General features: G+C 40.1%; 3 protein-coding genes across 15 annotated transcripts in view; 1 reads left to right on the forward strand and 2 right to left on the reverse strand.

The window, feature by feature from the left end:
- Positions 1–73,345: 73,345 nt before the first annotated feature.
- On the reverse strand, positions 73,346–226,667 carry LOC107078318 (early endosome antigen 1-like). Of its 8 annotated transcripts, none has more exons than XM_069190851.1 (40): positions 226,602–226,667; positions 225,838–226,277; positions 222,443–222,592; positions 216,988–217,119; positions 206,722–206,792; positions 197,205–197,343; positions 195,801–195,968; positions 195,437–195,583; positions 182,341–182,424; positions 181,801–181,947; positions 176,340–176,423; positions 170,956–171,096; positions 165,003–165,161; positions 164,824–164,907; positions 164,029–164,175; positions 160,228–160,395; positions 159,630–159,809; positions 153,427–153,510; positions 152,146–152,313; positions 147,660–147,743; positions 147,297–147,464; positions 146,115–146,357; positions 142,885–143,115; positions 139,727–139,957; positions 138,733–138,855; positions 137,644–137,928; positions 135,546–135,792; positions 126,434–126,623; positions 124,195–124,348; positions 117,379–117,546; positions 113,595–113,762; positions 112,027–112,194; positions 105,740–105,907; positions 105,440–105,502; positions 100,561–100,670; positions 97,579–97,653; positions 90,756–90,849; positions 89,813–89,883; positions 81,596–81,698; positions 73,346–74,287 (listed from the first exon to the last, which is right to left on the reverse strand). In XM_069190851.1, exons 2-40 carry the CDS (start codon positions 226,099–226,101, stop codon positions 73,820–73,822), a joined length of 6,129 nt encoding a protein of 2,042 aa, XP_069046952.1. In that variant the 5' UTR covers positions 226,102–226,277; positions 226,602–226,667; the 3' UTR covers positions 73,346–73,819. The 8 variants fall into 8 exon arrangements, with proteins under 8 accessions (XP_069046952.1, XP_069046951.1, XP_069046955.1 ...); XM_069190850.1 differs by lacking the exon at positions 226,602–226,667 and adding an exon at positions 226,387–226,595; XM_069190854.1 differs by lacking the exons at positions 222,443–222,592; positions 226,602–226,667 and having other exon boundaries at positions 225,838–226,595.
- Positions 226,668–226,711: 44 nt separating this feature from the next.
- On the forward strand, positions 226,712–239,469 carry pex2 (peroxisomal biogenesis factor 2). 2 transcript variants are annotated; one of them, XM_015354997.2, is made up of 3 exons: positions 226,712–226,885; positions 227,605–227,668; positions 234,592–239,469. In XM_015354997.2, the coding sequence occupies exon 3, from the start codon at positions 234,618–234,620 to the stop codon at positions 235,527–235,529; it is 912 nt and encodes a 303-aa protein (XP_015210483.2). In that variant the 5' UTR covers positions 226,712–226,885; positions 227,605–227,668; positions 234,592–234,617; the 3' UTR covers positions 235,530–239,469. The 2 variants fall into 2 exon arrangements, with proteins under 2 accessions (XP_015210483.2, XP_015210482.2); XM_015354996.2 differs by lacking the exon at positions 227,605–227,668.
- Positions 239,470–269,476: 30,007 nt separating this feature from the next.
- Positions 269,477–270,145, reverse strand: part of zfhx4 (zinc finger homeobox 4) — a 91,750-nt gene continuing 91,081 nt past the window's right edge. For all 5 annotated transcript variants that reach the window (XM_015354982.2, XM_015354981.2, XM_006634592.3 and 2 more), the window contains one exon: positions 269,477–270,145. This exon is cut by the window's right edge and continues 3,532 nt beyond it. The gene's annotated coding sequence lies outside the window, so the exon portion shown is untranslated.

The raw sequence follows: 270,145 nt of genomic DNA on the forward strand, positions 1-270,145 counted from the left end.
ATTATCAAAATTTTATGAACCCTGAGAAATATTGGAAATACGGCACTGCCTGTCGCTTATTTGAGCTGTCAAATGTAAAAAAAATGAGAAAGATGATACTAAGGCTTTTACGACAGTGGCTAATGTATTATTTAATGAGTTTAGCTAGTTAACACGGATTGTATTATGGTGAAACACTTTCAGCAGCAGTCGAGAGGAGCCCAAGGTGCAGTGAGCAGACATCCCATTAAGTTTTGACTTAAGAAACCTGGCTAGAAATCCTGGGCCGTGCACAGTGGAGTGCTGGCCTGGAAGAGGCTGAGGAAGGCAGACATGCCTGGCCCTTCGTGAAGTCCAGGCCTTTTCTTCTGCCCTGTGAGCTCAGTCCCTGACCAAACGTTCTCTGGATTTCAACCACGTTGCCTGCACAGCTGTGCCGTCCTGTTAGCAAGATAACACCTGTCAATATGTCATTTTCAAGATTACAAGATTATTTTGCTTACTAAGTCACAGGGACATGAATCCTTTGTAGTATATATGCAGTCCTCATGTAAATATCGAAATTTTATGTGACCAATACAGGAACACCGAATCAGGAGGAGAATAACTTTTTATTCTAATTTTATGTGCTGTGCTATAGAATTCATTCTGAAGCCTTGAACTTCCTCCTGTCAATCTATAACAAAACCCAAGAACATTTTAATTGTGTCAGTAATAGCGTTTTTTTTTTTTACTTCGTGTCGGATGCATTTACCCGTCAAGTTGCAGAATTTTGTCAGAAAGACAACCTTGTATTTTCTTTAAAGTCGTGAGCTGACAGAGATTCCATGAGCAAAAGCAGGTAACTGCGGCAGCTGTGTGAGATTGATCATTTTTGGAAAAAATTAAAAAAATGAAAAAAAATTAAGTTGAAAGGTCCATTGTTACTATATATGACCAAAACAAAAATCATTTTTTCTTGTATCCATTAGACATTCTATATAGTAGAGTTGAAAAGGGAGGCCAGGCTATTCTATTGGTTAATCGTGATGCTACATACAGCAAAGTACAGGGCTGGATCTCCTACTGCCTCAGTCCACATCTCTGCCTCCCCCCGAACAGGGTTCGGTCGTGGTTCAGGACACCACGGATACACCATAGACACGTACACACAGACATCTGCATGGCAAATCCACCCTTCACTTGGACAAACTTGCTTATATCACGGCGTTTCTCAAATTGTATATCTGAAAGTGTCAAAGCAAATCACAGTTTCACACAGGCAGTCCTGCCTTAAAAAAAAAAAAAATGCCTCAATACATACTGAGCCCCATACAAGCAAGCTCTGGGTAAAGTTGAATTCTTTTGCTATACAATGGGCCCAGCTGATTAAACACTGAGAGGTCTGTACCGAGAAGCACTACAATGAGACAAAAGCTGTAGGTCCGCAATGCTTATACTTATATTTTTTAATTTAAATTCCACTTTACAAGAAATAAGAAATAAGTTGTACTTGCAATATAACACTTAAAATGAGGTCCTAATACTTAAAAATATTCTTCATTAATTCATCTAAAGATCTTCAGTAACGAGTGAGATAAATACAGGATAATGCTTCAGGAATGCGTGTGGAAGAGTTGGGTATAAAAAGGCTTGGGTTGATCTGTGTGGCCGAGGGTCAACAGCTGACCACAGGACAAGGAAGTCAGGACCCCCATACAGGGATTTCTGTAGTGACCTGTGACGTCTTTATTCAGAAAGAGACCCTTTGGCGATGACAAGCACATTTTTGACTCACTCAGAATTCTTCCGGGATATCATTATTCCATTGCTTAAATAATAAATGAAGTACCCAAAATAAAGTGGGTTTAAAATCGGGCTTTTAGAGTATACTATACAGCAAGAAGCCAGCTACAGTTTAGTCGGTGAGTAGCTTTATGAACAAACTAATTGGACAGGTGTTACCACTCATTATAATATTAATCCATTATGTCACAAGATTACTGGAAGGTATGACATCCCAACAGTTCAAGATTAGCCTGTTATTTAAACTAAGCAAAGAGGGATTTGCTGCTGTCACAGTCATGGAAAATTCAAAATCAAGGACATCATAGCACTAGGGCTTACAGCAAAGCTGGGGAATATTCCATAAGCCACTGACAAGTGCTGTCAAGCTGTCCAAACCTGTTCCAAGCTAGTGCCAAGGCAAAGAAGGAAATTAAGAAAAGAAAAAATACAGTCTCACCTTATATAAAGGCACCTGCTTTTCAGGGGTATATGTGCACTGTCTGGCAGTTTCAAGGGGTTTATTAATGTGCTTTAGCATATGGTTTAGGAGACCTAACTTGCCTGGGTTAAGTAACACACTCAGAGCACCAGAAGGATGTAGCGTGTGTCAAATTAGGCCCATGGTGCGTAACGCATATTCACCCGTGAAAGAGTCCCAGGTGACATGTCAACAACTAATCACAAGTGGTGTCAAGAAATAATTAAGTACCCAGCTGAGGCCTAAGCACTCTGCTCAGCCATCTCTGGTCACCGTTGAGGAGGTGCTGATAACCGCATTCTCACAAGGAAGAAAATGAGAATTATAAACCTCACAAAGAGATATAAAGATAAATTTCATAAATATATATACAGTATCTTGGATACACCCATTAAAACATGTACAGTACATTGCTGATTATTGGATGCTGAATAATAGGACTAAATTAACTAGGATAGTGCATACTCTTTTCTTTTAGAAATACAAACCGTCATTTGCTGTCTAAGGATGAAACTGTCTAAGACATCCAGACACTCACAGGTAACACATCATTATTAAATGTGCATCAACAGGATATTCTCACAGCTCTAGCTATTAGCACATTTTTATTGGGTGATATTGATCCAGAACTGCTCTGGCAATGTATATTGCATTTAGACAGTATTAATCATAGATGCATGAGAAAGGTTACAAATGAGAAGAGACTATATGCCCGTTTAGTAGTTAGTAGTTATATGATCCAAGGGTCTCATCCAGCTTTTTCTTGAAGGAAGCCAAAACATCAGATTCTACCGCATGGCTGGGAAGCCTTTTCCACACCCCCACAACCCTTCTTTGTATTAATCCCACAACCTTCTCATTAGTTCTAGCAGATACAGTGAAAACAATTGCATTACTGAAATTGTTAAAGCTTTGCAATCATCCATGTTTTTTGCTAACTGAATCCTTTTTGCTATGCTTTTTCCTGTATTCCTGGAAATCTTCAAACATAGTTTGTGTAAGCAAAACCATTTTCTTTTCAGAGTTTGTAATAAATCTCTATCCAGTAATTCAAGGTGTTCCACAGGTTTCTGTACTGGGACCTTTCATGTTTATCATGTACATGTGACCTCTTGAATAGATCATTTTCCATCATGGACATGGGTTTTACTACTACTGTATATTGATGACAATTGCTGTCAGACCAAATTCAGGTTCTCCTGCACTGCCTACAATTTACTGGTGTTACTCACAACTAAGAAAGTGATGGTACAGTACCTAGAGAAAGAGGTATTGGTTTTCATTCTGTGTAACATTGCCTAGTTATGGTCCTTGCAATGTCTATATGTCCCATGTCTTCATTTAACTTTAGACTGATGGGATGCCTTACCTACTAGAGGAATCTCTAAGGTTTTAAATTGTCTGCAGTATGTCTAGAATTCTCTACTACACCACTCCACATCAGGTCCTAGCCTCCTTCAGTAAAGTTTACTGGCTCCCATTGAAATTCAGACTAGATTTTAAATATCTCCTGCTCATCTGTAAGACAGTGTATGGTTTATCTCCAGGTTATTCTAAGAGCTAACTGAAAGAGTCTAACACTTCATCTAAGGCTGACCGATGGTGGCCTTTGTACTCTACCAAAGACCAGGACTCGGCTACCATGTCTGAGGAACCCAAGAGGAGTTTGGCGACTGCCCATTCACAATACATGAATCTGTTGTGTCTGCAGTAAAAATGCCAGTTCATGGATTAGAGAATATATAACCAAACAAGCTTTGAGTTAAAATTTTATCTGTGAAGCTTAATCTATTTAAATGGATAAGCCGTGGTTTTAGATTTTTAAGTGATCTAAAACATCAGTTTATCGGGTGTGTGTTAGAACAGCACTGGAGAGATTTCAAGTATAAGGATAGAAAGATGTAGCTTAACAATACAAGTGTGCTTTGCTAAAGAGAGTGCAAGCTTTTTTGATTTTCTGACATTTTGGATCCTTTATTATTATTGTTGTAATATAGCTCCCTAAATATATTTTTAGCCCCACTTGTGGTTTGAAAGAACATTTTCTTTCTGACGTAAAGATAAAATAAATCTGGACTGTCATTTTTTTTCAACATAATAAAAAATAATCAAATGGCAGCTATTGGCTGGAGTGGTTTTGAAATAGTTCTTTCCATTCATTTTCCATTTTCAGCTTTATTTAAAATATAAATCAAAACATTCATTGGGTTACTAAGAGTGCCTTATTAAGCAGTAATATAAGTAATAGTATAAATGTTCAGAACTGTAATATACCTCTTAATCACTTTCACATGAGCAGATCATATTTTTTAGAACTGTAGACTCATTTCCAGGAGTGTGTGTTTAGGCTACAGAATTCATGAAAACATATTCCTCAGTCATTCACCAAAAATCCACCCACTCTTGCAGGTGTCAGCCACATCAGAACGGGGCGCTAGTCCGTCACAGGGCATGCACACACGCAAACGCAAACACAGAAAAAAAAATTGGAAACCAGAGCACTCAGCAAAAGCTTGTACCAACAGAGTAGGGATGCACATGCATGCAATGGTCTCCACCAGTCCAGAATGCATACAGTACTCAAGAACAGTGAGGCATTAGCTCTAAATTAGTTCATGGAAATGTAAGATATATTCCATGTAAATGCACAGTATCTAAGGTTGCCCAACATTGTAGCAGAAGAAAAGAACCGGAAATTGAATCTGAGATATATAAACAGACGAGGAAAAACAATTGCATTCTTAAAACTTCTGTTCTGAATTATTTACCTTGTCCTAATGTGAACCTTTGAAGTCATATTGCCATCATAGAGTCATGTTTCTTTTCAAACACTTTTTGAAAAAGCAGCACATTATTAGCAAACACTGTATAAGTAGAAACTGAAAATCCAAACTGAAATGCAAAACAATTTCTATAAAATTTAAGAATAGGCTCATATTTGGCAGATGAAGTTTAATTTAAGTACAGGTAATACAAATGAGCCAGATAAAACTGAAAATAATGAGCGAGAAGAGGATGCTTGATAAAAAGGCCTATGTGTTTATGTTGACACATTGTTTACATCTTAGTTCTAGACAATGTGGAGAAGCAATTAAAAAGAAATATATAGAACTGAACAATGTGTGTCATGTGAAAAGCATGTCACTACTAATTTATAATATTGTCTTCAATTTTGGTCAACACATTACAGAAAAGTAAATGTGCCCCATGGATCCATATCTGAATTTGGTATTAGATGTGAAAAATTAAGGGGTCCAGATAATTTGTACAGTAGGTAAATTATGGGGAATAAAGTTTGAAGGTCACACAAAGTTCTAAGTGCATTCGAGGCTGGTAATTCTGTACCTGACTCCTGTAAGTGATTAGTACTGGTTGTGTCTGCCATCAGCCTGAGCAAAAATGTAGCAGCAATATAAACTTGTGTGTTTTGGGGAACTGAGTTTGCATGTTTATAATTAGTGCTGAGAATGACATGTTTGCAAGAGAGAGCTGACAGAAGGGAACAGTACTTATTACAATGATGCACTCAGTCAGTCCCCTGATACCCTGCTGCAACGTGCGAGAGCTGTTTAGAGGTGTATAGAGGCGGATGCGACAGAAGGAATCTGAAAGAACAAATCTGATACTAAATACAAAATAATCCTTTTCCATCTGTTTTTGCAAACTAACAAATTTACAGTACAAATGAACAGAATTTTCTTGGTTAAACATCTGATTTCACTCAGTACTGCTGTGTCACATTAAGTTGAACAAATCTAAGAACTTCTGGAAAGTATCAAGGTTATTTTACTTTCCTGAAAGGTTAGCATAATGCAATGTAGGAATATTTTCTATTATTAGTTTTAACAAACAGATGTGTGAGATCTATACAATCCATTAGCTGTTGCATACTATACAGTATATACTATATATAGAGTGTGCTTTCGTTGTGCATGTTTATCAGCCAAGTTAAAAAACCTAATCATTTAAGATGCAGCATTTGGTATGGTACGTTCAATAACTACATTTTATTGAACCTGGATTTTTAGGAATGCTGTTTTTGTCGGTATCCTGTATGTTTAAAGCCTTCATTGTGGTACTTTTAAATCCCTTCTTCCAAACATAATGGTAAATGTTGTAGAACACTGTGCCCTCCTTCTGACATTTCTTGTAAAAATACCAGCAGCATGAAATCCTCTTAACAACCTCTATTGTTAACAGATGCATAACTTCTAGTTTGTTCTGAATGCCTAGCATTTAGGTGATCTTCCCTCTCTGTCTTCAAATGGAAGGGAGTTTTCTCCTGAGCACCACGTTCCCTGGAACAGAAAGTGACTAGAAAAGTTAAAGTTGAGTTAAAGAAAACATCCAGTGGTTTGTCAAATGTTATGTTGCAATAAACAATTTAAAGTACTTTTCTTTCCTCAAAAGTATATAACAACCGAGCTGTCACACAGGAACAAAATAATGCTAGGCTCAGGTGTTAACTACAGTGTAGTAAATGGGCAATAGTAATGTATATGCTATCTCAGGGTTAACTAGAAGACTCAACTGTATTACACAGTACCAGTTCTACAGTAGGAAAAGAGTGAACACAGAGGCTGATGCATTAACGCCATGGTTGAATTAACTATAGTGATTCCTGCTTTAAGTATACAGAGAATAAAAAGAAACATCACCTCAATTCATAAAGTTTCGCCAAAATGAAACTACTGTATATTTTTACAGCAGGCAAACTGAATTTTTATAGAACTAACGTTACAAAGATAAATTCATCACAAACAGTTTTGATTGGCAGTTGGTCTACTATGACAAATAGACTGGTTAGCCGTGTGTTGGACAACCCCTGCCAGCAATGCAGGCTGTGCGTTTGTGGCTCATGCTTTTGCACTAAGACGCAGAGGCTGTCTGACAGGATTCTGTCCCGTTCCTCTTAGACTCTCTGGATAAGCGTGTCTGAACACTGGTCTCTGAACCCTAGATACCACACTTTATTCCAGCTCATCCCACGTAGGATCAATAAAAGTTCAAGGGAAGGGAAGCAGGGCATCCACAGCAGTTCAGTCTGCAGGAAGGACAGGGAGTGATGCTACCAGGACGTGATCAGTGTAGCGCCGTGCACTCAGGCTGCCATCAGTCACTGCAAGTGGAGCCCTGCAGCAACCAGACTCTCCTGCCCAGACCATCACACTTGGAGCTCCCATCGATCTTGGATAGGCATTGTGACTCATGGTCTCCCAGATCGTGGCCTGCCCTTGACGGACAGGGTGCTGTGTGCCTGGGCTGTCATGTCTTGCCAGGTGAGAAGCTGCTGTCTGTGACTAACCTGGTGTCAGAGCGCTGACTTGGTCTGGACTCCGGCATACCGATGGCATGAAGGTGTGGTTCTCTTGGTCCTTTGTTTTTATTTCTTGGCTTTAACCAGGACTGACACTCAACAGGCTAAACCCCTTCCTTACCTCAGTCCAGACAACCCTCACTAATAATGAGCTGATTAGCTGCTTTTGCAACCGTCAAAGTCTCCTATGGGTATCACAGTCCATCACAAATGATTAATCACCCCAAATGACGCTAAAGAAATTAATCAGTATCCAACATCTGTAAATCTCATTTCCTACAAACATACACAGATAAAGGGGTAACGGTCCTGCTAATACGTATCTGCTGATGTCATCTCCAAAACTCTGGAGGTGCTGCAGTTCTGCTTTTTTATATCTATTGCCAGTTTTCTTGAAGGCACAGTAATATTACAGATTTATATAAAAACAATAATTGCTGAAAATAACTACATCTGAATAACTGACATGCTAGCAAGGGCTGATGCTATACCAGGCTTCCAAAAAAATCTCTGCCATGATCTTTGGAGAAGGTACTGTATACAAAATCTTCCATGCTCGTTAATCTTTCAATTTTTAATCAGCGATCTTCTTGTTCATCTGTCACTCTAAGAGTCTTCCGGATTTCATGAATAATGACGAATTTAGGTGGGCTGATTGATTTGACAGGCAAGTCAAAGCATTTATTTACACTTGGTTATGTTTGTGAGAGGACTGATTAATACACCTGCTTAGTTAAAATACTGTAGCTTCTAGTGCAGCCTTAAACGTGGCGTTTTGTGACCCAGTTTACAGAAACTTTGAAACGGATTTCTGGGAATTCATACGTGTAATAATGTCATTTATCTAAATTTTCTAAGGCTTTCTCTTTTGCTATTATTTTCCAAATGGTAGGTGTCTAGACTGGCATGCATCACAGACTAAGACCTTTAAAATCCACCAGCACTGTGAGAGAGACAACTGTGACTCACACTTGATCAGAATTCTAATGAATGGACAGGTTCTCTCTGGGAGAACTATTTCATGCTCACACGCTAGGGAAAACAGGGCTCTGGTAGTATCCTGGCTATGAGAGTTTGACTTGTGGATTGTTTTTCTGCCAGCTTTCTATCAAACATGACCTTGTATGTGTTTATGGCAGGCGTCTTGCACTGTTGCAATCAGAGCAAATGGGAAAAACAGTGCTTACGCAGAGCTTTGCTGTGTATCAGACCTTTAGTCTGTGTGTCATCCTTTATTTCATTACTAAAACTTACACTTTTTTTCCAGTGATCCGCAAGTGAGGCACTCCTAGAAGAACTGAAGCACAGTTTCTGGGTCTTAAAAGGATGTCCTACGCTAAAAGGCAAAAAGAACTGAAGCTTTCTAGTGTTGAACAGAGAACATGGCAGGGGGCATGATCCAAGTATTCAAATCCTCAAAGGCGTTAACAAAGCCAGCCCTGTGCATTTCTTCAGAACCACAATATGTTAAAGTGCATTTAAGATGAAGAAAAGGGGTGACATCTGTTAAAAAAAGAGCCGTGTTGGATATGGAACAAGCTAAGCAGCCATGTTGTTGTAGCTGATACCCCGACTTTGTTCAAGAAACATCTGGATGAGGTCCTCAGATCAATTAGTTACTAATTACCCAACCAACAGTCTAGATGAGCCGAATGATCTCCTCTCATTTGGAACTGTACTTATCTTATCTCATCTAACTACTGACTAAATGTTATATTATTGTTACTGTATATTCAAATGTTCCTTCTGATCAGCTTTGTCACAGTATTCTTCTTTGATCATTAGGTTCAAATACCCTTTTTTTCTTAATATGTTATTTGATGAAAAGCATTGCTCGCATCTATGCATTTACATAGATTTCCTGGAGGAAACATGCGATTTTTCTCTGCTTCTGATTGTCAGTTTAGAGAAAGGTTGGGTTATCTCCTGGCAGGCATTGGAAGATTCAGCTACACAAATGAAAAGATACAGTAATGGAAACACAGAAGTGGGTTTTTCATTATGCAGCTCTGCCATCCATAAACTGCTTATACAATAAAATACAAGAAACAAACTCAGACTAAATGCAGTCCAGTTCTAAGAGGTTTAAGTACAGCTGGAAAAAAGGACAAGTTGAGACATTTAAGTGTAAAACGAAAAGTCTTCTTTTTATTCCCCAGTCTCATTAATTTAACTAAATAAAAGGTCTCTTTCTTCAGCTGTAGGACCAAGTTCATAACATGGTTCTTAAAGGGTAGATTAAAACATATTCAACTGAAATGATAGGTCTCAGTAAATTAGTGAATTGAGATAGCGATGTTCCTAGTATTATTGAAAAGAGCATGAAAACATTAACGCAACAACTATTTTGGTGTTTTTTTTTGCTACAAAAAAGTGATCAAGGCTAGTAACCTGACTCAATTTGATTTTAGAATGAAAGCAGCTTCAGCCATTTGAGAGAAGCAAGTGAGAACACTTGCAAATCCTGTTGAGAAACAGGTGCTGATTTTTGCCCTGCATGCAGGCGATCCCAATCCACGAAGCTGCCTGGTGCAGGAGCCGATGAAAGAGAAAGACCCCCGAGACTACAGTCGAGCAAGGCTGACCCTGCAAGACTTGAATATCCTTCTACTTTTGTCCACTGTGAGGGGAAAGACATGGAGTTACAAAATAAAACATAATCTACTGTAGGCGAAAAACACAAAAGGAACTGCCTTGGATTTTTGCCTTAAAAATAACAACATATTGGATGACATAATGTTGTAAAACAAGATGGTCAACACCTGTCACCTGTGACTCCCAGTGATCGACTGTTGAGCAAACTAGACTTCCACGAAGAACAGCAAGTCCAGAATTAGATGCGTTTGAGGATGTTTGAGAATGTAGGCAGAGTGAGATTTGTAATAGCCTGCTTGGCCGAGATGTCCAGGTCATAGAATGAGGAGTATAGGACCCCTACAGTAGTACAGTAGTAGTGTACCAGGATGGAGCTACACAGGTAGAGATGGGGTTGAGGGAGTTGCTTATGATATATTTATATTACATACAGCTTTGAGAAGTAATGTCGGGAATAATTATGATGTAGAACAGCTAGACATCATCATTCCTCCAGAATGTCAGTGATGAAATTCCATTGCTTTTAAAGCTTTAAAAGGCACATTTACTTACCCATTATTTCTCTGCACCTCCCTCAATTGTCCCTCCAGTAGCCAGGAGTGTAAAAACAGGCATAATTGCCAACAGTTTTGTCTCTGGCAAATGATCAGAAGGAAGTATTTTCTGCATGGGAAAGACAAAACTCAATACAGAACAACAAATAAAATGTCTTACATCGTTTAGTAATTCTACCTTTTTAAACACCAGCAGTGAAATGTCATTTGTTTCCCTTTTCTCTTTATGGAGATGATTAAGACCACATAAAATAAAGAATTGTAACTTTATAAATGTAACAGATGTGAATTTAAAATTTCAGTTTATCTTGTTACTGATAATTCAAATGAACATTTAAGGATTTCTCTTATATTTTCTGGGATTGGCTGACCTTATTAATTCAAATCTTACTCTGAATGCATGCGTGCAGCCAGGATAATTATTAGAAGAAGAGATCAAAGGAAACACATTATAGTCCTATTCCATTTTCTGCTGATGTGAGTGATCTGCCTCCCCTTTGATGTTGTAAGCTTTTTGGTTAATGTACAGAGGATAAAAATACTACACCATGTAATCTGGCATTTATCCCAAGAGAGCAGAATTCCTAAATGTGACACATGTCAAGAAGTTAAAAAAACTTAAAAGAGGCAGAGTTCCTTCTCAGAGCTGCAGAGTCCCATATTTAAATATCATCAAACATCATTTTTTAGCATCTGTTGTTACTGTAAAAGAATTTCAGTAGCTTTGCTTCAGAAAAGGATTACATTAAAGGAACAAAGACTGAAAACATTCCCACAATGTGGAAAGGGGAAGATTTTTATACATGGTAATGCAAAATAAAACATTTTACAGAACTGTGAAAGAACTGGGATGCTTACAGTTTTTTTTTAATTCCTGATCTCCCCCCAACCCCCCCCTCCCCGCATGATGAATAAAATTATATTTAGTGTGAGAAGAAGCAGAGATTTTTCTGCTTATCGTATATCTTCTTGAGTTCAGCCTGATTTTCCAATTTCAGGGCTGTCAGAGTGGAGTGATTGAGAGTGGGAGACGGAGACCCTGTGCCTGTATTGAGGCCGGTTATAGCTGAGACAGGTGCTCAGGACAGTCCTTGTTACTGTCCCCTCCTATCTCACCCCCCCCCACCGATGGACTGAGCGACTGCTGTGCACTTTCTCCCCATGCTGCTTCGGTGCCTAAGCCAACAGACTCGGGATAGCCACACAAGTCGCAAATGAATAAACCTCACGTCTTTCGCATGGTGCTCTGCAGATCAATTTCCTGATGAGCCAGTGGTGCTTCAGGGCTGGGAGGCCAGCCCTGGTTCTGGACAGACCCAGTCCCTCAGGTTTCACAGCTCACTCTTATACCTGGAGTACATGTAAGTCTTATAAGTCTTGGAGCACAAGTGGGTTTTGATCAGTGTAGTAAATTAATTCAATCAAGACAATAAGTGACCGATTTTTGGTCTTCGAAAGCTACAGGGTATTGATATTTCCATCTCAAATGACCTCTGAACTACTTAATTTCACCAATGAAATGCTTCAGGGTTTAACACAAAATTGCTTGGTGGATAACTTCGGGGAGACCTACAGTATGAAATCTGTTGGACTGTGGCTCTGCAGGGCTGGAGACTCCTGGTGCAGGGTACTCTGTGAGACATGCATTGGAAATTCATTATTCACATACATCTACACTAGATTGGAAGATACACTAGGAAATGTTTCATTTTGGGTATGAAATAAGAATACAGGCCTGTGTGATACCCTAGACAAAAGACATTATAAGGGTTATATTTAATAGGTACAGGTAATCAAAAGTAAATGAGCTGTAGGATATAATTGGGGCATAAATCTTTATATAACATATTCTAACATACCCAAGTTTGCAAGGTGTAACCTGGGGTTTTGATGAGGATAGGATCACGGTTACAGAACAGCCAAAGCTGCCCAATAAGTGCTGGATGGTGCATTAATTGAAAGATTGATTCTCACATTCTAGGTAAGACGTGACAATTGTCTTCATAAATGATGTTAAAATTGCCTGGGGGCCAATTGAGAAAATTGAGTTCAAGCAATTGTGGAACAACAGCGAAGGAGTGCAAAAGTGCCAAAACAGGCAGCTCAAATGAACCTGTTTGAAAGAGAAGTTCCCATGAGTCATTCACGGGTTGTTCTGAAGGAAGTGAGATTGGAACGCCAGTCCCACGTACACAGAACGGATCCCAGCACTCTCTGCCTGCTTGTTTGTCTGCATTGACTTTGACGTGTCTCTGCTCAGATATCTCCCCTCCTCCCGTCGACGGCCAGTGGTTTATTCCAATCACAAGCATGCCTAGTTCTGAACATTCATGCTGAAGCCGCAAAAACCGTTACAACACACAAACTATTAAAGGCAAATAAGTTCCCCTCTCATGGTCTTGCTGCTCCCCTGCGCGCACACAGTAGCTCATTGGAAAAGACACAAGTGAGTGGAGGCCAATTCGGACCAAATAGTAGAAAAGATTTGTGCTCTTGAAACTCTCCTCCATTAATAAAGGAAAAAGGCCCTAGTCTCTATCCTTTTCTGACCCTAGTTGTGGCTCTCAAAACCCATACTGGAAGTCAGAGTCCCCCGTTCACTGCCACACGTGGGTGTTTGTCAGAAAAGTACATTAGTATTTGACTTGGGAGTTCACCCTTTATTAATGGAGAGCAGTTTCAAGGATAGGAATGTTTTTTGCCACTTTGTCTTCTTTGTTTAACATTTATATTGCAGTAAGGAAGACAGTAAAAAGTCAAACATCCCATATGGAGAAGGCTTTTGCTCTTCTTCCAGAAGTGTGTCTTGGCTGAAGTATTCCTGTAATAGGAATACAGTTCCTAAGTATTTATAAAACATTCTCTCTTGCATCTAAGAATTAATTGTTCTTCAGGCAAAAGCTAATAATAATGCAAACTGACACTATAAATGTTATCGCACAGGCTACTGGGACGACTTGTATGAGAAAACCTTACTGTGTATTCTGTACAGACCTGGGTGACTAGTAAAGCCAGGCCTGATTTGAAACATAGTCAATTCAAATGACAGAAAATCACAGTGAGGTAAAAAATGCAGCTTTTTGTGAACAACTAAAGACATGTCTGGATAACAACTGATGCATTTATTTAAGGGCTGATACTAGAGATCCACAAAGATGCGCTGTGTGCTGTCCAGTTCTGAGCCTACAAGTACTGCATGACCTTAACTGTGAAACTGGAAATACTGTAAGTGTGTCTGTAACGGGGCATGTTCATTCAATAGATGTTGCAGTACAGAAAGACGCAGCCTAATAAGATTGCCTTGCGGCCCACCAGCCAATGTTTTACTTTGGAATTGTTAATGTGCAGCAGGTGTGGTCATTATTAGTACATACCAGTTATCGCAATAACCCAATTTTTGTTTTTCGGAAACTGCCCCACTCCCACTCACGTGACAGCTACCTCTGAACAAGGACTAGTTCAACATCCAAACACCGAGACAGCAACGGGCCAGACTTCATCTGGAAATGACACAGATCTCCAAGATTCTGGTAATAGGCAACAATAATTATCGTTCCCTTCAAGCCCATTAAAAGTGGTTACTTTCAACCTCGTATGTTATTTTTTTCCTCCAATTTATCGTCTAAACTCGCCTCACTTCCTCGCCGTGTGTTTTTGCCGATGGTTTAGCTTGCTCCCAGGCCTGGGCTGTGCCCTCAGGCAGTCCAGACAATAATTGACACATTTTCTAACGGAGCATAGTGATGCCCGATCCAGTACTTTCAGGCCATGACTCCAGCTTATTTCCCTTTGCAGTGGGGACTCCTTTTATCCCTCATACATCAGAGTGTGCTGACAGCTCTGCTGGAAAGGGACCGGCCAGATCTCTCCCTCAGGAAAATGCATGCAAACACCTCCAGAGCAATTTAATGGTTGCTAGGCATTGCATCGATGACATCTTTATGATAAACACAGCATACAGAAATCTGCTTAATAAAGGAATACAAATTATTATTATTATATCCATGGGGCACTGGTACAAGACTAACTGAATAATAAATTATCATTGTGTCTTTTTCCACGAATATTTATAGTATTGAAACAAAGGAATATTGGAGATTACACAGTCCCACTTTTAACAAAATCCAATCAAAACTAATTGCTTAAGATTAGTCATCATTATCAAGGCTTTAATGCTATGGATAAAAAAAAAACATTTCAAGAGTTCATTTCAATCACATTATTTGTTTCATTTAATGAGACTTTTTCAATCACTCATTCTTGATTCCTAAATAGTAATAAAGTGGATTTGAGGTTTTAACAATTGATTAGTTTTGCTCCGCTGCAGCAATAGATTAAATACAATGTATGAGAAAATATTTTCCATTCATTATCTCCCACATGACATTGTGTAACCTGTAAAGGAGCTATTTTTAAAAGTAAATAAGTCACTTCTTTAAAATGCTGCTTGTGCCCCTTTTAAATAGAATGAATAAAAATGCCTTATATGCCATTTTATTCATGCAGCTACTACAGATTCTTCCTACTTTTAATTACAGTTTCCATTCTCTCTGCTGCCAGACCCATTTAAATGAAGAAAAATGCAGCAGCCTGATTAACAATAAGTGGGGTCCCACTCAGATCTGAAAACACAGTTTTCTATTTAAAGTTGCTGAAAGAGTCATTAGGATGCATTGTAAATGATATCTTATGTGCCTTCTTGGTGTCTTTGAATTAAAAAAAAGAAAGAAAGAAAAGACCATTTGGTTTAATCACTCTCAGGATCCAAAGAAAAATTACCTTAATTTTAAGACCCAAAGTTGTCCCTTAGGGCAATGCTGTCACCTTTAAAAACATCCATTTCTCTTAATGACAGGGCCAGTTTCGCCCATGGTCCTCGAAACTTGCTTCGCCGTTGTTGGAAACCAGGGAGTGGAGCCAACGCCACGAGCGTTAACAAGGGTGGCTTTCTAACAATACCATATACTCCCTGCATGCAGGGCCTGTTTAATGATAGTCTTAACAATGTGTGGGGTCAGAGTTTGCGAAGAGCCGTGCTGCGTTATTTACTGCTCACTGTTGCCCTTTTATGCAGCCGCTGGTATCATTAGCCCTCATATTTAGAGCCAGATATTGCAGGGATTCAGAACTACAACACTCCGTATCATAAAGCCCTCTTAGATTATACGAATTAACGACCTTAATGATAAGGAAGGTGAATTTCATCCCAATGTCTAGATTCACTTTCAGTGTTTATGGTGATGCTTTGTGCAATTAATCAAACCAGTGTTAATTGGTTTTGCCAGATATATTAAACTGTTCCCCCATCCTCTCTGCTCTGGGGCTGAGGGTTTCATTACGGGCTGCAATCGCTGAAACTCATTTCCTGTTTTTTGCTACAGGTCACAGCTAACCCAAAAAAAGGAGGTTGCATTGCCCTCATTATTACATAAAAGCATATTGTAAACTGTTAGAAATCAAAGAACCAAGGAGGGTTGGCGATCTTTCCTTAATGTGCTCCGAATATATTTTCTGGTGGGAAGGCAAGAACTGTTTTATTGGGACACAGATTCCAGCCCTCAACTGGAATTTCCAGCAATCGCACGTCCCAGTCCAAGCGGGCTCCTCTCTTTTGTTCCTCCTTTAACCCTTTTTTGCGTCGCAGCAGAAGACACACGCGTGTGCAGTTCCACCCAGGTCCTCGCTGACGGGAAACCCGCCTCCCAGTCTGCCATATGGTATCGGGGGTCCTAAAGAGTCTGAAATGGAGAGATAACGTGTAATCACACTCCTTGAAGTGTGAAGCAACGTGAGGAGTCTAATTAAATAAAGTATTGGCACGCCGTGCACCTGATTATGCGACTGAAAAAAAATCCCTTTTAGAATCAGTTAACATATTGGCACAATAATATTAGGCCTGCTGGGGAAAGTCCTGTTCCCCAGAAATACAGTGACCAGCTTTTCATGTGCTTTTTCCCCTCTGTTTGCAAAAGACAACATACAGAAGTCATCTAGAACAAACCAGAGCACCCGGCAGTGCATGGATCACATTCTCTCATTTTGTGATATAAAAATACCTCTCGGTAATTTAGTCACTGCATGTTTTCTCTGCTGAATGGTCAGAAACTATGAGATAACTTGCAGCTGCGGGCTGCAGAGAGACAATTATTTTTTGTAGGACAGGCAGTTAGTTAGTAGAGCCATCAGTGTGGCATCTGTCATCCCGCTAGGCCTGAATTGTTTTCTATGATGGATGTCACAATCTGTATGATCAAAATAGGAACCCTGCTGCTTTTAATTGCAAAATCGGAGTACTTGCACATTTGTTATTATGCTGAGGTTATTACCTCACACGAAATGAATTAACAGGTGAAAAAAACTGATGAGAGCTGAAGCCTTCAGATTTTAGCCTCTTCAAAGGGAATGTATAATTATAGGATAATAAATGTTCTGAGACACATCAGTGGGGGGCAGCATTAGACAACCAAAATTCATTGTGGGCCTCTATTAAATGCACAATTTTCGGCTTTAATATACACTTATCAACAGCTTAATAGAAGCAGTATAATTAGAGCCGCAGTGCGTGTAATTAAAAAAATGCATTTCTTTTATTAATGAATTCAGCTATTTTATTCAAGTGTTTCACAGCATCTTTTATGCCAATGAGGATTATTTTTTACCTGGATTAACAAACCTCATGGATCACCAGGGTACCTATTGGCACATTGTGAAGTCCACCTGGGTATAACTCATGAGATGGCAATTATATCTGCGGAGTGAAAAGCCAGTAAAAGAACAAGCTGGGTGGGCTGCTCCGAGGTTCATGCTGAAGCCCGTCCTGCCTAATGACACCAACGAGCTTTCACCAGCCACACGGGCCACTCCCAAGGTCGGTCCCAAACCCGGGAGGAAATCCCCAAGAGATCCCCGACCCAAACAAGAAGAATAAAACAACCCAAACTGTTACCCACTTAATCAAAAGTCAATCTGAATTGTGCAAAAATAACGGGAGTAGAGCAAATCTCAACTGAATTTAAATGATGCGCAATTATTTTGTAACCTTAGATAATAATTACCACTGGAAAGAAATGACATATGTATGTTTGGCTTGCATCCAAACACAACAGAAATCAAGTCAGGATGTGGTAAAGGCTAGTGCCTGGATTCTACAGTGTGCTTTTAAAAAGGTTTGTAATTATAACCATCTTTTTTAGCTTTGCTTTTGCATTTAATTTTAGGGTAATTTGGGACAGCCAAGGTAAATCCAAGCAAAATTGCTAATGCATGTTTCCATGACTGGATTCTAACTTATTAAAGGCTGCGGTCAGTGGGGAAGAAGCGGCTGTGTTGAGACTGGTGTGGCAGAGGTTAACAGGCATTTTCTGTCATGGGCTCTGTTCCCCAGCCAGCGGAACCTGACACTCTTAGGCATGTTCTCACAGCACATGTTAAGAAATCAAAATAAGTTTCTCGGTTCCACAACGATTGTTGAGGAAAGACCAAAAACTCCCAGCAGCCGTGACACTGAACTTTAAGCTGCTTGTGGCGGAGGAAAGAACGCATGGCTCTTCAGGTGACCAGGGAGCTGCCTGGAAGCAGGAGGTGTGCAGCCGATAGGTAATAATACTGACACTGCCGATATGTTAAGGGAAGCTACTTGTGCCACAACCTGGTAAAAATACATGAAACAATTAATGTAAATCCACATTCATTATTGCCTAGTCTATTTCTCGTATTAGTTCTTTCGTGCTTTTTTATTCTTTTTTTATTTTAATTTGAGTGATTAATTTTTTTCCACAATTTTGCTTTCAAATTTTGAATTATGTGAGAAAAATGAACTAACTGGATCGATCTAAACTGATCCCATTAATATCACAAACACTGGGTAATAGGAACTTCCATCTCTTCCATTTCATAAAACTGTCATCCTGAAGGCATATCGCAAAGTGACGAAGACTAAATGATATTTCAATTAAAAAAGATATTAATTCAGCTTTGCTCTTAATACAGCCATTCATCACTGATTCAGCATCTTTCTTTCTTATTGAACACCTTAGTAGGCAGTCTAGAAAACCAGCAACAGAGGAAAGGTCACTCAGTGGAGGAGAGCAGTCCAGAGTTCCTCCCATTTCTAATGCTTATTTAGGACTGAAACAATTAAAGGATTACACACTTACAGTAAGTCACATTATTCCTCATTATTCAGCAAAAACATAGAACAGGACAATGTTCTCTTGTTTGTAAATAACAGGAAAAGGCAAAAACAATCATTTAGATGAGATGAGTACAAACATATTGAAGTGGACAGGTTCTCTGTTCTCTGTCACCTAAAAAATGCTCTCCCCCACATCTCTTCCGCAATGAAGAACGCAGACAGTAAAGGTCAGGCAAAGCTTTACAGTACATTGTTGTATATTTTAGAAATTCTCCAACCTTCACATCATTTACAGAGTTTTGCAATTTGACAAAGTCAAACCATATAATTGTGCTTACAAGTATTTTCTTTCCATATTATTATATAAAAGGGTGGGCAGTATATTTTATTAATGAATAAATATTACTAGAAGTGATATGTTAAAATGAATGCATTAATGTTACATCAATGAATGAATCAAGGCCACTTTCCCTTAACTTTATTCTAGTCAATTTCCATTGTTAACTTCTAAAGATCTGAAGGATCTTACTTTGAAGGATCATCTCTTTCTTTAGTTCCACATCCATTGATTATTGTCATCTGTAAAAAAGTATAAAGTATAGTATAAAAATTAAGAAGCAGCACAACAGGGGGGCTAACATTTAGAGCCTTTAGACAGCAACATACAGATACATTAAAATAATCTTTAAGCTAATTATCTTAGATCAATAACCATGAGCTCATGGAGGACAACTGGCATAACTGCGCAGTCCAATCTGTTACATTATGAAATGCATCTGCTGCCGTACTAGTTATGTTACAGTAGAGTGTAACATTAACTGGAATTCGAAACCTATTCACTCTGCACGTTCAATACAACACATTTAATTACTCCTTTTGAGACCTAGTTGTTCATTGACGTCTTTTACCCTTGTTTAAATAAAAATAAAACATGACCTTTAAAGACTATGAGACAAAGAGCTAATATTGCAGTCGGACTTTAAAACGGTGTTATACTCTTTATTACTTTTAAAGAAAAAAACAAAATTCCTAAAGCTTGATGTATTTATAATTACGATTTCAGCCGTGTTGTTTTTAAATTATTGAGTCTATAATAAAGAAAGAAAGCTGTGTAAGATTGGGTATATCCTTCTGCTTGGAGGAGCATCAGCCTGCATGTCTGAGTGTTTGGCTTATTAAAGAATCACAGATCACCCGGTGATTAGCAGAGGCACAAGCAGGGAAACCTGCAGGTCCTAAAGAGGTTATATTGTAGCTGACAAAAATGATAAACTGCAGTGGAAGAGAGTCAGTGCCACCATTACCAGATCAGCCCACAGCCAACTGAATGGCCTGAAGGTTTAGTTTTTCTCTGCTGCCAATTTGCATAAGTGCGTTGTCTTTTTATCCCATACAAGATGAAAGTTCGCCAGCCAGACCTCCAAAATTCAACCAGTGAGAACACATACACACACAGACTGCCACAATCTATAACCTGTAGGGGGCACAGATGCCTGTTCACAAAGCAGAGAAGAAGCCCCTCGAGTTCTCGGGGCTCTGGCCAGTGGCCAAGGAGGCTCATCTGGGTTTGAATTTGGCACAGATGAAGGAGAGAGGGACTGCAGCTCAGACTGCGCAAGGCTGCTGCAGTTTGGGACAGGTGAGACTTTCGTCCTGTATAGATGGACACAGATCCCCAGCAAGGGATCAAGAGAGAAGGCAGGACCCAGTGCTGCCAACTTGGCTGGGCTCCACATTGACTTCAGTGGTGGAAAATGAATGTTTGCAGTTTAGACTCGTGATTATCATGAGTAAACTCATTGAGTCACATCTTTCAGGATTAAGAATAACAAATCAGGAAGTTATCCAGATTGGTATCTTAGCCATGTTATTGATCCACAGACTTGCTCTCAATCAATAGATCTAATCCCGATAACTGAAGATATTATGGCTTTTGAGAGAATCCAGCACTCCTGAATTTGTCTCACGCAAACCAGTGACCAAAGCTCACTGATACTCCTCCGCTGACGCTACTGGTTAGTGTGTGTACACAAGAGTTTGGAGATCATGGATTGTATAGTATTTGGTGAGTAGCCAGATGCCAGCTGGTTTCCATATGAATCTGAAGCACCTGAAACACACCTGTGAGGTTGAGATACCAGAGAGAACAGCAGGAACTGTTCCTCCTGTGCTCTCAGGAGACCAAATGTGCTGAAAGGTTAAAGCAGCAAAGACTGCAGATGAACTGCTGTACAAGCCCGTCTCTCAGGGGATGCAGAATGGCTTGTGCAAATTTTCCAAAAGTCTCCTGGGTAGCAAAGATGTTGAACTCAACGTTCTGGTCATCCTGATGGAGCTCTACCTCCAGAGGACCTGAATAGTGCTGTGTCCGTCTGCCCTGTTGCATCGCAGGAGTGTACTGGTTCATCTGTACTCCGACCTTTCCATCCTTAATAAATCCTGTGGATATTCAAATTTTTAACTCAATTTTCAACTTCAAGGAATGGTAAATTAACTATATCTACAAATAGAATGGCACAACAACAGACAGAAATTTCCTATTGCGACTTCTGTGTTTCCAAGTGTATTGGAACAATGAGTTGAAGTTCTCGAAAGGGTCTACAATGGGGAAAAAAACAAGAAACAAAAGCTTTATCATCATGTGTGTATACTGCACACAGTATGATTCATCGACATGGGAAAGGGATGCTGCCTCTGCACGAATGGAAGACCAGTTATGGAAATGTCAACATCATGCCAGACATTAGCCCAGGGCTTAAACTCTTTATGATGGAGCAAGCTGAGGCTCGGTTGAAGCCTCCTCTTGCTGGACTTAGATTGGCAACACCTGCTTTAATGAGCTGATGACTGGCCTGTGGAATGTTATTCACACAGATGGCAAAGGGGCTCATTTGATTGGTCCTCTGGATAATGGGACCTTTGACAAGATGGTATGGGTCTGTAACTAAGCTCTTGCAGTTCAGAGAAGGATGGAACATTAGTGGAAAATTCATTAAATACCTGTGCTTTAAGATCAGCAGCAACACCCGTTTAGGTTGGAAAAGTTAGAAAGAGATAATGAAGACTTTATTTTCTAGGATTTTATTATGGATTAGACTTGGAAAAGAAAGAAGGATCCAGAGTTTATTTTAGCATTTGTTTTTCTTAATATGTACACCTGGATTAACTTTAACTCTCCAGTGTCATTGGAGACTAGCAGATTAGGGAAGTTTATAGCTGGAAATTGGGGGCCAGTGGTTAAGTCGGGTACGGTGCAACAGCAGGTCTCAGAGGAGACCAGTGAAGAAAACTACTTCTTCCAGTGAAGAAAAGACTGGCTGTGAATGGGAGAGCCGGGGGTTCCAGTGGACGAAAAGGAAGAGTTTAGATCTGGCAAGGACGAGAAATGGGAAACTAAGAGGAGTTTGCCAGGAATTTGTTTCTTTCCAGTTCCGACTCTTCCAGTGGAATAGAGAGGGCTGAAGAGTTGTTCGACATAAGAAGAGGAATTGAATGGACTGTACTATAAATACCTCTGAGTGGGTAACTGGGTCTTCTGGACTTCAGGATTCTCCAAAAGGGCACTGCTGGTACCTCATAGCGGTACGGAGGGGTTCCACAAGCCAACAAAGACGGACCACTCAGACGTGCATGCGTCGTCTGTGACGCGCTGGCTCTAGGGTTGCATATTGTCGTTCTGGGGTCAGCATTTGCCAAGGTGTGCCATTTTTAACAAATTCCTTCACACAAAAAAAATCTCTCAGAAAGTAATTTGCCCTTGCTAGACTAACATGTATGTTCCATCTGTTTTTAAAACTAATTGCACAAAATGTTTGACACAAGGCAATTATAATACCATCAAATTGATATGAATTGATTTGTTTGATCTATTAAAAAGTACACAAACCCAGCTAACAACACTTAGTTGTGCTTATTGAAATAAACACGGTGAAACTGGCTTTGCTGCATTTAAAACCAAAGGGGAATGCAAATGTGGACATACTTGAGTGCTCTGGACATCTATAGGTTAATGGGGTTCTGGAAATTATGTTACCACTACAACATAAATCAATCATAAACAGAACCAAAGAAAATGTAGTGTTTTTAAGCAATTATAAGTCAAGTAATATAATAATGTACTTTCAACATAATATTAAAGTATTATAGCTTTACTGTACTGTGCATCTGACTGGACTGCAAATATAGAGATGTATAACTACTGAATTAAAGACTGTTTTTTTATTTTGAAATGAGTAATGATGTTTTTTTTACATTTCAAAATTCTTGCATCTGAATTTCCAGTTCTGTTTTTTATGAGACTAAAGCGTGCAGTATTTCATCTAAACAGTTGTAATTTATCAGTGTCAACACCAAACTGGACAGGCTGAGTTAAAAATGCATTTAAACCCCTGGAATATTGGCAGACTGGGCGTAGAACATAGCCAAACTAATTTAAAAGTTTTTTTTAAAAAAAAGTACAGATCACCAGAAAAAATAGCAAAGGCAAGGCTTTAAAAAAAGGTTTGCGTAAGGGACATTTGTAATTATATCACTGAGATACAGTTTCAATTTTAAGATGTATGTTGAGATTATACAGAAGTGAGATATCCTGAGATATCTACACTCTGCTACAGTAAGAGAGAAAAGGTGTTTCCTTCTGTTCCTACTATAAAGACAGGAATTTCACAGCAGTGATGGCTATATCCCCAACCAAAATCATCAAAATCATTCTTTCTCAGGCAGTGGAAATATGTAGAATAGAGATGTGGCTGTCAGGAGAGAGGGGCTCAGCGGTGCGTCACACCAGCGGTGAAATGTGGAAATCGAACACAGGGGGGGACTCACTGGGGAAGATCTGGGCAGCTCACAAGGTGCATGGGCCAGATGGCCTCCTCTCGCTCCTCTCTCTGCTCTGATAAAGAGGCAGATACATTTCCATTTGACTTCGAAAAAAACAAGGTCTCTGGTCTTGACTGAAACTAGTCTACACACGTGGGACTGAAATAATTGAAAGAAGACTAGAAAGACAGCTCTCCCATCACTCTTTTGCCTCTGTGGAAGTCATGTGTCAACCGCTTGGTATTGGACATGTTGGCCTGGCGTCAGTAGCCTCAGGCAACCCCGTGAGACTGGCCTGCCTGAACGACAGCGTGCTGCTGCTCTCCCTTGCTGAAGGGAAACGGGCGTTGCCTTCACATACACCCACAGCAAAACTGTTCGCTAGAGGAAGTTGGAAAAGCAGGTCCCTTCCACACATTGGGTGGGGAGGTGTGTTAAGAAGTGGGGCACAAATAAAACACTTCAGCGGGGCTTTAGTGTTCCTGGCTGGAGCTCTGCTTGGTCCCGCTGGCACGAGACGCGCAGGGAGGAGAGGGGAGCCCGTGTGGCAGGGCCGCAGGAGGGCCTCCCGGGACCTGTTGCACATGGGGCCCACTTGGCACCATGATGGGAAGCTGAGAGCGGCATGGCCGCGGGCTCTATTAATGGCGTGGACACCACAGGCTTCACAGAATGAGGAAAAGGCCCGGCTCAGCCAAGCTCTGACTGAACCGGAAACAGGAGGGCTGGGAATGAAGCCGTTTCCACAGCATCCAGGAGCTGGGCCCATCAACGCTCCTCCACTCGAACACGCCCTAAGATGCACAGAGCCAAGGACACTCATTCCATACAGGCCACCATTTATCTCCCCCTTTAAAATCCCACATGCTGTACTCATCAATCAATCATCCTGCAATTGAACTGTTTACATCAAAACAAGTCCTCATGGCTGCATTGTTTTTGAATTACATTCGCATTGTAACGTGATTTTAGGCATGAATCAACACAGACAGCAAGCTCCTGAAGAAAATCCAGTCAGCCACCGGGAGAACATGCAAATATCCCGCAGAAGGCATCCAAGTCTGCAGTCAAACCCAGGACCCAGGAGCTGGGAGGCAGCAGTGCTAACCTCTAAACAATCATGCAGAGTTGACTTGGTTTACAGCTTTGTATAAGGGATGATCTAATTCTTTCATTTATTATACAATACTCATTTTTTTATCAGCATGACCAGATGCATTCAATATTAACTAAAGAGAATATGATACAAAACAAGTGTTCAGGCACATGTGCTTAACCCTTTGCCTTCATTCTGAAGCATTTTAAATTAGACTAATTGCAGCATTAATATTGAAGGGTTCAAATTTAAATATTTAGCATAATGGAATTTGTTAAATAATGATGTTTTTGCATAGCTATTAGCCTTTATACTGTTTCAAGTGAATCTTACGGTCATGATAAAGAATGTTGTAATTGCTATTTGTAATGTATGACAATTTTAAATCTCTGTGTAGACCAGAAGGGGAAATGGATATACAGTAGCCTATTTGAAAATGAAAAAAAAAGAAAATTAATACATTTTCATGAATATAAATTATTTATGTCAGGGGAAAAATTCACAATATACAGTTGTCCATTCATACACTTGAACAGAAAGTACATGCGTCCTTCTGTTCATAAGAACAAAATCTATTCCTATAATTTGTATAATTTTTTTATTGTTTTTTTTTTTTCCAATTTACTGAAACACTTGAGGAATTCAATCCCAGAAATGACTTAAAGGAACTTGAATAGGATGAATTTCACCTCGCAGCTTGACAATGAGCTGCTGTATAACATGCAGCCAGTGCCACCAAGGAGTTCATTTTAAGATTAAGTGAAAAATCTTAAACTGGTCAAGTCGGTTTATACAATTTCTATGCCGTAGAAAATACTGAAATTGGAATGCTCCAAAAGTAGGTGGCAGCAAAGCATCCCAGATGATCTCAAGAAGAGATCTGTGAGCTCAATGGGCCACAGAAGAGTCAATGGAGTCGAGGAGGAGGGAACATGGTGTCCACACAGCCTGTGCACACCATCAACCAAAGAATGTTCTACTGCAGGGAAGCACTGAAGGGAGTTGTGTGATTGTGATGAAAAACAAGTGCAATGTTCTGACTATGACATACACTACAGCACCTAGTCTAAGGGTTGCAGGACTTTGTGCCACACTGTGGTGCACCGTGGTACCTTCTTTAAGGATATTTTCTCTCTGAAGTTGTCTGTAAAGACAACGTTTATCTTTCATCTTTTTCTGAATCAGACATATTCATACCTCTGCATGTTCTAAAACATTGCATTAAAGATACTTTGTGGCTCATTTCCAGTGCAATTTACCTAAGTGAAGTGAAGAGCCGGATGTTACACACAACCTTCATTAAAAAAATGTAGATTGCATTTTTGTGCTGTGCCAGCACAGGTGCTTCGGACAGCCCTCATCTTTAACTCTGAGTGAATGAACAGATTTGGTTATAAGCATTTTTCCATCAATTACCATAGCAGTGTTAAGAACAGAAGAGTCTGTGGTTGCATGTTGAGGTAATCAAAACAATATCACTGGGGGAATTATACTCTTGGCACCCCAAAACACCTGCATCGGTTTTGCTCTCCCTTCATTCCCACCTCATTCAGCCAACTAAAGCCTTGAACAGATGGAAGAAAACCAATAAAAATATCCAGAAGCATTTAGTACGCAGAAGAAAATGAATAATAATGAAGAAAACACATTTTAATTGGACAAGTAAGAGAAATCATCATGCCAGCTGGGATACTGTACAGCAGCATGAGTTTTCCCAAAAAAGTCTCATGCGGTATGTCATCTCTATCAGTCCTCTTCCATTGTGGAAATCCCTGCTTAAAGGAGGCAGTGAAATTGAGTTTGACAGGTGAATCTCCTGATTCTTATCCCTAAGTTAAATCACCAATTTACATGCTAATTTAAAATTCGTCATGGATAATAAGCAATTAATTATGTTTCACAGTGAGGACAGCCAGGTGTTAGTTCTGGAGAGCGTATAGATAACTGTTTTATGTTGAAACGAAGTGAAAAGCAAAGCGGCTCTGCAGTTTTTGAGTGAGATATTTAAGATAAGGAAAAACTCTGCTTTTCATTTGGGTACACAAGTCTAGATGCTATATCTTATTTTGTGGTAATCAAATCATAGCCTACTCAGAATTTCTTCATTTCTGTTTTGTTAGGTCAAAATTATGTAACAAAAATTGACACTGTGCCAAAATGCATTATTAATTGCAGTACACCAATTTAATCCAGACAGGGGAATCTCTTCTGTGTTCAAAGGGATGTCACAATAATGCAAGTAATACAAGAGGGGAGGTTTTGCTAATATGAAAGCATTTTGGACTAAATAAATTTCCCTGAGACAGAGAACATTTTAATGATTACAAACTGTTTCTGTAGACAGTAATTCGGATGATTGTATGTTCTCCAGTACAGTACACAATTTCAAAGTTAGACTTACATGAACACGAAGCTGGTGTCCGAACAAAAGAATTTAAATCTATATTTTTCAAGAGTGAACAAACAAGCTAGTGTTTGCCATTTAAATCACACTGTTCAAAAGAAAACGAGTGTGTTTCTAATCCATCTTTAAAAAAAAACTTGAAAAGCAAAGATAGTTTTATCTTTGCATTAAAAAAGCAGGAAAGATACAATAAGATAAAAGGTGAGAAAGACAGGCGCATTTTAGACCTGCTCTTTCAATAAGAATAACATTTCTCATCTAAAAGGTAATTTCACGGATAAAAAGGGGCCTAATGCAAAGTGGTAATGTACCAGGGATGGAACAAAGGCAAACTTTCATCTCTTTAAGCTTGGCTGGAGAAAACCTTTGATGCTTTGAAAATGATAATAAAAATCTCAAAGTCAGCTGAAGAAAACAATAAAAAGCCCTCCCCCTCACTGGCTCCTAATAGCCACACGGGCCTCTTGTGGGGAAAAAAAACAGCCCCTAAATTGTGGTGTTATTGCTTTCCAAATTACACCTCGGACAACCAGAAACATAAAGGGAATGAAGAGTCTCATCATCTGTAAGATTAGCTGAACTCTGTAATCATTTGGAAACTACTTTAAAGTCATCGTGAGCATACATTGTCTTATTAAAATAAAAATGTCTGGAGCGATTTCAGTTTTTGTTTTCAGAGAACTACCCAGAAGCCAAAGCTAGATGCATACTCTTTCCATATTTATCATTACTCCCAGTTCTGCTTTCAAGGGAGTGCATTCCCCCGTCAGGTCTCTTCCTCACTCCCCGTGTTTCCCCCACAGCTCGTTAACAGGAAAATTAGCAGCACGAGACGAGTGCGGATTTCACTTCTCCGTTCCCCGTGGCCACACAGCCAGCTCGGCCTGCTCTCTCTGCAGCAGGAGAGCCTCTCTCCAGGTCCCGCCGCCTCCCCGAGTGCATTCCCCCGTCAACCCCATGACTCTGGGCTACCTCACAACAACCCGTTAGCGCAGTGATGTGTTTAGCTGACCTCTCAGTCCCGCGTACTGCTTTTCTGAAAAATAAAATTCAGCTTACAATTTCCAATTTTTCAAATCATTTACTCCAACTTGCTACCATCTCTCCAGTCTTCCTCTTTTCTCTACACATCGCCTGCCAGGGCTCTGAGCCCGGGTCCGGGACGCACAATATCTCACATTCTCTCATCTGATCATCACGCTGCCACAAAAATGCACACATACAGCAGGTGCGGGGAGACAGGAGGACGTGTAACTGGGTTGGTGTAAGCCTGTACTTCGTTGATTCATACCTGCGTACCTTTGAAGGGAGAAACCCCCTGCACGTCATTAAAATTATGATCCTCTCCATTCTATCTGATCACCCCGAAGAAAAACAGCAGTTCAGAGTGAGATCAAGAAACATGAGATGCTCTAGGAGGAAGGACGGGATACAAACAGAAACAGAGTAAACAAGATGATGAGATGCACACTCAAGGGATCTGAGAACTAGTCACCACAATGTGTGACACTGGATACAACATTACAGTACAGCATGTGAATATCTGCAAAGCACATCGACTGGAGATTTTAAGTATAAGGCTTAGATTTTCCCAGTAGCAGGAAGATAACTATGCAACAGCAAAGGGATGGCTCAGAGCCCTTCCCTCTCTCTGGGGGAGCAGGAGGAGTCTGGGGTTTGAGTGTATGAGCAGTATCTGTTATACATATTGTAACGCTTGCAGGGGCTCAGGCGGGCGCCCTTGCCGCATCTGGTCAGCCCCATCCCGACTGAGGCTCGAACCCGGGACTTCCGCGTCTCTCTGCAGCGACCCAGCCCGGTGAGCCAAAGAGAGATCTCTCTACAGCCCAGTAGCTGTAGTCCTGCTAGCACAGGGAAGGGCGGTGACATCACCTGCTCTGGTATGCCGGCTCTTACACAGTGCCTGTCAGCCGTAAGCGTTACAATATTAATAGTATACATTAGCCTATATTAGCAGGTGAGAGAGACCGGTATGAAGGGGCACTCCTGCATCTTCAGCTCTGGGATTAACAGGGCTCAGGGTCTTCTGGCTGGACGGGACCCCTGTGACGATCCGGGCACCCGTGTGCTTGCTCCAGTGTGAGTGAGAGCAGCACCAGAGCCAGGCGTGGGGACCGTGGTGTCCTGAACGGCTGGAAAGGGGGCGTGCTGCTCTCACTCGCTCCGTGCTCCAGCGCTGGTTTGAGCTCACTGACGATCAGCAGTCTGAATCTGGGAAACTATGAAAAGAAAAATCATTGGGAATTCGAAAAATTGAAGAAATCACAGAGAGCTTAACACACACTTGCACTACATGACAAAGCCAAGAAGTCTCCTTAAATCTCGACTCAAATCCGAGGTTTAAGAAGGTGTCTTCACTGAAGAACAGCATTTTTATCAGCACTTTCTGTGAGAAACCCGAGAATCCTGCATGACTTCCCATGTGCTGCACAGAAACAATGCGCTGTATTAGCAGTGCAGGATCTTCCATTAAAAAATCCTCTATAACATATGATGTGGACCTGGATGTGAAATGGAAGAATCCAAATTACATTTCAGAGCTTGTATATTGCATTTTACAACCTGCTAAGAACCAAAAAAAGTTTGCAAGCGAGAGCTATTTGGCCCATCTTGTCCATTTGGTAGTTAGAAGTTAAATTGATCCACAGGTCTCATTTTGCTGTTCCTTCAACTGATATCAACTTCAAAAACAGTGGAGAAAGTTTCCGTACTCTCAAAAAATGCTCTCTACTTTTTATGTAGAAAAAATTAGATAAAATTTGCTTGAGGGTGAAAAGTTGAGCTTATCCCCTTCATTTTTCTGCAATCTGTTGAGACATTGATAGTCAAATGTGGATTACTACTGCTGAAACTGCTAATACTAGTGTTATTGTTGTTTTGTTGTTACAGCCACTAACGTGTACAGAACCTTTCTGTATCCCCGCTTGTCTGGGAGTTCAGGAGAGTTTCAGATGAAATGGTTAAAAGAAAGTATTTGTGTAATCAACAGTTCTTGATATTCTGCTGAGAGTTTTTTTTCCTAAGTATATTTTTATAAATGCTAATTGTTTTTGAAGCATTAGTATGCATCCTCTTTTGTGAGGCACATGCAGAGTTTAAAAATGCTGCTGACGAGCAGTTTCTTTGTTCAGTCTAAGACTCCATTGTGAGCTCTTTCTAGCATTAACAGGTCTAATTTGTAAAGCATAGTATTTAGTCTGCATTTTCCTACAGGAAGGCAAATTAGTGTGACAGTTCTGTCACTGGCCCCAGCAAGGCTTTGTCACAGCGGATCAAAACACATGTTTGTTGTTCTGCTCTCAGAGAAACTACAACTGGGAAAGGGGCACTTTGGATACGCTATTTTATTTTACATTTGGTGTGTGTACAGTAGATGCCACCATTTGCTTTATTTTGCAGTATCGTTACTCAGATCAGCTTTTTCGATAGTGGCACACTGCAAATGTTACGATTTTTCGTAGAGCAAGTTGGTGCATTTGCTTTATGACGGAATTCTGTTTCTGACCTTGACAGGCCTCACATGCATTGTTGCGGTCCAGCAGATGCATCAGCTAAATCCATCATTTTTTAAAATGTCAAGATCAGTTTAAGGCAGATCTCCACACTGAATCCCGATCTGCGGCGCAGCATCAGTTCTTCCAGGAGTGTGTGGTATAGCCATGTACAAGTCAGTGGCTTCTTTCTAAGAACAGGAATCTGACAGGCCTCTTTTAACTAAACCCCATGATTCCTAAACCTTAGCCCTTCATTTTAAATTAATCCAGAGTCGTCTGTGTTTTATGTTTATTTTTTGGCAACTGAGCTGTTTTTTTTCAATCACCTATGAGTATGTATTAGTATAGTTCAAACAGTTTCAGCACAGTAAAAGATTGTAGGAAAATATCTATTAAATTCCTATACGAATCTTTAATTTCACTGGCTCATTAGATGCATTTGAAAAATTGAAAAGAAAGACTTAACATGGTCTCCAGGATTATCAATCCTTAAGATGGAACTGCTGTTTCTTAAAATCCTCTTCTGGGGAAAAGAAGAGTGTGCTCTGAAGAGTCGCTTCACACTACACAGTATATTTCATTCTTAATTGGTAGTCAAGGCCTTTATTACAACATGTTGAAATAAACCTACAACTGGGTGAAGCTTTGCTCTACAGGGGTCATAAAACAGACACAGAGGTAAGTATTAGATTTATATCTCAATTTGCAGATGTTGGGTCCAAGCAAATTAAAGCACATTTTTTTCCGCTTTTTGCTTTTCCTCTTTATATGATTGTAATTATCAGTTTTCATAAACAGGTCCATGCCCTCTTCACTGTGAACACATGAGGTCATTTAAAAAAGTTATGCTTTGGAATTTTTTGAATTGGAAACCCAGACGATAATGTGTTGTGAAGAGTGATTGTTTTTTATGAAAGTGACATTTGATGTCAGAAATGTTAAGTGAGACGAAGCTTGCACCAGAAAAGAGGAAAAACAAATATACTGAGCATATGAAAAATAATTAATCCAAGAAAAAAGGAAATATACACAAAATATTAAAAAATGCATACATTTTATCAATTTGACGTATAGGTGAATATACAGTAATATCACAATAACTTTACTATTGCTTTTAATCTACAACCCCATCACATGGAGTGAATGAGGTACAGTACCTGGAGCTTCAGGAGTGTATTGACTGCAGATACAATCTTCCCATTCTAGACAAGTTGCTGTTTTTTGGGAACTCAGCACCTGCTGTACAAATAGATTTCTCTAAGGTTGTGTGTGATGTACCGCAGGAATATGAAGAAGCACTTCTGGTGTTTATTGTGTTTTAGAGCAAAGATTTTTAATTAATACAGATTCAAAGAATTCCACAGCGGATCAGTAACAAACCCGGCCTGTGTGCTGTCTGGGGGACGGCCTGTGCGTTCCTCTGCCACACAGACAATAGCTTTGCCTGATACCAGGGTAGGAATACAGATGCTTCATACCAGCAGCATCTTAAAATCTGTGCAGCGGGTTTCAATTCAGTGTTGCTTCAGCCGCTTTTATTCCAACTAAGAAATTGCTATTTTCTTTGTCAAGTTTCGTCTGATGATTTATGGGATTCGTGTAGCTGACAGCAGTCTGATTAAGCTGCCCTAGGCTCGAGAGATTGAGGGTGGCTGTCCCTCTGACTTGTATCCCAAAGACAGCCAGCAGTGAGAGCAGAGAGGGAAAGGAGTGGCAGGAAAAGGGAGACGCACACAACATGTAAAAGAGAGGTCAAAAAAGTATCCTGAGAAGAACTGAAAGCTTCCAGGCACTCGCGAGCAGCACGCGCCAGGCAGCTCTGCTCTGAACAGACCTTGGGCTCACGTGGAGAGTCAGGCTGCTGAGACCAACGCTGGCGATATCGCCCTGCACTCCAGTCAATCTGTCAAGACAGGGCAGAGGATGACAAACGAGGACAAGCCAAAATCAACGCGTGCAACCAGAGTTACTGAACAGGTCTATTATTGATCCCTGTCAGTTCAAAACAACTTGTAAATGTGTTCAAAATAACTAAATTACACTCAGGTGTGTCACTCACTAGAGCAAAAGGACTGAAAGTTGATGGATGAGTGAAGTCAAGTCTAGGTTTTTCCAAGCCATTGGAAAATCATTGCTTTCAGAGATCATCTCTCCTATTTCACAGGCTAAAAATCTGACCTTTACCCTGTATTGCAACACTGTCCACCATTTCAAATTCAGATCTATTTTTCCTTAAAAAGTCTGAACCTGTGGTATCACACTGCTTCAACAATGACGAGAGAGATCCAGTTTCTGTACCTTTTTACTGCTCTACTAATTATTACTTTTACTTCCTGATTGCTTTCCGGGGGATTGTGATCCTTTTGCTTGAGTGTTTTAATTCTTATTCAAGACCAATCTGGAGTTGGTCTTTGGAGTTATGTTTTGTGTTATTGTGCTTCTGCAACTGTTTCAAGAATCTTCAAGATACTGTACGTCATGTCCTGTACTTCATGGATATAACAGAGCAATCACATACTGTAGTTTATAAGTAACTCGGCTAATTACCACTTATTGTATTGCAAATGTCACTCTGGAAGTTTGTTTAGGTGTTGGATCCACTGTGGATTTCACAACAGTGACTCTGAAACCTGAACTAAAATGTAGGATTTTCAAACAAGCAAATCACTCGTTTGCAACTTACGTGCTTGGTTTATGTTTCACACAAACAGAATCTCAATCCCATTTTCCAAAGGCTCTCTACTCTTCCCCTACTCCCTCACCGGACTTCACGGATCATTAGAAGAAGAAAACGTTCGATGTTTAAATTAGAAAAAAGTGTCAACACAGGAACTTTGATAGCTGGAGGATTTCCAGCCAAAGAAAGCAACAATAATAAAAGAACTCAAGTCTGTTGAACTTTTTTTATTCCAACATCCAAGAGAGTAATTCAGGTTTTTTTTGTGTGTGTTATTGGAAAAAAAAAGATGAACTACGTAAGACTGCCTGACAGACCATAGCTCTTGAGTAAAATGATTTTTACTAGCCCATTATAATTTTTTTATCTTCAGGCTACAACTTACTGTGATGGCTGCTGAAGAGCACAGGCATCTTGGGGAAATAAACTGATGTCCAAAGTCCTAAATTTCACTTCAGTCTACAGTATATTCTGAGGAGCATGTGGATACTCCCCAGCTATCTGGGGAGAACGTTAGAATTATAATCCGATGGACAAAACCCTTTTTTCGTGAATGGTTTACATCTACAGCACTGGGCCGGGATCTGGGTAATAGAAAAAGAGACCATACAGCATAAGAACATTGAGCAAATGACACTCCAGCCCGGCAGGTTGTTGGTTCGGATGCCTTTCTGGGCACAGAGGTTTGACAAACTGATGATAATGCTATTTTCGTGGCACAGACCTGAAGAACAATGTTGTTGTCTTCTCATGAGAGGGAAAAAATCCCAAGAGAAAATTATTCTTTTTTTTGTCATTCTGGAATGAGCCTGCACATATTTCTTTGGTTATTAATAGGGTCTTTCAGGAGTGCAGTGTACCACCACTGTTGTTTGCACATGCTCTCTGTCTTTCATTTTAACCTTTTTTTTTTTTAGCTTTTGGCTTGTCTGCCTGACTGACACCACCTAACCCCTTTTAATTGCCCCTGAGGTCTTATACTGCACGGGGCCAAGATTCGCAAAAATAATGCATTATTTATTCTAATATTCGCAGACCACTCTCATCCTCTCAGTCGGGTAATAGTTTAATGAGGTCATATTAACATTCCGCTCACAGCCTGGAACATGTGGACTGTTGATAAAAATTAGATTAAGCCTTCCTAGATTAAGCACATTTACTCAAATACATGCTCAGGTACTTGCTACTAACACCATGTAATGGCATTTTACCATGCATAATGCATCTCCCATTACCAGCTACATTAAAAAAATCAAATAAAACAATGTAATTTATGTCAAAAAGTAAGAAACACTTACCAAATGCATCATTATGGCCCTAAATGCTCGCTATTTAAGGCATTAAGGTAATTTAACAATGTCAAGTTTAAAGTGTAATGGGTTTGATGGATTTTTGTTTTTCACATGGGCACATTCTGATTATATTTTTATAGTCTTTTCTTGTGTACTTTAGCCATTTAAGAGTTGAAATGCAAGAAAATTGTGTGTCAATTTGTCAGTTATTTTTCACTAAATGTTGTAGCACTTACTGTCATTTATTTTGATCAATGCTTAATAAATTATGATTTTCACCTCAGTTAAAAGAATAAATTTTTACCACCTACTCAAATCCCAGTGGAGTCTGAGCTGCTAGAAGCATCTCTAATTTATGAAAAGTGAAGAACTCAGCAAGTCCAGAAGTGCTGGCATTTTGTAAATTGCTTTTATAAATTCACTTCAGCTAAAACAGAATTCAACCTCAAGTTTCATTACAAAGAAACTTAAAGTATTAAATGTACCTTTTCACAAACCTCTCCAGAAATACAGAACTATTTACATGCTGAAGTACTGTATTCTAATGAAATAACAATTGTATCAGGCCACTTATTGTATTGAATTATCAGGCATAAAGTCAATGCACTTGCCATCTCATGCTGCAGAAAAACTGCGTCTGTACAATAAACCTAATTAAATACATCATCAAGTAATGCAGGGACTGTCATAGCCAGTAACAGTAACCGGAGTCCCTACCATATTAGCACTAAAAATGTCATAACACTTTGTAAAAGGTTAGACAGAGTTTTATACATGCATCAATGTCTACACAAATGGCAATAGCCAACACTTCTTGAGTGATATGTAGCAAAGTTACCTCAGCATTACAGCAAAAGAGAGATCACAAACTTTTTTTTTTACCTGAGCATTAAAAGCCTAGCTATACTGGCAAATGCATACATACAGTAGCTATAAATCCCATTTCCCCATAAGTCTGTGTTAAGACACAACCAGAGAAAAAAATGTTGTGATTTGCACTGCTGTGAACCAATAAATGAGATATTTAAGTATTCAGTATTCAACAAAAGGCACTTGATTACTTTTTATGTCTTACAGCCTGTGTTTGCATTTGTGTCTGTAGTACGTAACATCCTTCAACCTGGACCCAGACCCCCAAAGAGCCGTCTTGAATTCAGCTCTCTAACTGGAGCTTCAGAAACAGGAGCTTTGCTCCTGTGTTTCAGATTTTATTTTTGCTGTCCTCACTACAGAAAAGTCCTTGCTTCAGATACTGAAATGTCAAGTGTCCCTCATGAGGATCGAAACATGCAGATAAAAGAACCCCCAAAATTTATGAAGCCAGATCTTACAAACCAATCATAAACTTATCAAAACTACAAAAACGACAGTATTTCTACTTCGCATGGTGGGAAAAAAGGGACAGGCCTGCTGGCCAACAGGACGTTTTGTCCCCCAACACGGTAAAAATGGACATCGGGGTGTATCGGATTTAGATCTGTTTTCCTTTTCTTCTGAAAATTAAAGTCTTAGTGTTTGTGTGAGCACTGATCCTGCATCATTAGGATTTGAGGCTCCTGCTGGGATGAGGCTGTGAAGTGAAGGTCTGGGAGGGGTCACGTCTCATCGAACTGTGGACGCCGTGGCTGTGGAGGGAAACAGCGGGCAGGGGCAGAGGGGGAGCTTGGGAGGCTCGGAGGCACTGCGTGTCTCCTTGTGCTGGGAGAAAGAAGCGGCACCCAAGAGCAGGACACTGGATGTTGAAGCTGTGCAGGAGGGCTCATCGATGTCAGTCTGAAATCAGACTAAGTACGAAAGGAAAGTGCTCTGGTACAACTGCGTGCCTTACATGAGAAGAAGAATATGAGAGCGTTATTACATTGAATTTCATAGGTCGTGCAAGTACTCCTCCTTGGGAACACCAATGGGCTGTGGCCCACACTGTAACTGCACATTAGAAACAACCGCTCTTAAATCAGTTGCGGTCAGCAAGAAAGCCCAACTGGATCAAGGCCAAAGGAGAAGAGGAAAGAAAGGTACAGAGGAGGCCAGATCAAAGTAACATCTTGAGGCTGTCATACAGAGGCAAAATGTTTAAAAGACCATCTTCTACTATTACTAGCATCATCATGAAATTGACTTAGCATACATATTCATAGGCTGTAATAAAATATAGGCACGAAAGGAACACTTCATATAATGCCTGTGCTTACTGAAAAAAATACACATGTTCAGTCCAAACCACTTGGCATGTGGATTTGATTTCATATAATTTTCCACCTAATTAGCTCAATTATAATTTCCTAAGGCTAAAGAATGGGCTGATACATCTAAACTGGAAGGAGGGACCATGTTTTGATTTGGTTTAATCAGCAGTCTGAACTGATTGGCAGTGAGACACAGCCTTTCAGCTGAAGGCTGATCATTGATATTCCAAGCCCATCTGCAAGATGTCAAAAAAAAACAACTTTGTGGAGAGTGAAGCGGATGCTGCCTCTTGCTTTAAACCCAATTCTAGCAGTGGGCAAGTGTTAAAATTACAAGAGCAAAAAAACCCTCTAATTTACACTAATTTTCACCTTTTTGTTGGCAGCCTTCTAGTGTCCTAGGATTGGATGGTAAGAGAGGCTGAACTACTCTCTGGAGATGCTCCCCGAGAACAAGTGCATGATAGGACAATGAACAGAGGCTCATGCTGGGCCTGGAACGTCACACCCGCTGTGTAGACAAATAACACAGTTCATTCTTCAGTGCTGTCAGTCTGGCATTTTTCACAATCTCTAAATTCATCACTTTTGTCTCTAAACAATGGACAAAACAGAAAAAAAGAAATTGCTTCTCCGAAAGCGGAGGCAGAGGAATGATTTCAATCTTAGAAATGGACCAATTGAGATTAACCTTTCGTATCCTGATGTTTTTTTTTCTTTTCATATTTAGAAAACTTGAGAGTACAATCAGGAAGGAAGAACAAAATATAATCTGTGCCTTTCCTGAACGAAAGTTCAGACTGTGACAAGGCCAAACCTTGTATGAGGTCACCAGTCCTAGTCCACTGCAAGAAACTCGTTAAAGAATTCCAGTGATAATCAAGGCATAGCATGGGGACGAAATTTAATGTAAGAAGTGTTAATGAATATTTAAAATGGTCCACAAAGGAATGATTTAAGAGCTGAGCTGCTCAGTGCATTAAAAACCGACTTCTCTGAGCCTGGTATATTCTGCTCAAACAACATGCAAAAGGCAACATATTTTAACAAGTCATAGCTGGCTGTAAACATAAAGCTCTATTTGTAATGCTTGACTCATTTTAATTCAGGCAGCATAGCAATGATGAAGATATTTGCAATGAATTGTAAGACACGCTGAAGGACAGTGAATACTGTAAATGTTACACAGCGTTTTATCTTAATATTTAGGACCCCTTATTATTTTAATTTTATAGTTCTTTTTTTACCTTTAACAGGTAAACTGCAATTTTCTTGTCTCTAGGGAAAAAAATCACTGGTTTTAGGTTAAGAAGAATTCAATTCAAATAAACGCAAGCAGGACAGGTACATGGTTTCTCGTACTTCCTAAATGATTTAAGTAAATCAAAGGAGGCTGAATATTTATTTAAGCGACTGTATGTTACAGATACGACTTAATTCCTCTGTAAGCCTTTCCTGAACCAGCTTCACCTCCAGAGATTATAGAATTAAAAGGAAAGTCTGTCTCTTTTGTTTTCCCACATTCTCCTCTGCCATTAGCTGTGTTCAAACAGGGTTCTCATCACATATTTTGACTTTTAGCACAGGGCTTTAAACACTAGTATAAGGGTCATACTGAAAACCATACAAGCTCATTAACCTAAAGGCCTCTGTAACTTTATTCAATGAAACAGATTATTATAAGCTTTTAAATACGCTCTGTGATATGGACACTTCTGAAACTAAGAGCCAGTAATATTTTTACAGCTACTAACATATTTACAAGTCAGTTTTCAGTCAAGTGCTGCTAAACTGAAACTTGCGCTTTCTATATTGTAACTGAAAATCTCTATTTCATATAAATACACCCACAGCTATCCAGGCAATGAAAATCCTATTTATCATTCTGTTAAATAAAATAATCAAGACAAACATTAAGATCTGGTGAGTGTAATTTGCTAAAACCTTTTTGGTTTTAGTCTTTGTTGACTTTTGTACAGCTAATCAAAAGATTTCTGCAAGCAATAACATAATCAGAATAATTTATAATTATTATTCTAGTAAGAAAGGTACATGGCAGATAGAGGCAATGACAGAAGCCATATTTCACAGAAAATAAGAATACAATTAATATACAATTATTTACCTTACCCTTGCACCAGTAAGATCAACACAACCTACCTGCATTCCCATTGGTAAAAATGGAAACCTTCTCCTGTCTTGCAGACAATTAAGATGCTTCTATCACATTGCACAAACACACTGTTGTGTAAATCAATTCTAACATAAGGACGTAAAAACAGGGTCATTCAATTCTCACTAACACTCCTGGTCTTAGTTGCTGCTGTCAGCTTGTCTGTATTAACATTATTCATACAGTAGCTTTCAGTTGAACATTTCTTTGATTATTTCACATGTATTGCAACTATTTATTGCAACTAAAATGTCTTTATTTTTCTCTTTTGAATGCATGATACAGTGACTTTAAAGACTACAACAGTTCTAAAAGAAAGCTGATGTGTTGTGTACCCCACATTTAGATCAAAGTCAGTTTTTTTAAAATTTCCAGATGTGATTATCTGTCACGTACAATATATAAAAAATGCACATGATAACGTTTCATATTAGCACCGCTGCTTTTCTTTCAATTCCTCACACGCAGAAATGCATTCAGAAAGCAACTGAGAGAGTTCATTTGTTCCTGACTTACAACAGAAAGCACAAAGCATTGCCACTTGCCTTACTCCATATGTCACTCAGCCAGAAAAGTAGCTAATTTCATTTATCAATTGCATTCATATAGAGCTTTTCATGCCAAAGGATATCAAAGCACTTTACGAATTGGATAGGACCACTTCATCCACCACTGAAGTGCAGCCCTACTGCACAGCTGACCTGCTGGAGAAAGTGCTTAACCAATTGACTCCAGGCTCACGCTGACACCTCTAATCCAGAGGAACAGTGCTGTTGGGTCAACAGGTCACCACACTGCATCACTGCTTTGGAAACCGTAGTGAAGAACGAGCACCACCACCAGCACGAACGGCATCAGCCTGTTTTTACTTCAAGGTCTCCCATCCGAGTACTGACCAGGCTCCGCCTTCCTGAGCTTCAGTGATCGGACGTGATCAGGCTGCAGTGGGGTGACGCCGCTGATGTTAATTGGTCCCAGACCAGCACATCTGACGAACGGCAAGCAAGGCATTCAAAGCTGCTTCCAACAATAGTGTTTTGCCGAGCGTATGTGGTTCTCTTCTCCCCCTGCTCCCCCTCCACCCCCCTCCTTTCTTGGCTCTGTCCAATGGGGGGGGGGGGCAGGACGCCCAGGGACCCGGTGGTCAGGCAGCTTCAGATAGTGGCTTTGGGGCCGAGGTACCTAAAGAGTAGGGCCTGCAAGGCACCAGTGTGGCCTAACGCTCAAGACACACCCCAGCGACAGTCCCAGGGCGGAACTTGAATCGTTTGAGACGAGATCAGTATCCATTTCTCCGGTGCAATGCAATAGATAATATGACTAACACACTCGGCACTACGGGGTATTCTTTGAAACATTTCTTTCTTTTTCCCCTTTATTTTTTTGTTAACTTATGTTAAGTTCCAAATCCAGGGAATCCTTCACAGGCTGACTATTTTTAACTAAGAGGAGCATTATGAAACGGAAGGACCTACAGTAGCCAGCCGAGACAGTGCTGTATACTCTCTGGATTTCTTGCAGTAGCTCCTCGGTTTAGCGTTTTGTTTCCGTATTTAATTTGCCCTTCGCTACTCCACTTGCTCGCTTTCCCAGAAGCCTCTTCCATCTCCTGTTTCACCCTCCGGAGTGTAAATCATCAAGGCCAAGACTTCCACAGAATCCACAGAATTGGTTTTCTAATTCTATAACCTCCCTTTTCACAGGAAGGACATTTGGAGTTGACTGGCCCCGTGTCTGATGTGCGAGAAATTTTAAAAATAAAGATTTTGAAATGGATTCATTTCCTGTGTCTTAAGCACTAAGTGTGGAAGGGTGTGCTTGAAAAACAACCGTCATTGCACAGTGGGATCTTTCTCAGACATTTATTTTTGAAGGGTCTGTGTCTGGCAGGAATGAGCAAATAATTCTGTACAAAAAGCAAAAATGCATATGGATACTTATTATTTTTATTTCAATTTATATTTTTGTTTAAATAAGCTGCACCTTTATATTTATATAATTTGAAACATTTTTTACTTCTGGGTGTTTTCTTCATATTAATATTGATTCAGTAAAGGTAGTTACACAGTAAGTCACAATAACTTTGGAAGTGTTTTTGTGGGTCAGTATTCATTGTGTACTTCACAATGAAAAACTCAAAGTTGAATTTAATGTGCATACATGTTCAGTGTTTTAACATTAAACTATTGATCTTGATCACACGGTTCTCTAGGAATGATGACATCCAAGAAACAGGTGCTTTGAGAGTAATTATTGAGTATTGTAAGGATAATAATTGATGGTTTAACCCACTGGTTTGAGAAGTACTGTAGCATCCTGGCCATTGGATGATGAGTCTGAGACACCAAAAAAGAAACAAGTGGATCCCAAAACCACCAATACACAAAACAGTGATTCAAGCAGATTAAAAAGCTATGAGAATGCATGCTTCAGAATATCAGAATTATTTTGGATTTATGCTTCTGAAGATCAGTAAAATCGCTTATTTGAGTGTTATTACAGTACCTTGATGAGCTGCTGTGAAGGCTGAAACCAATTCCAAATGAGTGACAGGAAATTTTTCTTTGGAGAACCCAGATTTTTGTTGAAAATGTTCAGCCTTGAAACAAAGAGAGGAGTTGGAAATCAGAAAGACATCACCAATATTTAAATAGTCTGGGATATGAGATGCAATGATTAAAAATATTGATTCATTTCAGAAAGCCATTTGAGAACAAACTTTTGTTTCCAACTGAGATTCCAATGAAAGGCAGCAATGACAACTGCGTGTGATTCCAACAGGAACATGCCAGGGATAGGATGCTTGTGACTGATCCGGAGGTGCTGAACAGATGCAGGGCTGAGGCAGAGGCACCAGGAAAACAGGGGGCCAAGTGTTAAGTTGTGTGAGACACTGGGGATTGCGGCAGGAGGAAAGGGAGATGTTAAAAACTGTAGGACATCTGGTGATTCAGCCAGAAGTAGGATACTGGACAGACCCAGGGCTGAGAGCAAGGAAACCTCTGCCAAAGGTATTAAAATATTGTGCAACAGCAATAGAAATATAGGGAAACAGACATTAAAACCTGTAGGACACCTGCTGACTGAGCCAGAGGTAGAATGCCAGAAGAACTCTAGGCCAAGAGTGAGGAACTCAGGGTCAAAGCCAAGGTTGGATTCCAGGGATAGAGATAGAAGGAAATGCAGTTTTCTAAAAACTGTAGGATGGCTGCTGACAGTTGGAGTCAGGATACCACAGAGATGGCATCGGGAGCAGTGAGGGCTCAGAGACAGATGTTGGGTCATGTAGGACACCAGGAAAAGCAATAAGAGGAAAGATGGACATTGAAAGCTGTAGGAAACCTGGTGACTCAACCACAGGTAGGACGCTGGACAGATCCTGGCCCAAGAATGAGGAAGCCAGGTCAAAGGCACCTGAGGATAAGAATAGGGGCAACCTAGGGGTTGTTTTGAGGACTGATTTTTAGTTGTAGAGTAAGATCGTCACAGGACTGTAGAGAGTCCTTTGCAAACCAGCTGAAGACCAGTCTTTGAGGTCAATGATTGCAGTAATGGGAACGATGAGGCAGCAGAGAAAGACAAAACAGCAGAATATAAACAGCTAAATATAAGAAGCCAGAGGTTCTTGGTCAAGTCTGAAATTTTATTTTTTTGTTGAAACAGGAAATCTGGATATCCATAGCAAAGAGGAAAATAAAAAAACCCAGAAACAGCCTAGAGTTTCCAACCTTCGATTTTGTTTTGTTTGTTCAGTTTGAGAAGCTAACACTCTGTGTTCTTTCAGTCTTTTTGGTTGTTTAGTTGTTTTTTATACTCAATTGTAAGGAGCACAGTCCTCATGCTGAATTATGCATGAAAAAATTATATGGGTAGAATGTTTTTTCCTTCTGTGTTTGTAGTTTGGAGCATAGTCCACGAATAATGTGTGAAGCAAATGCGAGACTTAGAGTATTTCTCTTTTGTTCCGTCTTGCTCTCTCTTTCCTTTGTTGTTTGGAGCACGGTCCATGTACAGGCGGGTGAGGTGAAATGCAAAACAAGTAGCATATTTTTCTCTTTCGCTTTGTGGTATGTTGTTTTTTTAATTTAAAGCATCGCCAAAGTGTTTGATGGATCGTATATGAAACAACATGCATGCACAAAATGTAAGAAGAGTGTTTTCATGAGATATATACAGTATAGCAAAACTTAATCATCATTATGATTTGAAACAGTTGAGCAAAAGTGACTTTTTCTTTTGTTAAATCTCCTGAACATTGGTTAAGAAGTTTCGTATGAAGCATATGAACAGGTCAATAAGATATAGCACCAGATTTTATATACCAATTGATATAAACGTATGGCACTACCAGAACATCTTTTCAAAGCCATAATTGAGTATTCTGCTGTTTGTCAAGTGCATAAAACATTCTAAAAGCAACTAAAAAGCATAGTGTTTTAAAAGACGTTCACTTTACAATACAGACAATATAATAAAGATCTCTTTACATGCTCATTTGAAGAGAGCCGAGTTCCTAAACTAGATAGGATTGCTGGCATAGCTGATAGGCCTATTTCTATCCAAGCTCATAATTAGGATAAATGTCTGTACTAATACCTGATACCACTTCCAGTATCATGCTAGTTAATGATATACAAAAAGCATGTATAATGATCCTCTAAAACGAACTGTCATCTGTATATTTTATGTCATGGAGAAAGCTAATTTCCTTAGAATAAAATTCATAGCTTGGGACTGAAATGCACCTGAGGACCATATATGTGTGTAGTTCAGTAACAGGAAAAGACAAGGGCCACGAGACTACGGCCACGAAAGAAAGCCAAATATTATGCTAAGGCCTCCGTCTTTAAGATGAGGGCTAATAACTGTGACCCTGAATTAGAGGCCAAAATAATTAATTCTGAAGTAGCAGGTTACCAGCATCAGCTATTATCTAAGGAAAATGAAAAGAGAGAAAGCATTCATTCTATTGTCCATGTTTAAGAAGAAAGGTTCATCACCACTCAGAGAAAAGAAATCCAGACGCATCACCAAAGCATGAAGGAATAATGAAAATAAGCCTGGATAATGCCAGCTGTATTGGCAGGCAGGATGAAACTTGAGCAGCTTTCAGGGCCCTGCTAATAATTAAGATTGTAAACGGTAAAGACAAGCCACTCTAAATCTTAATTTAGCATAATGTTACTATGGCCTGATTATTACGAAAAGATGATTAACTATCAATCAGGTTTGCTGATCTACTACTGAGAGTTTTAATCTGCAGTGGAATAAGACACACTTAGAGCCAAACACAGTTAGCAAACTAATGAAGTTTGCAGTTAATGCCAAAATAGGGGGATCAGCAAATAATGTACGTTGAAACTGCAAAGGAAATTGAAAAAGATTTAGACAAAATTCACAACTGTTCAACCATAATAAGCTCCTTGTGAAAAAGACTCATTGTGTAAGTCCTCTAGATACTTTGGTGAAGTAATAAAAAAAGGCAAACAGAACATTAGGGCATACTGTTAAAAGTTTAGAAATTAAATAAAGAGACGTTATGCTAACATTATATTGTACAAAGCAGAATTTTATGTGTACTTTTGGCCATCATGATATGTAAAAATGATCCCGCTCCTCTGGAATTAGTTTGGAAAAGACTGATCATATACAGTACAGTGCTGGGAATGTCCAAAAGGCTAAATAGCTGACCTGATTCCTGTATTCAGAATTCCCGAAGGCACAGACAAAGTCAAACCAGTGGACTTCAGAATCGACAGTAAAACACAAGAAGAAAACACATGAAAGGGCACGAAATACTTCTTTACACAAAGGAAGGTGGGAGATTGGAACAATCTAGCCAGCCAGGGTGCTGAACCTGATATCCCGACTTCTTTCAAGATGAGGCCTTCAGATTAATTAACCACCTCTTTTTTGCAAATTTTCATAGGTTTCTTATCTCCTTAAACCAAAATTCAGTTATTCTAAGAAATCTATTGAGAATTCATAACAGAACACACTAACAGCTTTATATACTATTTCAAATATGAGAAAATATATTTTTTAAATAAACATCCACTTAATAAAACCCACTTGAACTTAAATGGTATAGTGCATCATTTTTCTAAGGCTCAATTCAGAAGCCAATTTAAGTGTCCCCGAGAAACATGGTGGATGAGCTAAAACAAAGGATGAACAAACTGGGTTTCGCAGTTAATTTTCTTGAATCAGGAAGGACTGTGTCAGCTCCTCCATCTGAAACAAAAGCTCTTCTGTCTCCCTTCCTGAATCACCGTTGTAAAGGTCGTTGTGGAAAATACTTCTACAGCTAGGACTCAACATCTCCCATGCACAGATGCAAGGGACAAATGGGAAGACTTAACTGAACAGCAGATATTCCCAAAATCACATTAACAGAATCTGAAAAGTAATGCCGGAAGCAAATTGTGCAATAAGGGTCTGCAATATTCAATGTGGGAATGAACACATCAGTAGCAGCCCACAACTCCACATGTGCAGAGTCAGGAGGTTCAGAACATGGCACTAAACTCTCTCTAGACAGTGCCAACCAAATCGATTTCTGCAGCTTCGAGATGCCAGGGTGGGCACTCATCTCTTAGCAAGAGCTCTAGGAGGAGGTAAGGAATATTAGCTTCTACCCTAAGAAACCCCGGACATACAGTAACAGAGGTTATTTTAGCCAAGACAAGCAACTGCTCAGACAACAGCTTGAATCAGGATGCTGCCCTCAGACCACAAGACTTTTTAGTCTTCTGAGATGTCCTGAATCTTTCATTTCATGATGTGTTTTAACAAATAAAGATGGTACAAAGGTGCTGTAATACTTCATCACTGAGTATCAAGTGACTGTAATCCACCTCATTCTTTAGTCAAAACCATAAATGACGGAACCAACACATACCAAGTCTGGATTTGACTATTTCTGGAAAATTAAGTTCAGATATGATATAAAACATTTTGCTTTTTTCCTCCTGTTATAGCTACTAGATAGGGACCAAAGTGACCAACTAAGTTTGACCCTAAAGCAGTTAAACACAGTTGATTCCCTTGTCATTATCTTAGATTTCTGTTCCAACATCTGCCTGAAACAGCTGTGCACACTGACAAGTGTGTCAGTGTCAACTCATGAGCATCACTTTGAAATGCCAGCGTTGTGACCTTAAAACTAGTCATTCAAAGACATTTAAGAGTAGTGGGACAAGCCAACAGTCACTGTCATATCAGTATCCCATTCTTTAAACTCATGGAAGAAGTTGAAGAAACATTTTAGGCGCAAACTCATTCTGAGTTTTAGCTTTCGTTTCCTGTTAAACATTTAACATTCACACAGGATGCTACACCTGTTAACTGTTCAGATAACACTGATGCAGACATGTATCCTCTATGCCACTGCCTGTCTTGTGTTATAAAGCCCCTCCTGCCTGATTGTCACCTGTAGAAAGGCTTTTCTTCAGGATGTACTGTATGAGAGATGTCAAAAAGAGAGCACCGTGTCACTTAGTTCAATGCTGTGAAAATGTGCACATGGGACCTGTAAGTACAGAAAGCATCTAAACTGTTTAGCAATTAACGGTCAAATCAACCAAATTAAATGTATCTTGAACTTAAGCAGTGGGTGGTGACGTGATTTTAGATTTCTTAGAACAGAACTGTGCTCTTTAATTGCTGTATGTTCAATTTGCAATATGGGATGTGGGAATGCTGAATTAACTTGCCTGGCTTTTGTGTTTCTTTTTCAGCTGGGCATCTGAACACTGGTTTAGTTAGGGCTTGTAATTTTATTGCATGAAAGGGATAAGCTTCAGCTTTCTAAGCCTCCCTGCCCATCAGGCACAAACCTTGCAGTGTCCCAAGCCTGTGCCAAGCGGAGGTGAATTATTCATCTGAGCCACAGGGTGAAAAGTCAAACAAGCCCTTTTTGTCAGCAGTGGGAGAGGGAGCTGAACGGGTGGGATTCTGAACCTGTCTGGGAGTGGTAATTCTGCTGCTGCTGCTGGATAGAAAATGAAATGTAATGAGATCCTCTTTCATGCATTATTCATATGAGAAAAGATGACTGCATGAAAAAAACTCCGAATTTTGACAAGGCAGGCCTGCAATCATGCACATTATCCTCCCAAAGGAATTTTATATAATACTGGTCAAAAGAAGAGGGTTATGGATGCCAGTTTAAACTAAAGCTGATAGGTTTTCAAATGCAATCGAATTTACTTAAGCTTTCAAGATCTTTAAAAGAAGCAATATATTTACACCTGCTAATGTTGCTTAGCAGGTATTTACTTTGAAGTATTTGCATAGAATTCCTGACAGAAGAAAAAAAACTATGCAGGAAATAAATAAGTGACTGCTTTAAAATTATGTTTTGATAGGCTTGCATTACATATGTAATGGAATGGAAATTACAAATGGAAAGTATGGAAATTTACATACGTTATACATAGCAAATATAGTATGATATGTCTTACTTCACAAAAGAGGATTAGAGTGATAAGGTGTTTCGCACAGCAGATGTTTGCTTAAATACAATTTTGACAAGGGATAATTCCGCTATTGTATAAGGTTGATAAACTGAGATGGGTGAGAGAACTGAGACTGCATGTATTCAAGGTACAGTAAGGGTGAATTATATGAAGTCATGAAATAAATATTCCTCTCAGAAAGAGAACATTGATTTGATTCAAATGATCAACATGCACAATAATAGGGTGAAGAAAAATTGCGAAACAAATTGCTTGTCCAACGTGTTACTGTATAAGTCAATCAAATTGACATGACACATGGTCATAGTTTTCACCGCGGCAAGCACCTATATTTGCTGTGGCAAACACAAATTCAATCAAAAGACAAAAATTAAATGAAAAGATAATGGAGTCAAAACATGCTATTTCACAAAATACTTCAAATAGCCAGTACTGTGGAGCGTGGCTTTTGAGCTGAGTGCTCATACTGCAAACTTGTCTTGCGAGTGGGCTGGGGAGTGGGCCAACACTGCACTGCGATGAGTGGTTTCGTCTGAACTGACGCAGTTCTTCGGTGCACTGGATCCACACTGTATAACGCCACACGTTGCATATTTTAAACTCCTCCAGTTTTCTGAGGAGAGGAACAGAGGGAGGTTGGGACATGGCTCATAAATATATAGATTGGGATAAATTCTCCCCCAGGCTCTGCCACAATGATTAAACTGCTGGCTACCAGCTCCTGAATGCACTATCGCCATATATGGCTCCCGACCTTTGCATTGGTGTTTTAACTAGTCATTGTTCTGCTGCTGTTCCTCGTGATTTACTTAGATATGCTTATCTTGCTTCGATTTTTTACTTGCAGTTTGAGTCTGTAGTGTGCTGTATACTGTATCTCTTTGTGTGTGATTACTACGAAATAAAAAAACTAGCAAAAACACAACTGATTGGTGATGTCTTTGTTACTGCTTATACAGTATGAGCTGCCAGATGAAACACAGGACAAAACACCAACCACAGCTCAAGAAATGGCTGCACTGCAATACAGAGCCCAGACTGGTGTTCAGCGGGGACCTTATATATCATTATATTCCAAATCTATCCACGGTATGTTTTGCATACGTTCTGGATGCATCTGTTTGTGTGCTAGACTGCTACATTAAGACAAGCGCTGGCCACCAGAGGAGTGTACACGTAGAGTATGCGTGCCCAGGATTCTGTGGAAGTGCCGCAAGTTGCGTGTCCGGAATATTAAACCCGATTCCTGGAGACCAGCTGCGTGGCAGACTGCAGGAGAAGCAGGGCGCGCGGATGGCACGGCGAGGCAGCTGCAGCTGTGAGCCCCGCTCTGTCGGCAGGGGGAAGGGCTCCAGATGGCTGCTACAGGGCAATCCACAGGTACTCTCCCCGCGCAGGTCTGGCTCGGTGCCTGTCAGCGGCAGGAAGAGAGCTCTGTAAGCAGCTGTGAATGGGTGAGGAAACATTCGGCCAATGATAACACGATCTTCCAGCACTCCAACATTGTTCTCTGTCACACCTCATCACAAAAAGCAGGAGGCCCCTGCCCTGCCCTGCCCTGCCCTGCCCTGCCCTGCCCTGCCCTGCCATTCTTCTCCTTTTTCCAGGTGTTTGTTGGGTTACTGGTAAAGTTCTGGCAGGGGGATTGAATATACTGTACATGATCCACTTATGTTTTATTTTTCACTTTCCATTTTAATTCCTAGGCAATTCGCATGCCTTGGTTGCTTTCTGGGTTGTTGCATTATCCTTTTATTTGACCTCCCCGCAGAATGCTGTTCTATTGGCCAGCTTCAGACTCGGCCTTTCGCTGTCTCCTGTGCTGTCAGACCAGGCGGATGATGGCCTCTCACACCGCGATTTGTTCTTGTTTAGAATTTAAATACACGTGCTTGCAGATTTTATTCAACATCTCGAATTGTTCTCCAGGAACCTCTGATCTGTGGCTTGACTTCATCACTTCAGATGCCATCTACAAGTTATCGGACTGTGACATAATATTAGTAAAGCAGAGACTACAATATGCATTGACACCATAACTTTCAAAGCAGAAAGCCTACGCAACTGACATCATTACATCACTTTCAATAACCACTTATCTAATTCAGCGTCACAGTGGCCCAGAGCCTAAATAGGTAAGCATTAGGCACAAGGCGAGATACACCTTGGATGGAACGCCAGCACCCCAGGGATCAAACTCCAGGACCCAGCTCTGCAAGGCAGCAATGCTGCCCTCTGTACCACCATGCTGTCCAGCGTAACAAACCCTTGATTTCTGAACACCCTGTGTATGAATTTTTGCTATAATGAAAATTCACACCTGCTTTTCTGTGTTACAAAGAGATCTTCACTAGAACAAAAGTGTGATCTTCTGCAGCACAATTCCTAAGTGCGTCTGCTGTTCAAAAACAAGCAGCAGTGTTCTTACTTTGATGATTCATGGCTCTGTTAGGGTAAAAACAAGCCTGGGGATTTTCTAAACCTCGGGAACAACATGTAAAGTAATGAGAATTCCATTTGTGGTTGCGAATTTTTACCCTACAAACAGTTTTTGAAGAATAAATTAACATTTGTAAATCAGAGAATGTGTGTATTACTTTTACGTTGTGTCTCATACTTTTTATTTCAAATCATGTAGGGTATTTTCTACAGCGGTGAATAGTGTTTAACAGAAGCTTTCTTTAAAGTATTAGTCATTTATCAGAAGCAGCACCATTTTTTTCTCTTTCCTAGCTTTACATTAACCTTTCAAATACACAGTAAAACACAAAACACATTTCCTAAGTCTCGAGTTAAAACAGCAAAATTCAGTTTATGAAGAGCTTGTTTTGTTCTGATGTGTACCATATGAGGATGATATCACCACACCTTGTCAAAATTAATCTGTTGTCACCTCTCTACATCAGTATGACTTAAATTTGTTAGCTCTGGAAATTCAGAAATTTGATATTGCGGTTTAGCCAAGGTTCATATGTTAATGCAGTTTACACCTCGTACCAAGAACACATGTAAGACACCTGTATATGACACAGAACACATAATGAAAGTGGTAACTGGCCTGTTTTCCAGGGCTCAATGCAAAATATCCTGTTTTGTTAAAGTGAGCCATACAGGATGCTTGGTGAACTGTGTATGTCTGCACTAACCTTTTAAAAGTTGCTATATTTGATCTTTTCCCTTCTGCAAATACTGCTGAATTGTTGTCCTTGAAAACAGCATGAATAAAGTAATCGCACAGAATGCCAGCCATTTTTAATATGTTACAATGGAAAAAAAAGTGTTGCAATTGCTTTCCTACCCTAAAAAGCCTTATTAAAGCATTTAAAACATGCAGATATTGTCCACAGTAACAGGTTTCAAAAGCCTTACTATATACTTGTAAGACATTAGTAATAAAATCTCTTTGGGGACTAAGCTTCACGCTTTTCAGTTTTCTAGTGCCCAGGTCACACAAGGCAATATGTTTTTAGCCAAGACACTTTGGAGACTTGACAGCCTCATTATCAAAAAGGTTAATTTAATAGAATGTTGTTGAATTACTGTAAATGTTGATGCACATTTTTTACCACTTCTATTGTGTTAATGAGTTACATAAAATTGTTGGATTTGTAGAAATTATGTTTGGAGCTGAGATCTAATGTTAGAAGTGCTTACAATTATTGTTTTAATGAAGTAAATGACCAAGCCCAACTTCAAACGAGAGGTGGCCTGTCAGATCACCCTTTTCACCTTGCTGCTTGCTTGTTAGTGCTCTCGGAACTTCTTCCTGAAAGATCCTGGTGAATCTAGTCAGTGTATTTACGCCTGATTCTGAGAAAGGCCTCTGTCTATCCTGCAGAATAGATTGCAATGATAAAATACGAAAGGTTAAGGTTGAGGCTAGACTTTTCCCCCCCTTGAACATAACTCTACTATACCTATAGTACACTCATGTTTACATACAGTACATGAATAGCATAGAAAATGACTTTTATATTCCTGCTGGAGAACACATTACTCACAGGTCGAAATAATTCAATAATTGCTTTGAATACTGATACAACAACATACAGTACAGCTCACATTTTAGTCACTCATATCAAAACACGTAACAGACACATCTGAGATCAAAATCTGAGATCCACTTTCCTATAGTTACAAACATAATTTACAGTAGGTCCCCTCTTCCTGTTGCCAGTAAGATAATTTATTTATTTATTAATCCTAATAAAAACTGTCTGTTAAGGAGTGTGATTGTTTTTCCAAACAGTGCATTATAAACCAGTTGTTTAACTATCATTACTGCTTCTGTCATGGTGATAAAATCACTAATTTGTGTTTTTGATAACGCATGTGACTGAAACTGTGCTTCTGCCTGATTCTAATGACTAAACTTAGCACACCTCACTCCAGTCAGTGAAGCACAGGTACAAATGTTAAAATATACTGTACAGTTAGTGCTCAAAAATGGTCACAAAAGCAGGTTCTGTTTCAGCAAAACCAAAACACCTGAAGTGGACAGCAGCAGTGGACAGAGATGTTTACAGGTGGTTTAACTGGTGGAAGGAAAGGAATCTGTGGACAAGCGGGCTGTGGGGATTAGCTGGTCGGTGGTATGAGATGATGGTGGATAAGGACAGTTAAGGGAGCTGTGAACACGTAGGCTGTGAAGATTAAGATTCGGTGGTCAGCAGTATGAGATGATTGATTGATCTTGGATAAACGTTCCAGCTGAAGGGTCACACTGTGAAATGGAGGTCCTTAGGACCAGAAAGGATGTCAAGGCAGAAGTGGAGGAGAGAAGGAATACAGTTGTTGTTCTGGGTATTCGCCATGGGGTAAGAGGGAGAACATGATTGTGAAACCTGCTAAAGTTGAGCAAAGTGAAAGACGTGTGCTTTTTAACGGTCCAGTTTTGGGAGTCTGTCTCATCATTGCAGAAATGACTGTGAGACAGCAGCTTTAAAGGAGCATGTGAATCCATGAGTTTGAAATGCGTTACTCAGACATTTCCAGTGCCAGAGTGAAATACAGAGGATAATGTCCGGGAAAGGAGACACTGACAGAGAACTTTGTAGAAGTAGATGTAGGAGAGTTTGGGCAACACCAACACCATCATCAATGCGTCGCTTGAAGACTTCTGGAATGAAGTCGGTGTGGGAGTAAACAAAGAGGTCTCAGATCTGACCACCAGAGAGAGATGCTTGCAAGCCTTGGTGCCACCTTGGTACCCATGACATTGATTGATCTTGATTTAGAATAAAGATATAGATCAATCAATGGCAATGTCATTGACCTAGAGGTGGAAATGACCGTGGAAAGAATGATAACCAACTCACCCAATACTGATTGACAACTAGGAGTGACTAGCCTGATGTAAGGCAAGGAATGGCACTTTAGAGATATCTTTTGATTGACTGGTACTTATTTTTTTTGCTGAAAAGTAAAATAATATGTATAAAACATAATACATTTATTAAAGTTATATTTTAGCTATCCCCCCAAAACCTCTGAATTACCATGTAGAGCAAGGCAATGTTGCTTTAACTTTTTTAAAGCTGGTAATAATGATATTACTACTTTTTAAAATAATATGTGTATGTTTTCTTGAACCAACCACTGTCTGCTACTGAGCATGTAAGCCGAGCCTCCCAAAACAGTCATCTTAAGAGTTCAAGTAGGGAGCTGCGTCAGCATGCATAGGCTGCAAAGGAACAAGTAAAGGTTTATTCCTGCTGAAAAGAGAAGAAAAAAAACAACATTTCGTCTGTGGAGCTTGCTTTGCCTGTGGCCTGAAGAAGGCTCCACAGCCGAAATGTTGTGTTTCTTTTCTTCCCTTTCAGTGTGGAATAAACCTTTACTTGTTCCTTTGCATCTTTAGAGGTTTGTTTCTGAACTTGTGTTATTTCAACAGCTATGCATACCCTATGTTGTGAATTCAGTGTTGGACCCACATCAGTTTATTAATTTTATTTTAGTTCACAGAATATGAACACAACACTGAAACAAAGTGAGGGAATTAATAACTGAGGGGAATAGTCTGTTCCACAAAGCAAGCAGTGAATAAGTTGTATTTTGTAGTACAAAATTAGAAAATTGTGTATGAGATATGATTACTGTAAAACTTGTTTTGTGAATGGGCAAGTTCATCAAAATGTTAATTGCACCAGTGCTATATCTGAGTGTGGTACTTCACCATAATTGCTCTAGTGAAATACTCTTGCATTTATACTCATTTATAGCAGAAAGTATAAATGGGTATGAACATAAGTCACTATGTAAAAAAGTGTTAGCCAAATAAATTAGAAATTAAAATAATGTTACAAGGAATCTGCTTACACAACTGGATTTTAAATACGAGGAGCACCAAGCAACAACAGTCATTGATTTAATTGGCCAAATAATATATAAACTGATCAGAAAAGAATCATTTGCTTTGCAGGCATAATGTACATATTTATAAAATCAATACATATCTGCAAAATTTTTTCCGAATTTTTTAAAAACAATATCTGTCCATTATTCTACAAACATGTTCCTACAATATAAACATAATATTGTATTGCATTACAACAAAATTTGGGCCCTGCATTGAACTACTTTAGCAATCCTGGTGTAAGTGAATTTAAATCAGCTCCTAACAGGGTTATAATAAAATTGTCGACATTTTCTTCATTTTCTCCTTTCATGACAAATGATACAAACATATCACCTTTTCTGTTAATGGAAAACCTAACTGGAATACATCAAAATGCTATTAGGATTTTCATTCTCCAGTATGATTTAATGCAAAAGCCCGTGCGATCTTCATCCGTGCAACACTGTAAAATATTTGCAGGCTCTGACAGAATGACTATGAACCAAGGAGCATTTCTGTGAGATCTTCAAAGCTTTTCCCTTGTCCTTTGTTCCCTTTAAGCTTTTTTAATATCCATTCTCTTCTCTCAAAAATCTCAGTGTCATCTCGCACCATAAAAACAAGCTTTGACTTTAGTAAATCACAAAAAATCTTACTTGAAGCAATGATTTGCAGCCGTCTCTGATTTGATTTGTTTTTGAATAGGACTTTTTAACAGTAACAATAAAAAGTAATTCACAGAAAAGCAATCAGTACAAGACAGCTTGTTTTGCTGTTTTAAAGGACTGTAATATTCATACCCAGAATAATTATATTCTCCTATAAAGACACGTAGATAAGATAACAAAAATTGCACATGTACAGTACACTAAATAAATGTAGAACAGAGCCTCAGCAACACAGAAGAGAAAGTGAACCCTGTTTAGTTATTAGAGTGTGAAACAGTAGTAAACAGTAGTCATGAACAGTCACATACTAATGCTCTGTGTTAATAGGGATCTTTTGTCCGTATCTTTCACAATTAAAAAGCTGCTGGCACACATGGATGATTTTTGATTATGCTGTGTAACGTGAGTTTCATGTTTTAAACACTCTTTCTGTGATGTTCTATCAACAGGGACACAACTCTCTTCTCTTACTCATGTGATAGAGACCTAAAGACATGATAAAGCCCTCAAGAGGGCATTATTTTCCACTTTTCCTACAAACAAAAAAGAGTTGGCAATGCAGGGCTGTTCTGTTTTGAACATGCACTTCTGGATTTGAGAATACACTATATCGTCAATGAGAGCAGGAATCTTTGAATATATACTGTAGGATTGGATTACTATTGTGCTTCATCTGGAGTTTATTTACAGCATGCAATTCAAGTTAAACAACAATAAAAATGAATATCTGAACCTCCTACATGTTTTAAAGAGTTAATGGAGAATGGAATATTTGCTGGAAAAAAAAGGCCAGACTGAAATAACTTTATCCAGCTCATAAATAAGAGGAAAATATTACATTTTTACCATAAGAGGCAATGTCTTACTTTCATGAAATCACAGAGTTTACGTGAAGTATATGTAATTTTAAAGCAGCAGCCAGCAGATAATTAGATTGAATAAATAATGAGTTAAAAGTAGGTCAAGTAATCCCCAACAAACATCATTTAATGAGGTAAGGCAATAACTAACTTCTTCTGGCATCTAATCCGTCTTTCAACATTCAATTCACTTTGTCCTTTGAGGATATCAGATTGCAGACAAGCTTAACAGGCATGTTATATACACATGTTTATTTAAAATACGACAAACCATGGTTTCATAACACATAAAAGGTTTACTATCCCTCGTCTATGAATTCGAAGAGGCTTATAAAACCTTGAGAGAAAGAGGCTTTCTTTGTAGATAAAATCTGAAAATAAAAAAACAGTGTTTTTGCCACTATAAACTTTCCGTATGAATTAGTCTGAAATTCAATCTTAATAAAACAGTATTTTAAAGAGAATGTCAGTCTTTTTTTTTTTCAATCATACTTTCATGCTATTGTGAAATAGCTTCCTCTGAAACTTGCGGAAGACTTTGTAGGCAACAGAGGCAGCTTCCCGCCGGTCCCGTGAGGACAGAGAGGACAAAGAAGAAGAAAGCGTGGAAAAAGCCCTGTCAGCAGGATTTAAAAAAAAAATAAAATGCTGTGGTGTAGAACGTGATGCAGCTTATGTGCAATTAATTAACTCGTGAAAACTAATGCTACAACTTCTGTTACCCCTGCTCAGTGGTGGCGAGATGTGGGGAGGATTGTGCTTGGATGGGACCCAGACATTCCAAGAATTATTTCGAGTTTGGAATTGTAAGTTACATTTCTCTTTTGCTGCCCTGCTCAATTTCAGATTGTTAGTTCATCTCCTTGGCTTGAAGCTACAAACCCCTTTAGCCCTAACTTGGAAAGCATCACCTGTCAGTGCTGTTTGTCATCGGACACCCTGTGAGCTCCATGGAAGGCAGCAGTGCAGAACACAGGTTCGGGGCTCCTGTCCAGCTGCCAGCAGATCCCCAGACTGGGAAAGCCCCGGCTGATCGCCCATCTAGCCAGAGCCGTGCTGAATGAGCACCATCACTGGGAGATTCCTGGTCCCCCTGGGCAAATTAGCTAGCCAGCCTCCCTACAGCGGCAAATACCATTATACTGCACATCAAACACCGTAAACACACCAGTAAATATCACTTCGGAGTCCACTCCTTTCATTCTATTGTTGTATTAGACTATTTGCACTTCTACACCTGATCTGTATATCTGTATATCAGTCCGTCACTGATAAAGCAGAATATTTACTGAACTGTTGAATATCTGTCTTGTTTTAACTAAATTGTATGGAGTCGAGATTATATAGACCTGTAGGCCAATTACGTGACAAGACAGTTGTTCGCCAGCTCTTAAAAAGTGAATCTCTAAAGTTTGGACAAACTGAGTCGTGCCTAAGAGTGCCAAATGTTTAAGGAACCTTTAAGAATAGCCTTGGGAGAGTAGAAAGGGGTTTTTCACATTGCTAGGTTGTCCAGCCAATTTCCACAGCCTTTCTGTCCTGGACATCTTTGGGTGGGTTTGCTAAACTCTCACTTTGGAAAGAGTTGCTTAAGGCCATATTTTACCTGAATAATTAAGGAATCCTTTACTTTCTCCGTCCCTCAGCTGTCAGCAAGGGGCTTCACGGCTACCGCTCTTGTCATAGGAACAGCAGCCGAGAGAGATCCTGGGAAAAGGACAACAGGATGTTTTAGAAACTTTTGGTCAGGACTAGCCTGTTTGCATTCGGTGAGATTCAGGCATAAGGCCCAAGGCTGAATTATAATGCCTGACTCATTGTATTAATCCCTGCCTGCACAGGCCAGACTTTCTTTAACAGGCAGCCCAGACAAGTCCAGACACACTATAACAGTACATTTTAATCAGCTTTAACTAACAATGTCTCCCCTCCATAATGTGTAGAGGAACACTGTAACTGGACAAAAGGTTTGAATTGCGCTATCCATGAAAAGGATCGATTTTATTCTGTTGAAATTAGAACTTGTTAATGATGTGTTTCATTTTCATAGCCAACACGAATACTTGATACATTAACCTGCACGTGAAAACTCAATTGCGTGGTGAGGTTCAATTAACTACATACATGTGAATTGCATAATATTATTAAATCAGTTAATTGGGAAACCTAATTATCCTCCACAAAGTTAATAACACAATAGGTAAACACGATAAGGGCTAAAACATTTCTTATGGGGGCATAAGTATATAATTTAAATTGTTACCAATTGCAGACACAAATAATTCTCATCCCAATAAAACTGGTAATAAATTTTCTGAACATTTTCTCTGGTTTATTTTCATGGTCAACAGATGCCTGTCATGGCAACAAATCCATGCAATTAAATGAGGTTAGATTTGTGAGAGTGAATTAGTCCAAAAAGTAATTAAATCATTATCAGCACATTAATTATAATTACTGAAATAAATAAAGCCAAACGGTACAGGAAATGTATTTGGTTTTTATCATTTTTATAGTTTCAAGTGCTTTGTCAGAAAATAGCAATGTAGTCAAATTTACAGCAGCATCAAAACTTTTGGTGAATAGTTCAAGAAAATGTTACAGTATTTTATTTGTAGGCAATTGATGCCAAGTAGTCCTAGATATCTGTCTAGTCTTGAACAGAGGAGACTGCAAGGATTTAAGTGTTCAGAGTGTTAACTTTCAGGTGTTCCATGAAGGCACTGACTAACCTCACCTCATGGACGTCTTTAGGATCTGTATGAATTAGAAGAGCCCACTGAAGCACGAAGCAGAAGACCCTAGCAGACACTACAGAGCAGTGTATCTCTAACTGAGAACAGGAGGTGCTTCTTTACATAGAGCCCTGTGGGAGTTTGGAACAAGAGCACATAGATCAAGTCCAGAGCTCTGTTAGCTATTAGCAACCCAGTGACCTGCATGGGCTTCGTGACCACTCAAACCATTCAGACCTCCCGGATTTCAAGGCTGTTATACCAAAAGACTAGTGCCCCTCATCCAGGGGCTTTTATTGCCCTTAAGATATGCCAGGAGCTGATGTTCATACCATGCTCACCATGTACTTGTTGCAAACATAATTCAAAACAAGACAGTGGGCCACACAAAACTGTTAGATATAAGGAAGACTCACAAACACTTTTCAGTTCAGACTAAAACAAAACTAGTACTTCATCAGTGCTAAAGCCAACTGAAATTGGATTCTGCAAAGAGAGGACATAACAGATGTAGGCCTTGTTCCCGCACGATTAGCAGATAGTGTTCATGAAAACCAACATACAGTATTTGAATGCTGTGTTCTTTGGGAATGATCTGGATTGTGTGAGATATTGTGATAGTAGCTCTTACCGGTTCAAGGTCTTAACTCATGGAGGACTTTAAATGTTATTTTAGCAATTTTAAAATCCATTTGAAAGTTTATTGGTACCTAATGCAGGTGGCTGTTAATGCTGATATTGGAGTAATGTGCTTAGAGGAACACGTGGTGGCTGCTTTCTGAACAGACTGGAGCCTTTTAAGTTTGCTATTAGATATATCATTGAATAAAGAGGCACTGCAGTCTGCTGCAGGTGAGATGTTATGAACACATACACATTATCCATCCTTACTATCACAGGAAAAAAAAAACAATGTCTTGGAATATTTCTTGAATAGTCTCATTCCATTGCAATTAGAAAATTAAAGATACAGATTATCCGTACTGGGTTGTTAGGTACCTGCTAGGTGGTCACTGATAATGAAGAGCTGGAAAACTGCACATCAGAAGGAATATCGTGTGGGGATAACACGATATCTGCACCTGTGAATATTTTAAAGGAACAGCAATCAAAAACACTCTGGGATACACTTTGCTGCTGAGAACCAATTAACAGATCCCTGTTTCGCCATGTTTGCTGTCAGCTAATGGATGACCAAGCATGACTACATTTCAGTTAGCCAGGCTCTCAGAGCAGCTATCCCTGTTCCTCAAGGAGATAAACATGATGTGCAGGTTTGCGTGCTGTCATCTTTACAGGAAGAGTCACCAGTGGTCACATTCAAGAGTACAGCAGCAGGACCTGGACACCAACATAGGCCCCTGGGGAACGCCAGACTGTACAGTATATAATTCACGGTTATTTTGTAGTCATTAGGCTACATCTTTTTCAAACAAATTAAATTAGAATTTCACATCAAAAATCATTCTAAGAAAGGTGGAAAATAATGTTGTTTTTTTAATTTTATAGCTTATATAATAAAATACTAACTAACAACTTAAACCATGACTGAAGTAACATGAAGTGGAACAACTGAACAGTTAAAATCTTCTTGGTTTTTTATTTTCTTTTATCAGGAAGGGCACATCCTGGCTAAATAAAGGTTACAATCAAATGAAGGGAGGAAGAGAGACAGAAAGCTGAGCTCCCTCCTCGACAAGTGACCAGACAGTCTGCCTGGCCCTCCTCTTGTTTCCCATAATAACCCTGCTCCTTACTAAAAGTAGATTTCTTTGGTTGAAGTGAGGGAAGCAGCCGCGAATAGCGCACGCTGAGGTAGCGTGAGTGTGAACTCAAACCTGAAGCTTGAATTGACTCATCCATCTTCCCACCCTCGCCGGCCCCCCTCTAACCTGCACTGCCACACCTGCCCAGTGCTCTCAGGTAAATCCTCCAGCTGCACTGGGAAAGACGCCCCACAGGCTGAGAACAGCTGTGCAGGTTTTCAGAGCTCTGGAAACACGCGGCTTGCTTTCTGCTTTGGGCTCTTCAAAGAGAGGCTGCCTTAAAAGTGAGTGTCTGGACATTTGGATGTAAGCTGTTTGCAGACTTGAATATTCAACATCTCGCCTCTTTATTTAAACACTGTAAACGATCTTGTCATTGTTGATGTATGCTGTTGGAAAATTAAAGATAAAACATGTAAACTAGATTAGGGACAACTGATAGAAAATCCCATTTGCTATCATAATGTGTTCCTGAGATAGCTGTACAGCAGGTCTTCGTAAGAATAGCTGTAAAGCTCCAACATGACTTTTTCCTTCATTCTAATAGTCATTCAATCGACGTAAATATTTATGGCTAATATGGCAGAGAGCTTCACGTTCAGCAGAAAGTAACAGACATGTCGAAGAGTGCATTTTATTAGGTGCAACGTCAGTCATATTAGACTAAAGTAAGTGAGACACCTGTGGGATATTGCTTGTATAAGACAACTCCTCAGTATATGGCAGGACATGTGAGATTTCTAGGAAAAAATTTGGCCAAATGCATATTGGAAAGAGAAGCTAGAAAGCAGAAGGATAGACAGACAAGTAGATTTAATGCTTTTGTTATTATTTGATTACTGCTGCTAGAAGAATAACAGTACATCTTGGAAAAAAAGTAATATTTATATTTTTTCCATTCATATATAGTATATAATAATAATAATAATAATAATAATAATAATTGCTTACACTTATATAGCGCTTTTCTGGACACTCCACTCAAAGCGCTATACAGGTAATGGGGACCCCCTCCACCACCACCAGTGTGCAGCCCCACCTGGATGATGCGACGGCAGCCATAGTGCGCCAGAACGCTCCCCACACACCAGCTCTCAGTGGGGAGGAGAGCAGAGTGATGAAGCCAGTTCATAGAGTATATAATATTAACAGTATATTTTTGCAAAATCCCATGATCTACTGTACATGCAGCAGTTGAGACAGCAAACTGTCACGCTGTGATGCATATCCTACATGTATTTAGAAACCAATTAATATTTGATTTTCACCAAACCAGCCGGGAAAGACGTCATTTGAAGCCGATCAATAAAAGTGTATCGGCCTTCGTGATGATCTGCACTGACCGTTAACCAGTCACAGCAGGGAGGAGGCGAGACAGCTGACTGCAGCCACTCTGCTTACCTCTCACCTCCCAGAAACGTCCGCGGTGTGGCCCTACGTCAGGGGCTCGGGTTCACACTTCTGTGGCACACTGGGGAAAAGCATGCAATTTTAATCGATTCTGCGTAAAGTAAGCTTTTTGTTATTCTGAATAACTGAATAAAGACAAGTTTAAGGTTCAGCAAAATAAAAAATAAAAACTTTTGTTTGCAAGATAATGCACACACCACGCCGTGTTGCCATCGATCTTCCTTCTCTCTTTCCCCCTTTACATATGGAATGAACTTCCTCTTGTTGCAAGTCAACTTGTCAGAAAGTATTGAACCATCCCAGTGGCCCTCATGCTGAATGAGCTTGACGTCAATTCCTTCGTTACAGTAGTGTGTCCAAACACAATAAATATCAGGTTTAACCGCACACTGGGCTCCTGGTCACTGGATGCCTGAGAAGGACCTGAAGGCACTGTTATACACTGATTCACCCTCTGCTGCTCCTTTATTTTCATCCATAACTTGGGAGCTGACATGCACAACTCCTCCGTGGGATTCTGGGAACGCGATCTACAGTACTCCGGATATAAGAGGGGTATGTCTGAGATCTGCCAAGCTGCATCACAAATTTAATTGTCATCCCCAGCAAGAAACAAACCTCACGGTAGATCTAAAAATGTATTCCATTTGCCATGAATGATTTGATTTAAAAACAACTCAACAACTGGAGTTTTTTCTCAAATGACAAGCAAACAAAAATGTGTCATTATGTAAAGTCTGACCAGATTAAAAGGGGAACAGAATTTAGTTTAATTCAGCAGGTTCACACGAGAGTCCCTTGGCTCTAAAAGAAAGGGGATCTGGGCTCAAAACCAAGCTGCTTGACTACGAAAGGAACCTTTCATATAAATTCCCTTTAATTTTTTTTTAACGAATGAATAAACTAGTGCCGTTTCTGCTTGTAAACATTAGACAAGACCGATGTAGCACATTGTTGTTTTCCATCTTTTTCCATGTCGGATGGAAAATATTTGAGGTGTCAAAGTGATCTTTAGTCTTTGACTAGCTGAAATACGACACTTAACACATTGCTTTTAGAACAACAACATGAACTTTGCAAATTTAAACAGGATTTTCCACTGAAGACATTAGGGAAATATTAAAATGCTATTTAGGTTCATAGAGAAGGTGATTTAGAGGTTCGCCTGTGACTGTGATTGAGGAATTCAATCATTCTTGACCTGGTGAAATAAGAATTATTCTGACATTCAGCATGTCTTCAGTCAACAACAGACAGGCTTTATGAACATTTAGGGGAGCAGGAATAGATGGTATGACGTTTTTCAAAAACAAAGCAGAAACAGTCTTTGAACTCTTTTTGGAGAAAACACAGAAAATTAGAGTAATATAAAAAGTAAACTAATTTAATGTATAACTGTATAGCGAGAACGAGTGGTATGTGATTGTGCAGTTAAGACATGGAAAACATTATTTTGCTTTTCCTTGTGTAGATACGACAGCATGTAAATGAGTAATTGCTAGTATTATTGTTTCTTTAACCTTTTGAAAAAATGAAAAAAAATCCTTTTATTTTACAATACTCTGTAGTGGTGATGGCCTCAAGCCTCTCGTACACATTTCCTCAAATCATTTTTCAAATGTAAAACATTGCTTCTGTTTAGTAACAGAGATTTTTAACTTCCTTCTTTGAAATGTAGGGGCATATTGTATGCATATGTATTTGCACAGAAGCTCAGCTAAAATGGTCAAGAGAAAAGCTTCATTTGAGCATTCTCTGTATGGATCTCCCTGTAAAAGAAAATTTACACATTTGCATTTGGCTCTAAAATTCAACAGCAAAATGCGAACCCCATGTCTTTGTGCGGATTTCTCTTTATCTTATTCAGCTTCTCCGACAGAACAACAGGGGGCAGGAGACACTGTGGAGAAAGCACTGTCAAACTGTGGCATCTGAAGGAAATGGACACATTTTGATTTGACAGTAAAGGGGTATTATTATATTGAGATTAAACACTGCGACATACAAATCCTTTCACTTAATTTACAATAAAAAAGTCCAAATTTACAATTACAGCAGCAAATCATGTATTTCTGTGACACTGTTGTGCTACTGACATATTTTTTCCAACAATCACCACAGATACAAAGCAAAGTCTTTTGTTTTCTACATTCATACTAACCAAAGAAAGAACATTTTGCACTTCTAACACTAAAAAAATTGAATAATTTCAAAAGAAATTGTAGACCACTTTTCATTTTTGGATTCTGATCGGCAACATATGGATTTAATTTTCCAGACATTTTCCCTTTTCTGGGTTTACGAACATTAAGTGGCCACATTTTTAATTATCAACAAGTTCCAATAGTTAGCAGTGCTGTTGCAAAACAAAAGATTGGGTCAGACAGAAATAAAGATCTTAGACAGAATGTCTTGGGCCAGGCAGTCTCATAATATTAGAAATTGTGGAATATGTTTGATCTATTGTAAAAGAAAAATGATATAACAAACAGGAAATAACTATTTTGACTGTTGTGGAAATATAAATGTAGGTAGCAGCACATTTATACTGGATTCTGAATATTTTCCTAGAATCTAAAGGAAAAGTAACCAGATGTCTAAACACTCAGCTGAATACAGCTTTTATTTGAGTTCTGGCAACCCTTCAGAACATCAGTAGACAAGTTTAGCTGGAAGTTCTTTTCCACCACATTTGCATAATTTCATGCATATTTTATAGTCCTGCATTACATCTTTTAGTAGTGGTCATAATTAATTTTAGTATTTTGTAAAATGCAGCATTTGTTTTAATAAATTATTCTGTTGCTACATTATTACCAAGAGGCCTCCACTCTGCATATTAAGCGCACGCTACATCTAAAAATTAGCCTTCGAAACTGGAATACGCACAAGGTGTCTTGTATTAAAAATTCAATATAACATGCGCATGTTGTCATTATTGTTATTATTATTTCATCAAGTAAGCTCGTTAAATCAGGACGTCTTGAAGAAGACAAATTAAAAGGCAGATTCTGTTCCCCCTCTACCTGAGGCTCCTCAGGCATTTTGCATTGAGGTGCTACCCAGCTCTGGCTCAAAAGCAAAGGAAAATCTGAAATGCGAAACTGAGTATCATGCAAAAATGTTCAGCTGATATTAGAAAGAAAATCCCCGTGGAAAATAAAAATTCAGAACTGAGCCAATTAAAATTTGTGAGACCGTGGTGTATCTCTTCTAAATTAGGAAAATCGTCAGGCTGAGTTTGGAGGAGACAAAACAGTGGCAGCAGCCTTGGGCTATTAAACTGAACTTGGATTGCTGCTTTGGCAGCAGTCTCTGCGTTTCGAATTTTCATCACGCATTAACGTGTATAATCTGTCTTCCTATATTTTACTTAAAGTCTATTTTTTTGGGTGGTAAAGGGCATGTTCACAAAAGGTGAGAGTGGGTTGGGCACCACGCCAGTGTGCAGCATGAACTCCCCTCCTGGACCCTGCAAGTGCAGCTCATTCATAACCTCCTCATCCCTGGCCATCGAGCCCTGGCCCCAGCCAGCCGAACGCTGGGCCCCAGCCAGGCTCTCTGTCCTTCCTGAGACGCAGCCCAGTATCCACCGAGGAGAAGCTGGGTAGGAGAGCAAACAGCAAGTGACTGAGTCAGTCACTCGGTGACATTTTGTTTTTTTTTGTTTTTTTGATTTGGCAACAATAATGAAATCATAAGATCAAACAGTGCCAGGGGCTGACCACAATTAAACATTCAGGAATAATTTTCAATTGACAGCAGTCTTTATTTATTTGTCTAAAATAAAGTAGAACTATTTATGGCAGAATGAAAAGTCTGTTTAGAGAACTCTTCACACATCACATCTAATATCACAGATTATATTTAATTAAGATTGTGCTTTGCAAAATCACAAAGTAGATATAACAGTTGGACTATATAAAATATGTCTGTATTTTCTTTCTGAACAGCTGGAGAAGGAGTTTGTTTTTGATCATTTAAGCCTTGAGTAGAACTTAAAGTTTTCCTTTTCTTTGATAGTCCTTTACTGTATACTGTATATATCTGTGTATGTATTTTAAACAAAGCTTCATTTCAATTGCTGATATTATCCACAGACAAAAGTTTTCATAAACTCAAAGTTCAAGTAATCTTCCGCTGGCTTCTATTATGGTATGCAAAAACATTTTTTTTTCGCTTCAGATCAATTGTAAACATCTGTCCTTTGAAATTCACCTACATTCCTCCATGCGAGCGAGCGGACTTGCATTGGGGAGCTTTCTGGGAAGCGGACTGCCCCACAGTTCTGTTCATAGTTGGACTCGAGACGCAACGACCATTCCAGCGCTCTGATCACTTTCTGTCTCCGAAATGAAATGGGTCACTTGAGTGTATGTTTTGGATGGGTGAAGGTATGTCTTTTGAGCCTGGAAGTGCCGGGAATCATTTCAGCAGTAGTATACTGTATCTTCCTGCTTCGATGCGTTTAAAATTCTTTCAATTACTCAGATGCTGCGGTTCAAAGAGCCAAACCAAGCTCATCAATACCATGGAGCTGAAGCCAATTAAATTGATCTTTCTCGGGACCCCAGTCTTTTCTTTTGGCATCCTTGATCCTGGCTCTGGACACAACTCCTGTCTGGACTCATCTGAGTGAAGGATGTTATCAGGCTCATCGGTGTACAATTCCACATAATGTGTGCTTACATAGGTGTTGCTTCTACACAAGCTGCCTGGATCTTGGCCTAGATCTTATCTGTTTGCATCCTGCGTGCCAAAGTACAGTTTCAGAGGTCCCTGATGAAATCACAGACCGGGGTACAAATACAGTATGTGTGCAATATGAAAACATCATTTCTGTTTCACAGATAGACAGAACGTCCCTAACGTGCCTTTTCTTACATCTGTGTACCTATGGTTTCGGACACCATGAGTGATGAGCCTTCTTTCCAGCTCAAGCTAAGTTCTGTTTTAAGTCAGGTGTAAACAGCAGATAAATCAGACAAGCAACTGCTGTACAGCTATTCTTCCTTGTGCTTCTCCCATTTTTCAGAGAATGTGCGTCTATCTCTAAGCATCCAGGTCTCTTCTGTCATTTTGTAGCTACAATACTGCTACTACTTTACGACAAACAGCAGTAAAAGTGGTAATGCTGATGAAGAAACCAGCAATGCTGTATAGTATAAACTGCACTCCACGTGTGTAGCACAGATTTTAAAAGACTGTACTAGACTAGACACTAACACACTGCTTAATTAGGATATCATTGATTTGGCATGTCCAGGCAGTGCCATCAAGCTGCGAGAACAGATCTGCAGGAAAGCAGGCGAAGACAGAAGCGGAGCTCTAACTCTGTGAGACGAGTTGCTGTGGAGAGGTGTGGAGAGGAAGCACCGTGACCATCGCGCGGAGTGAAAACGAAGAGCCACATGGCCTCCAAGGGATACAGGGGCAGCTGCAGGCATCCAGCGCCGGGCAGAAGAGAAGCTGGGAGCACCACAGCGGCCTGTCAGGTGTAACCATCAGACACATGACAAGATCGCACAGCATTCTTCTCATGCTGAGCCAGAGGCAGAGCCAGAGGTTGTCCAAACACACAATCCTATTCAGTAGTTACGGATGCCATGTGACTCAAGAGTACAGTTAAGTTTTGTGTTACAGTTTTTATACATCACTATGCAGCTGCTGCCTTTCAGCATTTGACACTGTTTATCATTGCCATTTGTTTATATTGTACATCATTGATGGCACCACCTAATCTATAATTGGACATAGCCTTATGGCTAAATGCAAAACGCCACCCACAGCACTGTTATTTATGTTTTGGTGTCAGTGTAGTCGGATTTACAACCGAAGCAGGTTCACAATCTTACCCTTCAGTAATTAGCTTCGTCACGAAGGAGGCTGTCTTGGGGTAGCACAATCATTTTGAAAAGGATCTCCGAAAGGGAAGCCTGAGAACAGAGACACGCTGATGTAGAGTTACTGTAATAATAATATAATAATAAACTTTATTTTATATAGGGCCTTTAGAGGTGGCTTCTCAAAGCGCTTTACAGGATGACAATAACAATAAATAAGAAGACTACAACAATTACAAGAAGATTTCACAAGATAGGACACAACATCTGTAATGTTGTAATGTAATGACAACATCACTTCCAAAACAGTTCTGAAAGACAATGGAGAATTCCAAAGGTGAAGTCAAAGTAAGAGGCTTTATAGTCATGGTTAGTTTCTTTCCATAATCTGGCTATTAACACTAAACTATTTGCAATTCACAAAACCATGACAAGGCTACTGTTAGTGCCACAGTCAGGCAGAACACTGCAGCTTATGTCTCTGGAGAGTTTCTTACCTCTTACAAATCCATTTGAACACACTCTGCATGACTGAGATCGGAATGGACTATAAGCATGCACGTTGCATTAATAGGTGTGAAATCTTCATCTTTTGCCAGGAATATATTGTACTGGTGTAAGTTTACATATTCAATTTTAATGCTAGAAACTATTGTACTCGATTCCCTTGATTGTCTCACAAACAGAATGAAAAAGTGAGAAGTTATAGACTTTGTAAATTCATGTCAGAGTTTTGTTGACAGCTCTGTAAATTTGAACTAGGTTTATGCACCCAGTTTATACTTTGTGATGTTAAAATTGTGTTGTGATTTTCAGATGTGTCTTCTAAATATTCTAAAAAAAGATATAAAAAAGAACATTGCATAATTGGATGCATCTAAAATGTACCTGACGTTTTTTGTACAATGTGACACTTGAACAATACTAGCAATATCAGCAGATAATATGAAATTGAAAATTGAAAGACAGAGTCTGAGCTAAATTACTGAAAGAAATTTCTATTACACATATTTTTCTAACACTTGGAAAAGCAATTAGTTGAAAAAGGCGAACCATATCACTAAGAACTGTAAAAGTTTAAAATGTATTAATAATTAAACTGATAATTGTGCTTTAGTTATTAATGGTGGGTAGCTGCGTCAGCATGCGTAGGCTGCAAAGGAACAAGTAATAGGTTTATTCCATGCTGAAAAAAAGGAGAAAGAGAACACAACGTTTCGGCCGTGGAGCCTTCTTCAGGTGTGTCACACACCTGAAGTTTGCTCCACGGCCGAAACGTTGTGTTCTCTTTCTTCTTTTTTTCAGCATGGAATAAACCTATTACTTGTTCCTTTATAGTTATTAAAATCAACTTAATTGTAAATTGGCAACACATTTTAATGTTTATCAACAACTTTAGAAGTAAACTGGGGTTTGATTGTGTTAAGCTTAATGCTGTTACAGTACATTTAAGCAGGGTAATGAAAAATGGGATAACAATTCTAAAATATACAGAAACTGAACACTCTTAAGAGTGAAACCTCCCTTTTATACCACCAGTTGAGAAGCATTTTTGCACCAAATATAAAACGTGACAGAATTTCCCAAATCATCCCACCACCTTATCTCTGAATCCAGGTCCCGATCTGGCTTAGCAATGCGCTGGCCTGGGAGTGCCAGACACTGGAGAAGATGCCCCTGTTAGATCACCAGATTCTCCGCAGCGCACAGGCTGAGCCACAGTTAAAACAGGCCATTCAATGAGCTGTGAGTGTGTGGAGCATTGCCCTGGCGTGAAGGCAGGAAGGATAATGTAGGCAAGTTTAAACAAACCCGGCTGGCCCTGACGTCTCTCCGTGCAGACCGGCTGAAGCAGGTCGGGCTGCACAGCTGGGCTTTGTCCAGATGCACGCCCGTCCACCCCCCTCCTAGCAGGGAAGGGAGGCAGTTTTAGAGGGATTATTTGTTTCATCCACTTATTTCATTTATCTGGAGTGACACCAGAGCTGGCTACAGTCCGCACAAACTGGGACATGAATTTCTGAATTGAAGAATCAATAGAAGGCCCAGTAGGCTCTAGAAAATGCTCACAGGGGACTGTCACTTCCAGCTTCTCTTTCCAAGAAGGTCAGAAACGTGTGTTTTAGAAGCAAACATTTACAAGGCAGGTGTTATCGAGGCTTTGTGAAATGAATAAACTTGCGGATTTCTTAAGTTCTATGTTTTTAGCTTTAAACAGTTATAGTCAAAAGCAGGTCCATGCACTGTGAATCTGAATGTTTTCCCCATGTGAAATAGTCCAGGTCCCTCGCAGTGTGTCTTTTACACAAGTGTGCGTGGTGTGAGCTGAGACTGGGAGGATACCAACACTTACCTGTAACTTTCACATACTAATTGGCCCTTGTGAGGTTAGTCAACTCACTGATTAAAGAACGATTATAAGTGATAGCTAATAACAGTGTTTCCAAAGCAGGGCTCCAATTGTCTGTGCCCTGTATATAGTCAAATTCAAAATTCTCATAAATTCACCTAGATTATTTGACTTTAAATGACGCCTTTATTTGCCTTGCAATGAATGCTTGTCATTATTACACTCACTTCAGTAATTAGAAACAACACGTATTCGTTTTACCAACCTTTACACTTGTCCTTGGTAAAACAGGGGTTCTTATATCCATGGGGCTGGACTCCAGCTGTCTGCGGATAAGTGTTTGCCGTGATCAGCCACAGGAAGTTAAATACATTTCTTATGAGGACACTATACCCTTGGGGGGGGTTATATCTTTTTGACAACCTAAAACACAGGATATTAAAGATTTACATAATCAATGCTAGGTCTGCTTTGAAAAACGAGGAGGCAAAAGAAGACTGAAAAGACTTCCTTCTTTGAAGAGAGCCTGCCATGTTTTAAATAACAAATAGGGAACCGTTCAAGATCCCAGTACTGGTCCATTTCAGAATATATGCAATTAGGAAAGTCTTTCCATCTGAGAGGCAGACTTAACCGAGAACTCATTTCTCAGCATTGAATGCTAACAGCCAATTGTAACGTCATTAAAAATTTGAATATTACTATTTTTTTTAATATGAAGGATAGGCTCACTGATCTGCATTTTCCCATGTTGTCTACTCCGAATGGACCCGAGGGATATTTTCTTATTCAGAAAGAACCTTTCAAGGTTGAATAAAAGAAATGGTGCAGGGTCCCTAGGAGAGGGAAGTGATCATCATTTTCACCTTCAACTCCTCTTTGATGTGGCAGAGTCAATTTTTAATCAGCAACCATCAGGCTGGGCTTCATTTCTCCTTACAAAGTCCTATTACTCTGCCACTTTCTGGAAGAAGGTGATAAGGACAATACTCTTCTTTTTCGCCTTCATAGAGCTCTGCGTATGACGAGTCCCTTTGGAGAGGCGTGATAAAAAATGAGCAAGCACGGGGAGGATAAAGGTCACCTCTCTGCCAGGATTAACCCCTTCTCCTGCGCCAGCACAGCACATCGGCGGCTTCGGGGCTCCTCCGCTGTCCTGCAGCCAAGACGGCTGCCAACGGAAAAGGTTAACAGGCCTGAAGGCCTCGGCGATGATGAAGCACACATACCGGCGTACTCACCCAGCGGCTGTCACTCATATGGTCTGTCGTTTCTACCCGGCAGAAATGTGGTTCTGTTCTTCTAAAAGTGGAGGCTGCCTCCACATCTACCCTCTTTTTTTTTTACAGTGAGAGGGTAGGGTACACCGTGAGTCAATCTGTGTCAGACTGTCAGCTTGCTCTTGAACAGTCGGCCCTGCATTCGATTGCTGTTGAGGTGTAGATGTTCACATAAGGTCTTTCTGTATCAATATAAATAGAATATTTGTAAGTTAGTGTATATTGAAATACTATTTTTCTGATGTAGTTGAACATCGTGGTGTGTTGACAGCAACAGTAATGTTTTCTACTTTCTTATTTAAAATGGGAGTAATTATTTTTTAATTTAGATCAGATCGCATTTCTTGACAATTTAATGCAATAACATTATGTATTTAAAATATCAAAGCAAATCTGTAGCGAATCTCATTGCTTCCTGTCTGGAGGTATTTTTTTTTAAAATGCACATCATGAAGTAAAATTTGCATTTTCTTTCCCCCTTATAAGAACCTCAGAAACGCAAAGCTGATAAATGTGTGTGTATCACAAAAATCCCAAAGACAGTTTAGAAAATGAATTATAAAGACAACAAAGGACTTTGATAGTAACAGCATATTGCAACACCAGCAGGGTGTGGATACGATTATAAAGCCGTCTCTTAATCATTGAAAATGCACAGTTTTACACTTTAATAAAACAAAAGAAAACCATTTGTTATGGTAAATTTAGGCTGTGCATTTTTGGCTATATCTAAACAGAGCACACAGGAAGAATGAAAATTCACTTTATATTATTCATTGTAGACACAGCCTTAATTACCTCGCTGAAATGGATTGGAGATCAGGGAATTATGGAGTAAAATGATGTTACCAGCTTACAGTGTTCATATTTCTGGTTATAATCTCATTTGAAACATCAGACCGGTAGGTGAGGGGATACACACACATGCTAAATGCATTTTAAGCAGGGACATCCATAGTGATAGCCATGCAGTTATATGCATTTTAATGCTGGAATAAATTTATGCTATACTAAAATCAGCTAGGTAATTGTCAACATCCCAGTAGGAAAAGGGTTATATGGTTCACATAAAAAGGACGCTAATTTTGGAAGAAACAAAAATACTGAAACTGCAGTTTTTAGGGTACTAGTATTTTCCAGAAGACCACACACACTAAACCACATGTTCATTAAGTAAAATTACTGCAGGAAGTTGAGGATGAGAGAAGCCCCAATACTGGTTTCTTTGTATGAAAAATGCTAGCTGTGTTGAAAATTAGAACTCATGTTAGGGAGGGGGCATGAATTAATCCTTCAGCCAAGCTAGAATTAATTTAAAACACATCAAAAGCGAGCTTAACCTCTGTAAACCTAACCCTGTTTTCAAGAACAACAAATGATCATTCTCATGATTGTTTCCAAGGGACTGTTTCTCTGCAGTGCTTTTGGCTTGAGCTGTAAACCTTAAATGCTGGCGGTTTTATCCTTAATGACTATATTTATGAGTGTCTGTGAATGCCCATATACAGTACATATATATACGTGTTTGTATTTTTATTTACTGCGACAAATGACAAATACCACTAACAACCCCTGCCTTCCCTCATTAAAACGTGTAATCCTTTGAAACATAGTCAGTTTCTTAATGTTGTTCTGCATCTTGGGGATAACTCAGAGAAAATACCAGGCACAACCTCCTGGATTCAGGATGGTCTCATTAATGAAGGAAAACAGGGCTGATGTTATACGACTCTTTATCCTCTCCTACCTGGCCACTTTCATCCAGAGCACCACAGCACCGGTGAAACTGCCCTTCCTCTTGCTCCAAAACCAAACTGCAGAGGGTGAACAGTCAGCAACATGAGGACCATGTGGCAAAAACTGTCCAATACAAATATTTATTCCAGCCACAACTCTTACGAGCTGTTTCTTAGATTTAAATGCTTTTCTGTAATGTCTGATCTTGCAGTACAAACAGAAAAAAATGTCCAAGACGGCAGGCTAAACAAAATCTACAGTAAATTAGAGCTTAATAATCATGTCTTGTAATTTATATTACAGATGTTCGCTTTATATTTTAACCAAAACATTAATTTGTAGGGATCTGTCCCTGGTGCACATGATGTGTGAAAGTAGAACAGAAAACGTCCAGAAAGGGACATTAATTGAACATGTTATTGGTATGCAAAGGAACAAGTAATAGGTTTATTCCATGCTGAAAAAAAGAAGAAAGAGAACACAACGTTTCGGCAGTGGAGCCTTCTTCAGGTGTCATACCAATGTTATTGGTATGACAAGACGAGATGCACAGCTGTTCAAACAGAGGTGAAAGTGACCACTGTCTCTCTACTAACAAACCAATAATATCTAGTGTTTCAGTGGCAAATTTTATCGGTTTATCACAAAGTACAGCTAAACTTGACTACATTTGTATTTTGTTTTGTAGCAATGATCAATATATGATGAGTGAAAACTGCTATTTTATAAAGTAGTTCAGAATTTACATATGCTTTTGATAACTGATTACAACCATTAGGTCCAATATTTAACATTGCAGAGATTACCCTTAAAGAACTAGTGCAGAATAGGTTATATGTCAACAGTAAAAAAATGTAAATGAAAAGGACATTATCAGCAGGCAAGACAAACACAGAAGGTGATTCTCCCTCTTTTATTTATGAGAACACAGAACCACAGGATAGAGATGGCAGATAATTTCCTTTAGACACAATATGGCCCCAGGCATTTTAATGCCAGTACTTGTAGGAAAATATGTCACTGACCAATAACTACTGTAATAAATTAAACATGTATTTGTAAATTAATCATTCCAGTAAGAACAGGGCCACAGCCTCTCTTGAAATGATAGGTAAGAAAAATTTTAACACAAAGAAAATGGAAAAAAAAAGTTTCACTCAAGGCAAATCATTTTTTAAAATATTTTAGCTTATGCAAATGTTTAGCTCTTTCAAAATATTTGCTCATTTTTGTTTAAAAAAAATATTTACTGGCTCAATATACCAATCTGTGATCATGTAACTTTAGGAGACTATTTTATTTTTTAAACAAAGGAAAAACAAAACACAAAATAAATTCTGATACTTGTTTTCCAAAAATGTGTGAATCTCATGACCTCTGGACCTTCCCGGCTTCCACATTTGGAGAAGCGGCATGTGCTTGCTGGATTTCCACAGTGAGCTCATTCATTTTCTCCGACCAGTACTCTGTGCTCTCCTGCAGCTGTGCAGAGAGCTCTCCAACTCGCTGGATCCAGTACGATTTATCTAGCGAGTCGCTTATCCTGGGTTCTTCAAGATCCCTTCTTGTTAAAGTTTCTGTTCCTTCCCTTTCAGAGGTCCTGAAGGGCTCTTGTCCGAGCTCCGGGTATAAATGTGAAATGGCATCTGGGTCAGAGGGCCGCGCCCCTTGGTGGCCGAGAGGCCGTCTCTGCTCCTGCGCCGTCTCTCGAGGGGCCCTGGGGGAGGGCGAGGCCCGCGAGCAAGTCTCTAACTGCCGCTCGAGCTGGTTTCGCTCGGCGCGCTCCGCCTCCAGCAGCTTCCTCTGACTCACGTTCTCCTTGCTCAGCGCGTTGAGCTGCCGACAGGAGCGAAAAGGGAAAGAGCAGCAGGTTAAAAACATTACGGGGAAAGTACAGAGTCATCCTAAATGAACTGTTTGCATAAGTTCTCGACGGGAAGCAAAAAAAATATTTAAATAGCTAAAAAGCTAGTTTTGTGTCATCTGAAATGTCGCTTCTTATTAGGCGTTTCCTTGTTAAAGTCGAGTTCATTACACAGGATTTGGTACTTTGCTTTAAATACTGTATTAACAATAATGATGATGACAACGTCCTCTAATCCCTGAGCCACATACTAGTGCTCAGTCAGCAACAGCATTTTCTATTTAGAGTGCAGTGTCCACATGAGCAAGACAGAGATGGGAAAGATGAACACAAGTTCTGAGCACATGTTATTAATGGCCATGACCCTTCCTAAACACTGCCCAGCACCCATTATTTAAAGCAAGAACATGTTTTAAGCAGTCTGATACAGCAACCTGGATCCCAAATGCAAGGCTTTTTATGTAAAGAAGTTCTGGGAAGGATGGAAGAAAACATACAGAAACCATGAAAAATGCCATCATTTGCACACTACAAAAAACAATTTAAAAAATGAGAGAATACATTTAAACAAAAACACAGTCAAACCACAAAACAAAACAAAGTGCTCTCAAAAAACACTCTGGACAATGACATCATGGCTGAAGAGAAATAAATTAAATTGTGACCCATTTAAAAGACCTTATACTAAGAATAAAAGACCAAGCAATTATTTATTTTTGTACTGTAATTACATTTCTATGTGCAGTCAATTTTCTTGTTTCACACTGACAGCAGAAATTAAGAAGAATTAAAAGAGAGTAATTAGATAGGCATTAGAGGGTCACTGCAGAGACCACATCTTTATTTTTAACATAAAATATTAAGGGAAATCTAGGCAGCTTGTTTATTCTAGGAAATGATGAGCCACACTTTCTTTGAGCGGTTAGTCTTGAAAGGCCAGAATAACCACAGCTGGCATGACACAGCACTATAAATGGTCATGAAAAATGAATGTATCTTAGCACCCTAGGGTGTCCAAGTAGCTGTGGGACGGTGGTATGCCTGACAATAGCAACTGGAGAAGGATAAAAGCTGCATGAGTAGCGCTCACAGGGGTTTGTGGCTCAACGAGGAAACACAGCAATGCCAGAAGTCATAAAAACACACTTATGTTAACAAGTTTCTTTCTTACCAAAAGTCCTAGGGCCCTGACATCACAGCCCACGCTTAAATGAATGCAAAAAATAACCTCAGTAACATGTGCTTGTCAGGTTTTTGGGAGCTACAGTTCATAAATGATTTTATGGACAGAGATGTCTAAGGGGAAATCTTCCAGACCCTCGTCATGACATGTGCAACAAGGCTGTGGACAGTCAAGCCACGTTCCAGCTCCTTCCCACTGCCACACACTGCTGCTCCATTGCTTGACTGGTTCGTTTGAACTACAGGACACGATCACTTATGAAAACTTTTTGTGGTAGACAACTGTGTATTCCCTGCAGGTCTTGCAGCTGGTTTCATGTGTGCTGATCTTGGATTATGGATCTTTCCCAGATGGCAATGACTTCCTATCCTGACACACCTAACCCACCTTCTAAAAAAAATAATCCATTATTAGAGCTAATTATGGCAAGTGAAAGTAGTCGTTAAACAGCAATTTTAGCCACAATCAAATGATTGGGGATGTAAGCCCTGAGAACCTTAAACCTCAAACTTGATGAGAGTGCACTGAAAAGAAGGAAAATAAATGCTACCTAACAAGTGAACTGTTGACATTAAACGCACACGTGGGGCTCCGTGATGCAGGGGAATTCATGAGTAAATCAGAATCGATGTGATTTCTGATGTTTCTGTAGACAATCTCAACCACACTACAAATAGCCTGCAGGAGCTCACAGCCCCACAGTGCTACAGTATGTTCATAGGACGAGCCTTCAGTGATGTACAGTACGTCTGACCAGTTAACTTTCATAGACTAGACAGTTGGCAAAAGTGATGAGCACATTCTCATAGCTGCTGACCAATCAGTAACCAAATGCCATTGTAATATATTCCCCCTTTCCTGGGCAAGACATCTAGAGCTCTACCACACTTAAAAACTACCTTACAGGTACAGCAGCTGATTGAGGTAATTTGCAAATCCAATACAGGTGACTAGAAAATACTGTGTGGGTTGTGTCGGCGTTCCTGACATTTTCACTGAAATTTGCTCAGACGAAGTTTAATTTTTTTTTTATGTATGCAAGATACATTTTAGTTATTCCGATGGGCAAAAATGTTGTGGAACATGAATATATTTACAATTAGTGAAGGTCAATAATAGAAAATGTTAAAAAAACTTTAATGTACAACACATGTATTAGAAGAACGGATGTTAAGTTTAAGCTTTAGGTCACACGGATACAAATTTCAGTAGGAGCGAGCTACCCTTTCTTGTTGTCAACAGAGCACTATCACTGAAGGATTACATACTCTTAATACAAAGGCAGACTTTCTGGAGCCAGATCTGTCTTTTCCTCTGAGATAAGATCAGCAAAAAACACATGACTATTTTTAAAACATTTTTTTAAAGTGACAAAGTGACTACTAACTAACTATCCAAGAGTTCCCAGAGCAACAGAGCCATTGGACTTCAGCTGATTCACCAGACACAGGCTCTTATACATTTATAATCATATACGATAGAATTAGCTAAGAGTTGTTACCTGGGCAAGGCCTACAACACTGGGGCCTAAATCACAGAATTGCATACAAAATCACAACAAAGAAACTGATATTAGAAAGCGATTAACTGTCTCTCCAATTAAAAAGAGATACTTGGAAAAAAAACAATCAGGCAAAAGAAGTTAAACACTGACAAATGTACTCAAGGCAACCAAAAAGATAATAAATATCTCCAGAATTTGTTGTATTTAATATCAGAAAACACCAGCAGATATTGATAGATAATCTTGCCTCATAAACAATAAATTCACATAGTTGACATTCAGGAAAGGGCAATTATTTAAGCTAAAACATGGTTATTAAACAGATAGTACAGATAAGATGTAAATACTCAAACTGGGGTGGTGTAATTAGTGGAGTACCACAGGGGTCTGTACTAGGACCCACGCTCTTCGTTATTTTTATCAACAATCTTGAATCCAGATTAGTTAATAAACTGGTCAGGTTTGCAGATACTGAATTAGAAGTATTGGCAAAGACTATTGAAATAGCAAATTAAATTAAAAAATTTAAAAAGATTTAGATAAAAGCTGGCAGTGCAGGACCATTGTACGCAGGTAATAAAAACATGGATACAACTTTGCCATAAATACAAATTTGAAAGAAAAAAAACAATCGAGAAGAAAAGGAGGTGTTTGACGTGTTCAAACTTCTAAACAATGTGGAGTGCACCTTAAATGGCAACTAAAAGCTATGATATATAATACAAAATATGCTTCTATTAAAATCAAGAGATGTTATGTTTGAAATTGTGTAATGCACTAAAAAGGACTCATTCAGAATACTGCGTACAGTTTTGGCCACCACATTATAGAAAAAATATTGTTGTTCTGGAACCAGTCCAGAAAAGAACATCCAGATACAGTCTGGGACGTCAAGCAAAGTCCTACACCGTCATGTTGAAACTGAAGCTTTCTGGTCTACGAGGGGACCTGATACAAACGTTAAAAATCCTCAAAGCCCCTGACAAAATCAACAGAGATACATGAACCAGAGCATGCCAGTGGAAACTAGATGGAAGTGGAGTTATAAAGGAAAGCAGGAGGCTCTTCTTTACTAAAAGGGCTGTCGAAGTAATGGAACAAGCTGCTCAGCTCTGCGGTTGAAGCCGATATCCTGGCTACTTTCAAGAGACAGCTGAATGAGATCTTCTGATCAATTAGCTACTAATTTCCAAAACAGGCCAGATGGGTCGAATGGTCACCTCTTGTTTCTAATCTTACTTATATTCTTACTGTATGTAAAAATTCAAAGATACCCCCTTCCTGCATAATTTAGCGGCACCTTACTTTTCTTTGAGGAATGTTAATGCCAGTATGGGAATGGTAAGTAAATTGGTGTCTATTGGGGATCTACTGAATAACAGCACCTAGACATGTAATTTTTTCCAGTATTTATACACTCCTGTAGTACCCCTGATCTTAATCCCTCACCACTGTATCCCATGGACACAATGTACCCGCTTCAACTTCGCACCACCTGGACATTTTGTATTGTTTGACATTTGTAATGAAAAGGACCAATTTCCTCAACATGCTGTAATTGGCGAGGTGTTATTTTAAAGCTACTGTTCTATTGATTCTGGTAGAGAGAGAGTAGAGAACTATAACAAGAGAAAAGTCTTTGATGCTTAATTTTACTGAGGCCAATGTCCTCTATATGCGAACACCTACCCCTGCTCTCTAGTTCTGACTGGCCCAACTGATAAAATGCAGCATTTTAATTCTCAGTACTTTGTGAAGAACGATCTAGTTACTGAACTGCGATTCAAAATATGATTAAATATTCCCTAGCACTTGAATTTAAAATGCTTAGGTGTCTCACCCCTAAGAGACATAGAATCACTTTCTTTTTAACAGTGCATCATTCACAGTGAGAAGTCTGGCACAAAACCAGAAGCATCACAAGCTTTTCACCACTGAAAACCATCCACCATCCACATCACCAAGATGAGATGCAATGGAAAATCGAATGACCTGATGTGTAGGGTTTAAAATGTTTACGGTGCAAGAAGCTGAACAGACATGTTGGCAACAATGTTCTTTATTCAGTGACTTGAATTGGATTTTCACCAAGGCACTGGGTTGACCACTCCACCTCCTCGGAAAAATGTTGCAGGATCTTAAATGATCTGAGGCAGCAAGAGTCTCATCTGACAGATGACCGTGTAAGATCAGCCTCTCAGTCAAGAGTTGCCTTGATTTCAAATAGGAAGTGGGCGGGCTTTCACAGAAGAGGAAGAGGACCTGAAATCAGAGATCTGGTGCACTGGGTTGTGTGATCTGCTCGATCATTCGCTCCTTTCCAGGTTTTCCCCATTCAGCCCCCTAAGGAAACGTTAGTCCTGTAACTGGATGCTCCTACACCAGACTGCGCCCTGTCAGGGAGCCCGCATACTGGCTGGCCATTTCTGGCCCAGACTGCGGAGTACCACCCACCGGCCCACCAAGAAGCAGAAGTACAGCAAAAGATAGAAAACATGCAGTGAGAGTATCTCTAGAAATAGTGATTATTCAAAATTCAAAATGGATTAGCTGGGACCAACACCACAAATTTCTGAATGTGTATACAGTACATATTTAGATATAATGGGTGTAATTAAAAGACGAGCTGAAAAGGGATTAAAAAAAAGCAAACTAATGGGTTGTCAATGTAACACAATATTGCACGCAGCCACACAACCTGCTCATTTTACTTTGAGCGGTTTGATCACTTTCATCACCATGGATTTGAATTATGTGCGAAGCAACAATTTTCCAACTGGTCTAAACCACCGCAGGCTATGGGATTCTTAAGGAGAATCAGCAGCTCCTGCCCTCGAGGAGTGTGTATATTTCATAGAAACCACATTCATCCCGCGGGTTAGACCTTACTAAGGCATACATGTACTGTACACATGCACTGGCACACAGGCATAGTCACATGCACTCACATATGTACAGTATAAACAGCCTTTATGTACTGAATGAGGAGAGATCAATGAACCCAGCTACAGTATGTAGACGGGAGAGACCCTCAGTCGCTTAAAATGGTTCTTTCTGATGTACCTCGCTGCTACAATAAAAACGCTGGGAGGACAGTAGCGCGTGTGATCTAAAAGGCAGTGGACGGGACGGCAGGCAGAGATCCGGGGGGTGATGTCTTGTGTCCTGGCCATGCATGCTGTCAGCCATTGCCAGCCACGTGTCCTCCCTGTCAGCGCAGGCCATGTTGATCACATGTTGTATTGATTTACAGATTAACACCCAAACAACCGAAAAGGACATCAGGGTGTTTATTACTCTCAAATATATATTTTTGTATTTAAATCCATCACATTTGTTTCAGAAATGGACGTCAACTACACTGGAGTAGAATGGTTAGTGTAAAAATTAGAAACCTAAATTACATCTGACTTTATTCCAGACAAGCAATATATGCAGATTAAGCAAGGGCAATTTAGCTCAAACTGCCACGGTCATTTTCCTACCATTATACAGAGATGAAGTAAGACATTTCATTATTATTTAGACTGAAACGTCAGCACAGAAGTTGCTGAAATTACCTCTGAATTTTACTTGAGTTAGTGGAGTCATTATTTCAAACATTTTAGTCTGAATCAATATCTGTAATGATTCATTCTTTTGATTAAGAAGTGACTCCATCTGTAGGTGTCAGATAATTACCGAGATGACCTATAATGAGAATATTTCACAAGTCTCCGACTTCACTTTCCTATTCCCTCAACAGTATAATGACTTCCCCTTCGTGCTTTTTATAGTGGTCTTATGCACTTGGGGTTTGGTTCTGTGATCAGTCACTATCACTGCACAGTTCTATCATTTTCTGTAGACAAAGGCTTATTGTGACGTGGAATGAAAATTGTTACATCAAAATTTAGGCCATTCCAGAGATTCAGTGTAATTAATTCCTTTTGTGCAAGCCGTTACACAACTGCTGGTATACAAATTTCTGTAGCTCCGGATTTATTTTTAAATGAATATATTCAATGGTCAGGGCTTTCAAAACCAGGGAAAGACCACAGTGAATTTTACATAGTTCTTCATGATAATTTCTAGATGCCAGAGCCCCACAGAGTAGGTAAATTATATACTTTGGTAAGTTAGGTTTCAAGAAAAATGAGGCATTAATTATGATATTCTTCAGGCAAAATAGAACTTAGACAATGAGTGTGTCAGAGACCTCAGAATCAAATATCACTTTAAGCTAATGTGGCAGAGTCTGTTGGCGCATGTAGCAGCTCAGAGATTTGTTAACATTTACATTGCAAACTGCCAGCAGAAGTACAAGGGTCCCTATTGAACTGACGAATAGAGAAGAATGTGACCCATCAGATGCAGCACTTGGCTGGAAACTTCAAGTTTTCAGTACAAAGTATCTCTTCCAATTTCTGTCAAATATTAATATGCTAATGTCTCCAGAAAAAACTCATTGCTTTATTTTCTTTAACCCACAGCCTTAAGAAAAAATATATATTTTTGCTTTTTTTAGCTGAAAGAAAATAAGACCTTGAGTATCTGTGGCATGTGTAATAAGTTTAAAGGCCACAGCAGAGCTGGAAAATCTCTGGACATTACCTGTTGGTTAAGATGGCGAATAGACTCCATGTTTGCCTTTAGCCTGGCCTGCATGTCTTCAAGAGCGGATAATTTCTGGGTCATGACACTCTCCTTTTGTTCCCTTTAAACAAAGAAAGACAGTTTTTTTCAAGACTAAATTGGGTGGTTCTACTATCTATGAACACCTTTTAGGACAAAGAAAATCTGCCAGTTGAGACATTTGACTGTTGGTGTTGGATACACGGAGAGCAGAAGACATCAGAGCATACATTTGATCCAAAACAGTAATACTCAACACCTTGTCTTTATAATTGCAAGTTTGTTTCAAAGCTTTGTGCTAATGGAAACTCCAAGCCTGCAGTTCAAGACGCTAGGTAGGTTAACCTCACTTAAACCTGGTGTGAGGGGAACCCCTGGGGCCACCGCTCCTCAGTTGGTACACAGCTCAGTCCTGTCTTCCTTAGAGAGCTTGTGTCCCTGTGCCTGCTGACCCAAGAAGCTGCTGTTAAGCCCCATGCCATCGCTGTGTGTGTGTGTGGGGGTGTCCCCACTGTGAGGCCAGCAGCTGTTCCAAAGCACACTGCTGCTTTCATACATCCCTTCGGATCCCTAGGAAGATTCCTTACCTTGTGAGTGTGCCTCACGGAGCTGATCCACTGCTGGGACAAAAGGTATGTCCTAAAGAAATGGGAGCATCCAGGATAGAGGCTTCAATTCCATTAGGTATAAGAGACGGTGACACATTGGCCTTGTCCAATGCAAACCCATTGTATTTGAGGTCATAGGCAGTAATTCATTCTGTGCAGGTCTGTGACCTGGGCACAAGGACTGCAGAATCCTAGACCAGATGGCTTGCTGCCATATCACTCTGCAACTCGCAACTGACAACACAGTGAAGCTCAGCAGGTGTGAGCCTGGCCAGTACCTGGATGGGAGACCTCCTGGGAAAAACGAAGGGTGCTGCTTGAAGAGGTGTTAGTGGGGCCAGCACGGGGAGCTCACTCTGCGGTCTGTGTGGGTCCTAATGCCCCAGTATAGTGACAGGGACACTATACTGTAAAAAGGTGCTGTCCTTCGGATAAGATGTAAAACTGATGTTCTGACTCTCTATAGTCAAAAATCTTAGGGTGTTTTTTGAAAAGAGTAGGGGTGTTACCCCGGTGTCCTGGCCAAATTTCCCCATGGTCTTTACCAATAATGGCTTCCTAATAATCCCCATCTCTGAACAGGCTTTATCGCTCTGCTCCCCACCAGTACACTCCCCACTGAGAGCTGGTGTGTGGGGAGCGTAGTGGTGCACTATGGCTACCGGCGCATCATTCACCACTGGTGGTGGTGGAGGGGATCCCCATTACCTGTAAATCGCTTTGAGTGGAGTCTCCAGAAAAAGCACTATAGAAGTGTAAGCAATGATTATTAATTATTAGACAGATAAGCAACCAGCACTGTAGTGAAGCTGTGCCATGGGTAGCTTCTTAAGGCAGGATTTCATAATGTGACACTCCCAGGTTAAGAAGGACATGAAGGCGTGACTGGCACCAGAGGCTGGGGGGAACTGGTCAGGCCACATGGCACTTGTGTCACACAGGGCTAAAGGCGGGACCACCTGGCCGTGGGTTGCAGGCCCTGAGGCTGAGTGGATCCAGGAGGATCTGACTCCCCACCAGAAAGCACACGGCCGACGCAGGAGGCCCCCTGGAACAGGAAGTGCTCTGTGTGTCAACAGGAAGTGCTCTGTGGGTGAACAAGTAGGGCTCTGGAGGCCAGGCACTGTCCTGAGACCCCACCTCTGAATTGGGGGGAAGACACGTGTGCTCCTCACACTCCCTTCTTCTGGAAGGGGGGCAGCACCAGAAGACACAGACATCAGCTAAAGATCCAGCTGCCAGCACTTGCAGCGGAGACTGAGAGCGACTCATTGGCAACACATCCAGTGCAGGTCCTCCTGTTCAGGACTGCCGTGCTCACTTTGCAGCTCTGGATTCTGGATTTACAAAGAGGCTCTAGGAGGATTTACAAGGCTGATTGATGTGACAATTTTGTTGGGTCCGTTCAGTGTCCTGGTTTTGCAGGACTGTCTGATGTTTGTCTTCTGTGCTACTGTTAATAAAAGCCTGGTGCTCACAAGGTGAGTTTTGGACAGTAAAACACATGGGTGTAAGACCTTATCTAGCATTGGACTTCTCATGTCTTCAAAAACAAGGATTCATCACATAAAAAAAAAAGTCCAGGGGAATACAAGTGCAGTGTGTAAAATCTTCTAATTTAGGATGTTTTGTAGGTGCTTTGGTATGATACATGTCTAAAAAGATAGAAATTCCCGTTTAATTAATGAAAAAAGTAGTAAGTGATATCCTCATATCCTACAGAATTCCAACTAGGCTCTGTTTCTGTTCCAAATAAAACAACTTGTCCAGTTAGAACACTATCGCTCATTGTTACAAATGTGCACTTGTTTTTTATGTGCTACATTATCAGTCTTTAAACAAATGGTATTAAACAACTTTTTTTTTGTTAATTTTCATGCTAAGAGAAACTTGAGCTTTTGCTAAAGCACTGGACACAAAGATGTCAGTCAAGCTTGAAGAAATACATTCCTTATGAGCCCCTAATGAACTCCTTTTCCCGACACAAACTTTCTTCCCTATTAGCAATATGTTGTAACAAAGAGAGGCAAGACTGCATGTGCCCATTATGAAGATTTAAAAACAACAAAGAAAATTCGATGACAAGTAATTTTGTAATGCATTATGTCCCATTGTGTCTCATTATATTGTTTTATATCAATAAATATCAAAACTCCTGTCAGGAAAAAGATCTTTCCTAATCACGCAAGTGAACATTAACAATGCCACTAGTTCTATAAAGTTCAATAACGAGGCTCCATTGTTCTTATTGATATATATAAGATACTCTACAGACAGCAGATAAAATTCAATTAGAGGAATTGATATACACATACAATACATTTATACATATTCCTCCTGTAGCGAAGAAAAGATTTAATCAGAATTTAACAGACGTTAAATGAAGTCCAAACTTCTGTCAACCAAACATCCAATATTTGCAAGGTTCTAGCCAGAGACTTTCTCAATAATATGAAGTTTCATCTAATAAAACATTAATTGTACAGATTCTGCTTTCAAACATGTCTTGCCCTGGAAAAGAATCAGCAAACACAAATCCTAATGGGAATTAAAGCTGTAACTTTTGCTCGATTTACTAAGATAGCAAAATACCTAAGGAGCCAAACTATTTTTTCTGGTTTCTTTTTCATGCCAAACCTTATTAAGCAAGTTTTGTGAACTAAGAAACCCCCAAAGTCTGTCATTTCCAATGTAATTTTAATTGAAAACATTTCATTTCACGGAGAGCAAGAAAATAACTTTGGGGAAAAAATGAAGAACAGAAGTAAATGGAGGAGTTTTTTTTTCACTTTTATTAATTTGGAAACAAACCAATAAAAATGCAAAAAAGCACTAACCCATAAGAAAATGAGTGGGAGGTCACACAAAAAAGGGACAAGGGAGCTAATTAAACAAATTCTGGAGACAAAAGCAGCTTTTTCACTAATAAATGTAACCTAGTCGTACTTCCTGGAAATGGGGGTGTACACAGAAATAATTAACTACACGTGTATGTGCTAGTGCATGTTGGCACAATCTAAATTTCACTGCAGTCCAACAATTAGACCTAACTTTTATAGACTGTGCTTTATGGTTTCATCTTAAGCTGATTAATTAAAATGCACTGTACATCTGGTACACTTTGACTCTGATTCTTACCATCAAAAAAAGGAATTTAATTATGTTTAAATTTGAGACACTTTTTACCCTCAGACCTACCTACAGCACTTTAATTTTGTTTAAGGTTGAGATATTAATAAACTCAAATAAATAACTGGGTTGCATAATAAAATATTGTGTACGTTATTTGTAACAGTGCTTTATTAAAGTCTAACCAAGGAGCGAAATAGACGTGTTTTAAATAGAAATGTTATCACAATAATTGAGTTGCAAGTTTTTGGCTGAAATATGACTCCCAAGACTCCAGACTGAGAAACCCTCTGAACCACAAACAGGACCAACAGACCTCACTGGGAATCTGAAAAACAATTGTCAAATTGTCCAGGCTTTGAGAGTATGCACATGAGTCTTGAAACCACAGCATTTCAAGACTCATGACATTGAACCTACATAAGTATTGCAAATCACCAGGCCTAAATATTACAGAGTGTGCGTGAGTGGAAATGCCCAAGCCTACAACATTCGCAGGTTTTCAAGGTAGCCATGCTGTCCTCTAGACTGTGCTGTCCTGGTCCTGCAGGCCCACACACCGGTGGGTTCGTGTTCCAGCCCACAGCTCTCGGTTGCACAATCGAACCCTCAGCTGACTTCATAACACGATAAACATGACGACAAACTATCACAACCAATGGGAACAATAAAATCCCAAACTGGAGGGAAAACACAAAACTTATTTTGTGTACATATTCCAAACGAGCAAATCGTTAGTTCAATTAAGGCTTTAATTGGGTAATTAAGCTCAACCGGAATGAAAACCTGCAGATGTGTGAGGGCTGGGAACCCCTAAATTAGACCCATGCCAACTGCTCAATATAAACCACAAAGCAGTAGTGAGATCCAGCAACTTCACCAAACCAACCTGGAGGACGACAGAGCAACTGCACTTGCAGCTAGGATGGTTTCTGGTATGTTGCAAAGCTGAGAATCAGCAATTATTGATAAACCCCTGTCTTGGGAGATAGAGAACACAAACAAAATATGCTGCATGGAGGAGTAAAACCAGTCAAACAAACATCAGCAGCTGAAAGTCATTGCCAGAAACTTTCGAAAAAGGATGCCTGTGCTGCCTTCCTAAAATAGATGGTGACTTAAACTCTGTATAATTGCAATCACAGTCTGTCCATCACAGAAATAGTCTAAAAGGGAAAATATCTTTTCTGCTTTTGGTGTTGCGCTGGAACTCCAATCTGAAAATGTGCTGAAGAACAGAGGAACAAACCTGCTGAGATTAATCACTGTGGCAGAACGACATGACAACCGCTGCAAGAGGAGCTCTCTGGAATCGCTACTCGTCAGCAGGAAAGAAATCACAAACGCTGTGCTACCCTCCCAAAAGAGAGGGCCAAACCTGGCCAGGCCTCTCAGAAATTACGTAGATAGCAGAGTTATTTTACTATTCAGCCATTAATTTCCAACAATGCCCGCGTGGGTCAATTGGTCTGAAGCTAGCTTTTTTAAATTTCAGAACCTCAGTTTCACAGACATCGTTACAAAAGGGCTACAGCTCAGGAATATATTTCACTCTCTCATGTTTGTATCTTCATGTAAACAATGATGAACAGATTCTGACCAGAGACCAGTTGGAAACTGACAGCTGAAAGCATCAAGAAAATTTATAACAGCTGACATGAGAGGAAATTAAAGCATAGTAAAAGCTATTTGTTTTTGCATGTAAATGGAACCACTGTTTTCCCTCTAAATATGATCTATTCTGACTGTGTGTTGATAAGAACATACCCTTCTCCCAAAAGGAAATTGTTCATCATAGTGTTCTTGTGATCTTCAAATATAACTATCCATCCATTTTCTAGCTGTTTTATGCTTTACTGAGTCAGGGGGCAGCTGGAGCTTAACTCAGCAAGCAACGGGCACAAGGCAGGTCTCTGGACAAGACATTTTACATATTTTAATATACTACATTATTTTAATAATGCACACATAGCAACAAAAGAATACACCTTTACCTATACTAAAGTTTAAAATCTAGAAGAGCCCATTACAGCTTTATGGATGTCAATCATGGCTCAGACCTGCAGGCCCTGCGACAGCGCACGGGAGAAGAAGGAAGTGCAGCTAGACTCCACTGACCCTCCCCCCTTGTAGGCTCACCCCCTTTTGTCATGTGACATTCAACACATCCCCTGATAGGAGGATGACATCCCTGGTTGTAGTGTAGCTCAGGATGCCCTACCGACACTTTTTTTGTTTAAAGGTCTGTTCCACAAAGTTCTAGAGCTGCTGCATTTTGCATATGTGCAACAAATTTAGGAAAATTGTAGAATTTTGGAACAAAAACAACAACCAAATAAAGTTCACTACATATCCAAAGAAATATGATGGAGACATAGGCTGGAGCTTCTGTAGCAGGATTCATAGATTCATTTGTAACCACTTTAGCATTGTTCAATGTTACTTTCTCATTCCTCATGTTAATCATTTGCACTGTGTCCTGAGTCTTCAGGGAAACATGTGCTTGGATTGAGAATTGGTTAACAGAAAACAGAGTAGAGATAACGGGTGAATGTTCAGATTGTCATGCTAATCACTGGTACTGTGCTTCACTGTATAAACTGCAGCTGTTCTGTGATAATGCTGGATGCGGTTATTTTGGCTTTACACAGTAAACCACTGCAGTACCACAACACAAACGCCCTCCCTATCTGTCGCCCGGGGAGGGGAGTATGATTGACAAACATCTCCAGAACTATCCATAAACAGAAAGCAGCTGACTAAAGAGAAACTCCATGTAATACATTTCTGAAATTTCTTCTTGGAAAGAATGTAAACATGCTCTGAAATCAAGCTACTTCCTATCAAAAATAATAATGACATAAAAAATGTTAGTGTACTGTATATGTAGATTAAAAACAAATACATGTAATATAAAAAGACCACATATTTTATATTCCATTCTTTAATTTTCTTTTCTCAATACTTTTATTAAATCTACGCAGTGGTATAGATATGCTTTTCCCAATTATTAAAAAGACAAAAGTCATTCATCTTACTGTCTTCCTTTAAATACTATCATTAAAATGATTGACAACTTTAAACTTTATCTGTAGCCAATGGAAGACAAAACAAATTAACTCGCTGTGACAAAGAAACAGTATTTCATTAGGAACATATTAAAGCTCTGACAAGCACCGGAAAACCCACCAGGAAAATGGGCCGGTGAGGGTCAGGATTCACGGGCAGGTGGAAAGTGAGAGATGGAGATCATTTGCATTTGGTCTTTAGTGCTTTCTTCTCTGAACATAATATAAAAAAATATCATAAATTAGAAATCACTCTTGATAGCCACTGGCTTAGCATATCAGTTTATAGTTTAATTATTTCACAAGTCAAATCCTCCATTATTAATTCATAATGAGGTAATGTCCTACTCACAATAGCTTTCTCTTTCATTTTTGCTGTTGAAAGCACTTTTTGCATTTTTTTTTTTACCGTGGACATTCCCTCTACTAGAATTGTGTAAGTAGAATTCCCGACATTTTCTAGCAGAAAACACAAGCCTGTTGTGAGGAACAGGAATACATACTTTGCTAGGAGATGAAGATTTAACCATGATGGTGGACCTTTAGGTCTCAGACACACACGGTCACGCTTATGGAGCATGGAGAGCTCAGTACAGGGCTCCACCAGGTGCCCAGTGCCCTCCTGGCCTTGGGCTTGGCCCCCAGTACAGCTAGTGGGAGAGTGGGCACAGAGAGCCAGCTGACAGGGGTTAGGTCTGTATTCAGTGCTGCTTGCAAGGCAGAGAAGAAAATTACACCTCCTCATTCTTGTGTAACATTTGCAAAGAAAAACACGGTTTATTTCCAGTGAATGACGCTAAACGTGACATATATGATACCAACAAACAGCAGATTAAAAACAAAAACAAAAAAGTAGAATAAAAAAGCTCAATTTATTTTGCTGTCAGTAACTGAAATACAAAGGTGGGTGTCAGCCACCTGGTTGCTTCAATCAAACAAAATGCAACAGCCTTCTCAGATCACAAGACCTCTGTATTACACACACTACTAGTCACTGTAATGTGCAGTGCAGTAACCAGGTAACCACCACATTGTAGTCACCGAAATTACTGAAAAGGCAGCTCTCCTAGATAATCTACCAACCCCTGTTCTTAGACATAGGCCAGGCCTTTCTATATTAAAATCAGCTTCAGTGGAAGAAATAATCAGTCTTTCTTTTGGTCTTTCAGTATAGTGTATCCATTTACCAAATTGCATCTGATGGAAAATGAACTGTTTGTGTTTATTAAACAATCAGGCATCCATATTTGTTTGAAAACATTGAAACAGAGTATTTTAAAGTATTGTGTGCATAGGTATATATTCTGCTCTTTTTCCTTTCATAGCAAAAAAATGAATCACGTTGTTATTCAACTAAGTTTGTTCATGCAAGAATAGTATTAAATACTCACTCGTCCACCTCCAAACGACCTCTGTGCTGATTAAGAAGTACTTGCTGATTAGCAGAGTGACTCTGGATCGTCTGACAGGGGAGAAAATAGAAGTTCATTAACTCTCAGTACATTAACTGTGATGGAGTACATTACAAACCTCATGAATCCTCTTGGCCAATCGAGTTCTGAGAAGAGCAGTCATTACACCATAATAGATGACCATGCAGAAAAGAAGTATGAATCTGTCTCTTTAAATCCAGTCTGATTTCCAGGATTTTTACTGTATGTTAAAGAAAAGTGTGATTAACTCTTCAAGTCCCACTTATGCTAGGTTTATTTTTTTAATTGGAATTAAAATTTTGTAACATGTCTTTCTTTGCTTTTCATTAGGAGATTAAATTACTTTATACATTACAATACAGTGCCAATTTATTGCCAATTAATTGGTTGGCTCTAGTGCCAATATACACTTCTTTACCAAACTCTAAATAGCGAAAAAGCCAAACCTTTAGTTTCAGAAGTATCTGTATTATTTTCTTCATTTCATAAAGAAGTCGGAAATGAATGCCTTATTACTGATCCAGGTGAAATTGCAATAGTACTTGAATATCTAACCCTAACCCACTTCCTCAAAACAATTCTCATGTTGGCCCTCATATCCTTCAAAGTCTGCTGCATTAAGTGGATCGAATCTCAGTAATCGTTTTTTGTAATACACTGACTTTAGTATGTATTTCTTCTTCAGGTGTTAGCGTTTCTGAAAGAATCTTTTTTTTCCCAATCTGACATCATGCATCATTGCTCATATACAAATTTGTCATTGAATGTCTCTGTCAAACTCTTAGTCTCTCACATAAATGCACCCTCACAATAAATCCCCAGTGCATGCATGTATTTAATTTCACAACTTGTGCAACACATTCACCTTTTTAAAATAATCTTTCAATTATTTAATGTTTACCTTCACACGTTCAATTTCAATGTCCTTTTCTTCTAGGTCTGCTTTCAGTCTCTTAATTTCTCTTTCCATTGCATAATTTGAGTCTTGCAAATATCTGAAAAATACATAGATCAAACAATGAGGCCCTATTTTGCAGTTTGTGGAATGTGATTTTTACTGAATTGTTACAAATATCCTCAAAAGCCTTTGGGAAATATTACTTATTGTTTTTGTGATGTCCAGTGTCAATGTTTTTTTTGTTTACAATTTTAGCAATATTTCATTCTTAGAAATTTCAATAAAAAGTACTGCAGAAAATGTTGTAACACCAGTACTGTACTGTATCACTGTCTTTCATTTCTTCATCAAAACCTGGCACTTGAGCAAAAGGATAGCACAGAAGAGCATTAAATGAGTATAGCATTTAAAAATATACATTTTTCCAAATGAGTTTGTAATGCATTTTAATGATTTATAATGCATTTTATTGAGTGTTGCAGAAAATAAATTAGGAAGTGCCTCATACTGCCACAGTTGCTTAAACACAGACAGTTAAAACACACCTGCCAAGATATCTGTGCAATCAAACTAAAGTTAACATCCATTTTGATGAATCGGGCTAGGAAGAAAATAAGTCTCCAATGGCACTTAATAAGGAGGTGACAATTTTTGCAGGTGCTTTAAATAAAGTTAATTAATACTACTGAAATCTTAAGATGGTAGACATCATTTTTAGTGACCAAATGAAACACTACCACTGTGAATACCTCTCCAGGCCAGATGAAGAAACCATTAGGTTAATGAATATGAGCCTCATATCTGCGTTTCTACTAATACTGGATGTTTGATGATTCCTTACCAGTTTAGCAAATAGCTAATTCAAAAATCCATGCAATATGATTTAAAAGAAATGTGAAAAAACGAAAGAAATGTTAAAGCCATACCGTTATTTATCATATACTAGGAAATATTATTAAATATATCACATTTGCACAAGCTTAAGAACACAGTACCTCACCTAAACTATAGTATGTTATACCATATCTAGATCTTAGTAGTCTTCCCAGCCTCTTTAGCACACTAATAAAATGAAATTACCATACGAGGAGAAAAAACACAATACACAAAACTCATGATGTCTGAACAAAACAGCCCTGATGTTAACTAAAAATGCAAAATGACCCTACTGTATGTGCAATGTAAATCAGTACTTTGTAATTTGTAAATAAGAGTAAAAATGAAGTGCTTGAATAATTTAGAGATGAATTATTGTACAGAATAATATTAGTATTCTCCCTGTATTCTCCTATGGTACAGAATTAGTATTCTGAAGAAACAGTGAACTGTCCCACAATAAAATTCTAATAAACACGTACTGTATGTGATAACATTACAGATCTGGCATTACATTTGAAAACAACAATAAATGTAAGGACAGAACACACAGTAGCTTTCATGAGGTTATGTCATGAACTGTACTTCCTAATCACAAACAAAGTAAATAAAGCTTCACAGAATAAAATGGTATTTGTCTTTCAATATACTGCTGTATGGGTTAAACTTGTCTAAACCAATCTCTCGAAATCAATCATGAATCAAAAACACTATTGAAGACATCTTTTTCAAAGGAACCTACATTCAAATTCATTACAAGCACATACAAGATTTTAAGGGCACATTAGTTCTTCTAATGCCAATACACATGAGCTTTCTGCTGTGATAAGGCATACTTGTAGCAAATTACCAATTAGTTGCTAAATTTTTACAAATAACATTCCTGTCCATGATGCAAAGGTTTGATACAAGCACACAAAAACCTTTTTTTACAGCATTTGAAATGACAGCCCATCTGCAATGTGCACCATTAATGAAAACAGTGCACACGGTGGAACTCTGCTTGTTCTTCAAAAATTCTTGACTCCATGAACTCCTGACACTTTTAATAAAACATCAATACTGCCAAATGCATTTGTGTATTATCTGAATCAGAATCATCAAATCGAAAACAATGACAAGCTCAGCATGACTGCAGATCATTTCCTCATTTGGAAATGCGCAGGAAGCACAGGGACACATTGCCTGACAGAGATGCTCTGGAGACATCTTTGATCACTGTGTGTGATGCATGGAATATGTCACAGCTGTATAATAACACATATAAGCCATCAGGTGCACTTGTCATTTGCCCCTGTTGAATCAGAATGTTGAATTCCAGATTTCCTTACTGTTTGATTATAAAGTATTACTTCTCAGAATAAATATGACCTACTTAGTAGGCCCAGTTATTAGCATAGTGCCATTTTATTTAAAAAGGAAAATACAAGTCATTTTATAAACAACTCAAGCTAAAATGATCTGTCTTAACTTTCATGTGAACAATCAGAGTGTTTCATTTATAGTTAGAGCTGCTGAATGTTTAACACTGTTCTACAACCCTGCTATTGTACTAAAAGACAAGCTGGCTGCTTCACATTTTAGCTGCTGGTTTGACTTTTACCATAAATTGAAAGTGCTGTGTCACTTAAGGCCTTGGTTTTAACAAGCTCTGGTAACAAGTTCAAAAAGTATAAAGTCTGAAAACAAGACATGCAGGGAACTCAAATGTTGATTTCATTGTTAAACTAGTAACTATTTAGGCCTGAGTTTGCAGCAATTACTGTATATTCTTCCAGTTTTAAAAAGAACTCGTAGTTTCTTTCTCCTAACAAAAGGCTGGACAGTTGCAGGCCTATTCATACCACCAACTTATTACACTTTAAAGAATACAGACACGGGACAGTTTCTAAAATAATATACTTGAACATCTCTGCAGTCCAGTCTCTATTATCTTCGTGCATCTTTATGAAACTTCATTTCTGTCATTTAGGATGCTCTGTATTATTAATATTTTACTGAATTTATCAACTAACAAATTAACCCTGAGACTAATTTCTGAAAGGTGCATACTGTACACACGGACATTTCAATTTGTAGTGTTTGCATGAAGGAAAATGTACATTTGTGAATTCACATTTTAGAACTGCTGAGCACATTTATATGCATATTGGCCAATGTAAAGGGAGAGTAACCATTTGAAATAAAATCATGTTTTGTTTAAAGCTCCAACAGCATTTAAGCTTCTCACCCCTCCAGGACACCCGGAGCCTCTGTTAGAGACGTGCAGGTCTGTGGATCTCGAACAGCGCTCCGGGAGTCCTGCACGCAGACAGTTCCCTGAACGGGCAGGCCCACGTCTACAAAGGATCCGAGGGCGTCACGGCTGCCTGCTGGGCAGCCATGTTAAAACGCATGGTTAAACGATTCAGGATCCCGTCACAGGATGTCACAACCGACGCCAGGGGTTCTGCGGGAACAGGTCTGATGATTACGCTGCCGCTGCTCTGTTGAACAGCTGCATGATTATAGGCTGCAGTAAACCCTCCTGTGCCGGCCAGCCCACAGCTTCACGCCCGTGCGGCCCGGTCTTCGCCCAGGGCTACAGGTCCTGATCTCTGATGACCACTAAGCTTGCCCTTCCCCGACGAAGCCCTGCCGGTACACCCAGGGCATTCTGCACAGCAGGTCCCTCACCCCGCTGGGCAGCAGTGCTAATCCCACCAAAGGCATTCTGCTTACATGAATCTTCCCATACACCACATGGCAAGAAGCACAAAGGGAGTGGGCTAATGTATCAATGCAGCTTAGAGGATATTCCCCCCCTGGAAGGTTATTTAAATGTTTTTGGGACATTCATCACGCTGAAGCTTCAAGGGGTGGACCCACACCCTTCTAAAGGAAGCAGAATTAACCTGTTAACCAGGAAAAGAAACCAGAATTAACCATATTACTGAGTGTACTAGGTACAGCTAGATTATGTCACAGACGCTTGTCTTGATTTTCACTTGACGAGAGAAGGTGATACAGTTGCACTGATGTCTTATACCTTTTTTAAACAGCACAAATACCTTGGGGAATTCTGAATCCTGTACCGTGAAATTTAACTTGTTAGTAAATAAGAACGCGAATAAACAGGGAAAGCAAAATCAGATATGTACTGTATAAATGGTCCTGCTGCAACTGACTGCAGCAAGCTGAGGAGCAGGAGGAATTAAGAAAACGCCCGCCTTTTATAAAGATCGTGCTTGTGCCTTATCAAATGGTGCTTGCATGAAAAAAGACAAGTGCAACTAATTTTCTTCAAAAGGTATATTTCTGGATTTTAATGTTGCTTCCTGCACTTGTAATTTGGGCTGTAATGTGGAATGTTACTCTTTAAAACTCTAACAGGGCAAACGTGATTGTCAGGCTGAGCACACATTCTCGTCTCTGGGGTCTAATTATCTTCTGGGTCTCTGCCAGAGTGATTTTTCCCTGCTCTAAACTGAAGGAAAAGTGGACAATTTCTTGTCTTAAATCAGCTCCAGATAAAGTGATCATGTTTTACATTACTGTGTGTGGGATTTCTTCATCATGCAAAGCGCTGTGAACGGCACCCAGGCACACCAAGAGAGCTGCAGCGCGGAGACTGCGAGGAGCAGGGCAGAGGACTGGGGAGCAGCAAGAGCACCCCACTGCCTTCGCCCTCCTCCACAGCAGCACCCCTCATGTACAGGACCTCTCTCCCCCGGGACAGTGGAAATGCAAGAAGATCTGGCTCCTCTCACTAATTAGTTCGGAACATGAAAATTTAACCTTCAAATCCGAAATTCCTCCCAAAGCACACAGAAAAACCACAGAGAGATAACTAAGACACAGTATGTTAACATGAAAGTTATATACAGTACAAAAAAACATCTTTTGGCAACCTAAAATAAGCATCACTTTTCCACCATTGCAAAAAAATGAATATGATCATGGATTTTTTTTTTAGGAACACACTTATTTTCCAGGCATACCTTCTGAAGATTTTATGAGCATCTGAAAATACATTTTAGAAAACCTTGGCATCAGTTTTTACTTTTTTTTCCACATTACTCTTTTGCTAATCAGGAACGTTTAATGACAATCATATATTACAGAAATCACACAGTTCCATGCAGCCATTTCACAAACTAGACCTTCCCGGACCCAGGCGTATCTCCCCATGAGCAGTTCCTCCACAGAAGTGGTTCTGTATGTGCAGACTGGAGGGACAGAAGGCACTGTACTGTACATTGGAATACGCAAAGCAGGAATGGGAGTGTGTGCTACATCGCTGTTAAAGCACAGTAAACGTACAAAAGCATATGCAGTAGATGGACATCATCATGCAATCAAAATAATTTTCTATTAGTGCCCAAGCAGACCTGTTAAGACAGATGTTGGAACAATAAAAAAAAAAACTTTTTGAAACAAATTAGATTTTAACCAACTATATAAAAAAGTACAAATCGATGCCAGGCAAGCAAAATCAGCAAAGGATGTTAAAATGGAATAAAGATTTAAGAGGAGTCCTGAAATTTGCTATCTCGGTAAATCTCAGTTAAAGATATATTATGCTTAAAGTTAATAATAATAATTCATCTTTAATCAGAGTTGGGTTACTTTTGAAAGTAATCCTTTACACTTCCAACTTAGTTGTGTAAGGGATTACATTTTCAGTTAATATGGGAAATAATTTTAGGACATCAGCTGCAGTAAGTGTGTTATTTTGGATACTAAAACATCTCTTAAAAGCAATTTCCTCTAAACTCTTATTAATTTCCAAAAAAAAGTATTCCTTTACACAAGTGACTTGTAGCTGACTACTTTTCAAAAGTAATTTTCCCCAACACTAATCAGAAGTTAAAGGCCAGTGATAAATTAGGTTTGCTCAAGTTACCAACTGAAACAAAATCCTGAAACTGGTTCTGTCAGCTCAAATAGCTGTCTAAAAAAGTTGAGCTGAGAGCTCAAGCGTCCTTGTTATTAAATGTATCTCAGAACCTACCGCAAGAATCCTGTCACACTTTCTCTCAAACAACTGTGACTACTATGATGAGTGTGGTAAAGCTCATTCTGCTCTAGATATGGATAACTGCTTATTAGCCATAGCCTGCAAATTTCTTTTCCCATTCATATTTAATTAGTAATACTCTTTAATTATACTAATATACTAAAGGGACAACATTTAGACTTTCGAATTCATGTACTACATTCAATTTCCACCAAGAAATAAAGAGATACATTTAAGGTGCAATATTCATCTTTCATTCTAGAAAACGTCTGTCCAGATGAAAAATCAACTGTAACTGTAAGAAGAGGATGTAGCGCTGTATCTAACTTGAGGTACAGAAGGAAGAAGGAGGGATGGTTAAGAAAGTATTGGGCTTTTGAACTCCTTGATGATCTGAAAAGGCAGATAACTGACCAGATTTAAGAGCAAAGCAGCAGAAAAGCAGGGTTACTATACCATGTGCTTACATGTAAACGTACCAGAAATTGTTCTCTTGTTTCTGATCTGGCCAAAAAAAAGAATCCAGGTCTACACAGAACAAGTCACGCTACTAACTGCAACTCTGTCCTATTAATAACAATAATAAGGTAAGCAAATTCTCAGTGCTTGAATTACATATAAACACTGTTGTAGCTTCACACGTAGTCATTCAACACATTCATGCTGAGGGATTACACAAACCAAAAAGAAGAACAAACTGGAACCATAGTAATGTGTGATATTTATTTCAGAATATTAGACACAGCACTAGGACTTTTAAAAATATCTCATCAATCAGGCAAGAGAACTTCATTAGTAAAGCAGGCTGCAGACCGTGAACTTACCATGGGTATCAGAGCAGTTAAAGTTATGTTGAAAGTCCTTTAGAAAGTAAGTTATTTCAGGGCAGAACAGTAGCTTCAAAACCACACACACCAAGAAGCATTCATGTCTTAAAAGGTGTTTACTTACTCTTTTTCTGCACTGACTTTAGCTAGCAGCTTGTTCTGTTCTTTGATCGTTCCAGCCAATTTTTCACTAGCGTTCCTGTTCGGAGCAAACAATGCAATAAGCATTAATAAGGAGAAAGATCTTTGTGAGATTCCATGACACTACTCAATACTAATCTGCTGTACAGTAATGCCAAGTGATGATTTAACCCGACTTAATTAAAACTAATCCAATACATTAAAAAAGTAACTGCAAATTAAGAAAGTAACTGCAAACTCTGGGTTAACACTCAGCCTGTCCCCTTTAGAGTGTATTTTCAGTTCTGGAGAATTTATGGCATTTGCCCCTTATTTATTGCTCTTTCTCTCTGTCCTTACTTCATTCAAAATGGGCCCAAAACAAATGAGGCCTATTCAGGACAGGTGCTGGCAGGGGCCACTAGAGCATTTTGATCTCTTCCCCTAAGAATCTCCTGCTGCTGTCTTGGCGATGCACTTTGGATCACAGTCACTGCGCTGAAAAATGAAGCTCTGCAGCCAGAACAGCTTACGACTCCTGGTCATCGTCTCTGTCAGTTCTATGTCTTGGCCCTTTGCTGCCTTAAAGCTTCCCTCACTCACGCAGAAGCTCACAGGCCCTGAACAGCCAGGACAGCCCCTCATCGTAATGCTGAGCCATCGGCAGGCAGGTGAGGCTTTGAAAGAAAGAACGTGCATTTTGCTTTTGTTTCACTTCACAGCGTGTATCAAGAGGGATGAACACCAACAGTTCTTCCAGCACATACAAGTAGTATCACAAGTTATTGGTTTTCTAGTTAGGCCGTTACTTAGGCTGTTCCTTGCCATGTTATTTGACTGTGGAACAACAGCAAACAGCGCTTCTGAAGAGGAGCAAATTAGTGTCACACAACTGTGTGAAGACCTTTGGTGAAGTACCGCCTGTAGAAGATTGTACAGCAGCGCTGTTCTGTCCCAAATCACTCCCCCAAAATAACAGGGAAAGAAATATTTCCACAACAGGGTTCTGCTGGAAATCGTATTTACAGCAGCTAAAAACAATCTTGCACAAAATAACAGAATGCAACTAAAAAAGAAAACCGCAGAAGATGAACCTGCTCATTTAACTGTTCCACACAGTTGAATACCAATCTCCTAAAATAGTTAGAAGGTTTGAAAACTTACATCCCTGACAATGAATATTGTCTTAGAATCGGAAATGCATGTTTATCTTTCAAACAATAGAAAAACAGAAGTAATCTAGTTTTAAAAAGCAGCTGTTGTGATGTCTGCTGCTATTTAAATCCACGGACTGAATCACAATATGGTCTAACATAAATATTATTTTTTAAATACTGGTGCTGATGTAATATAAAAACAGTAATTAAAAGAACATTTTTACTATCTGTTTATCAAAGTTTTTGCAATGGTATAGCTGGAAAGAAAAATTGGAAAATCATTCAAAAACACTGGAGGATGAAAATGATTTTCAGAAATAAGCGGCTGTACTACAGTGATCAAGCACAAACAAAAGAAACTTAGGAAGTGCAGCACAAAGAAAAACAAAGCACTAATCAATAAATCGAAGTCATTATAATTTCTGTAGAGAGATCCATCGCCAAACATTCGGAATGAAAAACATACACCTATCTGACTGGCTAAGTGTTTGTAGTTCAGCTGTAGCTGCTGACAAACTGGCCGAAAGTCAAAAATAAGACTGTAATTTATTAAGCTAAACATTCCCAAAGCAGCTTACTCAAAAAAATAAGTACAGGGCACTGAAATGTGAGCTATCTGTTTTACGCGTCAGTGGCAAACAGGTGCAAAAATATATTTCAAGCATTTAACTTTTGGCTAATGGGGTCACTGACCTACCAGGTCCTCAAGTCCATTTGTAATGGAACCAGTTTGTGTCGAAAGGACCAGTTTAAATTAAATTTGTAGATCAACAACAATAGAAATGCCATTTAGAAGCACATGGGCACGCAGCAACAATGATTAAATGTTTGCTAGATGCTATTAAACTGTAACTATGCTGTTATTTGTTTTCAACTTTATTTGAAAAATGAAGAAGCCCTGGTGAGGATCCTGTGGCTGACCCGCTGGCCGTGCTCTCGGTGAACAGAGGACAGCTTCAGGAGGCTGTTTCTCACCGCAATACCCCAGACAGGATGGGCAATGGAATTCGGTGAGGGGGACAGACCCACAATTTAAGCTTTAATTTAATGACAACATACTAGACCTAACGAGCATGATGTGTTAGAGGTACGGTACGCTTGAAAGAAAGAGGCAGAGCACATTTACTCATAACCACCCCCCAGGCCTGTGCCTTACTGAAGACTGCAGATTGGATTATTTGTTAAGGATAAACAGAACCCCCAGCTGAAATTTTTGGAAGGAAACTGGAATGTGATCTGGAAATGTACACATATGGAAAAAAGAAAGCAGTCCAATAAGAATCCCTTGCTGAATTAGCTCAGTCATGCAGTGCACAGAGTTTGCACTGCATGCTCCCTTAAACGTGCCTTTATGGCTTATTCATTTTTTTAATGAACCAAAATTAATCTTATACTTCTATTATACAGTATATTCCAATTAGACCACAGGCCATGGGTGGTCTCTGACTGCTGCACAGCGCTCTATCAAACAACACAGGGAAACTCGCTTCTTAAAAGTTACCCCAGACATTTTAATGAGACCAACTAGGCCTTGCGAGTTTAGAACTGATTCAAGCCCAAGGTAACTTGAAAAAGGGGCTGTTTTAAGAAGCAAATTTACCTTGGCTCCTTGTCCGCATTCATGTTGGTAAAAAAAAAGCAACATTTGAATAGGAATGGCTTTTCTATTAGGACAAAAGCAGTAAAGGTGCATTTGGGGATGAGATTTTACTGTATTAAGACACTTAAGACGTTAGCTGCATAGCAAGAAGCTGCGAAGCAGGGGAGCGTTACAGGGAGGTGAGGGGGAGGCTACAAACATGAGTGGGGGAAGACAAAGTTTTACCTACTTTTGATCTTTGATCCACCGATCCACATTTGCCAGCACTAACTCACTCTCCCGGCGGAGGCGGCCGTTGTCCATCCTCGCTGCTTGCACAGCCTGGTGCACAGCTTCCAGCTGGGGGAGAGCACAGATCAAAGGCCAAGATGAACTCCTCAGAACACACTCTATCTAGCATACTAATAATAACCTTTACAACTTGTAAAGAATCAAGTCATTTTTCTCCACTCCTTCAAATAATCAGGGTTTCCTTGAACATGCTATTAATTGATTCAATATGCTGGAAGGAATGCCTGAAGCTTTCCCATGTCTTAGATTTACTAGTTTATTATGCTAACCATACACGGGTCTCCCACCGGTGCTGGGTATAATTCCAATCAGGTGTATTCAATTAAGTATCTCTTGATCCCACCTTTGTTCTTCTGACATGAAAATACAACAGGTTTTACAACGTTTGCGTACTGATTTTAGCTTGAAGCTTTAAAAAAATATATTAGGGAATGAAGGCATGAACTTTTTTTTAAAGAAAGCAAGCTGTCGTACAGTGGGAAAAAGACGCCACAAAGTCAGCTACAGAACCTTAAGATGAGGCTTTTGAAAAAACATTTTCTGAAAGCATTACAATGATCTGAGCAATCAGGCAAACATCAGAATTCACAGTTTATTTTTAAATGGTTTAAAAGGCATATATCCACTTTCACACAGAATTTAAAAACAGTAGTATTTATAACTAATTGTGGGAATGACTATTGAATTCCATACCATGTTATTAAAAAAGAGTTTATTTCTCTTTCACATCCATGGCATGGCTTCAAAGCATCGAAATAATTTCACATGTTATACTAGCGGCCACTTTCCAAAGGGGGGGCAGCACTGTTGGTGGGTATACCTTCGCATTCTCAGAGCGACCCTTATCATGTGCTGTCAGAACCAAAAGTTCCTGCAGCGCAATTTAAAGACACGCGAGCCGTACGCCCCTTTCACCAACACCAGCACCGTCTCCCGCAATACACACCCGACCAACACCCAGCGTTGGAGGGAGAAGCATTGAGCAGATGTAACGTAAAGGGATTGGCTGCGATTCTAAGAACTGAGCTAGAGGATCACCCATACGGAATAACATCCTAGGCAATAGCCAGGATGGATTTCGACAAGGCAGGAGAGCTCGAAACGGCAGGAACGGACACACAGAGCAAGCGATACGGGCTGGAAGCTTTGCAGGGGGCGGGCGAGAGCCGGTAGGGTGCCGGCTTTGTCCCGGGCACGTTCCCGCAGGCACCGCTCACGCCTCCGCCTTTGACTGGAACCTGGGAAGACGCTGTCAGGCCAGCGAAGGGTTCATGGTCCCCTGTGAGCTGCACTGTGATAACAACACCACAATCTGGAGGGTCTATAAAAGCCCAAGAGCACTTATTTAACGTGCTTGTGAAGATGGAGGCGCGCAACCTGTGACCTCAGGACCCAGCAGCAGCAACCTGGGCCACACTAAATAAAGAAACAATACCTTCCTTCGACTCGCACCCAGACCGTCTCATTAAAACCCAAGTACAAGTGCATCCCCGCGCCCCCTGCTCCCTCTTCAGAAAGCCATCTGTAATGCATATTAACACAGATAAAAGGGTATGCAAATGCACCAGAAGTGATTTCCAGTTTCCATAGATCTTTCAATTTTTTGTGCTTTTAGCAAGTAAAAGTTATTTTTACACACGCTGGGATCTCCATGAAATGAATATACACGTGCCCCATATATGTATATTACACACATGCATGAAATATATTGAGATATATATTTCATCACCTACCACTCACGATGACTCGATATAATGACATGTAAGGTACCATAATTCAGCCAGATATTAATGCAGATTCGATAAATTAACATATCACTCTCCACATTAGGGGATTTAACTATCTGAGGTATTGTATGCAACAGAAATGAAACACAGTCTTTACGAGGGGGACACAACTGGGAAATGTGCCTCACATCTGACAGGTTAAAGACACCGCAATCTTTGTGAGTTATGCACATGTAAATTATATCTAGATATGCATGGCCATTCTAGGCACATACAATTTACAATTTGTCTTGTTACAAAACCTCCAGGTCTCAGATCTCTAAACTTGACATTGTATTGCTTATATAATGTAGTTTTACTATTTTTAAATAAATTAAGAATATACCATCATGAACATGAATACTCATGACCAACGAAGCTTAAAATCAGTTTCATAACACTAAATGTTCCAGTTAAAAATTTTAAATGATTTTTCTCACAGTTCATTTAAGACTCAAATGTATTGATTGCAAATCATTCCAACGAATGCTTTTTACAAATTATTACTGATATCCAGTTTTACTGAAATAAACTAGAAAGTTTCCTTAATATGAGTAATTTTCTAACATCCAACTTAGTTTTCATGTGAGTAAGAGGAATGCAAGCTTATTTTTCTCTCATCCAGGTACCTGGTGCTATTATAGTTACATGGCTGGGTATTGATTCAGTTCAGGCTGTCAAAACAATCTAAAAAACCTTTGTAGCTCAGTACAAATGAATGCAGCTATTTCTCTCACTCTCTGTACAAACTTTATGAAGAAATGTTTCCTCATTGAATAAACTGAACTTATTTTAACAAGTGAATTCACAGTAAAAAGTTTTAAATAATCGAATACATTCTTTAAACATGAAAAAACTTCAGAGTTTGAAAGCCAAAGACATATTTAGAAAGTTACATTCCTCAAAACAAAACCAGATCAGATTTCATTAGAGATTCTGACCAAGTACTGAGCCCCCAGAACAGCCAGTATGGTCATATTAGCCGTGCAGAGTTTCGTAAACGTGAAAGAATGATAAAAACATTTAAAAAACATCTATCACCTCCAACCAACTTGAAACAAAAAAAATTAAAAAAAACAGAAGCACACGCAGATATAACTAATTTTTAAACGCTTCCCTGTTTCACTACAGAATGTAACAGTAGCCCAGATGCCTGATGGAAAATGACAGCCATTTGAGATCCAGCATTAATTCTGTAATCTCTACAGATGCAACAATGCAGCAACTGCTAAAACGTGAAGTTTGTAACAACATACTGTAACTGCAGAAGTTTTTCTACCAGGGTCACTATAAATTAAGTCCATGTGATGCTGGTGATTGAATAGACCAGAACAGAACAAGAAAAGACAGTCCCAGGACAGGTTTCTGGTTTGATATGCAGACATGCAAAATGGTTTCAATATTAACTGGTGTTAATTATGAATTTTAAAAAAAATAACCACACACCAACCGTGAAAATGGTTGTAAAGGTTCTGCACTGGCAAACGAGACTGAAAGGACAGGCAGCAAAGCCCATCTCCGACCTCTGAAGCTGCAGACCTCTACTGCACAAAGTACAGTACGAGTGAGCCAGACGAGTTTTCGTTTTTACACGAGATGCAGTAACTCCTGCATATCGCTTAATTTAGATTTTTAGCAGATATTCACTCTCACGGGATGGGCTCTTGTAAAGCATTGCTGAGATTCAGGTTTTTTTCTTATCTTCTTGTTGAGTTTTGTCAGTTTTTTTCAATAAATTGAGGAATTAATTTTTTTGTAAATAAAAGTTAAGTGCACAGAATATACATTATCTTTCTTATACTACAATAACAATGCAACTACTGTACTATAAATGAGCAGAAATGTTATTGTTTTTTTATGTATCAGTTAACTCGAAAACGCTATTGTTTTCATACTTGTTTCATTATGTGCTGTATTAAGGTGAAGTTTGGGTGTTTGAGGAAACATTTTTGAGTTCTGGAACCAATCAGAGATTATAACGGGAATATTATAATGGGAATTTAATTTTTGTTTTTCCTTATGGGTGTCATGGAACAAATTAAACTTGTATAACGAGGGACTACTGTACTGGTGATAGACAGGAATGCCACTGCCTGTGAAAAATGCAGTAGTGAGCTCACTCCACAGGCATCTGGAGATTCTTGGTCTCTGAGGAACTTGTGCACTGTACATATTTAACACAAGGCCCGTGATAAACAGTATGATGAATAAAATTACGGTATGTTACTCTATATGTTTGACTATAAAGTCATTAACATGTCTTTGAACAAACTTCGTGTTCAAACTGTACTGTAGGAATTACGCAGTGCATTTAACTTCGATACTTCTACAGTACGTGGCATCAACACCTGGTGTGCCCACCATTAGTCCTCAACGCACACTGAGTCACGGCACGATCTGGACTCCTGGGTGAAGCAGGAAGCTTTGGATAGCCCTCGGTGTGCTGAACTCCCATTATGGTGTCGAAAGGTCACAAGACTGCGCCGATGTGGTAGTTTCTGTTACAGTACAATATGTCAAACACGGCTCTCAAAATTCATTTTCATGCAGTGCAGTAAAGCTACTACCTACTGGAGCAAGCTGTCTGCTGAAAGAGGAATTAAAGGCACCCCACAGGAACAAAAAAATACAGCTCCCTCACACCTCTAGTGTTTTCTGCTACACAGAACTGCGAAACCAGCACCAAGTGCGGCGCAGAGCAAGGACTCCCCAGGACACACCAACGTGCAGCCTGGCAGTGACGCCGGCATGCCTGAGCTCAGAGCTGGGTTCAGGTGGTTCCCCTTGAGCCAGCACGCACGGTGAACTGGGCCCTGGTCTGATCATGGGCGATTCGGCTGGGGGCCCCGTGCCCCATGACCTGTGACCTCTGACTCGTGTGCCTCTTCTGTGTGAAGAAGTGGCCTTTGTAGAAGCAAACTCACACAAGTGTGTTGAGAAACACTGTCAGCGGCAAGGAGGTCAAACGGGGAGTGCGAAAACGCAGTTCAGCCTCTAGCCGTGCTTCAGAAACTCGCATGGCACCACATTCCAAACAGGCTCGATACTCACCTCTGTACTTGCAGCCACGAGCTTTTCTTTCAAAACTTGCTGCTCGGTTTTCAGATTCTCTACCTGTTCCCAAAATAATAAAACAGCATAAAACACATTAAATTGCGTAAACTGCATAAGTGACAAGTTTAATTCAACAATGTGAAGAAGGAAAAGTAGCAAACTTTCACAAGCCATTATCTAAATCACAAGACAGCCAATGACAGTGTATGATGAAATGTAAACTCAGTGACAATGTTTTAGAATCACACAATATTTTTTAAACATATTATTTAGTGGTTGTATTGAAAAGCATCTCACCTCCTCTACTTTGCACCTGAGCTTTTCTTGGAGAGCTCCTGCCTCTGTTTTCAATATAACTAACTGTTCTTCTTTGCTTGCAAGCTCTCTGATGGTTTCCTGGCTTGTTCTCTGCATCTGATAGAGCTGCTGACTTAGCTCAGACATTTTCTCTTCATGCTTGCGAGCCTGAGAAAAATAAATTAAAAATGCAAAAAAGTCTGTCATTTTTAGTTCTGACTTTTGTCTTTTCAGCTCTTGGATTTCTATAATTTTTATTATTATTAAGGAAAACGTCGACTGACTTGTATCAGGCAGTTTTACTCCCTGCAGCCCTCCACAAGAAATGAAAGGCATTTGTTTATAATTATCTTTCACACAATAACATACTTAACTAATGCACACAAAAAACTCTACAGGCATAAATGTACAGCCTTGGGCACAGACAGAGGCTCCTGACACAGCGAACGATTATCGAAACTAAACTGCAAAGCCTTGTGTATGAGGCTGTGATCACACTAGCTGCCTTTCAGAGCTGTTAAGAACCTTTTTTCTCCCAGCACATAAAGTAACACATTAATTCAGCATTAATTATAGAACATGTCAAACTGCATTTCAGTCAAAGCTCTCTCCCAGTCTCTGGAGCCTTCTTAATGACAGTAATTACAAGTCCTAAAAGGAATCATCTAAAATTAACATTTCTCTTATGTCTTGATAGGAAAATGTAAATAGCAGAGCTGTACAGATGTTTTGATTAGAAAAATTTACACATCTTTCTTTTGTTTCAACGTGTGTCATAGCGGACAATGATAACTTGACAAAAGCAGCAGATGTTTAATTTCTCCAAGGAACGCAGTGTATAATGTATTAAGAGGTGTAAACCTTCTTAACGTCTAAATTGTATCTTTTGAGGGTTCCACAGCTTCGTCACCACGTGTGTTTAAAAAAAAAATAATACAAAATCAATAAAACTCCAAAGTCCTGATAAATTCTTTATGAACCTGTTCTCTTCATAATCCCTCAAGGTGGATTAAATTGGTTATTTTATTAATCCTTGTTTATTTTAACTTTCAGCCTGTGGTCACACTGACAGCTGTTCCTGTCTCTTCCTTGTCTGTGTTACAGTCCTCTGTTCACTCAGGGCACAGGGTACAGATCCAACAGCCATCTCCATATCCTCCAGCTCACAAACCCTGCTCTTTGCCTCTAGACAATAAAAAGATCATCTAAATTAACTTTTAAGTGTATGACAGTAAATCCTAGCCAACTGAAATGCTTGACAGACTACATACTGTAGTAGAGATCTATATTTAATCCATGCAAAATTTCTTTCATTTTTCTTTTTTTCCCTGCAGTCCATTATTATGTTTTGAACTGCTATTGTCTGCACATTGGTTGCTTACATGCCTTTGACAGCAGAAAATAAGATAAAAAAACACAATGGAACAGTTTGCAGATATTTTTTTAAATGATGTTCCTTCTGCATCTGGATATTCTAACAATGGTAATGTAAAACATTGTGGGTAATGTAACAAATTAAACAACGTGGGTAATATAGAAATAAAAAATGTACATAGACCTAGAACATTTTTTATCTACAGTAAATAAAATTAGATCCACTTTTGCAAGGACATTCATAACACATATCGAGTTTATTAATGATTTCCAGATTTAGCTTTTTTATAGCTGGGACTCGTATTATCTAGTCACATCCACAGTGGGCCTGCAAAGATATTTAATAAAGGCTGCTGTTGGTAATCCTCTCCGATTACCTCTAACCTGCCAGCTATAACATACAGTGTGCAGCAGCTCCTCAGAAGGACATCACACTGGCACCTGGTATGATGTTTGACAGCTTATTCTGCTGCATCAAGCCAGTACAAAATTACTTTTTTTCCAAATCCATTCCTAGTTAATAACCAAAGGCAATAATGGTATTCTGTATGTGCAAGTGCATGGAGAAGCAAAATGAAGCAGCAGAGAGGAAAAGATTAAAGAGTGACGATTATAAAGAGGAGATAAAAACACACACACACTGGTCTTGGAGCTCACTACAATGTTTCAATTATAATACCATGCAGAGTGCACGACAGACCACTTTGGAAAACCCACTCCGTGATTCCGAGAAACACAGGGGAAAATTTCTATTGTGTTTATACAAGACGCATTCTTAGTCTATTTGAAACATATCAACATTTCAAATTTTCCTTTATGAGGTGTTCGTGCGTATCCCTGGGGAGAAGCCAGAGATTTATCTTTTCTTTAAGTGTATTAGAATTTTCTTTTCCACTATCTTACACACTAGGAGGAATATATTGATCAACAGATCATCGCGTTTCACCCTCACAATATTTTAAAATTTAATCAGACATTCTGTTAGGATGCATGAAACGATCAATATTACTTCTAAGATTTATTCAAATGCATATTATTTCAAGCATTACTCATGGTTGCATCCAAAGGAATAATTTATACATATGCTGTGGTCTTCAATAATATTGGCACCCTCTTAGGTTTAACATTATTTCCTACCTAAGCATTACGAATGGACTCCTTCTGAATTTGAAAAAGCTTCTGCGACAAACTCATTAAAAATGACAAAGCAATATAACAAATTTCATTAAACACAAAAAAGGTTGAAAAACACAAAAAAGAAAGACAAGGCTGTAAACCAAATGCCAAGTTATCTTCACCAACAGATTCGTGTCTTTCTTGGAAGTGGCAGTTTCCAAAAAATGTAAAAGTGTACATGCAGATTTATAACGTAGATCACTAGAAGGGTATACCTGCTTTTTTTTTCTGTGTTTTCTTGTTTCTTCCTCAGGTTACTGACTGACTGGCTGGCTGTACAGGACTAAACCCTGTGAATTAAAGACTAAAGAGTAACAGAGCCTGTCTTCACTGGCACAACGCCCAGTGCTATAGAAACAGGGTTTTTGAAACCATCTGACCATGATGTTACCATTCATTGCTTTTAGTCTTATAACTACTCATCAAATTGTTCATTTCAGTAACTCCAGATGTTAAATCCTCTGGTAACCATGGAACTTGATCCCAAAATATACAAAGTGCCGTGAAAAATCAGGCCCTGCTTCCTCCCTATTCTTCATTGCTTTAAGAAATGATTTGTGCCAAGATGTTCAAGCCATCTGGAATATTCTGCAACTGCAGTGGCTGCAGCCAATGACAGGACAAACAGGTAATGAGGTTTATACGCCATCGAAGCATGTTTAAACAGAGATGCAAGCCTGCACAATTTGTCTCAAACAACTGGAGATTATCACTCAAAATCTAAACGGAGCTTTACTAGAAAATGGAACTCTGCAGTGGCAGTATCAGTTATGGAAAGGTAATAAACCCACAGTATATGTTTGGTGACATGTGATTCAACAGTTTGGCATGGAGCTGTTGGGAATGAACAGCACCCCCTGCTGGCCAGGTGGTACAAACCACTGGGGCTGAACTGGCCCTGTGCAACTCGAGAGAGGGTTTCTGATCGATCTGACTCTGATCCAGCGATGGCAGAGCAAGTGCGCACCGCAGAAACTACCAAAGTTCTGCAAAAGGAAGCAACCGTTTTATACTTTAGGGGAACAACGCTGTGGAGAAGCCAGCAATGCTACTTGATGAGCTTGTTGTTACCCATAGCAATCTCACTGCAGTGTGATGAACACGACTTTTTGAGATCTGTTCCACACACAATCACCATTGTAATCCTTCCACCTTTCAGTAATACCTGCACTCACACAGAAAGGATCTCTTGTGACTTTCTGCTTCAATCGTGGTTCAGTGTCATATACTGGACCACTAAATTGATAGATCTCAGCCCAAAGGACTAGGTGAATAGAAACTTAAATCTTCCTCATCCACCACCAAATACATATACGGTGTATAAATACGAGCTTTTGGAGCTGTGAAAAAACAGCATTTTAATCTTGTTTTCCATTTAAACGTCAACAGAGATTTTGCTCTTTTCTTAAAGTTAGGAATACTTGTATTTCTTCTGTGATCATGTCGACCATTTACTTTACTCCTTCTGAATCCTGGCTAATCCCAATTCTTTATACAGTACCAAATCATATCCACTCAATCTAAATTATGTTTTGTTTACTTGCATACATTAACTAAATATTTCTGTTTAAAAATATTGAGCTCTTTCATTAGCATTAGTGTTTATGCATTTTTTGGTAATAGAAATATTTCTAGTGGCAAGCAATTCTTTTCCATTGCTGTTGTATGTGCCATTCAATTTTTAATTCAGTTAAGTCCCATAGATATAGTTAAAAATAGATGGTTTAAGACTAATTAAAATATCCAGTGGGCCCAAATTCATTTTAATATGTATGTCTATGTAATTAAGTGGATCTGAATTAAACATACCTACTTTTGCATGGGAGGAGATTATTAAAAAGAACCTTCATATACTTCATCTTTTCTTTGGTATTCTGCTGGGAACAGCAGAACTACTTATAAAACTGGTGGCCACCGGAGCACAGGAAATTCTTTATTAATATTGCTAATGGATATTTTAATTGCAGATGTACACTTTACCGTTTCATGGTGAAGAGAATTTCCTGATGCTTTTAATCACAGAATAGTAAATAATGAATACTACCCAGTTAAGAAAATGAGGGATGCTTACTGCTTTTTGATATAACATACATTTGATAACATATAAATCAGTGCCTTCAATATTGGATCAGACCAATTTTGGCCTGAAGTCAGGGGTCAAATTTGAAGGACAGGACAGAGGTGGGAGAGTGCGATGGGAGAATTGTGAATAATTCGGAATCACATGGGAATCACCTGGTTAGCTGTGGATGAGACCTGATTGATTTCAATAACCTTATTTCTATAAGTTTTTCTCAACACCTGGTATTCACCAATTATCCCTACATTTCAGAGGGACCGTTGGTTTCCATGACTGTTTGTGTTGAGCACTGCCACCTGTGCAAAGAAACCTGCTGTGTTCAGTCTCGGTGCTTTTTTAGCTCTGATCCGTCTCCTTAGAACACTTACAAATAGGGCTGTGGTCAATTTCGTAAGGAAAACCTTAAGTATTGATAAATTTTACACCCCATAAATCCTAACAATCAGGGTGCTCAAAGTTATTCTGTGGCATTTAGCATCACTCATCTTTGTGTAATGGGCACAGTCAGTCAAGAAAGGAAGATAAATGCTGGAGCGATGCTTCGAGAGATGGCTGAAATAGCCAAATCCTTTCATCTGTCGCAAAGAGTGGAAAATTGATTCTTCAACCACAAAATCATTGGTTGATTCCCATATATCCTGCTCCAGGCACCACCGCAGATGGGAATTCCTTGTTCTTCACACTGATGAAGGATATACACACAGATGAACTGCGACCGAAGCCAATAATTCATGCCTCATGGTGCAGTGTTCCACCAAGTGGGAACAGCTTGCTCAATGCCAGATCGTTATCCTGGGCACGGCAGCGTGTGCTTTGTGTCACTAGCCACTGCACACGTCCGGGGTGGGTTTCAAGCGTAGTGAGCCGCTGCGGAGCAGGATGGCTCTTTCAGGGGCCGGTGTCATGCAGGCGCACTGTAAGTGTGGTCGTTCCGTGAGAATCTAGGGAAACGTCTTTATTGGTGCTGCAGTTTGTTCAGCCAGTGCATTCAAGAATCGGATGAATACACACGGGAGCTTCCTCCTTTTCTATGTCACACAGAAGAGCCTGCATGATCCTAATGACATGTTAGGTGGCCACAGAAAACTGTATTAAAACTGGTATTATCTCTTTTTAATTGGATAATTGAATATATTGGTTAGGGTGATGGGCACTACTGAAATGGGCACCATGTAGCCTGCACTCACTCTATAACCTGTAACACGAGAGACCTAAACCCAGCAAACTTCTCATAAAAATTCATTTAGATGTGAGATAAAAACATTCAGATGAATGTCAAATGAGCTTCTCTTGGCTCTCTGCGCCTCTGAAGAAAAGGAAAGAGTCCATTATGAGCTGCAGCTGAGCCTGTTTCAGCACCTGTCGGGTGGATGCTTGTCTGACCTCTCCTTCCACCTGCCTGTTGAGATCGTTCACCTTCTTAACTTTTGAATGAAGAGCTTTCATTTTAACTTCGTAAGCAAAGATTTCTTCTTTGAGCTTCTCATCTACCTGCTGAACGCCGACGATGCTGGTTTCCAGAGCCGACGACATCTCGATTTTATCGTTAAGCCGCACAATTTTTGTTGAAAGAAAAAAGCAATCCAGATAGTTCTGTATCGGGTGCTGCTTTGAAACGGAAGAGCAACCCAAAGCAAAAGAAATTTTCCGAACACACCTCCTCCTCCGCTGCTTTCTGTTGCTCGCGGCCGGCGGCCAGCTGGAGTTCCAGGTCCCGGACGCTCTGCTCAGTGGCCGCCAGGTCCCTGCTGCAGGTCCTGAGCGAGTCCGCTGCCTCCTGCAGCTCCGCGCCCTGTTTCGCCAGGGCCCTCTCACAGCGCCTCGCCTGAAGCAAGCACAACAGACACCCCCTGAGGCCCCACGCACAGGCCGAGCCCACCGCCTCCCTCCGGAGGAGACTGCATGGCTTCTCTTACGGCCAGCACAGAGGTCCTTTTCATAACTACTTCAACAGCAAGTATTTTAATCGAGCATCCTTTCCCCAGGATGAGCGCATTTCTATAGGAGATTCAATCAAATGTGGTGCTTCCCTCTGTCTTTTGTATTTGATTGGAAAAGATACTTAATGTTCTTCCTAAGGACGTTAAGAAAATGACCGTTTTGCATTACAACTTGAGATATGCCATCGTTCACAAGCTCGCAGTTTGTGTGGTTAGTGTTCAAGTACACCTCTACACCTCGGCATTTCACAGTTGTAAATTATAAATATTTAATCTCCAATAATGTTCCCTCATTTACCAAGTGAAGGAAACATTGTCTGCTGAACTGTAATTACTGGACATTGGCAATACTTTAGAGTTCATTGAGCACATTTTCATCCAAGTGCCAGTGGAGACTTCATGCGAATTAGGCTTCTATTGAGCTGCAGAAAAACAAATGCACACATTGCGTGAAATGCATCATTCCTGCAAGCACATTTCCTGCTGAGGAAACAAGGGCATTTTCTTACTCCTTACATCACTGCAAAATAATGTTCACAGAATGCGTATTTAGATTTTCAGTGGCTCTCAGTGGAGTTTCACACAAAATGACTTTTCAGGCTGGAGGCCGTAGCCATCCAAGGTTGGTACATATTGGGAAGGAGAATCCGACCAGTGTAGCCATGAAGAATGAGCTGCAATGTCTGTCTTTCGCTGGTAAGAAGCGCACAGTTGAACAGGGATTTGCGTTTCCTGCAGCTGACAGAGCTGTTGGAAGCTAGTGTCCATGCGTCCAGTATCACTAGAACTAGCAGCTCCACCGATGGCAAATGACAGATCAAGCCTTTCAAACTGGCTACGCCGATACAATGTGTGCAAATGTCAGAGCAGCGACCCTGAATTTAACTTGCATTCATTTCACTGAGACATGTTCATTAATAGTAGCCTGCACAAAGTATGGAAGCAGAAAGTGAGATCCAATAAGTCTTGTTTGAGCTAAGGCTAATAACTCATGATTAACAGCAATAATAATAATAATAATAATAATAATAATAATAATGGATGATGCCACACATCAATTAAAGTATTTACTGTATTTGAAAAACAAACAGAAATAGAAATATTTATATAGTATAAATATCCACATTATTTACTTTATCTATTTTTTTTGTAGAAAAATCAGCAAACGAATGGATCAACAATATAATAGTATCGTGTCATTTTGTTAGGCAAGAAGAGAGTGAAGACAAATTATTTGCCTTTTTTGTTTGTATAAGTACAGTATAAAAAACTAATTTAATCATACCTCTTCAGCGTGAAGCTCTCGCTGCTTTCCAGCAGCAGCTGTGCTTAAACTAGAGATTTTCAGCTGAGACTCTGCTTCTAAGAACCTCTCCAGCAGATTTCTGTGTTTCTCTTGGACATTGGCAATTTCATCTTCTAGCCTTGCAATGCGATTTTCACGATCTTTTAACTGTGGACATGTAAATATTTATATATGTTATGATATATATTAGATTATCGTACAGTTCTTAACTGAACCAGTGTAGCCATGAAGAATGAGCTGCAATGCATATAAATCTGCACTGAAACGGCTGGATACAGAAACTACCGGGGCTGTTTGAAAAAGTCCTGGCACACACTTCATTTCACCCTCCTTTCATCTTGCACACAATGAAACTTCAAGGGAAAAAAATCATTGAAAAAAGGAGTATCGGGAGTAACAGAAAAACAAATTCCAACAAGTTGAGTTCATCAGTGTCACTTCTCTGTAAACCGAAAGGAAAGGTTCTGTGTTCCGACTGAAGATCACGATATGGCAGCGCTCTGCTAACCAGCGCACTCAGAAGCTCAGCCGGAGCCGCAAGGAAAACTGGCCTCGGCCTTCTGAACGAGCCAGTGGCATAACTCCTCCATACCGATCAGCCTGCCTTATGAACTATGATCACTCCCTCCCGAAAGAGACATTTTACTCCTGGTTATGCTCTTATATTCCAAACAAACAGGAAAAAAACACAGTTAACAAACAAATAATTAAAAATACTGTGACTTCAACAGGTAATAAATAAGCCCAATTTGTTATAATTTCACAAAGCCAAGCAGCAGAAAGTCTATCTTACAGGGTAATTTTAAAATAATTTATCCTCATTCAAAATCCACTTATCTGATACGTAAAGTAATGGCTTTGACCTCGGCAGATGAGGCCATTTCAAACCCAATTTCCTTTGGATTCATCAAGCTTGACCATTTCTGGCCTCATAATGATTGTAAGGCAGGTTACCTCAGAGGGATAAGGAAGGTAATGCCTCATAGAAAAACATTACCGAAAGAGCCCGCCACAGAGAAAGAAAAATTCTTCCAGTGGCACAACACAAAGGAGGGAATTCAGACAGCCGTTTCTGTGTAGGTGTTATAAACACTTCTCAGTGGAGCGTAGAACACTTGGCAATCAAGACAGAAAAGGGATATGAATGAGGGGCTAATTTAATTTATGGAATTCTTTGCATTGCTGATGTTTTCTTTAAAAACCCCCAATAATGTAATTTTTCTCCCCCCCTTTTTTCATATGCTCTTAGTTTGGAGAAGCCGATTACAATTCCACTTCAGCCACCACAGCGGACCTGGAGAGGAGAACCCATCAAGACCAGGGTGGACACCACTCTCACTGCTAACACCACATGCCTGCAGGAGCCAGGCCAGTGGAAGGACCAGCCAGCACTACAGATGCCAAGAGAGGAACGACCAGCACCCGCCAAGGGCTCATCGCAAACTGCCCCCCTGGCAACACGACGTGGGGCACAGCATGGATTCAAACCAGTTGCCTCCTGAGCATAAGGCACAGCATTTTACAGAGGACACACTTCAGAATCCCGAACAGCTTAAACAGGGATTCAATGCATTCATCGGTATTTGTTTCTATTACTTTAATCAAATAACCAAAGAAAAAACGAAGACGGCTTAAATAAAGTATTCGGGGATCAGCAAAGTGAACAGAATGCATTTTGCATCAAACATCTGCTCTATACCTGAACGCCCACAAACTTCCAGCTTAACCTGAGGCTAAAAACAAACATTTCACCTGCATTGAATCTTATTCACCATTGTTCATTTAAACAGAATATTTTTCAGGCCATTTCCAAACTGTAAGCAAGGATCTTTCATTTTTTTTCTTTTTGGTAGGCTATATTCATTGATGTTTTCTAGAAAAGCAGATTTGCAAACTTAAAATCACATATCATGGTAATCATGTTCACAAGTGCGTGATGACCATTAGTTTTACATTTCACCTTTTTTTTTCTCCAAAAAACAGCATAGTGGTGCGGACCAAAACTGTCCACATTCTTACTAGATATTAAAACCAACTCACAAGGAGCTGAAAACTAAAGTATATGTATTGATTTGCTACACAGAGGTTTAAACAAAACAATAAAATCATCATACTATAACTATGTCCTAATTATTTTAGGAGATATGATATAAAAGCATTCATTTTTTTATTAAGATGAAGTGAATATGCTTCCATTCTGTTTTTCCAAATCATAAGGTTTATTCTAGTAGTTTCAGTATCTTCAAACCAGATGTTTTTCTCCCTCACATACACTTCAACTGATTCATAAGGTTTGATGTCAGTAAATGCTTTTACCCACATAAAATAATACCACATATTCACATGTTAATGGTTATAATATACAGTATTCTTCTCAAAGGGAGAGATTCAAGTGCTTTATTGTATTTGATTTGGCTTCACTGCTGCTATGGTCAGTTTCTGTCTATGACTTTTAATTAAAAACATACGTTTCTGTGGTATCAGCGCAGTGACAATAATACAAGGCTTGAGCAGATCAAAACTTCATGAGCCCAGAGAAGTCTAACAATATCTTGCCAAGCATGAAAGAAAGAAAAACGTTGCTTGCCCAACATGAAAAAATTACATGTGGTCCTTTCTAGAAAAATGACAAACGATTCTTTACAATAAAAGTATTGTGGTTAAGACAAAATATCTTAAAATGTATGGCTTTCTTTTCCACTACCATCATTCTCTTGTTGTATGGATGAATGCTGCAGCAGGCGTTCCCCATGGCTCTGTTTTAGGCAGCACAGCTTCTTGGAGACAATGTCAGGAAGAAAATATTGTTCTTCACTTGCTGAGACATGTACAGTATCTGCACCAATTATAGCTCAGGCGGCCATGGCAAAAACTGGATCATTTTAGAGGTCTGGGACATTGTGTGCTTGGGTAAAGAAAAACAACACACACACATCCATCACACACCAGTCTGTAGGAATAAGAGCCTGAACTGGGATTTTTTGCTTTTCTTTCAGAACGGTGAGATTTTCAGAAGCCACTATGCCAAATTATAAACTATACTGTCAGCTTTTTTGATATGATAAGCAAGGGATGCATCAGAAAATACGCATTCTAAGGTAATGTGCAAAATACAACCATACCATATTTACTCTTAAGGTGCTTTCATGAAGCAGAAACACTGTTGCAAAAAGAGACAGTATACTTCTGACAGTGGAGGGTTGAACACAGCTAGAAGACAAAGTGAAGTCAAGAGGAATTCTCTCAGACAGATTTCACAAGACACCTCAAAAGGAAGGGACACAGAGGACAAGAAGAAAATGAGTGCTCATAATACTGTACATCCCCAGCAGCAGCACACAAGAAAGAGAAAACGAGAAGCTAACTGGGCAGTGGGGAATGTTACTACACAAAAAGAAAACACTGTAAACAACACACAACACTCCGGCTTTAGTGTGCTTCACATTTTCTTTGCCAACTTTCTTTGCCAACAGACACGTTTTCAAGATTACTTAACATCACAACAAATGCTCCAAATTCCATAATGAATTTTCAGCTGAATAACATATTTTGTTTCCAACGGTCTTTTAATTCATTCCGTATGCAATAACCTTTAAGTTCCCTTGTTGAGCGGTTTTTAAACCGCACAAAGCAAATGAAATACATTTCTTCTATTCAGTAAAAAAAAACTTTAAGAGAGATGACAAATGAGCCAGGGAAACTTTGTTTTTTCCACTCTACGTACGTCACCTTCATATCTAAAACAAGCACAGACTCCACTGACCGCCTCAGTGTCGTTTTTCTGCTTGGCTCTGAGAAGCTCCCCCGCGGTTTCCATGTCTGCGATGTGGCTCTTGAGCTTGCCCAGTTGGCGCTGCAGGTCCTGGTACCGGGCTTGTTCCAGGCCCAGCTCTTCCCTCAGACTGCGCACCAGCGCCTCCTGCTGATGTACCTGGGGAAACACGCGGCAGGTGGTCAGGCTGTGCTCACTGGGCCATTTGTCGGAGCCTGGAAATCTCCACGGCACCGCAAATGACCGCAGAAACTCAGACGCGAATAACCGAATTTACGGTTCGATTTTATGGACAAGCATGAGCAGCTGCACCCAGTGAATTAAACTAATGCTCCCATGACCTGTTGTGCTGATACAGACTAAGAGAAGCACCACAGTACAGTTGCTACTGTACAAGCAGGAGGCAGTGACTGAGCACACAAGAGAAATTAATGATCCCGCTGATCATTCGTGTAACTAACGCCTCACTGTTTACCCTATATGCAGCTACAGTGCATCACAGCTCTTTGGCCCTTGCTTTGAATCCAGACTGGGATTCGAATTTCAAGAGACTTTGGCTGAATATAATGGTTGCATACTTCTCCCATTAATCACCACATGTGAACTGAGCAAATGATTTGGACTGTGTTGAGGAAAAGTAAGCAATGCCAGTTCTGTTGAGCCCTCCCCCCTTTGATCCATGCAGCTCGCACCTACTGCGTAGGAGGGGGTCTGCACAAAGTCGCGGGAGCCCCCAGACAGCACCTTATCTTCCAGCCATGGTCCCCCAACGTCTCACCTCGCACCCCGCCCCCACTTCCCCGGTATCCCCAGACCATGCTGGGTGTCGGGCGACGCACAATACTGTGAGAGGGTCACGCCACCGAGCACAGGGACTACGCCACGTCTGGAGGCGAAAGTGTTAAGACCTGCGCTGGAGCTGCTCACCGACGACAGGCCGTGCGCGCTGGAGGGACAACTTCCTCCACCCTGATCTTCTCCCACCTCCCCACCCGTCCTCCAGGGGGCCCCTCATTTTCAGAAGACCTGCCCACAGACGCCTGGCAAATCCCAAGGATCACAGCGGTGTGCTGTGCCAAGGACGCCCTCACCCAGGCAAGGCCACGCTGGTACAGCAAATGTTTCCAATCGCCAGATATGTGCATTATGTACTCGTACATTCTTGGATGCTAGTCACTATTTAAATTATTGTTCAAATAAATAATGTAGCCTAAGTACACTTGTCAACACAGGATTACAGTCCGGAATACTTTAATCGTATAGGCAATTTCACCACAACCTAGATATTTTTAAGCAGCATAAGATCAGGAAAACAAGAAGTAACCCTTTATTGTGAGTGTTGTATCTCAGCGTTTAATATACTGTATGTTCTACACGGTTTAAAATAATCTGTAACCAGTAATACAAGAAATCAAAAGAGCTCCAATATACTTTATTTTTTGGATATAATTCTTGTTACTGTATAAACCCACGCATTTCACAAACCATCTGCACCTCAGTCTTGAGATATATGTTTTATTATACGTTATAATGCTTTACGACTCGGACAGAAATGTATCGGACGAAGCACTTACAGTACATTTCATGTCAGTATCGCAGATACCCAAAACTATGCAAAGAAAAATCAACAGCACAGCACTGGGATGTGTATAATCACTATTGTATTGGCTCATTTGTATAAAAGAAATTAAAGATTGATTTAGATTAATGGCTTCCTTTTATAATTAAACACTGAAACAATGTTGTGAGACAACACACATCGTATTAAAGAACTCTGTATACAGTAGAGATGTTGTTTGTTTGCCACCTGTTTTCTCCTTGCTGTTGTCAAAACCATATATAGGGAATTCTTGCTTGTACTGACTCTCACTGGAGACAGACGTAAAACATAACAGAGCTAGAAACAGGCCCAGCAGTTGTTCTGAATGCCATCAACAGAGGGCCTGACGCTCTAGAGCACAAATACACTTCTGGTAGTGCCACTCAGCTGTGTGTGTGTTTCATCAAAACAGAGCCCACAGTGTTAATTAAGGATATTAGATAATCCCATCACTGACAAAGAGACAGTCTAATAATAACAGCTAATAAAGCAGTGGTATCAAATTTTATTACCATGTCGTTGGATAAATTAGAATTCAGATCCCAGAGGTGAAAAAGGAACAAGAGAGAGAAAAGGATCAGTTGTTCACTAACAGAGATCTGTGAAATTAATAAAAATCAATATCTGATGTGGTAATAAATTTGAAACAGAAATTAACAAAAAGCAGGGACACAAAAGCATAAAACATTGTTAGCATCACTTTTGTTTCTTCTTAGTTTTTGATTCCAAAACCTTCCTGATTCCTCTCTACGTTAACAATTTTTCACTCAGTTAAAAAGCAAGATATTCATTAAAATGATAGCTTGTGGTCTCGTTATTTAGATTTTTGAAAGAATGCCATGCGTTCTTAAAAACCGTGACTGTGAAAACTAGAGCATCAGTGAACATGTTTTGATTTTCTGATTGCCAAGAGTGATGTAGGAAATAGAATAATGGACCTACATATCTGGTCAAGGCAACTGGCTTGAATTGACAACCCATCTGACAAACTTGTGTTCTGAACAGATTCCTGTACTGTTACGTATTTAAGAACCTTTTAAAATGATAGATATAATTATAGTTCAAAATAAAAATTCTAATTATTCATCGTGTCATACTACAGCTTGCATTACAAGATAGATGGATGAAGTTTTGTTTTTAAGGTCAGCATGGCTTATTTTTTACACTGCACTATGACACCGACGCAGGATAAGTCGTGAAGAACATAATGTCTGTTCTTCCTTTAACTCCTGGAGAAGTATGAGTGACTTTTAACTTAAGAGCGCATGAGAAAACAGCTGCTTGTTTCAACCACCAGAAACAGGTAAAGTGTCCAAACTGAATGAAAAGCTAGTGAGGATAATAATTATTTACCCAAAATGAAAACAGGGATATACAAATAAAATCAAAATAGTATTTCATCAGAATAACAAATTAAAACACTGTCGTGAGTAATTCAATCTGCGCTCCAAAGTGGGACCTACTGATCACATCACCAGCACAGACTCCAAAGATGTTGAAAAAGACTAGCATCGCATCATGCAACTGAAGAGATAATGAGTTTCACAACTATTTAATACACAGGCTGTCTGTCCTCAAATTATGGTCTATAAACATGATAGATCATATTGTATTTTTGTTTTGTCGTTTTGTCTTCAGGGCACTCTGGCACTTCAGTGAAGACTTTATGATATGAGGGTGAAAAGAAAGCTAGCTTGAAGAAGCAACAGTCCCTTACATCCTCTTTGTCCTTCCTGGGCATCATAAAATATTAAGAAGAAACAAAGATTTTGACCATCATATGATGCTAAAACAACAACAACCAACGAAAGTGGATGACAGCATTTAGGCATCAAATACACCCCAGAGCTCCAGACTCCACCACCACTCCAGAGCCCAGGAGGTAAGCCAGTTCCCACTACCAGTGCCCTAACTAATTCACTGCAAGAGATGAAGAAAATAACAATAACAGCTAAATTATCTAATCCTATGGATGGCAACTGCAGTCATTAAACCACAACATTCTTTAAGTGCTTTAACAACTTTTTTTTTATTCAAATAAACAAATAGAAGCCAAACCAGTGCATATTTATAAATATTTTGTTTTGTGAAATAATCCAGAAGCAAAAGGATCCAGAAGCAGGAATCTGTGCGGACGGGATGAGAAGAAGTAAACATTAAGTTATAGCCCATACCGTAAGACACCGAACTGCAAGTAAAGTGTCTCTAATCTCCTACTTGTATTCCCATCCCAGACTCCAAAACGCATCAGCATGTTTTATTTGCCACTGGGATTATACTGGAGTTGACTCATTCATAAACAAGACCATCATTATTAATTATAATTACTAGTAAGTCTAATATATGAAAATTTAGAACCTGTGAGTGAATTTCTATCCTAAATCTAAAGATAAATAGGATCTGTATTCTAACAGGAAGGTTAAAAGGACCAATTCCAAGTCAATAATGTGAGACAAATGAGTCAATTTTCCAAGACGAGTATGACTCCGAGTAAACTGCAGCGTAACAGACAAGACAGCTCAGCAACCTGGAGCCAGACCTGGCAAAGTTCACGCCACCCCCTCTGCTCCAAGCCACCGGACTGAGGCGGATAACTACTGTAGGTCCCGAAACACCAGGAGAATCTGCTGCCTACCGTGTTAATCACGCGCCAGATCGACTGGGCAGCTGATCAGCACTTCTGATTCGATCCTGGAGAGCTAGCGCAAATTGGAGTGATATGCTAATAAGTAGCGTAAGACAAATACCAACTTTACACGTCGGCGTAGTTTCAGAAATAAATGTTAAATGCCAGGGTCACTAATCCGGAATTAAAGTATCGTGTACTGCAGTGCTGTGCCAATTAGCAAAGGCCGTGACTAACTGAGGCCTTTCGTTTCTTTAGGTTTAAGGGCACCTTTAGAATGAAAGTGTCCTGCACATGAGGGATCCACACAATCGTGCTCCTTGTGTCCCAAAGTGTCTCAGCCACTTTTTCCAGTGTAGATGTCCTATCATCTACGATTTTCATTACGAAGCTTTTAACAGACTAAGTGTAATTACTATTCGCATTAAAAGTGACATGATTCACTCAGCAGAGTAGTGGTTTTTGTTACTTTACAAGAAGATTTAAGGGTTTACCAAAAATAATCCAGTAACATTTTAGATTACGGATTGAACGGGTTGACCATTTAGAAAGTGCTTATATCCCGATTGGAATCGAACACTATTCATATTAATACTTACATACTTATTAACAAATTCAAACATTTTTGTACATACTTATAAAGTATTACTTGTAACCCTTCAACTACAGTGTTACTGGCATTACTGTTTATTTTCCAGTCTGCACTGGATCAGTTCCAGGAAATCATTCAGAGCTGTCACGGGACTTTAAAAAAAAAGGTGAGACAGCGTCTTCATTCATCAAACAGTAAATAGTAACACATTTAAATTGCATCACAATTACAGAGTTTTTCAGTTGAATTTTTAAACCTATCCCTATTTTTCCCTTATCACTAAGGAAATGATTATAATTGAAGTGAAGTTCCGTCTTTCAGTCCTGTATTTGCAATCCTTTCCTACACGTCTAAAGAGGAACACTTACTGGAGCTCACACGGTATTGATCGTTGAAGCCTCAGCATCCTGTTCCCAGTGTGGGCATCCAACAGGACGAAATTTCAATAAAAAGATCAGCTGCTCGTCCAGGTTTCACTAAGGCAATTTGTGATATGGATTTATTTCACTACCTGCACTGCCAGTAGCTGCTTTTACTATTTAAAAGCTTTGATTTGATAACTCCGGACACTTTAACTTTTAAAGTGTTGAATACCATCATTCGGAAATGGAAATATCTTTATAATCTCTCTTTTTGCTTAAAAAAAATGGAAGCTTGTGGCGTTCAATTGAACACACATTTTCATAACCATATTGGAATTTCCAAATCTCCAAATGTAATTTTTTCTGATTTAATAATTTTGCTTAATATGCATTTCTGATTTAACTTCTTTAGGTGTAAGTCTTAAGTATATAGAATACCAATATAGAATACATAAAGGAAGTACTGTCTTTCAGTTTTTTCCCCAAAGGTTAGAGTGTGTGTGGCTTCCCGCATAATTCAAGGAAAATAACTTGACACATTTGGAAAATATTTAGGTTACAAATGCCAATCAATGTAGTTACATAGAAAGATTAATTTTTACTCAGTGCCTAGGCTTTCATGATGAATTATTTGTACATACTTTTTTTAGAACGCACTGGGCATCCCTGATTCCCCACAACCATCAGTTTTAGAGATATTTAAATCATTATTGACTAAAGATAAAAACAATCGTCGCTGCAGTAAATCAATCGTTCAGTGAAGAGACGCAGCTTTTGAATGGAAAAGAAAAACTGGTAATTCAACCAAACCAGATCTGATGGCTCCTGAAACATTTCTGCAAAGGTGTTGAGAGTGAAACGGATCTAAAGACATAATAGAATCCATTTTAACATTCTTGAGAAAAACAAGGATTAAGATAATCTTCAAAAATATATTTCAAGTGACATCTGAAACCAAAAGCAGCTCCAGCAGAAGCATTAAAACATACTTTTAAACGAATTAATGAGAAATCTTAAATGTGTAAAACTTACAGTCCCAGCATCCACAAACTAAAATATCTTTGTATTCTCTGGATTATATTTAATAAAACAGAATATTTTAGGACCTTATAAAGTATTAAGAAAATGGAAGGTGCTGCATTATTCAGTACTGCAGCAACTTAAAAAGAATTTAAATTATTTCCAAAGAAATTGTGCAAGACCTGGATTAATTAGCTCTACCATTGTACCGCTGAACCTGGCTAAAGCAATATAATCTGATCCCCACAAGTGTAACAGGATGAAATATTAGACTAAAGATTCTTTTCCATATTTAGTTCTTTAATATGAGAACAAGATAATCCACCTCTTCCACCTCATATTCTGTGCTAATCATAGTTTTCGACATTTCTGCGTTCCCTGGCTTCGTGTCACAGCTAATGAAATTTCTGGCTGCGCGTTAATAGTCGGACAGACAGATACATAGGCATCATTGCTGTTACTGTAGACGGTGAGAGGTCATGCCGATTTTCATGAATTATTAAGAAACTCTAGTTACCGGGTATTAGCACAGAATGTATGAACTCGTCGCATCTGACAAGGCAGGATTAGTGTGAACCCGCATGGTGTACGTAGCTCGGTGTGTCACCTGCTGTTTGAGGGTCTTCAGTTGATCTTTGCAACATGTGTGCTCCATCTCTATCTTCTGAGAGTCCTGCTGGAACTTCACCACCTCCTGAAGTGCCTGCTGCTGGCACTGCTTGGCCGCACTGAGATCGGATTTTAATTTCTCCACCATTTGTCTGTGAAGTTAAAAAAATTGATATTTAAAAAAAGACTGCATACTATTTTTAAATAATACTGTGGGAAAAGTCTTCCGCTTTTATAATCAGAAAACATAATAGATATGGGCAAAACAAGACACAAATTAACATTATTATTAAGATAAAATTAATCACGGTGGAGATTTTAAATTTATTTTTGCTTTGTTTTAGGTAGCGGTGCTACCACAGAAAAAAATAAAATTAATCAATATAAGACAAAAAAAGATAAAAGTTTGAAATCACAACTTCCTTAAAAGGCACACATGCTGGAATCTCTTGAAAGATAATATTGGAAAACAAAGGAAATTGCATATGTTAATTAAATGCAAGCAATAAAAATAATACACCAGGGATTTTTATAAAAAAAGGGCTGTTTCCTTATAATAACAACTCAAAGAATGATCTAACTGCACACACAATGTGAAAATTACCGTATTAAAACATGAAAGCTTTGAGTACTGAGTTATAAAATTGAGGAAAACTTATGTTTAATTTGCATCTTGATCTCTACTATTAAAATGAATCCATATTTTACAACAGTTGCTGTTTTATGAAGGCAAAGCCATTTCTTGTGTACTAAAACATCAAAGTGCTAAAAAAATCAAGATGATGTAATAATAGCAGCCAATGAGGTTAAGGGGACAGATTGCTTAACACACCCTAAACAGTTCAGAAAGGTCAAAGAGAGCTTAAGAAACACACTTCTTTTTCTTATCTTATTTGGAAAGAATTTAAATAACATATCAGAGGACACGCTAATCCCTAGGTACATAAGACAAAAGGCAGAAAGCAGAAAGAATGCTCATGGAAAGTCCTGGAAATATGGCCTTAAAAGTTAATCAATAAAGTGTCTATTTCTGCTCAAGCACAATGGGACCTGGCTGCAGTTTCAAACGATCAATACTACAAATTATTACAATTTCCACATCTCCCACTGGAAATTCAAGGTAAAAAAAAAGAGCGGAAGACTTTTCACACAAAATTTCCAGTTCCATATTTTATTGAAATGTAAACCTAAACATGCTTATTTTTTCAGCATTTCTCAGTCGGCTGTGATTAGCACAAGCTCATAACCCTCTGGAAAAAATATATTTAAACGTGGATTGCAACTGTACCATTTAAATTACTTTTTGCTGTAACCACTAGCAAAATTTTGCTTACTTTCAGTCACCAATACATGATCGTGCTACCTTTGAAATTTTCATTTTGAAATTAGGAATGGGTTCCTTCGGCTACCATGTAAAGGAGATTCAGCAGATATTTACAGCTTTATGCTGTCATTGCGTTGCAAAAAACAAGTGTGTGTCAGTCTGGTTTACATTTCAACAGGAACAGCATTCTGCCAAAAAGACTTTTAGCAGCAGTAACAGACCGGAGCACATCGGGCGGCCTTCAGAGTTTCAGCCTTGCCAAGAAACAACTACTAGTCGTTGGAGAGAGGAAACAGGGGAATCATCTCCTCTAAAGCCCAGGAATAACAGAATGCAAGGCTCCATCGTCTGGGTTCTATAATTAACACCAGTGTGACCTTTACCACCCATCTTTAAACAAGAACAGAAGAAGGTAAAGAACAGAAGGCATCACATCTAAAAATCCTCCTTCGATCTGTGCTTTGATTTGCTGAAATACTGTATGATTAGGTTATGATTTTACAATTCCTTCAAATGACGTCGCTATCACATAAGCAAGTACTTTTTAATTTTTTGTTTAACGGGAGCATAATTTGCAAAGTATGTGCAAAAAATTAAAACACAATTTTAATTTAAAATTAAAAGCCAAAAGAACAAACAACATTTGAAGTGCTGTAACTGACAGATCTTTTTTTTCTGTTCTTCCTAATTTTTTTTCAGAGAATATTCTTTGCAAATGAATAGCCCCGTGCTTAAATCATGCGTCTTTCTCTACTGCGCTATAAATAATAGAGAAAAGACTGAAGAGAGAAATAAGATATATTTTAATCATCTCCTTTGTCTGTTGCATTGCATTTTTCTGAGTTGATTCCCCAACACACAAAGGAAAGCCGTCTACTCCACAGAGCAAGCTGCGTCCTCATCAGTTTCTTACTTGTGCTCCGTAACTTCAGCCTCCGCCGCTAAAACCCGCTCTTTCATGGTCTTTAGCTCAGTCTGAAACTTTCGGCTTGTCTGCTCCTGGCGAACAGTCTCTGCCACCCTCTCAGTCAGCTGGTCCTGTGTTGCTTTTAAGCTGGATTCCATTAAAAGAAACTTCTCATCCCGCCTGGCAAGCTCTTGGGCTGAAAGATTCGCCATTGAAGTAAGAAGAAGAAAGGTGTCAGACCGTGTAAAAAAAGGGGGCCGAAGAATATTTAAGCATCTATAAGAAGATTACGGAGTTCATCCAATCTTTCAGTAAACAGGCTGATGCTATTAAACTGTTCTAAAATTTCCAACACACAGAAAAAGAAGACATTCAAGGCTGGAGCACTAGAGCAATTTTAGCAGACCATATTACAAGTTCAAGATTAATATTATTTGCAATAATATAATTTGGTTATTAAGTGGCAAAATATAAAATATGTATTGGTTTATATTTGCAGTATATGATTAAAGAGTCGAATTACTAAAAGAGGATACAGATTCTAAAAACAACATCATGGATTACCAATGAAAAGAAGAAATATTAATATAATGGCATTTTTTACAAAAAGCAATTTAAGGAAATTGATTTTAAAACTTGAGAGGTGCTTTTAAAATTCCCTGTATAAAAACGGGAATTTATACAACTTGATTTTTTTAAATATAAGAATTACGTTTAACAGCAAAATCAAATACCCCTGTTTTTATTTTCATTTTGAATAGCAGTAAAATTAAAAATATTAAATTATGAATAAACCATTAGAAAAGAAAACATGTATCAAAACATCTGTTAATTTGCAATGTTAGTAGCAACTCACTATGTTAAATGGTCAAATCTGATATCACTGTAACACTATTGTTCCATATTTCTTCACATGGAGACGCTTCCTTGCCACACAATAGAACTGCATGTCCCCATTCACCAATAGATGGAGCTCTTTACTCGGGACTCAGCCCTGCAGAACTGTTACATTGCATTCAACCAAAACACTTTATTTTCTGTATTCTACATGAAAAAAAATCCTCTTGTTCTGTGTTTAGTACATTTAGCATATAGCGCGTGTATATAAATGACAAGCCTTCGGCACTCATGTTGAGGAAAACCTGCATTTTTATCGGTTTGATTTCAAGCGGGGGCAAATTTGTTATAAAGGAGACATTAAAGAAAACCATCTCTCGTCCGCTTCTCATTACAGTCTAAAGCTACTTCCACCCAGATTACCGTTTCTGTCACTTCAGTGTCTTGATGAAGGCGCCACTCCATACAGACCTGGGCTCGGTTTTGTTTTTTTGACATCAAGTGGAACTCCTCAATGGGTGGCAAGTATGAAGTGCTCCACAGAATGCGAGGGGGGATTTCAATGCCATTTGGGGGTGGGGAGCTGGCAACAAAAATGAACCCTAACAGCCCGGGAGGGTGAAGACATGATTAATTTATGGCATGGCAGTAACCGAACTGTTTAAACCTGAGCTGAAGGAAAATCACACTGCGAACCTGGATCACTACATGTTTAATACGGCACAAATTTTGTAGCTCATCTTAAACTGAAGAATCAATCAGAGAGATGAACCACACAAAAAAATCCTGTTTCAGATCTGGACAATCAGAAACGTGTTTGAATTCAGACAATTACCATAGCAAGACACACACTTGCCCTAAGGAGGTGCAATTCTCAGACTAAAAGCACCACCACACACAGGTCTTTATACACAGATGGCAGAAATGCAAAAGCTCACAATGCAAATGTTCAGGTACTGACACGGCTGTTAACAAAGCAAAGCTGAGTGTGTGTGTGTGTGTGTGTGTGTGTGTGTAACTCGACAAACTGCCCTTCTAAAAATGTAGGCAGTATTCACAGCCCTCCCTTTGTGTATGCTTCTAATAAAAAAACCTACCAGACCTGAGGAATGGTGTCTACAGAAGGGGCAAGTGGTGCTCAGCGAGCACGTTCTGAAGCAGGGAGCGCTTGCCGACGCTACACCGGATCTTTAACCTTCAAGAACACATCACAGGATGCAGCCCGATAGGTGCCATCAGATAAACTTCAGAGCTGGCGAGCGCCGTCCAGGGGGCTTTTAAATTCAATCTGTCTGCAGGTATCAGTATATGCAAGCAAACGGGGGTTAAAAATTGCATCAAATGAAGTTTACCTTTGCCTTGGATTTGAGCCTGAGCTGATTCCAAGCCAGAGGCACTAGCAGCTGCTGCTTTATTTACAATCCCTTTGGCAGACTTACAACTGCCCCAGGCTATAACACAGTGTACCTAATGTTCAAACTGGCAGGTAATCTTATGTCAAACATACTCCTTTGATATAAAGTGATCAATAGATTCTTGTAAAGAAGTAATTTCTCTGATGTTTCTACCAAGATTTTTTTTTTACAGGTGATTCACACAAAAGCCCTGTTGTATGATTTCGAACAATAAATAGAAGGCTATAATCGTGTGTTTAGATGTTTCCGGTGCACAACGATTTCAGATCAATAGCTCCATGTAATACAATTATCTGCAATGATCTGGTCGTATTGAAAAGAGTTTGCACCAGACCTCTGGGGATCTTAAAACAAAAACACATCCACAGAAATAAGACAGACTCTATAATAAACATTGTGGGATTAATTGGGACAAAATATTCAAGACATCATTATCTCAGGTAATTTGAATTAAAACTTGAAATTTCCTAACAGGAATATCAGGGAAATGGGTCTGCTTTAATAAAGCCCATCTTACCTTAAACGTTTCTCTTTAAATATTTTTTAAAATATTTTATAATTCAAGTGATAGAAATAATATTTCTCAAAATTCACAATTATTTAAGCCTTTTTGCAAATGTTTGATGAAGGAAGATAAATCATGAAAATAAAAATGATGTTATTTGTAATGTTTTTCTCTGTCAGTGCGGTCAGATAAAACATAACGGAGACTGCGATAGGAAACGTGTTCTTAAATTTTAAGATGGATTCAGACTAGTAGCTCTTTAAAGATGGGTGATACTTCTAAAAAGATAATCTCTCAGAACAAGAAAGATATCTGATCTCTAACCTTTTTGCCACATTTTGCATTTTCATTGGAGAACATGCATCATACGTAGTCTTTTAATGGTGTGCTTTCATCGCCCGTGACATCAACTAACTATTTTTCACCTTTTAGGTATTTGTAACATTTACATTTAAACGTTTTACTGTAGGAATTATGTACTTAGGATACTCCAATTAGAAAGCAATGTATCATTTCCAGGAGACTCTTACTTCTTTATGCCTAGTAAAGCTCATACAGAGAGAGGTGTCATAAATCATGTTGTCATGGCCACCCAATCGGAGGACTGTGTTTTCTGCAGAAATGGGCATATACGCATGTATATAGCTGTATACTAACTGACAATCCATTAACGCGCATGCATATTTTACAGCTAGATTAAACATGGAGCTGTAAGACAACAACACCAAGGACATGGCCAGAGTTTGTTGCTATTAAGTGGAAGACAAGCTATCTATACAATTTGATTTCTCAGAGGAAAATAATATAACTCCAGTTATTCCTTTTGATTTTTTTAATTGAAACTTCCAGTCAGAGCCTGTAAACACCACTCATCCTCAGACACTTTTACTTCTTTAAAAGTGAAAACATTGTAGAAGGACAGCTGATTCTGGGACAGGAGCTTAAACAGGGTACCTTCTTAAGCAACAGAAAGGCCCACATACAATCTCAGGTAGATACTGACTGTGCCTCTGTGGTCATAAGGCTCTAAAATACATACATGTATTGATACTTCTCTGTAACAAAGGAAGCTTTTAAGATTTCAAGGGTTTTCCTCTGTGATTTTAAATAACGTTTCCTTAGACGCTACTGATGAAAGGTTTCATGGTGCAGCCGGCACAAACCTTTAATTTTTATCATTCGACTTCTGCACGGGCACAGGCTGCTGAATTTACCCAGAGGCACTAGCAGTCTTCTGATCATACATCCCCAAGAGAAAAAGTGTAATCTGGTGCGTTGGACAACCTCCCACTTAATATGCAATTTCTGCCACCTGACACAAAGAACATAATCATCGAAATTTATACTAAATCAATACTTCTGATTAGAATAAAAACATCAATCATGACTATTAATACGCTCTTTTATGACTTGGTAACACTGTAAGGGTAGTTTGCATGTAGATTGAAAATAAATCACACAGCGTCTAACCATGTGGCTCTGACCACGTATGTATTATGTATATTATTCTTCTGTCTCTCTGGATAACACCCAATTGTAGTAGCCTATACCAAATTAGGGTTTTCATAAGATATCATTATATGGTACCATTAGGAATATTACAGTGCTATTAACATTTATAACCGGATTTTAAAAAAGTCCTTTGGTTTTTAACCATTCAAACTATGGTGCCCCAAAACACTGGATGGCATTATAATCACTGCTCTCAGTTATGCGTTTGCTTATTGCTATTATGTGCACGTCTTATTTTAACAAACGCCCAATTCGCATAGTGTCAGTGTCTTAAAATCACTGCCACGTGATAGGCCCTTGGAATGAATCCACCACTGTCACGTTAAAGATTTAGCTTCCCCTGTAACGTGTGCGGCACGTTCACATTTCATCCGCTCCCCAAAGTGATAATGGTGGCACTCGGTGACGCAGGTCACCGAGGTTATTCTGGCCAAAATCTGTTGCCGATGTGGAGCCATCTAAATCGCCCACATGATCCCAAATGCAGCTGAGTCATTCCTCAGTGTTGTTAAGATTCTGGCCCTAATTCTACACCATTATTCCTTCCCTGAAAAGCAGACAGATATTCTACATCCCCCCGTTTCCAGCTGGCAACACTGCAGCTTCATTAGGCCTCAGACACGAAGCAGCCACAGACACCACTTGGCACACTGTACATACTCTACAGTAACTATACGACACATTTTTCCCAGCTATATAAATGGAATTTGTTGTGTACAAGAAGCTTTAATGGATCTAATCTTTGTTGGGTTAGTTATTGTTTACATGCACCCCGATGAATACACAAATGAGCTGCAAAGCAGAGACATTTGCAGTTTCATCATTTAAATAATACATGTGTAGCACATTTACTAGAACTTACACTGAATCCCCAAAAAATATGAAAATGTGGAAGTAATCAGATTAAAGCTGAACACCACACCAGAAAAGCAGCAATATAATAATTGATTTAATTGATCATTACTGTTTAGTTTTTGGACTGGACGTGAAAGTCTAAAAACTGAATTTTATAATATTGAACTTTAAATACTGTAGTTCATAATGGGAAATGATGAAACTCTGCAAACTAATTGGTGATGTGTTTTATGTTAACAAAGAAACGGTGCTCAAATTTAAGCACTAGAATAACTACGATATTGCTACCATCTACAGAACCACAAGGAACTGGTTATCTTGGGATGCACTACTAAGTAATACTAAAATTGACAATGGACAAAGACAAGAAAATGTATTTGTGACTGTGCTATAAGAGGGTCTTTGATCTGACATACACACCTCATCAGTGGGTGCAAGGTGAACATGTAAACAAACCAGGAGTTTAGGGAACAATAATGTCACTGTTTATCTGTATAACCTGCCAGTGATATGAAAGTGCTGAGACACAAGGGGTAACTGAGAACACAGCATCAGAAAGGGTGCACTAAACACAAGCTTCTTAAAGTTGTTTGTTAGTTCAGCCAGTCGCACACACATATATCCTAAGTACAATGGGGTACACAACACATGTTTGGCTGACTCTCACCCCGTAAATCTTGGGATGTATTACAGATCGGTTCGGTTTCAGAATCACACATGATAGCAGAGCAGTGATTTAAGAGACTTGCCAGCAACAGAGGTGCAATTTATAGCACTACACATCCAGCCCTACTGTTTAGCTTATTTGATTTCTCCAAGTGCCAGAGAGGACGCAAGCACACCTCTGCAGCTGTGCCCTAGAAATGAGACTTTATCTCCTCGAGCCGTGATGGATCTTGACAATTAGGGATCAGGGCGAATGCAAAAACACAGAGAGAGAATGTTACTGGTGCTCAGGTTCAAACAAAGCTTACAGAAACCATGACAGGAAGCACCCCTACACAGCCTCATTAGACTTGTTTTTACCTGCTCCAAAGGAAGGACCGGGGAGAATTCTAAACATCAAAATATAAATCTACATTTTTTACACAGATCAGGTAAAACAGTTTTTGTCCATAATTACCGTTATTCTATCTGATGTTTTTGTGTTTTGCTTATTTTTTTCATAGTGGAGAGCAAAGGCATTTTAAAACATAAAGGGGATCTGGCTGGCTTATGTTTGGCCATTTAAAAAGCCACAGAGAGTTCAGAGCACAGCGACTGTCCATGACCCCTCCTTCACTGCAGCGCCGAAGACAGTGCACCTCTACAAGCACCTGTGAAGGTGGACAGAGAACCTCTTGCAGTCCAGGGATCGCCCTGTCTGAAGGCCCCCAAGTGTGACTGAAGCTTCGCAGGTTAATGCTTAATGAGGACTATTTAAAAAAGGTGCAATGTTGTCGGTCTCTACTGAAGACAGTGCGCAACACAGATCTGTGCAGCTGTAAAAGGTGTGTTTTCTACAAGTCATAGCTTTACTAAGTTCTAGTTAGCTTAAAAGACACCAGGCTGGTGCCTGAGAGCTACACACAAACCCTGGTCATTACACTCAAGCTGCAGGAAATAAGATTGTCAGCGTAATCAGCAGATAAAAATTCAAATACCCAAGAACTGCTGATAAACAGACCTTTCTTTCACAAGTCTCTGTAAATATGAGATGCTGGAATTATGAGAAGATGGAAAATTGGCTTTTTCCTTCTCAGGTGCTAACAGGGTCAATCTGTCTTTCTTTATTAATTGCAGTGAAGCACCATGATGCTCCCATAGTCATTTCATTGTGCTCCCCAAACTGGAATGCAGCAGGTCTGCAGTGCGATCTCAGAACGAGTCCCCAGAGGAGGTCAGATGCAATCCGGAGTGCTCATCTCTGGATACGGCTCACTGAAAGCCCAGAGCTGCAGACATTCACTTAATTAAAAACTGATATGAATAATTCCTCAGGGCCTGCCTGCACAGGGAAAGCACCCAAATCAGGAATTCCCAAATTAAAAAAAAATCTTCAAGGCTTTCTCGGCAGCTTAACACAAAGGCAAATGTACCCTCTTTCTGCAGACTTATATTATTAAGAAAGTTCAATAAACCTCCTAAGTTTGAGGAGGATAAGTGGGGGCAGGAACACAGCTAAAGTCGGCGCCTTGACACGAATCACAGGCCCAGCCAATCTGGAATATCTGCCAGATGGAAATGGAAATGCTAGGGGTGCACGCTTTTAATATTTATTAGGTACCGTCAAGCCACCTCAAGGAGGTGACCTTTGCGAAATGTGCTGTGCTGGCCATGGTGACGTCTGCACTGCGCACACACACTACGGAGCCCGGCTCTGCCGGCCTCGGCATCCCGCCTCGTGCCCTCGAGCCCTGGCCCGTCTCCCGAGCACGCGGGAACGGGTGCCGAGGTGCAGAGAGTAACAGCTCCCCTCACAGGGCTCTCTCCGGTGTCCTCCCCCGGCGCTCGGACAGGACGATAAATCATCCACAAAGGACTAACATGACCAGCAGGCGCTGCGTCGGAGAGTTCTAGAAAATTGGCTTGAATTAACATTTCTGGCAATAACTGGTCTGCAGTTCAGTTTTATTTTTGGTGGAGGAAGGCATTGGGGGGGCACTTTTTAGTCTAGCAGTATTGAGCAATTAACACATTTTCTTTAGCAGCAGCTGCAAATCTGTGATTTCATATATTGACATTAAGCATTTTCTCATTATGTCAATTTATAAAACATGTTATTTTTATTTTTTTATGCCCATAAGATTATTTTTATATTAGGTCTGTTTCAAAAGAATGCGTGAACATTTATAAACTACTCCTTCTGGCCTTTTTTTTTTTACAAAACTGAGAAATACAATGGTAGAAATATCTAAAACAGTATTCATAAATATTGCATAAACTCTCATTCCAAGAAACTAATTGCACTTTTTATTTCACAAGTTCTCAACATAACCACATTAGAGCGACTTATAGATATCCTCACAATAAAAGTTTGTCATGACTCTGAAATTTTTGTTTATTATACTTTCATTTCTTTATAAAACATAATATTTTATTATTTTTCTTTATGGAAAATGTTATTATTTCCTCCTTCTTATTCGCTCCTTGGTTGCACAACGGTGTCCAAGACATTCCTTAGAGAACAGAATATTACCATGTTTTGAAGACTGGATTTACATGGCATCAGAAGTGTAGCTTTGTGTGGCACACATTAGCAATACTAATATACCAATTACATCAATCTCAAACACGAGGAGGTATAAGGAAAACACAGAAAGATACAGAAGATGAGAAAATGCATCAAGCGTTTAAGAAGATAAGTCAGGTCAAGGAATATAATTAATGTGATAGAAATCTGTCTTAGCCTTTTAAGGTAATCCTTATGGACAACCTCTGAAAACACTCAAGCAAAACGTCTTTTACTAACATGCAAATGCTCTTTACATTTAATTGTCATGTTTTAACAAAATAACCTTCTAGAATTCAAAGCTTAAAGGAAATTTGTCACTATCTTATAATGAGGTGGAACGACTGCATTTTTTTCCTATAAAAAATTCTCAATAGTTCTTGCATGAACACAGCTAAAACACACTTTAATTTTCAATCTTAAAACTTGTAAACACTACTCATATGCTACAAAAGAGGATATAACACAACGATAAAAGTTTTAAGAGAATTATATGTATGCAAATTATACATGTAACCTCACAGAGCAATTGAAAGAGTATACACATACACCGAGAGGCAATAAAACACAAAGCACGCTATTGGTCCCGATACTCATTTATTTAGTTTTTAAGCTTTGCAGTATATATATTCAATTGTTCAGTGAGGTTACATAAGTCAATAGGCTCCTACGTCCGTCGTGATCACGTAAAGTGAACCTCTCCTCCCAGAACAGAAAACAGAACCTTTTCAGAATTCGAAGCACATAAACCATATCAAATTGGTTGAAAAGCAGGAATTCTACCTGTTTCTCTGTACTGCCCGCGAATCTCCTGGAGCTCCCGATTCAGCTGTTGTATTTCGCTCCTCAAAGCCAGATTCTCCTTTTGTTTTTGACTTTTGTCCTTTTCCAAAGTCTGGATATCACTTTTCAGGCTGTTGACCGTGCTTTCCAGATGCTCCACCTCGGACACTTTGCCTTTGATAGTCTCCCTTGTCTGTAGAAGGTCAGACTCTGACTTCTTTAGAAGGTCATCTCTTTTTCGAATTGCCTAACAAAAAAAATCCTTTTAAGTTAAAAAACAGCATGATATACAGCTGGAGGAAACATCGCATTTATGACACAGTTAAGTTTAGAACTCTTTTATCACGTTTCCACCTGTAATGTAAGTTTGTATGCATGCCATTTCTACTTAATTTAGATTCTTTAAATTGTACTGACAGTTTTCTAGATATTAAGGTGTTTATTTTTATGCGCTCTTAGAAACATGAAGGAGTACAAAATATTTTTGGAGTTAATACAGAGACTACAGAGCAATACTGAATAAAAGGCAATTAAACACTGCCTCACATTAGTAAGTTCCTCAATTTTTATAACTTGTTTCTTGTAACCTGTTGAGTGCATTTGAATTTATTCTGGTGTTATAAACAAATATATAATAATGATTAACCATTCTTAATTCTGAAGAAATTGGTACACATACAGTAATTAAAAATATATTTTTTCAGTAAATCTAAAAGAAGGCGAAAGCGCTTGTGTACACAAGTGTGTTTTTGCACGTCTTTCCAGACATCAAACATAATTTCAGCAGGTATTCAGAAATGGCGGCTTCCCCTGGCACTGCTCCATGCCACAGTTCTCCATCACGTTCTATCATGTTTCCCTTCATTTGAATATTTAGTAGCCTTTCATGTCTTAATTGCAGCAAATTGCACTCAGTTGGCATGATTTCTTGAAATTAATCCCAGACTAATTTGTTTCTGTCAAGCAATCAAAGCCTTAGAGAATAACAGTAAATGTTATTACAGATCTGCATTGAAATGACTGTCTATGTATTTAACTTGCACCTTTAAGTATTGGTACAAAACTGTTTTGGTTGAAAAGTCAGGACCCTTTTATCGTGAATAAAATTATGTTTGACATTAATAGTCACCACTGCTACATTTACACCTATACTGAGAATTAGGGCAGAATTCATGCTTTTTTTTTCTTAGCATTTATCAAATATTGATAATATAGTCCAGAACAGGGATGCAGAGCGTGTCAATCACAAATTGCCATGTGCTAATTTATGTCTAAGACACAGGAAACATGAACTGGGGATATGTGTTCAGGGATCCTGGGAGCAGTCACTGTGGTCACCACTCAAAAATCTAGTTGGTTCAAACAGTATAAAATAGCCCGGCAAGCCACATACATAATGAGTAAAATATTCCCCAAGTCAAGGCTGTTAAGCTGAAGCTAAAGTGGATAATAATAGACACCCTTCTCTTCCCTAAATCTGCTATATATATATAACCCCTAATTGCAGTGTGTCCATGGATCATGCTAGTGTTGCATTATTGAGAATAAGATGATCTGAACTGTCCACTTGTGCAAGTACATAAACTATTTGGAATGGGGGTCAGAAGCTTTGAAAAAGCAGCTAATTTTCGCATTTTAATGCAAACTGTTAGTGATATGCATGTAATTAAAATTCATCTTCAAGGGGAATGAAAAGAGATTTAAGAGAGCGTGTGGAAAAAAATAATAAATGGAGCTTTGCCAACTAGATGCTTCAGAGTCGTGATTAATTTCAAATACTGCACTTTCCAATGCTCAAAGCACGATCAATATTCAACACAGTGTGAAAACAGCTCTCTCATGTTGTATCTTTTGTAGCCAACATGCCTCATTAATTAATTAAAAGATTTCAAAATCTATATAAGTTAAAAAACTAATGTTTTTTTCATCATTCAAGGACTTTCATTTTTCAGAACATGACTGTCTTAAAAAAAAAAAGTTGTACGCCAAAGTTTGCAGGTGTACAGCTTCTCCCGTCAATGTGCTTAGTTAGCCCTGTTCCAGCCTCGCCAGACCCTGTCATGAAAACAGAAAGAAGAAGAAAGAGAAAGCACCAGACCTGATCCTTCTGGACACAGAGCTTCCTGGCATCCGTGAGGTCCACTTCAAGCTGAGCAACCTCCTGCTGGAGCCGGACAACGGCCACCTTGTGCTCCTGCTGCGCAGAAGCCACGTCCAGGTGCAAAGACTGGAGAGTTTGCTCCAGCCTCTCCACCTCCAGGGCACGCCTGTCCCGCTGCTCCGCGGCCCGCGCGGCCTCCGCCCGGAGCTGTGGCACGGCCCTCTCGCACTCCGCGCTCCTCGCCGCCTGCTCCGCGCTCCGGCGCCGCGTGGCCGCCAGCTCCTGTCGGCACAGCAGGCAACAACCGTTCCAGTGGCAGGGAACACCGAGAGGCAAGGCCCGTTCACGGCCACATGCCCGGACAAGGAAGGCAGGAGATGAAGCAAAAAAAAAAAGTTTGCGAAAGGCCAGCAGTGGAAGTAGCTAAAAACGAGCAGTGATGGAAAGAAATTTCCTTGTCACGAGGTCGTTTGGGAAATGGACAGAAAAAACAATACTCTCGAGCAAACTAACTGTAGAAACAGAATAAAAGGCACAGCAGAGCTGGCTGGTTCACACACAGAAGCCATGAATGCATCCTATGACTGCAGTGTGTGTTATACCAGAGAACCGAGGTACATGACAAAGTTATTTTCAACCTAATGGCCTTAGCTCCAGCAGGTAACTGCAGCACCTGTGTCTTTGAATCACATAGACCTCTCTCTGTGCTTACAGGACCTTAACAGCAGTGCTGCAGGTTCAGATGTTACTTCAGATGCATGTATGTGTGAGTTTGTGGGGAAGGGTATCTGAAAGAATGGAAAACCAAGTGCAGAAAAGTGTAACGCTGGGTAAAGTGAAGCTGTGCGTCAAAACAAACCAAAAAAAAGCACCAAAACCGGTTTAACGTTTGTCCCACAATGCCAGACGGGACGGGAATTTCACAGCACTTGCAGGACGCAGCCCTCACCCAGGTACTGTAGGGCACTGCTGGCAAGAGTCACATACTGCAAATGACCAGGGGGCAAAGCAGTGAAATAAGGAGAGGCACAGGACACACCTGCAGAGACAGGGAGAGTGTGGCTCTCACATCAGGCGAAGGCTTACCTGCTGCAGGTGTGCGCAGCGAGCCCGCTGAGCTTCGTGCTCCTCATTCGAGCAGCTGTGGGTGGACTGGTATGACACGAGCTCAGACTGCAGCTGGAGAGCTGCATTCTGCTGGTCTGACAGCTGGATGAGACACCGGTATCAAAGAAATGTTAATCAGAAGTGACCGAACAGCTGTCTGCATTTTTCTAGTCAACATTTATTTTGCATGCTTTTTTTAAAATTATATACACAACCCAATTCATGATCACCAATTGAGTTTTTTAACGACTTGGCACACAGAAACGAATTGAGTGCCTACACAGGGAGAATGAGGAACACCAGATGATGTTTAAAAATGTTTGTCCACAACTACACAGAAATCATCAATATCATTACATGAGCAGCATTACTGTAACAAACATTGTTCTTCAAGCAGCAAAAGAAATAGGAGTGCAGTATTTGTGTGTTCTGGAGCTCATCGAAGCATCAAGCTGTTAAGAGATAATAACCCGCTCAACAAAGCCAAGAGATTCAAACTCATTACTAAATGTAATAAAGTATAAAATACAGTCATTCTTCAAACCGGTCACTCTTTTATAACATAGAAATTAAATTTTATTTGATTAAAATTACATTCCACCAGTCTGACCTTGTAGGCAACAGTGAAGTTCATACAAATTAAATTTCTCTGCAATAAAAACATGATTCATTTGTTGCCAGCAAGGAAAGAGGCAAAGCCAGTCTGACACCAGCAAAGCTTTCTTCATCTGGCCCTTAAAACAGCTCACATCAAGCACCAGCCACTTTATATTGATGCTATGAAATACCCCAAAACCATTAAAAAATAACAATAATGACGTTAGCATATCAAGTTGTATCATATTAAAGGTAAATGAAAATAAAATGAGTGATGGCCAAACTAACTTCTACAACCGCTAAAACTCATTTATATCTGTACTTTCTCAGCGCTATACTGTAGAATTGCCATAAATTGTTGGCATGAGCAGCTGACCTCTTTGTGTGTGGCTTCCACCTCTTCCTGTAGTTTCTGTATTAAATGTTCACACTCAAGGATGCGGTCATTGCTGTTCTTTAGGTCATCCCGAGCTGCCTGTAGTTCTTCTGTTAGCTGGTCCATTGCCTCCTCAGAATTTTCAATCTGGTTACATTTCTCCTCATAGCGATGCTCCAGGTTCACTATTTCAGCTTTCAGCTCGCTGACCATATCGTGTGCCTGAAGGACCTGAAACAGGGAAAAATGTGTTCATGTGAAAATAATGCTGAGCCATATTTATTAAATACAAGAACAATATGTTTTGTAAAGGTATTCTTAAGCATTTGTTATTTAGCCAGCACTCTGGCTAAAACTACAAAGTCTTTACCCTCGACAGCATACTAATCCATTTTGTGTGAAAATCTGGACAAGGAGTATTTTGTGGTATGAGATCCTTCCTAAAAAGATGTTTTTTCCATTAAATGTAAGATCGCTAACAGTTATCATACCACATCTTATCTGGGGAACAAAGATGACATGAACACACCCACGTATTGATTCTTGTTGCATGTTCTGCACCTTTTGATCTACTGATTATTAGAATGTGGAATTTTTTAAGAAAGCAAAAACTCCACATGGCTAACTGTTCACTGCTTTAGCACCCCTCCAAACAGTCAAAGAACAAGATTTAAAGTAATTTAAAGAAATAAAAATGAAATATGAATAATAGTGCATTTATCTGGACTTTTGGACACCAGTCAGAAGGCCAGTCCGGGGAAGGAGTATATCTTGCTTTCATTAGGATTCCTTACAATGGTCAGCACCTCAATAAGACTGACTGTCGCAGTGGAAAGAGGAGTCCTCACTTATACATGATTGATTATTTGTTTTCGTGGAGTGGTTTTACTGATCCTCTCTGGCTCTATGCATTGAGTCAGATCTGCACACCCAGTTACACCTGTACAGTGCGTACAAGAGTGAGTCAGACCTGCCCTTGGGGGTCAGACTTGAGCACAGAGTCAGACCAGGCACAGAGTCAGACCATGGCACAGAGTCAGACCTGCGCTTGGGGGTCAGACCTGAGCACAGAGTCAGACCATGGCACAGAGACAGACCTGTGCTCCTGGAGCCAGTCTGTCTGGATGGGCGGTCTCGTTGCTAGCAATGGCACACAGGAGAGCAGTGGTGGTGCTGCTGTATGAAGAGACGGGCAGAGAAACTGGGGACAGCAGTCCTAGGCTTCCCTCCCTCCTTCCGCCTGGTGAACAGGTGGATTGTGTTTTTTATTGACTGTCAACCCATGTAAGGTAAACTGCCCTGAATAATGTGACCTGTCACGAAGTACGAGTCTTCTGCTATATTTATTAGACTGCTTTAATGTCGGCTGTATAATGACATATTATATAACGCCATAATGATACTCATTCTGTTGGTTCTGATTAAATCAGAGAACCCTTGTCATAAATCCACTGAACTCCCAAAGACCAGACAGTTCATATAAGAACCATGCTCAATCCGAACTGCCCGCATACAGACCATCTTTTAAAAGATACTTCTTGTTATTTAGCTGACGTCCCTGTTTAATTGTCTCTACCCGGTCCAGCCACAACAGAGGCCTGGCCAACACAGCCGTGCTCCCTGGTCCTCGTCTTCCTTCAGTAATCACCTGGTCAGGGTTCCCTAAAAGCAGCCAGCCGGGAAACCCCCACAACTCATACATTTCCGAATCCACCAGCACATGAATGCCGGAGGATTGGAAATCGGGGTCGCATCCCTGTGTTGTGCCAGCAGCACAGGAGTTAGTCACCTCCTCCACAAACACCTGAGGGGTCTCGTCCATTAGAGTGTGTCAGAGCAAGGCGTTCTGCACAAGGTGACTGTGTGAGCACCACTACATACGCAGCCTAAAGAGCAGAACCCGGCCCGGGGAGCAGCTAGCTAGGGCACCTCCTTCACCTCATTCTCGTATCAGAACGGTGCTGACGGCAGGAGAGAGCACCTCGGCATGCTCCCTGCGTCGCGGCCTCTATCACTCCACGGTCGACAAGGAGCACCGAGAGCAGGTGCTCTCCAGGACATCACCTGCGAGAGACCGGTGATTCTGGATCCGGAAAGAGCGAGCCAGCGAGCGAGCTCCGCCAGGGGTGGGCCATCACGGGCGGGAGACCCGGAGAGGGGGCCGCGCCCCTGCGAGGGAAGTATGCAAGCCCTGGAGTGGCAGTCTTTATTCCGTTCACTCAGGGGCCACGAGGGCAAACGTCAGCCAGCGAGAGAAAAACCTCTCCCCCGAGGTGAAGTGCTCTTCTTCTGCTTCCCTGAATGACGGCCCATTCCAAGGCGCAGGCTTCCTGAATGCTGGCGCGATCAATACACACATTCCTCGCGGTTTAGCGCCGACACAGACAATACCGCAGCACAGCTGAGGTTAACGTCTTCTTGAAGACCTGGGTACTACCAGCAGAAAACCTCTCTGCAGTCTCCTGAAAAATGAAAGCCTGCTCATTGTCTGTGTATTCGCTGCTCAAGAGACCACTACAATCCAGCTACTAATTTTCCTATTAATTGGAAATTTAATACAAAGCCGACCATCCAGGATCCAATATTTTGTCAAAATACATTTACTGCAACCCCGTTCTCTCTCTGCTGCATGACAGTGGGTCATACAGCAACAGTTTACTCTTAACACAAGAGTTTTCCCATTAATCTTTTTGATAAAAACAGTGAAGGAGCATATCTTTGATGGAATGTTAAAGTGGAAACAGATTTCTTTTTATTTGAAAGCTTCTATTTTTCATGGCCAGCTATTGAGATTGCTTCATTGCACAGACTGTCTTCAAATGAATTGTTTTCTGTTGGTCTCTGCGAGTTTGTTTTATGCCCATATTTCTTTGTCATACCAAAACTTTCTTTAGATCTTAAAAAGTACATAAAATAATAAATTAAATCAACTGAATACTTTAATGGTAAAATCTACATTTCACATAGTCCAGGCAACTCACTACAGAATATTTTAGTCATGAGCGTTAGATTTTTATATATGTGTCATGGTTTAAGGACTCTCGTGACATGTTTAATATTACACAAGCCATTACACAAGTTCTTGTGATTGCTATTCAGTCCTGGGTGATAAGACTATGTGTAGAAACTAGCCCGCCTCTGCCCTCCATGAGGATTACCTGGTTGTTATAATCTTTGACTTCCTCCTCAAGACTCTGTATCTGTCCCTCCTGTTGCTGCACTTTGTCCATGCTGGCCTGATATTTCTGCTTGAAGATATCAGCAGTTGACTGATGGGCTTTGGCCACAGCATTGCTCTCGTCGAGTTTCACCTGGAGGCCATCTCTCTCCCGCCTGAAGAGAGCCGCTTCCTCAGCTTGTTCCTTCGCAAGTTCCTCTCCTCGCTGGACCTATGGAGATCGCAACATGCAAAAAAATATATATATAATAAATAAATCCAAAAGGCCGTAATGCACAGAATCCGAAATGCAATTCACACCAGTGGGAAAGCCAAAAACAAAGCCGCTAAGCTCCTGGAAGGAGCAGAATTTACCAGAATTCCACGGAAAAGAAAATCGTCCTAACAAACGGGTAGCAGCTTTGCAGAAACACAACTCTGCTTTTGGAAAGATGTCTTTATTCTTAAGACAAAAGATGTGGTTATGGAGTCCAGTGTCACAAGGTCTAGCGTGCTTCTACACGGCTTCGGTGGCCATGTTCAGAGAAACCTTCCCCGGGCTGTCGGCTGCATGTCCTCTAATTGTTCAGAGCCACTGAAGATGGAAAGTGGCTCTGGAAAGTGATGGAAAGTGATTACATAACCGGCCTCGAAAACACGGCCCCCCATCGCAAATAAAATGCAGGGGAAGATTCAATTTGCTGAAGCTGATCACCAAGGATACTGCCTAAATAGAACACTGTTCTTTCAAGGCAAACCTAAGATAAATAAATGCAGAGAAACATAAGTTCATGCAGGTCTACTAGATGGATAAAGCACAAAAAAAAATCTGTCTACCCAGACACAAATATGAGTCTCTCTGATGTTTAATTAACTCGTACCTTCAAAGTGTCCGAGTGTTATGAACTAATATAGTGTCCCTTTCAAGAAATTCAGTTTCCCGAAACAACAAATTCTGAATTAAAAAAATATATATATAACTTCCATTTTTGTTGGAAAATTGGAAGCATTATTATCTAAGTATATTATACTTATAATCAGAAAATTAAAATAAAGCACAACCACAGACAGTAATTGTATTTATCTCCATTTATCTCTTTAAAAGGTATTTTCATTCTACAGCACAAAAGTGCAGTCAAAGTCTGTTTTGAGAAATTTCAAGGACATTACTGGGGTTATGTAAATGTAAATACCTGTAAATATTGCACTATATATGTCTGTGTGCCTGGAGTGGAATTTAAGAGCTTGTTGACACTATGCCGTTAAAATCCTGATCATAATGAGGCATGTCTGACTATTTTAGAAAATGTGGTAAAAAATAGAAACTTCTTTTGACTTACATTTTTAGCATTTCTTTGTCTGAAGAGTCCATTTCTAAGCAACCTTATAAATCACCTTCTTTAATACTCCAGTAAATCTCAGGTTGAAGTGTTAAAGAAGGGGCTTGAAGTTGAAGTGTAACAGCTGGGACTTCATTCCCTCTCAACATCACATACAAGCAGATTTTTTAAACGTTTACTGAGGTTGTAAAATTCATAGTCATAATAGGTCATTTATTTTTTTCCCTATAATTTGCATGCATTCAGGTGATCCTATTATGCTTTTATAAAACTGGGGTTTTAATATACTGAGAAGGAAATTAAGATCAGGAGGTCTACAGAAGGTGGTCAATATTACATATTATTCCTGTCATCGAGAGTGTTAGTAATCCTTCTTGGTGACTGGGAATAAAACAGTTACATCTCCACTTGGAATGAATACTAAAGCAAGAAGACAATGCTATCGTGATATTAAGGAGTAACATCATCCAAGGACAGGAGCTTGCAGATCTGTCTTAACAGAAAATATGTCCCTCTTCATGTCTAATTTATGATACGGAGCTTCAAACTGGGATTTCTGCAGTCTAGGGAAGAAATTAGGGTGAGAGATTTCCTGGGTTAAGTGGAAATCCATCACAGGTTTGGGTAGAGAAGTGAGATTAGTATGCAGTGCTGCTTTATCCTCAGGAATCCTGACATGAGGAGGATCAATTACCAGTTCTCGAGCCTTGCCTACCCTCCACCTCAGGTCAGAGGAACTAAAGACGGAGCCAGCTCGTCACCCAGGAGTCTGCACAGGCCTCCACAGGGGCTTCCAACGGCTCACGCCAGATGACCCAGCACAATGGCAAAGCTACGCACAACAGTGCAAAGGTATTTTGGCAGGTTTACATTCCAAAGACTACAAGAACCAAAATCAAAACCAGGAAAACTGGTTTTGGTCTGAAACAAAAAGAACACTGGTTGCCTAGAACTTTTTTTTTAAGTATTTGCTCCAAATGTCCACATTTAGCTCAGCTATGAAGGAGAGATCAGGGCTTTCCTTGTCAACACGATAGAACTAAACATTCTTTACCACGAACGACAGATTTCACAAGTAATAAAATATTTAATCTTTTTCCAGTATATTTTCAAGAAAATTATGCCACTCATGTTCTTAGTGTCTCTGCCCAACTAGATCACCACACACACAATAGCAACTGTTCAGTGGCCGAATGTGCCTGTTAAGGAACAAGTCAAGGTTTATTCCAGCTGAAAAGAGAAGAAAAGAAACAGAATGTTTCAGCTGTGAAGCCTTCTTCGGGTTCTCTTAAATTACTTTATCGTTTACATGGTTATGTTATGGTAGATATAGACATAAGAAACAACTTTCCCCTCTTATTATTTATTTAAAGCTTAAATGATCTTGTCATTTGATGTTTTCTGTATGATTTCGCTAAATTCATTTTTAACGTCCTTAATAGCTATAACATGTTTTTCTTGTGACTGTAATAAAAGGCCTTAAGGTCAAATGTCACTTTTCAATTCATTCATCTCAAAAGAAAAAAAAATCAGAAACTTGAGACATGCAACAGGTTTTCATTTGATCTCTTCAGGTCTGTCACATGATGCAGTGCAGTGTAGCCCGCAATGACATACTTCCTGAGTTAAACTACGCTTCTTTAACCTCCTTAAACCTCCCTAGGCTGTGCCCCCACCTGCCATCTTCAGTGAAAGTGTACACATGTACACACGACACACACGAGACCAACCGCAGGGTTTATTTTCATTTCTGCTGAAACTCCTGATGATTGAAAAGCCCTGGCAGGCTAGCCCTTGCTCCATGAATAACATCAACATGGTTAAAGATCTCTCACACGGTGGCGTGGGAAGTGAGGAAGATGCGAAAACTGCCACAGCTGATAGCGCTTACCTTGCACAGGGCCTCCTGGTGCAACGTCTGCGTGTTACACAGCTCCTCCCTGAGCTGCTGCGCCAACACCTTCTGCTCCTGCACTTTCCCGTGCATCTCCTGCAGCTCCTCTGTCGCCACGCCAAGCTGCTGCTGCAGCAGCAAAGACTTGTGGTTCCAGCGTTCCAGATCGGTGCAGTGTGATTGTTTGGCGGCATCTAGGTCACAGTGCATCTGCTCCATGGTTTGCATGTGATTCGTGATCTTGGAGGGACGAAACATCACCACGCGTTACTGATAGTATAGTAGAAGGTTTCAAACGATTTCGACCAATACAGTGAATTAATTCAGCGATGATAAATTACACAAAAGCAGCTACATATGGAAAAGGTACCACCTTGAGTATTATTTTAATTAATAACAGCTCCATTTTTCTAACAGCAAGCATTTTTCTTTATAAAACAAAATGAAATTGGAAATATCAATTCTCTGTAAAAAGGCATCATTACCCTTAAAATCCTAAAAACAATTTAGTACAACAAAATGAGCACACTGATATTTCAAAAACTCTGGGTAAATTCTTGTGCCAAACAAAATGTTTGAATGTTTGTTTCAGAAGGGCAAAAAGTGTAGGATGGGATGCACAGGGACGGTAAGCAGAGAGGACCGCTTTACTAGCGGACCGGGACAGTGAGCAGAGTTACTAGCAGACCGGGACAGTGAGCAGAGAGTATCACATTATTAGCGGACCGGGACAGTGAGCAGAGTTACTAGCGGACCGGGAGGGTGAGCAGAGCAGAGTTACTAGCGGACCGGGACAGTGATCAGAGTTGCTAGTGGACCGGGAGGGTGAGCAGAGAGGATCGCTTTACTAGTGGACCGGGACAGTGAGCAAAGTTACTAGCGGACCGGGACAGTGAGCAGAGTTACTAGCGGACCGGGACAGTGAGCAGAGTTACTAGCAGACCGGGACAGTGAGCAGAGAGGATCACTTTACTAGCGGACCGGGACAGTGAGCAGAGTTACAAGCGGACCGGGAGGGTGAGCAGAGCAGAGTTACTAGCGGACCGGGACAGTGATCAGAGTTGCTAGCGGACCGGGACAGTGAGCAAAGAGGACCGCTTTACTACTAGACCGGGACGGTGAGCAGAGAGCACTGCTTTACTAGCGGACCGGGACAGTGAGAAGAGAGGATCGCCTTACCTGCTGTTTGTACATCTCCAGCTCGTGCTGCAAGTGCTGTTTCTCCTTGTCTGCCTGGTTCAGACTGTCCTCCTGTTGGCTACATTTATCCCACAGCTCACGTACCTCCCTCTGTAGGCATTTCAGCTTCTGATTAAGTCTGGTGACCTCAGACTCATGAAGGCCCAGCTGATGTATAAAATCAGGTTTATGCATTTCAAACAAACACACAGGCACAATATACCAAAGTTCAAAATCATCTGTATTCATAGCAAGGCTAAATATTGGAACTTATTCCACTTCTAAACACACTCTCATGCATATTTCATATTCCAGTAAACAAATATCTAGCATGCTGTACCTTAAGGACCCAAGGATGCCTACCTCTTCCTGAGAGCCACTGTACTTCTCCTCCACCATTTTCAGGTCAGTCTTCAGTTGCAAAATTGCTTGATCTCGAATATTCACCTGATTGCAAACATCATACAAATGGGAAAAGGGATAATTTCCTTAAGGCAATATTAAACAATAATGAGGCTGAATCAAAAGAGGTATGATGATGAAAAAGAAGGAGTAAATGCTGATTTGTGTTTTAATCAACACATCTGATAACTCTTTTATTATTATTTTTTACCACCCCCCCAAAAAAAACCAATACATTTTCAAAAGTTACATTTTGAGTTCGGAGGTCTCCAGGACTCCCCTATGGATATTAGAGGAGGTCTGGAAGTAAATCAATATGAAGAATACTGACAGTTTATTAAATGCAAAACAACGTTTCTCTTTGTGCTGCTCTCTTCCACCGCTAAGACCTTGCCCCACTTCCCGTTGTGCCAAGTCACTTCACTCAAGCGTCTTCACTGACCTACTGCATCTAACTCTTAAAGTACTAGCAAATCAGACAGAAAGCAGACTCACAACCTGCAGCAACATCTGCAACACTGAACCTGAATCAGAATCGAAAGAGCAGAAGAAAAAAAATGATTTCACTTCTAGGTTGTTAAGGGGTTTCATAAGTGGGCATTCACTTGGGGTGACAAGGGGTTAAGCCCTGAAATCCAGACACATGCACTTCAAGCATGGCCCGAGTTACCAGCTGCTGGTCACTGGGACAGCAGTGCTCCAGCTGGTGACAAACACGATTCTGCTGGGGTTAGACTGACTCGAGCGGAGAACAGCTCTGCAGTGGACCTGTTGGAGTAGTGTGTGCAGAGTCTTCGCTCCTCTCTGGCTATCGCAAGGCCTTGGCACAGAGCCTGCTGAGCTACTCCATACTCACAATGTGGAGGCTGCAAAAAGGAAGAGTAAAACTGGACACTCCCAAAGGAGAATAAAAGGGAGGAAATTATAAAAAAAACATCACTTGCATATACCAAAGAGAAAAATATTTTTCTTTTTTAAAATAGTGATAGATGCACAGCATAAATAGTAAAATAGTGATAGATATGAAGATGTGTAAGAGAAAACACATGGAGTATTCTATACTTTGAATGCACTAAAATTCTGAGAATTTGCGTCATCTCTAAATTCAAAAACCTGACATACACACTATGCACACAGGGAAAAAGGTCATTGTGTTACTATTAATACAGAGCAACTAACACCCAAATGAACTAGATGGGCCAAATGGCCTTTTTTCGCCTGTAACCTTTCTTATGTTCTAATACAAGCTACTGTCCTTTATTAAAGTCTAATCCATTTGGGAATGATTCCTATTCTACTCCTATACAAACTCAAGATATTAAATGTAAATATATTGTGGCACACATTCATAACACATGTCATTGATCTCTTAAGAAATCAGAATCGCCCTGCTGGCCCGACGTGTGGCAGCAGAGAGAGACAGGAACAACTCATGAGTGCCTGACCAGCCTCAGAGGAAGCTGCAGTCCCGGCTCTCTGACCCCAGCAGCTCAGACAGGTGACCCTGTGAACCCATGAGAGTCTAGCATCAGAGGAACCTGCAGTGCCAGCAGGGATGTGGTTTTGGTGATCCCACTCACTGCCCACTACCATTCTACCACAGTTTCTGACAGGTGAAATCCCAACAAAAAAACCCACCTGCCCTAGTGCCAAGATCTTTACCATGGAGGTTCACATGGGAAATATCCTCTACAAAACTGCTGGTAATCAAACTTCTTCACTGATTCTCTTAATTATTTAGGCAATGTTCTCTGACAAAAAGTGTTGCTTCAGTAATGATTAGATGAGCAGATCCTGAAATGAACCTGAACTGAACTTAAATGGCTGTGAAAGAGAAGAGATCGCATATCTGATTAACCAGTGATGACCCTTCATCTCACAGCCCTCAGCTCTACATACCACTACTTATGCAAACCAAGGAACAAAGACAGGATCAAAAAAAGGCTAACCATCAGCTAAAATAATTATAGACATTACATGCAATAATAACAGCCTCTAAGATATAACTATAAAACCAGATGTTGTCCATTCACTCAAAGGCGCTCCAATTTTTTTTCTTTAACATTTTGCATAAAGATGGACGGCAGCGACTCCGGACGTCTGCAGACTGTGGAACAGCGAAGGTGCCGTCACCCAGGCTGCTCGGCACATTAGCAGCACATGCCAAAGAGATGAAGTAAAGTGCCAGGGTCTTCTGGATATCTGGGTTTTGGACAGGGGATGCGAGCCGCAGGGGTGACATGAAACTAGAAAGTGCAATCCGACCCATTACCCAATACGGCCACACACGCGGTGTCGCAGAACAGGACAACTCGAACAGAATGACTTCACACAAACACGAAACCAACTGGAACGCTAGGCAGCACGAGTCACATTTGCCCTGAAACCAGACTCATCAGAAGCAGGGCGCCGCGCTCAAAACCCTAAACTCTTCGTCTTCAAGTTCAAGTTTCAAGTTTATTGTCATTACACTCATTTATATGGTATATGATATAACAAAATGCTATTTAGCTAGCTCTCGGACATAAGTAGAACAAAGAGAAAAAACAACAACAACAACAACAACAACAACAACAACAACAACAACACAATTGTGTAGCAAAAAAAAGACAGAGACAACAGGCAGTGTGCAAAAAAACAACAACAGGCAATGTGCAAAAAAACAACAACAGGCAATGTGCAAAAAAACAAAAAGGTAACAGGTTATGTGCAAAAATATGCATCAACAGAATAAAATAAAGGGATAGAAATTACGGGGAGTGAGCTTTTGACATGTAAGTAGAGGTAGATTTTCAAAGTGTGTTTGGGTTTTTGGTAAGAAAGAAGGCACTGTGAGGTTCAGATCACAGGTGAGAGGTGAGCCCTCCCCGCTCTGCCAAGTCTCCCCTCTGGGGACGGCTAACTTACAGCTGAGTACCAGCACTACTCGCTAACAGGTGCTCAGACACGGAGCCCGTGAGCGAGCCGGACTTTACCTGGCCAAGCACGTCACACAGCCGCCACCAGCAAAGCCACTCGCCCGCTGGCAGGCCTGGGTGGACTAGAATAACGGAGTGGACTGCGGTATTCAAACCGCCTAGGGGATCAAATCTCCCAGGCTTGTGTACATTCAAGCACCGATGTGTTTTCAATAGCAGACACACAGCACACACCACATGCATACGGAAATCTGAGCCTTCACCTGACAGAAAATACTGATTGGATTTATGCACCGGCTTTGCTTGTCTCAAAACATTGATCACTGCAAACTGTATATAATGCTGTACCACAACGTGGTGCAGGAAACAGCTTTGTAATGGCAGAAATAGGAACCACACAACAGCTGCAAGCAAAAAAAAAACATTCAGACACTGTTCTCTAATAACTAATAATAACAATACAGAAGCACTTCCACTTATAGCTGCTATTGTGGAAAATGCTTTTTGCTAAAGGAAATGTTACAGATATTCAAATTGTGTTTCTGGTGCCTCATCATTCACAGAAGAATGACTCCTTGACCCCATTTTGCAGCTCTCCTCTGTGGCGATGAGCATCTTTATGTAACTTCAGCCGTCTCATTCAGCTGGCTACATCTGTCAGGTGAGCACTGTGAGGTTCCCCAGCCTTGCTCTCTTTTTTAAAATGAAGGTTATTGTTATTTGTGCTTGCTATTCCCTTCAAAAGACTGTCGCACTATATTCTGCTGGTGTCACTTTCACAAAAAATCTCTCATATATTAATTTGCTAAATAGAGACGTCAACATATTAATTAGTCAAGACAATTCAAAGCCCTTAATAATACAAACTATTCAGCTGTAGGCTACTGGATTTCAACTCCATTTCAGACAGCTGTATCAAATTTCATGCAGATATTCTCCTAGCCTTTCTCCTGACAAACTAGAAATAAGAACATTCTGTGAAATTTCCAGACGTATTACAGCAGTTGCTTTCTGAACGAAAGAAAAATACATCTGAAATACGCAATCTGGATTTTTCTTAAACTGGCCTTTGACTTTTAACATTGATTACTCAACAAATAGACCAATTCCCTTTTCATTAATTTGTGGCATTTGGCTGTTCTATTCCTCCATCATAATGAAAACATGTGGAATATGCTTTGATTACCATGAATCAGATTTATGTTCCTGAACTTGGAACTCTCCCTAAGAAGAGATGTAGTCACATTAAACTGAGCTGCTCTTCAAAATATTTCAGAAAGAGTAGGGGGATATGTCGGCATGTTAGTCTTAATTGCATATGCAAAAGAATATAACTTTGTTTATAAATACAACTAATATGTCTTAATCAGTTTTCTTAAGCAATGCTTGCAAAGTAGGTTAGTTTATACAACGAGGCAGCAGAGTCTTCAGGGTCTGACAATGAAGTTTAATTTAGCACATAATGTATGATAATTAAGCATTTAAACCAAAAAACAAAACGTTTCCTGTATGTCCTGGCCTGCCTGTACCTCTTGTTGTGCTGTTCTGTGTTTCTCCATGACAACCGCCAACTCCAGCTCAAGGTTCTTCTTTTCACTGTTCAGCTTGTTAATGTCCTGGGATTGCTCCTTTATTTGGTCTGTCAGCTGTACAGTCTCTTCCTTCAGCTTCTGCATAAGATTTTCCCTGTGGAGCAACTGGAAACAGAAAGCAAGGATGCAAGGCTCATTTCGAATCACTTAACCCTCTCTTTCAAATTTAACAAAAGTGGAGGAAACCGCTAGTCTGTACTGCTGTTGAGGAAGTGGCATGAATTTGAACCAAAAAAGGGGTAAAAAAACAAAACAATGGACCTGTTCAGTCTTTAACTAATGCTGAAAAGACTGTCAAAGTAAATTAAGCAGAGCTCTTAAATACAACAAAATCTGTACACTGTTTTGCTTGGTGACCATGGTTCAGGTTAAATAATTTCGGTGTAATTTTTAATGATACTCTGTACTTCATTCTTACAAAGAACTTCAGTATTTTACACAATGATTTCTTGAGGTTATGACTTTATTTTCGGTAAAGGGATGAATGCTAATTTCAGTTGACACTGGTAAGTGAGAGGACATGGTCCCCATTTTTAGGTATTTCTCTGCCTATTTGACATCTGATTATTCACTATCACTATTTTTTGCAAACCTTGTGAAGAAAATAGTTCTAAAACGAGCATCTTTGTAAACAATGATACATCCTTGAAAATATAAGGAGTGGTTAATGTGTTAACCATTATATAAACCCCAATTTAAAAAAAAAAACATTAGGAATTCCCTAAAGGCTAAAGAAAAGAGGTGTTTTCTCAGACAGCTGAGGAGTGTCAGACAGAGTTTTATAAAATCAAGAGCTGGCAGTCTGATAAAAACATGCCAAAGGATTTCAGGACCCTATGGAGAAAACCTCACACATGTTTTAGACTACAAGCTCAATAGAACATGTTTGAATTTATAGTATTTGATATTATTAACAGTGAACATGTAAAACCTTAAGAAACAACAAAAATATCTATAATGAACATATGCAGTTGACTAAAACTAACTGCAAAAGTCTGACTGAACCACAATCATAAGCTGAGCACGGAAAATTCCATGGGTCGCCCAAAACACCTCCTAACGTTCCCACACAGCATTCAATCTTCTCATTTGCAATGTTATATGAGATAACAATCTTCCATATATTAAGATCAAAATTAATAATATGGCTTTTTTGCAGACAGATTCTTTAATCTCTCATTTTTCACAAATGCAAAACCACTACTTACTGCTACATACCTCTTTGTAACATTCAGAGTACTGGTTTTGTGCTTCTAACAGCTCCTTCTGTAGGACTCCCAGCTTGGTTTCCTTTTTATGTATCTAAGAATAAGCAGATGCCATTAACATGGATACGAGCACAGACAAATACAGAGCTCTGAATGCCAGGTTTCATTCACCATTCAGAAAAGCACGTTGTACACATTTTCACTTGGTACCTGTAAACACAAATTTGAAAAAAAAATGATTCGAGCAAAATACAGGCTGAGAGAAGGAAGAAAAAACAGAACTTTCACGAGAGCACTATTAATCTGAAAATGTAAAATTAAATATTTAACCACGCCACTGTCTTGAGAATAGCTACAAACGACAAGAGGACATCAGGCCCAATTCGCTCCTTTGGTTGGTTGTAACTAATTGATCTGAGGATCATTTTAAACTCCATAGCATCTAGAGATAAAAATCTTTTCATATTTAATTTCCCTTCACAACAATACAGTATGTAGGGCATTACAGCAAATCATTTGTTCACCATTGTGAAGATGTGTAAGGGTAAAAGTGGGTGTTTTTTTGTCATGGAGAAGTAGGAACAACTTCCTTGTTTACCATTTTGCCTTTGAATTTGTTTGGGCTTTCTGTTTTTATGGTCATGTCTAATAAGCCACTTTATATGCTGGAAGTTTATCTCTGGTTTCAATAACATCTTCAATCTTCTGTTTTCAGAATGAGAGTCAGTTTCTTTAAATGAGATATTAGTTTCAATCAGCACATGGGGTGAATGAACCGTTTAGAAAGATCTTGCCATTGCGGCACCCTCTGCAACATGAAAGGCTCTTGTCTCCCCATTTTCTAAACACAGAAAAATGTATCCCTCCAATTCAGAATATTGAATGTCTTATGGAAAGTGAAAGGTCATTTGTTACTGTCCACAGGATTGATGGAGTTAAGATAGCTCCTTGACCTTCACCCCGCACGCATGAAGAACAGTCTCAGATGACAAAGCATCAGGCAAGTTTACACAGAATGTCCTTACTTATTCCAGATTGCATTTCTGGCTCGTTCATTTGTGCGCCACTTAAATGCATGTCAAGATTTAATTACCCCAAGTCCTCCTTCATTAAACTGCAAACTGTCATTTAATACTACTTGGCAATTCCAGCTATCTGCACCAATTCAAGGACTTTTGTCTGCTTTCTGCCGTCATTTTAAAATGATATTCTGGAATAATTGCTTTCGTGGCCTGTGCAAACAATGTCAAGGTCAATCACAGCCCAGCCTTGTCTGCCTGTGGCTGAAGCCCTCACTTCAGTGCGGCCTGCGGCCCCATTTCACATCTGAGCTTAAACGTGGCGAGGGGGCAGAACTCCCTCCTTGCCTCTCTTGTAATCCAGTTCATAATTGATGGCAAAAGAGATCAGAACAAAATAAAACGGGCTCAATGGCGTTAAGTCGCTTATTAAAAACAATACAGCAACCCCATCCTTCCCAATTCATTCAGCGCTAAATACAGGGATTATTTTTCCATGTCCAGGCTTGACCCCTGGATTACAGAACTGCACTGTGTGAGACAGAGAGGGGGAAAAACCTTCAGTCCACACAGATACTGCTGCACACTGTGAGACGATTTTTTTCTTGGAGAAAGGAGGGGGTTAAAAACAAGTAAAAAGCAAGATTAGTATTTTTTTTCCAAGAAGGATCTGTTGCATTAAAACGTTATTTTCTAAACTGACACGCATGTAAAATGTAATGCTGAAATAGTCATAATATAAATCAAAGGTTCTGTCAAACGCAAAAGAATTCACTCACAATTTTAACAAGAATGAATGCTAAGATATGAACTGGGCATTTTCTCTGTGATGAGACTGCACTGTATCCATGGAAAAGCTCTTTGATATTTGGATTATTTTGCCAGTGGCCAAGAAAGCAGTTAATATGTTTCACAGACTGCATCAAAAGCTCTTGAGAGAACTGTATCATATCTGTACTGCATAATTTCTTTGTGTTTGTACATTTTACGCATGCATAATATATCATGCTACACCCCTCCCCAGCACATTAAACAGGCTCATTGTAGCAGACTTGTACAGCACTGACATAAGGGCAGTGTCACAGCAGACACTTCAAACACAAGAAACAAAGATAATTAAAACAGTGTACAATTCACCCAGAGAAACTGTATCATGATGCAATGATTAAAAAGTAATGTACCTTTTACACACTTATTTGCCAATACTTTTAACTGCACGTCTACATTAGTTACTGAAAATACCCGCTCAACAAATTTCCCATCTTCCGAAACCCCACCTTAATTTAGACACGACTTCACTGGCTCCCCATTACTCAGCTCATGCAGTTCAAAAATGTACTTTTAACTTCTAAAGCTCCACATCATCTCCACCCGTCTCAGTAATCCCCGTTTTCCAAGCAGGGCTGTATGTTCTGCTGAGGCTCACGTTCCAGCAGTACCTTCGTACTGTAGGCACAAGATCCTGGGACACACTTTTCAAGTCGTCCTCCTCCACAACTCCACCATTATTTACAGTTTTTAAAACTACACCAAAAATGTATTTTTTCCCTTTTCCACATTTTATTTATTTGCACCTTTATTTCTCTTGTGTTTAACCCTGTTAAGTGCCCAAAACACTGTTAGCATACATGGGCACTGAACTAAATCCTTTCCTTAAAGCAGGCGTAAACCATTTTAAGAGCCAATTAAAAGTGCCAGATACAGTCACAAGGGTTCCATTAACGTGAGCTCCGTCAGGAACACCAGAAATGCGTCGAAGTGGACATAAGCTGTCCTAGTTCTGTCACTGCCACAGGTGGACCTGGGCAATGCTCAATGCATCCCAACTGCAGTGGAAGCACTCAAAGAATGTAGGTCTGCTCATGCAGGTCGAGTGGAAACACCTTCTGCAGGTCTGTCACGCCTGCGGCTGGGCCAGAGAAAGCACCAGCAAACCAGCAAACTCTTGACACCACCACCGATGTGATGAGTGAATATCTGATTGTGATGAGCAAGAGAGCAGAGAGATGAGGGGAACAGAAGCCAAGAGAAAAGAAATACCAGAGAATGGGGAGAGAGGAGGTAAAAAGAAGGATAAAGAAGGAAATGGGCGAGGCAGACTCCAGAGGGAGGATTGGAAATCGGCAGTCTGTAGATGGACAGAGATGAAGTGGTGGCCTTCTCAGTTTGCACATGCTCTCTCCCTTTTTTTTAAGCTGCTTTTCCCTGTTCCGCCCGCCGGCTGACGCAGCTCCCCGGCCTCACTCTGGTCTTAACCAGGAGGTGCGCAGTGACTGAGCAAGATCCCAAACTGAAACTGAACGCACAGTAACAGAGCAAACATTAACTGAGTTTCAGAATTTTTTACAAGTGCTAAAAAAAAAAGCAACATGCCAGGTGTTTAAAACATTTGGCTTTAGGACAAGTTATATGTTTTGTCAGGAGTGAAGTTCCTAAATTAATTAGGACCATGTATACCAATTTCTGCAGAAAATGAATAAATGTTAAAGCAGCTTTGGGCTAAAAATGAGACAGAAATTATGAATCTACCCAGAGTGCAAATACTGGTGTATGTTGGGGAGGCAAAACCTCTTAAGGGTGATAAGATGTTACACAGGATATTCTCTTCTGATTCTGGAGTGTGCTCGCACAGCTAAGTCCTGCATCTCTAGTGCAAATGTAGAAGTAAAAATACAAAGACCTTTACCATCACCTTAGTCAGCTTACAGCTAGTCTTCCCACTGAACTAAAACTAAATAGAGTATTTCATGTAATGAAACAAATTACAGTGTAAAGTAAATATGTAATATTTCCTTATTTCCGCCACACTGGAATAACATCTCCAGCTGCTTCCGCTTCACCAGATCTGCGCCACTTTATAGACGTCTCTGTGTGCACTGGTCACTCGTGCTAATGCTCAGTCTTCCCTGGAGGGACTGCATATGAGAAGCATATGCAGCAATCAAAACTATCACTTCTTAAGCATGTTTTTGCCGGGTCCTTTGTTAATTACATTTGATTACACAACGGAGGCTTTATCTATAACCATTTTGGAACAATATTTGCTCAAAGCTCAGCTTTGACTGAGGCGGCCTTGTTTTCCAGCAAGGCATGAAACCATTCTCAGCTTTATCATTGTTTTCAAATGCCAAGCGCAGGACAGTCCATAGACATTCAGCCTGACACGCCAAGGGGAAGCAATGGCAGGTACCCTCTGACTCCTTGACCCAGACTGGCCTATTACAGTAACTCTGTTCTCATTACAATGTGGAACAACAAAGCTGGAAAAAGTGCTTATGTTCCAGATACAGGGAAGATGCCAGAAGTCAATGACTTACACATAACAGAAGCCTTGACATTCCCACATCGCCATAAGATAGGATCTTATCCTTAGCAATTATTTAATTTAATCTTTCTCCAAGTCTTGATCAGACTATCCACAGCAAACCAGGAGAACATAAGTAAAAACTGGGCAACTTACAGTATATAAGTTATATTACGCTGGACAAAAAAAAATACCTGGGACTTGAACAAACCCTTTGGTAATATATATATTAAAAGGCATGCCTTTAAACTAAACGGTGTTGAAATCCAACCACTAGATGAAAAACTAACATAAATCCCTATCATCAGAATCTGACACAGCGGGTTGAAAATATGTTGCCACACCCAGACTCAGAAACCCCAAGCAATCTTAAGACACTGAAGGCACTTCTCCGGTTAAAAGAACAATAACAAGGTCCCCGGATCCAGCTGTACTGCCTGCACAGAGAGGGGCGTCGTGCTGGTGTAATTCACAGGCCTCGCCTGAACCTTTCCTCCATCCCAGCTGGAACGGGCTCTGCGACCGGAGCACAGGCCGCCACAGACGGCAGCTTGAACCTGAGATCCTGCCCAGTCTGGCAGCTTCAGGAGCCACAAGGCAGGAGGCAGGGCGATGCGATCGCGGAGCTCTGAATGGAATCTCCCACAGAGCCTGCTGGTGTTGTGCCTGAATGCAATCAGTGCTATTGTCACTCTCCTTTCATGCGGATTAAAGTTCACAAGCACTAATTGGCTTTTTTTTTGTTCTGCTGTATTTTAACGTAGACCAGCACACAGCTGACACAAAACACATTTTGTCCTGGACGGTTTTCCTTTTTGTCATATTAGCCATCTTACAACATTAAGCAAAAATGACCCCCTCTTCCGTGATTTGTTTTACATGCACGGCTGTTTTGGCAAAGAAAACCTATTAGAATAAAGAAAAAATAACTTTTGAAAAAAAAAGTTTCGTAATTGGGGCTTGAAATGTTAAAGCAATAAATAACCACAAAGACTTTGCATTAACATAAACTCAGAAACATGGAAAAACTTATTTCAAATGAAAACTTTCAAGTTATTTGTTCAGCTGCACTAATGTTTGGAAAGTTAGAAACAAAAGCCATTATTGTTCAATGTATTTTTTACAGGAAATAGACAGTGGCAAAGTTACAGTAGTTCAACATATGAGATCAGAGAGACAGTTTTTATAGTAAACCAAAACCAGATGTTGGAAAGACACGGGACCCTTGCAGAAATTAATAGCCATGTTGTTTGCTTTGCAAATCTGAAGATAGGAGTGAGTTGGATTAATTGAGAGCCACCATCCACAGGCACAGTTTTATCATCTTTGCTGTTTTGTTGTTTATTACATTTATGTCATAACACATAATCCTAAAAATAATGACAATTTGGGGAAAAAGGGCAAAAGAATCAGAGAATATTAAAATATAATCACCTAAAGGGTTTTACCACTCGCATTAAATCTAGATATCCGATGCTTTTATTCTTAACGGCTCGCCGCCTGAACACTATGATGTGATAACAAAATGAAAATATGAAGGCACTTTGAAAGCAACGTCTTGTGCAGATCAAGGCTTCCTTATTTTTTAAATCCCTTTGTCCTCAAAATATGTTAATTCTCCAGATCTTAACACTAGATTTTACAGAAAAACTCTCTGGCAATGCATGATACCAAAAACCCCAAACCATACACACGGCTCTCTTTTATTGTATAAGATAATAATAATAATACAAATGAGTGCAATTTTTGAATGTTGATATGTAAATAAGGCATAGAGAGGTTAGGAGAATAAACTCCCTATTCTTGCAACAAACATGTACTGGGAATTCCTGATCACAGACGTTCTGAAAAACATCTGTCTATACAAAGCAGTTCTATATACCCTCTTACCTTATTGCCAGCTGCTTTCCTTGTGTCTTTTAGAGTTTCACTTGCCCTACTTAGAGCCTCCTGCTGTTTCAGGATCTGATCTTCCAGCTGTTGTGACTTTTCTGTTTTTTCCTGCAATTTGGACTTGAGCAGGCCAACTTCTAGAACCAGGGTGTTAATTTGCTCTTCACTGCTTCTCAACTAAAAAGAAAATAAAGATCTCTTTTTCAGCACATTCTGAAATATAATTGTTATCTGATAAGAGGGTAAGATAAGATACTTTCTAGTAGAGCTCAGAAGCATCCAAATTATTTTTTACCACGATCTCACATACTTTCACTGTAGCAGAACCTTTGCTATCGATCATCACTGTCTAATCAATTCTTGAAATTAACTCACAGAACAGATCATCTAACTTTTCCAGTGATTTTTCCAGAACTGCAAGACTTCTCTTCATTGGAAGTCTGTTCTGTAATGATCTCCAGTTTATTTAAGATGATCATTACCACATTTTATATAATAAACTTTAATATAACTCAAGTTAAACTCAACATTTAACTTTTCTAAAACTAAAGCTTTCCAATCTCTAGGACTAACAATTTCACAGAATTTAAGATACCTTGTTTTGCAGACTCTCAAGCATCTCCTTCATGTGACTACTTTCCTGAGAGAGCTCATTGTTAAGACACTCTTTCATTGTCACTGTCCTCTTCAAAGAGTCTTGTGTTGCCTTCAAGGAAGTCAAATCTATTCGCATGTGTCGGATTGTTTCCTCATGCTCATGTACCTCCAAGCAAAACCAAACAATAGTAAAAAAAACTGAGACGAACAGACAACACTCACTGACGCAGCGAGGCAGGAAAGTACGGGTGATAATGTGAGCAGCAAGACTCGGGCATACGGAGTTACAAGCTGGAAGAGACAGGAAAAAGCAAAGCCAGCACAACATCAGAAAAGGCGAGCTGAAATGTTTACACCCCACTGTATTTATTTTGTTTCAACAAATGGCATATTTATTCTCAGTTTAAATGATTGGAACATCTCAGCGGACTTACCGATATAAAACTAAAGAAAGAATCAGGATGAGCTATTGGTTTATATGACAACATATTAACCTTATCAAGATGATATTCAACAGAGACAAGTTTTGCTAGACTTCTACTGCAGATGCTTGACAACACCGTCACCACTTGGCAGTGCTTTGCGATCTATTTTTATCCTTTTATTTTTTAAAAATGATGCTTAGCGCATAAGAATTAGAAGAAGTGCATTAGTATCAAGCAGATGAAAAAAAACAGCATAACAGAATGCAGCAAATAAGGTTAAGCTTAAAATCCAAATGTTACACAACCAGAGACGCTTTTGATTAGCCTTTGCAAGTTAAATTTAATTTCTAAATTATTTATGACAAGTAACCTATAAAAAGATAATCTTGTGCCAATTAACTTCAGACGATGTTTGTTCTGCTAAGAAATACTGTAATAATGTATAATTCCACATTTATAGTCAGAATTCTCGCACATACAAGTGTTTTACTGATGCATATTTGATATTTGACAGCTTGTTCGGAATTCATGAACTGGCATCTGCTGCCCCCAAACCAAAGTGTTCCTGAAAACCCAATGTCCCGATTCACCGATGCCGTGTGAAAAGAAATGTTTTGCTGGACATGTGCAGCGGAACGTGTGCCTGAGGACAGCAGGAGACGGGCAGCACGTGAGACCCTGCACTGTCTCCTGTGGGCAGGGTGATCCTGCAGTTCGAGAGCGCTGGACAAACACCTCACATTACATGCAAGTCCATGTGCTGTCAGGAGAGACATGGAAAGGGTATTCCAATAATCGCCTGAAGCCTTTGTGAGATCTGACTCAACAAAACCTGCCCTCACACCAAGCGAAGGCAGGGGTCTCCCATGATGCCCACAAGCTGCCACAGTGTGCAGGCTGTGGTCGAGCTGCGTGTGCAGCATCTCGGGAGCTCAGTTCTCTTGAAAGCAGGGGTATCTCAGTACTTCCACAATGAGAAACGGAACATCACGCAGAGGGTTTACACAAAAACAAGTTATTTCTCATAGTCTGTAGCTCTATCCAATCTGATCTGTTGGCACCACTGTTTTTTTTTCCAAGTAAAAGCAGGTGCCTGAACAACGTAAATGCTCCATGTCATTGGAATATAATACATTTCAAAACTGAACTAAAATATTTTTTTAGAGTGACATTTCCTACATATAAATGTGACTCACAGTGTATCATAATGTGCTACCACTGATTTCTCTTTGAAATAAAATTCTTTATACCATTTATTCTGCATTTTGTCATTACAAACAATGCCATCGCTCAGCAATGATCAAGCAAAGGTGGCAAATGATTTTATTTTTCACATTTTATCAAATATGGGCCATTAGATCTCAATGACAAGGAACAGAAAGGCCAGGACGTGACATCTTTAAAAAAAATGCATGGATTCACAAATCCATTCAGTATATTAATTACAACTGCATAAAAAACTGAAAATGTGTCTGCAAACATTATGACGAGAGAATATCTAGTTATAATTTCTCAGGGTCAAAACAAAAATGTCAGCAGGTCTTCTTTTCAGGCTGAATTAAAAGGTAACATCCTGTAATTGGAATGTCACAACAACAGCACATTCAAAAATCAAAGAATATGAAATTGTGACTGTAAAATCAGAGACCTCTCTTGACAACTTCTGAAGGTATTACTCATTAAACTACAAGACTCGCAAGAATTATCTGAGAACTAGACCGCACAAAGAAAAATGACCAGTGGCAAAATAATGATATGGATAAAATATCAAGCAGGACAGTTTTTGTGAAGCACTAAAAATAATGACACAATAATGTCAGTGTAAATAAGAAAAGATCTATGAAAACGGCCAAAACACATTGGCAAGAAATTCAATATTAACAGGCTCCAGCAGACACAAAAAACCTGTCTGGAGATGCAGCTGCTATCTAGGTCAGACTTCACACCTGTTAAATATCAACAGGACAGAAGAACATCTTGATGTTTAAATTCCCTGAAAATGTTCAAAACTCGTATTATACATTAAATACAAGGTTTACAAGGTGTGGTTGTGACAGTGTACGAGTTACAAAGAAACTAGTAGAGGTTAATTCTGCGCTTAAAATAAACAGAATAAACAGCACAGACTTTTAGCTTAAGGGCCTTCTAAATATGTGTTTATTTATTAATATAGTTATAGTTAACCTCCACTTCCAAAACAAACCTCCCAGCTCATGCATAGTACGTGTACTTCACATTCCTATTCAAACCTAAGTTCTGCTGCTGGAAAATGTCTAAATAAGAGGATCTGAGCCCTTCCTGCCATTCCTGAACTGCATTCACGCATTGCACAGAGACCAAGAGGGCTTCCTTGAAGTGCCGGTGGGTTGGTATCCCATGTGGATCAAGCCTGTGTGGTTGTGTGTGGTCTTCCATGCTCTGTTTAATATGTGTGTACATTTACTTTGTGTATACCAATTCTATTTATGCCACTAGCCTCGGGCCTGTTTAAAATGAGTATTTGCAAAAGCATTACGACACAACTCATTAAATGGGCAAAATGGAGAGCTTTATTGTTAGTATGTATAACCACAAGGCAAAGACTCCATGCAAAAGCTTCCCCTCACCTTTGAATGAAAACACTTATCCCACTACAGCAGCTCCTACTCTTGAGAAATTAATTTGCCTTTTTAAGTAAAGGTGTCGTTTGGATATTCCTGGTCTCTACCCACTGTTTCTGGTTCAGTTGGAAAACAAGCTAGAACAGTAACCTTAAAGTCTCTGATTTTGCAAGTGAGTGAAACCATTATATTTTCATTATCTTTTGTTAGAAAAACCCCCATGATGTTGTTACGAAGAAGTAATGCCCAAGTTGATGGTGGTCTAAATAATTTTGTTCAGAAGATGCTGTTTTTCTCCTAAAGTGCTATTTGCATTGCTGCTTGGTTTGCGTGGTCATGAAATGGGGCCTCCACTTAATGATCCAGCAGACACAGCCTCTTACCCGAACCGCATTGATCCCCGACTGGGGCTGGCTGCTTTATCTCAGCGTAATGCTTTCGAGTGGGAAACTTTCATTTCGATTTGTTTCATTTACAGCAGCGGGTAAGGTGATTACTTAACAGGTACTACATCCCTATTACACCAGTCATCTCAGATACAGTGTCATTTTGACAAATTGTTAAAGATGTCTTTTTCATCATGCGTCATTATTCACAGCAGCTTTGATTTATTCCTGTAAATGGCAGTGCTAAAAATTTGCAAAACTGAAATGCCAGGTGGATGCAACTACTTCTGTAACACTGTTTCTAGAATAAAGCTTGTTAGACTCATTCAACTCTTAACTCCCAGAATGCACATATGCAGACAGCGTAATGAGACGTAAACTCGCATACCTGCAGCACAGCTTCCTTTTCCGAGAGTCCCACTCGCTCAAGCTCTTTCTCCAAGGAAAGTATTAACTGGTCTTGTCTTTGAACGTCACTTAACGCAGCCTGATATTTATCCCGCATCTGTTCGAGCAATTTTTCAAGGGTACAGATCTGCAATACAGGAGCAGTCGGGCACAAAGCAAATAACAAAAGATACTGTAAGCATTTAGAATGAAGTACACCAAAAACACGTACTGGTTGTGTTTTCCAAGCATGTGCAATTATGAAGGGATGGTGGAAAGTTAATAAAGACTAACCACAGCAACATTATATCATCATTAGTATTATTATTATATTCTTATTGTAGCTGTCTTTCTTCTCCATTTTGGGAGTGAGTTGCCATTGCTGGGTGGGGGTGGGATGTTTTGTGATGTTCTAAATGTTGGTTATTTAGTAAAATAAAAATTTTAAAAAATATTCACTGAAAGTGGAAACAAAATATAAAGCCGGCTTCCGATAATGTATATATTTGATAATGACAATATTTGAGCGCAGCCACTGAACAGAACGTCTACCCTGGACGTACAATCAGTGCCAGTGGAGGTAAAACCAGCTTCCACCAAGATTTCAGCAAGGCCTTTCTCCTGGTATGATATGAAATCAGCTAGAGTTATAACACTGGCATTAATCCACTCATCAGATTACAGCAGACAATTGCAAAAGGTGCACTGACAAGGTACCTTTGAAACATGCCCCACCGCCCAGTGCCCAGTACGATTTTTGTAATGGGATGTATTTAGCACAGGGCGACAAACTTGCCTTCTCCTCTGCCAGTGCCTGTCTCTCATCAGACTCGAACTGCTGCAGTTTCAGCTGATGGATCACACCCTCTGTACAGCTTATCTGTAGGGATGCAGAAAGCTGCTGGTCTCATTGGTGCAACACGGGTGACACGCACAGCATTTGCACACCAGATGAGTGGGGAAAGACAAACTGACCTCGCTGCTGAGAACGTCCTGCTCTCTCTGAGCTGCCACCGCCTGGGCCTCCAGTCTGGCGTGCAGCCGGCCATTGTCTTCTAGAGCATTTCGATATTTAAGCTGAAGATCTTGCAGGTCATTCTTGTGATCGCCGAGAACTCTTTCCAGCTTTGAAATCTTTATATGAATATGAAATTACAAAGTCACATACAAAAGCCTTCTTTAATTGCACTAACTCATTCTGTATTAGATAACAGATTGTCCAAAACAACTTTCATAGCAAAATACTTGGTTTTAACTATTAGCTAAATGGCTTATTAGAGATATTAGAATGTCTTTGTCAGATGAATTACTACTTCAGCTACAAACTTCAAGCATAAATAGCCTATAAACAGCTTTTGTTTACTTCTGAAAAAGTACTAATGCACAAGATAAAAAGACACTTAGAAAATACACAAGAAAGCAGTGTAGAAAGCAGCACAAGAAAATACAGACCTAGAGTGAAGATTTATCTTGTATTTGTAGCCCTCAGAAACAATAGACTACACAGTACGTCTGTTAAGACAACAGATCGACAGAAACCTTACTCATAGGAATGTCTTATTCATATTAACCCTTGTGGTTTAATTGTCCAGTGTTCATTAACTGGAAGCTTTCCCCCCCCCTTTTTTTACAATAGAGAGCTCCTACGAATCCATGGCTGAAGAATGCTCTGCTTTAGACTGCGATTTAAGGAGACTGAATAATGTTGAAGAAGACGAGTAAGACCACAAACTGGAGTGCTAGCCACACATCAGAAGCTTTCCTAAAAGCATATCATACTTTAAAAACATAATAGGTAAATCATATACCTAGAGATTTTATACTTCTTTTGACTAAACAAACACTAGTTTAATCTGGAAAGTAAGATCAAAATCACACATACATATACACTGTATATAGGAACAAGTAATAGGTTTATTCCATAGTGAAAAGAGAAGAGAGAAAACACCACGTTTCAGCTGTGGAACCTTCTTCAGGTGAAAACTATTACTTGTTCCTTTGCAGACTACACATGCTGACGTAGCTACCCACCTGACCCACTATATACTGTATATAGTTTGGGGCTCTTCCAAACTACAGTATCTGCAGGGATTTGGCTAAGAACTGCATGAAAACCAAGATCAAGATCTTAAGAACATAAAACCATAAGAAGGATTAGGAATGAGAGAATGCTCTTCAGATCATCTGATTCTTAAACCCAATTAAATACTAACACAAAAATCTACAAGCAATGTCTTTGCTGTTTTTTTTTCAGATTTTTCTTGTTGCATCTGAAAAAAAAACAATACCGTAAAACTGGAGGTGGTTTGCGAGGCCAGACATTAAATTTGCTCACTGAAAGGCTGCTAAAGGGGGCCCAGCTCACTGTTCACAAAATGGTTTAAATTTTTCTAGTTTCTTCAGTTAATAAAAGAAATGAAACACTCCAACTTCTTCCGAGCTGCCACCTGACAATCCTGCAGTCTGTCTGTGTGAACGTGAAGGCCGAACGTCAAGTGGAAAGAGGCAAGAAGGGTGGGGGTGCTCTGAATCCGGATGGGATTCTCTACTCTCCCGGGGTTAGAAAGTGGCAGACGTGTACATATGGGCAAAATATGGAAAAGGGACATCTGCATCTACCAAAGACGGCTGAGGAAAGTAGAGGTGTCTTATTCATAAAGCACAAGTTACAGTTTGGGGTTAGAAGGATCAAACTTAAATGATTTATAAAAAACAGAATTGCTTTTTCTTCGTTATACCACCAGATTGTGTGGCTTTGCATGACACGAAGAGAAGGGCGACATGGAGGCAGGCACCTCTGAGCCCCCTGTCTCGGGTAAGGAACTGACTGGCGGAGAGGCGGCACCTCTCACTGACAGCAGCGCAAGCCTGCAATCCCCCTGGAAGCCACAGAGGGCGCTGTGTTGCTGAGAGCCAAGAGAATCCTGGTTAACTAACTCAACAGCGCCCTTGGATGCACACTGCTGCTGGGGACCCCCGATCCCGGCAATGGATGTTCCCCTCATTTCTACTACATTACACATGCGGTGACTTTTGTTCAAACCAAAGTTGAGCTCTAACAATAAATAAAAGTAAAACAAAAGGGGTTAATTGTGAATAATTAAATGAACGCTACTAATTTTGTAAAGATACCTCTTAAGTTTATTATAAAGAATAATTATATATGTACTGCAATATATTTACAATGAAAACATGTAACTTTTGAGAAACAAAATCCAATTCCACATTTCCTGTACAATGGTAATCTATACCCTTCAATTCAGCGCCTTAGTACCGATCACTCCTAAATTAATGATCCATTAGCTTCCCATGTGTATAGGGATAAAGGGAGGATTATTTAAGCCATGCATGAAGTCTATAAATGACAAAGTTAATGCTTTTCTGAAACCAAAGCCAATAATATGAAGGAAAAAAACCTTTGCAATTTTGGGCAAAGAAGTTTGTTTTTATTTCCTGCAAATAGAAAACAGTCTTTAGTACCCAAAAACTAAATATAATACAAGTTGAAGCCAGAGATGTTCAAATGATGTGATGCATGACATGAATAACCCCAATAGGATCATCTGTTAGGTGGAGATGTAATGTCACACATATTCTAACTGAAACTCCAAGTGACTTTGTGTAGTTTTGTGCAATATTGACTGCAGCATCAAAGGAAAACATGCAGTTTTAACTTTCTGAGACAAAAACTATCATTCAGAAGTTTCCTCCACAATATCAAGATTGTGCATAACTTACTGCTAACAATAGCTGTCAGAATACTCTGTGCCCTTTGTGATAGTTACTGTTGCACATTCCTCCCCTCACAGGAAAGGACTCCACCCACGACAGTGAAGGTGAGTTAACAGACATAGTGACGTCATCAAAACGTCCTGTGAAATGTAGAAAGTATGTTAGAATGTTTCCGGTCAAGAGGTTGTTATAAGTGCAGCGGTAATTTTCAATACCACCACATCACTGTTTAAATCATGAGAATATAACATTAAAACAGCACTTCATTAAAACACCACAGGTCATGATAAATCTGATTATTAACACTTCTACCAGCTTCAAAATCCATACAAATAATTTTACAAACCCAAAAGCCACACAATTACAAGAGTAAGTATAGCTTTCTTTCACAAAGAAACCAAAGACAGGCAACAGAAAATCTGCCACATGAACCCTGCCAACAGTCCCAAAGTGCCACATATTAGCAGGACAGACACTCTACTAAAGTCAATGTGTTGTGAGATGTATATGAGCACTCAGAATAATCTCTAACTCTGAACATGGTCTGCTGTGTTTTAACTACTACTGTACCATAAAATGGCAAAAAAAATAACACATGTCCAGCTGATGCTGAAAGAACAACACAGCGGCTCTAACACACTGTCTGGAAAAAAAGGCTTGTAGTAAAACAAGCAGTGGAGAGATTAAAACGCTCCGTGCCATCTGTCTGTGGCTCCACTGTGAGGTCACTATAACTCCCTCTTGTACACTGATGCTGCGGCACAAGGGTGGCCAACCCTGGCCAGCAGGTCCTTCAGGTCACTCTTGAGGTCGGAAAACATGCAGGTTCTGATCGACCAAGCCAGCTCTGACAGGAATGGCCACCTGCAACCCGTGAAAGATACGGGGTCTGATGACACCGTAATTTCAGAAGATCTCTAAACTACTTAACTGCAGAAATCACCACAAGAAACAAAAAAAAACAACCTTTTTATACAGGAACTTTAGCACAGCTTCAAACAAGGGCAGGCTGTTGGGTCCATCTGTCCTGTTTTGGTTGATAGCAACGGTATTTATCACCTGATAAATTGGGGATTTCAGGCGGACCTATTCAATCTGGTGGTCTGGCAAACATTGCCTTTGAACAATTCCACCTGCTGGCTGAGTCGCAGTTGTGTACAGAGAGCGTACCAAGTAATGACAAACCTGACTAACACGCAGGTCCAAGGCCTATGTCTTGCGATCCTGCACACATATAGTACAGCATCTAAGATTGATTTTTAACATCTCGCAGGGGCAGAGTGAAGATTTGGAGTGGGTAAATGAAGTCAGTCAGAGGTCGGTAAGAAATAATTTTTAAAAAAGCAGAACGAAAAAAACAACTCTCAGTAGGACATGAGGGATAGAGGACACACAAGATGGCAAAGTGTATCGCGCACGTACACCACACACAAAGATAAAAGCAACACACAGTGACATACTGTTAAATTAAAATTTTATGTACAGTATAATACCACAAAAAATTACATTAAATATTGTAATATGATAAATAAGGACACCTAGTACCGTATGGAGTAAAACGGCTTATTTTAATTTATCTAGCAACATAACCAGCTTCCAGCTTATAAAATGATACATATCTTTAATTATGCTGTCATAATACAAAGTAATTTGGCAATGATTTTACTAGAAATGAGCTATTTTTGTACTCCGTGAACTCTCTTTTTTTGGACATCTACAGTCTAGGGGGTGAAAACTCGGGGGGACATAAAGTGGGGTCCCCCTGTATCTTTGACACACAGTGCCAACTGCTATGATCACCACAGTGTGGAAACCCTTAAGACTCTGAACACAACTCAAGCTCATCTTATAAAAGCAAGCACTAAATCATCGTATTCTGGACTTGGAATCTGCCTGTGAAGGATTTCATGGAAGATTTGCAGAGCACAAGCTATTGATAATGAAACTGAATGCAAATCACAGGTCAAATCGGTGCTCGGATCAGAAAGAGAGGAGAAATTCACACAATGAAGTGCATAAGACTACTGCATTTGAACAGTTTAAAACGAAAAGCAAAGGCAGCTGTGAATTCAATCAGCGTGAATGAAGAAGTGTTTTTCCCCGACACTGCCACTTGAAACAGAAATGAGGATACCACAGCCTGAAAAATGACAATCGCTATGGTCCAGACAAAATATTGCATATTCCTCCTCATTCTAAAGAACTGCAAGTAGCACATTTTTTTATTTGATTCTAAACCAGAATTGCAGCCAAGGGCAGAGATCACACATTTGATTACCGATAAGCAAGCGTGTGTATGTATAGATATGTTGAAAAGAAAATCATTTAAAATACTTGCAAAAGATTTGCTCAAATTAAAAACCGCAAAATAATACCAATCAAAAATAAACCCTTTTAAAAAACAAGGCTCTCTCTCTCACACACACACACACCAAGCCTAGGGCTTATCTGGACAAAAGAAGGTGATGGGTTCTTCAGACTCGTTTATGCAAACATTAACATATGGAGCCCTTAATGACTCTCATTACCTAGTGTGACAACTAACAATTATCAGCTGCCTTAGAGATTTTATCACACATGCTTAACTGTTGCCAAACTAAGACATGCGATAATGAAGACACAGCTGAAATGGGATGATGCAACAGACAATTAATTAAGCAATTAGCCTAATGAATTCTCTGCTCAAGCTCTTTTTTTTGGCTCAAGATATGAATTAATTACACTGTGTAATTAAATTAACCCGGTTTTAATTTCACAGCTGCACTCCTGGCACACCCTCTGCATCTCTCCAGCTTCCCCTGTACCAGAGGTAGGCTAATCTGTCCTGTCATCCGTCATGATGTCTTCTTCATACAGCCCTGCAGTTTTGCGCTTGAATGTCCGGGGCGAAATGCATGGTGGATAAATGGGAACAGACACGATCAGACGACGAACACAAACACGGTGACACGGCAGATTTAGCCACGACAGGAAACCCAGCGAATTAAAATCACAATTGGTTTTGACTGGCGAGGGAAGTGCCTGTGGACTCAACCGCAGTGTCGAGAGCCCACACATGCTTCGCCCGGGAGTCGGACAGGGACCCACGGAGCCCCGCTAGCTTCCCGTTCTGCATTTGAGCTGGAAATGTTAGCACCGCTCTGGGGTCCTAGACAGCGTGCGATTTTGCGGACGGACGAGGCGCAGCGTGCCGCACCTTCTCCTTCGCAGACGTGCACTTGTCCTTCCAGCCAGCCAGGTCCTCGCCGATCAGCCTCGCGCCCAGATCCCGCTCCGGGAGCCGCTGTCCGGACCCCTCCCCGGGGCCGCCCTGCGTGGCCCTCCGCCGGGCCTCTCTCTGGAAGACAGAGGGCTTCAGCTCTCGGGCCGGAAACTCGCCAGTTTCGAACGCCAGGGCTAAAGGCAAAAGCAAGCGACTCGGGCACACTCCAGATGAACCATTCTTCATCCAGGTTCCAGGTTCCAGGTGACCGCAGTTTACAGGGACTCCGGAGGCCACAAAACACAGCTTATCTGGGCCCAGAATAGAACAGCAGTCAAGAGAAGACCTCTTCTCATCTTCACTCACCGTCTCCGATTCATAGAGGCGTGTGGTGACCCTGTCCATCTCCACTCTCGTGTCCCGCACACATCTCAGACAAACAAAGTCATTTTCATAGTGGAATTTCGTAATGTAATTAATGTGTTCAAGCACCTTTATTTAAAGCAGTTTACAGTATGAAATGAAACATAGTTGGTTTCGCCTCCCTTGCTTACCAGCTGGAGAGGGATCTTGGAAAAGTAACAAAAACTAGCAGACCCGAACTGCGGCTGTAATTATACAATATTCCTGCGATGTGTTATTAATCGGAAATCGTATAGTTATGAAAATTCACCAACAGTCCAGCAAAATAAACATGCTGTCATATACGACACAGACGAGGGCATGATTAGTGTTGTTGCTGCACCCAGATGAAAGCCTCTATCTGCCCCTTTCCCACTTGGGCAGAAGAATGCAGAGCTAATCCTACGCACGTCTCACACCGAGACAGACAGGCTCCGTTACTCATGCAGCGCTCACACACCTGGACAGTCCCATAGCATGTTCTGTAGCGCTGCTTTTTCATTCCTCCATGAAAAGCACAGAGCACAAAATTAGACAGTAACGTATATGCACATTGGACACCCAAGCAGAACAACTGCAGATGACTGAAACATTACCAGCACCGAGGAGGAATCAGTGCAATAAGCATCTGGGTGGCTGGCGTGACTTTATTCTTTTGAATCCCATAGTAAGAAATGACCCAGTAAATCAAATGCCTATTACGGATAATTCTGAAGCCCCTACTTCCACTTATTTACAATTATTTCTAATGACTGAATTTACTCATGTTACAAGACATTTATTTTTGCTGCGGTTTTGCAGACTATACATTTTTATATCCCAAATTAATGTTGCCCATGTGCTTCATGGCTATTTGCGGATTAATCTAAAAATCCAAACATATGTTTTACAGTACAAGCCTAATACAAACCTTTCACCTGCAGTTCTACACAAATGAACTCACAACATTAATCACGATGAAAGTCCCAGTGTAACATGTGTTCTGCCACTGTCTTCAAAAAACACAAATTTGAACGCTGCTAAATATTCAACACAAAAATCCCAACAAAAATTGTTACAGTGAATCATATTTTAAAACCTTTAATCATTAAATGGCCAGTAAAAATAGCCAGTAGTGTCATCATAGACACATTCATCTTTCTTTTTTTATTTAAATTAGACCTGTTGGAAATTATGGCCATACTTGACACACAGAATTGTGGGACAGTGAGAAATAATACCGTGAAAGTCACCACATCCAATGAAAAACAACAGCGTCAGGCTTAATCCTTTGACAAGAAATTACTCTCAGGGACGCAAACATCTCCCTACCAGACTGTTCTCCTTTTCCAATACATTACCCCCCCCCACAGTAGATTCGTTAAGACTGCAGATATTAGCAGGGTAAGCACCTCACGTGGATCTGTCAGAGCTCCGAAAAGTAACAGCACAGACAACACATCTGCACTGCAGACCATACAGGCAGGGAGCAATGACTGACGGCACGACACCAGCTAGCGACAGAGGGACCACACCATTGCTGTTCAAGACCCAAGGAAGAATGAAGAAATGATTTATCCTTGTGACTTCTGTAGGCACTAAAACCTGTGTCCTGTCCCACAGGACTGACCTTGCGTGAGCTGCAGGAGCTGAACTTTAGAGCTTTATTCGACCGTATGAGGAACTGAGACTCTGTCCTGGAAGGTGTTGGAATCTTCTTAGCTGCTGGGCCTGGACACAGATCTCTTGTGTCGAAGTGAAGTCATACAGAGGATAAGAACCGGTCTGTTGAAATATGTAGCTGCACCGCCGCGTCACTAGATCGGGCTGCGGAGAAACCCCGTGCCCTACAGTATGTCATTTACTCAAGCAGAGCGGCCAACACGCTCTCCCGCTCCAACACGCGTGGGCTCCAGCGCGCCACCCATGTGATATGGTAATTCAGCGCAGACATATCATTTCGTAAATAAAAGAACCCTCGCTAATGATTAACTGAGGCTTTGCAGGAGATGGCATGCCGATTAATTTTACCCTCTCCAGCCAGAGTCAAGGTCCCTCTTCTCCTTTCTCCTTTTTTCTTGCTGAGGGTAAAAATTTAATCAAGTCCTTCTTTAATTTTTTTTTTTAATTCCCCACTGTCATTTTTTTCATTTGACATGTATTATCCTCTGTGGTACTGGAAGCCATTCTTGCAGTTTCCTGTCTTCCTAATTCCTACGTTTTAAGAACTGTGTGACTGCTGAGAAATTCTCACGTTATGCACTTCCTATTGCGATTTAACTTGATTTAGTGTTTCCAGTAGCATAAATTCCCTCTGCTGTTCTTTAACGCACTATTTTCCAGAGATGATCTTTATGCGTTTCTCTCCTTTTTGTGACTTGAAAGAAGGGAATCCAGGGGAACCAGCAGTTTGTTGCAAAGAAAAAAAATGGCGCTTTCCCTGAATGTTTTAATTTAATGTATTAATTTGATTTAGAATATACATGCGTGCAATACACTGTGCCAAAATAATCTGTCTTCGTAGTTATGGCAGTCGAATGCCATTCACATTCTAGAAGACAAGCAAATGACTTTGACAGATACATTATATAATTCTGCTAAACAGAGACTCAAAGCAGGTTTTTCAAAACCTGTTACTACTGAAATACATAAAGTTGAAAATGTCAGTAATTGGAGACTTCGATTTAATATCTTCCACATCTCCTAGGGTATACCTCTGTCAATACTTTTACACATAATACCGCAGCAGAGCAAAATAAACAGCTCAGCTGAAACAAAGTAGAGATGCTTTATCGGGGGCTTTTGTCAATCTTATTTATTCTGTTATTATTATTTAATGCTTGTGATATATATTATTAAAAAAGCCCTGATTTATAATCTTACAGAAGAACAATAGAAGTGCCTGCATGATGAGAGAGCAAGGAAGCTCTCCCTCAGTAAATGGTGTATATTCATAAATGCAGACACAGAAAGTATCATTATTCAATGTCCTCACAGAAATTGAAAGCCTTTTTTCACTCAAATATTCATACCCTCTGCAAGTTGATTTATTTTCATATTCTGACAAGGAATTATTTTCCACAGTGACATTGTGCTTATAACCTTTACCTACTGTGAAATCAGCAAACATGCCACCACCAGTATACAACATGCGAGGGAAACTGGAATATATTCAGTTCGCAAATGTATTTGTATTTGGCACAATTATGTAAAGACTCCATCCTGGGGCAATCAGGAATGATAAAAAAAAGCCACTGCAGATCACAGAGGTGACATTTACTTTAAGAAGCAAATAAGGAATCACCAACATCTTTGCTTAATAAATAAAAACGGGGGGACATAAAAATCTCAGAATGATAAAATCACTCTCTTTAGTTAATGAAAAATGGAAAGGACACGGAGAGCACTTTCATTTCATGTACACAATTTTTAAAACCCTTTTTGTTAGAAGTCAAGAGGGCATTACTTTTGTGAAAATTACATATCCTCATGCAAAACTTGATCGTCTTTATTGATGGACAATGTCGTAAAGCCATCATTCTGTTTATAGACATTTAATTGAAGACAGCATAAAACGATAAACTAAGAAACATGCATGGTTGACTCCTCCAATTCAAACCATAAATCATACTGATGCTCAGACAAGTCGCCCAGACACAAATTCTGATGATAGATGAACCATTTAACTTTGATTTTTGAAAGCAATGAGCTTGCTAGCAATACCTCACACTGACTAATACCACATATGGTCATGCAAGGAATCGTGAAAAATCCATTTTTTCTCTGTGCGGATGCCAAAATAATCTTGCAAATGATCATTATTAAAATGTAGCCTGTATGTTATATCGCAGTAATGCACATAGCTGAAAAAAAATGCAGATTTGCATTGGAAGGCTATAATTTTGAGATGATTGGTAATCTTATAAAGCAGTCATCGAAGAACGTATCTCCCCATGTACACTAGCTATTCATGCATACCCATAACAGATAGATATATATAGAATGACAGAATTCTGATATTAGTGACATTAGAATATCTCTATTTAATTAAGGTGCAGTGGGATTGCTTCAGATACAAAATACAACAATCTCCCTCATGTTCTCCTTATGAGTGACATTTTTCAACGCAGCTTTCCGAGACAGGCAGCGGAAAAAACAATCAGCTCCTGGAAGGAAGATCCATTACAGACATTTAAGAAAATTAGAGGTGCCACGTTTTGTTTTGTTTTTTAAATGAGCAAGCACTCATTGTGTTTGTTTAACACGTTGAATTATTTATTCCTGATGAGCCAAACCAGTAAGCAGAAATACCGAAAAGATCAAACTGACACTGCACCCCTACACGCAGGGAGACTCCAGCTGGTGGCTCTCTCAGACTATCTGTGCAGCGGAAAGCCAACAAGGGATTTGAGGCTTAAGCATTACAATGCAAGGCCGAAGAAGAAGAACTGCATCCCCTGGGACGTGTTTAGCTGTGCCAGACTTTCAGTCTTGTTAGGAAGCAGTCTGCGTGGATGGAGCTCGGTACGGTAAACAGTAAGCCGGACTCATTAATGACGGACCTGTTCTGCAGGATTTCAGGAAAGCCTTACTTTTTTGGGTTACATTTTTTATTGTTCTCCAAAAAAAAAAGCCCCAAATAATTTGTCATTTCTAATCATCGATGCTGCGAGGATTGTAGTGCTGTCCCTGCCCTTTCTCTACATCATCATGGTCTTTTTTCATCTCCCTCATGTCGTTATTAAACAGTCCCATGTCCTTCCTGTGCCATTTGCCTGCAAAAAGATGCCAAGGACCACACCTCACTCTCGGGCACAGCTGATCCAAACACAGATCAGCAACACATGTATAAACACATCTCTACAACATGTGAGGGGCGCTCGCAGCCCCAGAAACTCCGAAATCTGGGACATTGCTTGCAAGTAAAAAACTGGGGATCAGAAACACTTTGACAGAGAGATTGCCAGCACAGTCTGCATAACACAACACGCTCTCACCTCCGCCTCTGCAGCAAGCATCTCGCGTCTGGCCTCCTCAAGCTCTGCCTTCACCCCCTCCAGCTCCCGTTTGGTATCGCCCAGCTGTAATAAATGGAAGAGCAGTGATATTTAGATGGATGAGTTGTGCGCCAGGAAGAGAAAACTACCAAACACGGACCTAAAGCGATCCCCTGTCTTCACATGCTTGATTTCATTCCTTAATTAGAGCCATTAATCAATGGGTTTGAGATATGAGGCTTTGGAAGGGCCTGATGACACGACACCTTGCCACCTGTCAAAATTACAGCTTTCAGTTCATGCACCATCCCTCAAATAGTTCTTTTCTGCAAGCTTGGCTGCATCCCACAATTCATTATTTACTATATTGTCCTACCCCAGAGTAGTGCTACCTCCAAACATGCATGAGCGTTTCCAGAGGAAGTGCCACATGCTAGTGTGAAGCCCTACTAATGATCATTACATTTCAGATGAATTCAAATTAAAGGACATTATTATTGTTATTGCGATTAAGACAGCTGGTGTAATTGAGCAAACAATGCACAGCGTGCCTTGCGCTTGTTGTTGAGGGCAATGCAATACAAATGAAATTTCAATTTTAAAAATATCAATATGAAATTAAACGTTTTTCTTTCCGTCTCAGACATAATAAAATCGCACATCTATACCTAATGAGCACTTTAAGAACCTTTCTGAATGATGAAGACTGATTTTTTTCTGCTCCTCAAACTCCAAGCTCAAGTCATTGATATTAAATTCAGCATATGACAAGCACTTTGAAGTCTATTAATTTAAGTACAGGCAGAAGGCCATCTTGGCATAGATTATGGTCCTTAGTGATATTTTGTCTTCAGTAGCCTCATGTTTATCTGAGCAATAATAAATCTGGCTTCATGTTGTTCAGTTCAGAGAGGGAATTTCATTGTGTATGCGTGTGTGCGCCTCTGTAAAATCCTGTTGCTTTGTTAAGGTGCTGCAAGCATTTCTAAAAGCACAGCGGCAGACTTCAGCCATGGTAAATTATTTAATGGGTTTTGGCCATTACATATAACACAAATTCCACAAAAGGCCCAATAAAATCAAATTAAATAAGTAGTGAGGATTTCAGAAAGAAAAACAATCAAGGACAATATTGCATCGAACTAAACAAAGAATTGCACTCAGGAAGAAAAAAATAATATTTACAAAGCGTTTTCAACTTTTGCACAACATGCAAAATATTAAGGAAAACATTGAATTGTAAGTCATGATGATGCACAATCAGTATAAGTCCAGGTTCTGAAGCTCTGTCTGAGCATTATACTGTAGGCAACCTTTTTTGTATTCAAAACACATTCCATATTATCCCTTTTCTGAGACTGAAAACATTTAGACTATAATTTGATTTGTTTTCTTTTTTGAGTAATCAACATCAGTTGTGTACACGAGCGTCCATGTTAAAGGAAGTAAAATAAAAGCAACAATCCGAAAGGAATTTTATGTTTGAGCATGCTGCTAAAGATGGGGAAAAAAAAAACCTAACCACCGCAAGTACTCTCACACATCACCCCTGAAAAGAAATCTCATTTCACCTTGGCAGCTGCTTTCATAATTTCTGCACTGAGGCTCTGTGTCAATCCTCTCTGCAGCTGATCCGAGCTACAGCTTCAAGATGCTTCTTTTCAACTGGCACGAAATCAGGTTTAAGAGCCACAGAAGCCTCGTGCCAGTGGGCAGCTTTTGGTGGCGGCCAGCGCACTGCGGCTGTCCCTCGCGGACGGCCCCCGCCGCGCGGCAGACCCGCGTGGCAGACCCGCGTGGCTCTCCCAGCTGAGCGTTTAAAGTGACCAGGAGGGACAGAAATGAAAACGAGAGATGATCTAGGTGCAACCGAGTTAACCTTCCTGTCGTTCCTGCCAGCCTCTTACACCGTCGCCCCCGCGCAGACCCGGGCCGCCGCACTCTCCAGGCGCTTCGGCCCAAAGTCTGCGGTGCGCGTCACACAACAGGACGGTATTTATGCAACAGTCTCATGAAGTGGTTTGTCCTTTAAATGCAACTTCGTGAGCGACACCAAGATCTCCGCACTTTTCATTCTTTGGCAGGCCTAATGTGTGAGAGCTCCGTAATCAGAACGCAGCACGTCTGCATCTCCGATGGCTTCCGTCACGCTGTAACTTGAAAGAGACAATTAACCTGAAAACCCCACTTGAGAGGGTGAATGAGCGCTGAGCAAAGGAGGTCACAGTAGCAGTGACACATAAGTACAATTTAATAAACAATATTCATTGCACTTAATTAGTGAATAACCAAATTCCAGATAAAGGGTGCTAAAATTTGTGTCTGCACCCGCATATATGATTAAAGACAAAATTAGTCCAGGTGGGTGGCTGCCTCAGCACGCGCCACACCCAAAGAAGGCTCCACGGCCGAAACGTTGTGTTTTCTTTCTTCTCGTTTCAGCATGCAATAAACACCTTGACTTGTTCCTTTAGAGATCAATAAGGTGAATTAAAGAATAATCTCGGGGCTGGCGAAGTTTTAGGACCCTTCGTTACCCTTTGTTTTCACAGTTATTTGAAAGCCATGCTTTTCATTTTAATCATTCAAATCGATTACAAATACTAGGCAATACTAATTGAAATTACTAATTGGAACAACAACAAATTTAATTTGATAAATTAATGTAAAAGATGTCAGAAATATGATCATTTTTAAATATTTTGAATGAAACAGACCGGATTATAACTGAAGATAATACCATAAGAACTCCTGATATTATTTTTTTCAAACGACACAGCTATAATTTTAATTGAACATTTAAAATGAAAATAAATATATATATATATATTATGCAGAGTTATACCTTTGTGTGAAAAATCTGTCAAAGTTTTGCTGGTTGTTCATTTCTGAACCTCCTGTTTTTTCAAGCTCTTATTTGTCAATTTCATCTTACTCCCTTATAATTCAGCACAAACTTTCACTCTTTACTTAATATAGATCCCTGTGTCTCTCAAAACCAATCACAACAAGACACCATAAATGAGAGACGGCATCTTATCAATCAAAGAGAGCATGAATGGAATTGATATCTTCTCTTTCTGACAATTCTCCATATCTGTACAGCACATGTTCTTAGACTGAAAGCAACAGTATAAGTGGAAAACCAATCAAATCAAATGTGAGGTCTAATCTGATTGCATGTTCATTTACCTTAAAACAAAAGTAGGCATTCCCCTTTTAAAAGTATATATATGGGAATTAAACAGATTTTAATAAACACTTCACCATTAATCACTCGGTTTATACAACACAGACCCTCCATCTTATTCCTTAATTTTATTGTTTGTTTTTACTCACTGTAGCAGCCTTAGAGTCCCACAAAGCAGATTAGGTTTTCTGATCTGGTCACCAGAAAACAGTGAGGTCATTCAAAGGTTAAATAATTCAATGCTGCAGGCATGATTATAATACCTTAGTATTTGATTAAAACTAACATTTATCGTGCATACTGTCTTCATTTCTTAGTTTTAAAGCCTGAGAACGGGGAATTTTTCAAGAATCCCTGCAGGTAATTGGTAAGGAATTTTACATCTTCAATTTCTTAACTACTGGCATTATACATTAAAACCGACACTGAATACATGCATGAGAGCAAAATGTAGTACCACAGGGCCTACATTAAAGCTACTCAATGATGCTGAAACCTAAGAACATATTAAATCATCTTTATATATGTAGGGAATGCATAATGTAGCTTACTTTCTCAGTCATCTTTTAAGATACACCACGCACAGATGAGAAACAAAGCAAGGAGCAACCTTAAAACAGGCTGCTTTTGTATTCAGCTGCTCTCAGTTAACATTTCAGTGCCTCTCCATGTTCTGCAGCAAATTTACTTTAAGCTTCAATCCTGTGACAGATTCAATCAACCTATTTTGTGGGAAAACAGGTCATATTCGCTGCAGAAAGGCTTCATATTTAAAGAATAAAAATCTCCAGCAAAGTGATATTGAAACTGACAAGATGTAGGAATGTAAAGACAATCGCACTGGGAAAAAAAGTGCAGCTGCAACAGGTATTTTAGCTGATACAATACATTCTTTTACACTTTGGGGATCAACAGTTAAGCCTAAATTCATCTTGGAAAAGCAGAAGAACTGAAAAGAAAAACATTTCATCAAAGACACCGCTTCAGAATAAAATGATTGTCTGTTTTGCTTATGTTCCCAAGAAAATATTTCAGACGTGTATGCCCAAAGGCATCAGATTTCTTAACGACAGCAGGACACAGTATAAGTTATTAAAACAGTTTTGTACAGTAACCTAATAATTATTTCTTAATTGAAACATCAGATGCATTCAAAAGCTTATTTGCTGTCAGCATGAATAAAGGTTTATGCATTAAAAACGTGAATAATAATCTGAATATGTATTCATGTTTTTCTTCCTGCTTTAATTACTGATTAAATAGGGATCATTGCATAACATACAATGCAAAACAGTTCTTCTGTCTTGAAAATGCATAAAAATGTTTTTTGTTTCCATATTTTCTCTTATGTTTTAAGGGACATTCCAATAATAACACAGCTTAGTGATCTTGTCCAAAACTTCAGCAGTTTGAAATTTGATCTCGCGTATTCTCTGCAGTGCTTTAGATGTGAGGTTTGATAATGGTAGGTATAACAAATATGTGATGACAACAGATTTCCAAACAGTACCGGATCAGTGAAATGTTCTGCTGAATAATGTATGAAGTATAAAATATTAGGAGAACTCCTTGTCATTCATATTCTTCTGAGCCATAGAAGTCTCTTCACTTTTATTTAAAAGGTTTCTTACTGAAGTTCCAAACAGAACTGAAATGTCTTCACATAGCAAGGCATGCTTTGTGTTTAGGACAACATGCAATTTTTTAAATTAATATCAATTGCAACTACACATAAGTCCACTACATCAGACAGTAATCCATTCTATAGATTCAATTTTGTTATTTACATATGAACATGACTGAGCAAACAAGCTCATTTAAAAAGTTCACATGCTAATGTGTGACATTTAAACCAAACTTTACATTAGAAAAGGAAATAAAACCATAATTTTTCAATGCTTTTCACGTTCCTGGGCTTTTTTATGACATCAAAACCAATGTTAACCTACAAAAAGGATTTCTTCCATTCAGTACTTTACACCCACGAAAATAACTCACTCCACAAAACAGGCATACTTAAGAGGTCAACGAAATATTTATCGATATGTTGGAAAAAGGAAGGCATCAAGATTTTCAACTGAAGTGCAAGTCAGACATCAATACCAGGACTAACATAAAACCAATACATTTATATACAGTGCAACATGAGATCTCTATCATGCCTGTATGCTCATCAATATGTCATTTTGAGATAATTAAGCTGAGGAGTAATAAGGGTAATTTATGAAGTAACTGCAGTTCAGGGTAGTTAATGGCATTTCCGTACTGTACCTGGCATGTGGCCTGCTTATATAAGTTACGGGAGGCTTCGAGTTCAGTCTGTAATTGTTCCATCTGAGCCACCACTTGCAGAGCTTCTCTCTCTTTGTGTTTCTGTGTTTCCTGAATCTGTAGCATCCTGTGCTCCTGTGCTTGTCGCTTCAAAAAAAAGAATTGAAAAAAATCCAAAAATAAAAACGTTTTACAACCGCAAAAACCACCACACGGCATTCGTTTCCCAGCACTTCAAAGAGATCCAATCTGAATTCTGATAACCTCATGCAAGTGATTACTAAAATATGCTAACAGCAGTCACAAGACTGTCTGCACGGTCAGCATTCATTCAAACGGCTTATATTTAGCTTATGTGCAAAAAGAAAAGATTATTTTTAATCTGAGAAATAAAGATGTGTTTTGTGTGTAAAAATCTTATGATTTCTCTGCTGCATGACTATTGCTGCACTGTGCAGACTCACACTGCACTACAGCCCTTCTACAAACACAGCAAACACAATAGGTTTCATTTTCTCGCACTTTGTTTTAATTTCATACCTCAGCAAGGAGTCCATCTTTTTTCTCTTGCAGTAGAAGTATTTCCGTCTGCTGTCTCTGTAGCTCCTCTCCTCTTTTCTGAAGCTGCAAGTTTATACACAAAAGCAAACCACAATGTCAACCAATTGGACCTCACTTAAGCAACCTGGGTGATCGATTCGAAAAGCAGAGGATGAACAGGACCCCATTTCTGCAGTATGGTGTTCAAACTGCTCATTCATTAAAAGATGCTCTTTCTTATTGATTTTGGCTTAAGTAATGAGAAAGCTTATCCAAAAATCTTTAGCATTTGGGCTCAAGTTAAGGAAATCGATACGACCATTTCCCATTTGAACAGCATATGTGAATTTTATGTACGAAAGACAAGACAAAGACAAAATCGGATAAATCAATAGCATTTGTCGATACAACATAAAGCTGACAAATGGCGTTTTTAAGCAATTAAAGTGAGCTGTAAACATACGAAGGCTAATCAATTCAGATGTTTTTTCTATTATCAGTATTTAAACGCTGATTTAAATTATCCCAGATGCATAATTTGACTCTAAATAGGTTAAGATCCAAGCTTCGGATTAAAAAAAAAACAAAAAGCAAATGTGTCTGGAGAAATTTATAAAAGAACAAAATAGTCGACCTCCCCCCCCTCACCTTCTTGGCTATAAGGAAACAAAGAAATGCTACCAGTGTCTTTTTTTGTTTGCCTTCAGCAATAAATATTTTACAAATCCGTGCTGAAGTCCAGGGGGGGCCTGACTGTTCGCTCACCGAGGAACTCGGGGAAACCCTATGAATACCTGGTGCCGTCCATTAACCAAGAGAGAGCAGTTTGCAGAAAAGCATGGGTGCTCGTTTTCTGGTCGCTCCCCAAAGAAGGCACTCACTAACCCCATCAGTGAGCAACTCGACCCTTGCGCCCCACAAGCTTGACATCAGGACCCTCCCAGCACCTCTGGGCCTGCTGGGGACCTTGGCAGGACCCTAGTCCAAAGGGTCAGGCCGCTGGTGTCCCTCAGGTCTGGAGCCACTCCACAGCTTGTCCACATGGGGCTTCCAGCTGACCCACATCTGCTCCATGACGTGTCTTTTACCCATAGCTGCACACAGCCAACAGAGGGAAACCAACAGGAGCAAAGGTGGACCAGCTTAGTAAAAATAATAAAACGGTAAAAGCCAAAGATCCTCATTCAGGATCCGGAATGAAGCTAAACATTAGCTTCAGATTTTTAAATCACATACTGTAGCTTCCATATTTTGCACTATCCCTGCAAGCAAACTAATGTGTATCATTGTAACATGGGACAGGTTAAAAAATAATACAGCACCAAGTACAAAATAATTAGAAGAATATATTTTAGTGCAAGAACTGTGTCCCCATAACCTATTTATAAATATCTATGGTATATTTTATGTGTATAATAATAAGATAATGATAAAATCGTAGGTTTTGCAGGATTTGAAAAGCTGACACCTATAGCATGAAGAAACAGATAAAAGTGAAGCCACTATACGGGAGCTGGGAGCTTGAAAATTCCCAATATCTACACCTGTTCGTTTGGAAACCGGTGATGGAGACCAAGGGAAGTCATTTTCCTGGGAAACCTGCACTAGCATGTCTTTTAGAAAATGACATCCCAACGTAACAGCTCTAAAACCCTTCTGGGATTTACTTCAACTGATACCGCGAAGCGTCAAAGGTGAGTTCTGTGTTAGTAAAGCTAAACTAAAGAAGAAATTTCCCCAAGGTAATTGCTTGCTCCATTAATATTCATAAAGAGCTGATTCTTATATCAGTCGCGTGGTTTGTCTCTGGCGTGCCATGTACCTTCTGCAGAATTCAGACCGGCTACATATGCAATAGGCAGAAGACAAGCCAGGGAAAAACATCAGGGGGGGAAAAAAATCTTTGATATTCCTCATATATTTGCAAAATGTTGCGGTTCATTTTTTCAGAATTTTATCAAAAGACATTCATGTTTTTGTTTTGTCTTTTGATGCTTTTCTGCACCCCCTTTCTGCGCTGCGTTTCTGCCTTACAGAAGTAGTTTAATCACGCGTAAGAAATTACTAGCTTCTCTGTTCGTGAAGCATGACATTTCAATTGCACAGCCAATAAAAGTATTACATGAAGAGGGCTGAAATGATTTACTGTCTGGAAAGCCTGAAGACCAAGGTTACCATGGTGAGCTGCCTTTTCCATGTATACAAGGTCAAGTGAAAATGACCTATCCATGTGCAAACCTCAGTCTTATCACATCATAATGTTACTCACGTAACAGATGGGTGTTCTCTGCATTAAATGATTACTTTTTTTTCATTAAACATTTTATGCAAGGAAAACATTCTTCTTTCAACACATGCATAATTACTCAAAAATAACACAAAGAAGCTACTTTTCACTTTTCAGTGGTCATAGTTTTATGAACAGAACAACATATCATAATCCATGTGTATTCCACTCCCTTCCACCCCAAAGACAAGAACAAAGAAGGTATAACTGTCTGTATAGTAATTCTATATCTGGCCTAAGATTTTTGTGCTGGAGCGTAAGTAATCTGAAGTCTTATTCTTGTGCAGAACTGTGCTTTTATAAATGTCTCTAGAATTACACACGCTATAAGAAAATAAAACCCTCTGGGCTATGAATCTGTTGGATTTGGAGAGGTAATCATCAAATATTTAAGATGAAAATGCAGTAACAGATGCTAGCTGTCATGTGTAAGCTTAGTGAATGTTATGACACGGCTTTTAAAACATTTATATGCAGAGCATTTTGATGAAAATATTCATTAACTCACAGGAACCTTTTTGTCTGTTGAGCATCATTGCAAGAATGTGCAAAATATATACACCTACAGAAATGCAAATAATATCAATAAAGACAGTCAAGGCTGTAAAAAATCCTACTGTTAATACATACTTTCAAAAAATGAAAACGCACATTATTTAATTTTGTCTGAATTTAAAAAATAACATCTTATTTTCAAGGTTTCAAAGCAATAAAAACAATTACATTTTAAAAATCAAGATCTGATTCTCAATAAATAAGGATCACTATGTAAAACTAAGGAAACTGCATGTTATTTTTATTTTACCTTCAATTCATCTAACACTTGCTAATGTCAACTTGAAATATTTTGGTGGTTTCAAGGTTTTGTTTTAATTGCAACACAAACAAAAAAAAAAACTCTCCAGTTCACAATATCAAAAAATATTCTGGAAAAAACAAATTTACTTTATAGCATGGAGGTAGAAGTGTTAATATTTGGCAGATTAACAAACTACAGAAGATGCATTTGTACATCATGATTCCACTCTCCAGAGACTCACAGCACCCCGAGTAAAAGGGTACCTGAGGGTAAAGGGTTTCCTTCTCTTTTTAAAACGAAAGTTAAAATTATACACTTTTTAAGCTCCTTGCAAGAGTATTCAGACCCTTCATATGGTGTCCCATTTTGTGAAATAACAAAACAATGCATAAACTTTAACCTAAATTTTACTTAAAACCTCAAAGCTCAAAATGAAGACTTCTAAGCGCAAGACAATGTACAGTAAACATCATCAAAAAATAAATATGTTGATTGCATAAGTACTCCGACTGTGAAATCAATATTTGGTAGAAGCACATTTGGCAGCAATTAGAGCCACAAGTCTTTCTGGGTGAGTCTCTACCATCTTCGCACAGCCACCATTCTGCTTCCTGCAGAGTCTCAACAGGACTCAAGTCAGGACTTCAGCTGGGCCACCCAGTGACATTCACCTTCTTCCTCCACCACGGCAGTGTGAGTCACATTCCTCCTCACGTGCTGTATGTATACAGACGTCAAGGGATGCGTGGTAAAAGGTTACTGTCCACTACTGTCCAAGGAAAAATACATCTTCATTTCTTACCATGGTTATACCTCACATTTCTTCCTTTTCATGCCTTACAATGATTAAACATTAATGCTGTAAATGTGCAATTGGTGATCAAGATTACCTAAATGTGATGTAAAATAAACCACACTTTCTATCTTAAAGGCCTGACCAGCCAATACTGAGTGATGAGCAATGAACGGAGTTTGTACTTGTCTGATTCGGAGTTTCTGTGCCAGTGTTTGCACAGTAATTTAGACTACTGTTTCTATGCCATTGAGTTTGGGTTAGTAGACATTTACTGACTTCTCAAGGAAGCTGCTGATTTCTTATGCAAGCTGCAGCATATAAGATCAAAACAGATGTGCACTATTCTTACTGCAGCCACGTGATCCAGGCCCTCCTGGCAAAGACTCAGATGCCCAGTGATGTATTCAGACTGTTACAGTCACTTCATCATCATCTCTAGAAAAACGAACTGAAAATAAATGTCACTGGTTTTCTTCTTACAAACAACAAGACTACTGTTTTCAGTGACTCCACTTACAACAAGCAGTTCAGCAGCAGCAATAATAATAATAATAATAATAATAATAATCACACAATTTATACAGCTATTTTAATCTAAAAAGTGTTTTACATATAGGAGCCAGCAGCCATATCATCCTGTAACTCACAATGGGCAGCCCCCTGAAGCCCAGCAAGTGTGAGCCTGGTCAGTACCTGGATGGGAGGCCTCCTGGGAAAAACTAAGGTTGCTGCTGGAAGAGGTGTTAGTGGGGCCAGCAGGGGGCGCTCACCCTGTGGTCTGTGTGGGTCCTAATGCCCCAGTATAGACCGGGGACATTATTCTGTAAAAAGGCACCGTCCTTTGGATGAGATGTAAAACCAAGGTCCTGACTCTGTGGTCATTAAAAATCCCAGGGTGTTTCTCGAAAAGAGTAGGGGTGTAACCCCGGCATCCTGGCCAGATTTCCCCTTGGCCCTTACCAATCATGGCCTCCTAATAATCCCCATCTATGAACTGGCTTCATCACTCTGCTCTCCTCCCCGCTGAGAGCTGGTATGTGGGGAGCGTTCTGGTGCTATGAGTGGAGTGTCCAGAAAAGTACTATACAAGCGTAAATAATTATTGTTTTACTATTGTTATGCTTATTATTGTTGTTGGTGTTGAATGAACCACAACCCCAGCCTCTATGCCTCCACTGCACCACTACACACAGATGATATGCAGGAATACTGAGAAACTGCCCCACTAGATGAACTAAGGAGGTCTGACTTAGCAAGCCCAGAGCAGACGTGAGTCAGCCCTACTGTCATGCTTTCACAAACTGCGCCTTGGGATCTTTATCAACTCCGTAATCAGAATCAGCACAGTGTCCAGTCACCATGCTGGAGCGCTGGATTGGACATACTGATCTTGACACCCACTGGTCCAATAACACCGCTTCAAACAGAAACCAGGTCTGCCTTTGAGGTCTCTGTCATCAGCAGTGCGGACCAGGTTCAGACTTGCTTAGCTTCCAAGATGTAATGAGGTCAGACTGGGAAGCATTAACACTCCTGTTCTGAAAGGAGAAGTTCTGGAAAAAAAACGCAAAGGAAAAATAAATGAATAAACAACGCTAATGAGCACTGGCAACAAAGAAGGTGCACCTTTACGACTCCTACTGAGAATATATGCCATTATAAATACAGAAACATTAGTAACAGCAAATGGGGTGATTTAACTATTGTAAGCCCACATCAGGTCCTTAATGTTAACCACCAGACAAGCCATACCTGCATGTTTCTATCAGCCCGACTGAACGCGAGTGCAGTCCCCTCAGCACACAGCACAGCACACAACCAGTCTTCTTGGCTCTTCAGTGCAAGGGCTTAGCAGTGACTTTTTAACTCGACTTTGTGGCATCCATTAGGTAAGAAATCTTTTCAATGACTGGCACTCATTTCGTGAGGTACAGTCTGAGGATTTTGTGATGCTGTTGTTTACACAGTGCACACAAACAAACTTTGAACACACCCACGGGACCTCCATTTCACCCATGGCAGCCCCTAAACACTTGCCAATATTCCTCCAGATTTTTTCCTTTCAGTTTGAATGCAGATGATAGGTCAGCATAATATATGTTTTGTCATAATTTTTCAATGATCTTCCTAGGAAGTTAGTTCTTAAAAAGGCCTTGTAAATTTTTATTTCAAACAGCAAAATCTGTTTGTGCCATAAGATAGTCGGCGTACAGACATTAAAAACATGCCAGGCAGTGAAAAGCACAGAAACTGATCAGAATACTTTTAAAATGGGATTGGTGTACTACATCCCTACTGAAGGTATTCACCTATGCTCACATCACAGCAGTTCAAAGGTAAAAAAACTATTTCCACCCAACAGAAGAATCTTAATAAATACTTATTTAATCAACACTTATGAAGCAAATCCCATGTGTAAAGGCTGCTACTTTTCTTAATGTACTGTTATAACCTTAATTTAACCTTGAGGTTTTCTCCTGTGCATTAACTCAGTTAGCAGATTATCTTATTTCCATGTTCGACACATTACCTCACTAAATTGCATATCACATTGTTACAGAAGCATCAGAAGCTAATCTTAAACTTGTCTCATCAGCATTAACACTTCAGGGCCCAAAGCGGTAGGCTTCAACAACAAAACAGGTACTGATGATGCAAACAGGCAACCCTTTAAAAGTCTTAAAAACTTTTGGGTTTCTGATGTGTCTTAATTGCTTAATGAGCTATCCATATTAAAATCAGTACATCTCTAAATATGTTATGCAAAACAAAAAAAGGGCTGGGGTCATTTAATTCAAAGACAGGAGAGAAAATGTCCTCAGTGGTGAAAACTATATGGGGACACTATACTGTAAACAGGCGCCGTCCTTCGGATGAGACGTAAAACCGAGGTCCTGACTCTCTGTGGTCATTAAAAATCCCAGGGCTCTTCTCGAAAAGAGTAGGGGTGTACCCCGGTGTCCTGGCCAAATTTCCAATTGGCCCTTACTAATCATGGCCTCCTAATAATCCCCCTCTATGAATTGGCTTCATTACTCTGCTCTCCTCCCCACTGATAGCTGATGTGTGGTGAGCGTTCTGGCGCACTATGGCTGCCGTCGCATCATCCAGGTGGATGCTGCACATTGGTGGTGGTGGAGGGGAGTCCCCATTACCTGTAAAGCGCTTTGAGTGGAGTGTCCAGAAAAGCGCTATATAAGTGTAAGCTATTATTATTATTATTATTAAAAGGAACCAATGTGTAGTATTTGTCCAGTCACCTTAACAGTTCTGTATGTTCGGGGGCCATCCACAGTTGCAATCACTACAAATTTCAAATGCTTGTTAAATCAATGTTTTAAAACAAATACTGAATTAAATTAAAGTCACTTTACAATTACAATCATATTTCTAATTATCCCAGCTTCAGGATTGGCCCCAGTTTCACATTGATGTTTATGCTCTGTATTATACAGAGGAGCTTTCAACAAGTCTGGGCCATCAGAGAGCATCACAGACAGGAGCGGACCAGCTTGAGTATAACTGGACACCGAGGGGAACTCATCATTTCTAATTTTACCATTCCTTTGTCTCATTTTGGTCTAGTTTCCACATCACTTTACTAAGCCTGGAAAATGACCGCGATACAGGCTTCTTACACCCACATTACGACGTGGTGAGGGCACAACTTAACATAAAAAATGTAAAAGTTAAACCCAACCCAACACAAAAACTATGACAATTTAGACATGGTAAGATTTCACAAGCACAAAACTATTAAATAAAGGAACGTTTTAAAAGTTCAGTTCAAAACTGGTACAGTTATAAACTGAACTCCACATGTTCACAGCACATTTTCACAAGCTTTAATTACAGGTAAAATGAACTCCTGTGACCCCTAACACTTCCACTCTCAGAAGAAAAACCAATGCCATCCATGTGAATGCATCAATAATTTGTGACAAAAAATAAAATGTAATACAGGGATAAAGATTTCTTGCTCACTTAAGTATAGCAGATTCTCCGAGAACAGTAGAAAAACGTAGGAAATACAATAATAAAAAATAATGAGTATATCCCTGAAGCTTTTTGCACATCATAATCCATTTCCAGAATTCTAAATATACTAGGTAATGGTTATTCTTTGCATAAAATTGTCTTATAAATTACAGCCTCTTGCTAAGGAGATTTACTTATGTCCTGGGGCTTATCATGTTTAAACAGAAATATGTTTCCAGTTTTCAAGGATTATGTCTTAAAAAAGAGCTATGTAAATACATTCAAATAATTAAACCAACTGCACGCAATAATTGTGATTTTCACGCATTAGAAAAGCGCTACATGAAGTCTCTAAAGCAACTGTGCTCAATTTTAGAAAATGTTATCAAATGTGCAGTGGAAGAAAGCTTAGCTATTAAGACAATTGAAAAGCACCTTAAATGCCATTATGCTTTTTTACACAATTATTTACAGTGTATGGCTTACTTAAATATGTCAAAGGGTGAAATGCACTGTTTTCTTTCAAGCATTCCATAAAGAAAATTATGATCATATTCACCACTATTAGTTTTGTCTGATTCACAGCTTTCATTCAATGCAACAGGAAAGTCCAACCATTACATCTGAAATGTAATTATATGTTTTTCTTTAAAAAAATTAAACAACTGCACGTATACACTGCACATTTCTTTGAGGGCATAAAGGTAATGTTTCAGCATGACTGTATGGGAATAGTTATACGTATAGGCCTTATGGTGACTGGCAGATAGTTCTTACACTGCGCTTTGGGTGTGAATCTCAGGGTCTAATAAGCACAGTAGAGAACAGTGAGCAGCTTTAAAATATGTTCTTCTCTCAACAACGTCCTCCTAATCCTATAATATTTTGCTATTTTTTTTATTTATTATTACGACTGTTTGGGTTTCTAGGTTTGCTGTAAGAAAACAGGGAAGGTCCATCCGTCTAGCACAGTTTCTTTTCTAATATATGAGAATACCATCCATTGTTTCAGGAAAGAGATCTCATCTTCCACTTAGTCTGTTCCTTCCGTGGTATCACACAAGTGCTATCTCACCTGCAAGTTAAAATTCACCTTTATGAATTTCAAAGGCTTCTGTTAATGGAAGAGGGAATCTGCTTAATGTTGAAAAGGAACTACCCGTTTAATTAGACAATTTAGTAGGGAATCCTCAAAATGGAATAAGAAGAAGAAACCAGGCTTGAGGTGAATGCTTTTACCTGGGCAAATTTTTTATTCACTGCGCAAAATATAATACTGCCAATTAACATGAACTATAAAACAAAACAAGTAGATTATGTGGCAGAATCCTTAACAAACATCTGTGGAAACCCGTGTCACTTGACCCTTGACCACGGTACAACCGGATGGTTCCCATGGGTTCAGAAACAAGACTATTATGCTGAACAATCTTGACTTTGAAGGAACTAGAAAAGCAGGCAGTTTTGGTGGCTTCCAAGCTGGCACAGGGGGAAAAGAGTACAAAGCTATAAAGCTTCTCCTATCTGTGTGAACGTGCACCAATGAAGAAGTCCCAGTAACAAACATTTTCCCTTTAATAAAAGGACGCTTTTACAGAGACAATTTGCCACATAAATTAAGAAACAGTTACATCTGTAAATTTCAACTAAAACTGCACATACTGTAAGTGGGAATGACCCTTACTGGATAAGGTTTATTCTAATGGACAAATTACAGAATTACTGTGACAGCAGATCTCCCCAGAAGGATTAATACTCCGGTTTGCAAGGATTAACCAAGGCAGGAGGCTGCAGAGAAGGATCAGAGATAGAAATGGATAGTGCCTAATTTCGGCCACACCACAGCAGGTCAGCTCAGCGCCAGCACCCCTGTCCGATGTGAAGTCATGTCTGGAGAGTTAAAATCCAAACACCTCGCACACAAACGTGTGGTTACAAGCCAGGCAGTGCTACATCAGCTACAAAAAAACAAGTCATTGGATTTAAGGATTGTCCTGCTGGCTGGCAGAGGTGTGGTGCTGCGGCTGACTACCCCGCTCTCGGGTCCAGGGTTCGATCCAAACCGGTGTGTTCACCTGCTCTCCTCCAGTTCCCCACCCCCCTCTTCCAACGACCTGGACTCTTATTCATTACAAAGTTATTAGGAGTCTCCCAGCAGTCTCTGGGCGTGTGTCCTGTCCTGAGGGAAGACACGTCTTGCGCCCCGCGAGTCCAGGACGGGCAGTACCCCAGTACCCCTAGCCTGACCAGGGATGGGCGGGACAATTCAGGATCAGTTCTGAGAAACTGCTTCTGCAAACGCAAACACTGTAAGGAATTATTACCCTCGGTGTTCAAGACGTCACCCAGTCGTGGCATTCCCTTAGCCACATGGCCTTCGTAATATACGGTACACCTCTGGTCCTCCGTGAACACTGCGTGTACTGCTCTGAGGAGGGTTTGACTGGACAGCACACTTTCAGCTCTGTTCTCTGATCACTGTGAAGTCTTTGTCTGCGACCGCAATGCAGTAGAAATGTTTCAAGCAACAATGAGGTTTATACATGTCTGTAAGCAGGCAAATAACAGTTATAAAGCTATTTTCTGGTTCTGTATTAAGCGTTCATAGAGGATCAATTAACACGAGTATTTACCATACAGGGTTACCGAAATACGTCATTGGCGAACAAGCTTGCCCTCGGGGACAAAAAAAGCTGTAAATTGACTTTTCCTTAAATACATAAATGTCTAATTCTTGCTTATATTTTCTGTTATCTTCGAATACACGCTGCGAGCTTGTTACTGCGCCACTGCTGAGACAAAGCCAGGAGAGCGATATTGGCTGTTTTAGACAGATGCTGCTCAGGATGAAGCCCCAGTGTAGAAGTGCACATTCAAGCTGAAGGATCATTGATGGCACTGTCACTGCACGGCCTTGGCAAAATGTCAACAACTAGAGGGGATTTTTTTCTTTTGATCGCAGCACATCGCCAGATTTAACTCGAATACAAAAGCTTTCAAGAGCCCCCAACGCTCCACTAAGGTTAATGATATCATTTGTATTATTTGCATATTTAATTACGCTCCCTGTTAAGAATAAGTGCTGTTTATTCAATTTGCTCTATTTTCTAGTTGGCTCGTTTTCAACAAAAATCACTGAGCCACACTGAGGATTAGCACGCATTTACCAGATGCGCCAAAACATATGCTAACAACCAAATGCTTTTCAAACAAGATGTCTTTAATCTTTCATTAACGTTGTGCCATGTTGCAGGGCATTCTGCCAGCAACATGCTGGCAATACAGGCAACAGCGGGATTTCACCTCTCTCCTCTCCATGAGTCAGACGAGTGGTCAAATTTAATGTATCATCAGGAACGACAGCGCGGATTTTCATAATACACAGTTACATTTTCTAAAATTAAACATTTTTAAGCCAGAGGCTACAAGGACAATAAATTATTCATCTCCACTTTACAAAGAAACATTAATCAATTACAAAGATATAAAGAAATTAAATACCGGGAAGAAGACAAGAATTTCATTTTCTTATGCAGAAAATGCCGTGCAAAGTATTTCAAAATCAATACTTTTAATATAATGGTGACAGTATTAACTTTTAATTTTCAATCTGAACACTTCAGCAAAACACAGAAGCAGTGCAGACCCAGGTAAGACAAGCTATTCAGCATGTGTGACAGATTTAAGCAGATCATCATTGACTGAATTTCGATTTACAGAACTTGACCTCAGCAAAGTCAAAATACGGCTGAAATAAAAAAAAACAAATGACACTTTCCATTTTGGAAATAGTGCTTCTCTCTGCGTCAGTCCTGTGATTTTAAAGATAGGTGCGAGCACCAGGCAATACCACAATGAGGTTTTTTTATATGTCCTATTAAAGTAGCTAATATGTGATTACTTTGCAAGAGTATACTGTTTTCTCACCTGCATAACATTATAGTCTCTGCAGGTCATAATCTTATAAAATCACTAGGCTCAACCCAGCTTCATCCTTGGCTATATGGGCTCGGTCCAGACCGATTACTCTTCAATACGTTTGGTACCATTTAAAAAAACTCAGAAAATCACGTCTTTCCTCCTGCCGTTCTTCCGAAGGCTGCTGGGATACGAGGCTAAGGGGCCGGAGGACGTACAAGTTAGCCAACAGCTAAAACAAAGGTGAGGTTACAAGTGGCTCTGAAGCAGCAGGCTCTCCTACTCTAGTCTCTGTAACAGTCCTTGGGCAAGAGCCTCAGATAAAAGCCTTATCCTCATTAGCAGCAGCTGTATTAAAACAGGCTGCCGTAACTTCAACGGCTTATAAATATAGATAAAGCACAGTGAGGAATGCTGTGAAATGTTAATATTTTATTTTGACATGCAAAGTTGCTGCTGACAGCTGTTGCCCAAGTCTTCCGAACTGTCGCAGCGGGTAGGGTCTCCGGAGGCGGACACGCGGCTCCGAGAGGACACGTCCTCCTGTGCTCCGTAAATCCCGAGGCAACAGCCAGTACACACTGCTGACAAACCTCCACTTCTGTCTCCCCGTCCCCGCACACAGCAACTTGTCCCAAGAACTCTTTAATGGATAGAAGGCGGAAAATCCCGAAGGAAAGAGTACTTTGGTTCTACAACATTCAATGGGATACCAGGGACAGAGGCTTGGGCTCATATAAAATATTTACCTTCACTACTGCTTGAAGATACACAGGGCATGACGGAGGCTTTAAAACGGCCCCTCCAACTAGATTTCAGTGGATTCCGTACAGGAATACAAGTCTACAGTTCTGAGTGGAATTGCGATGTTAGGGCAAACAGCACTTTTCTAACATACCAGTATATTCTTTATGAACATAAATCATTATTTTAGAATTGGTCTTTCTTCTCCTTCAATTTCAGCTCCCCTGGTGAGACACCCCAGGTTAGGAGAAACAACAGGACTACCTGTAACGTGGTGGCTGCACCAGGAAGGATTCAATCAAAAACTAGATAAATACAACTTGTAGTAATATTTTGTGGATATCTCGTATCAGAAAAGAGCACATGTTAAAACTCATTTATAAATAATTTAGATTTCTATAGATGGGCACAATCTATTAAGTATGGCATGACCACTCATTTCTGAACACTATGCTGAGGAGTGAGCTCACATGGCACTTTGAATGCACTCCAAAGTACGCTGTGTTACATCAGGAAAACACCACAGGAAGGCAGCCAGAAGGAGACAGGGTGACATGAATTCATTCCCACTTACCTCTTCGGTCAGCATCACTGTTTTGTCCTCAAGATTCCTGCTCGACTTGACTAAAGAACTAGTCTGCGCATCCTTGGCCACCATTTCCTCCTTCAGCTGTCCAGTCACCTCCTGCAACTCCTTTACCTTCTTCCTCTGGCTGGACAGCTAGTGCACAAACAGCATTCCAGTTTCAAACAAAGCAAAACTTGTCTGGTTCAGTCCCTGAGTAATTCTTCAAATCGACGGTCCTAAAAAAACCTTGGTATGCAATGTGTATTTTTTTCCCTGCACAGATTAAAACTAATCTGATCACTAGAAATAAAAATAAGGAAAATAATTAAAAGACAATTGAACCTTTCCCCCTAGAAATCAGAATGGTTACCTCATTCTGCGTATCAGTTGCACCCTGCTGAGCCAGCTGAAGCTCTGTCTGGAGTCTGGTGATCAAGATATCTTTCTCTGCAATCTGAGCAACATTTTCTAACTGAAGCTGGTGAAGAGTCTGTAACTTGTTTTGCAGTACTGAGAAGGCACCATCTCTCTCTGAGGCCTGGAAGACAACAATCAGGTGTCTAATAACTGACACTTGACTCATCAAAACACTTCTTTCACAAACCACAGTCTTCACTCTATATATATATATACACACACAATTAATTTATGCTTGGTTCTCAATTGTAGTCCTAAATATTTGTCGATCTGTTCTAACGTTGTCATATATAATAGACTGAATATGTCTGATCTGCACAACCAAAAAATGAAAAACTTTCTATTGGGCTCCGAAGTAGCTCAACCCATCAAGGTGCTTGAATGATGTGAAAGCGAAGGTCTATAACCCAAGAGGTGCAGGTTCGAGTCTGGGTCACGTCACTGGGCAACTGTTACCAGAATCCCCCAGACGATGGTGCACAGTGAGCTGAGAGCCACAGACGGCAGTGTGGGATTGGTCAGCCAGAGTTTTCTTGCTTTACAGAGACACAGCGCCCCCTGCAGGGTACTGGGGTGCTGTCTGTGAGGAGCGTGCCTCTCCTGTGATCAGTGCAGGGCTGTGCTGCCTGCGAGGTGCTAAAACACCTGCGACCCACAGGTGGGCAGGAGGGAGGAGTCTGCCTGCGTTTCCTCATTCTCCCGTGTGCTGCTAAGCATTTCAGAACCACGGGCTGAGATGTGAAAAACAACTAATACTCCACATTGCCTGGGTACAACAAGAATCATGGCAACTGTATTTAAAAAAAAATGATGAAAGTTGCAGATCTGTCTGCTCCACTAATTTAAAAATCGTAAATATAATGTGCTTAATACATACCTAGGGTATAATGGCAGGGTTCAATAACATGGTACTGTAAGTCACTGCAGTTTCTGTGTTATTTTCCTAATTTCATATCCTCAGAATGCAATACTTTCTTTCTGCAATTAGAATTTCCCCCATCTCCACTATATTGTAAAATGGGTTGTCATAAAAACCTTGAAGACAATGTATATTTATACCACTCAACACTCTTAAATCTGTAACAGCATAACCCACAGACAATAAAACAGCAGTTTGTAATTTTGTGACACTTCATAAGGAGGTGTGGGAAGCTGTAAAACTAAATTTCAATTGATTCGGTATTTAGAACCTCCAGGGCATAAATGTTTGTGCTTCAACACATGCAGAGAACATTGTTTTATATTCAACACATGTAAAGCTTATGGTAAAAGCACCAGAACAATATCGTAAACCTCTGCTACTGTTCAAACCTACGTGATTTCCATGCACTCAAGAACAAAAATGAAAAAACAGTACCTCGTCCACACCTTTGGCGTTCATCAGCAAACCCTTTTTAATCTCCTCTTGCAGACTGCGGATAGTCCTGTCCTTGGTCTTTAACTGGGACTTGAGATCCTCAACATGAGCCATCATGATCATATCTTCTTGTTTAGGACTATGTGAAGGACACTATATTTAGCATCAGCAATTTAAAGCTTTAAATGAAATGTCTTTAAATGAAAAAAAATACTGTACTGCTTTTCCATTATCAAAATGCAAATATAGATTTAAAAAAAAAAAACATGTACTCAATTCTTATACTAAGAAATGAAAAATGACTTATCCTGTACACAAGAAAATCCCCTAAGAAGAAGATGCTCATCGTTACAGCACATCTAGGTTTTGATGAAAGAACTGCTAGGAGTGACGGTAATAAATAAAAAAAAATCAATACTTAAAAAAGCATTAATAACGCCTTTTGTTTTCTAATTACAGCAGCCCAAATTCAGGCAGGATGCAATAAAAGTTCTAATGACACCTCTCTAGCGATGGTTAGATTGAGGCTGAAATGGGAGGCTAATTACAAACTCTTAATTAAAGTCCCTTTCTAGATTATACATGTTCTTTCCCAGTTCTTGTACCCCTGGTGAGTACAGTAATTGCTATTTAACGATTCATGCATTCTTCATGGTCATCATGTCTTTCGTCTTGTTTCCTGCTTCTTTCTTTAATTCCTAGCTGATCATTATGTCAGGGGGAGGTAGAATTCATTTTAACACCTGGCTCCGAGGCTGATATTTCTGATGCAGACTGTCAACCAAAAAAAAACCTTTCCCATTCCCAGCTTACTGAAAGCAAACATGAGCCCTGGTAGTGTTAGAAACAGCAGAGAACCATACTTTCATCTTTACACACAGCAGGAGAAATGTCTTCCTCCAGATACATGCCAAGTTGGCATGTTAACAAGTGGCTTTTGAAATAATGTCTTCTGCAAGAGGATTAGAGGATAACTGCAGCTAGTTTATCTCAAGAGATCTGGCAGAGAGAAGACTGTCCCTCAACTGGTCAAGATGAGAACTTAGTAAAGAGGAAGAGCACTATGGATATCAAGATGGGGTGAATGAGGATGAGCTCTTATAATGCAGCTAAATACATAAAAAACACACTTCTATCACTAACAGGGATTACCTTGCCTAAATTATACAGTAGATTGATAAGCATTAATTTACAGTAAATTAATAAGCATTTTCAAAATTAGTTCTGAGCTTTAACAATATCTGTTTTTGTTTTGCAAGGAAAAATATTCAAAGAAGCTTTTGTTTTATCTTTGAAATGGTATCTAAATTTGGGATATTAAAATTAAAAAATATATATATTTGGGACAGGTGATGAAGAGAATGCAAACATTTTGGTTTTTGGTGTGTGTTTTCACCAGCTTTTGCTTGGAAAAAGTACTATTCATTCAGTTTAAGCTAAAACTACTTGGGAATTCTTTTTCTTCTGGAAGCAATTAAATGAACCTAAATGTGCACTGTAATATGTAATGCCCCCTCTAGACTAGCTTGTCTGAAATGGAGTCAAACAACGCGCTTGCCTTATTTGTGAAATGTTATTATACAGCCCACTCCCTAACAAACCCTCAGTCTAAGACAGGTTTTATTAGGATTAAAAGGAAATACAAGGCTTTAGCCTTTAAAAGTATATTTTAAACAGTATCATAGTTTTTGCTTTCTCATTTAATGCAGAAACCGTACTTTGTGATAAAAACAGCTGAATAAATGAACACCTACTGACCTGAAAGACACAATACCTGTAGGACCCCAACAGAAAGATTTTAAACACGCGAAGGAAATGGCGACAGCAGCACGGCTCCTAAGTAAGGCTCAGGACAGGGACAGAAAATCTAGGTAGCCCAGTCCAAGCCACGTTAGGAAGATGCTTTACTGTCTTTCAAAGGATTTTCAAGGACAGCAGAGCAATATTGACCTTGACACTCTTCTGGCAGCCAGAGGGAGAGAGGGTAAGCTCACCCCTCACGCTGCAGGCAGACCCGGGGCTCCCGACCTGGGTAGTGGGTGATTTTAAAAAGAGCTAAGGAAAAGGAAAAACTCCTGAAGATTAAGAAAGAAAATGCTCAACAGCTATTGGGGTCTTACTCACAATACAGCAATTAATTAAGAGAAATAAGATGGTTGCCAGCTAAGCTTTACATTGGGAGGAAAAAAAAGGAAAGGGATTCATACAGAATTTGTAGGCAGTGGTCCATTTAGTAACAATAACACAGATCTCCATTGGTAAGTCACATAAATGCAGAGCAAGCCTTGACATAGAAAGCAAGGCAGAGCCCAGGAGAATAAGAGAATTATGGCCATGGAAATTGACAAAGTTTTTGAAAACCTGTACTTTCTGCAAGCAGTGAAGGAAACAGCGCATGAGCCCTACAGAACACATCCAACGAAGAAAAGCAGTATAAGAAGATTAAATATACGTAGGGATGTGTTCAGACCCCTGATGAGCCTAAGCTAACATTTTTAACTTTTTGTAGCATGCATAGTTATCACTTCCTAATAGGATTTTTAAAATGTATTTGAAAAGATTTACTTCTTCGTCGGTGGCAATTTAAATGCCATGTAATCTGAAACAAGTGAAATGTGCTTATTTAACATTGCAGGGGAAACAACTAGAAGGTGAAGATTATGCTGACCACTGAGATCCAGAATGCTTAGACATATTACTAGCTGTGTGCCAGTGTCTCCCAAAGCTTTTACCCCGATACAAATAACGTCACTGAAACACAATTTACAGAAAAGAAAGGTTTCTATTTTTAAAAACTGGATGGGTTTTTTTCTATACTGGTCCTGATTCCTAGTCACGGCTTCAAATTGCAGTTCATAGTCCCACATGCCCAGAGGGCATGAATTCACCCCATCATTTGAGACATGTCTGCACCACCACACTGTGGAACACAGACCCAAAATGTCATCACATCACTGACCTTATTGGGCCACGTGGACGCAAGATTAACATGGTATACAATTAAAGATTTATCACCACTTGCATATGTCACAGTATATCACATTAGAGTGAAACCACCAGGAACAGCCCTGGAAATTTCAGCATTTCCTCAACAAAGGGGTTTTGTTTAGGCTGATTTCTATGCACAATAATTAAAATTCAATTGCTGCTGCAGTTACTTTATTTTATGAAAGCAGGTATAAAGAAAATATCTACATTTAAAATTTGTCATTAGAATTGTACTCTTCTGTATAAAAAAACTGTATGAAATGTAAAAACCATTAAAAATATTGTTCACGAATAACCATAAAAAATTAACAAGAATTTTTAAATGACATAAAAAACCCTGAACTCTGCCTCACTCTGTACTCATAAACACAAACATATATATGTATAAAGAATATACCTATTTAGACAGTATAAAGGTTATGTTTTCTGCTATTAAAACAATCTTTTCACCACAGTAATAAATATCAGCCTCTTTAATGTGTCTACTAAGTACTGTAATAAATGAATCACATAAACTAAGGTAAAATTAGAACACTGTTTTATAAATTATATTATGTCAGGCTGACAAATGCTAGAACCTGTTATATTTAGCAACTAAGTGTCTAAATGATCATTCAGCACTCACAGGCTTGAAAAAAAGCAGCCGGCTTTGTTGGCTATAAAACGGCTGCTCGATTTTTCATACTGTCATTCTGCTCTATTAGCAAAGCCTAACACAATTAGTTATGAATATGCAGTAATAACATGCAAATTGTTCCCTCACAATTGCCCCTAGGCAGTGGTCTTTGCCTTTCTAAGCCCGATTCTTTCTACATCATTACAGCAGCTTGGCATAATTCATCAGAATAAAAAACACCTCCGCCGTACTGCATGTGCCTGGCTAGTGTACCCATCAGTGGTTGTTAACCGTTCTGTGACAATAGCCACATTAGCGATGCCGTCCCAGTCCCTGCCACTCTGCCACTTGTACACGGCTCCCTTGGGTAATGTTAGACACTACATTTGAGCCTGCCAGAACAATTAACCCCTCTGTTAATTAGAAGGAAATGTCAGGCACGCAGATGGTACAAGCTGGCACCACGCCATCCCGCCCACTGCTGTTGAAAGCAGGCTACCCTGCTGCTGACAGCTGCTCAGCTGCGTCCTACACCAGCAGATGTCAAAACTTTCCAGCTGAGGAAGACTCCACTGGCCGGGGAGGGGGGGGCCGGGGGCCACAGCTCTAAATTCAAGAAGGGCAATGTGTAGACACACGGGTGTACGGGGCTAAATGGATGCAGCTGTGCGAAGGTAATAAATCCAAACTATTTCTCTGCTTTTGTCCCTGTAAGTTGCTATCTGATAACCGTAAATAAACTCAGAGGTTTACAAACGAGAGGAGACCCGTTCAGCCCCCTTTGATCACGAGTGCCTTATTGATCTGAGGATCTCATCCAGCCTGCTCTTGGACCTGTCCCAGACTTCTACATGTCCATTCCCGGTTCTGAATGCACCTCCCCGACACCTTTCCACTTGTGTCCCCTGGTTTGGGGTTCTGTGCCCACTGGGGTGACTTTGCCAGAGTCTTGGGGCATCAGGTCCCTTCATAGTCTTCTCTGTTTCTAATCTAGGAGGGTTCAGTCCTTTTACCTGTGAGTGTAGGATGTTCCTGTAAGTCTGGGAACGTCATTGCTTGCTCTACCTTCTACCAGGCCCAGAGCAGTAACACCCTTTTGAACACCGTAACCAAACTTGTACAGAATAAAACTATTGTGTGCGTTGTACACGTTTAACATAAAATAACACAATTTGAATTGCATAATTTTAACTTGATATCTACTTCCTTAAGTAGCCTTTTCAAACATGTATTTGGACATGAATAATGTTCTAACGCCAAGAGAGTCACAGGGTGTTGGCACACATACTGTAAGCAGACAAGCTATGCTCACTATACAAACTGCAGTTTGTATATCTGTTTGACCAACACAAAAGTTAACACGACAGTCTCTGGCTTTATGAACCCCTTCACAAGTCTAATTTCAGACCTCAGGGCTGAAAGCCACCACAACGGAGTTATTTAACCTACACCTGATGTCTTAACAGTCGTAACGCAATTGCGTTTCTTTGGAATACAAACATCTGTGGTCTAAGCAAAGTGCAGAAGAGAGCCGGAGAGACAACCTTACCCGTTAAACTGTCATGTGCTGTGAAAGCTGGCTAGCCTGGGGAGCACCCAATTCTACACAACCCTGCCAGACTGCCTTCGCCTCCTAACCCCCGATGCGCCCCATTCCACACTCTATAGCCGACTTGCTTCACCGAAAAGCAGGGCAAAGCAACACCTCTCTTGAATGCTTCCTAAGGATTACGCCACTTGACTTTCCTCTTTATTATTGTTAATGATTTGATCCCCCTGTGCTGGTGCAGGCGATGCTCACATCTGTTCCATGTTTACCATCCCACATGTTCTGTGAATGCAGCAGACAGAAGGGCTGTCACCATGGCCAGAAGCCCTGTACGTCCATCACACGACACCCAGCTCTGCAGCACGCCATACATATGGAAACGACAAATTTGCCTATACCAGCTTCTTCTCAACCTTTGTGCAAAATCAGTATAAACATGCCACTGCCTGCATTTCCGGGATTTTTTTGTTTCCATTGTTGAACTCCAAACATACAATTTTCATCGCTTCTACTTTTCATCTGGCTAGATTTGTGGTGAGGTCTCCTTTTCTCCTGTCCTTTTCTGAGGCACTGTAACAACATCCCCAAATCCACGACACACTGTGGCAAGCTGTGGCAAGCAGGAATCGGTTCAAATACAAGCTCTAATCGCTCACATTCATCCACTTTTCTGTGAAATGGGCAGTACAGAATTTAAGATTTGTTATCTCAGAAACGTTACTGCTTTACAATGTTTTAAATACAGTGTTTCAGACTCATCAGGAATTTTTGTACAGTCTTACTCCCCAGATTGCATGTACTACAGCACACAAACACTGACCTGCCATGGAAACTTCTAAACACCTATAAAAATTAGGTTTCTTTGACACTGTTTTTCATTCTTTAGATGCTTATAACATAACTTTAACTATAACTTTTTACAGCTAGTCTTTCTTAGCCCAGCAGTGTTCCTTAGCTTTCCTGTTCCCGCCGAAGATCGAGGGTTTCCCAGCCATGGCAATCTGTGTAAATGCAGGAACTGCAGTGTGGCAGGTGGTCTAATCCAGGGCATGTGATAAGATTCAGGTAAGACTCTTTCTTCACTACAGTAGAACTGGCTTTTCTCATTCCCACTGTAAATACTGCCATAGGTCTCTCCAGACAGTGAATAGACACACGCATATTCACCTACAAGTTGTGCTTACATCTTTGTACAAACTACCTACATTTTCCCAAGGCTTTGGGTCTCATAAATATTTTTTGTTAGGCAGAATCCCTTATCCGTGAGGCTTAAAACCTGCACAATGCTTGCATTACGTTGAAACGCAAAGGAAACAGTAGATATGATGGCATGTGAGCCCAGGAAAATAAAAGAAACAGAAACAATTAGGTCAGCACAAAGCTGGGAGTGCAGCACCAAGTGGCATGCAAAACCCAAACAAAAAATGAAATAAACACTAAACAATCTCAAGAAATATTATGTCAGAAAACCACAACAAGGTATTTCAGGAATCCCAATTAGAATAGGAGATGTTTTCTGCAAATAGACAATTGTCCATCTTGCCAACTCTGCAGCTGTATCTCTGCATTTACAAAGACCATCCTTTTAGTCTGCATTTGTATTTCCATTTTCATATAGAGAAAGAAGAGCAACAAAGTGCCCTTCTTCGCAAAATCCAGTTGTTCTTCCATAAACTTGCATAAACAGGATATGAAATGCTGTCCAGACATAATCCAAGCAAAATATTGCACCAGCAAATTCAATAAGAATAAACAATTTTTAGATCATCTTTAAAAGCTTTCAGTTAAAATGTTAAAATGTTAAAAGCATTCAGAAAATGTTAGCATTTACATATCAGTCAAAAAAAAGACCACTGTCAATCTAGAATACATACATACTCATTCGCACACATACAGCATGTTTAGAATAAATTAGTACACAAGATGCTAAGTGAGAGACTTCCGATTTGAGGTCTTTTCAATGCATGAACCTACAGACAGTACACTTGCGATATAAGGAATCTTCATGGGTGAGGCTCTTACCTAGTTTATCACTCATCATTGAACAATGGCTTCCACTTTTTAAAACTGTTTTATTCTGATCAAGCTTAAATATATTACTGTGCTTCCATGAACCAAATGATTATGCATGTAGAAAATTGACAAAAATAAACGGGCTTAATATTTCACTTTTGGAAAAAATAAACTGGTATCTTTAAAAAGACAGTAGTGCTTTTTGATTTGGGTTCTAAGTTAATGAAAGCAGCATTCTATTGCTTTGAAAAACAGTTTTACTGATTTAAACCTTTTAGCGAAAACCTAGAAGCTAAAAAGTGTGCCTGTGCCGTTTTTAGCATTTTAAAGAAAGCAGAACATATAAAAACAGAAGGAAAAGCAGGAGAGCAGATGACTGCCATACAGATATAAGCTATGGAATGGCACCTGAGCAATTCCATGAATTACTTGTGACTGCGAGTCTGGGTCGTTGCACTGACTCTCCTGCCACTGTGTAGCATATTGATTTGTTTGCTTCACTAAATAAGAAAACGGCTTTTATTGAAAACAAACAGAAAAAGTCAATATCGGAAAAGTGTGGTATCTGCCTCCACGCAAGTCTCATCAGAAAGTGAAATTTTATAACACGCCTGACAATTTTACTATGGCTTCAAACACTACATAATTAAGTCTGCTGACTATTAAAGAAAATGCATTAAGATTCAGCGTTGTGATCTGGCCTTTGTATTAAACTACTTAATTATAACCAGATTGTCCTACAATTGCATGAGTTGGATATGTGCGTCTTTGCTCTGAAGGTAAATACATATTGTTCGAATGTACTTGCACAGAAGTAAATCTCCTGAGGAATTCAAGAAATTCAACCCAGCAAATTCTACTGTTAATCTTATATTAGTGCTCAAAAGTTCTTGTGTTTAAAGTATTGTCAACAGACCCCAATAACATTTATGATGACAACAGCATTAATCTGTTGGAATAACTGTGGCTTGTGCTTTCACTAACCACGTTAGTCACTAACCGTGTTAGTAAAACATGATTTAAGAATTTAAGAATGGAGCCTAAATGTCTTTTACATTAAAATCTCAAAAAGTAACTACATTACCCTTTTTGCTCTTTTTAAATTTGTAAATACATTTATTTTTTACTGGAAATGGAATTTTTAAATTGAAAGCTGCAGAGGATCAGATGTGTTTCTTCAGGAATATATTTATCTATCATATAACAAATTAATTTTCCTTGAATATTTAAAATCCCTAAAGTTTATTATTATTATTTACGTAAATACACTGGCCCTTTCGGTCAGCTAAGCATCTATTTTTACGTGAGCAGCATAAAAAGACAAAGCAGCACATAAGCAACCACCTATATATTACTTTGCATCCCTGATTATAAGTTGAAGTTTATACTTTTATTCAATTCTAGATCTTATCGGCAACAAGTAATCTGCATCTTTCATGTAACGTTTTGGTAATCCATCAGTATTAGATTTATTTCCTACATTACTTTAGGTCAATGCACTAGGGGCCTAGAGGCGGCCAGGAGTCAAAATCAGGGCAAGAGCACTCAGGCAAATGTGATTTTACCAGCTCACTGTAGTACTTTTCAATAGGTAGATGAATTATATTGCAGCTAAGGCCACATATCAAAGAATCAAGCAGTACAGTTAATATAAAGGTTAATGTTTCTGTATCAAAATCCTGGAGTTCAGGAACAACTCACTAGAGGAATCATTCTAGAGGGTACGCAGACATCAGTTTGACCAGGAAGGTACACAGATTTTAAAAACCAGCCCCTTTAAAAGTCATTTAAGACATCACTTAACACATGGAGGCACCTACTCCAAACTGAGTACTTTCATGGGATTCTGTGCCTTTTCCTTTATTTCAGCTGCTGGAAATAGGAAAAGTTTCTAAATCTGCGGCAATATTTACCAGACACCAGTATGGTCTGCAAACGGTCGTTAAAGACTAGAGGAACAGTGAAAATTGCAGAGGTGTTGATTAAAACAGAATGTAGTACTTTCCCCAATAGCTGGTAATAAGACAACTAACTGGATTGCAAACAATCTATACAACTACACAGATGTAGCAAGATAGTAAGAGTTAAGTTCCGCAGCCAATAAGAATGAAGTGTAGCGGATGTGAAAGCAAAGACTTACTGCAATAAAGGCTTAAAGTGCAAATCCCAGAAATCACCTGAGACGTTTTCTGAATAGTCAAAATAAAACAAGCGGCAACAACAACATGGTACGAATAGGTGTGCCTACAGAATTAAGAAAAATAGGGAGAACGGAGGCAATAAATAAATACGTGAAAGGACAGGACACAAAAGAGCCAAAAAAGAGAAGAAAATCATGTAGTTGCACTTACATGCTTACAAGATGACCAGCTGGTCCCACGATTTGCTCCGTTGGAACTGTCCTGAGGGTAAGTGACGAAAACTAAGACAAGAAAAGAAATAACATTGTACATTATGAGTTCAACACTACTTGTCTGCTTTATGATATGTTTCAGGTATTTCTTTGAGTGTAGCGTTATTCTTAAATATTTAACAACTTTGTTACAAACTGCCGTGCTCTACATCAGATGCTTGATGTAACCTGAATGTATTGTATATGAGAGGACAGAAATGCTGTCAAACTGGTTTTGCCTTTCAATGCTGATGTTCTGTTAGGAGGAAACACCTGACACGAACGTGTATTCAGGCAAGTTCCTGTTGTTCAAATGACTTTATTACTTTGTCCCCTGATCCCAGGAAGTCTGCACCACCTGTTCTCAAACTCCTATGTGGCCCAGTGTCTTCGGATTTGTTTTTTGCATCCAAGGTCTGGTTTACATAGCTGGTCTAATTATTTAATTCACTTAAGAACTGTAAGTCATAGAACAGGCCTTTAAAGAAGCAAATGTTTTGAGTAATTAACGGTAAAAGATCTTCAGAAAAACTGAGTGCACATCTGGCAAGAAAATAACTAGGTCGGTTGTTTAACGAACTCAAGTGTTACAAACTTTTATTTCGGAATTGAAATACCAGTAACTAACCAAATCAGCAAAAGATACTTTTGCTTGTTTTCTTCCACAACTAAGCCTCTTCAAATTCCACACAGATGTGCACACTTGACAGTTTACGCACAAAACGCCACGCTCACAGAATCATAATGGTTTGCTGTAGACATGAAGCAAGTCACCCCTTTCACAAGAGCTAGTCCACGCTTAAGACCTGAATGAAAACGTCTGGAGCAAGCGCAGGAGCGTGCGCTCTTCGGGACTCTTCCCCTGGAGAGCGAAAGCCAGCGCATAGGCCGGCGAGCGATGACCTGCCCCGACAGAAACAGGCACTGAAGGAGTGTCGGCTTCACGGACATCAGGGCCAGGGCGAAAGGCAGGAACACGGAGCGGGCAAAACCAGGAAAGATCAAATCCATGTCGAGAAACAGAACCGGGAATGCCACCTGGGAAATTGTCTTACAGTGAACAAAGGCGGTGCACAGGTCTTTTGCAGACTTTGCTGCATGTCTGAAGGCCAAAAGAAATGTTTTTTTTTTTTTTTAAAGGGGAGGGGCTGTGGACGTGCTGGTCCCCTGCTTCCTCTGGATTGAAATAGTGATGACGCTGGCGAAGTGCAGAGCAGTGGGCACTTCAGACAGTGGAGCGGGGCACTCAAGGAAGAGGAAATCAATTTGGATGTTAATTACTCACAGGTCATGTCACTGTGGCAGCAGAAGGGGCATTTTTCAATGACCTGCTTCAGGTGCTCAGCTTAGTGTATTCATTTTTCACGTCAGACTGATTTTAGTCATGTTTGTTTTTTTCTAACTGCATTTCCTAAATTCAGAACCCAGAGCTACTTTGAACGCAAAGACCCAGAAACAGATATATAGTACATCTCCCTGCTATCAAGCATATGAGGGGAGAAACACAGGAAGGGGTTGGGGTACATTTTCAGAAGATAGGAACGCATCCATTAAAAGATGCTGAATATTTTATGTGTGATCCTGAAATAAATGGCTGTTTTTCTGTTTTTTTCATCGCCTTAACTGATTTGTAGGTCAATTGCTACAAAGGCTTCATCCAAGCACGAGACAATAACACAAACACTACTGTGATACATAGGCTATTCGTTAGAGCATTCCTCATTTTTCCAAATGCTGCTCTTAAAATTGGATGTTACTTTGGTTATTAATCCACCAGGAAACTTACACAGACTGAAAAAGTCAATCCCTTTCAAGCAGACAGAGGATATCATTCTGGATATCTGAACAGTCACAGACTATTAATGTTCTACTCCAACAAGTTAAAAGAACTGAATATTTTTAACCTTGAACAGAGAAGACTACAATGCTTGATCCTGATTTAACCACCCAGAAATCCTCAAAGGCATCAACAAAGTCAACTCGAAGGACTCCCTTGGAACCAGCACTCAAATGTGAACCGGAGGACACAAGGGGCAGCTGAGGGGAAGTATTTATAACTGAGAACAGGAGGTACGTTTTAGAAGATGGGCTGTGGGAGTGTAAAAGACCATAGACAATACCCAGGAAATGCCAGGCTGAGATCTTCGGATCTGTTCGATGCTAAAAGCCTAACATATTAGATAAGTCGAAGGGTCTCCTTCTGCCTGTGCACCTTCTTATGTTAAGACTATTAACTGGCAGTAGTTTATTCTTGTAATACAATCGTCTTCAGTTCATTATCAGTGCATTAATGTGAACATACAATACAAAGTCCTTCACGTTCCCACTACTGCAGCGCTATTCTCGTTCATGAGGACTTGCATACTACTTGAGTACTTGACACAAAATGATTTAATTCGCCTGAAAGAATCGATTCACTTTCGAGAGAATTTAAATATCAAAAGCTTGAGCAATCTAGACTCTGTGGTCAATTGTTTTTCCCCCAGAAATGCTCTAATCAAAATCAAATTATTTGAAAAGATTATAATTCTTTGCTGTAAATAAGGTGTTCTAGTTCAAAAATTAAAATGGACTTAAATCATCTCAAGCTCCAGAAATATGTTAATTTTAATTAAATAAGAAATGATGTGTCAGTCACCACGTCTTCAGTTCCTTCGCTAAGATAATCAACACAGGTCTTTAAATAGTTACATAACAACAATGTCAAATCTTTAACAAGATGCTTTTCAAACAAATCCTACATCTCAGCTGAAATTCTTAGTCTGAAAAGATCATACAAATTCATGATCGCTCATACAATTTCAAATTACAATCTCTGTAAAATGAAAACCACTTCAAATAGTTGGAAAGCAATGAGCAAAATCAGTTCACTTAATAAGGGGTTCTGAAAATCAATTATGCCATGTGTAGCCATGGAGTAAATAGAGGCACTCTAGTGTCAAACAAATACAGAGCCCAGAATCGGAGAGAAGCAATCTGTACACTAAGCCAATTAACATAGTGGAAGCTGTGCTAAAGGGAAATTTGATAATTCGACGTGCGTTGTTTAAAGCTGGTGTTCATAGGAACTAACTGTGGATCTCACAAAAGAAAGCACGAGAGGAATTAGATGGCAGCTGAAAAACAATAACAGCAATTAAGCAAACCGAATTTGAGCCCAGCTGCTTAAAAGACTAAATGGAAAGGTTGATTAGGAGATTTAGTGAGATACCAATTATACACTGTGGCTGCAAAAGAAACGCTGCTGGCCACATTTGAGAAACAGTGGCTGAAATGATCAGAAACTCAATAAAACCACACTGTTTGAATTTCCAAGCAGGCTGCTTGAAAATGTGTTGTTGCTCATTAATGAGCCATGGTCTTTAAAATTATACTTAATGCTGCAGTGCTATGAAAAATTAACTTATAAGACTTGTTCTTGGGCTCTTTCGCTTTAATCTCTTTAAAAATCTTTCCGGCCCACTGAAGAAGGAAAAATATAACTTGCCTGGTGCAAAAATAAAGCACCAATGCATAATGCATTAATTTAATGTTAGCTTTAATGTGTGATTTATTATTTATCACCCCCCCCAACCCTGTTCACCACGATCTCAGCCTGGCCCCGAATTTAATGACAGCAAGTCTTGATTTTAAACATACCTTAACAAAATGCAGTGCTGAGACACTTGTATTCCAATTAATGACTTCAGTCTGTCAATCTGGGCCATGTTAGTGACCACAACAGCTGTCATGATGGAATCCCATAGGCAGTATGTGGGCCCACAAATTAACCACTTATGGGGGGAAGAAAAAAAAAAATCACACAAATCATAATGTGAAGAAGGACACCAGACGCTGGACACTGTAAAGGGAGTAAATGGAAGACAGTTCACTCCCTGCACCCCAACAGGAGCATATCACCGCTGAGCGCCTTTGGTCCTGAAAACCCACACCACTGGAACAGCGACTCCGTAACAGTTCAGAAGTGCCGGGACAGTGATTGATCCGACGACACTTTCCGCTGGCACTGGCTTCGTTACCTTAAACGGGGACGGAGAAGTCCAGCCGTCCTGCAGGTTTGACAGAGGAGCTGGAGCTTTCATCCAAACAGCTACTTCAATCAAGCAATTAAGACCAGGGGTCACGCAGGGGTTGGAGCTGCCGATCCCGAAACTCAACGACAACAAGAAAAACATTCGAGCCCGTGTGTAGTCAGCTTGAAAAAGACTGTGTTGTCATATCACGTAACATGACAAAGAAAACTTTAAAATCAGTGAGCATGACAATCGGAATCTAGACAAATAAAACACTAGACTATTCCCGATATCTGAATTTCCACCTCATGATGTATGCAAATGACTAAAAGAAGTTCAAACACCCTCTATTCTCTAACCGTTTCTTCCAATTCGTGTCCCGGGGGAGGTGGGGTCTATCCCAGCAAGCAACAGATGGAAGGCAGGATACATCCTGGGTCGCAGGCCACACACAGGCATGGCCACACTCACAGCACTAGCCAGAGCACCCACAGCCAGCCCCCGCTAACACGGGGACATACTGTCCACACTCCTCACAGACAGCACCCCAGGTCTGGAACCGGACCAGGGGCCCCAGCTCTGCCAGGCAGCAATGTCCTGCTTAGTCATCTGCAAATCTCATGAGGTGGAAATTCAGATGTCAGGAATACTCTAGTTTTTAGTTTGTATACATTCCGTGAGATCGTCATGCTTACTGTCTTTAAAGTTCACCACTGCACTGCCCTCCTATAAACATAAACAGTTTCATTGTCTGGAGGACAAAAAGGGGATTAAAAGCAATAAAAAACATGCATAAGCTAAGCAATGAATCAACCGGATGAATGAATCAAACAACAAATTATTATTTAGTGAAAACAAATAGTGATTAATGCTGCTTTTCTCACACATCTTTTAGCGATTTAGGATAATGGTGGGGGCGGTGTGGTGGCTCTGTGGCTCAGGATCTGCGCCTGTGGCTAGAAGGTTGCCGGTTCAAATCCCATGGCCAGCAGAGGAATCCTACTCCGTTGGGCCACTGAGCAAGGCACTTAACCCCAAGTGCTCCAGGGGCGCTGTACAATGGCTGACCCTGCGCTCTGACCCCCAGCTGCTCCCCACTGTGTGCCTGTGTGTCTCATGGAGAGCAAGCTGGGGTTTGCGAAAAGACAAATTCCTAATGCTAGAAATTGTATATGGCCAATAAAGTGATCTTATCTTAATGAGCTTTTATCATTACAACCACAGCAAACTAACTTCCTAAGAGAATGACTGAAGATGCCTGAATGCGCCAGCAGTGTTACAGAGCTCTTGCTATGCAGTATGGGCAGTAAGCCTGTGCAGACAGGGAAAGACCACAGTCCACTCCATTGCGTGTATTCAGCATGCAAGGACAACAACACCGGGTTTTCCACAGTGCAGTTGAATCAAAAGACCAGCAGCTGCTCTCCAATAGCAATGCTATTCATTCACCTTCTCAATCCAACACTAACTAGCGATTTCCATGTTCCTTTACAACATGATACCCCATTTCCTATTCTGGGCCATCCTGGATGAGATTCAGGCTGCTTTGTCCTTCAGCACATGACGCCGAATGCATTGTGATCCTCAGTCTGGAAAATGACCCATTCTTTCCCACAAGGAAAACTGTGCATTATCTCATAAAGCACAGCCAAAATCTAAACAAGTCTGACGGAAAAATGGAACAAAGAAAAACTTCTATTGCTGTAGGAACCAAAAAAACAGCTCACAACTAAATACCTCAAATAATCTTGGGTTTTGATCCTACAAGATCCTACTACATGGTAGTCACAATTACATTATCAAACGTTACACCACTTGTGCATTTGGGCAGAAAAAATCCTTATAATGATAAGCATTTCATGTCACTCATGTATCAATTTCCTTTTTAGAGTAAGAGTATTTGGAGCAAGCTTATTTAACTAACATAACATACAGTATGGGACATCCTCACCCTCTGTCCTGATGTATTAACATAGGTTTAAGGTGGCACACAAGTACATATGTAAGTTTGCCCTTATTGCTGACCTTACAATGCACTTAGTATCTTGTACTTGAATAATGCTGTCTCTGCTACTACAAGCAATTTATTCTAACTAACGACTGTCAGGCGCTCATAAATCAGTATTAGATCTTTTTTTTACTGAGCTGGTGACTTTTACTTAACACAGAGACCACATACAAAATCCTAACCTTACATTGGCACATTTATTGATTTTAATTAGTCTAATTAGTTCATTATTTTAAAAAGCAAACAGGACATTTATTATACAGCTCTACGGCAGTGGCATATGATTAGGGACTTATTATGGTAATGAAGCTGATCAATTATCGCCCAAAGGGAAGTCATTAACAAGTGCACAAACACAGCTCCAGCACTCACGCCTACTCAGATCCCCCCCCACCTGCACAAACACTTAGTTGAGAAGCAGTGCGCTCCGCTTTCCCACGTGACTACACTGGCCTGTATAGCGTCCACGTCGCTGACAGAGGTGGGGAAGCCCGTTTCTCCTGCTTCTGCTATCGGCCTGATTTTAAACCCATGAGTAGCCAGCAGCTGACAGGGCAGACAGTATACCATTTAATCCAGATGTGAAGCTGAAAGCTAAAATACTCAGATTGTTGTGTTCTGCAAATAGTTTTAAGGCATAGCAGCTTTAAGCAATTTATTCCTTAATACAAGCCTTTCTGCTTTTTTGAGTCTGACATCAATTCATCCGTACTGGTTTTGCAAGCGAGCAGTTTTCTGCGATACTGTTTATTCTAGTTATAAAGCAGCTAGATAGGCCCCAAGGCATATCTTTTTCTTTAGTGCCTCTCTTATGCATGGGCGTCTGACCCTTGGAGAGACTCAACATCAGTATCCTGTTCACATCATTGTAGTACACTCACATTCAGACTAAAGCGTGTGCAGGTGTTATTCTAGATGTTATGTTCGATATTAAACAATTCTGCCATTTCTCTTCTAGGTTTCTCAGGTTCACAGCAGCCAGATGAATTAAAACACAGCAGCAGCTCCCAAGTACAGCAGCTGGTCAGCCTTGACTGGAACACTCAACTGCTCAAGACTGCTCAAAACTCGTGTATCCAGGCTCTTTACACATTTACTCTTTGCAAGTGATCTGCAAGACTTGTTATATTTTGCCCTCCAGAAGCAGGTTTGGCCATCCCATTAAAAAATTCCTGCAAATATGCTAACTGGGTGTAGGTTGATCAGAACCCACCGCTTTGAGGACTCTTTTCGGTGTGTTTTTTCGGTGGGGCAGTTAGCTTGACTGGGAAGAAGAGCACACAATGACGAATCCCACAGAAGGCATGTGGGACATAAATTAGATAAATGTCAGATGGAAATCACATTAACTGATCAAAGGGTACCGCCAAAAAGCCAAATGATGTTAATTACAGGAAATAAAAAGGAAAAAGGTCTCCTTGACCCGAACTCAGATTTGCCCATGTTAGTCCTGTTAAGCACATTAGAAAAGTTATAAGCTAAAAGAGGCAATCTAGACCGCCCAGTACATCCAGTGTTGTCATAGCCTATCAGAACTGATCTACGGAGGCAATCCAGTGGGGAAGAGGTCTGTGTGTCTCCTGAAGTACCTTTGGTCCTCAGTTTGAAACGTTTTTCCCCTTAGATGGCACTGAGTCCTCCTGTTTCACTGGTTGAAGACTCTGAAGGGGCGGGTCTTTGTAGTTTTGAGCACTTCTGTCTGTTTGGGATACTGGGTTAGGGTTAGGGTTAGGGTTAGGGTTAGGGTTAGGGTTAGGGTGATCAAGTCAGGACGAAATTCTTCAACATATTCTAGAAATTAGAGATGGAGTGACGATTAATAAAACCAGCTCCACTGGGGTTCTCCAGGACCAAGGCTGGAATCTCGAGTGGTAGACCTATATCTCCAGCGGTATATTGGGTTCTTCTTAATTAAAATCATGCTTTACAACTGTATGTGGTTTACAATAGTGCTCCAGGTGCTGTTTGTAGCCTTCATTATGGTTGCGGCCTTCAGCTAAATGATTTCACTTATCTGGCCATTAAGCACCAGAACCTCCCCCACATCCACTTCACACAAGTGTTCATACTGGTGCTGCCCATTTCCTTTCCAGTTATACGGTGAAGCAACTACATGACACTGACAAGGCACAAGTTCCGCAAAAGGCAATGACAGATAATGGCAAAAGCTGAACAAGTTTAAATGGTAAACAAAGCTCTACACTGTAGCACCATGGTTTTGAATATACAGTGCCTTGCGAAAGTATTCGGCCCCCTTGAACTTTTCAACCTTTTTCCACATTTCAGGCTTCAAACATAAAGATATAAATTTTTTATTTTATGTGAAGAATCACCAACAAGTGGGACACAATTGTGAAGTGGAACGAAATCTATTGGATTTTTGAAACTTTTTTAACTAATAAAAAAATGAAAAGTGGGGCGTGCAAAATTATTCGGCCCCTTTACTTTCAGTGCAGCAAACTCACTCCAGAAGTTCAGCGAGGATCTCTGAATGATCCAATGTTGTCCTAAATGACTGATGGTGATAAATAGAATCCACCTGTGTGTAATCAAGTCTCTGTATAAATGCACCTCCTCTGTGATAGTCTCAAGGTTCTGTTGAAAGCGCAGAGAGCATCATGAAGACCAAGGAACACACCAGGCAGGTCCGTAATACTGTTGTGGAGAAGTTTAAAGCCGGATTTGGATACAAAAAGATTTCCCAAGCTTCAAACATCCCAAGGAGCACTGTGCAAGCGATAATCTTGAAATGGAAGGAGTATCAGACCACTGCAAATCTACCAAGACCTGGCCGTCCCTCTAAACTTTCAGCTCAGACAAGGAGAAGACTGATCAGAGATGCAGCCAAGAGGCCCATGATCACTCTGGATGAACTGCAGAGAACTACAGCTGAGGTGGGAGAGTCTGTCCATAGGACAACAATCAGTCTTACACTGCACAAATCTGGCCTTTATGGAAGAGTGGCAAGAAGAAAGCCATTTCTCAAAGATATCCATAAAAAGTCTCGTCTAACGTTTGCCACAAGCCACCTGGGAGACACCCCAAACATGTGGAAGAAGGTGCTCTGGTCAGATGAAACCAAAATCGAACTTTTTGGCCACAATGCAAAACGATATGTTTGGCGTAAAAGCAACACAGCTCATCACCCTCAACACACCATCCCCACTGTCAAACATGGTGGTGGCAGCATCATGGTTTGGGCCTGCTTTTCTTCAGCAGGGACAGGGAAGATGGTTAAAATTGAGGGGAAGATGGATGCAGCCAAATACAGGACCATTCTGGATGAAAACCTGTTGGAGTCTGCAAAAGACCTGAAACTGGGACGGAGATTTATCTTCCAACAAGACAACGATCCCAAACATACAGCAAAATCTACAAAGGAATGGTTCACAAATAAACGTATCCAGGTGTTTGAATAGCCAAGTCAAAGTCCAGACCTGAATCCAATCGAGAATCTGTGGAAAGAGCTGAAAACTGCTGTTCACAAACGCTCTCCATCCAACCTCACTGAGCTCGAGCTGTTTTGCAAGGAAGAATGGGCAAGAATTTCAGTCTCTCGATGTGCAAAACTGATAGAGACATACCCCAAGCGACTTGCAGCTGTAATCGCAGCAAAAGGTGGCTCTACAAAGTATTAACGCAAGGGGGCCGAATAATTTTGCACGCCCCACTTTTCATTTTTTTATTAGTTAAAAAAGTTTCAAAAATCCAATAGATTTCGTTCCACTTCACAATTGTGTCCCACTTGTTGGTGATTCTTCACATAAAATAAAAAAATTATATCTTTATGTTTGAAGCCTGAAATGTGGCAAAAGGTTGAAAAGTTCAAGGGGGCCGAATACTTTCGCAAGGCACTGTATCTGGGGTAGGTCTTATCACCGTGGCATGAAGACCCCTGCTGACCAGTGAGGTCAAGTGGAAGGCAGCTGGCCCAAACCCTGTCTGTTAACGTTCAGCAGTTTGGCTGCATTTGCCGATTCGGTTTTTGGAGTGGAAACGGGCAAACGGTTTCACAACGAGATCAAAGGATGAGCAACGTATCTTGGTCATCAAAGGTTACACATCCAGGGTAACTTTTAAAATATCCAAATCTGAGAGAGAAGATTTCTGCTGCAAGTATTAACAACACTCTGTCACTGTACAGTCTGCTATCAACACTGTAAGAACAAAATGTTTATAATGGCATAAAAATGTCCTCACTCACTTCTAGCTTCTGCGCGCCTCGAGCTTGCTGCACTGCTCCCACAAGACTGTCAACGTCCAGCTTCATGTCCAGATTTTCTTCACGCAGGCTCTGGACAAGCTCCTCCAAGCCCTCCTTCTCCACGAGGACTCCCTGCAAAGCACGAGCTCTGGTTAACTGGACCCCGGTCTGCAACCGCGGAGATGTGTTAAAGTTACCGCGGTATAGTTTCACGGCTGATCTTCTGATCTCACTCCTTTGCTATACCCATGTACTCGATTCACTGGACTTTTCTCCAAATACATCTTCCCATGTGGTTTGTAACACCTGGGAAATGATGGAATATGCACCTGCTGGCCATCTGGAACTCTGCATGGATGTCACCTCTCTCCAATATTCATTTCATGCCATTATACTCAAGCTGCCACTTTCTGTGAAATAAGTACGGCGATAGCTAGAACCATAGCACCAAGGTTTCTCTTTTCCCTAGCAAATGTAAATAATTGACTGATTTAAAGATAATTAACGCAAAGCAGAGAGGAGCTAAATAAAGAATTTACATTTTTCCTTAACACTGTCCTACAATACTTGACCCTGGCCTTTTTAATTTTCAATATCAATTAACAAATTCCATATTAAGTCAGCAATTTGTAACTACAATAAATTATGCTCTCTAGGCCAGACATTAAAAAGGGAATAATAAAAAGAAAGAATTTATCTTTTTTTCATTTTACACTTAAAGGCAGCTCTTTCAAGCACATTTACTGTTTTATATACTGGAGTGGAAATCCTGAAAGACTTCAGCACTAGGATTAACGGAGAAACACAATTTAAGTATCCTTAAACAGCTATCATAAGCCAAAGATGAACAGCACAATAGTGCATTTATTTCCATGGCCTTCAGTGAAAAAATAATCAAAAGTATGCAGCTGAGCTTTTATAGAAAGCAGCAAAGTGAACTGATTTTTTTCAGCATTCAAGGTATTCAACAATCCCTGAACCACTCACTCCCTACAGTTCATCTTCATTACCAAAATTCAGCCTTCCATCCATAAAACATCAATCAACATCTCTCTTTAAGCAGTAACAAAACAGGCGAGCATAAAATGCCTTCAATAGAGTTCATGGCTACACCTGAGCAAAGTCGAGACATGGGCATGTAAATAAAGTAACAGTGTGTGTACAGACCCATACTGGCAATCATTAGGATCTTGATATTAAAATTACACTATTGGGATAGCTTACCCAAAAGCAAATAGAATGGGAAACATTTGTGTTAATGGATTTATATTAACTTCACATAAAAGAAAAAGCAGGGTATGCTTTGTAGTCAGTTCTTGCAAAAGGATCTCTTCAAAATATCTTGCGTAAGCAATCATAACCAAACAAACAAATACTGTTACACAACCATTGTTAATGTGCTTCAATTTTTGTTCTCCTATCCAAACCACCAGAATAAATAGGCTGGTAGTAATGTTCTTATGCTCTCCTGTAATCCTGTAACATTTCAATGAGTTTAAGATCAGGAAAATGGACAGCCCAGGATATCAATTTCAAAATCTTCTGTTCTTCTTTCTGATTTAATTTAGGCTTTATATTGTCCCACCAGTCTATAAACATAAAACTCTATTGCATTGCTTTTTAACAGTTTATGTGGGTTGGTCCCCTTTATAAGGGTTCCCTTCGTCTGAAGAAAGGTTTTTAAGCAATAACCATCTCATATTCATTGCTCTAAGATGTCTCCTCACTGTTTCCTCTGATGTGGTGCTATGGAATTCAGACATGAACTCAAATCATCAGTAACTTGGGGGCAGGTTATGAAACAATTAACCTGCAATAGAGATGGCACCCTGAAACAGCTCTGCACGCCAGAATTGAATATATATATATATCTCAAACAGCTGCTCTTGATTGCACTTTGCAAATATGAAAGGTCTTGCTTGCTCACTAGCAATGTTTCTGTTAGATGCAGAACTTTACCAAAACTGTATTTTTTGGACAAACTATCTAAAAGCCCTGCAACGACTGAACTGACATTAAAACACATGGTAATGTATCTGGCCGTTCAGCTTGTCCAAAGTCTCAGGGTACCCTTCCAAGTTCCTGCAGACACACCTCCATTCTGCCAAATGACCATCACAAGACCATCAATCCATACCTGCCTGCTGATGAACCCTTAAACCCACCAGCACAGACTGATTAGGATTTTGGGAAGGTTGGCGCTAGTTCAGACAAGAAGTAAAATCAGTGATGTTTAGCAACCACTCTGAAAGACTGGCACTGTTGGTCTGTCTTGGCCAAACTGTTACAGCCATTCCATTCCCAGTCACCAAGCATCAAGAGACAGGCTATTACAGAGTCTGTCCAAGAGAATCGTCTGCCAAGCAGGGCTATGGCCGCAGGTATGAATGAGAATTTAAACCTGTGTGTTTTTAGATTGGAAAATCTGAAGGTGCGTTCTGAGGGGAGTAATTGGAATTAATTAAACAAATGGTGTAAAGGGTGCTCTAGGATAGAATATGCTTTATGCAAGACTCGTGAGCAACTCGTGGGGTTGTGTCGAAGGGCCAGCAGCAATGACTTTCTCACGCAGTACAACAACACCCCAGTTCGCTCTCGCTCCTCAGATCCAGATTCCCCAACCAGCAGATCAGCGCAGACGTTAAAGCCGATTCAACGTCATCGACAGAGAATCATCAACCTTAAAATGGCTACGCTTCCTTAAGCAAAGCAGTGCGGTCCGGGGTCCCTCCCCGAGCAAGGGCCTGGGCGCCCCGCTCCTCCCCGGAGCTGGCTCTTCCGGGGCGGAGCCGCGGGATTCCCGCAGGAAGCTCGCGGGGCCCGGGTGCAGTGCGGCTTCAGCAGCTCACAGGCGTTCGTGGCGCCCTGATCAGAGCCATCCACCGCCTGCGTTTCCTGAAAAGACTGGCCGCTGGCTTGTACAAGCCTAGGCTACAAGCTGCAAACGCACAGAAACGGCCTCAGCTGTAACTGAGACATGATGTTAGTGACAGAACCCAGTGTTCATCATATAAGCAGGAACAGAAGCTGTGAAAATGGCACACATTCATAATTCATTATGTGCGCGAATGCAAATAACACATTAAAACAGGTGACCAACTGTGCACAAAGATCATATTTTTAAGTTTTCTGCACTATATGCCTGAGCTTCTGCCTGCTCCAGTACTTACTCAGACTTAGCTCCATCACGCTGCCAGACTCTAAAGCGTACAGTCTGGGCATGAAATTGTACTGTACGTGACACTGTGCGCTTTATCAGTACCAGACAGCACCTAACTGCCAGCACAGCTATTATTCTATACTAAACCCTCTTTGCGTAGTTCTTCAACATCAATAACCCAGGACAGTACTGAATTATTTAATGTGGTGATTAATCAATTATTAAAAGTGTCTGTCAAAACACCCACAGAAGAGACACTTGCTTGCCCACAGTTAAAATCAAATGCAAAAACAAAATGAGGTAACATAAGATGTCTAACACACTAATGCCTTGGAGATCTAAAGCTTACACACCCCTTACAAACAATTCTTATTAAACAGCTACAGTTTAATAAGAATTGTTAAACTGATACAGTACTTTTTAATTAGAAAGTGTTTTTGTTCACTCCCACAATTACAAAAGTGTAGAATTCTCAGGAGTTTCTCAGCCTGACGCTTCTATGGTACAGCACATTATATATAGCCAACAGCATGCCAAAAAAGTAAAAAAATTGATAGAGAAAAACCTCAATTCTTTAAAGGGTGTGGAATTCATTTTATAAAATGCCACTCTTACCTTAAACGTTTTGAATGCATAAGGAGCAACCTAGCAAATTACTGGTTTCATTGCCTAAGATATCTCAGCTGGAAAAAAACAAACCTTCTCCAGGTCCTTAAAGCAATTCCAACAAACATCCCTATGCCTGCTGCAAGCAAATGTATGCAGACAGCTATTCACACACATTTTTGATGACTACCATTTCAAAACCATGAGGCAAAAAGACGTGACTGTCATAAAACTCCATTTTCGGTATTGTGTGGCATGATTGCGAAAATGTCTTTTCACATACATTATTAAAGGCAGCATTAGAAACAGCAGTGCTAGACAGAAGAACTTAAAGTGAGCACATCACAAAAAAACAGCTAAACACGTAAGAAACAAAATTTATTTCTCCAAGGCAATTAAAAGTTCCACCCAACACTCTGGAAAAAGTAGGCTACCACCTCAAAGCAAGATTTCAAATGTGAGTGGAGAGGAAAGGAAAGGATTGCTTATACTCAGAACACAAGAACAGTCGGATCCAGCGGCTACTCATTTACTTAAGCCAACGGACATTTCCTGTACGTCTACAGACTAATTTACTGGTGGATTGTTTTTTTAGATAAGATTACAGAGCGGGAATATCCACCTTATTGAAATAATGTTCTTTCCCTGCCCAGGCAGATGAAGAAACAAAAACAGATAATATTGCTAAATTGTACATCTACTGACCTCCCTTATGCAGGAGGGAGGGACTTCAGCGACGTGATTGCAACAGCACTCACTTATATGAGTCAATTTGACACTTATACAAGGTAAGAATAGAAATGAATGGCTGAAATCCAAGGAACGCAGAGCGTTTTATGGCCGAGACTGTAGAGCCTGTTGTCTTTGTCACCAAAGGTCAAAGCCTAGGCAGAGCTGTCTTAACACTGAGATGTCTTAATTAACCTTGGAAACAGAAGAATGCCTTCAGCTTGAACATCAGCAGAACAGACAGAAGCAAACGCTCAGGAAGTAAGAGGCAAGGACGTGAAGACATTGAAACGCTTGAACATCTGGAGGAATACAGCATAATGATATTAAGCACATCAGGGGGAAACCAGTCAATAGAATTTGTGGATCTCACTTCACTAACCACATGGGTATTTCCAGCTTAACTGGAGGAATGGGATGTAAATGTATATTTTCTTGATGCATTTTTCAGGTAAACAAATGCCGTGCTTTTCTTTTTTATAAACTATGGACTTACATGAGTCTGAGTAATTCTTTTTTTTTTTCCTTTTCAAGGAAGATGAAGCGTAATTCTTTTTGGAATTACCAGCTTTAGAAACTTTTACGAGCCCTCGCTCAGCACATGAAAACCTGTTGTCATTGCTGGAAAATGGAATTACAAATCCACATGTGGACAAGGTGGTGGCCAGAGGAACTGGTCTTCCCCGTCATGCCCCTCATTTCAAGTCTTCCCTTCCGCAGGAATCAAGCGGATGAGATGCCAGAACACAACAGGCATCAAGCGTTTATTAAGAAGCACTGTGTCTGGAGCACAAGCCTCTCTAAACAGAGGGAAACGAAAGGCGTTCAGCGTCACACCACACAAAACATTTGCATCCTGCAAGACTTTGGTTGAAATATACAATCTCTCAACAGTTTAAAGGCAAACTCAGGGAGCCCAACTGAAGGAGCAGGACAAAGGAAGGGAGAAGGACATCTTACCTTAACCAGCCGGTCAGCAGCTTGAATTCTAGCCTCCAAAAGGGCTACTTTGTCATTAGCTTCTTTTTCAAGATCTTCCACCGTCTGGACCAAGACTTGATTTTGATCACTAAGATCATTGACGTAGGAATGAAGAATCCGCACTTTCATCTACAAAAAGAGGCACATGTGAGCTATAAAAAAGGAGTGGAAGCATCTTGTTGCCAGCCTCAAGCGCCAGTTTCTGAAAAGATACAAATCACAGAGACCATTTTGGACACATTTGTCTCTTACTCCTTTTGAAAAATCCACTTCCTGTCTATCCAGCAAAGTGATTCAAAAGATCTCTGTTGGTAAGAAAACTTTCCAAGGAACTTGACAAACAGTTTTAGAGAGTTTGGGCTCCCCCCCCCGATCACTTTTATCCTCATCAGTAGCAGTATCACAAACCAGCCTTACACACAGCATTGGGTGAAACACGGAGTCAGCCTGCCATCGGTCAAGAAGAGCAGCCTTTTCTTTTGCTAAAGTTCAGATTTGCAGGCTGTTGTCAAGTGAGATTTCCTTCCCAGGAGCCACACTGTTCCCCACATTGAAAACTCTGCAGTTGCGTCACTCCCTGTAGCTGTGTGGGCCTGGAGGCAGTGGGGCTCTTTCTTTGTATCCTTATACAGCTCAACACTGTTTTAGGCAGCAGTTCATTTGTACAGAACACATTAATTTATAATGTATGACCTGCATTATGTACCCATCTTTATTTCCATAATTATTTCCATCAAATACATTTCCAAAAATGTTATTCCTTTCTTTAACTTTAATAAATTTGGACAGCAAATCTAGACTTAGTTCACAAGGACGTCTCTTGCGCATTAAACACTTAGCCATCCTAGCAAGAAGAAGTTGGTATTTCAAGTGCATGATGCAGAGACACAGGGTTTCAGCAAGTGCCAAGATGGCTCTGGCACAGTCCGGATCTGTGAAACACTTTGGTCTGCCTTCTTCAGTTCACCTCCGTTTGCTCATTCCAGCTCCTTCCACAGTCCACCGGCAGCACCTGCCTGTGCACAGTGTTGTGGGAGTATGGAAGGGGCTACCCAGCCACGTGGTTGAAGTGGGTACTCTGTTTTCTGTCCAGAAGGAGCTGGATCAATAGTTTATTAGACACCAAAGAAGTGGCCTCCTCCCGTTCGCAACCTTTCTTATGTTCTTGGGTCAAGAGGGAAAAACCGAACGCGCGGCCGCAGAAAGGTTTGCTTTGAATGAACAAAAAGGACATTTGAAAGAAAAATATGCGAAGGCAGCCAAGTCAGGAATAATAACACAGAACCGTAACAATAAGACATGACGAATAGTCGCGTACATCTTCATGAATACAAAGAAAGACTACATTTCATTTATCAGCATTCTCATTCACTGTAATTTAATATGAAAATATGCCCTTCTTGGCATGATGAATAAATACTTAAATTTATTGCAGTGTAATCTTATTTGTGCATCATATTGATTTCTAATTTCTTTTTTATTATAAATTTACAAAATGTTCACATATCCCACCCTTTCGCATAACCTTAGTTCCAACAAGGTGAAATGTGACATTTTACTGTAATCTACCACACAACAGCGAAAACCATTCCAAAATTTCAAAATGCGCTTCCTTTGTGTGCTGATCCGAGGTTACGTTCACCTTATACTATTAAGTCAAGAATCAAGATGCGACACCGTCATTTCATATTCTGCGGGCTGTTTATGTTGGCATTTACCTTCGAAATCTGAAATGCAGTGTGGGGTTTATCTGATACACCTCTTAAGCTGTACAGGAAAGACAGGAGATACAATTTCGAGTTCATTGCTCTGAATTATGCAAGAAACAGCAGTACCGTTTCTAGATCTTCATGGACTCCTGATGGCAAAGGCTGATATTTTCAGAGACCTGCTGTTTATCATATGGTAACCTTGAAAGTTTACCCTACATCCCAGAGGCATAACCTCATTAAGTGAAGCCCAAAGCACTAAACCTTATTTCTTAAATCTCGTTAATGTACTTTTGAACTACAGCTTGAAATCTCAGTTATCTACAAGATTCCTAATGAGAATAAAATGATTAGAAGCATTTTTATTTATTCTGATTTATGGACGTAAGGTGGAAACAAATTAATCTGCAAAACATGAAAGCTATAATTCATCTATGCACATGGTGTTTTATAATTAGTTTCAACAACCATTCTACAAAAAAAGCTGCTGCTTGGCAAGCCTGAAGCAATACTTTGAGTCTCCTCAGACTGTAAAGTCTCCTAGACATCTGTAAAGTGCTTTGTGGCAGTATTGTGAAAAGCACTATTGCAAACAAAATAACAATTTGTATTTTAACCATGTGGTAATCTTTAATGTAAGTATTATGTGCATTCATAAAGTTACATTAAACAGTCACTAAAGACTTTGTTAATGTTTTCCAGGTCTTCAGACCAACAATACTGCAGGATGTTATTGCTGCTCTTGAGCCGGTCCTAAGAGGAGTGATCAGGTGTTGTACACACCACACATGCTGGAATGACTGGTACTGACGGTTCAAAAACTACGAGGTGTGCGAGTGTGAGTTAGAGACTACAAGGGACCAGTATGAACTCATCAACATCCCCGAAGGGGACCAGGTTCAACTTCTCAAAATCCTCAAAGTCAACCCAGCATACTTCTTCAGAACCAACTGTGAAAGCAGAGGACCCCAACGAAAACTACGCGGAAATGCTCTCAAGAGGGAGGTCAGGAGGCACTGGGGGTGTGGAACAAGCTCTCCAGCCATGTCGCTGAAGCCGACAGCTGGATGAGTGAGATCCTGGGACCAATTCACAACTAGACACCAAGTTGTTGATGGGGCCGATGGCGTGCCCTTCTAACTGTACGTTCACATGCCACAGCTTTGAAAATCAGTATGAAGCGGACTTAACATTTTAAATCAAAGACACCCAAGAACGAATACTCAGCTCTGGAGACGTTGTCATGATGATGACGAAAATGACACTTTAAAGGCTGCAAACAAGAGCTACTGTGCAGCACCTCTGTCGGCGCAGTGGAGCAGAGAAACCTTCCAGGTGAGATGTCTGTGCTTCAGATATGGGGGGTCGGCGTGACAGCACGCCGTACGTCGCCACGCAATTACGTATGACGCACCCGCTGCGGCTCACCTGTGGCGCTCTTCTTTAAAGGCGGAAAACAGACGGGCAGTTTTGCAAAAGAAGCAGGAATTTCACCATTCAATCCCCCTTTCTTTCTTTTTTTTTATTTCGCCTCTCGTTTTCTCGGGCGAATCAGGAAAACTTCAATGGTATTGCCCCGTCCATCTTGAGGTCTAAGTCAGGTGGGCATCCTGTGTAACAGCTCCCGGCGGCCCCGAAACAGGACGGCCCTGTATGAATACGTACCCGCAGCGCGTCTTCGCGGCTCCCACCTCGGTGCTCGGACTCCAGGCGCCTCAGCTTGTCCTCGTACAGCCCCTTGAACTCCTGCAGCAGGAGCCTCGTGTTCCGGGTGATGGGCCCACTGCAGACCCCGCCGTCGCCCCCAGCCCCGGCCGGAGCCGGCGGCGCGGCGGCTGAGTGTCCGGGCTTTGACAGCGCGGCACCGGGGCGGTCCACTGAGCTGCCCGGGCCCTGGAGGTTTAACTGAGAGCTGCCAATACGAGCCATGTAACTGCCAGACCAGAGCACAGACTGCAGACCTGGTTTTGCGTCCGTATCTCATTCGATTTGCACCTCCAGCTACAGACATGGACCACTCTCCTTGGGCTTGGGTGTTCGTGTTGTGCACTGATTGAAGTTAGCCGCCAGTGATGTGCGCTCTGTCACACGGATACATGAAATCGCTGCTCCAAGTTACCGCAAAAAAAAAAACAAAGTCAAAAGTATTAAGTAAGAAAACTGTGTTGCTTACACGTTCAAGAAAAATAGACTGGTAGTTGCGATTTATTTTACCTATTCTAGCTCAGGTCCAGACCTTTTCATATCACTTTTCATTGAAAGTGCCCAAGCCAAGCAGGACTGTACAGTAAACTCCGTTAAACCGATCAACAACCAAGCCGTAGCTATGGGTCAACCTAGCTCGTTACCTTTATCCCACCCACCACCTGCTATACTACTGGTTGACGTGCAGGCACCTCAACCGATTGTTGAACACAATTGGCTCTTACTTTCCAAACAGGGTCGTTTATAAACAAGCTTGGTTGAGGTTCACTCACACTCCGCCCCTTCTCGCCTGCCGCTGAGATTTTCATCTTTGCCTCCTGGAGCCCGGCGGCGGCGATTGGCCCCGTGAGGCTGGCGTCTCCATGGCAACGGTTCAGCGATTGGTCGGCTCGTTGCTAGGGTGTGGCTAGGAGCCGGAGACCCCGGAAATGCCTTCTGGTTCCCGTGTGAGGGAAGAGGACAAAGTTTATGAAGAAGACGGGACCCATAAGGAGAAACTAAATCATGGGTAAATACCGGATCTTGTCATTGTGATTAAAGACAAAGCTGGCAGGAGCTGGGAACCTGCTATTGAACCGCACGCTTAATTTCTGATTTGTGTGTGCAGGTCCACCGTTTCGTGCAACATAGGAAGTTAGCCAGGGTTGGTGATGATTTTAATGGCCAAGTACTCCTCATTCGTTCATCCCCTCACAGCCTGCTCTGTCTGATCCCCGTGGACGCAGACCATTCTTTTGGGATCTCGATAATTACATTTTGAAAGTCCTCGCATGAGGGTAGTAAGTGCAAGTCAATGCCAAAGACGGGAACCGTGTCAAGATGCCGTAGTAATGTTGCTTGAGCACCAGCGTCTCCCAAGTTTTTACCCTCCACTGAGGCGATCTGTGTCACAAGTTTATCAGCGCAGCTCTTGCGTGACGGTCGGCGAGTGTGCATACTTAGTAAACAAGACGAGCACCACAGTGGGAGGATGGCAAAGCAGAGATCAGGAGGCACCTCTTTACACCAAGGGTTGTGGAGGTCTGTAACAAGCTGCTCCTGCTGAAGCCGATACCGTGGTTGCTTTCAGGAAGTGGCCAGAGACCCTCGGGTAAATTAGCTGCTGGCAATCAGATGCGTTAGACATGCTACTCTCTTTCATCTGAAAGGTGCAAAGCAGAAGTTTGAGCTTCATTGGAGCAGCAGGCTGTGTGTGGATTACAGAGAGATATAACTCCTGTGTTTCAGGAAATGAGCAGAGCAGGACAGAGAGAGAGAGCAGGAGAACGTGCAGTGTAGCTCAGTGAAGAAGGTCTGTGGTTTTTCTTCTAAAGAGCAATGAGCTTTATTAGACTTAAGGTGTGAAATCAGAAAATAATCTCACTCACTGCCTCTCCTTCCTGCAACAGTACCATCTGTGGTGTGTTTTCTCATTTTCTTTTGTCATTTGTGGTTTTTTTTGTTTTGTGCTTTTTGTAGTGGTAAACTTGGCTAGCAATTAGTGTAATAATATCTGTTTTATGCCTATGTGAAAGGACAGCACTCATCGTAGTCTGCATTCCACTGCATGGTGGCACAGTGTGGACGTCCTGCAGCTTCACCTTAATTCTGCTGGCACACCTGTGCACCTGGCAGGCTGCGCGGTGCAGCTGCTGGAGCCCAACGGCAGCCAAGCACACACCCAGGCGGAGCCGCGCGTCAGTCCTCTTCTAATTGTGAGCGCAGGGAGGGGGGTTTAGTAGTGCAGACTACATGGATGTGCCTTTTAACAGGAGGACTCAATGTGCTTTCTCCTGCACAAGGGGTGGTAAGTGTCTGCTGCCAGCCGTGTTGTCCAGGCGGACATGATATCCCGGCTGCTTGCAGGAAGCAACTGGGCGAAGTCTTTGGATCCACGTTCAAATAAATGGGCTTGATGGGCCAAAGGGCATCGTATCGTTTCTGATCTTTTATCCTCCTGTTCAGAGAGAAACTGCATTTTCACACTCTTCCTGGGGCCCATCTCTTTAATCCATCTTGTTCTTTATTGAGTTCGTCAAACCTTAGATGTCCGGAGGCATTTGCAATTCAGTCCTTTCTCAGTGCTGAATCCACAGTCACGAGGCTCAGATCACATGAGGATGACTGTTGTCTAGTCTTTGTGTAGTATCATTCAGTTGCAGTTATTAATTATCATCATGTTATTTATACATTCATTAATTGCATTATTTTAGAATTAGAAGCAAATGGGTTCTAAGCGGTAGTTTCAGTTTTATTGGTGAAATAATCTTTCCTGCATTACCCTCATAATTGTTTTTATGCATTTGGATTTTTCCTTTTTAAAAATGAAATAAAAGTAATGTCTGGGTGATTTTCATTTATCTTGTAGATCTTAAATCTTGTGATTTGAGATTCTTTTACCACGCGGAACATGCTAACCTTTTGCCAAGAAGTTGCACAAATATAAAGCAGACAAAGGGTCTGAAGGGACACAGTTCTTTGTACTTGTGCTCTGCACTGCCCCGTTGTGAGATAGGCCGCGGCTGCCTAGCGACCCTGACGTGGATGAAACAGCTACAGGGTGAAGGGATGGTATTCATTGGTGAACACTATAAATATGGTCTCAGCTTTAGATGATGGTCTTTTAATCCACAATTTCAGGTTACTCTCCCATCAGTCAAAACAGCCTCTTGCCTTTTAAAGATTAAGCAATATTGATGAACCGGTCTCTCCTCTTTGGGTGTGTCAGGTCAGTAGGTCAATTTGTTGTGTGTAATTCTATGCCGGAGTGTGTAATTGGCACACCATTATCCCACTATATCAATAAAAATCTTATTGCTGCCAGTAGTCTGGTGTATTCATATTAATAGCAGGCATTTTGTCTTTGTAGTTAGGGGGTTATTTCTCTTAAGTAATTCTTTACTGGCAGAATCTGAAATCTGAAATGGAACTATTCAGAAGGTTAATTGAACTTATTCAATCTGACTTCAACCTATTCCCATTTATTTGCCATTGTTCCCTGTGTTTCTGTTTAAGTCACCATACATTTTTCATGAGTTTTTAAGCTGTTTTCCTGAGAACATTTATGCTTATTACTTTGTATAGGTTTAGCATCCTCCACCTTCAAACTCCCTGAATCAATTAATTCTTTTAAATAATTTAGATCCAGTGCAAACTAGATTAGGTAAAATGCATGTCTCGTTGTCAGGCTTGGTTTAAAAGATGTTGTTCAGACATTAACTTACCCCTGACCCTCGAGCTTGCAGATTTCTTTGGTGATTAGGGAAATAGGGTTGCCTTGACAAAGCATTAGTGAAGCAGCAAGGGCATGGGACCCCAATACATTTCCACTCACATGAATGTTTTATGAAACAGACCCATCGTAATTAGTCTGGCCACTGAGTGGACAGTTTTAGCTCCTTCTTGTTTTCAGATGAGATCATGTCAAAATATTGAAACTTGAATTTCAAATGGCTTTTTCTCCATAGTTTCCTTTGTAGAAAGTAAATAAAGTTTTCTAACTCTGCAGCACAGTGAATAACGCAGTGTCTGCTATACAGCAATATATATATATAGCGTATACTGTATGCCATGTACTTTATCCTGTAAATTGCAGGGGCGCTTGAATATCTAAACCAAGGACAGACAGAAGTCTAGCCTGAGTTCGTTTTGAAAATGAGCAGAATCTCCCCCTGGCCTCCTGTTGGGAGAGCAGTGAAGATGCAGTTGCTATGGACTTGACTGTTTCCCAGGTTACCAATATCATAGCCTTTTGACCTCCGTTTAGATTGCTGCACAAGTGAAGTTAGACACAGAGATATGGCTGTGCTCATAAGCCCTCATTAGCATTCTAGGAAGTAGGCCTGTGTGTTTGTGGTGATGTGGGTTAGGAGATGATTTTCAGCAGGATTTGGTTTAGGTGGCACTGAGATTTTTTTTTCAGTTTAAAAAAGACTAATGCAAAGAAACAATAGGAAAATTATTGCAGTTTGTAAACAGGTAAGACTAAGATGGTCATAAGATTTCAAATGTGATGATTTTTTTCATGTTGACTTCACACACACACTTATACTAGATACAGTCACTGAACACCTGGAACAATATGATCATCAAGAAGTTGAATAACAGGTTCGAACTAATATCTGGAGACCACTGTGTGAGAGTTGATAATCTGCATCTTTGCAGACAAGTCTCAGCCACGTCACAGGGCCGTGAAATGATGTCTGATAATGGATGAAGAGCTGTTGTTGCTTAAGGAATACTTAGGTTCTGTCTTGATCTTAGGTTTGGCTCGTCAGTCCTTCTGCTCTTAGCCTCTCGGGAATGAAAGCGTGTCTGAATGATGTGGAATATGAGCAGTAATCCCTGGGGAAGTTTGGAAAAGGGCGGAGGAGTCCGTGTGGCGGGGACTGGCAGGCAGATGGTCAGCAGCACAGGAGAGGCTGCTAAGTGGTGTTGCGGTGACGTTCATGCGTGTGATGGCAGGGCTGCATGGGTGTGTGAACTACACCTCAAAATAAAAGCCCAGCAAAAGGTCAGTTCACTCACTCACCTGAGCTATGGACTGAGCTGCCCTCCTGTACGTACCTGGCTACAGGCACCTGTAGACACTCGGGTGTACCAGGCAGTGTGCTCCTGTCTGTGGGGCACACGGGTCCACTCGCTTTCCATCCACAGTCAGCTGGTGCCCTGTAAGCCCTGTGTGTCTGTTTACCAGTGAGTCTCTTTTCTGAGAAAAGGCACAGAACGTCTGGGAATGATGTAGTGCACGTTGCACTTTCGGTTTGTATTACAGGTTTTATAAAACAAATGTTGCGATGCACAACTGGGGAGACGCTTTTGTTGTTGTTTGTTGTTTTCCAGGAGAAGTCACTGTGTTTGCTTGAGTATCTGTGCTCGGCTGAAAGGGTGGTGGAGCTCATCTCGGCCGGTCTCGGGTGGGGAAAGGGCGGCCCTGACAGCTCCAGTTTGTAGGTCCCCCTGTGAGCACGTCTCAGGTCTGTTCCAGAGGCTGTGCTCAGACCTCAACAGGTTCAGGAAGAGGAAGTCTACTCTGAAACGAGCTCTGATTTGTCTTAAAGGTGCTTCTGTGGGAACAGATCATGGATCCAGACTCTGTTGAGTTTTGCTTTTTGTGGAACAGAATCTGGTTTAGTTGATAAATTCTTTAATTCCCTGGTTCTCACCTGTATAGCAATTTAAACATTAAAAAAATCTAAAACACATCCATGGAGCAGTCTGAAGCATTCTTGCGCTAGATGATGCTGTTAATGACTGGCGCACCATCACCAGGGCACGTGTAGCAGGCAACACGGCATCATTCTTACCCTTTTAGTGTTGGAAACCTGCAGGTGCTGCACACCTGATGCCCATGTGAACAGATGCACATCTCAGGTGTGCAGATAAAGAGAGCATTTGCCAGACAGCAGTTCAGGAAGCTCAGGCGAGTTTTAAACTCTGCATGCAGTACAGTAGCATGTTAATGGTATTTAAAAGTCAGATAAATTATCATGATATCAGCCCAGCACTCTTGATCTGATTATATACAACCATTCCACGTTGTGTAGGCACCTGCACATTTAAAAAAAAAATGCATTTCAACTCTATTAATCTATTGATCTGCTCTTTCTATTGCAACAAAATAATGTCATCCTGTGGCCTTCTTCAGTTCAGTTGAATCGGTTTTGAATGTCCATGACCACGCGCTTGCCTTTTCCCCAGAATGCGCTACAGTCTTTTTTAGGGAGCCAGGCATCGCAGGCCGTTCCAGCAGAGCGTCGGGGGGTCAAGGCCCGCGGCACGGCCTGCTCTTCCAGGAGCCTCCAGCTCCCTGGCCTGCTTCCCCGGGCTCAGCCGCGGCTGGAGAGCTCCGCGTTCGGCCGCCCAGAGGAGGGCTGGTTCGTTCCGCTGTCAGTCATTCCCCCCAGGGGTGAAAGTACGCGGATTTCAAGTTCGCGCTGTATGTGTTTCCCGTGTCTCTGATTTTCCGATTCTCTTTGTTTCCCTCCTGTGCGGAACTCGCTGCTGTTGTGAAGGGAGTGGAGGATTCCAGATGGACTGCATTAAGAATGTGAGGAGGTCATTATGGAAGGGAGACTTCTTATTGCTTTTCAGATGTGTACAAAACCCCGATATTTTAAAGACCTGGGTGTCGGCTTGTGTACGTCATCCGTTTGTCTGTTTTTTTTAATTTTATTTTGGTTTGTTTGCAACATTGTCCGGGGATAATCAGAAATAAGTATAAATGCAAACCCGCAATACAGACCAAAAAAAAAACTGAAACTGCTCCTTCTGCAAAGGACTTTATGACACATGTGTACAATTAATCAATTAAATGTTTCATTTTACTACATTCTCACACCCTCCACTGAAAAAAACAAGCCTGTGTTCTGATCTTTGCATGTTCTAAGCATCACAAATGTCATTTAAGAATTGGCACGACAGTGACCCAGATGAAAAAACATTAATGTGCAAAATTTCCAGTGGATTATAAAAAGCTGATATAGGCGTTAAATTAATTCCTACGCAACGTAAAAAGTATAGAATCTTACCTCCAGTCTGCACTGATCGAAGGTACCAGGGATTTCTCAAGCGGCAGAGCATCACCAGGAGGAGAAAAAGAAGCGTCTCTCCTTGGCCGAGCACCAGGAAGGCTGTGGTTGTCTTTCTCCAGGGTGCCAGTCCTCTGTGTCTTCTGTGAACTGTATGTGTACGGCTGGGCTTTTGTTTACTATAGCAGTAAATATGGCCATTGACTGCGTGTTTTGATGATTACCTAAGAATCATAGATTTCCAGTTCCTGTAGTTAGAGCCTTGTAAATTTAAATGCTTAATTTTTATAGGCAGTGAGCATTGACAAAAGTGTCTAGTTGTAATATATCTCGTAGTACCACGAGTCTCAAGAAACATGTCAATAGTAATCCTGGTATTGATAGCAGCCCTGTAGGAGATGTTACTTGCCCTAGCTAACATCCATGTGGTCCTCTTAATCATAATTACATTAATATTGACAAGCCCTTGACAATAGCCACATTACTATTGATAGCTTTCTGTCAATAATATGTTCCCAAATAAAATATATTAATTCATAACTTGTAAACTGCTCAATAAAAGCATTGAAAAGAATATCAGGAGTTTGTATCCCCAGAGTGGAGTGAAGCAGTAATTTGTCTCAGTTACGTAGTCCAGCTCAACTTTCTGCTTCCTTCTTCCACAGTCTGCTTGACAGACACCATCTTTGAGAAACTAAAAAGTCACCTGCTGTTCCTTTGCTTTTTACTTGGTTTTATTTTAATTTTCCTAGCAGGTTTGGTTTAGAGATCCTCATGGGAGCTTGTGGGTAGTCTGAACATTTTTAGTTTGCATTTTATTTTATTTTGTACTTGGGTAATTAGCTTGTTAAGCAGCAGACCAGAAGCGTTTGTCTGCATTACATTTGCCTGTAGGACATCTGAGCTTCTTTTAGTAAATGGGAGTTTAATTTGAATTTAGTAAGCGAGTTGGATATGTAGGCAGAATAGAGGTCTTTTTATTGTTCTGGACTTTACCATGGCTCAAATAATATCCCAGACTTTTACATTGAAGATATTTGACATTTGTGTCAATCAGTATTGCGTTGTACAGGCTGTCATAGTTTTCAGTCTCAACTATAGAAATAATTAGCACGCTTTCCTGTAATCGCAGTAGGTATAGTAAGTAAAAAAAAAGAATACTAAGCCACTTCAGATTTTTTTTAACACATTATTCCTATGTAGTATGTGGCGTAGCAGTAACATCAAAATTGTTTTAGAAAATTAGGCTTTTGTTTATGGTTTAGCCTGCTATACATTTTTAAAGAAGCACATTGTTTATGAAGTGGCACACCAAGGAAATCTCACAAGTAATCGGAATGTCTTAAGCAATAACATTATACGTAGTAGCAGTTTGATTGACACCTTCCCTTTCTGACACAACCATAGCAGTAAAGCAGGGAATATTCCTAACAAGACATTGCAGCCCCGGGTTTCGATATAAAGGCTGTCAGAGGAAAGTAGTTCCACATGGCGGATGTTTACTGCATTGCTAAGCCTGCGCTCTTTGGATAATCTTCTATGATGTGATTTGTCCACACTCTGAACCTCCAGAGGGAACAGTTATAAGACCTCCTGTGCTAGTGCACAGCAGAGCTAAAAGGGAATTTCTTACGGATTTTACACGTGAAAAGCGATTTAGACCTAAATGTAAAAATGCATAACAATTTTCTTTTTCTGCTCGCAGATGACACTGGAGGAGACAAGCATTTCATGGAAGACAGTTCAAGCACTGTAACTCCAGTTCTCAGAATAAGTCAGCTTGATGCTTTTGAGTTGGATAGAGCTTTAGAGCAGCTCGTTTGGTCACAGTTCACCCAGTGCTTCCAGCATTTCAAACCTGGGCATTTAACCCCTTTCGAACCAGAGCTAAAAGCGCTCCTGCAGCTGCTGCTTTGGAGGTTCACCATCTACTCCCAGAATGCCACGGTTGGCCAGTCTCTGCTCCACATCCGGTACAAGAACGACCTCTCCCAGGCGGCCAGGTACCAGCCCATGAGCCGGCAGCAGAAGCTGTGGTTCGCGCTCTGCACAGTGGGGGAGCGCTGGCTCCAGGAGAGGTCTCACAGCCTCTTCCTCCGCCTGCCTGCGGACTCCGCCTTTCCCCGCGTGCGGCGCGCGCTCGCCCTCCTGGGCGGCTTCGCGAAGGTCGCCAGCCTGCTGAACTTCCTGGTCTTCCTCCAGAGGGGGCGGCTTCCCACGCTGACGGAGCGCTGCCTGGGGATCCGGGCGGTCTTCAGCCGGCCCCAGCGCGCGCGCGAGCTCGGCTTCGAGCACGTCAACCGCGAGCTGCTGTGGCACGGCTTCGCCCAGTTCCTCATTTTCCTGTGCCCCCTCGTGAACACGCGGAGGCTGAAGGCGAGCGTCGGCACCGTCTTCCCGCCGCTGGGGGGCCTCAAGGCCGGCGATGTCTCGCGGGCGGCGCGCTGCCGGGAGTGCGCGCTCTGCGGCGAGTGGCCCACTCTGCCGCACACCATCGGCTGCAGCCACGTCTTCTGTTACTACTGCATCAAGAGCAGCTCCATCGCCGACGTGTCCCTCGCGTGTCCGCAGTGCGGCACGGGGGTGCAGACAGTCGAGCCGGTCAGAGTGCAGATTGAAATGAACAACTTTCACGCAAGGTGATGGCGCACTTGGGGCCTCGGGGGCTTGAAACCAATGACGGTGTGTTTGTTGAGGAAGGCCTGTGGAGGCAGTATGAACACGCACGTGGAGGCTTCCCCTTCTGCCCTTCTTCCCCTTCGTTTCTCACTTGGTATTTCTTTTTTTTTTAAATCATCGAGCAAATACAGAACGGCGTCTGCTAACCAAACAAGTCAGAAGTGCCTCCCTAATTCACACGCAAAAAAAATAGTTTTTTTTCTTTCAATGAATAAAATATTACTGTACTCCATTCCAGGGAATAACTGTAAAAATGACACTTTTTCATCTGTGATTTCATCGATTTTTACCGAGGGTGTTTAGTATAGAAACGTTCAGGTTTGTACTAAATGAGACAACAGTTCTGGGGTGGAATAAATAGATATCCAGGTATTATCCAGATAGCTCTGTCGCTCTTTGAGCAGCTTGGGATGGTTAAAGGAAAGAATATGAGCAGCAGTTTGAATACATTCTAGCTAAATAATGGACACACTATATTAGCTGTATTCATTTGTCAATGCTTTATACGTTTTTTTCCTCCTGAAGTGGCCACAAAATGAAAATTGATAATGCTTGTACTACAAAGCTTACTGCTTTTTCTAAATCGTTTTCTTAAGCACGCTTTTAAAAGGTGAATCTAGTTAATTTATTTTTGTCCCTGCAATTTGAATGAAATTGCCTTTTTTATTTTCTTAAAAGATGTTTCATAGATATTATAAAATGTATTTCTTAATCATTCAAGGACAAATCATGCATCATACTTCTTTTAGTATTAATGCAGATCTGTCTTTCCTTGGAGATGCACGGTTTTGCAATCGAGTCCTAGATAATTCCATATGATTTTTACAAGATTTACTGTCCCCTAGCTTCTAAAGGAACACTACATTTTTAATTCCACACAATAGCGCCAATATAAATTGTCTCCATAAATGTTTAATTAGTGATGAAGATCACCTTCATCTGATGTAAATAAAAGAACACTTTCTGTTTTTTTGAAATAGTAAAAGGCTTGACCAAGCAATACTGACCGGTGAAAATCTGTTTGCACCCATTTGATTTGGAGATTCAGTGCCAGGTTAAACACAGTAATTATAGTCTGCTGTTTAATGCCATTGATAGCCTGTGCTCCAGTGCACTGACTTTGGGGTGGCAGCCATGCTTTTATTGGCTTCTTAAGGATAATGCTTATTTCTTAAGCACTAATAATAAGCCACATAATATAATAAGATCACAACAGAAGTGTACAGTGCAGCTTAATTCTTACACTAGTCATCACCATCAGTCCCAATGCGCAAATACTTCCAACTATCATAACCAGTGATTTCATACCATTAAAGACACTTTGTCATTATCACTGGGAAGGGCAGGATTAAACAATAACTGAAACAGCAGCAGAACATCTGTCCACACATTTGCAATGTTTTATAGTCCTGAAGGTCTTTGGTTAGAAATCATTTTAATTTTAACACTTCAGTACTGAATTCCTTCAGGTGGGGAGCTGCGTCTGCATGCGTAGGCTGCAAAGGAACAAGTCATGTTTATTCCTGCTGAAAAGAGAAGAGAGAAAACAACATTTCGTCTGTGAAGCCTTCTTCGGGTGTGAGAAAGAAAGGGCAGACAGCAAAGATTAAATAGCACGGGAGAACAAAAGCTGGGAGAGTGGAGGAGGCGGGAGCAGGGGAGAGGGGCCACTCGGGTGGAGAGGTGAAGAGAGGGGTGAAGTCGAAACCTGCATGTGAATAGAGAAGATCACACGAAAACAAGTCTGTCATTTCTGTTCTCTTTTCAGCATGGAATATACCTATTACTTGTTCCTGAATTCCTTCTAGTGTTTTAGGGTGAAATCCTGTACAAAAGCAGCTATACATCTACTCCCATGTATATGCATCCAGACCTGAATTGTCAAAAACCATGGGGGAAACTACACTGTTGCCTACTTAACCAGTGTGAATCCTTATTTCCTGTATCAGGTCTTACAGAGGAGGCTTGGCTCATGTGGGGTAAATCCTGATCGGAAATTAATCACTCCGTGCTGTGCAGCAAACCACAGCCCTGATGGCACAAGGAATAGGGTAAAATGCATTTAAGACTGGCTGGAGGAGACACTTCTTGACATAAAGGGTAGTGGGTGCCTTGGCGTTGTTGAAGCTGATCTCCCGGGATGCCTAAAGAGACACCTGGCTGAGACCCTCAGCCCTCTGAGCTCCCTGCTTCCTCATGAGCGCTATGGGCTGTCTGGTCTGCACCCTTCCGGGGCCGTCCTTGTGTCCTTAGACTTCCAGCTCAAATCTTATTAGTCCAGCTGTAGAGCAATGGGTTACAACACACTCTGAAGACATAAATGTTGTGTTTCCTCTGTTTCTGGGAAAACAGTGTTTTGGGAAAACGTGCTTCCCACCACATTTTCGCTCTGTGGCTTTAGTCGCAGGATGACGGGTGGATTCAAACGCCGGTTTAGCAAATATTCACTTGCAAATATTGCGGGGGGAAAAAACCTGGAAGTTTGATCTTCTAGCCTGTTCAGATACATTTTGATGGTTAGTGTTTGTTTAAGAATTTGAGGGCTCCTGGTGAGATCAGCGAGGCCTTGTGTCTGCGGGGGGAGGAGTCTCCTACGGGCCTACAGCCCTCACTAATCTCCTTTGCTTCTGCCTGAGATAGCTGCAGACTCTAACAAACCCAAGCAGTGCTGGACAACTTTGAGGCAAATTACACCCTAATCCCAATAATGACTTCAAAGACAGTTAGTTATTCTGACGTTAACCTACATGAATGACTTACGCCTGAGGCAAAATGTACCCCAAGTGGAATGAAACCTGCTAGAAAGTCCCACCTTTTTTGATCACTCTGGCTTAATTAAATGTTTTGAAGGTGATCACTTTTTCATCTCGGATTTTGATTTCTTTGTCCTCGTTTCTCATAAGACCAGGCAATTTTTTTTAAAAAAAAGAAAATTTACAATGCTAATAAACCTGCTGCTTGTCTTTGGTGTAATTTATTTTCTTTATGACTGCCAGTAGATAATGATTCAATCCTGATAATGTGTCTCAAAGTATGTACGGTATATTGGTTTTAATGGAAATGACTTAAATTGCAGAAACACTGAAAGCGTGATCCTTTATCTGCCAGTGGTTAACAACTGTGTAAAAAATGTGCCATAGATTTTCCCTCTGAAAGATGACAGAGATAAGAACATAAGAAAGGGTTCAAACAATGGGAGGTCATTTGGCCATTCAGGAACATTAGGTAGTTAGTAGCTAATTGATCCAGGTATCTAATTCAGCTGTGTCTTGAAAGAAGCCAGCGTATTTCCCCCACCAACATGGCTGGGCAGCCTGTTACAGACTGCCACGGCCCAGATGTATGTGAGTGCATGCAGAATGTTACTATACAGTATAGAACAAACTGCTCTTCCAAAACAATTGAGAATACCACTAAGAGCAGGTCTGTCTGCCTCCAGCAGTGATTACAGTTACACCAGATGTCCACTAAAGGTCTCGGTGGTTTACAGAGATATGACATCACTCAGACAACAATGGCTGTCTCTTCGCTGCATGACGTGGGCAGTAATTGAAGATCGTACTGTGTCGTGGACTGCACTTCCTGTCGGTGATTTATTTGACCTCAGCAGGTCGGCTGCCACCTTCAGTGATGCATGTGGAGGACGGGTACCAACAGTCATCCCTCCAGCTCGTGCAATCAGACAATCGGACTCATACTGTACATGCTGTCATTTTGCATTGATGGTCTGTTTCTCATAATAAGTGGTGGGAGAGCAAGACTGCTGGAATTCAAGATTGACAATTCACTCGAGTGGCACAGGAGTCTTGGCCAGACTACAGGAGCCTTGACTGTCTGGTAACCCTAAACTGGGCAAGCATGTGATTAAAAACGGTAGTTGATCCTAAATTTTTTAATACAAAAATTGACGTTCATGGTCTTGTTTCCTCGCACTGCGAATAATCGGGTTCCTTTGTTAATGACACCTGTTATTGACACGTCCGGACCTGCGCTGCCTCTCTCACTGAGTGGAAGCACCACTACGACCCCGCCAGCAGGACACAGCTGGTGCACGCACATGGCGTATGTCTTCGGCATGGGCACAAGCACAAGTGCATTTCTTGACAGATCCGCGCTGTTAAACTTTGCATAGTCAGTACATCATCGGAAGCACAAAACGGGAGCCCCGAGATCCAACGTTTTCTACAGTCTCAAAACGGGGTAGTTGATGAGCTTTCAATTTATCATTAAAACTTGAAAATGGTTTGCATTATTAAAAGCCCTTCTCTTAATTTTTCCTGTGTTCTGAGTTGCCTAAACGCAGTCTCACCAGTATTGATTTCCACTGCTCGTGTGTGTAATTTGTAAACCCTAAGAACTTGCTCTGTGAATTGGCCCCCCACGCCTTTTGTGCTCGAAACTATTGTGAACGAGGATTTCAGCTAGATCCTCACTTTGATGAGCCAGTTTTCCCATTATGTCTCACATTCTGGCTCCTTTGATGTTGGCCGTTTATTTCCCTGATTAATAGTTTTAAATATAAAAAGCTCTGTTTTAATCCCGGTAATGCTGCCACTTACCTATTGTACCCAGTGGACATGTGTTGGCATAGCTTAATTGAAATAGAGCTCCAAGCGCCTGCGTTATGTTAACAGAATAGAAGGCGGCCTGCCGCAGCTCTTGGAATGAACTGAGCACCAATAGAAAACTACAACAAAGCAGATGTTACGACATATTTTTGACTCTTTTGTAAAAAAAAGCAGCAGATTCAGGCAGAAGCTGTTAAACTGTAACACTGCCTTGAAAATGTTATGCTTAAGAGTACAGAAGGCTGGTGGTAAATGGTGTGCTGTTCTAGAAACAAAATACAATTTATTGACTTTTACACATGTAAAGGCATCCTAACCTTGCTTCCTAAATGGGTCCAGGTAATACAGGGCCTGCAGACTTTCAAGTAGTTCTTACTGACACCCAGTTATTCTTAGAGAGGCTCTTATGTCTGAGAATGAGATCCTTCTACGGATCTGAGGGCCAGTTATTTGATCTCTTGATAACAAATGTCAGAGCTTCTTTCTTAATATGACACTTCATCAGTGAACTAAAAGCACAATGAAATTTGAAGGTGTGCACTGCCAATTTCCGAAATCAAGTTAATTATGAAACGTAACATACCAAAAGTAGAAGTGGTCGTGTACCATGCTTTGAGAGCCATTGACAATACCTATTGTGCGTAGCTGTCGAAAACCGCATGTCTTTCAAAGAAGCAAGGGCTCACTAACATACAGGCACACCTGCCTTTTTGTGTGCAAAGAATTACCTGTTCTGGATTTTTCAGATAGATTGACCAGTTCACCAATTGCTCAATCAATTGATACCCAACGGGCTTAATGGACCAAATGCCCTCCTCCCACTCGTAAACTTTCTTGTGTTTCTTCTATTCACCAACTTCTCACATATTACTTTCCCAGCCACTGATTGAAAAGCTATTCATTGGGTGCTGAAAGCTAGTTCACTATTTTAGAATTTTTAAAGTGAATGCATGTTATTTAGAAATATAGCAGTGCCAGGAATAAGGGAACTATCCTGAGAGAGAGAACTCTCCTCTAATGGTAACTACTGAAAAAAGAATACATTCTCCATTTGTGCCAAAACACCCTAAAAAGGCTTAAAAATATCTAGTCCTGTATTTTACATAATATTGTCAATGGTACTGAAGATCCTCTGTTTCCATAAAGCCATTAATGATTTCTTATAAGAATATGCTAACTTTAGCATACTTAATGCCTGTGGTACTAACAAGCATTTTCCTTGTCTAGAAATGCCCCTGCCATTATTCAAAAAATTGAAAATATAAACAAAGATACTTCCATCCATCCGCTTTCCAAGGGCTTTATCCATTACAGGACTGCAGGGGAGCCAGAAGCCACACACACACACCAGGGTGTCTACCAGCACGTCTTTGGACTGCAGGAGGAAATCAGAGCACCTGAAGTAAAACCCTCTTGAGCACAGGGAGAACATGCAGACTCCACCCAGACAGCACCCCAGGAACTGAACTCAGGGTCCAGCTCTGCAAGGCAGCAATGCTGCCCACTGTGCCACCATGCCTCCCACAAAGATACTTAATCAAGAAAGTGAAGGACTCCTCTTTTAAACTAAGTTTATCCATTTTACAGTGCCTGAGTAAAGAGGGTCACCTATTAGACTGCGCAGTTTGTGTAACTCTCATGTTTTCCTCCCGGTGGGGATCAGAAATCACCTACTGTAACAGTCCAATAGGAAAGCAAACAGGCAGGAGGAGTGAACTCCGTTCCAGGTCCTTGTACCACACAGCCATGAGCTTTGCTTGTGAAGTTTAAACCTTCAGGCTTCAGGCTGTCTTTTACCGGTGTCCTGGCCAAATTTCCCTTTGGCCCTTACCAATCATGGCCTCCTAATAATCCCCCTCTATGAACTGGCTTCATTACTCTGCTCTCCTCCCCATTGAGAGCTGGTGTGTGGGGAGCGTTCTGGCGCACTATGGCTGCCGTCGCATCATCCAGGTGGGGCTGCACACTGGTGCTGGTGGAGGGGATCCCCATTACCTGTAAAGCGCTTTGAGTGGAGTGTCCAGAAAAGCGCTATATAAGTGTAAGCAATTATTATTATTATTATTATATTATTATTATTATTATTATTATTATTACCATGGACACGCCACATTCAGAGACACGGCTTTCAGAGAAGACATTATTGTTATGTTTTTTTTCCTTTGTACTTTAGCACTATATTCTAAATTGTACATCTCTGACATAGCACTGAGGAAGCACAGTATGGGAACTTACATTTTGTTTAATTGCATTCAGTTCGTCTCTGACTTGAGCAGCCCGATTGTACAGATGTGCACTACAGCGCTCATGTGAGATTGCATCCACAGCCCAGTTCAGTTCAGACCGTCATTCAAGCCATTTTAAGATTCACTTACACGCGAAGTGTATCTCAGGTGTGGCCTGTACCGGCATAGGCCATCTTTACACGTAGTTTTCAATCTGGGCCGGACGTTGTGCCATTCGTCTCGTAACATAAAATGAGTCTCATACACACACAAAAAAAAGCAAACTGGAAATGCATCTGATTGCAAAACAGGCCGCCTGTTCTGAAAGGGTTTAGGGATGGAGCGGCATGGCAGAGAATGTGATACCCCCAGTGGTGCCCATTTAAATCTACAAAGGGAAACCACATGCCTGCGTGGAAAATGCGGTACCTGAATGGTCATGTGCTCCCAGCACTGATTGGCTGGGATCTCAAACAAGCAGCACTCAGGAATCGGGAAGATACATGAGGGAATTACTAGGGATCACAGGCCAGTCTGCTCTGTAATGAGCCTGAGGTGAAGCAGGTTTCAGCCAGGTTTTGAGTTCATTGATGTATAATAAATACAAAATTGCAAATAATCTTCAGACATCCCTCCAGATGTGCTCTTGAATTTCCTGCGGCTTAAACTGAATCTAAGCGCTTTTAAAGTTTTGATAACGACTTTGCAAGTTTGATTGAAACCGCACCCTTGTGCGAGGGCGGAAGACGGTGTTTTACAAAAAAGACGTTGTTCCAGTTGTGCGTAAACACAATTCAAAACAAACGTTTTGAACTTCTGTTAAAATAATGTCTTATTCCTTCGTGGGAGTAGTTTAATTCTAATCCCGTGTGGTTTTCGATGTACAGTATAAACCACACGTAGAAAATGTGCTAAGGCATTTATTCACTATGTGGAGTGCCCATGGGAAAATGTATAGGTAGATCTGATGATTTGTTTTATATTGGTTCCTGGAAGACAATGCATTTTACACATAGCATTCCAAGTCCTCTTTAAGTACGTCCTTTCCTTGATAAACTTACACGATGTAACATACAGGACACCCAGTTGCATTTTTCATTGTTCGTATCATAATTCTCTTGAGTCTTGAGTCTTCCGCCCTAGAGTCTTAATGGTTCTCACATCCTGTTTTTTTTTTTAAAAAATGACATAAAATTTGGAAAAATCGAAAGTAAACGCAAAACATGCTGTCGGGATGTCGCTTTCAGGGAACTTCGCTTTGCGTTTTGACCATGAATGTCAACGAGGAGATTTTAAAGTCGCAAGACTGCCGTGCCAGTGTCCCCGGTACCACATTTGAAGAAGCGTCTGTTCTGCTCACAACCGGTTCCGACTGCAGTCCAGCTTCAGAACCGGACTATCTCCGCGCTCTTTTAATTTCCCTGGCCCATTACAGGGGTCAGTCAGTCAGCCAAGCCGTAGTTTTTTCTGGTTGATGAATCCTTACCCGGTTTCATTCCGCCGCAGAACCTCGGATTGTGGGATACTAGCCAAAACAGTAACGCACCAGGCCTCGAAGAAAAATGATGTCGAGGGCTTCTGCCGGGAGGTAACATTTGTTTTAGTTACCTAAAGCGGAATATTAACTGCAAACGGCGTTCATGCAGACACAATCCCATGACAGACTGTTTAAAAAAACACTACTGAAAACGAATAAGAACTTTCACGAATTATCTGGCTCCTGCGTAATGGTATAAAAATACTAAAAAAAAATGTAGTGCTTTAGAAAATATTTGTTAAATGCCTAAAGTGAATTTAACATAGTCGTATTTAGTTGACATTGTCAGTAATTTCCGCCATCATTATGATAAACACACTAATTGAATCCCCCCAAAATATTACAAACGAAATTTATCGAGATAAGTCAGGTAGAAGCATTTACATTAAATACGAATGCCATTCCTGGGAATGTTTATGAATTGTTGTTATAGTACAAAATGCAACTATATCTGAACGCAGCACCCTAAGACAAAGGCATCGTCTCAGTTTTTCATTGAAATTATGTAATGAGACTAAATCTTTGATGCAAAATAGTTTAACATCATACCTTTGCTCTTCCGATAAAAAGTGCGTTTTGTTAGCAACTAATAAGTATGATGTTACATGTTGGTTTTACATTAACATTCAGGCTCAGGTGCTTGAACATTATGGCCCATTTAAAAAAAAATGACATCTTCAGGGTGGTAAATCCTATAACTTTGTCATCTAAACTAATGATAAATGTGATCTGAAAAATGAACAAATTAGTTTTACCTTCTGTGTCATGGTATGCTAGAGACAGATATCCTGCATACAGAAATGTTTTGATGGCATTTCATTATTCAGAGCTATTTGAGTATCTTATTAAGCTTTTTTTTTGCATTATTCTGAAGAAAGGCAACCTCTTACAAGCAGGGATGGGCTCTGATCAATACTGACTTCTGAGTAACGGCATTGAATATGTGTACACAGTGATGCCAAGTATTCAAAACAAACAAGCAGAGAAAGACGAACCAATAATGTTGTGTGCAAAATATGATGACAATATCCTTGCGCACTTCAGTGCAGATTTTTCTGTTAGCTGAGAAAATCATTTCCCCCGTTACCATGGAAACCACACTGCGAAGCTGCCCAAATCGGAGATCCTCATGGAAGCCAGTGAACCGTTGATGTCTGCAAAGATTAACCTGCATAGCAAAAATTGTTCCGTTCGCAAATTTATAAACAAACACATGAGAAATCTGAGCCTATAGATCTAAACAGCTGAAAGTCAATTGATTCATTGATATATATATACAGTATATATTTATATACAGGCTCAATCATAAAAGCGGTGAAAAGTGATATTCACAATAGAGGGAACAGATTATTTCATCTGGTTTCAGACACAATTTTTGTGCATTTCTCTAGCTGAAACGGTAAAACTTACAAGGTTGAGCTGCTTTCAAAATACACATCTCATTTAGTCTCACATGAAGATGCCAAGCAATACCGGGGTACAGTTTTTTGGAGGATAATACTGTTTATTATGTACTGCACAATACAGTGCATACTTTTACTGACAGTGCATTTTGATGTCACATCAGAAAAGTATTGCTTATTAACTACTATCAGGTGTCTTAAATTCCACAGAATTCTCATTTCCTGCATGAAGCCTCGACCATCTTACCTTCAGGATTTACAGAAAGTAAGGTCGGGCATGAACTTCATTTCACTTGTAACATGGAACACGAAATTCATTACATTTTAAAAGGTTATACTTTATGGCTTTCAACAGCAGTCCCTCTCAGTCCCACAGCACAAAAGGTTTAATGACAGTATTTTATTAAAGAATAAAATGTTCGTTAGCGTTGCAAAACAAAACACATTTGAGTTTTACTTTTAAAATATTCAGAAATAAACCTGTACAACTGTCACTTCAATGTCAGAATTCAGTGTTTTTTCTGAATAGTAGAGTTGCTTTTACATTTTAATTGTCGAATGGTTTGAAAGTTGAGAAGAGCACTTCTCTCTTCTCCTGTTGTGTCACCATTTTAATGAATCATTTATCTAATTAATAATTTTAGAGCGCTGTAAATCTTTAATTGCTCTCTTTTTAAAATCTGAAATTCATTATTAAGAATATGCCAAATAATGATCAGGAGATCAATCTCTCTAGGCTGCTTAGATCACAGCACATTGCAGTTCTTTTTCAGGCAAAGGCTTCTATTATCATTTATATTAGTTACATTTTTCATCCTTTAATCCATCATAATTTAATAAGAAAAACATGTAAAAATCAGAATCTTTTATTTTTTAAAAAGACTTGGATAGAGACACACCTATCAACTGATAAAAAAGGGTTTCAGTACAAATGACAATTCTCAAAAGTAATCGAGGAAAGTTTGCTAATTAAATGTTTTCTCCTCTTCTTTTGAAGACAAAGGAAAATTAATAGATTGTAAAAACAATAATTGCCCTATTCTATTTGACAGTCTTACTAATATATCTTGCTTACATTGAATATCACCAGGTGTGTTTGGGAATTTGTTACCAGAAATCCATAGACTTGTTGAGAATAATAAAAATGCTTTTAAAGAAAACAAACACTACAGGTACAGTAGGTCAGTCTTTGTTCACGCAAACTGGCAAATCCAAAAAAATGTTGAAAAAATGCTACAGATGGGCTTTGTCAGAAATATATTTTCAGTGGATAATCTTCTGAAAGTAACAAATCCACTACAGAAGAACTTTGTTTTGGCTGATAATGTTATGTCACTAGGTGTACTGAACAAATGAACAGAAAAAATCAGATAGCCCAACAAATAGTTTACATCTGTGAATGTTTCATAATACCCCATAAGTTCATAAAAATGCATTGGATCTGTGCTTTCTTGTTTGGTTAGTAGGGGCTTCCAGATCTCCAGATCTTGGGAAGATCCCAAGAAATCATCTCCCACACTTGACTACGCATTCCATTCTTGACCCTCAACACCCCATCACTGAATTCCCCTGCTCTAGACCCACACCACCTCCTCACTGAATTCCCCTGTTCTAGACCCCCACCACCTCCTCACTGAATTCCTCTGTTCTAGACCCACACCGCCTCCTCACCTTATTCCCCTGTTCTAGACCCACACAGCCTCCTCACCTTATTCCCCTGTTCTAGACCCACACAGGCTCCTCACTGAATTCCCCTGTTCTAGACCCACACCGCCTCCTCACTGAATTCCCCTGTTCTAGACCCACACAGCCACCTCACTGAATTCTCCTGTTCTAGACCCACACAGCCTCCTTGCTGAATTCCCCTGTTCTAGACTCACACAGCCTCCTCATCTAATTAATGCAAGCAAGCAGAAAGCAGAGCTTTGCCAGTTTAAAAATATAACAAATAGTTTTATGTATGGTAAACAAAAACATTGTGATTTCCCCAAATGTGCAGTTTATAAACCTGAATAAAAGCTTAGCTATGCAAACTTAGAAGGAATCCCTAGTCTTGTTCAGGCAGGCCCTGTCACTGGCTATAAATACATTATCTTAATATTTTAAATACTTATTAATTTATTGAGGTATACTGCTGCATATTAGGTAATATGCTTGACAGGGTTCTACTTGAGATGTCAAATTTATTTTCATTCATGAGGAGACAGAATAATCCAAGAGTGTTGTTTGGGGGAGATTTAGCAGAATGACATTGATCTCCCCCAGTTTGCCTTGTGGTACTTAGGAACAAAATCCAATTTTGCCCCCAATTGTAATCTATTGATATGGGGTTCTTTATCAAAGATGGGTAAAAAGGAAATTTAATGCCAAGACTGTAGCATGCACATTTTTGGATTCAATTCTGAAATAAAGCTGGTGTCATTTTTACATTTGCCCTCATGCTGGTCCTGGGTATTGCAGGAAGACATCCCGCTTGACAGGAGAGACTCTCAGAAGTTGGAGTGCCTACAGCTGAGAGTCACTTCCAAGGTTATCAGTAGCAGATGAAAGACTCTTGGGCTGTTATTTACCACATCAAGCTTCAACTTTTACATTGCTTTTTGAAATTGTTTTTACAGGGACAAATAGCTTAGAATCAGCAAGTCAGTGCTGTCTCAATGCAGTGTTAATAATCAGTGATTATTAAATTCAAGAGGAAAGCTCTCATCAGCTAACAAGATGTGAAAGAAATAGTGAGCTACTCCAGACTACATTTAAATTAAAAAATATACTTCCTTTGATAGGACATTCACCTTCCAGGCCAACAATACCGGCTTATTGAATTACGGTAGAGCAGCCAAAGGGGATATCAAACTTTTAAAGTGCTGATGATATGGGGTATTGTGTTTTTTCTGAATTTCGACAAACTAACAAAGCCCAGTACATTTAAATAAATGAACATCCGTTTTTGCTCTCTGTGGCAAAAATGAGAAACATCTGCGAAAGCAGGACTTCAGGTTATGGTTCATGCATCTTCAGTGGTTTAGGTAAGAATCGGGTATCAGGCTGTTGGGAAGGACTCTTGCCTGCGTGAGACCCTTTTATAATTCTTGCAGGAGCAGCAGCCCTCTCAAATGCAGTGTCTTAAGAGAGGTCCAATGTGTAACATGAAGAAACCGCAAACCGTGGGACCCTTTCAATTCCTTTCCGTGTCTCTGAGCAGAGACGCTGGCCGGCCAGTCTGGAATATTACCCCCTTTGTGAAGTCTGACAGATTGCAGATGGACCCTTATCACGGCTCCGTGCCTTCCTGTTATTATTCCTTTTGCTGCATGCTTTAAGAAAGACAGACGGTGCCTTTGCGTGTCACGTGAAGAGGGATAGAATCGGATGTGTTTCAGTTTTGCTATCAGGTTTACTGGACAGCCCAGGCTGCTGGGGAAAACTTGGAGGTACAGTAACAGCGCACAACTGTTACAACTACAGTCAGGTTACTGCCAGGCCCTGCTGGCATGACACATCCCAAGTCCAGCTCAGAACCGTCCAGCTGCTAACTAGCAGCAGTGCCGGAAGCACAGTTAGAAACAAGTGTCTGATGGCATGGCAGCATGGAATCTGCAGTTTGATCTTCCTATGTGAGATACAACAACGGTTGATATCACATGTTTGTGGTCCTTTAGGGCATCAGAAACTCCTCTACCTTTGTGTGGAAGCACACATCATGACCCAGAGGTTTAACTTGTGGTGCTGCAGGCGATTATTCTCAATGGGAGGCATCTTTTATTATGCTGCAGCACATCAGAAAATGTTGGTTGTAAGCCGAGAGTGCTGCATTAAAAACCCCTTCCCCATGGGTGATTTATAGTCTACCACCCATCCATATCTAGTGCAGTAGACCATCTTTATGCTTGGAGCCATTTGTGGATTTCAGCTCCAGCAACTTGGTACTTCATCAAACAGGGGCTTACCGCAGGACTACTGCACATCTGGTAATTTTGCATTTTAATGGATATTTTCACCTATGCAGTGGTAATTTTAGAGCTCTGAAGTACTGTTGCTTCCTGACGACTCCTGCTGAGGAAGACAAAGTGGTGCAATTACAGGAGTCCCCGTTGTTGGCAGCTGGCGGTCTTGCTGATGAATTTTTGAAGGGGACAGTAGCACTTCTGGGTGTAGGGGGGAGCGGGAGGGGGGCACCTTCTACATGCCACCTCCTATGATGAAAGCAGGCTGGCAACAGGCTCGCGAGGCCCGGGCAGGCAGCTCATTTTCCACCGTCAGAGTTCGCCAGTCGGCCCCAGTGTAGTCGCGAAACTCCAGTACAAAGCCCGACGACAAAAACGAAGAAAGAAAAAAAACAGACTCTATTCTAAGCAAAACCCAGGAGGGTGGGAGCTTTGCTTCACTTGGTCAAGGGCATCCCTGAGTTGTGTGCTCTGAGAGACTGGTGCGGGCGAGAAGCAGGGGCAAGTGGCGTTAATCGCAGGATCTGGGAGGCTCTGTCTGGTGCTCAGGGCGGAGGATTACCCAGCTGCAGTGCAGCTTGACCTGCTGCACCAGGAGTAAACTTCGGGACCCTCAGAGGGATCGGCCGGACCTTATGATGACTCAGAGACTCCATTTGTTTCTGCATTAAACATTGGACAACAGACGGAAACCCACGAGAACTTCCAGTACATTCTGTAATGAAAGTGTTTCAATATTTACTGTGGGGATGCCGCACGATACCTGGCCTGGACACTTTCTCCTGCTTTCATTTTTTCGTGAGGAAAAAAATTGAATGTATTATCCACCATAAAAAAAATGCAGTGTATCCCTGCTTGGCCTTTTATGGCTGAGAATGGCCGTAAATCTCGAGAGCACATATAGAGCAGGGTCATGTGGAAAGCAGCCATTTATACACAGATAGACTGTTGAGTAGCCTGGGATCGCTACATGGGTGATCTATGGGGTCAAAACCAGGTGACAAAATGCTCTCACGATGGCATCTGAACCGTCCCTGAGATTAAAAAAAAGATCTGTGGGGTAAAGCTAAATTCCAGAGCAACAAAGCAACTGAATTTAAAATAACCGCAGTGTTAACCAACAGGATTGCTGCATCTTAAGAGTATCTGATTACTGTACTCATCACATGATTAAACACTGTCTTTGTTCTAAAAATCATATTTCTAGTTTCTTGAGCAAAAGCATGCCATTTCACAAGTGTTCCTGTTACAGTTGAATTAAAACTGTATTTGTTTTCTGAAAATTATCTTTGATTTCCGAGGTGATATTCATCATGCTGTTTAGTTAGTCAGTGGACACTGCAGCAGTTAGGTCAGTCCAATAATTCAGTGCCCTTAATGCTGAATTCTAGATTACAACTATAGCAGCTTAAAGTGTATTTTCCTATAAACAGCAATCTGCAGCTCATAAAAATTCATTATATAAAGGCATAAACAAGTACTTTTCCTTCCAGTCATTGGCAGTAAGTGATCCATCAGTTTTCCACAGAAAACCAATTTCTTTGCAGATGTTCAGTAATTTTCACTCGTGCTGGATTGTGGGGACCCTATCACACACTCCTGGTGCAAGGAATGTAAAAATAGGGAGAAAAAGCTGTGCTCTGGGGTTTTTAATGGGGCAGAATATTACTTGCTGTCTCATCAGTTTCATAAAATAACCACATGGAAGGCGTTTGTTGTCCCCATTCATCTCCACATTATAGTTTGACCTAAGATGCTTGTTAATTCCATTGTACTCCAAAGGTCTGGACGTGCAGAATATCTAGTCTTGAAAATTTTTATCAAAGAAACGTGCATAAATATTTTAACAAAATACTGTCTGAAAAATGTGATGTTGTAAAATCTATATTTTTATTATTCACTTAATTATATATGGTAAATTCATGTTGCCTTGACATACCTCATGAATAGTGATTAAACAGATTGTTTGCCAGTTAGTGTTTTTTTGTTGTACTTTTTTATGAAATGTGAGTAGAAGTGACATACATGTGTTCATACACACACAAATAGTCTGAAGAAAGGCAAAATAATGAAAATGATGAAAATGCGACTGGATTTGAAAGCACAAAGAAGGTTGTTATGGCGATCAGTGATAAAAGAGGCAGCTTGATGTCTAAATCACTGGGATAGAGCAGCAGAACCACTAATGCTGTTATAATGAGTTACAGACAGAAGAGCTCCTTTTTACCTCATTCGTTTTCAGACAGCGTCACTGAAGTGCAGTCCTGTAATATTACTGTTATCATTAATGTTCCTGATTCTGGAGCCATGTTTAAAAAAATGTATTAACACAATACACAGATTTTTTGGGGTTAAATGGCTTAAAATCATAACATAGTAAAAAACAAAGCTTCAATTCAATTAGAATAAAAGAAACCTACTAATGAGTTTAAAACTTTAACTTTTTGCCATAAACAGAACTGTTTTCCTTATGAAACAGTATGAACAATCCCCCGTCAAAGACTTTTACCAATTGTGTACAAATAAAGTAGTATTAAATGAACTTCAGTACTTAAGCATGCATTTTATAATGCCTGCTTAAAGTATGCTATTAGAAAAGTAGTATTCTGATGGACTTTAATAGCCAATGCTCTCGAAGTAAACTGAGCATTAATGTTTGAAGAAAGGCATGTACTTATTTAAGAAAATAAGTCAGCCTGTTTGGTAATGAGGCTAGCATCATTAAACCTTTCTACTTATATGTGAAGCATTTTATACGGCTATAAATTAAATTATATTTGAACTATGACTTCAAAGATACTTTGAAACATATAAAAGGCAAAAAATAATAAAAGCATAACAAATTGAATCATAGATTGTCTATGCTAGGCAGTTTTAAAAGAATAAATTGCATTCTGCAAAAATAAAATATTATAATATACGTAACTTTTAATAAAATAATGAAGGATTAAGGCCAACATTTATTCGCTATACAACGTTGCCTTTGTTATGGGTTATGTAAACACACTACATGTGAAAGCTGTTAATTGAAGGATGAAAGGTTTTCTATATTCAGCTCTTTATCCTCAGTTAAGCGATTGTTAGAAAAGATGTACAGCGGCCTCCAAATTCATTCCCACTCTCCATGAACTGGAACTACAGGCTTATTTTTGAAAGTAAATGTACAGTATGTGCACATGAGGATTCCTCAAGGTATTGTCTAAAACGGGATAATGTATGAAAGGGAGTACTGAATATATCAATTGCATAAATGAAAAACAACTGAGTCTACTTCTGTACCTCTCGCGGTCTGCCAGACAGTGTTCCTTGGGACTTGCTCTGCAGGGTCCATGCTCTATTGCTCTCCAGTCTGCAGTGGGTTGTGTCACACACACGCCGCCTCGAACCTGTGACACACTTCAGTACAGCAGGACCTATATCCTCACATCCTGCCTCACGCATGCTGGCTCTCGTAGGACCGTTAGTCAAACTGATCCATCCCTAGAAAGGGTCTTGGAGGCCTAACTCTCTGCCCTTCCAGCTGATCCTGTTTGCTCAGGGACACTGCTGTCCTCGACACAGCAACAACTAGTCTGCCGGTGTTCTCTACCTGCTGCGGTCAAGGTGTCGTCTCGATCTCTCTCTCCTCAGGCTGTAACCTTGCACGCCTCTTTATTGCCCTCAGAGACGTGGCTAATTCTGCATGGAACCTAATCCTACCCAGGTTTTTTCCCCTCTTGCAAAGTTCCATTCTGCTCAGGTATGTCTAATTCTCTTGCTCTTTCCTGTTGCTCAGTGGCCATTTTGGCTCAAGGTTGAGCCAAGATGGTGGCTTCTGAAGGAAAAAAAAACACTAACACTTCTGTGAAAAGTAGGAATAGACCTTTTTTTCTGCTTTAGGGTTGTTTTACAGTACATCGTCTTTTCCCAGTGTCTTTGTTAGAATTGAGGGACTGATGTATTCTAAAATATATCAGAATGTTTTATCAAAAACAAGGTTCTGTCTGCTGGAAAGCTCAGTTTTCAGCAGGATGACCCAGCTGAGCAGATCTCCAAATCTGCTGCCAAATGGCTAAGGGAGCAGAAGGGCAAAGCTCTTGACTGGGCATCAATCTTCAGACCTCAGCCCAACAGCACAGCTGAGGTGGGAACTCCAGATAGCCAATCACCACTGTAACCCATGTCATCCAAGAGCTGGAGAGGAGAGGGAAAACACCCCTACTGGGAAGTGCATGATGATGAACATCGTACATTTAGAAAAACATGCAGTTATTCCGTGTTTTTGTGATATCCAATACTGATTACACCTGATTGTTCATTTTCATTACAGAACAAGTATTGAATGCACTTTTGTCCCTAAAAGCAGCTTTCTGTTACATTGCCTGAAATTCTGTATATAATCTGGAGAACACCTGCATGTATTAGACATTTAGAGAAGTTAAGCTTGTTCATATTTTAATTTTTCCTCTCTAGAACATGTAGGTATATCAGTGACCCCTGATTTCTGCTCTGTTAAAGGGTTGTGTACACAGACAGCTGACGCGTTGAGTTCTACTTGTGTTTGGTGTTACATACACCTCAGGCTTCATTTTCCAAACTGAGAGCCACTTGTAAAAGTGCTGGTTCACAGTTGAGCACTCTTTAACTGTAAAGCAGTGTTATAAAAGGTGACATATTCATTGCTGTTACCATGGCTTTGTTTCCAGTATAAGGAACAAATTAAATCTAAAATTGCATTATTGAGGGCCTGGTCTGAACTCATTTAAACCAATCCCAGCGTGTGTGAAGTATATTCATAAGGCGAGAGATTACAGAAATTATTAGTTCTTTTACTCAGGCATCGCAAGAGGTCAGAGATAATAAAAGCTGATGTCAGAGAGAAAGGAAATATAAGTTAGTGCCACGATTTCTGTGGTGAAAGTTTACTCCCATTGAAGTGAAATGCAGACCTTTTTCATTTGCTCTCGTGTGTGTGGGTCTTTCTCTCCAGTCGGCTGTTTAATTTTTTTTTTTTTCCAGTCTAATGAATCACCTTTCATCTGCAATGTACAATACAACCTCTGCATTCCCGTTTAATAAATATTCCCTCATAAAGTGCCACACTCGTGAATAAAATGCTCTTCACCTTTTTAAAATGCTTGCTGTGTGGGGCATGTATTTCCTTTATTCTTTTTGGAAATAGACCAATCCGTCATTTTGGACGGTGGTAAATGGCTGCCAGTTTATTAGCATAAACTCCATTTTCAGCATTGCAATCTCACTTCTCCAAGCTTTGTCATGGCGTTAATAGCATTTTATAAATATAAATAATGCAATAAGGATCTCTGCATTTTCCAAATATCTCCTTTTGCAAAATATCAAATTCATTATCATAATAAAACAGATTGGGAAATAAATGCAAACAACTGTACATTAGATATTAAAAGCCCATGTAGCCACGCACCACAAATGGAAACTACAAACCTGCATTTCCAGGTTAAAAATTGTGGACAAAGGGTGGAGTAAAAAGCTAGAGTTCATCTAAATAACTAATAAACATCTATATTATACATCTATACATCTATACATCTACATACAGAAAGAGTTTTCACTGACAGGAACTCTTCAGTGCAGGCTTGGGATCAGTGAAATGGCATTTGGTGTCACAGTGAATTAATCAGTTCAGGTTTCAGGTCTGCTTTCATTGATACATTTTGAGTGATTCTGGTCAGAACCGATCAATTAAATCTGTTTTTAAAGCCGCTTCTGGTCTGCACATGTGTGGTTTGGTCACACTGTATCAAGTATATGGAGAACCTTTCGCTGGTTCGTCCCTAATTAACTGTATTGTGTTGTGTTGCAGGGAGCTGTGAGAGGAGACATTTTCATGCACAGAATTAGCACACAAAAGGAGTACTGTAAGTGAGGAAATAAACCAGTCATTCACTTCATGCAGTAACATGCAGTCTCAACATCTATCAACCAAGCAGTCCTTAGGAGCTGTTTGTAGGAGTTACATTTTTCCCATCTTTGGTGCTCTGAATTGTGTTAAAATCATCCCCTTTCCAAGAGAAGAGAAATGCACATTTCTGCACTAGAGAAACAGTGTTGCCAACAATAACCATTCTTTTCAACAGGTTCAGTACGGTTTTGTCCTTTTACACAGCCCTTGCTTTAATATTTAAAAGTGGTGGAATGTTTGGACTATGGAATGAAAATACCCCTATTAGAGTCAAGTGGAACTTGCTGCCATTCCTTGATATTAAAACAAGTTCTCATTAGTTTTGCAATTTATGCATGTAAATTGAGTAATTAAAGATAGATCACAGCTTAAACATTTTTATACAACAACAAAATCTGACAGAAGTACCCACTTTATTGTAACAATAATATTTTGACCTCTACAAATTTCATTTATGAGCTTATTTAGAAATAACCTGCTTGTTTTACTGTTTGCCTTTTGAGCAGTGAAGCAATTTTTAAAGGGTAACAAATAAAAATTTAACATTTAAGGCAAATAAAAATGTTTCTAACTTCATTTAAACATTTCTGAGGCAATAGAAAGACATTAAGTAAGAATGGTAACCACAAAGTCTAATCGACTACTGTCTTTTTTATCAATTATCGGTAGCTTCAAGAGGGTCTCGTATTTTTATTACAATTCCTTGTTTCACCAGCTCACCTACTTAACAGCTTGTAAACATTAGTCTTTGAGAAATTTAACCTTATTTAATTCCAGCAGGATAACAGATATTTATTTCTGCTTCTGTCAGCTGTAGCTCATTCTTCCGAGACATTTTTTACAAATTAAATCTTCAAAAGCTTAACTCAAGGATGCAATTTGAAAGCTGCCCAGTTCGCCTGCACTGAACAAAGGATGGCACACAAGAATAGAAAAACTATGCGTCTGAATTCAGAAATGGCAAAATATACAGATTTTTGAACTGAGTTCTTAAGAAACATCTGTATCAAAGAGAAGTCAAAAGATGTGAATCTGTGTGTGGCAATATGAAATGTTTGGTGTCTCTTTTTTGTTTTAAATCTAAACAGATAACAAACAAATTGTATTAACAATTAGCTTTTCTTTTCCCAAACCAATAGATTGCATCAGAGTCAGACTGATTTTTTACTGTGCCACAGATTTAGAGTTTAGTTTCAGTGAAGGAAGGGAGAAAGATGTCAGTCTCTTCTTCTAGTGGAAATAAAGAGTTCAAAACCCACTTTCTGATTTATTTGTACATAGTAGGGGCCACCCCATGCACAAAGCTCTCCACCTGGGCTAAATGAAGATAAGTGCGGAAGGAAAAGAAGAGATTTTTTTTTACCATTTTGAAAATAAATAAAGCTTCTTTTCCATGTGAAATGGCTTCATACAACTACTTTTATCTGTCTTAAACAATACTATCTTCCCACCTTCATCTTTAACCATTTGGGAGCTGTGGTTTTCTGAACATATTGGAAAACAGAATTGAACAATCTGCCGGTAAATCCCAGAAGGTTAAGCGATGCATCTTTCTCGAGCGCTTGCCAGTTGTGTTTTCTGTAGCAAATCAGTGAAGCTCATTCTGATTTCTCCCAGGTCTCTGCTGTGTTACTTTCCTCAGATACTTTTATTTCTTGACAATGTAGCCAACAATGGATAATAGAAATATGATGAGCGTGTGTTTTCTGTAGCAGTGCAGAAATACCACTTGCGTTCTTGTGCACGTTGTGTTAAGACATACAGGACTGCGACTGAACAGCTGAAATGCATTCTTATAGAGCTCTAAAATCACAGCTTTGAATGGTTGGTTGTGATTGTTTATTCTTTGCTGGATGGATTTATCACAACAAAACAGATGCAACTTGATTTGTCCATATTTGGTAATTATGATCTCCATCTTATACCAAAGTGTCCTTGTTTTATTTTAAATGAATTACTGCAACTGGTTAATGAAGAACCAAAAATATTCAGTGTCTAGTATCACATGGAAATATTTTCCATCTATATTGGTGCATATAGACTTCCACATACACATATGAGTATTTATTCAACTTCTAGCCTTTTATTTGTAAAGGCCCTTATTCCTGGATAATTGTGAGATTCTAACCACTGAAGAATTCGGTCTCTGCAGTCCTTTCTAGGATAGCGTGGCCTGCATTATGGCTCTAGGCACTGTCCTGGAAAGAGAAAAGCTGACTCTGAGCTCTTTGACCTTGAGATGTTTTCCTTTAGCTTTTGTATTTTAATTTACCATGGAGTGATTTATTGTTATTAGCAAATAATAAGGTGGATCATAATTCATTTAGTACCACCCCAAAAAAAGATAGAACTTGAAAACATACAATAGGTGCTCAAGGCCTAATATCAGCACAAATGGTAAAGTGAACAGACGGTCATCCTACAAAATATTAAAAACATATTTTTAATGGAAATCTCATATAATAGTTTCATTGGGCTCTATCCAAACAATGACCCTGTACTCCAGATTTTGGGGTCTGCCTAATAATTCTGATTGAGGCTAGACAATATGCTTAAATATGACCTGCAGCCATATCACCCTGCAACCCTGGATGGCAGACTCCTGGGAAAGCTAAGGCTGCTGCTGGAAGAGGTGTTAGTGGGGCCAGCAGGGGGCACTCACCCAGCGGTCCATGTGGGTCCTAATGCCCCAGTATAGTGACGGGGACACTATACTGTAAACAGACGCCTTCCTTCGGATGAGACATAAAACCGAGGTCCTGACTCTCTGTGGTCGTTAAAAATCCCAGGGCGTTTCTCGAAAAGAGTAGGGGTGTAACCCCGGCGTGCTGGCCACATTTCCCATTGGCCCTTACCAATCATGGCCTCCTAATAATCCCCATCTATGAATTGGCTTCATTACTCTCCTCTCCTCCCCACTGAGAGCTGGTGTGTGGGGAGCGTTCTGGTGCACTATGGCTGCCGTCGCATCATCCATGTGGGGTTGCACACTGGTGGTGGTGGAGGGGATCCCCATTACCTGTAAAGCGCTTTGAGTGGAGTGTCCAGAAAAGCGCTATATAAGTGTAAGCAATTATTATTATTATTATTAAATATATTTAATCTTCCAAATGTTCTCTGGATATGCTTATTTTTGTGAAAATATCACCCAGTGCCGATTATTGATTACTTGCTCTGGACCAGTAAACTTTGTAATAAAATTCTGAGATTCCGAGAACTTGAATATTCCCGAAGTTAACAAAACAGACTAATCCACACAAGGTGTTTTGGAGCAAAGCTGGCAGGTTGCCAGTAATTTCATGGCAGTGAAAATCGATGGGGAAGTCACTCTCCTTATAGATTTGCAAGGCAAATAAACAAAGGCCATTATATTTTGAGAGGGAGTCAATTAAAATTAAAATAAGTTGTGAAAAGCAAGTTAAAACAAAAAAGTGGTATGTAGATGATGTCACAGAAAATAACCTGTTTTTAAATCCTCACCTTAGTAAGTGTGACACAGTGAGTATAGGCAGCAGTGTCGCAGGATTCACCGGGGATTTTTGTGGATGGAAAAGTGTCCTTCATTAATATTTAATGATTTCATTATTTCATTACTAAGTAATAATCTGTGTAAAATGATGAGTGGTTGATTTTAAGCTACATGATTGCACGATGCAGGAAAATAATTGATGATCATAATGAAAACAATGTATATGTATTCAAATTACAGCAGTTTATAGCACTGGAACATATAATTATTATATACAGTATGCACTTCCACCAGATGTTGTATTAATTCAGTCATTTTGATATTCATGACAGTATGCTTTTCAGAAGTATGTGCATTTTAATATATTCTAAATTACGCAAGAAAGCTGCAGTTTTGCAGATCTTTCACAACATGTAACGATATGGCAAAGTCAAAATTTTCTGTGGACTGTTTGGACTGCATTAATTGCAGAAATTACAATTAATAACCTAAACCATATGTTTCTTCTAAACTATATGCCTTAATTATCACTGAATAATATATGGCATGCTGTTTACATAGATGAAATTTTTGCTTGTAGCAACAAAGTGATCTGCATGTTTAACATTAATATAAATGGATATTTAAGAACATTAAACTAATTTACACCATGTCTTGTCTCATTTTCACCACCCCAGGAGCTTAGGAATCGGTATGAACCGTCTGTAGGCAGCTCGTGTATCATCACTTCACAGCCTCAGTATGTCACCTGACCCATTGCTATCGGGTAGCCAGCAGTGCCAGAGACCATCTGAGATGGGCACATCCACAGGTGAGCTCAGAGCAGCAATGTCATTGTCTGCGCTTGCCTCTTGCTCGTGTGGTTCGCGCCCGCCAGCCTGGACCACAGCCTGAAAGGGGGCTGAAACGTTCCAGGCAGCAGTGGTGATGAATGTTTTAATTCCTGGACCAAGTTACTGTCATCCACACAACGTCACCTACAGGTTTGACAGCAGTCATGGATTGTGTCATGGGTGGCCGTCTCTGTGGGCCTCTGATCGTTATGGGCCATTATGAACCGTGCAGAGAACTAGCATGGAAATGGGTTCTATCACCACTTCGTACCAGAGCTCGACCTTCACATTGAAAGGTCGAGCTCTGGTACGGAAATGAGTAGGTCTCATGTCAAATATTGGATATCATCTCTGCAAAGTTACATGGAGCAATTTCACAAATGAGATGCATGTTTCTCTTCAAAGTGAGTATTTATTAGAAAAAAATAATGTATATATATGCACAGTATTTCATGAGATGTATCTGTTACTAATGATAATAGGCAGCACATGTGAAACATTTTTGTGATTATTCTTTTATTGGTTTTGCATACTGTATTTAAGATATGATCAATGTCTTACAAAATAATAAAATTGTGTAATTTGTTTAATGTGGTATAATTTAAAATGCATGCTGTTATAGATGTCAGAGGTTATTTTATGAATAGACTGTAATGAATAGTTCACATTTCATGCAATAAGTATCTCCAAAATCATATTCCATAAATCGGTTTTTCATTTTATGTTGACACTATCCAATTTCAAAGCAAAAGGCAGTGTTATTATTTGAAATACTGCCAACATACATGATCATTTTGAAGGAGCAAACAGTAATTTTGCATTTGCAAATTCTTCTAGAGTATGTTTATACATTTAATTTTCTAAGTTATATTTTAGAGTATTGTATGATTAAAAAGATAAAAGTAATAAAATAACTACATAGTGAGTTTCCATTTCTTGGGAATATAAATTAAGGTCTGTGGTTAAAGCACAGGATGAGAAACCAGAAGATCTCTCGCTCAGAGAAAAGGCTTATTCTTGGTGCAGTATCTGATTCTTGAGAAAACAAGCAAACCCTTGTCAATCAGACTTAAACTTTCTAGACATGGAAGGTTCTGTTATAATGTGAGCATCTGTGTGACAGAATACTGTATATTCTAGGGAGATTCCAAATACGGTTTATGCATTACATTAACCTGCTGTAAGCATGGTTTCGTGAGCTCAGGTTTCCAGCAAACATACGCAGCAGACACAAACATGTCACGAAGGCACTGTGCAGGACAGGAGACACTGCAGCCACGCAGGCAGCGGAGATGAAGGGGACTGGCGGAGCCCCAGAGGACTGGCCACAGGCAAGTTTGGCTATTATGAGGGCAGGGAGTCCCTCCGCAGTGAGGCTTCCCAGAGCCGGAGGTTGACTGATGTGAACAGAACAGACCCCTGGGGTGCTGAAAGGGTCACTGTCTGGGAGTGGGGAAAGCTGTACTTGATATGATGGGATGTGCAGGGTTAGATCCAGTGGGGAGCATGAGTGAGACGGGAGTTAGCATCATCCCAGGAAGCAGGACTCGTGTACTGTAACTAAGCACGCAAGTCACCAGAAAAGATCGATGACGATACCTGTCATACTGTAGGTATCATTACCTGGGATATTTCAAACCCTAATCATAGCAGGAATCGTTTCATTATTTTTTTGGCGTTCCACTTTTTTTGTGAAGAAAACATTGCCAATCATGCATTTGGGTATCTGAACGAAATAACACAAAGTACCCAGGAAACGGTCTACATTGGGTATTTAACTGACAATGTCAGACCTGTTATAAAGCCGGCGGGAGACCAGGTGTCTTTCGACGGACCGCGTCACTCCTGCACACAGTCGCAGCATGAGCCCTGCAGGGACTCCTGGGGGTCCTGAGAACGACAGCATCCTGGTGAGCCGATGTTGTACCACCATTAGGACATGATCGGCCTCACTTGCAATCTCTCAATTTTAGGGCCTGAAAATAAAAAAATGTTAAGTGCACAACCTGCTCCACGTATTTAAAACAAAAACACAGCTAATTAGAGCAAGAAAAATCAAGAAAAAGGCATGATCTACATAAGTATTCAGACCCTTCACTGTTGCAAACCTGCATTAATTTAGGTGCACAGAGCTGCCTTAACAAACCATACAGTTGACTGGCTGTTTCTCATCAGCAGGGACTGGGAAGCTTGTCAAGGCTGCTGTGAAATAGATGGAGCAAAATCCTGGCAAATCCTAGAGGAAAACCTGCTTCAGACCCAACACTGGCACAAAACTTCCCGTTTCAGCTGGACAATGATCCAAAGCACAAGGTCAAAGTTACACTGCAGTGGCTTAAGAATAAGCAAGTGAATATCCTTGAGTAACCCAGTCAAAGTCCTGACTTGAATCCTATTGTGAATCTGTGGAAAGACTAGAAAACTGCTGTTTATAGCAGCATCCCCAAGCAACTTGAGAGAGCTTCAGCAAGTCTTCCAAGAGGAATGGGCAGAAAATTCACCAAACCAGGTTACTTACACAAAATGACTTGCACATTTAAAATGATTACATTAAAATGGGACACCATAAGTAGGGTATGAATACTGTTTTCAGTTCATGTTATATATGGAGTAGAACAGTTCATGTGTATATTTTATTAAAACTATGTATTGAGGATGGGTGTCGTGTCTGTAAATAACTAATTGAACTAAGCAATGCCTTTAAAAATCATATAATAAACCACTGGTGCCACACATAAAATGTATATAATCTTTCTGTCAGTCTCCAGTTTTATAGTCTCTCACTGAACAGTAACCTTGAAGGTGAATTTAATCTTAACTGCAGTCCTTAATACCTTCAATAACTGTTAAAAATTGTTAAAATTTAATTATCTAAATGTTTGCATCGTTTGAGACATGAGAACAGAAGTTTTTTGTTTTTATGGTTTGCAATAACATAATAATAAAATTCCAAAACCAAAGAGCTTTGATTTTTTTAAAGAGAAGATTATTAGACATTATCTGAGAGAAGATCTTCCTATAGGAGGATTGTATCATATATTTTTCATATTTTATTTTTTTACACATAGATAAAGTAAAACATAACATTAAACAAATGGATAGATAGGTTATCTGTGTGCATACCTGTCTCACAGCATTTTGGTTTTGTTTTATGATCCCAGAATGCACGAAGCAAGTGTTTTTTTTTATTGATCACAATTAGTGTTTAGTGAAGATGACTTACAGCAGTAGCAGCAAAGTCTGGCCTAGCATAGCCTGTAGCAAATGGATTTTCTGGGGATAAAACAATGTTTGGGACACTGAACTAGGGATTAGCAAGGAATGATACATTCCCACGTGCAGAACTTAATTAGGACAGACTCAGTTTAAATTGAAAGTCCGGGGTTCTGTGAGCTAAATGCAGGAATTAGTATTCCGCACGTGGGGATTTAATGCCAACTAAAAATCCAATAACAGTGTATTCACCTACTATTGTAGATGTCTGTAACTTCCTTTTAAATTAGGAAAATAAAAAGCTTTAAATGCAGTATGAAATAAAGATCCCTATACAAAAAAAATATTTTTCCCCCATAAACAGAGTTGTATGAGAGATAAACAACAGCGCTGTACCAAGTTCATTAATATCATTCACACTATACACGACAATTTCGGAACAAGGTGGTGGCCGTCCTCTTCAATATGGTAATTTTAGTATTGACAACAATGAAATTAAATATATGAGAGCTTCGTGTTTTGTAGAGTTCGGGAGGGAATGCTATATATGTATGAACACATACTGATGAGATTTTGTTTAGCCATACACAGTTCATGTAGATTCAATTAGTTGATTAGCCTAATGACCAGACAAAATTGCTTAAACAGACATAAACTTTCACATTTTACATAGTTCAAAGAAAATACATGTATAATAAACTGAGCTACTGAAATATTAAAAAAATCAAGCTGCAATTGCAGTAAATCCAATAGACCAATCTAAAATCATTATCAGCCATTAGGGAACTGAATAAATTAGGAAAGGCAGTCACTGTAAGACTATGATCACAGCTGGCAGAAGACTTACTATAGTGTCATGTGAAAATAAGCATTTTGCTCAAAATCCTGTTAAAACCTCCAATCCAAACTTAAATCCAAAAGAGAACTGCCTGACTTCCACGTCCCCGGACAAAAAGAGAAAACAACAGTTTGAATAAATAGACAAAGATGCAGATCCATTCCTGTAGTCAGATGAGAGCAGGTTATGCAGACACTTGCGCTTGACTAAAATCTCAAGTCCAGGATCTCCAATGCCAGAAAGCAAACGCGAATGATTTCTCTGTACAAGGAGCCATATGGTTCTCTGACATGCCCTGGCATTTTCGAAGAAGAACAAATAAGTGTTGAGAAATCCTGTCCAGTCCAAGGCCTATTGCCAAGAAAGAACAATCAACATTTAAGAATGTTCCAAGAAAATGGAGCACCCTAGCACACAGCCAGAAAACCCTAAGGCATGAGAAAGAATAACAAGGAATTTATCGATTAGCATGGATTGTTCCAAAGCACAGATTTAAGTCAAATAAAACACTGATTGGAGTACCTAGAGAGGTGTTTACGACAAAGAAAAATCTGATTCAGGTTAAGACGGCAAAATTAACTTGAAGATACATTAGGAACAATATGTATCAATGTATCAAGATAGCTAAAGGTATATTGACTCAGACTCTTGTCTTTTTCTTGCAAAAGTGTTTTTTTTTTTTTTCCATTTACTTTGATACACAGATTTGGACAGTTTAAGTCATGAATCAAACTGCCACAAATGGGAATATAATGAGATCTTAAATTGATTTGGAGTTCCAGTCTCAAAATCACACTTTATCCTCTTTTTTGGCATTTTGAGTCAGGAAAATATATTAACAGAACATCTGAAAGAAGCACAAACACAAACTTGATGTAATTTCATATAACAGCACACAAAAGAAGCTCAAAAACACAACATCAGACTTGGTAGAATGAGAAGTCAGATCTCACTTCCCACACAACACGGAAAATGTACCATAGAAAATATACTGTAGGATTCAGAAATCGTCCAAAACTGCAGTGCAGAATGTAAGCTTTTGAGAAGGAAAGATAGGATATTCCAAAAGGAGGAGTGTGAATTTCTGGAGAATTTCCAGGTAGTTGTGCTGTCAGAGCCTTGATTTTCAGAACTCACATGAGTTCTACAGTAATTTAAAGTTCTGGCCTCTTCTCCTAGTCCAAATGCTTTAATTTTCTCCTACTGGTTATATTTGATTTGGTTGTTCAAAACCAGCAACAATTTTTCTAACCTGAATTAGGTTGTTAATGTGCAGTTATGCTTCAAATTCCTTTCATTTACGCATTTATAATATTAATATTGTCTCTGAACAAAAGAACTGAATGTTTAACCATAAAAGGCTAAAATGTATGTTGGAAAGTCTGACCCTTAAGTTTTGGAGGATGACAAGGAAAAATGAACTGTACAAATCAAAGCAATTAAACATAATTACAACTGGTAAGGAAAACCCATTTAAAAATCTGTATACTGAAATACACCCAAGGATTCAAAAAACATATTAACAGTGGATGAAGTTTATCAGGGTGGCACGCTGGTTAGCATTGCTGCCTCGCAGTGCTGGGACCCGGGTTTGTATGCTCTCCATGTGATCCTGTGGGTTTCCTCCGGGTGCCCCGGTTTCCTCCCACAGTCCAAAGACATACTGGTGGGTTAATTGGCTTCGGGGAAAATCGGCCCTGGTGTGTGTGTCTGTGAGCCCTGCGATGGACTGGTGTCCCATCCTGGACGTATCCTGTCTTCTGCCCAATTTTCATGATAGACTCTGGCTGCCGCGTGACCGTATTGGATAAAGTGCTTAGAAAACGAATGGATGAGGTTTATCAAATGGGTATCGGTTGGGATGTAAATCAGTCTTTAACAACGGAGATGGAAAGTATGTGCAAAGATGCAGGCAGAATGGCTCCCTGTGGTGTCTGTTCTGTAAGGAGCTGTCAGGCAGGTGGCTTTGACATTCGTGTCTGCCCATCTCCTCCCATGAGTGCGGAGCTGGATGAAGAGATAGTGACATGGGCACATGACTTCCACCCCCCAATTTACATACAATTTACAAACATCCCACTTTTCAGTCTAGGTGGATCTCTGCAGTTGTTGGGATGATCATGAGGAAACACTGCATTTGTGTTATTCAAACTGCTTGTGCCACACATGTCAGAATTGCACATAAGGTCCATTGACAACAGCGGGACTGAAGCTGGCAGTATCCTCTCCTCCCACCATGATACACTATAGTCTTGTGACCAGTGTGTTTCCCTTGCACAGACCTCAGTAACTCTCCTGCGGTTCATGCACTTTGAGAAGTGAGGCACAGAAGCAGGAATCGTCAGAAAATATGACCCTCCACCACTCTGCATCCTACTGTTGTCCTGGGAGCGGTTTTCAAGCACAAATCTTGTTGATCTACACCAATGCATCAGTGCAGGATGAAGAGTGTCATTGGGTTTCTGGGTCTACCATGACACCTGTAGCTGGTGCTGAGTGGTACTGATCTGCGGTTCTGACAGCCCCTCTTCGGGTTAAAACACCACGGCTACACGGAAAATGGGATCACAGGTAGTGCTGCAGCAGTATATTGACAGGAGATGGATGGATCCTGAACTCGTTGGCGACTTTGCATCACAATGTTTCTACCAGCAACTTCCCCAAAGGTGCTCCCTCTCTTTCACACACTGGAGGACGTGTGTGCCCCATATACTGTAAACCAATGCGTCACCTTTAACATGAAGATCACAAGCGTGCACTGCTTGCCACACATGGGCGGTCTGCTTTGTCTCACGGCCAGATAAAAACAGAGGGATACAATCTCTTCCGTGTTCTGCAAAAGGGCCTCTTGTGATGCCATATTCATATGAGCTAACATGTTAGCATGACATAATGTAGTTTGAGAGAGTGTGTGTCGTGTTTGCAAAGTTTTATAAATATACATATTGTAGACATACTGTGTACAGAAAAAAAACATGACATTCACATAATGGAGAAGATAAATATCCCCTTTCTCCACCACCACCAGTAAGAAAATACAACTTATCTGTTGTAGCACAAAATGCAGGTGGAAAAACAGGCACAGTTTCTTAACCTAATTGTTTTAGATTTTCTTTTATGTAAACATAAATTAATTGAAATAGTGCAATGAGAAATAATCTTAAATGTACATCAAAATGTAAAATCATTGGTTTAACATTTTTAGGATTTAGTAATCTATGAGAAAAAGCCTAGACAGAGCACAGAAGGTATCTACTGTATAATGCTCTTTGGTGTTTCTGATATCAGAGATTTTTCTAGTAGAGAATGGAAAAGCTTTACACCTCAGCGCCCTCAAGCACAGCCCAGTGTACAACAACAGGGAAAAAGCTGCTCATTATCACATAAGAAAATAGCATTTGGTATTGGTGCAAATAGTTTCATTGGCTCATTCCGAGTGGCTGAAAATTCTTTTAAAAATAAAAATTTGTCAATGGTTAACAGACATGCCTCCTAGTCCACTATTTCAATACCGGCCAAATAGCAGTTCCAGGTATTTTTGCTTAGCTGCGTAAAAGCAGTTCGCAGACAAATGTTTGAATCACCTATTCAACTGTAATTCAGAGATGCAATAATGCAAAACCAACGATATCAGGACTGAAAAAATACTTGAAATGTTCAGAAGCAGTTTGTGCTGTTGAGGAATTTTGATGTGAGAACTGAAAGGACAAGGACATGCTGCACAGTGGTCCTTCAGGCTCCTCCGAGGTGCCTTTATTCATCCCGGGTCACTCAGATGTTAGCCTCTACAAAGAGTCTTTATTATCCCCAAGGGGCAGTTTGTTTTACAGCAGCAGACAATGTAAAGAAAACACACAAACACAGAAAATGGGTATAAATGAGAACTTAAAAATGGGGAAATCTGTATCTGCATTCTGGGGGGAGTATCTGAAATTCCTTAAAAAAGGCTGTGAAGAGTCATCTAGAATGTGCTTTACACAGCTGATAGACTCATAACTGAAAGACGTGGGATAGGGGTGAAAGATCAGCGTCAATGACTTTCTGAGGTGCTAAAATGTGCTATTTGAATCTAAAACAGACCCCTATACAGGCAGAAAACTTTTGAAATGTACATCGGCATGTCAGAGAGTTTAAACAGACAAGACCACAATATAGTTAAATAGGTACTGTATAGCACCTAAACTCTGAAGAATGGCAATACACCCAGACTCCATAATCATATTTATACAGTATATGGCTCTGGGTTTCTGGAACACAAAAAGAAATTAACAGTCAAATTCTTCAAGTTTCAAGTGAAACTTAATTTTGCATTTGCATCGTTTTTTTTTCCTCACAATTTATCCTGGCATGTTTTAACTTTTTTCTATACATTTCTGAGCAGACAGCAAAACAAACAAGAGTATTTAGCAAATACAAAAAAAAAGATATATGGGACAAATTCTGGACACAATAGGATGCATCTAACCACTCTGTCAAAGATGACTAGCAAAAGATAGTGTAGGCAAACATCTTTCCATTAGAACAATTTATTTAAAAATACAACCGGGTGTGATAGGATTTGAGGGTATGTCAGTTTTCACCTGACCTTCTAAGAGTTTTTTGCCTTCACATACACCCATGAATACATCGCCATGCCTGAAGGTACTATAGGTAAAAACCTGAGAACTGTCGCCTGAAAAGAAATTTGGGGACCCAGGGTCACTGTCTCATCGATTCTCGTTTGAAAGCACAGGAGCCACAGGACACTAAAGAAACCCCCGTCTGAGCCAAAGCCTCTCACACCCCGAGTTCCCATTATTATTAGTGGTGGTGTGCTGTACACACTCCTTGCTCTGTTATTAAAGAAAAAGTACTGTCCCAGACTGCATCTCAACTATCCAGCTTTTCTAGTCCTTAAGCCCATGTAAAGGTGATCTGGAGCTGGTTTGATACTGTAACAGCAATCTCCACATCTAAATGATTTATTCACGTATATATGGTGTGAATATAATGTGACTGTCTGCAGGGTGGAGGCTGATATTTATAGAGCACGGTTATTTTTTTATTTTTGCTGGATTGTTTTTCTAGCATTTTATGAAAAAATCTTCAGACCGGGTGGAGCTACAGTATATCCTATAATTTATTGTCAAAGCCAGATTAGAGAGAAATGTTACATACAGGATGGATGGAAGGCGGCTTTTGAAATGTGTATTCTAAGTGAAAAAGTGACTTGAAAGCAATAAAGAAGATTCAGCCCTGATGTTTGGAGTGAATCACATTTTCTACCCCCATTTGTGCATAATCCAGATTTTAATAAAAACACCCTATTTGCTCAGATAAGAAAGTCACTGATCAGAACCCGTGCTATGATTTGTGAAAATCTGATTTATAACATTAAGACTAAAGCGAACAGAATTCTGTATGACAGGCTCTGCCTTAAAGCAGAATTATATACGTGACATTCATGAGAAGTGTCCCTTACGGAGGTCATTATCTCATGTCACCATGACACAGTTAAAGTGCTGCTTAATGACCAAAGCCACATGCGGCATCACAGCGCGCCGGCATCACATTACAGCATTGTTTTTATCTTCTGGTCTCTGGTCCCACCTACACACAAGTACACAACGTAAAAGTTAACCCGACTTCGGGGGATGAGAATTTGTTCTCAATTGACTTATCGATTATCAGTAAGGTTCATCTGACTGCAACAGTGAGACAGATGAAAATCCAAGCCCTGGGTGGACAGGGGAAGTTCCACACCTTTTTTGGGCATCAAATAATTATCACAGAGACACACGAGGAGACTTTTGATGCGTCCTTCTCCCCTTTCCTCTTGCATGTGGATATACTGGAGATGAGGCCAGACGAAAAGGGGAAGAGTTGTGTTTAGCGAGATTGAATGCAGCCACTTCTCCCAGATCAGCCTGGTTTCGGCATTCGCTCGGCACAGGCAAACAAACGTGTCTGACACACGGGGAGCTGGTTCGCAGATACAGTTTTTAATGTATCACAATGAGCAACAAACAGACTTGATGAACCATTTTCAGAAGAATAAGTTCAAATACCATCTACAATAAACGTCATTTCAACTATGACAACAGGTCTGTGACAAAATAAAAAAACGTTTCAAAACCATGTTATTACCGTAATACGGTACAGTTGAGACTTCAAACATTACAGTAACAAAAACTAATGAGACTACTCTCTATATATAAAACATCAATAACATTTTTGGTTTAGTTTATTTAAAGTTGTAGCCATAGGGGCTTCTTTTTTATTAAAACCTCAGGGTGCATTTCCTATGTTACCCAGGCGTTAAGAGTACATATTGTGTAGAATATGATTGCGCCGTGACGATCCCTTTAATATCCAGAAGAACAATCCTTTTTTCAACCTTTTGAAGGCTGTCCTCTTTAAGCTTGAAATCATCCATCCACAGAAAGGTTTTCGGCTGCTGTGCAGTTGCAATGTTTATGTACATTTACAATTGGACCATCCTTTTTTGTGTGTGTTTGTTTTACCAGTCCTTTTGTGGGAAGCATTGTATTCCAAGCTAACTCCCTTTGCACACAGTGTTAACCGACAGGTCCCTCTTGCAATGCTGATCCACGTTCAGGAGGACAGGCAGAGGCAATGTTCTGGGAGCCT

Source organism: Lepisosteus oculatus, chromosome 6, assembly GCF_040954835.1.
Source record: "Lepisosteus oculatus isolate fLepOcu1 chromosome 6, fLepOcu1.hap2, whole genome shotgun sequence".
Lineage (NCBI taxonomy): Eukaryota > Metazoa > Chordata > Actinopteri > Semionotiformes > Lepisosteidae > Lepisosteus > Lepisosteus oculatus.

What these genes read in the sequence shown, in the direction of transcription:
- LOC107078318 (XM_069190851.1), bottom strand. Translation starts at nt 226,101, where the DNA reads ATGGCTCGTATTGGCAGCTCTCAGTTAAACCTCCAGGGCCCGGGCAGC. An exon ending in GCACGTCTGCGAAGGAGAAG is followed by an intron (nt 165,162 to 170,955) that starts GTGCGGCACGCT and finishes ATTCATATAAAG; the next exon opens with ATTTCAAAGCTGGAAAGAGT. An exon ending in AAAGTCAGTGCAGAAAAAGA is followed by an intron (nt 90,850 to 97,578) that starts GTAAGTAAACAC and finishes TGTATTTTTCAG; the next exon opens with ATATTTGCAAGACTCAAATT.